At 44.3% G+C, this 257,034-nt stretch overlaps 1 pseudogene; it reads right to left on the bottom strand.

Moving 5' to 3' along the window:
• Positions 1-40,510: 40,510 nt before the first annotated feature.
• LOC137562633 (zinc finger protein 585A-like) lies at positions 40,511-218,219 on the bottom strand (annotated as a pseudogene).
• Between the last annotated feature and the right edge of the window lie 38,815 nt (positions 218,220-257,034).

Raw genomic sequence — 257,034 nt, 5'->3', positions numbered from 1 at the left:
TAAAACACCTTAGAAATCTTTTTTTCCTGTCACTTTCACTTGCAGTAGTTTGTAAAAATCTGACAGGTGTTGGAATAATCCATGGGCTCATAGGGGAATCATGTTTTTCTTTCTTTTCAAAAGCACTAACTGAATGGCAGGTGTTCAGTCCAGCTACCAATATAAATAAATAAATAAAGGAAATACTGAGAATCCCACATGAAGAGGGGAAATAGTCCAGATCTGTCAGATTTCTATTACCTACTGTTAGTGACAGCTATTGTACTTCTTAAGAGTATGTGTAAACATTTATTTTACATTTTACATTTTTTTGCAATAGTGGTCCTTTTAAGTTTTCGATCTGTAAATGTATCTTCCAATCTGTTGTTTACATTAATTACATAGTTAGTTTGGTTGAAAAAAGACATTCGTCCATCAGGTCCAACCAGAAAAAAAAAAAAAAAAAAAAACACCATACTAAACCTGCAAAACCTGCACCTATCCCAGTTGATCCAGGGGAAGGCAAAACAACCTTACAAGGCCTGGGCCAATTAGCCTTAAAGGGAAAAATTCCTTCCCGACTCCAGATGGCAGTCAGATAAATCCCTGGATCAACTCTCCTGGGAATTACCTAAAAATTATAGCCTTGGATGCCCTTCAATGCATGGAAAGCATCCAAGCCCTCTTTAAATGCAGATATAAAGTTTTCCATAACTACTTCCTGAGGTAATTAAATGTGATTATCAGTGTATTTCTATATTTGCATGGCGGTGTGTGGACAATCGGTTTAAGAAAATTATGTCATTTTGTCATTCTAGAGTTGATTTATTTTTGTCCCTTCTTGACTAATGGTGGGGGGATTGTTAACCACCTTAGCGGTATGGACGAGCTCAGCTCGTCCATTACCGCCAGAGGGTGCCGCTCAGGCCCTGCTGGGCCGATTTTGATAAAATAAAAAGCAGCACACGCAGCCGGCACTTTGCCAGCCACGTGTGCTGCCTGATCGCCGCCGCTCTGCGACGATCCGCCGCGAGCAGCGGCGAAAGAGGGTCCCCCCAGCCGCCCGAGCCCTGCGCAGCCGGAACAAATAGTTCTGGCCAGCGCTAAGGGCTGGATCGGAGGCGGCTGACGTCAGGACGTCGGCTGACGTCCATGGCGTCACTCCGCTCGTCGCCATGGCGACGAGGAAAGCCAAACAAGGAAGGCTACTCATTGCAGCCTTCCTTGTTACTTCTGCTTGCCGGAGGCGATCAGAAGAACGCCTCCGGAGCGCCCTCTAGTGGGCTTTAATGCAGCCAACTTTCAGTTTTTTTAATTAAAAAAACCCTCCCGCTGCCGCCCTGGCGATCTCAATAGAACGCCAGGGTGGTTAAAATAGTTTGCAGGTATGTGATTTTAGCTGATGTGGTAATGTGTTTTAAGTTTATTTTAATAAAACCTGTAATTTCTTTAGTATTTTGCTGTGCTGGAAATATTGTTTGCATTGTTATTCTATGAAATTAGCCATTAGACTGATAGCCAAAGCATTGTCTATTAAAAAATAAACCAAAGCAGGGCTCACCAAACTGGTTTATCCCATTTATTCAATCAACAGAGCGTACAAAAATGTTTTAGAACAGAAGACTGAGCATCTGAGGAAGGGAGAGTGGCCCAAACCCTTGTGCCAGTCTTCCTGTACATTGTTTTGATTGGAAAATTGTGATAGCCCCAGTTTTCTGCTTTTTTCACTGGTATATCTGTGTGTGGTGGTACAGGTGTGCTGCTTGGCCCAGGTGAATCAAGCAGGTGCTCCCCTACAGCAAGTGAAGGTCATTTTGGCATGCACACTACACCAAGCTGCGCCTGATCTGGGTGCAGCGATAGACATAATTTTATTAAAGTGAACCTCCAGACTAAAAATCTACTCAGCAGCACTGAAAAGGCTTGGTGTTTCTTTAACAGTTTCACAGCATCAGAACATTATTTTTCTTACCAAAGTCTCATTTTTAGCTGCACTGAAGCTAAGCTCCACCCCATCAAAGAAAACTGCCTGGGCATTTTTCCCCTGATGTTGTGCAAAGCATGGTGGGATTTCTGATGTTGTTGTTCTCGTTGCCTAGAAACTGGGAGGTGTGATCAGGACACAGGACAGTTGGAACTGTGTCTCATGCTTCCTGTCACCTCCTTTCAACCAAAAATATGGCCTAGCTGCCCTCATGAAATAACAAACATTTGACAGTTCTTTTAAAACAGGGTGGGTAAGAGATTATATTACCTATCTATTTTAATTAACATAACTAATGTAACTTAATGACAGTATGCCTGTTTAGGCTGAAGTTCCTCTTTAAGTCTATTTGTGGTGAGGCAGTGTTGCAGCATAGGAGCAGTGGCCTGCCTGATGACCATTTTGCGCACTGCGTATCTTCTGTGGCTCTGTGGCAGAGTACTTTTCCCTAGTTTATGGTTTAAATGGTATTGTGGCACTCCTCCATCCATGTATCTCCTTGATAACAATTCCTTATTATGTACATTACTATAGATACTTGCAACATGACACAGAAGTTTATATATCAATGTCAAAATAGTGTGATAACAATATAATAAGCATACTGTATACACACATTAATGGTGCTGGGTGCATAGGATAAGTGAATGGAATAGAATATTATATTTTATATACAGAGGATAAGTATAAATAAATTAAAAATACTGTTTGTTGTCATACAAAAACCACACTCACGAGGACAAAAACTCTAAGGCGGTAGAGATGTTATATGGAAGGAAGGTCTCATTGTTTATTTGAACTTTAATTTTTTCAATACAAACTAAATAATGACTTAATTCAAAGGAGGTAGAGTCCTAGATTATTTATTTTTACATTTTTTTACATTCTAATGTGATTCCACTTTAAAGAACAGGAAGGAGATTTTTGTTTTTGTAGAATAGCATCTAAATAATACATACACGCTCGATCAGTGGGTTTGGGATCACCATAGTGGCCATAGTGACTGCTATGGGGCCTGTAGCCATGGGGGGCCCGGTGCGAGGGGAAATAATGGGGTCTGTGATGGGCCCCTTCCCTCCCCCCAAGAATGCAGAGTAGCACGGCAGTGAGAGCATAGAGTATTAATCAGCTCTCATCTCCACCGCTGATCTGTCTTCTCCAGGTATCCCCATCTCTGTTATAACAGCACCCTCTAGGGGGGAATTTTTTTCCTTGTTTCTCCTTGTTTCTCCTTGTTCCCACTGTTCTTCTTAACATACCCTGCAAATTTGGTGATCATAGCACATGGGGGCTTTTCTATTACTTAATTTGGCAGCCAATCACATTTCTTAAAAATAAAATAAAAATCTTTAACATAAAATACTTATTTTTGGTGACTATTTTGCCATTGATCTCCCTCCGCCTGTTTGGGTTTTTGTGCACTTTGTACTCCTTTTTTAGGGAAATGTGATTGCAGAGAGGCTTGACGCGGACATTTATTACATGGTGACATTTTTACTGTTGGCAGGTGATGTAGCTGCTGCATGCTTTTTTGGCAGTTGGAAACAGCTGTACACAGCTATTTCCCACACTGCAGCAAGGTTCACAGACAGGAAACTGCCAGGAGTATGTACTCAGAGTTTCTTGTGGGAGGGGTTTCACCACAATATCAGTCATACAGCGCCCCCTGATGGTCTGTTTGTGAACAGGAATAGATTTCTCATGTAAAAGGGGGTATCAGCTACTGATTGGGATAAAGTTCAATTGTTGGTCGAAGTTTCTCTTTAAGCTCACCAACTGCGGCAAAGTGTCCCCAATCTGGTGAGTCCTACTCTAACCATGCAAAAATGCTAGCTTTTGTCAGTGTTCTAATGGGAACCATACCAATAGCCCAAGAGTTAATCAAAAAAGAAATTAAAAACAACTCACCTTCTACTAGCTACTGACTGAACTCTGAGCTCATTTATATGCTTAACTGTGCTAGAGGTGGGCGTGGTTATGCATAGATTTAATGCAGAGTGTTCTTTTTCTTATTTTCGCATCATTTGTAAAGATATCTTTTATTTTTGTGTTTTCGCATTTATCACAAAAATGCAAAAATCGTGAATTTACCGTAAAAAATTGTAAAAACATGGAAAACTATATTTTTATTGCAAAAACTTTTCCCGGGAAAATGCAAAAATCTATGTTTTTTGATAATGAAAGTTTGCAAAAAATTTGAAAAATGTGAAAAATAACAAAACTGATTTTCGCTGGCATTTTCACAAAAAAAAAAAAAACTAATTTAACAATATTTTTGCGCAAGTTAATGCAAAAAGATTATTGGCATTTTCACTCATCACTGCTGGCATTAGACACAGCACTCCACTGGGGAGAGGAGGAGGAATTTGTAGCTCTTAGGGCCCGTTTCCACTACAGCGGAAACCGGGCCGAATTCAGAGTTTCCCTGCAGGCAAACCATGCAGGGAAACTCTGCCATAGGAAACTATGGCACCGCCGGCCGAATCACTTACCTTAGAGATTCGGCCGACATTGCCGCCAGTTTCAGTATGGGAGGCTGCGAATCACATAGCCGTGCACGGCTTCTGGGATTCTTCAGCGTTCCCGCTGACCAGGAAGTGCCACTGCGCGTCTCGCAGCCACGCCGAGTGGCAAGTGAAAATGGGCCCTTATAGGACATCTGTAGCAAGAGGCGGCCATATGTATTTACTTTTAAGCAATACCAGTTGTCTGGCAGTCCTGTTGATCCTCTGTCTCTAATACTTTTACCATAGACCCTGAACAAGCATGCAGCAGATCAGGTGTTTCTGATACTATTGTCAAATTTGACTACATTAGCTGCATGCTTGTTTCTGGTGGGATTCAGACATTACTGCAGCCAAATAGGCCAGCAAGGCTACCAGGGATCTGGTATTGTTTAAAAGGAAACAAATAGGGCAGCCTCCATATACTTCTTGCTACAGTTGCCCTTAAGGCTTCTCACACACTAAGACGTTGCGTTAGGTGCTACGTTAAGGTTGCATAACGTGCACCTAATGCAACGCATGGTGGTGGTGGCAGAGGATGTTAGCAAAGAGCCACGTTAAGCGGCTCTTTGATGTTGTCCGTGATGCGTACTATAGTACGCATGCGCTGGTGGAGACCACGTGAGTGGAACACTCCGCATCACGTGGTCCCACCAGTGACGTCAGCACAGTGCAGTGAATATTAATTAGCCATGTGGCTAATCACTGCGACTGTGCAAGCAGGCTAATGCGGCAAAGCCGCTCTAACGCCGTAGCAGGCTGCACTTTAGATTGACGTGCAGCGTTACAATGTAACGCAACGTGGGCACTGTGAACAGCCCATTGCAGTTACTTTGCTGTGCGTTGGGGAGCGTTACAGGCTGCACTAACGTGCGCCTGTAACGTCTCACTGTGAAAGCAGCCTAAAAGTTCCTTTATTCATTTTATATGCAGGTGTTGTTTCTCCAAACAAGCTCAGGGGAAGCATGTATGTAATGCTGATAGATAATTTCCGACATGTCCGGTCTAATTTTTAATCATTTTTTTGATCGATTTCTCATAGAAGTGAATGGAAATCGATAGAAAAAAACAATCGGAAAATCGATCGGACAGTAAATCTGCTGAAAAATCTCATTGTGTATTCCTGGCATAAAACAGACATTTATCACATACTGGGGAACTGTAGTGTCTGAATGGATCCTTGGGGAATGTAAATAAACAAGGCATTTGTATGTGATGATGTAAAGCTCTCACTTGGAGTGAACTCCTATGAAAGCCAGTGTTTTGTCAGTACCCCCTGGGCTGAGTCACATACTATTTGTTTATGTTGTATAAATATTACTTTTCTATCAACTAACTTCAATTATTTTATGAAAATAAAGTTTAAATTGTATTTATGCAGTGCTAACTTATTCAGCAGTTCTTTAGGTAGTGTATAGTCGTGTGACTAACTGCCCCTTAAAGGAACTCAGAAGCTAATCATTATAATACAGGTAGTCCCCGGTTAACGAACGAGATAGGGACTGTAGGCTCGTTCTTAACCTGAATCTGTTCTTAAGTCGGGACGCTGTACCCCCCTCTGTGTCTCTGGTGCCCCCCTGTGTCTCTGGTTCCCCCCTCTGTGTCGCTGGTGCCCCCCTGTTTGTCGCTGGTGCCCCCCTGTGTGTCGCTGGTGCCCCCCCCCCCCAATGCAGAGTATGCGCAGCGGGCGCAATAAGTCTCACCTGCTTCCACGTGGCTCCGGGCCAATCAGCGGCGTCCTCTCACCCCTCAATGGTCCTCCCGGCGGCTTCCGTAGTGTAATGACGCAATCAGAAGGAGCCGTGGGGTCTCCTTCTGATTGCATCATTACGCGACGCTACGGAAGCCAGGAGGACCATTGAGGGATGAGAGGACGCCGCTGATTGGCCCGGAGCCGCCATGGAAGCAGGTGAGACTTATTGCGCCCGCTGCGCATACTCTGCATGGGGGGGCACCAGCGACACACAGGGGGGCACCAGCGACACACAGGGGGGAACCAGCGACACACAGGGGGGCACCAGCGACACACAGGGGGCACATACTCTGCTGTAGTCCCCGGCAGCGTGACGTCATCGTGGCAGGGCGGAGCTACGGTCGCGGCGTTCGTATCGGCGGGTCGTTCGTATGTCGGGTGTTCGTAACCCGGGGGCTACCTGTAATCACTAAAATCCCTATGTCCATTTCATTTAGGGAGTAATCAGTTAACTTATCTATCCTTTTTTTTGGGGGGGGGGGGGGGGGAGTGTGGGGGGGGATATAAAAGGGAGTGTGTTCAAAAATCCACATAAAACATGGAGGACATGCAAACCCCATTCAGATACTGCCGAAGCCCAGATTTGAGCCTGGAATCTCAGCCCTGTAATGCAAGAATAGACAGCCAAATGAGATAAGCCAACAAAGGTTCACATTGCACCAGCAGCTTTCAAATGAAACATTCAGTGCCATGCTGCTAATGGGTTAATTACAGCACCTGTCACCACGAGATTGGTGGTGTGTTAACTTACCCATGCAGCCGTCTGATCTGATGAGCTCCAATCATGTCCCACGTCGCGTTCCAAGTCATGTTCCATGTTATTACCACACTTCCTCCTTCCGGGTTTAAGGAGGAAGTGAGCTAGGGACGTTGAATGGGACCTGGTATACAACGTGGGACGCGATTGGAGCACTCTTGTGGTCACAGATACTGTAATTAAATTCTTTATGACCACATCACACCGATTGGAGTGAACGTGGCGGCTCTCCCAGGACCGTGTAACGCCAACTGGCGTTAAGTTCTGGGGCAGTGTTTTCTTGCGGATCGCAGGCGCCGATGCATGCGCATCCCCACTTCAGTGATGGAGCTCCGCTCCGTCATCAGTCTCCCAGCGGCGAGCCACTAGGAGACTGTTAGACGGCAAAACCACCATCTAATTACATGGTACAGCACTGTGAGCTATGGTAGCGCTGTACTGGGGACAGACGTGTCACTCGGCTGTCCCCTGGAGAGGCTTATAAAGTAATCAGCTCTCATAGGCTGATATCTACGAGAGCCGATCACTGTGATTGACTGGTTGGGGGGGGGGGGGGAGGGATCGGGTAAAGAAAAAATAATAATTATTTTAAAAGAAAAAAATTAATAAAAAAAACCCAGAAAGCTCTGTTGGTGGGCAGTAAAGGGGGGGGGGGATTCATTTGTGTGCACGTATATGTGGCACTGCAGCAAGCCAGTAAAGCCGCAGAGCCCTAATTTGTTAAAAAATAGCCTGGTCACTGGGGGGTAAAGCCTGTGGTCCTTAAGAGGTTAACACATCGATTTTGAGTAGATGCCAGTATGTAGCTTTTCAAAAGAGTTTCAGTGATCACTAGTAGTAAGCAGCATTTTAAATAATACAGAGGGTCATGTGGGCATGTAAGACTCAGCCGTGTCTGAAGCATAGCTCTGCATGCCATCACTATAGCGACCACACGCTTCCCTGCTACCATATGCAGAAGTAATCTATCACCTTCACTGCGCAATAAGAAATGACATCAGAGCCAAACAGACCCAAGAAGTGTTGTCCTCTAATGCAAGATTTCAAGGCTGCAGCTTAATCAATAAAATAGTTTTAAACGGGTAAAACAGAAAATACATTAGCGCAATCTTGTGTCAAATGTACATTATAGCAGCCATAATCATATCCCACATAATTAAATTATGTCACAACACAAGTAGAGACCATTTGGCATAATAATAGGAAATGTTGAAGGTAAATAAAGCTGGAAATAGCTCCATAATGTGGTGTTACGTAGAGTGCAGTATTATGGCTCCAACAAAGATAAAAAGGCGTAATCAAGATACAATCAAGTTTAGATGAATAATCTATTTGTCTAGAATGCAAGTTAGAGGAGGATGAATAGAATGTGTTCTAAATGGAATCAAGACATGCTTCAGAAAAGCTCACACACCTGCATATTAGGAACAGAGAGATCGTAGAGGTGGCACACCTTACCCAAGGGGTGGGTGCACAACCTGTAGGTGGTAAGCCAAAGCACCCGGTACATAAACAGTCAAGTGTAGGTTCCCTTCCTCAAAGTGCAGACAAATGCTCTTTCTGAAGAAGGGGACCCGCCATGGCCCCAAAACAATTGTCATGTATATGTGCTGATGAAGCAATAAATAGAATTTTTTGCATCCTGAAGCTGGTGTGCTAGCCTGAACCTACACTTGACACCTCCATATTAGTGATCCATCTATACAAGAAATATCCATATAAGAATACATTCATAACCAATATCGATATGTTCAATAACCAATTATCTATTATTCCACCACAACAGACCAAAGGTGTCCGTAACCAGTGATGGGCTTCAAAGAAGTTACAAGTTCGTACTTGGAATTGAAATGGTAATCAAGTCTGATTACACCAGGTATGACCGCCAGTGATGGGGGGTTAACTTACCCAGAAGTCCACTGGATCCTCTGACTGCCATTCACATCACATGCGAAGAGTTGGACTGGTCCACGACTCACTATCGCGCTTACTCCTTCCGGCCCGAAGGAGGAAACAAAGTAGTAAACATGGAACGCGGACGTGTGAGGCAAATGGAATGCAGAGGATCCCATGGACTTCTGGTTAAGTTAACCTCCCCATCACCCGCGGTCACACCTCGTGTAATGAGAATTGATTACTATTGCAATTCCGAGTAGCTGCAAACTCATAGCTACTCGGATAACCATAGGACATCCCTCACCTTTAGACCGTAGATCAGACACATTAGATAGTTAAAGGACAACTGAAGTGAGAAGAATATGGAGGCTTTCATATCTATTTCCTTTTAAATAACACCTGATCTGTTTGGCTGCAGTAGTGTCTGAGTCACACCAGAAATAAGCATGTAGCTAATCTAATCAGATCTGACAATAATGTCAGAAACACCTGATCTGCTTATGCTTATTTGAGGTCTTATAGGCAGAGGATCAGCAGGACAGCCAGGCAACGGGTGTTGCTTAAAAAGAAATAACTATGGCATCCTCCATATCCCTAGGAATGAAAAAAGCCCTTCAGCCCTTGGAAGCCTATGTGTCCCTCGCTGCAGCTCTGCTCTCAGCGGGTCTTCCAGGTTCCCCTCCGTAGCAGCCACTGACCTGGCCAGGTCGGCAACCTCTGATTATAAGAGAGCCGTAATCGCCATTCCACTCGCGGCCACACTCCTATTGTCATCGTAACTTAGCCGGGTCAGTGGCTAATATGGACTCCTGCATAGCAAAAAGATTCAAAGATAGGGGATACCTGAGAAGATGTGTAGAGCGAGCAGTGAGTTAGATCAACACCAAGGAAATCTCTGTTAACAAACTAGTCAAGGGAGAAAAGAAAGGCGCTTACCAGACTGATAACACCATATAACACAGCTTGGATCATATCCAAGGAATTCTAAATAAACATTGGCCAATCCTACTGAGTGATGCCACCATCAGGCAATATGTTCCCAACAACCCCCCAAACCCAGAGCAAGCATAACGGCCAGAAGAGCAACAACATTAAAAAGATTACTCAGTCAAAGTCGCTTCACACAAGATGAAATGAAACATGGTATTAATGGTAACTACAAATGTGGAAGATGTTCAGTCTGTCCGTATATGAAAGTGACAAAGCTCTTTGAAAGCAAGTCCACTGGGAAACAATTCTCAGTGAGACAATTTATAAATTGGCAAACAAGTGGGGTCATCTATTTGATCAAGTGCCCTTGTGGCAAACAATATATTGGACAGACTAAAACCAATTGAAGACGCGTTTGCAGAAGCATATGTCAACTATCCGTTTGGCTGAGCATGATTATAAGGATAACAAGACCCTTACATTTGTGGCAGAACATGCACTCTTTTGTCATGGGGAGTCTGTGAAAGGTTGGACTTTCATGGGCATTGAAAAAATAATACAGGGGGAGAAAGGGGGAGATGTCACAATTGGCTTACTCAGGAAAAAATTGAAATGGATACACATTTTAAAGACTAGACAACCTCAGGGCCTCAATGAGGATGCCCGTTTTGGTTGTTTCTTGAAAGTATGGATTATCTAATACATTTTTCCCTTCTTTGTTCATTAGAACTCCCAAATAGCTCTCATAGACTTGAGGATCCCATACAAGAGTAGTGAGTTACTCAGATTTTTTTATTTCTGGTATCCACTAGTATCTGGTTCTCTTTGTAACCTCCAATGGGACCCACGATCTGGGGTAAGCAGAGGGTGGAGCCCAGTTATATAAGCTTTCTCCCCTTGGTGTACCTCTCACTCAAACTTGTCTTAGAGCATGAGTCTGAGGTGAGCAGGCACAGACACAGATTTCATTGGTGACTTTTTCCTATAATGGTGTGCAGGTTTCGTCCATGATATGTACAGTATTTATGGATTTTCTCTGGGCTCCCAAATGTTCCTCTTATGTAATACCAACTTATTAATATATTGCTATTTTCTGATTTTTTTAGTTGCCCAACTGGGACCTCCCTTTACCTGATATGGCACCAAATCTCTTTAAAAATACAGATATCCACTTTGAAGGCGTCGCAGGATGGTTTTACACAACCCTGATATTTCTGCAAATGAACTATTGTATTGTTGATATCATATTTGACCACAAGAGGGCATCTGAACTATATTACTCTCGATGTATTTTAACTTTTGTAAAAAACATTCATTTTATGTATATAATGTTTGATTGTAACACAATTTGTGTATAGCACATCCTTATAACTGATGTTTAGGTATATTTAATTGCAGTAGCCTGCCCTAATAATCCCCTATGGATCGGTTTCCGTGCGACGTTGGAACGCACAGAAGTCCGACAATTGGTAATGAGGGCTGACGCCCGCACGCCCGCCTTGCCTCACGTGGCCACGTACTATTCCTGCGATAGGGCTCCCAACATACTCCCTGCCAGCCTCCATAAAAGCACCCGTGCACTGCGAGCATGTAAGGCGACTCCCTCCCTACCCCCCCCATGCTGCTGTAACAGCACATTAGGTAAGCACTCTTAGCACTTTCCGGTCAGCACATATTGTATGCAATACTCTTATGTGATGCACTATTAGCACTTTATGCTTCCGATTTGCACAGACACCATTTGTACTTTTTGGATGATTTTGTAGTTTTCAGCACATAGCACCTTATTGAATAAAGATTGTTTTTTTGTATGACATTTTTTTGTATGGATTTTCCACAGATTGAGCAATTTATGCTACTCTGCACTGTAAACAGTAGCTTTTTTCATCTATATATTCATCTTTCACACAACTGTTCAGCTGCTGGAGGGATTTCTGGTAACACTCAGATTAAGAAGCTGGTCTTTTAAATGTTTTTAACTTATGTTGTTGGATAATTCCTACATAAAATTGACATATTTTTGCATCATACTAGGACTGGCAACTTGATTTATTCAATGTTATATCTCCAGAATGGGCATCTTTTCTTGTGTTTTGTACCTATAAGAATCTCTAACTTCTCAATTCTTTATATCCTTATTAATCGCTTGACCATGCTCCTGAATTAAACATAAACCTACAGTAAACCTCTCTAAAACCACTATTGCCCCTTACACCCCCTTCCCCCGCCCCAGTGTCAGATCCGCTCAGTCCCACTATTACAACAACATGGGTCTAGCTGACCTTGTTAATCTTCTCTTCCGCTTACCACTCCGCCACAACAGGGAATCTTATGGAATCTTATCAAAGTTCCCTGTTAACACACCCACTACAAACTGAGTAGATGTATTTGAGGTAAGCGTTCACCTGCCTACCTCAAACCATCTCTCACATGGGCATATATCCTTTTGACCACCATCTGATTTATAAGAGGGCAGGGATAGGCGGAGATTGACTGGAGGCAGAGCTACAGCGCAAAGCTCTGCCTCCCCAGGCAGAAAAATCCACAACCTGGTCGTGGAATTTTGCCCCGGGATTTTGGGGGGATAAATACCTTGTTCTACCATGCTGTTGCGGCAAATCCGCTTTGATCTTACTGCTTAACATAAGTGGGAAAAATTTATATGGCTTCAGACTCTCTTTAAAGAAAAAAAACATTGTTGATTTGTGTGGCTGACATACAATAATGAGATAAATAGCTTTAGGTGAAAACATTTAATTCTTTGCAAGCTTTTCCACATTCAAATTTAAAATTTGTGACAGTGGAATTGCTGCACACAACAGAAGCAAAAAGACATTCTCAATTTAATTTAAAAATTGTGAAATTGTGTTCACATTTTTGTCTGCATGGAGAAAAAAACCTTACCTATGGCACTAAAAATTCACACAATGCATGCAATTTCTAATTGACTATAATTCATTACTTTGAAATAATGCAGACAAATGTGCATAGTGTTTGGAAATTATGGGGTTGATTCATCAACATAAATAGCGCAAGCAACTTCCTATTGCTCGCGCTAATAAATCAGCGTGACTGAATTTTGGTTACCTGCCCGCTACGTGCGCTAGTGGCAGCATAGCGTGCATAACTAAGTAACGGTCGCTGCTTACAAAAGCTGCACTGTAGGGATGTATCACTACCGTGATACTTCACTAGCGCAGCTGTTACTATGTTAATGAACATAGTTACTATGTTAATTAGCATAATCGTATTAATGACATAGAAACTATGTTAATAAAATACAAGCGGCCTCGCTAGTGAAGAATCACGATAGCAATACATCTCTACCGTGTGGCTTTTATAGGCAGCGGCCGTTGCTTAGTTACGCACGCAATGCTGCCACTAGTGTGCAGGAAACCAAAATTAAGTCACACTGATCTATTATCGCGAGCAACAGCAGGTTGCTTGCACTATTTACGTTGCTGAATCAACCCCTACATGCACAAAGAGTTTGCAGCTTCCACGGTGATAAATGTGAACTCAGCCCTGAAACTCTCATCAACAGGTTTTGGATTGGAGTTAAATTTGATAGTGTTAGGAGGAAAAAGTTTTGAATTAGGATACTGTTAGGAAGCATTACAGATATATATATATATATATATATATATATATATATATATATATTTAAAATAATGGCAAATACAGTGCCTAAATTAACAAACACCTCTTTTAACCACTTGAGGACTGCAGTGGAAAACCCCCATAAAGACCACAGCAATTTTAACTAAATTGGCCACTGCAGCTTTAAGGCATAGCTGCAGGCCCATACAACTCAGCACACAAGTGACTCCCCCCCCCTTTTCTCCCCACCAACAGAGCTTTCTGTTGGTGGGGTCTAAACTCCACCCTTGTGTTTATTTATGTTTTAATAAATATTTATGTTATGTTTTTTAATGTTTTTTTTACTAATTCTTTTCTTTTTCTAACTAATCCCCTCCCTCCCCCAGCGGGCCAATCACATGATCGGCTGTCATAGGCTTCTGCCTATGAGAGCTGATCGCTCTCTTGCCCCCAGGGGGGACAGCCGTGTCACACTGCTGTCTCCAGTACAGCGCTGCTGCAGATCGCAGCGTTGTATAAGTAAATAGACGGCGATCATGCCGTCTAACAGTCTCCCGAGCGGTAATAGCTGCTCGGAGACTGAAGAGGGGGCGGAGCTCCACCCTCCGAGCATGAGATGTGCGTGCAATCTCATGCAAATTAGAGCCCCAGGACTTGACGCCAATTGGTGTTAGGCGGTCCTGGGGCTGCCGCCGCCCCCACGCCCATTGGCGTGGGGCAGTCGTTAAGTAGTTAATGATACGTATGCAGGTTGGCTAACATATGTGTATTAATCCCCATCTACACCATACAATTTTTTGTGCGATTTGATTCATCGATTTGATTCAATCTGACATATCCGATCGGGATTCGATTGGTAATGTGATCGATTTGCCATTGTTTTGCAATGACATTTGACCACAAATCGAATCTAATTGAATCCCGATCTGACTTGTTGGATTGAATCGAATCGATTAATCGAATCGCACAAAAAAAGTGTATGGTGTAGATGGGGCTTAAGTCCTTATCATAGACAAGAAAAAATAAATCTTGAGAATCCCCGATGAATGCTATGCTAAGATCCACTTGGTAAGAGGTTTAGAGTTGGCTCTGAGACAATTATATCGGTTACATCTTACATGAAATTTAAATGTAATGGTTTTCAATAATACTGCTTATTTAAAAGCAACAGTTCTCAACCACACCCTTTGGTTTTCTAAAATATTACTACATTAAACCAGATCTCCTTCTTTTTTCACCTTGTCCTTCGGTCAACTCCTTAATGTTTATTGTGCATCAATGCAATATTCCTACTCTCCTACTACACAAACTCACCACTCCAGTTACTTAGCCTATTAACTCCTTTGCACTTACATAAACTAGAGCATCTGACACTAATGGCCACAAAAAATCCATTCTATTAGCCCTCCCCTCCAAACTTCTACAAAGTTTGCGGCCAGTAAATATTTGTTCATATGTAATCACTTTTCTTTTGTAATTGGGATTTTATTCACAATCTCTTTATGCTCATTTTTTTACTTACAGATAATTTTCAAATCATTAAACAAAGCTGACGTAGAGAGCAATTGACAACAAAAAGTTAAATCTCCTGATTACAGGCAAAAAAGTAGCCCAGGCCTAACACTGCCAGCCTCAATGTTTTCCCCATGACAGGTCCACTATTGTAATGTATAAAACTCACACATGTGTCACCCAGTTATAAAATTCACATATACAAAGGACTGTTTTTTCATTATATCAAACTTATTGACATAGTTTATCTTGCCTCTTAAAAATATAATCTAAACAATACACAATACAATTGTAACGCTGGGGGGTCATACTTTCTGACCAGCCAGCACAACAAGGCTGAGAGCTGAATTATGGAAGAGGCTACACTGGCTGCCCAGAGCAACTGCAGCTCTGAGCCTCTGATAAGACGCAATGGCAGCGCAGTGCGATGTTGCGCTGCTCTTGCGATAGCAAACATTCATACAGATACAAGACAGACTGGAGTGAGGTAGCCAATAGCAACCACAGCAATGGCTACCTGCAAGGACAGGACTAGGAGGACAGAGGCTGACAGAATGAATGCTTGCTAATCTAGTCACTTGCCTCAGTGACAGCAAGCATTCACAAAGACAAGAGTGAGGTAGCCGATAGTAACCACAGCAATGGCTACCTTGCAAGGACAGGACAGAATAGTCAGGAAATAGCAGAATCAAAGACAGTCAAACGTAATACATAGACAAATATACAATAGATATGATTTCCTAGTGTATTACAATTTACAGCTATCAATGAAACTACAAACGACTGACTAACATATGTACAGTATATATTGGTGATGAACCGATATATAACATAAGCAAGGAACACTGGCTAGGATCAGGAGCAATACCGTGAACAAGGCTAGGCAATACAAATCTCTATACTTGAAGGAGTACGTATATATGTCCCCGTGGGAAATATATAACGTAGCTCCACAGGATAACTGAACTAAGACAAGGAATATATTTTACAATATCAAGGGACCCAGTAACAGCCTAGACAGAGCTGAAACTGTGACGGGTCGGGGCCTAGCAGAAGAGGCAGGCCTTTATACTGGCATCAGCCAATGGATGCAAGCATGCAAATCTCCACACAGCTGAATGGTAATCACTCAATCCTGTGCTGGCTTGAACACAATTTGCTAGCTGAAAGACCATCATAACAAATGCATGCAGGAAATCCAGGGCTATCTGGCTGCAGCTCAGCTGCAGCAAACCATTAGTGGAACAATGACAGTATTCTGAGCTGTTCAGAACTGCAGAGCAATCGCAAATGACAAAGTGACTCACTACGAATGCACAACCTAATGCAGACTGACAAACCAGAACTGTCCATTTGCGGCTCCACCTGCAATAGACAGAACATGTCACAGGAGGAATCCTAAAAACAATACTAGTTACAATGCATTTATACCAATATTGCAGCTAAGGAAACCAGAATGTTCATAGTTACCTGGTAGGCTGTAGTATCAGGACTTTGTATTCCTGTAACCTCTCTGTGATTCTTCTACCTTACTGAGGTCAGCCTCATCTTATGACAAATAGACAAGACAAATAACATGTATATCACGCTTTTCTCCTGGCGGACTCAAAGCGCCAGAGCTGCAGCCACTAGGACGCTCTCTATAGGCAGTAGCAGTGTTAGGGAGACTTGCCTAAGGTCTCCTACTGAATAGGTGCTGGCTTACTGAACAGGCAGAGCCGAGATTCGAACCCTGGTCTCCTGCGTCAGAGGCAGAGCCCTTAACCATTACACCACCAGTTCTATTAAAGGACAGTTTCAATACCTCTTTATTTTAACTCACCCCCACCCAGCAAGGTGATAACTTCATTAACATTCCACAATATGAACAAAAAGCACATGGGAAGAAACTGATATAAGCTGGAGCTTCTTCACTAGCATAACAATAGATGTAACCACAGTGAATAGTTTATTAGAGGATGGACAGTTTCAGTGTTCTCTACATGCAAAATAATATATTCAGTATCAAATTCACAAAGTTGGAAAGTGCTAAATATTATCTTCCTAAGAATTTGACAGGAATACATGTGAAAATATGGAAAACATGGAAAGAAGCTGGCTGGCATCTTTGTATAGAAATTGCATGTGATTTCCAAAAATGTTTATAACAGCACCCCAACTGAGCGTAGGATCCCGGAGATAATGCCTCAACAGATGACACCAATTAGCAAGCTACACTACCCATGGGCGCTCTATGGTGCATTACCGTTTAATTGTTGTTAAAAAGGATAAAAGAAAATTGCACTTTCAAGATGTGAATGCTATTTAAATCATATCGCCCAACATCCGGGCTGTGAGGATTCCCTTCATCCCTCTCCTCTCTCCAAGTTCCAACACTGTGGCCAGTAGTAGGGATGTCGAAATGGATCTCAGACCATTCGGGTGGGGTGGGATTGTGGGGTCCTCATTCACAGTACTTTCAGCATCATGACGCGTTTCGGCGTGCGTACACCATCAGATGTGATGAAGGCGTACACACGCCAAAACGCGTCATGATGCTACAAGCACTGTGAATGAGGACCCCACAATCCCACCCCAATGGTCTGAGATCTATTTTGACATCCCTGCTACTGGCCACAGCATTGGGACTTGGAGAGGGGAGATGGAAAAAGGGAATCCTCACAGCCCGGATGTGCGACATGCTTTAAATAGCATTTACATCTTGTAAGTGCAATTTTTTATTCTTTTTAACAACAATAAAACGTTAATGCACCATAGAGCGCTCCTTTTTTACCTTACATGTGATTGCTCACTTTAAATATAATAAATTAAACTTTGAGAACACTACATGTACTAGTCTAAAACCTCTTAGTAACAGATTCAAAGTTGTCAAATGAATAATGTACTGTATGTGCTTCTTTAAAAGCACAACTGCTCTTAACTAGAGATGACCCGAACATCAAATTTTGGGTTCATGAACAGCGAACGCGAACTTCCACAAATGTTCGCGAGCATGCAAACCGCAATGGAATTCAATGGGCAGGCGAATTTTAGAACCTACAGGGACTCTTTCTGGCCACAAAAGTGTTGGGAAAGTTGTTTCAAGGAGTCTAACACCTGGACTGTGGCGTACCAGAGGGAGATCCATGCCAAAGGTCCCACCAAAAATGACGTAGTTGACACAGAGTCTGGTTGTAATCTCTAAAGGGCAGAATTCACATTACATTCATAACACAGCTATGGGTGCACACAGATGTGTACAGCTACTTTGCACAATACCCCTCATCATAAGTGCTTTATTTTCAGTACTGATATTGTTATTTTGCAATTCTCTGTGTCCAGTGTACACTTTAGCTGGCAGTTGGATACCGGTTTGCTGGTGGTCATAGTAGTGCACCCACTACATAACCCAATAATCCTTCACCACCACTACTGGCATCATCTAGTATCCGTCCACTACTGCCCCCTGTATTGGGCCTGACATTCACTTCCCCCCCAAAAAAAAACAAACAACTGAGTGAAATACTACTGGCATCATCTAGTATCCAACCACTCCTGCCCCCTGTATTGGGCCTGTGTTGTGAGTTATTATTGCAGATAACATTATATAAACCCTATCGGTCACCTGACCTGCGCAAAATGACATTCACTTTCTAAAAAAAATACAGCTGAGTGAAAGACTACTGGCATCATCTAGTGTCCGACCACTACTGCCCCCTGTATTTGGCCTATAATGTGAGTGATTGTTGCAGATAGCATTATATAAACTCTATCAGTCACCCACCCTGTGCAGAGTGACATTCATTCCCCCCCCCCCCCCCCCCAAAAAAAAAAAACACCACCTGAGTGAAACACTACTGGCATCATCTAGTATCTGACCACTACTTCCTCCTATATTGGACCTATTTTGTGAGTGATTGCTGCAGATAGCATTCTATAAGCCCTATTGGTCTTCCAACCTGCGTGTCATGACATTCACTTAAAGAGAACCCGAGGTGTGTTTAAAGAATGTTATCTGCATACAGAGGCTGGATCTGCCTATACAGCCCAGCCTCTGTTGCTATCCCAAACCCCACTAAGGTCCCCCTGCACTCTGCAATCCCTCATAAATCACAGCCGTGCTGTGAGGCTGTGTTTACATCTGTAGTGTCAGTCTCAGCTGCTCCCCCGCCTCCTGCATAGCTCCGGTCCCTGCCCCCGTCCCTTCCCTCCAATCAGCAGGGAGGGAAGGGATGCAGGCGGGGACTGGAGTTCTGCAGGAGGCGGGGAGAGCAGCAGACTGACACTATAGAGATAAACACAGCCAGCTCTGACAAGCTGTTTGTCAGCAGTGTGGCTGTGATTTATGAGGGATTGCAGAGTGCAGGGGGACCTTAGGGGGGTTTGGGATAGCAACAGAGGCTGGGCTGTATAGGCAGATCCAGCCTCTGTATGCAGAAAATATTTTTCAAACCCACCTCGGGTTCTCTTTAAAAAAAAAAAAATCACCTGAGTGGAACACTACGGACATCATCTAGTATCCGATCACTACTGTCCCCTGTATAGTGTTGGACGAACACCTGGATGTTCGGGTTCGCGAACGTTCGCCGAACATGGCCGCGATGTTCGGGTGTTCGCGCCAAACTCCGAACATAATGGAAGTCAATGGGGACCCGAACTTTCGTGCTTTCTAAAGCTTCCTTACATGTTACATACCCCAAATTTGCAGGGTATGTGCACCTTGGGAGTGGGTACAAGAGGAAAAAAACATTTGAAAAAGAGCTTATAGTTTTTGAGAAAATTGATTGTAAAGTTTCAAAGGAAAAACTGTCTTTTAAATGCGGAAAATGTCATGTTTCTTTGCACAGGTAACATGTTTTTTGTCGCCATGCAGTCATAAATGTAATACAGATGAGAGGTTCAATAAACAGGGACCGGCAACACTAACCCAGCAGCAGCAGCAGCAGCACACGTGATGGAACAGGAGGAGGCGTAGGAGGAGAAGGCCACGCTTTGAGACACAACAACCCAGGCCTTGCATGAGGACAAGAAGCGTGCGGATAGCATGCTTTTTACCGCCATGCAGTCATAAATGTAATAAAGATAAGAGGTTCCATAAACAGGGACCGGCAACGCTAACCCAGCAGCAGCAGCACACATGATGGAACAGGAGGAGGCGCAGGAGGAGAAGGCCACGCTTTTTGAGACACAACAACTCAGGCCTTGCATGAGGACAAGAAGCGTGCAGATAGCATGCTTTTTACCACCATGCAGTCATAAATGTATTACAGATGAGAGGTTCAATAAACAGGGACCGGCAACGCTAACCCAGCAGCAGCACACGTGATGGAACAGGAGGAGGCGCAGGAGGAGAAGGCCACGCTTTGAGACACAACAACCCAGGCCTTGCATGAGGACAAGAAGCGTGCGGATAGCATGCTTTTTACCGCCATGCAGTCATAAATGTAATAAAGATAAGAGGTTCAATAAACAGGGACCGGCAACGCTAACCCAGCAGCAGCAGCAGCAGCAGCACACGTGATGGAACAGGAGGAGGCGCAGGAGGAGAAGGCCACGCTTTTTGAGACACAACAACCCAGGCCTTGCATGAGGACAAGAAGCGTGTGGATAGCATGCTTTTTACCACCATGCAGTCATAAATGTAATAAAGATAAGAGGTTCAATAAACAGGGACCGGCAACGCTAACCCAGCAGCAGCAGCAGCACACGTGATGGAACAGGAGGAGGCGCAGGAGGAGAAGGCCACGCTTTGAGACACAACAACCCAGGCCTTGCATGAGGACAAGAAGCGCGCGGATAGCATGCTTTTTACCGCCATGCAGTCATAAATGTAATAAAGATAAGAAGTTCCATAAACAGGGACCGGCAACGCTAACCCAGCAGCAGCACACGTGATGGAACAGGAGGAGGCGCAGGAGGAGAAGGCCACGCTTTTTGAGACACAACAACCCAGGCCTTGCATGAGGACAAAAAGCGTGCGGATATAGCAATGCTTTTTGCCGCCATGCAGTCATAAATGTAATAAAGATGAGAGGTTCAATAAACAGGGACTGGCAACGCTAACCCATCACAGATGGTCATTGTTCATGTTACTTGGTTGGGGTCCAGGAGTGTTGCATAGTCGTTTCCAATCCAGGATTGATTTTTTTTAATTTGAGTCAGACGGTCTGCATTTTCTGTGGAGAGGCGGATACGCCGATCTGTGACGATGCCTCCGGCAGCACTGAAACAGCGTTCCGACATAACGCTGGCTGCCGGGCAAGCCAGCACCTCTATTGCGTACATTGCCAGTTCGTGCCAGGCGTCTAGCTTCGATACCCAATAGTTGAAGGGTGCAGATGGATTGTTCAACACAGCTACGCCATCTGACATGTAGTCCTTGACCATCTTCTCCAGGCGATCGGTGTTGGAGGTGGATCTGCACGCTTGCTGTTCTGTGGGCTGCTGCTGCATGGGTGTCAGAAAATTTTCCCACTCCAAGGACACTGCCGATACCATTCCCTTTTGGGCACTAGCTGCGGCTTGTGTTGTTTGCTAACCTCCTGGTCGTCCTGGGTTTGCGGAAGTCAGTCTGTCGGCGTACAACTGGCTGGAGGAGGAGGAGGATGTCAATCTCCTCTCTGAAGTCTCCACAAGGGCCTGCTGGTATTCTTCCATTTTGACCTGTCTGACTCTTTCTTCAAGCAGTTTTGGAACATTGTGTTTGTACCGTGGATCCAGAAGGGTATAAACCCAGTAATTGGTGTTGTCCAGAATGCGCACAATGCGTGGGTCGCGTTCAATGCAGTCTAGCATGAATTGAGCCATGTGTGCCAGAGTCCTGCCAGAATCCTCATCATCCTCTTGTGAGTGTTGGGATAGTTGTTGTGATGCATCATAGTCGTCACCTTCTTCCTGGTCTGCTTCTGCTGACCATTCGCGCTGAATTGTGGAAGTCAACGTGCACCGCTCTGGCCCTCGTCAGTGGTGGCAGGAAATTCCTGCTCCAACTCCAGCTGTTACTCCTCCTCTTCTTCGTCATAGCTGCTGGGGCCAGCATTTCCTGAGGTGGATGGCCTGATGTTGGTACCATCACGCTGATCGTTTTCTCCTTCAGATTCCCCCAGTTGCATCATGACAGCTGTTTCCTTGATTTTCAACATTGACCTCTTCAGTAAACACAGCAGTGGTATGGTAATGCTGACTGAAGAGTTGTCACTGCTCACAAGCAACGTGGATTGCTCAAAATTTTGGAGGACTTGGCAGAGGTCCAACATGTTGGCCCAATCGGATCCACAGAAGCTTGGTAGCTGTCCGGATGCGCCTCGGTACTGCGCCGTCATGTACTGGACCACTGCACTCTTCTGCTCGCAAAAGCGGGCTAGCATGTGCAGCGTAGAATTCCAGCGCGTAGGGACATCACACAGCAAGCGATGGTGGGGGAGATTGAAGCGCTCCTGCATCTTGGCGAGTGCCCCCGAAGCAGTACTGGAATTTCTACAATGTTTGGCCACTCGTCGCACCTTCAACAGAAGATCGGCCATGCCTGGGTATGTCCTCAGGAACCGCTGAACTACTAGGTTCATCACGTGCGCCAGGCAAGGGATGTGTGTCAGCTTAGCCAACCTTAAAGCGCGAATGAGATTACTCCCATTATCACACACAACCATGCCCGGTTTCAGGTCCAGCGGTGCCAGCCACAAATCCGTCTGTTCCTTTATTCCCCTCCAAATTTCCTCCCCTGTGTGCTGCTTATCCCCAAGGCAGATCAGCTTCAGCAACGCTTGCTGACGCATGCCAACAGCTGTGCTGCACTGCTTCCACGATCCTACTGCTGCTGGGTTAGCGTTTCCGGATGAGGTACAGCTTTGAGATGCGTTGGAGGAGAAGGAGTCAGAGAGGTAGGTGCTGCTGTTGTTATCCAGTGGGAGGGACGGCGGTGCAGCTGTTTGCGGCGTGGGCAACACCCGCACCGTAGCAGGTGAGGAATCGCTGCCAGGCTCCACAAGGTTCACCCAGTGCGCAGTAAGGGAGATGTATCGACCCTGGCCGAACGCACTCGTCCAGGTGTCAGTGGTGAGGTGAACCTTGCAGGCAACGGCATTCTTCAAGCTTCGGGTTATTTTGCTGACCACGTGCTCATGCAACTCAGGCACTGCAGAGCGCGCAAAGTGGTAGTGGCTGGGAACCACGTAACGTGGGATGGCCACTGACATCATGCCCTTGAAGCTGTTTGTCTCCACCACTCGATATGGCAGCATTTCGCAGGCCAGAAGCTTGGCTATGCTGGCTGTTACTGCCACGGCCTGGGGGTCATTTGCTGGAAATTTCCTCTTGCGCTCAAACATCTCCGAGACAGACAACTGAACCATAGGGCTGCACACTAAAGGGCTGTTGGTTGTTGTGTTTGATGAACACTGGGAGACCTCAAGAGCACTAGTCCGGAAAGTGACAGTGTCAGCGTCGTCTGATGTTTGTGAATGTTGTGAACCACGCAATGGCTGGGCTACTGCTGCTGCTGAGGCGGGTCTGGTGGTGAGTCTGGTGAACCCAAGGGAGGCAGTGTTGCTGGTACCCTGTCCTGACGCATTTGCCCACAGAGTGGGATGTTTGGATAGCATGTGGCGGCTCATGCTGGTGGTGGAGAGGTTGTTAATACTTTTCCCCCTGCTCAGGCGGGTATTGCACACCTTGCAAATCGCCATGGTACCATCCTCAGTGCAGTCTTCAAAGAAAGCCCAGACTTTGGAGCACCTGCCTTGCTGGCGATTTCTGTTTGCGCCTCTTTTGCGTCTCAAAGGAACTTCCACGCTTGTGGTGCCTGAAATTTCGCGCCGCCTACCTTGTGGCACAAGGCGAACTCGTGCAGCAGTGGGTTCTTCAACAGACTCATCTGTGCTGCTATGACGGCGATGTTCTCCTTTACATACAAAATCTGGGTCTCTGTCAACATTGTCCATACCCTCCTCCTCTTCCATCTCCTCAAACTCATCATATGTGATTGTGGGCCGCCGCCGTGGAGTAGAGCTCCCCACAACAACCTCTGCGCAGCACACTCCAACGTCGTCTTCAAGATCTTCCCGGCCGACCTCATGCAATTGAAACCCCTCCTTCCCAACTTGCTCTGGGATTTGGGTTTCAAAGTCCTCGGACTCGCCTTGTATTTCAGTGCACGGTGCATTTCCCACAGTTAATGGTTGTGAATCCGGGCACAACATTTCTGGCTGTTCCATTGACCTTTCAAAGGTGGAAGTTTGTTGGGCTGGGAATAGCTCCTGCAAATACCCCATTGTGTCCTGAGGTAATTCTTCGGACTGGTTATCTGGCAGTTGTGTGCGTGGTGTCGCTGCCGGTTGTGTCAGCTTTTTGCCCACTGGCTCCTTGTAACTGGCTGAGGACTTGGACCTCGTGCGTGATGTGCTGGTGCTGCTTAACCAACTGCTGGACGCTTGAGAGGTCATCCAAGTAATTATCTGGTCCTGTTCTTTTGGATTTGTGAGGGTTGTTGTCCTGGACAACATGGGCGGTATTGAGTGGGTTTTCTTGGGTGCTCCCCTGTGGCCTGTACGTGAACCGTCAGGGGAAACACCTCTTCCCTTGCCCCTCCCTCTTTCACCGGATTTCTTCCTCATTTCACTTATCCTTAAAGTACACGCTGACTGGCAGCAGTACAGTGGCAGTACAGAAATGCTATACAGTGGTGGGTGAGCGGTGTACCACTATTCCCAGCAGCGACACAGAGCACAATGCTATACAGAGGCGGGTGAGTGGTGTACTACTGTTCCCAGCAGCGAGTCAGAGCACAATGCTATACAGTGGTGGGTGAGCGGTGTACCACTATTCCCAGCAGCGACAAAGAGCACAATGGTATACAGTGGTGGTTGAGCGGTGTACTACTGTTCCCAGCAGAGACACAGAGCACAATGGTATACAGTGGTGGTTGAGCGGTGTACTACTGTTCCCAGCAGAGACACAGAGCACAATGGTATACAGTGGTTGGTGAGTGGTGTATTACTGTTCCCAGCAGAGACACAGAGCACAATGCTATACAGTGGTGGTTGAGCGGTGTACTACTGTTCCCAGCAGAGACACAGAGCACAATGGTATACAGTGGTGGTTGAGCGGTGTACTACTGTTCCCAGCAGCGACACAGAGCACAATGCTATACAGTGGTGGGTGAGCGGTGTACTACTGTTCCCAGCAGAGACACAGAGCACAATGGTATACAGTGGTGGTTGAGCGGTGTACTACTGTTCCCAGCAGAGGCACACAGAGTGGCAGTAAACACAATGCTATACAGTGGTGGGTGAGCGGTGTACTACTGTTCCCAGCAGCGACACAGAGCACAATGCTATACAGTGGTGGTTGAGCGGTGTACTACTGTTCCCAGCAGACACACGGAGTGGCAGTAAACACAATGCTATATAGTGTGGGTGAGCGGTGTACTACTATTCCCAGCAGCAACACAGAGCACAATGCTATACAGGGTGAGCGGTGTACTACTGTTCCCAGCAGACACACAGAGTGGCAGTAAACACAATGCTATATAGTGTGGGTGAGCAGTGTACTACTATTCCCAGCAGCAACACAGAGCACAATGCTATACAGGGTGAGCGGTGTACTACTGTTCCCAGCAGACACACAGAGTGGCAGTAAACACAATGCTATATAGTGTGGGTGAGCAGTGTACTACTATTCCCAGCAGCGACACAGAGCACAATGCTATACAGGGTGAAGGGTGTACTACTGTTCCCAGAAGACACACAGAGTGGCAGTAAACACAATGCTATATAGTGTGGGTGAGCGGTGTACTACTATTCCCAGCAGCAACACAGAGCACAATGCTATACAGGGTGAGCGGTGTACTACTGTTCCCAGCAGACACACAGAGTGGCAGTAAACACAATGCTATATAGTGTGGGTGAGCGGTGTACTACTATTCCCAGCAGCAACACAGAGCACAATGCTATACAGGGTGAGCGGTGTACTACTGTTCCCAGCAGACACACAGAGTGGCAGTAAACACAATGCTATATAGTGTGGGTGAGCGGTGTACTACTATTCCCAGCAGCGACACAGAGCACAATGCTATACAGGGTGAGCGGTGTACTACTGTTCCCAGCAGACACACAGAGTGGCAGTAAACACAACGCTATATAGTGTGGGTGAGCGGTGTACTACTATTCCCAGCAGCAACACAGAGCACAATGCTATACAGGGTGAGCGGTGTACTACTGTTCCCAGCAGACACACAGAGTGGCAGTAAACACAATGCTATATAGTGTGGGTGAGCGGTGTACTACTATTCCCAGCAGCGACACAGAGCACAATGCTATACAGGGTGAGCGGTGTACTACTGTTCCCAGCAGAGACACAGAGTGGCAGTAAACACAATGCTATATAGTGTGGTTGAGCGATGTACTACTACTGTTCCCAGCAGCGACACAATGACTGGGGGGACCCTGGCTAGCCTGGCTGGAGAGAGAACTACCCTGCCTGCCTACCCAAAGCTAAACCCACAGACAAATGGCGGAGAAATGACGTGGATCGGGTATTTATTTACCCGAACCACGTGACCCGTTCGGCCAATCAGAGCGCGTTCGGGTCCGAACGACATGACTCGTTCGGCCAATCACAGCGCTAGCCGAACGTTCGGGTAACGTTCGGCCATGCGCTCTTAGTTCGGCCATATGGCCGAACAGTTTGGCCGAACACCATAAGGTGTTCGGCCGAACTCGAACATCACCCGAACAGGGTGATGTTCTGCAGAACCCGAACAGTGGCGAACACTGTTCGCCCAACACTACCCCTGTATTGGGCCTATATTGTGAGTGATTGTTGCAGATAGCATTATATAAACCCTATCGGTCTCCCGACCTGCGCAGAGTGACATTCACTCCCCCCCCCAAAAAAAAACCCCACCTGAGTGAAACACTACTAGCATCATCTAGTATCTGTGGTGCACAAAGAAAGGAATTCTCTGTACTTCGGCAAATAGAGTGAAGGCTACTAAGGCCCTAGCCACATTAAATTCAAAAGCACTCCATCCTTCTGTAAGCACTGGTGGCTAGGAATTTAGCAGGGAGACGTGCATCCGGTGTAGATTGTTGAAACACACTTGCAATCAATGGTACAGAAAGGTTAGCACGGGCACTACCGTCCTTCCACCCCCTGGTAACCCGACCCTTACCCATCCCAGCACAATCGGCAGATTCAAGGTTTGCAATATTGTATATGCTGAATTGTATGTTATGAACTGTGGCAGAATGACAATAAAGCAATTTAAGGAGACCTTTCTTTACCGACCGTTGATCATCTAGTATCTGACCGCTACTGCCTCTTGTATTGGGCCTATATTGTGAGTGATTGTTGCAGATAATATTATATAAATCCTATCGGTCTTCCGACCTGCGTGGCGTGACATTCACTTTCCCCCCAAAAAAATACAAAACTACAGAAAATACTAAATTGTTTTGAAAATAAAAAAAACTTTTTGTATGTGTAAACCTGTACCATTTCCAGAGCCAAGTCACCGCATCTCTTTTCAGTCAGTGTCACCGTGGCTGCAACACATATATTTGTTTCTAGAACAACTTTTTTTGAAGTATATGCCATGACAACATCGTTCTGGCCTCTGCTGCAGACGTTCATACACGGCCACTGTGCAGAGATTCAGTGGGGAAACAACATGCCAATGAGGCACTTCATTTGCGACAGCCAGACTTGCTGCAATTCCACGCTCATGTTGTTTGAACAAGAATGAGCCATCAATGAGTATCTGTGAGGGCTGGTGCACACCAAGAGCGCTTCTGAGTGCTTTTAAAATTGCCAGCACTTTAAAAAGTGCTTGGCTAATATATTTGAATGGGATGGAGCACACCGCTCTGTGCTTTTTTCCCAAATGCAAAATCGGGTCCTGCAGCATTTTTGCTGATTTTTAAGGCAATTCAGCCTCAATGTTAAGTATAGGAAAGTGGAAAAACGCTCTGAAAAGCGCTACATCAGAGCGATTTTCCAAGCATTTTTGTTACAGAAGCTGTTCAGTTACAGCTGTACTGTAACAAAAAATTAAAAAAAATTCTACACCAAAACGCTCTAAAAATTGCTAGGCATGATTAGAAAATTGCTCTGCACATGCCTAGAATTGCCTAGGAAAATCATTTCAAATGTGCTAAGAGTTTGCGATTACGCTAGCGCTTTTTAGGGTGCACTGGTCCGATGACCTGAGTGCTAGGACAGGCTCTGTAGAGCTGGGGATTTTTTTGCCACGTTACTGGGGGCACTTCATAGGTGAAGGCTCTTTGCCATTGTTTTTGGTGCGGTAAATGTGGCACTTGATCTGTCAGTGTGAAACGGGCCTAACGCTTACACTACCTGTTGGACATGCACACATGCCGGATGTTTTAAAGCAGTGTTTTATTCCTTAAATGTAGGAATGTACTGTGATTTCTGCTCTTTAGAGATTAAAACACAACTCTGTGTCAACTATGTAATTTTTGGTGGGACTTTTGTTATGGACCCCCTTCCGCCACGCCACAGTCCAGGTGTTCATCCCTTTTGTGGTCAGCAACTGTCCCTGTAAGTGTTACAATTCACCAGCTGATTGAAGTCTATGGCGGTTCGTCAGTTCATCGGTTCCCACACTTTTGCAGAAAATTTGACTTTGCATTTGCGAACCAAAGATGTAATGCTCGCGACATCACTAGTTTTTAAAATAGATGTGCCTTTCCTTCTATTGCACTACCAAAATGTAAATATACAATTATGCCTTGCAGCTAAAATATCTATTTCCAGAAACTGGAAGGTCAAAACAACATCGATTTTCTCTTTCACCAGGGAAATGGAATACTTTTCTTAGAGGAGGAAACAATGGATATGATATGTTTAAAAAACCAAAATTAGCTTACCTGGTAATGCTGTTTTTAATAACCCTCCAGGACAGGTGCTACATATGAGATTAGGGCCCGCCCCCAACAGGAAACACAAAGAACTAGCTCTCTATAAGTTCCACCTCTAATCTCTACCTGCCAGTACGTCTCAATTAACTGTTCCGATAGAATACCTTACATATTACATAAATATATACTTACAACTTACATAAACACATGTTTACAACATACCGTTATTTACGTGCACGTATAAGTCTTAGGGTGGGTCACCTGTCCTGGAGGGTTATTAAAAACAGCATTACCAGGTAAGCTAATTTTGGTTTTTTCCAATAACCCTCCAGGACAGGTGCTACATATGAGATGATATGCAATGAACAACACTAACCTTAGGGAGGGATCACAGCTTGAAGAACTTTCCTTCCAAAAGCCTGTTCTTCCGCCGATAGTAGATCCAACCTGTAGTGTCTGATGAAGGTGTTCACCGTCTTCCAGGTTGCCGCCTTGCAGATGTCGGTTGCCGTAGCTCCAGCTCTGTAAGCCCAGGAAGTTGCAACTGACCTAGCTGAATGTGCTGTTATATCCTTTGGACATGGTATACCTTTAAGTCTATATGCTTCATTAATGCAGATCTTGATCCATCTTGCTATCGATGCCTTGGACATACTTTTCCCTCTTGTTGCTCCAGAAAAGTTAATAAATAATGCTGTAGATTTCCTGAATTCCTTAGTTCTGTCAAGGTAATATAGTAAACATCTTCTGACGTCTAAGTTATGCCATCTCATCTCTCTGGGATCAGTGGCGTTTTTGCAAAAGGATGGCAATACAATCTCTTGCATCCTATTGGATATAGTAGCTACCTTTGGCAAGAATTCACTTGTCGTCTTCAGGACTACTCTATCATGAAAAACCATACAAAAAGGTTCGACTGAACTCAGGGCTTCCAGTTCACTTATCCTCCTTGCTGAGGTCATAGCTACGAGGAAAATTGTCTTAATAGTCAATAATCGTAATGAAATACTGCTCAACGGTTCAAACTCATCACTCATTAGAGTGTTTAACACTAAGGTTAAGTCCCATCTAGGATATGAACGTTTTATTACTGGTCTGGATCGTTTTACTGATTTCATAAATCTAATAACTAATGGTTCTAAGGCTAACCGCCTATTAAGAAAAACTGAAAGGGCTGCAACTTGCACCTTTAATGTACTTAATGCCAGCTTCTTGTCAATACCGTCTTGCAAGAATTCTAATACTGTCGCCAGTCTATTTGATCTCAGACCTACCTCTTTTTTCCAGCTACAAAAGGTTTTCCAATATTTTAAGTAAATAGCTCTTGTAACCTTCTTTCTACTATTTAATATTGTCTTTGTCACTCTGTCAGATAAACCTCTTTGTCTTAGGATTTGCCCTTCAGAAACCACGCTGTCAGCTGAAGATTGGGAATCTGAGTCAACTCGCCTTCTTTTCTTAGTACATTGTGTCTGTCTCTCAAATGGATCGGTCTTTCCACCAACATTGAATTTAGTATTGGGAACCAGAGTCGTTTTGGCCAATTGGGCGCAATCAATATCAGATACATTGCTGTCGTTCTTAGTTTCTGCAATACCATTGACAATAGAGGGATTGGAGGAAATGCATAGGCGATCTGAAAGTCCCATGTCTGGGCCAATGCATCTACTCCTAAAGCTCCTCTTGGGTCTAGAGAGAAGAACCGGGTGCAGTGCGTGTTTTCCCAATTGGCAAACAGATCTATCTGGGGATGTCCCCATCTCTGTGTCAATTCTCTGAATATTTTTGGATTTAGACTTAGCTCTGAATTTGACATCTTCTTTCTGCTTAATAGATCTGCCATAGTATTTAGAGACCCCTTGAGATGAACTGCTGAGATTGACTGAAGATTCTGCTCTGCCCAGTCTAATATCTGCAGCACCAGCCCTAGAAGCTGATCTGATCTCGTTCCTCCTTGTTTGTTCAAGTACATTACAACTGTAATGTTGTCCGAACGGACTTGTAGATGGTGGCCGTTTAATCTGTATGTCGTTTGTATCAAAGCTTCCTTTACTGCAAGTAGTTCTCGGAAATTTGATGATTGCGACATTACCTCCTTTGACCAAGTACCCTGTAAACAGATGCCTTCTATGTGGGCCCCCCAACCTGTGAGACTGGCATCTGTCGTTAGGATCTTTGTTACTGGACACCTCCACAGTCGACCTTGTGTAAGATTGTTTTCCTGAATCCACCAATCTAATGTCTGTTTTACCTCTATTGGTATGCAAAGAGTTTGGTCTAAAGCTGTATGAGCTCCCTTCCAGTTGTGTAGAAGCCATTGCTGAAGAGGTCTTATATGTTTCAGTGCCCAATATACTGAAGGTGCTGTGGAGGTTAAAAAACCGATCAGTCTCATTACCTGCCTTACTGTTGTAATAACTTCCTCCTGACATTGCTGTATCATTTTCTGAAGTTTTACTATCTTGTCCTGAGGGAGATACAATCTTTGTGAAATGGAATCTATCCTGAACCCCAAAAACTGAATTTCTTGTGTTGGGACTAGGTAAGACTTTTGATGATTCACTAACCACCCGGTTTGCTCCAATAGTCCTATCACCATCTCCTTGTGGTTCTCCAGACTCTGTATGCTGTCGGCTACCACCAACAAATCGTCCAAATAAGGAATTATTAAAATTCCCTTCAGGTGTAGAGCTCCCACAATCTCTGCCATGACTTTTGTAAAAATTCTGGGTGCCGACGAGATTCCGAATGGGAGACAGCAAAATTGAAAATGTTCCAGACCTACACTTGTCTTTACACTGAACCGAAGGAAAACTTGAGACTCTTTTCTTATTGGGATATGCCAATAGGCATCTGTTAGATCGATATTGATCATAAAACAATTTGGGGATAGAAGGTTTCGCATTGTGAAAACCGTCTCCATTCGGAATCTCTCGTACCTTATGAAAGGATTCAAAGGTTTGAGGTTTAGTATCAATCGATACTGCCCCGTGGGCTTTTTTACCAGAAACACTCTGGAATAAAATCCTTCTCCCTCCTGATCGGAAGGCACTGTGCAAACCACATCTCTTGCGAGCATATCTTTCACAATCTGTCGCATGGCCCTCCTTTCCTCTGGTATTTTTGGAGCCTGAGTAACAATAAATCGTTTGGGAGGAGGACTGGAAAACTGAATTTTGTATCCATTCTCTACTAGATCTAGAATAAATTTGTTTCTTGTTATTTCTTTCCAACCTAATAGGAATGCTTTTAACCTTCCTCCCACCTTGTTGGCGTCATGGCTTATCTTTATCTTCCGCTGCTCTAAAGAGCGGATTTTTCTTGGTAAACGCCTTATTACCCATCCAAGGCTTACGCCTCTGTTGATCTCTGCCCTGTGTCTGATTCCTCCGAAAAAACGGTCTCTTTTTCGGCTCAAACTTCCTCTTTTTAGGAAATGTAGTTTTCTTGCTGGCTGTCCGCTCCAATACTTCTTGGAGTTGAGGGCCAAACAACAACTTTCCCTGGAAGGGAAGACTACAGGCTCTAGCTTTGGAAGCTTGACTACCCTCCCAAGTTTTTAACCATAAATTCCGACGTGCATTGTTTATTAATGCTGTAGATTTAGCTGTGACCCTTAAAGACTCTGAGGCTGCATCTATGACATAGTCATTGCCTCCTTCCACAACCTCAATTGCTTCTAAAATATCTTTTTTAGGGGCATCCTGCTCTACCAACTTCTTTATTCTCTCTAACCATACTGACATGGTGCGAGACACACAAGTTGTCGCCGCAGCCGGTTTAAAGTTAGTCGCACAGGCTGACCATGCCTTTTTTAGAGAGAATTCAATTCTCTTATCTCCTGGGTCTTTTAATCGACCCAAATCCTCAAAGGCTAACTCATTATCCTTCTCAACCTGACTAAAAGCTGCATCCAGCTTGGGACATGATTCCCATAACTTAGCATCCTCTTCTGAGAAAGGAAAACGCCTTTTGAATCCCTTTGAAATAAACAATTTCTTATCGGGTTCTTTCCACTGTAATGTGATTAAATTTTTCATTGAATTGTGGACTGGGAAACAAAGTTGCTCAGAGGGCTCCATACCCATATACAACTTATCATGTAAGGATTTCTCAGAGATCTTTTTCTGGGGTATATCAAGGGTTGAGTAAATTGCCTTCAACAATTCCTCCGTCTCTTCAGAAGCAAATTTAAACCTAGAAGACTTAAATGCATCATCAGGATCTTCATAATCTGACAATTCTTCAGAAGATTTAGATTCTGGTTCACCAGTGTCATGGTGACTATCCTGCTCTTCCTCTGAGGAATAAATTATCCTGGGAGATTTACTCGTAGCCTTCTTGGGTTTAACAGGACGCACTGATTGTTGATCTTGTGCTGAGGTAGTTGGTAGACTCTCTCTAAATGCCTTAAAGGTCTCCACCATCTCTTGCCGCATGGTGAACATAAAATCTTTACATGAAGCTGTATTATCCTCATTAATGATACTAGATATACATTTCTGACATGATGCTTTTGGCCAGTGTTGTTGTAAAGGTTTGTTACATAGAATGCAACTCCTGGGCCTATCAGAGTTATCAGACTCCATAGCATCCTAGGAAAACATACAAATAACATAATCAATGTTTTATCCTAAGACCATCTTTTTCAGTAAAATCACCAGCTATTCTAACATCATGCCATAATATAATGTTAATACCATATATATCCTGAAGGCCAATCTATGTTCAGCCTATAATATCAAATCATATGAAGCCATGCTCTGCCTCAGTATGAGATTAATCATCACATATACTATATAAGTAACAATGACCAAATAGTAATATTCACCATATCCTTATATCAGTAGAAAAACAACCGAGTGCTCTGAGTAATATAACCAGACTGCTTTACCCTTAACAGCCGCCCACATGATCAATATATATCTTTTCAAGCTATAAAAAAGATCCACAGAGATAGGCAAATACAAGTACCCCCTGCAGACCTCCATTGACCAGACTGCGGCCTATAGCAACATCAGACCTCGCAGACCAGACGGGCGACCTGTCCTCCGACACTGCCTCTTACCTGATCTGCCGTCTTCTGTTTAGCGTCCATCTCCTCCGACACATCAGCCGCGTGTGAGGATGGACGCCGCGGCTTCTAGACAGACGCGTGATCCGGAAGCGGAAATGACGTCACCGGACGTGACGTTTCCGTAAGGGCGGAAGTACATGGCTGACAGCCGGCTTGCCCATGCTCCGCTCGGACACCCTGCTCAGCGTACTCCCACCTAGCAGCTACCTCTCCGCCTCCGCCAGGTTTAGCCACCTTCCGACACGCGGATAGCCTCCGCCAAGACTGCCTCCAAAGCCGCCTTCAGCCTCCACAAAAGCGGACGCCGGATACCAGGTAGCCACCATATCCATCAGGACAGGGCTACATTATAGTAGTTCTTATGGCCTCAGCACTGCCTGGCTGCTGACCACAACTAGCTAAGAGAGCTAGGTGTTCCCCGGAACAGGAAACACAAAGAACTGGCAGGTAGAGATTAGAGGTGGAACTTATAGAGAGCTAGTTCTTTGTGTTTCCTGTTGGGGGCGGGCCCTAATCTCATATGTAGCACCTGTCCTGGAGGGTTATTGGAAAAATGAATCTTAAACCTTAGCCAGATTAGTAAAACTGATAAGTGCTGTTTCTTGATGTTCTAGGAGTCGAAATGTAGAACTGGGAGCATAGTCAATGACGAGTCTGATAATGCTATGGAGGTTACTGTTATTTATATATGTATCTTTTTTTTATTATCCTCGTTATAGACACAAATTGTCTGTTCTGAAAACCTGCACCAACTACAGCTATACAACACAAATGTAATGAACTGTTTATTTTTCAAGAGGCATGGAATCAAATTGTTACGCCTTAAAGTGGACCCGAACTCTTGCACAATACAGAAGGAAAACAGAGAGAAAAGCACCCCGTATATATTTGAAGAGTTTAGCCTGTTTAATTTACCCTCACTTGTGTCTAATCACAAGTTTTAATCTGATCTTTCCCACTGTGTCACATGACTGCCATGGCAGATATGGCAGATAAGCTCATTTGAAAGCACAGGCAGTTAACCTGCTGAGCGGTCTAGACGAGCTCAGCTCGTCCAACACCGCCAGAGGCTGCCGCTCAGGCCCTGCTGGGCTGATTTTTGTCAAATAAAAAGCAGCACACGCAGCCGGCACTTTGCCAGCCGCGTGTGCTGCCTGATCGCCGCCGCTCTGCGGCGATTCGCCGCGAGCAGCGGCGATTCGCCGCGAGCAGCGGCGAAAGAGGGCCCCCCTAGCCGCCTGAGCCCTGCGCAGCCGGAACAAAAAGTTCCGGCCAGCGCTAAGGGCTGGATCGGAGGCGGCTGACGTCAGGACGTCGGCTGACGTCGATGACGTCACTCCGCTCGTCGCTATGGCGACGATATAAGCAAAACAAGGAAGGCCGCTCATTGCGGCCTTCCTTGTTTATTCTGGGCGCCGGAGGCGATCGGAAGATCGCCTCCGGAGCGCCCTCTAGTGGGCTTTCATGCAGCCAACTTTCAGTTGGCTGCATGAAATAGTTTTTTTTTTATTTAAAAAAAACCCTCCCGCAGCCACCCTGGCGATTTAATCAGAACGCCAGGGTGGTTAACAATGTGTCCATGAATCAGGTAGTAGACACACTGAAGATTTATTGCAGGATTTGTATCAGCTGTAACAAAGAAATGTTTTTTTTTTTGTTTAAAGGTTATTATGCTGTTGTGTATCTTTTAGAGCAGAAAGGACGTTTTAAATTTAGGTTCCCTTTAATATGACCAATGTGTTGCGATTCATGTTTGTTTAATATGCCAATAAAATATTTTTGCCATATAAGAGGTACTTTTGTCCCTAAAAAAATGGGGAGAAAAAAATCCCTGCATTTTATATGCTGAATACAGGGATTCCCTGACTTACGAACGCCTGCCGATGTGAACCGCCAATACACCATGATGTCAGGGACTCCCTGTATTGTCCCCTTGTGTGTCTCTGTCTCCCCCTGTGTCTCCTGCTCACCCCCTGAGCCTCTTGTACCCCTGTGTATAATTAGCAGTGTCTGGAGCATGTTTCACCTAATCCATGGCTTCCTCTGTGATTGCAGACCTCTTCTCTCCTGCATGTCTCCCTAGTGTTGGCTTCTGCTGATCACGTCATCAGCATAAGCTGTCACTAGGGGAGCCGTGCAGGAGAGAACAGATCTGCAATCACCAAGGGATGGATGGATTAGGTGACATACGCTCCTGACACTGCTAATTATGCATGCTCAGAAGGAGACACGGGGAAAAGTGGAGATACGGGGGTAGTGGAGTAACAGAGGGAGCTGGAGAAACACATGGGACACAATGGGGAAAGAAGGGGAACAGAAGGCTACACACTGGGGAAAGAAGGGGAACAGAAGGCTACACACTGGGGACAGAAGGGGTCACACTGAAGTCAGAAGGGGACACACTTGAAACAAAAAGGGACACGCTGGGAACACATGAGCACAGCAGGGGAAAGATGTGTGACACAGGACACATGGGGGACACAGGAGAACACAATAATTGGAGTAGAACATTTACAAGATGCTCCTGGAAAATAGATGTACCAGGTTAAGTATTTTTTCCCCTGTTTTTTTCCCTGTAAATGTAGGTGCATCTTATATTCTGGAGCATCTTATACGCCCAAAAATATGGTAAGTATTAAGTGCTTTATTGTTTACCCAAATTTCTCAATATTTTTTTTAATGTACTATTTTGATGTACATGTGCTCTCTCCCAGTGTCAGTACCATAGCTGGGAATGTAAACATGCAATGTAATCTTCCTAACATCACTTGACCCACATGATGTGTATTATTAAACTATAGTGTGCAGCTTCCCAGATTAAATTACACCTCTTAAGCCTGGCACCGCGGTACAGAAGGTGCTACTTTAAAATCAATAGCACACAAATGTTCTTCATGCCTTTACTAGGAATTATGTATTATACAAGAAACATAGATAGATAGATATACAGTATTCTGTATTTGCATATGTATGTATGTACAGCTACCACCACAGGGGTGCTGCTAAGGTTTTTGTCTCCTCGCATATCACATAATTTGTGGCCCTTCTACCCTTGCCAGTAAGAGGCCCCTTCCCCTGTAATAATAGGTAGCCAGAGGTGCCCCCTCCCCAATAGGTAGCCATTCAGTATAGATAGGAAGTCAAAATTGCACCCCTCCCAGCATAGGGAGTTACCCCCAGTATAGGTAGACAAGATGTCCCTCCAGTTTATATAGCCACTCCCAGTATAAGTAGCCAAAAGTGTCCTTCCACCAATCCTGCCCATGTAGGGCATTGGTGTCAGTGGGGGGGGGGGGTATCCATCTTCCTGCAACCTCCCTATCACCAACATTCACAGACCTCCAGATCATGCATGACACAAATAGTTGAGAGCAGTAACCATATGGCACACTTCAAATACAGAAATGACCTCACTTCCACAACTGCAGTAGTCACTGCGCCACTCTTTCCTCTGTTTACATTACCGCTGATCTGAGGTCTGTGTGTGAATGATGGGGAGGCAGCAGCAGCCATACAAGTAACAGACAGGAAAGCCTCGGCAGCATTAGAGGCCCCTGCTGTGGCTTACATGGCATTTCATCGCTCGGTCTTTTTGGCACAAGGTGAGCTGACTGATGGCTCACCTTGCTGCCAAATAGCCTTAATTACTATTCCCCCTACGAGTTGTAGCAACTCAGGGGGATCAGTAATTACCCTTGTGCGGCTATTGAAATAATAACATTATGTCTATGGCGGCGCCCCGGTCAGGTGCAAAGCGGGGCAGTACGAGTGCCAAAATGATCTGCTTCACCTGCTGTGGGTGATCGCTGCTTTATGTTTGTCTGGGCCAAGCAGCACCCCTGTACCACCACATACCAGTGAAAAAAACAAAAGAAAGACATTTAGCTTTTAAAACTTGTAAGCTGACCCAGCACTTTACACATCACAGCTTTCAACAGTGCTAGTCTCTCCTGAGTAGTCACCAGACGGGACACCCACAGATTGAGCAGTTCCTTTCTAACCTCCAGCGATATTGATTAGTGATTGGTAAGCTCCACTAATAATTTTTGATCCCTTTGATGCCAAGGATTGCCTGGCACTGGCCCAACAGTACCTGCTCTACTATTTGCACTATGATTTGTACAATAGCAAGCTTCATAAACATTTACTCCTAACTATATCAGCAATGGTCACTTTTGACCCTAAAGACTGCTACGGATAGCTCCTAGGAATCGAGCTCTGTTAAAACAGCGCAAGAGATTTGGGCACAGCCGGTGCCACCATAGGCTTCAATAGGAATTACGGCTATAGCAACGCACAGTGAGTAACTTTGGCGCCGTCAGAAGACAGAGATTAAGTTACTTTTGAAACACAGTAATTTGGAACCAGCAATAGCTGGAAGCCGAATTACATAATTCCCTACCATCCGAGTTGACCTGGAGGGGGAATAGTAATTAACGCCACCGGGATTTGTGCAGGAGCAGAGTAAGCCGTATATTGGCTTACCCTGCATCCAAGTCTCCCGATGGCATATTCATAGGTACGCCTATGAATACCAGCATAGACATTTCCTCTTTGTGCATCTATTTCAGTGTTTGACTGTTTGACCTATACATTTGCAAACTTTGTCCAGCGATCTGTAGTCTCTGCACTGCATTTGGGTTTCCAGTGCATAACGCATGCAGCCGACATTTCGCCTCCCCCTTTATTTTTTGAACGTGCATTTTTTTCCCTCTCACTTTAGGAGAGTGGCTGATTTTTTGGTTTTCAGTCAATCCTTTGTCTCTATTTATTTGTTGGTGCATTTTCTGATTAAAATCGTATACATTTACTATTTGTACATACTAGTTTTTCTTACTCGTACTTTTTGTATTGTAGTGTTGAAGTATACTCTATTCTGTTTTTGCTGCCGTTTTATTACTGTTTACTGCATCCTACTATGGCAGAGAGGCAACACTGGTCTGACCAATATTTGTATTTTTTATTAGACAATGCTTTGGCAATCATTCTAAAGGCTCATTTCATAGAATAACAATGCAAATAATATTTCCAGCACTGCAAAATACTAAAGAAATTACAGGTTTTATTAAAGTTAACTTAAAACACATCAACAAATCAATGAGCAGATAAAATCAACATACACGTAAACTATTTTAACTATCCCCCACCAATACTCAACAAGGGCCAAAATGACATTTTTTAAACCAATTGTCCAAACACCTCTATGCAAATATTGAAATACATGGATAATCATGTTCAATTAATGTAAACAACAGATTGGAAGATACATTTACAGATCATAAACAACTACCACAAAAAAAACATTTAAAATAAATGCTTACACATACTTCTAAGAAGTACAATAGCTGCCGCTCACAGTAGGTAATTGAAATCTGACAGATTTTGGATTATTTCATCTCCTCATGTGGGATTCTCAATATTTCTTTTATTCTTTACAAAAGCATTCCTTGGAAAGGATGTTGGCCAGGCTCACTACACGTTTCTGCACTACATTGGTAGCTGGACTGAGTGCCTGCCATTCAGTTAGTGCTTTCAAAAATAAAGAAAAACATATGAATCCCCTATGAGGAGATGTATTAACCACTTAAAGACCATAGGCTTACACCCCCCTATTGACCAGGCAATGTTTTACAATTTAGGCCACTGCAGCTTTAAGGGCTCGCTGCAAGGCCGTACAACTCAGCATGCAAGTGATTCCCCCATTTTCTGCCCCCAACAGAGCTTTTTGTTGGTTTGCTCTGATTGGTGCTGCAGTGTTTGTTTGCTTTTTTATTATTATTTGTTTATTTTTTGAATAAATATGCCTATTTGTTTTATAATTTGTTTTTACCCACCCTTCCTCCCTCCCCCAGTCAGCCAATGACAGCAATCGTCTGTTATATGATAGCGGATCGCTTCTCTGCCTCCCAGGGGGGCTGCTGATGGGAGACTGATGACGGAGCAGAGCATCGTCATTCAAGCGGAGATGTGTGTGAAACACGCCCCCAAGACTTGACACCAATCAGCGTTAAGCGGTCCTGGGTGAGCCACCACGTTCATACCAATTGGCGTGACGTGGTCGTTTAGAGGTTAATCCAACACCTGTTAGACCTGCTAGATTTTTACAAACTACTGCAAGTAACAGTGACAGGAAATTTTTTTTTCTAAAGGCATATTACACTTTGAAAAATGCACATTTTATAAGTATACATAGACATGGATTTCAAAGGTCCTTTAACAGTAAATAAAACACTGATTAGATTGATACCCTTATATTATTACTGTCTATTGTGCAAAAAAATGAAAAAAAAAATTAGAAATCAGTTAGGTTTCAGTGTAATAGCTGATCAAAGTTCACTTTATCTGCAGTTTTTGTAATAAATCACCAAAAACCACAAGCTTCCTGTGTATCCATGTTCTCCGAAGCTAAATAAGCTTCTTGAAATGTATATTTAAAATCAAATTTTTTGATTAAAAGTCATAATCCTGTGATATTACAACAAAAATGTTCATTGAAATTAGTTTACAGGCCCACATCCACTCGCTCATGTATTTTCTTCTTCCCAGATTTGACTGTTGAGAGAAGCTTTTGCCACATTCTGAGCAACAATATGGCTTTTCTCCTGTGCGAGTTCTCTGATGCTGAGTAAGATCTATATTCTGCGAGAAACATCTATCACATTCTTAACATTTAAATGGATTTTCTCCTGTGTGAGTTCTCTGATGCTTAGTAAAATTTGAATGATCAGAGTAACACTTATCACACTCTGTGCATTTAAATGGCTTTTCTCCTGTGTGAGTTCTCTGATGCCGAGTAAGATGTGTGTGTTGTATGAAGGATTTGTCACATTCTGTACATTTAAATGGATTTTCTCCTGTGGGAGTTATCTGATGCTGAGTAAGATTTGTCTCATGTGTGAAGCATTTGTCACATTCCGTGCATTTATATGGTTTCTCTCCGGTGTGAGTTCTCTGATGCCGAGTAAGATTTCCCTCCTGTGTGAAGCATTTGTCACATTCTGTACATTTAAATGGTTTTTCTCCTGTGTGAGTTCTCTGATGCCGAGTAAGATTTGCCTGCTGTGCGAAGCATTTGTCACATTCAGTGCATTTATATGGCTTCTCTCCTGTGTGAATCCGGAGATGGATGTTGAAGATTTTTTGAGTGCTGAAGGACTTCTCACATTCAGAGCAAGAAAACGGCTTCTCTCCAGTGTGATTCCTCTGGTGAGTTATGAGCATTGATTCTCTGGTAAAACATTTCCGGCATTCAGATCAGGAAAATGGCTTCTCTCCTGTATGGATCATCTGGTGTTCTTTAAGGTCTAATATGTGATTGAAAGATTTGTCACATTCTGAATATAAAAAAATCCTCTCTCCTGTATGAATCCTCAGGTGTACTGTGAGGCTTGATTTCACGGTAAAGCATTTCTGACATTCAGAGCAGGAAAAAGGTTTCTCTCCAGTATGAATCCTCTGATGAGCTTTCAGGTATGATTTCGTGGCAAAACATTTCTCACATTCAGGACAAGAAAATGGCTTCTCCCCGGTGTGGATCCTCTGGTGAGAAATAAGATGTGATGGACGAGTGAAGCTTTTCCCACACTCTGAGCACTGATGTGGCTTATCTCCTCTGTGACTCATCATGTGCTGCTGGAGATCCATTTTGTTGTCAGATATTTTCAGGAATTCAGCTTTTTACTGCCCCTGCAATGAAATAATTATGTTATTTTTACCATATTTTACGAAAGGTTTTGACAGTATAGTCGGATACACACACACACACACACACACACACACACACACACACACACACACTACAAAACTATACTTCATATAATAATCATGTCAGGCATTTCAAATTAGCATGGGGCAGCTTATAATGCAGCTTGTTTTTAATTAGATCATCATTTACAAGAGTTACACTGAAAAATCGTCATCTCAAAAAAAATGCCATTTAAATTAATTGATTAAATGCTGACATTGCACATGCTGATGTTGTATTCAGAAATATAATAATTTTAATGTTCCAAGGAAATCTTCTGCTCCAAGATCACTCAATGTTCTATTCACTCAAATTAAAAAGAAAAGTGTTCACAGCCAGAACACAAGAAAAGATACAATATGATCTCATAATAGGATTACTTTTACACAGTAAAAAGAAAAACATTTTAGATGTGTGCATTGAGGCCCTGTTCACAGCACTCAATTGTGTTGCATGATAATTCTGCATGCCAACTCACTGCCCACACAATTCCATGGGGCTCTTCACATTACTGCATTGTAACAGATCATGTTACTCTAACTTGCTGCATATAGTCTATGTCCAGTCTCCATTGCAGTTCAAACGCATTATAAAACATTGTACAGGGTGTGTTATTCAAGTGACCACCATGAACCTATCCTAAAGGATAGGTTCACAGTGCTCACAGTTGCATTGCAGAAAAATTCTGCATGTCAACTTATGCCCATACAATTCTATGGGGTAATGGGTCGCGTTATTCTAACTTGCTGCATGCAGGCTTTGCATTAAAGTCTATGGGTATCATTCATAAAGCATTTCCGCATGTGGAAATGCTTAAAGGATACTGCAGCCGAAAGGCTGCTGAGAGATAAAAACTGCAATGTGTAGGGAAAGAAAAGTACATACTCACCGCTCCCCTCGCTCCCTGCCGTCGGGTCCCGATCGTCAGCCACAGCTCCCGGTACTGGCCGACTCTTCTGACCCCTGACCCGGACATACTGCGCCACGCATGCGCAGTATGTCCTGTAATCTTCGCTTCTGGCGTCGCATCATGACGCCAGAAGTACGGACACTCCCCCGCCTCCTGCGTGTGCGCTCCAGCGGCTCCACTTAGCTGCTATAAACCTCAGTGTAAATTTGTGACTATGGTGTGCTAAGCAATCAAATTGGGTAGCTGTATTCTGCTTATTTGCATAGCATGCATATTAGCATGGGAGTGCAAAATCAGTGTTGGGGTGTTATATAGCCAAACTCTAGATTAAGTGCAGTGCAGGTTTAGCCAAATACTGTTATCTGATAAAAATATAGCAAAGTACTGTTGTTGGCTGCCATGTAGGATACTGGTTGAAGAGCTTGGCTAAGAGATTAGTGCTAGGTGTAGTTATAGCAGGGTTAATGTTAAGGGATGGGGTTGAATGTTAGGTTTAGGCTTAGTTACAGGAAGGTTAGTGTTTTCAGAGAGGTTAGTAAAAGATTAGATATGATAGTGTTAGGAGGTATGGGTTAATTCAACATTAGGACGTGTTAGAGATGATTAAGTGATGGCAATAGTGGCACACAATTTACTAACGCTTAGATAACATTACAATATATTGAATGATATTCAAAATGACAGTAATCAGCGCACTCAAATAAACACACACTTATTTTAAATATATAGAGAATGCACTCTCCAGCTGCCAGATTAGTTTAACATGAGTAGGAAGGCTGGCTGTGGCTGCCATCTTTGTATAGGCCCTTGCCAGGGAGCGCTCTTAAAGGATATTATATCTAGGGGGTTATACAGGGTAACCTTGTGCTTCCATAACATCTTGTGATTTCAATTACACTCGTTATGCACAATTTTATTTACAATTAATCTTAAAAAATAATAAACATAGTTGATACAAAGAGAAACTTTCAGCAAGAAATTAAATCTCTTGATCACAAGCAAAAAAAAATATTTTCCTGTACTGCCCAGGCCTAACACTGGTCTAACACTGGCAACATCAGTATTTTCCCTCACTCATTTTTTTACAGTGTAATCAGACATGTGCCATCCAGTTATAATGATCACACATTCAAAAGCCATTTTTTGTATAATATCAAACGTATTAACATAATTGATGATTTCTCTTAACAGTACAATCTAAAAAAAGCTAAATAACACAATACAATCCTAACTTTATTGTATCTAGATCTATATTACAGCTGAGAAAATTAGTATGTTTATAGTTACCTGGAGCAAAGTAGTATTGGGTCCCCTTATTCCTGTGATCTGCGAACCTTCTGCCTGACTGAGGTCTGACCCATTTTATATTCACTTCTCCTCCATTTACCAACAGGGAGTGGTTTAGGATTGGATAAAATGTGCTTATTGTTAACAACAAAAAGTGTATTTACAGAGGTATGAAAGGACAGTTTCCAGACTCTTTATTTAAACTCACCCCTATCCAGCAAGTTGCTAACTTCATTAACATTTTACAGTATAAACAAAAAACAAATTGAAGGCATGATCTAAGCTGAAGATCCATCACTAACATAACAATAGATGAATACAATGTATAGGTCAGTAGAGGATGGACAGTTTCAGTGTTCTGCCCATACAGAAAACAAATGTTCAGTACCAAACTCACAAATCTGGAAAGTACTCTCCTCTAAATCTGTCTTAGAATCTTAGTTAAATATGTGTATCTTTAAGGGCTCGTTTCCACTCGAGCGAATCTGCATGTGTTTCCTGCATGCAGATTCGCTCAACCAATACAAGTGAATGGCGCTGTTTCCACTTGTCAGGAATTCTGTGCGGCTCGCTATGCAGAAAAAATCTGCACAGCAGAGCCGTCAGAATTTGCACGCCGCACACCCGCACGCGAATCGTCGGTAACGTAACTAAATAGGAAAACCGCAAGCTCTTTAGTCTTGCGGTTTTCCCGGCGTTTCCGCGTGCGATTGCGTCCAAAAACCCATGTCAATGCTTGCCGGCATTGACATGGTTAAAATCGCGTCGTTAAAACCGCGGACGATTCCGCATGAAAATCCGCATGGAAACGTCAACGAATCCGCAACCGCATGCAGATTTGTTGACGCGGTTTCCGCGAGCAAATCGCGCCGCTCAAGTGGAAACGTACCCTAAGTGGAACCTTTATTTATTTTTATTTTTTTTGTAGCTCTGGCACTAAAATATATTTGATATGTGAATGTATGAATGACTGATATACAATAGCACAAGATTATAATTTCTAATGTGTTAGCTCTATGTATGTTCTATCAGGTGACCTCTCCTAATTAGCAACGTTTCATATTCCCTGCAAGCTGTGCTGCTGTGTATTGATGTTATTTATACATTTTATTCAGTTTTCATTCTAAACAAATAAAAAAAAAATTAATTATGGTGTAGACCAGGGTTACTCATAAACTACGCCAGTGCAAATCTATGCGGCGTAGTCTGCAACTACACATCGTAGTTAGTAGGCAAAGTTTAACCACTTTGTCCTCCTTGACGTATAAAAACGTCAAGGAGGACAGGCGCGCTCCCGCGGCCGATCGCGCGCGTGCACGCGCACTCCTGGCCGCGGAGTCGGTAGCCACAGAATCAATGTATCAGGCTATGGAGCCCGATCATTGATTCCTCTCCCCCGCTGAAAAAGCGACAGCTTCTCTCGGAAGCTTCGCTCTTTCTGAAGCTGTGTCCCTCTAAGCGTACATTGTACGCTTAGAGTGACGTCATGTAAAAAAAAAAATCGAGATTGCCATCTTGTGGCCAAAAAGTAAAACTACAAGTAAATACCCAAAAACATTACAATACACCAATATTTCCCCAAATAAAACACTTTTATATCCCACCCTCCCAAAAATGCCCACATAAAATGTTTAATAAAAAAAAACAAAAAACATTACTATTAAAAAAAAAAAAAAAAAAAAAACACAAATATTTACCTAAGGGTCTAAAATTTTTAAATATCTATGTAAAGATGAAATATTTCTCTCTATTTTTTTTTATTTTTTATAAGCTTGTAAATAGTGATGTATGCAAAACGGAAAAAAGCTCTTTTATTTCCAAATAAAATATTGTCGCGATACATTGTGATAGGGACATAATTTAAATGGTGAAATAACCGTGACAAATGGGCAATAACAATACGTGGGTTTTAATTATGGAGGCATGTATTATTTTAAAACTATAATGGCCGAAAACTGACAAATAATGAATTTTTTCATTTTTTTTCTTATTCTTCCTGTTAAAATGCATTTACAGTAAAGTGGCTCTTAGCAAAATGTACCCCCCAAAGAAAGCCAAATTGGTGGCGGAAAAAACAAGATATAGATCAGTTCATTGTGATAAGTAGTGATAAAGTTATAGGCTAATGAATGGGAGGTGAACATTGCTCGGATGCATAAGCTGAAAACGACAGATGTTAAGTGGTTAAAAACTCCGCTTACGTATTTACGCGTAGTCGTAGTACCGCTATTTGAAGCTTCGCCCGCTACGCGTAGTTGACATATGTATTGCGAAGTCAACTATGCGTGCGGTAACCACGTCTATTTTTCTGTGTACAGATCATTGTTTTTTATTTCGCATGCGCAGAAATATTATTGCCCTTCTATGCGTATACAATTCCACATTGGAAGGTGGAATGTACACATATATTGGTTCACGCATGCGCATATTTAGCAGATTAATGCAGAAATGTTTCCACATAAGGGCATAAGCGTCCGCATATACTACACTTCGCACTACGCAAAGCTCCCGTATTTTAATGCGTAGTCTACGAAATGCAAACGTAGCGAATCTTTTGATTTTTAACCCGTAGTTTGCAAAGCGCAGAACTACGCATAGTTCCAGCGTAGCGAAGTTGGCTGACTACGACCATCCCTGGTGTAGACAACTAGTCATTTAATTTACATTAAATTAATAAATTGCATTTCATTTAAAATTCTAAAATATGAGTAGTTGTTTATCGTTTCTGGTTAAATTTAGTGTTATATTTTAAAATTCAAATTTGTGTGCAAACCTTTCTTAGCAAAAAAGTGCTAAATTTGACCCCAAAAATAAATAACGTTAATTTTTTTTTTTTTTAGGCTTCTTTTTGCACCTTGAAAAGGCAGATAGTTTTGCTATTGTTTATTCATGCTCATCTATATTCTCCAGTATCTTTTACTGCTTTGTAATCAATACCGTAGTGCTAAAGCGCCTCATATCAGATGTCCTCTTGATAAATATAGTTTGCATAGAAGACTTGACTTTTTTTCTGGAAATGACAAGGGCAATTCAACTTTTGTTGAGGAAAAACTCAATATTTTCAGAGTGTCTTTATGTATTGCATGGGATTAATGTGAAACATTCTCTGTTTCTTTGTTGAGAAAAATTGTGTTCAGGTTATCTCCCTATATTGAAGGCAAACATTGTTTCAGCTTAATCACTTTGTTTTTATGTGTTGTAAAAACATAAGCAATTCACGTTGCTTTTCACAGAAACTGGCAGGTAGGCGTTTTAATGTTTTGCACTAGTGAATCGACTTCCCCTGTGCATCTAATTGCTCTTCTGGCAAGAAGGGAATTTCTGGAAAGTGTCATCATAAAAGCTCCTTAAATCCAGTACAGATGGTATTGCAGCTGAGGTTCCACTAAAGAATATTTTCAGCTGCCAGTCGGTTTTAGGTATTCATTTTTAGTTGTTATCACAGAACATCCAAAATAATATGACACTTGTCGCTTGTTCGTACTCCTCTTGATGCTAAGCGATTCACCCTATGGCTACTCAGTTTTAGATCTTCTCTTCTTTTTGATCCCTTGCCGGTCAGTCTTTACTTATTATTATACCTGTATCTGAAATTTTAGATTATCATACCCACTTTTAAATGTTACATGATCTGCCTACAAATGGTGACCAAATGTTCACTCAAATTATCCCATGTAGCACTAGCGTGATGCTAGTACTACATGGGATAATTTGAGTGAACATTTGAGAGTTTATCTGTAATGGCAGTGATTGTGATTTACATCCTTTATGCACAATGCAATTTTTTATTAATTTAAAAAATAATAAACATAATTGATTTAAAGAGCAACTGTCAACAGTTAAATCTCTTGATCACAAGCAAAAAAAATAATGTAAAACTCTCTCCTGTATAGCTCAGGCCTAACACAGCCAGTGTCAGTGTTTTTTCCCTGACAGGTTCACTTGTGTACAGTATAAAATCAATCACACGTGCCATCCAGTCATTAAAGTCAAACATAGAGAGGACTGTTTTGCATAATAATAAAAGTATCAACATCATTTATATTTCCTCCTAACAGTACAAATGACAGATATCAAAATATTACTATGCAGTACTAATGCATTTAGACCAAACCATGCAGCTGAAGAAGTCAGAATGGTTATAATTACCTGGTAAAAAGTAGTATTGGGACCCCCTATTCCTGTGATCTCACTGTAAGCCTTCTGTATGACTGAGGTCTGACCCATTTTATATTCACTTCTCCACCATATAGTAACATGAGGTGGATTGGTTGATTGGTTAAAAAAAGGTTCATTGTTATTAAGAAAAGGTGTGTTTACAAAAGTAATGCTGGGAATACACCATGAGATTTTTTTGGCAGATAGTTCAATAGATAATTTCTGTCAGGTCCGATTTGATGTACAATCGTTTTTATGATCGATTTCTGATAGAAGTCAATAGCAATCGATCAGAGAAATGATCAGAAAATCGATCAGAAATGATCGGACAGTAAATCTGCTGAAAAATCTCATTGTGTATTCCCAGCATAAGAAAGGACAGTTTTGAGATCTCTTTATTTAAACTCACCCCACTCAGCAATGTGCTGACTTCATTAAAATTCCACAAAAGACAAATGGAAGGAACTGATCTAAGTTGGAAATTCTTCACTAACATAACAATGCATGAATACAATGTATTGGTCAGTAGAATATAGACAGTTTCAGTGTTATCTGCTTGCATAATATTATGTTCAGCACTACATTTAATTGGAACGTGTTCTCCTCTAAATCTCTCTTATGGTGCCCATACATGATACAATAAAAACGTTCAATTTTCCCATTTATTCGATCTAAATGATCGAATCAAATGAAAGTTGAAAATATTTTTTTTTTCGATCAAGAAATTCGACCGATTATCCCGTTTTTTGCGAGAAAAATCTGATCGGACATACTGGAAAAATCTTTGTATTCGATCTAACGGAATAATCAAACTAAATTCTCTAATCGAAAAAAATGAAAAATTGTACCATGTATAGCCACCATTAGAATCTTTCATGAATTTTTATATTTTCATTTTGCAGCTTGGGCACTAACATATATTTGAATATAATAAGGACTTAGATGGTGCGTTCTGACACCTGTCTTCCATGGTTAACTTGAGATTACCAGGGTTTTGCACAACAGTAGCACTTCTTTGTGAATGGACCAGATAAGCTAGCTCTCAATCCCAAAATATAGCATTGGGTGCCTATGACCATTTCACTGGTTTAGTTGTCTTTGGACCAATTTTAGGAGGTAGTACCTCATTACTAATTGATTGTTCACTTACATCTCACCCCCTGACAGACTGAAATGTACTTAGATAATCAATGTTATTATTATTATTCCTAATGTATTTATATAGTATCACATGATGATTATTTCCGGATTTTAGAGTCTAAAAGCAAAGCAATTATTTTGCACACTTTTACACCCTAAATCCAGGGAAAAAAATATACCACAGAGAGATCCGCTGCAGCCCTGCACTTATTCACCTCCCTGGGACCCAGCGCTGCTATTCTTCCTCTGGTGTGTGGGTGGCGTTGCAATCCTGTAGTGAGATTGCGGTTTGTCGTCATGATGACAAACTGATCTCACCAGAGGGTTCCAGAACCTTTGAGGACCAGAAGGAGAATGACTCCCAGTGTCTGTCCACCGGAGGATGGTGAGGTGAAATGCCCGCTGTGCTTAAAGGAGGCTGCCATATTTATTTCCCTTTAAGCAATACCAGTTGCCTGGCAGTCCGGCTGATCCTCCGCCTCTAAAACCTTTAGCCACAGACCCTGACAAGCATGCAGTAGATCAGATGTTTCTGACATTATGACAAGAATAGAGGCATGCTTGTTTCTGGTGTGATTCAGACACTACTGCAGCCAAATAGATCAGCAAGGCTGCCGTGGAACTGCCGGGCAACTAGAATTTTTTTAAAAAGTAAATAAATATGGCAGCCTCCATATTCTCACTTCAGTTGTCCTTTAAGGGTCTGCACAGACCTCCTGGCGGCTATCCCAAATCAGGCTTGGGTTTATCGCTCCTGGCTTCTTTTTTTCCACCCCAAGTCTGACTCGGGGCTATTGCCATGGAGGTTAAAGAGAAAAATCCTCTAAATGGGAAGTGGTTAAACAATACTTATCATTTGGGTGTATTTTTGGTCCTCTGCCGTTAATGATTAATGCCACAGGCCTAGAATGAGATCAGGTGTTCTGACTAAACTTTGACCACACTTAACATATGCTGAATGTCTGAAGCCAGAAAGATCAGCAGAATATATACTGACATTCCTTAAAGGAGAACATGGCAGCTTTAATTTGAGGTGTACCTTTCATATACTTGAAAATTCTACAGAAAGAAATAAACTCACACACAGCCGCCCTAATAATCTAAAAGAATTATGGCTGATCAGAACAGGCCACCATGTTCCATATCTCCATGGTCCAGTCTAGATGCCCCCAAGGCTGTACCCACCCACCCTTCCCCATTGCACAGCTGACACATGTCTGTAGCCCAGCCCAGCAATGTCCCCCAAGGGGATCAGGTGCTAATCCCTGACAATCGACATGCTTTGGAAGTGTGAACGAATCCTAAGAATTCACTTCAAGAGAGAGCTTTACACCATCACACACAAAGGCCTTGTTTATTTACATTCGCTAAGGACCTATTTAGACTCTACAGTTCCCCAGTATGTGGTGAATGTCTGCTTTAGATACATGCTTCCCCTTGAGCTTGTTTGGAGAAACAACACCTGCATACAAAAACCTTTTAAGAGCTACAAATTCCTCCTTCTTTACCCTCTGCAGAGCTGTGTCTAATGCAAACAATGAGAAAAGAACACTCTGCATTTAATTAATGCCTACCTTGTGCACGGTAACAAGTAGATTTACATTTCTGGAACAGCTAAGCCTTAAGGTACGTACACACATCTGATTTTTGCCTGATTGTCATTCCAACCGGTCGTTTGAACGACTTAATGTGCAAATAACAAGTTGTTCAAACGTCATGTATACACAGACCAACAGAACGGCTGATATGCTAAATTCACCTAGTTTACATGTCGTTTGACTGGACAATGGACTAGATCAAAGCACTGATCAAACAACTGTGTTTGAATGACTATTACTGTAGTTGGACAAACGACAGGAAGTCGTCTGTTAACATGTACAGAACTAACAGTCATTTGAACGACAGTTGGTCCCAAAGGATCCGCCAAGCGGACCAGGCAAACCGGCTGTTATCAGTCACTCGACAGCGTGTACACACACCCAACTTGTCGTTCAAACTACCACTTTAAACAACATTTCTTCAAAAAAATCAGACATGTGTACGAACCTTTAGGGTGCATATAGCCACACTTAACATTCCAATTGATGAGCCTACCACCTCTGCTGCCACTCAGCTTCTCTCGCTCACCAACTCCCTTGGTCTCACTCAGCATACTAACGCCACAACCCACAGTGCTGGTAATACCTTGGACCTAATTTTCTCCAAAGCCATCGCACTTACCAACCTGGACATTACACCATTCCCCATCTCCGACCACCACCTCATCACCTTCACCCTCACTCCATCCAGCACCCCCTGTCCCCCTCCCCAAACTGGACGTTGGCAGAGAGATCTGCGCAACCTTGACCCCAATGTACTAGTCACACCCCTCCACTCTCTCTCCTCCTCCCTCCCCAGCCTAACCTGCCCCAACGAAGCGGCAGCTCAATACAACAGTAACCTGTCCGCAGCCTTAGACCATGCGGCTCCCCTGACCTTTCGTACCAACAGTCGCCTCAACCCCCAACCTTGGAACACTGCCCTCACAAGAAAACTACAAAATGAGACACGAGCTGCAGAACGCAAATGGAGGAAATCCCGCAAAACAACAATGATTTCCTGGGATACAAGACCAAGTTGCAGACGTACCATACTGCCCTCGCTGACAGTAAACAGATACACTCACTTGATCGCTACCCAAGCCTCCAACCCACGTCATCTTTTTGCCACCTTCAAAGCCCTACTTAACCCCACACCTCCCCCCCCAACCTCCACCCTCTCAGCCACTGACCTATCAAATTACTTTATCAACAAAATTACAACCATCCGGAGGGATATTTCTCTCCTCCACTCTATCGCCCCCGCCTCCCCACCACATCCGACTCCTGCCTCTTTCTCCTCCCTTACCTCCTTCAATCCTGTCACGGTGGAGGAAGTCAACCAGCTACTGGCAACTTCACCTGCCACTTCCTGCCCCCTAGATCCGGTCCCATCTGATTCTCTGCGCCCACATTTTTCTGATCTGGCCCCTGTCCTCACCCATCTGTTCAACCTCTCCTTCTCCACCGGCATCTTCCCCTCCGTATTCAAACAGGCCACTGTGCTTCCCCTGCTAAAGAAATCTTCACTTGACCCTGCTCTGCCATCCAACTACCGCCCTATCTCTCTCCTCCCTTTGCCTCAAAAATTCTTGAACGCCTGGCCCACCAATGCCTGACCAACTTCCTTAACTCCAACTCCCTTCTCGATCCCCTGCAATCTGGTTTTCGCACAGCCCATTCTACAGAAACCGCCCTCACCAAAGTGGTAAATGACCTTGCCCTTGCCAAAGCCGAAGGTAAATACTCCATCCTGCTCCTCCTGGACTTCTCCTCGGCATTTGACACTGTCGACCACTCCCTCCTCCTCCACTCCCTGCAGCTAATGGGCATTCAGGACCTAGCCTTAGCCTGGATCTCCTCCTACCTCTCCAACCGCTCCTTTACAACATTTTTCAATGGCTCCTCATCCACTCCTACACCCCTCTCAGTTGGTGTTCCTCAAGGTTCCGTCCTAGGACCCCTACTGTTCTCACTCTATACTGCCTCAATTGGCAAAATCATCTCCTCCATGAGTTTTAATTACCACCTGTATGCCGACGACACCCAGATATATCTCCACACCCCAGACCTCTCCTCCTCTACCATGGACAAAGTCTCTGCCTACCTCACATCCATTTCCTCCTGGATGGCTGCCAGGTACCTGAAGCTTTATTTGGACAAGACTGAGCTTCTAATATTCCCACCCCGCACAGCTGCACCTCTCCCAGATCTGCACGTCACTATTGAAAATACTATAATCCACCCTACCTCCCAAGCCCGCTGTCTAGGCGTTACTCTGGACTCTGAACTTTCCTTTACCGCCCACATCCAAGGTATTGCCAGATCCTGCAATTTCCACCTCCGCAACATCTCCAAGATCCGCTCCTACCTGTCCCCTGACACCACTAAACTCCTTATCCACGCCCTTGTCATCTCCCGCCTAGACTACTGCAATTCTCTTTTATCTGGCCTCCCCTCTAACCGTACTGACCCACTTAAATTGGTAATTAATGCGGCAGCTAGACTGATACATTCTTCTCACCGCAGCGCCTCTACAACTCCGCTCTGTAAAGCACTACACTGGCTCCCCATCAGCTTTAGGATCAATTTCAAAATCCTGTGCTTTGCCTACAAATCAGTGCACAAGACCTGCCCAACCTACATCTCTGATCTGGTCCACAGGCACATACCAGCCCGCCCCCTCCGATCCTCCAATGACCTGCGCCTAGTCGCACCACGCATAACTCAGTCACACGCACGATTGCAGGACTTCACCAGGGCCGCCCCTACTCTCTGGAACTCTCTCCCACCAGCCGTCAGACTTGCCCCCACCTTTAATTCCTTCAAACAAGCTCTCAAGACTCACCTCTTCACGCTCGCATACCCCCCTACACCAGCACCATAATATGTTCTGTTAGACCCCCTCTCAAAAGACGCACCTATTGTCTCCACCCCACCCTTTAGATTGTAAGCCTCCGGCAGGGCCCTCCTCCCTAACGTATCCAGCTTGATTATGCAATCTTACTCGCAACCACCCCTCTTGTAGACTCGAACAGTCTCTACTTTGACCTATGACACTGTATTGTTATCAAATCATTTGCATGATCTTGTTTTGTTGTGAGTTTCCGTATGTTCTACCTGTATGTTAACCCATTTATCTATTGTGCAGCGCTGCGTAAGATGTTGGCGCTTTATAAATACAATAAATAATAATAATAATAATAACTATAACTGTCACCCGCAGAGACATAAACTTCTTCTCTAGGTAGTGATGGAAAAATATTATAAAAACATTCGTAGACCGGTTTGCAAATCTTTCCATGAAAATTTGTAAACTCATCATTTGCCGCAGCCTCAGTGATGGCAGGGAAACTTCTAAAACCTTTAGGGCATCTCTGCAACCAGTTTCTTTAAAAAAGGTGTACAAAGTGTCAAAAAACCCAGATAGAGGCATGGCGGAGGGGATCAATGGCAAAAAAGTTGCCAAAAAATAAATAAATAATGTAAACGCTTTTTAATTTAATTTTAAAGAAATGTCAATGGCTTCCGAATTAAGCAGTTAATAGCAAATCTCCCATACATGCTAGGATCACCACATTTGCAGGGTATGTTAAAGGAATCATCAGGCAAAATATAAAAACAAGCTTTACTCACCTGGGGCTTTCTCCAGCTCCTTGCAGCCGACTGTCCCACGCCAACCGCTCCGCTCTCCGCCACTGTCCTGGGCTCCCCGCACGGTGCAGAGGCCAACCGCGGGGTCGGCCTTACTGTGCCTGCACGAACTGCTGCTGACAATCATCGCCACATGGTCCGCAGTGCACTGCGCAGACGCAGTAGTTATGCACCTGCGCAGTGTGCCGCGGACCATGCGGCGATGATTGACAGCGGCTGTTCCCACAGGCGCAGTAAGGCCAACCCCGTGGTCGGCCTCTGCACCGTGCGGGGAGCCCAGGACAGCGGCAGAGAGCAGCGGAAAGCGGAGCGGTTGGCGTGGGACAGTCGGCTGCAAGGGGCTGGAGAAAGCCCCAGGTGAGTAAAGCTCATTTTTTTTTATTGTGCCTGATGATTCCTTTAAAGGAGAACAGTGGAAACAAGGGGAAAACTCGCCCACTAGATGGTTCTGTAATAATAGAAATGGGGTGCATGGAGAAGACAGATCAACTGAAAATAAAAAGTCAAAATAACCATACACATGAATACCGCAAAAAATTGGACAAGCACCATCAACAAAATAAATTTGTATAGTCAAAGGCTAACTATTACGAAACAATACAGTTATTGGTGTGCAGAAAGGTCAAAAGGGAAGTATATGGGCAACCAAAAGAACAGAGTCTGGCCCTACAAAAACCGCACCACCAAATGTGTAGAAAAATGCAAAAAGCCTTTATTTACTCCATATTATATACAGTGCAGACCAAACATTTGGACACACCTTCCCATTCAAAGAGTTTTCTTTATTTTCATGACTATGAACATTGTAGATTCACACTGAAGGCATCCAAACTATGAATTAACACAGGTGGAAGTATAGTACATAACCAAAAAGTGTGAAACAACTAAAAATGTCATATTCTAGGTTCTTCAAAGTAGCCACCTTTTGCTTTGATTACTGCTTTGCACACTCTTGATGAGCTTCATGAGATAGTCACCTGAAATGGTTTTCACTTCACAGGTGTGCTCTGTCAGGTTTAAGAAGTGGGATTTCTTGCCTTATAAATGGGGTTGGGACCATCAGTTGCATTGTGGAGAAGTCAGGTGGATACACAGCTGATAGTCCTACTGAATAGACTGTCTGAATTTGTATCATGGCAAGAAAAAAGCAGCTAAGTAAAGAGAAATGAGTGGCCATTATTGCTGTAAGAAATGAAGGTCAGTCAGTCCGAAAAATTGGGAAAACTTTGAAAGTGTCCCCAAGTGCAGTCTCATAAACCAGGGGTGCCCAACCTTTTCCAGCCCGAGGACCACTTTCTGACCAAATTTTTCTCCAGGGACCGGGGGGGGGGGAGTTGATGTTTGGGGCATCCTAGTGTAGTGTCATGCGCAGCGGGTTTTGGGGGGGGGGGAAGGGCTGGGGTGCGGCGGCATAGCTAGCATGGTTGCCTCAGTGTGGCTACTATAGTTACCCAAGTATAGTGCCCAGTATGGGTAGGGAGTGCCCCAGTATAGCTAGTAAAGTGCCCAGTATAGCTAGTATAGTGCCCAGTATAGCTAGTATAGTGCCCAGTATAGCTAGTATAGTGCAAAGTATGGGTAGGTAGAGCCCCAGTACAGCTAGTAAAGTGCCCAGTATAGCTAATATAGTGCCCTGTATAGCTAGTAAAGTGCCCAGTATGGGTAGGTAGTGCCCCAGTATAGCTAGAAAAGTGCCCAAGTATAGCTAGAATAGTGCCCCAGTATAGCTAGTAAAGTGCCCAGTATAGCTAGTATAGTGCCCAGTATAGCTAGTATAGTGCCCAGTATAGCTAGTATAGTGCCCAGTATGGTTAGGTAGTGCCCAGTATGGTTAGGTAGTGCCCCAGTATAGCTAGTAAAGTGCCCAGTATAGCTAGTATAGTGCCCAGTATAGCTAGTATAGTGCCCAGTATAGCTAGTATAGTGCCCAGTATAGCTAGTATAGTGCCCAGTATGGTTAGGTAGTGCCCCAGTATAGCTAGTAAAGTGCCCAGTATAGCTAGTATAGTGCCCAGTATGGGAAGGTAGTGCCCCAGTATAGCTAGTATAGGGCCCAGTATAGGTAGGTAGTGCCCAGTATAGCTAGTATAGTGCCTAGTATGAGTAGGTAGTGCCCCAGTATAGCTAGTATAGTGCCCAGTATGGGAAGGTAGTGCCCCAGTATAGCTAGTATAGTGCCCAGTATAGGTAGGTAGTGCCCCAGTATAGCTAGTATAGTGCCCAGTATGGGAAGGTAGTGCCCCAGTATAGCTAGTATAGTGCCCAGTATAGGTAGGTAGTGCCCAGTATAGCTAGTATAGTGCCCGGTATGAGTAGGTAGTGCCCCAGTATAGCTAGTATAGTGCCCAGTATAGGTAGGTAGTGCCCAGTATAGCTAGTACAGTGCCCAGTATGAGTAGGTAGTGCCCCAGTATAACTAGTATAGTGCCCAGTATGGGAAGGTAGTGCCCCAGTATAGCTAGTATAGTGCCCAGTATAGGTAGGTAGTGCCCCAGTATAGCTAATATAGTGCCCAGTATAGGTAGGTAGTGCCCCAGTATAGCTAGTATAGTGCCCAGTATAGGTAGGTAGTGCCTCAGTATAGCTAGTATAGTGCCCAGTATGGGAAGGTAGTGCCCCAGTATAGCTAGTATAGTGCCCAGTATAGGTAGGTAGTGCCCAGTATAGCTAGGAGTCATCAGGAAAAATGGGGGAAAAAAAAGCTTTACTCACCTGGCGCTCCAGCCCCTTGCAGCCGACTGTCCCATGCTGACCACTCCCCTCTCTGCCGCCATCCCGGGCTCCCCACATGCTGCTCAGGTCAACCCCGAGGTCATCCTTACTGTGGCTGCGTGAAGTGCCGCTGTCAATCATGGCCACGTGGTCTGTGGCGTACTGCGCAGTGGGAGAGTAATCAAGTTTTTGTGCTTCCAAGACATCACTAATTGATTGATACCCCCCCAACAGGCACCAATGTACTGAGATAATCAATACAGTTACAGTGCACAGAATCATGTCACTAACTGACCATCTGAAGAGCAACCAATTTAATCCCTCCCATTGTCACATTTTACTCTCCCTACCATCATGTTTTGGGATGTGAGAGAAAAACTGTGTTCCGAGAGATAACCAACACAAACATGGGGAGAACATACAGACAATGTATCTAGGCTGGGAAAGTGCTGCAAGGCAAGAACACTAATCACTACACCTCTGTGCTGTGTGCTGCTAAGTGTCTCTCCTAACCGGTTAGTAGTTGTATTACTATAGTAGACACATACTATATTGAGCATTATTTTGTTGAGTTCACATCAACATTTAGGTTTATTATGCAATCATTCTGCATAGTGATAAGAGAGTAGAAAGGTAATTATTCATATTATTCACATAAAAAAAGGAATATATGCAGCATAGAGGCACGGTAGATAGCCCTCTTGCATTACAGAGCTGAGGTTCCAGGCTCAAATCTGGGCTGGGCCAGTATCTGAATGGGGTTTGTATGTCCTCCATGTTTACTGTGGATTTTTGAACACACTTCCCTCCCACATCCCTCCCCCCCCACATCCCCCCAAAAAGTATAGATAACTTAACTGTTTCCTCCCCAAATGAATTGGACATTGGGATATTAGTGACTATTATAATGATTAGCTTCTGAGTTCCTTAAAGGGGCAGTTAGTCACCTGACCATAAACTGCCTAAAGAACTGCTGAATTAGCACTGCATAAATACAATTTACACTTTATTTTTATAAAATACTTTAAGTTAGTTGATAGAAAAGGAATATTTATACAACATAAACAAATAGTATGTGACTCATCCCACTGACTGACCTAGCACTGGCTTTCATAAGAATTCTCTTCAAGAGAGAGCTCTACATCATCACATACAAATGCCTTGTTTATTTACATTCCCTAAGGATCCATTCAGACACTACAGTTCCCCAGTATGTGGTGAATATCTATTTTACATACACGCTTCGCCTGAGCTTGTTTGGAGAAACAACATCTGCATATAAACTGAATAAAGGACAACTGTAGCAAGAGGTATATGGAGACTGCCATATTTGTTTCTTTTTAAACAATACCAGTTCCCTGGCAGCCTTGCTGGTCTGTTTGGCTGCGGTAGTTTCTGAATCCCACCAGAAACATGCGTGCAGCTAATCTAGTCAGATATGACAATAATATCAGAAACACCTGATCTGCTGCATGCTTGTTCAGGGTTTATGGCTAAAAGTATTAGAGACAGAGGATCAACAGGACTGCCAGACAACTGGTATTGCTTAAAAATAAATAAATATGGCAGCCTCCCTTTACCTCTTGTTACCATTGTCCTTTAACCTCCTTGGCGGTAACCCCGTGTGTGACACGGGGTAAGCCGCCGGAGGGTGCCGCTCAGGCCCTGCTGGGCCGATTTTCATAATTTTTTTTTTGCTGGACGCAGCTAGCACTTTGCTAGCTGCGCCAGCTCTCTGATCGCCGCCGGCCCCCGCCCGATCGCCGCTATCTGCTGCGGCGCGCGGCCCCCCCCCCCAGACCCCAGCGCTGCCTGGCCAATCAGTGCCAGGCAGCGCCGAGGGGTGGCCCGGGACTCCCAATGACGTCCCGACGTCAGTGACGTCGGTGACGTCATCCCGCCCCGTCGCCATGGCGACGGGGGAAGCCCTCCAGGAAATCCCGTTCTATGAACGGGATTTCCTGATCGGAGATCGCCGAAGGCGATCGAAGCGGGCGGGGGGATGCCGCTCAGCAGCGGCTATCATGTAGCGAGCCCTCGGCTCGCTACATGATTAAAAAAAAATTTTTTTAAAAAAAAACTGCTGCGCTCCCTCCTGGCGGTATTTTTCATACCGCCAAGGAGGTTAAGAGTGCTGTGTCGAATGCCAGCAGTGATGAGTGAAAATGTCAATAATCTTCTCACATTAACTTTCACAAAAATATTGTTAAATTCAATTTTTGAGCAAAAATGACAGCGAAAATAAGTTTTGTTATTTTTCACATTTTTCACAAACGTTCATTATAAAAAAAATATAGATTTTTGCATTTTCCCGGTAAAGTTTTTGCAATAAAAATATAGTTTTCCTAGTTTTCACAATTTTTTAAGGTAAATTCACGATGTTTGCTTCTCTGGAAATCAAAAATAGCATTTTCACTGCGAAAATTACTTTGCAAAAATTTGCAAGCAACACTGAATGGCAGCAATGAAACAAAAAAAGAACACTCTGCATTTAATTTATGCATAGCTCATGCAAGGTAACAAGTAGATTTACATTTCTGGAACAGCTAAGCCTAATAAGGGTGCATATACCCTCACTATAGCTGTCACCTGCAGAGATATAAACTTATTCCCTAGGTAGTGATGGACAAACATCATAAAAGAACACTTGCAGATCGTAAATTTTTCTGCAAAAATGTTTACATTGATTGTTCGCTGCAAGCCTTTCTACAATCACAATTTCCTAAAGAGTGTACAAAAACCCAAACAGGCAGAGGGGGTTACCCTAAAAATAGTTACCCAAAAAAATATGTATTTTAGGAAAAAGCTTTTTATTTTTTATGAAATGTGATTGGCTGCCAAATTAAGCAGTTAATAGCAAATATCCCATACATGCTATGATCACCAAATTTGCAGGGTATGTTAAGAAGAACAGTGGGAAGAGGGTTATAACTGCGGTTATAACAGAGATGGGGATGACAGATCAGAGGTGGAGATGAGAGCTGATAACTGCTCCATGCTCTCATTGCCGTGCTACTCTGCATTCTGTGGAGGGAAGGGGCCTATCCCAGACCCCATTATATCCCCTCACACTGGACCCCCCCATAGCTACAGGCCCCATAGCAGCCACTATGGCCGTTATGGTGATCCCTACGCCATTGATTGAGCCTGTATGTATTCTTTATGTGCCATTCTACAAAAAAACTCCTCCCTTTTCTTTAAAGTGGAATCACATTAAAATGTAAAAATTAAAAAAAAAAAAAAAATCTAGGAATCTAACTCCTTTGAATTACCATATATACTCGCAAGCAAGCCGAATTTTTGACCCCCCAAAAGTGGGCCAAAAGTTGGGGGGTCGGCTTGCTTGCGAGTCATGGGTGGGTGGGTGGGTTGGTAGGTGCTGCCCCTCTCCGCTCCCCCCGCGGCCGCCGCTGCTATTACCTTAGGCGGCGCCGCTTCTTCTATCCCCGTCCTGCTCCGATAACTAATTCACAGCAGCGCGCCCCCCGCTGCTGTGATGACGGAGGAAACCATAGAGAGCGGTTCCCATAGTAACGGCATCGCCGCTACAGGAAGCCGCTCTCTATGGTTTCCTCCATCATCACAGCAGCGAGGGGCGCGCTGCTGTGAATTAGTTACCGGAGGAGGACGGGGATAGAGGAAGCGGCGCTGCCTAAGGTAATAGCAGCGGCGGCCGCGGGGGGAGCGGGGAGGGGCAGCACCTACCCACACACCCACCCACCCATACTGGGGCACTATGCTAGCTATATGGGGCACTATGCTAGCTATATGGGGCACTACGCTAGCTATACGGGGCACTATGCTAGCTATACGGGGCACTATGCTAGCTATACTGGGGCACTATACTAGCTATAATGGGGCACTATACTGGCTATACTGAGCACTATACTAGCTATACTGAGCACTATACTAGCTATACTGAGCACTATACTAGCTAAACTGGGGCACTTCACTAGCTATACTGAGCACTATACTAGCTATACTGAGCACTATACTGGCTATACTGAGCACTATACTGGCTATACTGAGCACTATACTGGCTATACTGAGCACTATACTGGCTATACTGAGCACTATACTGGCTATACTGAGCACGATACTAGCTATACTGAGCACGATACTAGCTATACTGGGACATTTTACTAGCTATACTGAGCACTACCTACCTATACTGGGCACTATACTAGCTGTACTGGGCACTATACTAGCTATACTGAGGCACTACCTACCCATACTGGGCACTATACTAGCTATACTGGGACACACTGGGGGGGGGGATCACGCGGCCAGCATTTCCTACCCCGGCTTATATGAGGGTCAATCATTTTTTCCTGTTTTTTGGGGTAAAAGTGGGGGGGTCGGCTTACATGCGGGTCGGCTTGCTTGCGAGTATATACGGTAAGTAATTCATTTTATTGAAAAAAAAAAAAAATAACCAATGAGACCTTTCCTCCATATAACATCTCTACCTCCTTAGAGTTTTTGTCCTCATGAGTGTGGTTTTTGTATGATAAACATCAGTATTATTAATTTATTTATACTTTTTCTCTTTATATAAATTATTATAATATTCTGTTCCATTCACTTTCCCTATGCACCCAGCACCATTAATGTGTGTATACAGTGTGCTTAGTATATTGTTATCAGACTATTTTGACATTGATATACAAACTTCCGGGTCATGCTGCGAGCATCTATATTAAAGGGGAACTTCAGCCTAAACAAACATACTGTTATTAAGTTACATTAGTTATGTTGATTAAAATAGATAGGTAATATAATCTTTTACCCACCCTGTTTTAAAAGAACAGGCAAAGGTTTGTGATTTCATGGGGGCAGCCATCTTTGTCATGGGGGCAGCCATCTTTTTGGAGGAAAGGAGGTGACAAGGAGCAGGAGACACAATTCCAACTGTCCTGTGTCCTGATAACCCCTCCCAGCTGCACACCCTAGGCTTCAAATGTCAAATTCAAAATGTAAAAAAAAAAAATTGCACCAAAACAGCAAAACGAGAACAACAACATCAGAAATCCCATCGTGCTTTACACAGCATAAGGGGAAAACTGCCCGGGCAGGTTTCTTCTGTGCAGCTAAAAATGAGGCTTGTATAAGAGAAACGAAGTTCTGATGCTGTGAAACTGTTAAAGAAACACCAGGCCTTTTCAGTGCTGCTGAGTCGATTTTAGTCTGGAGGTTCACTTTAATGTGCATGGCAAGGGAGTGTTATCAAGGAGATAAATAGATGGAGCAGTGCCCCCAATACCATTTAAACCATACTTCCTTACTTAATCCTGTGTCTCCCACTGGAGCAACGGGCCTCAGCAAATGTATGCCACCGGTTTTGGTTAATTTAACACCATAGACTAGGGAAAAGTACTCTGCCAAAGAGCCTCAGAAGATATGCAGTGCACAAAATGGTCATCAGGCAGGCCACTGCTCCTATGCTGCAACACTGTCTCACCACAGACTTAATAACATTCTGTATATCGTGGTGCCCAGGTCAGATGCAGCGAGGTGTAGTGTGCATGCCAAAATGACCTTCACCTGCTGTGGATAAGCACCTGCTTGATTCGCCTGTGCCACTGGGGCTATCACAATTATTCAATTAAAAGAATGTACAGGAAGACTGGCACAAGGGTTTGGGCCGCTCTCCCTTCCTCAGACTTCTGTTCTAAAATATTTTGGTATGCTCTGTTGATTGAGTAAATGGGATAGACCAGTTTGGTGAGACCTGCTTAGGTGAATTTTTAACCACTTTACCCCCGCGCGTACGTATTTCTCCGCCCCTTTTTCCATCCTTTAAAAACCAGGGACGGAGAAACACGTACTTTCCGCGTTCCCGACGCTGCCCGCGCTCCCGCTCGTAAACACGCCGCCCGCCGCTAGTAAAACCGCCGCCGCCCGCTCGCCCAGAGATCAATGAACGGGAAAATCCATTCCCGTTCGTTGATCTAAGCCCCGCAATGATCAGCTGCTCTCCTATGGGCAGCGCGATCATTGTGAGAAAAAACTCACGTGTCCAGCCTCCTTATTCTTCCTCCAAGCTTCCGGAAGGAAGCTTGGAGGTCGCATTAAAACAAAAAGTTACTGTGGCCATCTTGTGGCCAAATAGTAAACTACACCCTAACATTTTTTAACATACAAATAAATGACTTTTAACACATAAAATTAACTCATTACCTCCCACACTCCCCATTTTTTTTTTTTTTTTGTAATTAAAAAAAAATTAAAACATTTACAATTAAAAAAAATACATAAATAGTTACCTTAGGGACTGAACTTTTTAAATATTTATGTCAAGAGGGTATAACACTGTTACTTTATAAACTATGGGCTTGTAATTAGGGATGGACGCAAAACTGAAAAAAATGCACCTTTATTTCCAAATAAAATATTGGCGCCAAACATTGTGATAGGGACATAATTTAAATGGTTTTATAACCGGGACAAAAGGGCAAATACGTTTCATGGGTTTTAATTACAGTAGCATGCATTATTTAAAAACTATAATGGTAGAAAACTGAAAAATAATTATTTTTTTCCCCACATTTTTCCTATTTTCCCATTAAAACACATTTAGAATAAAATAATTCTTGGCATAATGTCCCACCTAAAGAAAGCCTAATTGGTGGCGAAAAAAACAAGATATAGTTCATTTCATTGCGATAAGTAATAATAAAGTTATAGACGAATGAATGGAAGGAGCGCTGAAAGGTGAAAATTGCTCTGGTGGTCAGGGGGTAAAACCCCTCAGTGGTGAAGTGGTTAATAGACAATGCTTTGGCAATCAGTCTAAAGGCCTATTTCATAGAATAACAATGCACAGCAAAATACTAAAGAAATTACAGGTTTTATTAAAATAAACTTAAACCACATTAACACATCAGCTAAAATCACATACCTGCAAACTATTTTAACTATCCCCCACCATTAGCCAAGAATGGACAAAAATAAATCAACTCTAGAATGACAAAATGACATAATTTTCTTAAACCAATTGTCCACACAACACCATGCAAATATAGAAATACACAGATAATCACATTTAACCCTTTCCACTCGGAGTTCTTTCCTAAAGGAAGTTGTTTCTGCTCTGAGTTTTTTTTTAAAGAAATGCGCTCTCCCTCTTGCTCGCTCTCCCATTTTAACATGGAACATAACACCGTAACATGGTATATCTTATTTTAAAGAACACATTATAACATTTAATTTGATACCTTATTTGGACAGTTTGGCATCTTTTATTGGCTGGTAGCAGAGGAGAAAGCCATGGTACGGTAAATTGAAAAACAGTCTCCTAGGTGTAATCCGGGCTTGCATGAGCAAGTTTCGCAATAATAGGTGGTTTTATGCCCGCCACCCGGGGTCTTATTGTGCCTACACACAATGCAATCATTGGTATTTCGATTGGGCAGATTAGCAATGAAATACTGGCTACTATTTACACCCTCCCCCAGTCCATCCCATAGGATGCCATTCATTTATTTGCAATTATTTTTCTTTTTTTTGTTTGCAGAATGGAATCTGCAAAAACGAACCACCAACTACTTTTTACTTAAGAAAAAAAAAAAAAAAAAAAAACGAAAAGGAAGTGACATTTAAATCTAAATGTCACTTTATTCCAGCGCTCATGGGGGCGTTCAGGTATGGGGCTAGGGGGCAAGGACAATGTGGGCATGTAGTAGTACATGCCCACAAACAAGCACACAGTGATCGGCGGTTTGCGGCGGACCCGATGCGCTGCAAACCGCCGGTGCAGGGATGTCCCGCATAGCGGGACATACGAGCGCATCGGGCTTCTCCGTATGTCACGCTATGCGGGACATACAAGTGCAAAGGGTTAATTACCTCAGGAAGTAGTTATGGCAAACTTTATAACTGCATTTAAAGAGGGCTTGGATGCTTTTGCTGCATTGAAGGACATCCACGGCTATAATTCTCAGGTAATTCCCAGAAGAGTTGATCCAGGGATTTATCTGACTGCCATCTGGAGTCGGGAAGGGATTTTTCCTTTAAGGCTAATTGGACCAGGCCTTGTAAGGTTTTTTTTTTTGCCTTCCTCTGGATCAACTGGGATAGGTGCAGGTTCAGGATGGTGTTTCATTTATTTTCATTTATTTATTTATTTCCCTGGTTGGACTTGATGGATGAATGTCTTTTTTTCAACCAAACTAACTATGTAATTAATGTAAACAACAGATCATAATCTTAAAAGGAGCACTATCGCAAAAAAATGTAAAATGTAAAATAAATGTTTACACATACTCATAAGGCGTACAATAGCTGTAACTAACAGTAGGTAACAGAAATCTGACAGATCTGACAGGTTTTGGACTATTTAATCTTTGCTTGTGGAATTCTCAGTATTTCCTTTATTCTTTACAAAAGCATTCCCTGGAAAGGAGATAAACAAGGATGTTGGCCAGCCTCCCTACATGTTTGTGCACTTCACTGGTAGCTGGGCTGAGTACCTGCCATCCAGTTAGTGCTTTTGAAAATAAAGAAAAACATGATTCCCCTATGAGGCCATTGATTATTTCAACACCTGTCAGATCTGTTAGATTTTTACAAACTACTGCAAGTAAAAGTGACAGGAAAATTAAGATTTCTAAGGTGTTTTACACTTTGACAAATGCACATCTTATATATACATACACATGGATTTCAAAGTTTACATTTTTTCCACGGTACTGGTCCTCAAACATGAATAAAACAATGATTACATGGATATCCTTATGTTACTATTGTCTGTAGCACAGAAAATGTAAAAAGTATATTTAGAACTCAGTTAGGTTTTAGTGCAGTAGCTGATCAAAGTTCACTTCATCCGCAGTTTTTGTAATGAATCCCCAAAACCCATGTACTTTCTGTGTATCCATGTGCTCTGAAGCGATCAGTTTTGAATCAGGATGATACCATTTATTGGCTAACTTAGAGATGGATAAACAGTGAGCTTTCGGTTTATAAAAAGCCTTCGTCAAACTGGTTCCTGAAGCTATATAAGCTTTCGAAATGCATATGTTAAAGAAACTTTTATAATTAAAAGTCATAGGGGTTGATTCACTAAACCATGCTATGACAAATAGCACACCTTATCAGAGATAGCATGCCTTATCAGAGATAAAACCCCTTATCAAAGATAACACACCTTTGAGAGCAGCATAGCGAACGCTACGAACGTATGCCTGCTAATTGGCAATGGCACTCGTACTGTTCTGGGCCCCTGTGGGTTCGTATCGCTCGCTATGCTACTCTGCTAAAGCATGCCATCTCTGATAAGGCATGCTATCTCTGATAAGGCGTGCTATTTGTCATAGCATGGTTTAGTGAATCAACTCCCTAGGCTTCAATTTATCAAAAGCTACTCGATAACAAAAACCAAGTTGCTAAAATACGGCATTTGGTATTTTAGACTTGTGTGTGCTAATTCATCAAAATGTTCACAGGTGCGGTAATTTACCGAAGCCCATTGACAAAATTCTTGTTTGGTAACTGTTCTCCATGCAGTGAGGGCATTATAATACAAAAAAGGCATCCCCAACATCCCTTTAGATGTGCATGTTATACTGCTTTTGCTTGCTCTGAGGCAGGGAACACACTTGACTGTTTTGTGCACATTTTCTGCACAGAAAAACGGAGTACTCATGTTAATCAATGGGCTAGTTCACACTTAATATGTTGTTCGCACGCAGAAAAAAAAAACCTGACAATTCTGCATGATGACTCTGCACATTTTGTCAGTTTTCTCTATTAATTACATCAGTTCCTGTGAATAAATGTGTGCATTTTCCTGCATAGAAACACACGGTGTGCAGAAAAAGTATGCAGAAAAACACACACAGAAAACTGAAAGACAAGTGTGTTCCCTGCCTGAATCTGCTCTGACTCTGTCCCATTTGTTTTAACATTTTATTCAATTGTCACAGCTTACATGAACTGCCAAGAAACATTATACATGTCCTGCTTACATGATTTTTCCAACTAGCTCCCGCTAGCTCCACTGCAATTCAAGCAGGAACTGAAGGGGGTTACACTGTCAAAGGGTGGCAGGAAAACATCTTTTGTCCTTTTCTCTCTGCTCACTGCCTGGGGGGGGGAGGGGTAGGAAAACTAGACCCCCCCCGCAGAGCCTGCGCTTCCTATCATGGAGGAGACCGGGGCTTGCAGAGGAGAGAGAACTGGTCCTGTTGCATCTCTATCAGTCAGAGGGATAGCCACATGGAAGGCATTCGAAGCTGGTTACCGACAGAGGAGAGCTGGAGGTAATAACCGCACATGATTCTGTGTGTTACCGAATGCTGTAACATTGATAAATTGACATTTTTCTTACATGTGTTGAGGTATTTACTGCACAAGTCGGTAATTTACCTCACTGCTTGGTAATTTGAGCTTTTCATGCGGTAACAGCCTTGATGAATTGACATTTTCCTAAGTGCTTGGTAAAGTCAGCTGTTTTCAGCATTACGAATGCGGTAATGCTTGATGAACTAAAGAGATAATCCTGTGATATTACAACAAAAATGTTCATTGAAATTAGTTTACAGGCTCACATCCACTCGCTCATGTATCTTCTGATGTCTTCGCAGATTTGACTGTTGTGAGAAGCTCTTGCCACATTGTGAGCAACTAAATGGCTTTTCTCCTGTGTGACTTCTCTGATGTGCATTAAGAGGTTCCTTAAGTGAAAAACATTTATCGCATTCTATACATTTAAATGGCTTTTCTCCTGTGTGACTTCTCTGATGCCGAGTAAGATTTACCTCCCATGCAAAACATTTGTCACACTCTGTACATTTAAATGGCTTTTCTCCTGTGTGAATTCTCTGATGCTGAGTAAGATGACCCTTCTTTGTGAAGCATTTGTCACATTCAGTACATTTATATGGCATTTCTCCGGTGTGAATTCTCTGATGCTGAATAAGAAGTCCCTCCTGTATGAAGCATTTGTCACACTCTGTACATTTAAATGGCTTTTCTCCTGTGTGAGTTCTCTGATGCTGAATAAGATGTCTCTCCTGTGTGAAGGATTTGTTACACTCTGTACATTTAAATGGCTTTTCTCCTGTGTGAGTTCTCTGATGCTGAATAAGATGTCTCTCCTGTGTGAAGGATTTGTCACATTCTGTACATTTAAATGGCTTTTCTCCTGTGTGATTTCTCTGATGCTCAGTAAGACGTGCCTGCTGTGTGAAGCATTTATCACATTCGGTGCATTTATATAGTTTCTCTCCTGTGTGAATCCGGAGATGAATGTTTAAGCTTTCTTGAGTTATGAAGGTCTTCTCACATTCAGAGCAAGAAAATGGCTTCTCTCCAGTGTGAGTCCTCTGGTGAGCTATGAGCTTTGATTTTCTTATAAAACATTTCTGGCATTCAGAGCAGGAAAATGGCTTCTCTCCTGTATGAACCTTCTGGTGTTGTATAAGGCCTGATATGTGAGTGAAAGATTTGTCACATTCTGAACACAAATAATTCCTCTCTCCTGTATGAATCCTCTGGTGTTCTATGAGACTTGATTTCACAGTAAAGCATTTCTGACATTCAGAGCAGGAAAACGGTTTCTCTCCGGTGTGAATCCACTGGTGATTTTCCAGGCATGATTTCACAGTAAAACATTTCTCACATTTAGGACAAGAAAATGGCCTCTCCCCGGTGTGGATCCTCTGGTGAGTAATAAGCTGTGATGGGTAAGTAAAGCTTTTCCCACACTCTGAGCACTGATGCGGCTTGTCTCCTCTGCGACTCATCATGGGCTGCTGGAGATCTACGTTGTTGTCAGATATTTTCAGCGTTGAGCAGGAATTCAGCTTTTTTGTATCGCACCTGCAAATAAATAAATATGTTATTTTTTAATTTTTAGTATATTATGAATATATATATATATATATATATATATATATATATATATATATATATATATATATATATATATATATATATATATATATATATATATATATATATATATTTATTTTTTTTATATATATATTTATATTTTTTTTGTTTTTAATTTTTTTCATGTATATACTACAAACCTATACTTCATATAATAATCATGTCAGGCATATGAAATTAGCATGGGGCAGCTTATAATGCGGCTTGTTTCTCATTAGATCATCATTTACAAGAGTTACACAGAAAAATCGTTATCTCAGAATTTAAATAATTTGCTCCAAATAATGCAACCTATTTCCCATGCTGATATTGTATTCAGAAATATACTACCTTATATACTCGGGTATAAGCCTAATTTTTAATGTTCCTAAGAAATCACAGTTGCGGCACTGAGACATCACTCAATGGGCTTGATTCACTAAACCGTGATAACTGATATTACGGTCGCACTAGATTTTCATGCAAAAACACAAATCGTCACGCAAAAATTCACGAAAAACTTTACTCGTGTTATAACGCACGCAAAACGCTAGCGCGACCGTGAGATCAGTTATCACAGTTTAGTGAATCAAGCCCTATATCCGCATTACTGTGTACTGTAGTGCTCAGTTGTTTTGTATAATAATTCTGCCTGTCAGTTCACTGCCCATACACAGGGATGTTCATTCATGTTCCACGCAATTGAAAATTCTGCAATTCCAAATGAAATTGAAAAACGGAAATATGTGAAAATTCGATTCACCTCAACTCGGTCATTTTAGCCCAATCAGAACTTGGAAACATTGGACCAATCAGACAATGCAGAATTTTTCTGCACAAATTGGGTTACAGCTGTAATTTTAGACCAATCAGCAATCACAAGATTCAGTTTTTCCGATTTTCGTTTTTTTTTTTTTAATTTTTGCATTATCTGATGCAAAAAAAGAAAAGAAAAAAAACATCAAATACAAAACTACTCAGAAATCTGGAAAATGGAAAATTAGAAATTGGAAAAACGGAAATTGAAAAATGGTAAATCGGAAAGACAGAAAGCGAAAGATTGAAAACTGGAAAAATGAAAATTGGCATTGGCGGAAATCAGAATTTCTGTGGTATTGGAAATGAGCGTTTCCAACCATCCCTACCCATACAACTCCATGGGGCTGTTCACAGTACTGCATGTAACTGATCGCTTAATTCTAACTCGCTGCATGCAGGCTTTGTGTTATAGTCTATGTCCAGTCTCCATTGTAGTTCACACTCATTGTAAAGCATTATTACGCATGTGTTATTCAAGTGACCACCGTAAACCTATCCTAAAGAAACAATCTAGCTTAAAATCAGCAACAGAACACATACAAAAGACACATTTATAATTCCTTTCCAGACAAAAACAATTCTAGCATTGTAAAGATAAAGAAACAAAATACAAAGATCCTATGAATACATGTTAATTATTGTCATGGTATATTTGGAAAGTTTCAACATATTTTACATCAGTGGATGCATCACAAATATATATACAGAAAAAAAAAAACACATTGAAATATGTGGGTTGGGTACACTAGTAGGGAAAAAAAAACACATTTAAAATACTTATATATACACATGCATATCAGAGCGGCAATTGTGCAAAGTGTTGTATATGACTTTCTCTATGAAGCGGTCACTTACTGTAGGTATTATCTGACAGATGTGAACCTTTTACCAACAGGTTATAGACTTGTTCAAGTCCTCATGGGGTATTCTCAAGACTTCCATTATTTTCAAAAGCACTCCCTTAAAAGAAGTGCCCTAAAGCAGTTAATTTGGGTGCACAGACCATTTGTTAAATTTGGTGCTGCTATAAGCCACAGTGGAAATTTGTGACTATGGTGTGCCAAACAATCAAAGTGGGCAGCTAAACTCTGCTTATTTGCATAGCATGCATATTGGCACAGGAGTGCAAAAATCAGTGCTGGGTTGTTATATAGCCAAACTCCAGATTGAGTGCAGTGCAGGTAAAGCCAATACTGTTATTGATAAAATATAGCTGAGTACTGTTATTGGCTGCCATGTAGGATTACTGGTTGAAGGGCTTAATTAAGAGATTAGTGTTAGGTTCAGTTATAGCAGGGTTAATGTTAAGAGATGAGGTTGAATGTTAGGTTTAAGCTTAGTTATAGGAAGGTTAATGTTTAGAGGTTAGTAAAAGGTTAGATAAGATAATGTTAGGCAGTATGGGTTAATTTAACATAATGAAGTGTTAGAGATGGTTAAGTGATGGCAATAGTGGCACACAAATTACTGACGCTTAGATAATATTACAGTATCATGAATGATATTCAAAATAACGGCACCCAAATAAACACACACTTCTTTTAAATATATGCAGAATGCACTCTCCAGCTGCCAGAGTAGTTTGAGATGTGTAGGGAGGCTGGCTGCCATCTTTGTAAAGGCCACTTGCCAGGAAGTGCTCTTAGAGGATATTATATCAAGTGGGTTAACCACTTAAGGACCACAGACTTACACCCTCTTAGGGCTGGTGCACACCGAGCGGCTTTTTGGGCGTTTTCAGATCCGCTTGCGGCTGCGGATCTGCTTGGTCAATGTATCTCAATGGGGTGGTGCACACCAGAGCGGGAGGCGTTTTGCAGAAACGAATCCTCCCGGGGTGAGGCATTTTTTGGATTTCGGATGCGTTTCTGCCTCAATGTTAGGTATAGGAAAAAACGCAAACCGCTCTGAAAAACGGCACTTCAGAGCGGTTTGCCAGGCGGTTTTTGTTACAGTAGCTGTTCAGTAACAGCTTTACTGTAACAATACATGAAATCTACTACACCAAAAACGCTTCACAAAACCGCAAAATGCTAGCTGAAACGCTACAGAGAAAGAAGAAAAAGCGTTTCAAAATCTGCTAGCATTTTGCGGATCTGCTAGCGGGTTTTGGTGTGCACCAGGCCTTAGTGACCAGACCATTTTTCACACTTCAGGGCTCTGCAGCTTTAATGGCTCACTGCAGAGCCACACAACCAAGCACACAAACCAATCCCCCACCCCCTTTTCTGCCCACCAACAGATCTTTCTGTTGGCAGGCTCTGATCGCTGCTGCGATCATTCATAATTTTTTATTATATATAACGATGCTTTTGTTCAAAAAAAAATATCAGTTAAAGAGAACTAGAGACAAAGATGTTGCTAAATTTATACATACCTGGGGCTTCCTCCAGCCCCATCAGCCTGGATCGCTCCCAGGCCGCCGTCCTCCGCTGTCTCTGTCCGCCGGTACTGGGTCCCGTCATTTCAGCGCAGTGCACTCCCTCCGTACTGTGCAGGAGCATGCATAAATAGCCGGAGCCTGCACATGCGCACAATTGGTCGCGTCCAGTAGAAATTACGGGACCCGGTACCGGCAATAGAGGCAGCGGAGGGCGGCGGCGTGGGAGCGATCCAGGCTTATGGGGGCTGGAGGAAGCCCCAGGTATGTATAAAAACTTTTTCATTTTTTAAGTCCTCTTCATCTCTGGTTCCCTTTAAATCTCCCTCCACCCCAATTTGCCACCAGGTGGCGATCAGAAGTTTTCCCCACCTCTCATAGGCATCAGCCTTGTTTTGTTTATGTTCTTACATAACATGTGTAAATCAAAACAACAGAACATAAACAAAACAAGGCTATGATTCATGACCAGTTGTTCATCTGTAGCAACGTATTCTATGCACTTGTGATTTCATATATACTCTTTATTCACAATTTTATTTAAAATTAATCTTAAAAATAATAAAGAAAGTTGACACAAGGAGCAACTTTCAGCAAGAAAAATCTCTTGATCACAAGCAAAAAAATATTTTCCTGTATTGCCCAGGCCTAACACTGGCAGCATCAGTATTTTCCCTCACTCAATTTTGTACAGTGTAAAATCAGACTTGTGTCATCTAGTTATAATAGTCAAACATTCAAACGCAATTTTTTGTATTACATCAAACGTATTAACATAATTGATAATTTCTTGTAACAGTGCAATCTAAAGAATGCAAAATAACACAATACAATCCTAACCTTAATGTATTTAGGTCAATATTACAGGTGAGGTAATCAGTAGGTTTATAGTTACCTAGTAGAAAGTAGTATTGTGTCTCCTTATTCCTGTGATCTCTCTGCAATCCTTCTGTCTGACTGAGGTCTGACCCATTTTATATTCACTTCTCGTCCATTTACTAACATGAAGTGATTTGGGATTGGCTAAAACAGGCTTATTGTTAACAAAAGATGTATTTATGGAGGTATAAAGGGACAGTTTCCAGACCTCTTTATTGAAACTCACCCCCACCCAGCCAGGTGCTAACTTCATTAACAGTCCACAATATAAACAAAAGGCAAATAGAAGGAATGATCTAAGCTGAAGATCCATCACTAACATAACAATAGATGAATACAATGAACTGGTCAGTAGAAGGCGGTCAGTTTCAGTGTTCTGCCCATACAGAAACAAATGTTCAGCAACAAACTCACAAATTTGGAAAGTACTCGCCTCTAAATTTCTCTTAGAATCTCAGTTAAATATGTGTATCTTTAAATAGACCCCTTTATTTTATTTTTTTATTAAGTAGCTTTGGCACTAAAATATATTTGATATCTGAATATATAAATAACTAGTATATAATAGCACAATATTCTAATTTCTTCTTAAAAATGTGTTAGCTCTATGTATGTTCTATCCCCTAATTAGCAATGTTTCATATTCCCTGCAAGCTGTGCTGTATATTGATGTTATTTATATATTTTAGTCAGTTTTCATTCTATACAACTAAAAGAAATTTCCCTCTGGTGTAGACAACTGGTCTAATTAATTTAAGTTTATAAACTGCATTTAATTTAAAATTCTAAAATATGAGTAAATGTTAATATTTCTGGTTACATTTAGTGTTATATTTGTTATTGTGAAAGTCACATTTTTGTGAAAACTTTCCTTCGCAAAAAAGTGCTAAATTTGACCATAAAATAATGAAATTTTCTTTAGGCTTCTTTTTGCACCTTGAAAAGGCAGATAGTTTTGCTTTTGTTTATCCATGCTCATCTATATTCTGCAGTATCTTTTACTACTTTGTAATCAATACTGTAGGGCTAAAGCACCTAGTATCACAGGCCCTCTTGATGAATATAGTTTGCATAGAAAACTTTATTTATTTTTTACTTATGGCCCTCTTTGGAAATGACAAGAGCTATTCAACGTTTGTTGAGGAAAAACTCATTTTCAGATTGTCTCTGTGCATTGCATGGATTAATGTGAAACATTCAACATTTGTTGATTAAAAAAAAAAAAAGGTTTTCAGGTTATTTCCATATATTGAAGGCAAACATTGTTTCAGCTTAATCGCTTTGTTTGTATGTGTTGGAAAAACATAAGCAATCCACAGTGCTTGTAACAGAAACTGGCAGGTAGGAGTTTCAGTGTTTTCCACTAGAGAATTAACAAGTTGCTAAACTAATTGCTCTTGTGGGAGGAAAGGAATTTCTGGAGGGTCTCATCATAACTGCATCTTAAATAGAGTACAGAGCGTATTGCAGCTGAGGTTCCACTAAAGAATATTTTCAGACTTTTTTTTTTTTTGACTGACTTGGGCAGGCACAGCTACAAGGTCATGTGATAAGATGCAATTTGTACAACCTGGATAATCCATGCAGGCTGTTTTTTTCGGATGTTATTCTTGCATTTGAATAATTTTTTACTCAATGCTTCCCTAAAAGTGCCCATACATCTAGCAGCACCACATATCAGTGCTATAACTGGCAGTCACGTGGGACATGAATGGAGGAAGTAGCTAACTTCTCAGGCTATTAAACTGCTATTGTGCAGTAAAATACAGTGTATCGTACAGTTTTTTATTTATAAAAACTTAACAACTGAAACAGTAAAGATTACACTTTTTTCAGGCATCTTTTTGCATCCTGTAAACAGACTACAAGGAGATTATACAGTCTCAATGTAGTAATTTTTGAAATATGAATTTATAAACTGTAAGAAAGAAATAGAGAGAATAGAAATTCTGAAAATGTGTGTAAGGAAATTCCTTATAGGTATTATAGGATGCAAGTTTGTAATCTAAGTCCCCTTTTACACTTAAAGGCACTCAAAGCACCTCTCATGGGTATGCCTTTAAGCCAGATGACTTCCAACAAAGTCATGCTTATAACCCCTCTGGAGGAGCCTCTTGCAATGGCCATGTGTGTCACTTCCTCTTCCTGGTTCATTCAGTGATGCACTTCTCTAACAGAAAAGACAGGGGTGACCCATAAGTTCTAACATAGCCAAGACGGCAGTCAAGCTTTTTAAATTGAAATCGAACAAAAATTATTTGGTGTTGTACTTTGTATTACTGGTCAGAGTTTCTAGGCATACCCATGAGAGGTGCTCGGAGTCCCTTTAACCCCCTTGCCATTCCAATTATGTCGGCAAGGGGGCGGCGCAGCACTTTAAAAAAAAAAAATGTTTTCAATTCATGTAGCTAGCCTAGCGCTAGCTCTAGCTACATGATAGCCGCTGACAAGTGGCATCCCCCTACCTACTCCGATTGCCGCCGGCGCTCTTTGCAAGCAGGAAATCCCGTTCAGCACTGATTGGCCAGGCTGCACAAGGGGTCTGGAGGGGGGGAGAGGGGGGGGGGGGGGGGCGGCGCGGCGGGTAGCGGCGAATCGGCGGCGAGCGAGATATGCACGCAGCTAGCACAGTGCTAGCTGCGTGCAATAAAAAAAAATTGTGAAAATCGGCCCAGCGGGCCTGAGAAATCCTCCTGCACAGGTTACCCCGAGCTCAGCTGTTGCATACCGTCACAGAAGCAGTGATACCCCTATGATCATTCCCACTGCAATAAGTGTAGAACATCCGATTATTGATTCTAATTAAACAAGTATTGCATACTGCTATGTTTTTTAATCGGAATTCAAAAAAAAAAAAAAAAACAAACAAACAGAATCGCATGTAGTGTGCAAGAGGCCTGACTACTGGCAGACATACAAAAACAGCCAGCGGGGGGCGGAGCCGGCCATGGACGCATGAGGACGCATATTTGAGGAGCTCTCCCTTCTACCAAGCCTAGACACCGCCCGAGGCCGACTTAACCACTCAGCTTCGAGGTAGAAATATGTCAGGACGCCCGAAGAAAGGCATCAATGCACAATCGCCACCATCGAAAACCCCACCGGGGCAGCAGCAAGTCACTAAGTTCCTAAAAAGGAACGAAGCAACACAGACACCGCACAAGATGGCCGATGCCACTCCTAGTACAAGGCCGCGACTGAGACAGAAGCGGATACAGCCAAAATCAAAGCCCTGAACGAGATCAAGGACTACCTCCATAGCCTGCCAACAAAGGAGGATCTAGCCCAGGGGTAGGGAACGTTGGCTCTCCAGCTGTTAACGAACTACAAGTCCCACAATGCATTGCAGGAGTCTGACAGCCACACTCATGATTAATAAAGGCAAATGTATGCTGGGATTTGTAGTTTTATCACAGCTGGAGAGCCAAGGTTCCCTACCCCTGATCTAGCCAAACTTGCGGAACATATCACTGCAACATCAAGGGCGGAACTAGCGGCGGTGCAGGCCGAGGTTGAAGCGCTTGGCGATAGACTACAGGCCTTAGAAAATGAGCCTGCAGCCATAAAAGCGGACATCGAGCAACTGAAAGAGGCAGGTAAAGCACAATTGAATGTAAATACTATGCAACGCACTAGCCTGGAGGACCTCCAGAACCGTTGCCGCCGATGTAATATCCGAGTGAGAGGTTAACCGGAGACCATTGAACCGCAGCGCCTGGAAGAAACTTTAACCACTATCTTTAATATGGTACTAAAGAAACCAGCGGCATCATCAAACTAGACTGAGCACACAGGGCCCAGAGTTCCCAACCGCTAACAGGTAACGCGATACGTGACGTAATATGCAGGCTACACCATTATAGTGTGAAAGATGCCATAATGCAAGCAGCTAGGAACATGGTAGCAATCAACTTTGCAACTTTTTTCAAGACCTTGCCCCAAGTACACTAGCGCAGAGAAGAGCATTACATCCATTACTGAAAGGGCTAAATGAGCACGGCTTAAAATATAAATGGGGCTTCCCCTTTCAAATTACCATCCTGAAGGACGACAGCTCATACTCCCTGAAGTCACCATCAGAGTTACCAGATATACTGCGGGCACTCTACTTACCACACATGGATTTACCTGAATGGCAACCAGACCAACTTATTACCGGTCTACCCCAACAGGTTAGAAAATCACGAAAATGAAAACACAGAGACAACCGGGCGGAGACATATACGGCAAGTGAACCGTCATAAGAAGTTCTTCATAAGTCAGATAAGTACTTTATTATACTCTTTTTATCACCTTTGACAATTGGGCAAAGCTAGTAATCCACTAACTGATAGATAATTAAGTGGATTGTGTAACCACCAATTGCTTAAAGCAGGAGGATCAGCCATACTATGCCAGGGAAAAAAAACACATATATAAGTAGATAAATACTTGATCTACTTACATAACACATGTATTATACTGTCCACGTTTTGATTTCAGTGAATGTTATATAGTAAATGATGAGAATTCTGTTCCTGGTGGGGGTCATGTCTTTTGCCCACAGTTAAGGCTAACTCGTGATGTCATTTCTGCCCTTTACTTTTTTCTTGTCTCCTCCAATCGCTGAGTTGCCTCAGCCTTGCTTGTAAACACAAGTGAGTAGGGGATTAGGTTTCAGATAAGAAGCTGGCAGGGAAACAAAGGGAAGAGGAGGAATAGATTATAGATAAAAAGAACCCCCAGCATGCAATTCTTTGGCACGACTACTAAAGGGCCAGTGCTCCTTAAGTATGTGATAACTCCAAATCGTAACAGCAGAAAAAGTTTTGAAAGTTTTGAATGCAGGCTTAGCATCTTTATCACTTAATACACTCAGACCAGTTGCTGTTGAAATTTGATTTTTATGGTCACGATACCGCTTTAAGCTGTTAGGAGCGATAAACTTCTACCATGCAAAACAGCAACCGAGCACAAATATACAATCCACTACACTGGAATTCAGACTCTCAGCTTACTCTAAAAAGATACATCAGCTAAATTTATCATGGCATAAATGAACACCCACTCTGGGATAAGACATGCAGACAGAAGATGGCGCACCTCTTTGGGTGCATACTCCATATACGCATGTGAATAATCCCTATACGAACTATGGGTTCACACTTCTATATTTTTTTGCTGACTGTAACAGTGGTTATACTCTGAGGTTACGTGTTGACACTGCTGTACCCCAACGTGGGGCGTTATTGACTCTAGTAGGATGTGTTTCCTACCATATGCAGGTACTCTGACAACTTCCCATGGAAGCCTTGAAATGTATATTGATCAACTCTAAGGGTCTCAACATACCCGAAAAGAGGAGGATCTTACTTAAAGACATGTGGAGACAGAGGGCGCAAGCAGTCTTTGTGCAGGAGACACACTTCAAGAAAGACCACCACCCCAGACTGGGAGATAAACATTTTCCTACATAATTTTTGAGTGTGTCCCCTGAGTCAAAGACAAAGGGTGTTGCGATACTGTTGAATCGTTTGCTCCCTTTCACACTCAGACTCTCTGTCGGACGAAATGGGCAGATATGTATTAATTGAAGAGAATCTGTACTCTAAAATTTTTACAGCAAAAAGCATACCATTCTATTCATTATGTTCTCCTGGGCCCCTCTGTGCTGTTTCTGCCACTCTCTGCTGCAAACCTGGCTTGTAATTGCCAGTTTTAGGCAGTGTTTACAAACAAACTAACCAGCTTGTGATAGGCTCATATAAGCAGAGTGTGTGAGTCATACAGAGCCTGCAGGGGGCCTGGAGGGTGTGTGTATAGCTTCTACCAATCACAAGCAGCCCTGCACATTCCACACATTCCAGCCTTAGCCCGACTGTGCCGACGATCGATTTGCAGCCGATTTTGATCAATTTCAATAGATTTTAATCGATCTGACATGCTGGAAAATCTAGGTCGATCTGTTGAAATTGCTTATCAGTTTGCATTGGCCCTAATGGAGATCTGATGGCAAAAAAATGCCATCAGATCTATTTTCAATAGATTTCATACTGAAATCTATTGGAAATCTGTTCCTAAACACATCAGATAGATCAGAAATCTATCTGATGATCTATCTGCTGTTAATCTAACGAGTGTATGGCCACCTTTACTCTACACTGCAAAGACAAAAGGGTACTCCCTTTTAATTGGAGATTGAATGTCTCATTATTCCAAGACGAGGAAATTCTAGACAAGACTACAAACCACCTAGAAAACTTCCAAATTTATGATACTGAAGAACTTACCCCACCCATCTTATGGGAATCACATAAATGCACACTAAGGGGACTTTTCATCCAGTTAGGTACAAGGAGAAAAAGGGAAAGGGGAGAGATGTTGCAACGGTTGTTGGTAGAGGTACATAGTCTGAAACTTCGAAATGTTGGCGATGTGGTACTGACACAGTTACTCTTATGCACATCTTGTGGCACTGCCCAGGAATCAGGGAATTTGGGGGAAAAGTGGAGAAATTGATAAAACATATGGTTGATGGGGAAATACCATCCACACCGGAGTTCTTTCTTCTTTACTTAAACGAATGGCCCATGAGAAAATACAAGAAATATATAGTTAGACACATTCTGAACACTGCCAAAAGTGTCCTTGTATGCCGCTGGAAAAATACCGCCCCACCGACAATCAGGGAATTAACCAATGAAATAGACCACATTCATAATATGGAAGATCTGGCCCACATAACTCTAGACAAACTGGAGCTCTTTAAAAAGACCTGGGCCTACTGGGAGACTTTCCGAGAATCGGAGAACTTTGATTCAACAATGCAATCTTTATAAAGGCTCACCTTAGTAAGTTGGTCATAGATACACACATAGCAGATAGAATTGTTGGGAAATGGTTTATGGGGAAACGCATTCTAGATAAAAAAAAGAGGGAGCGCTTCCTTTTTTTGAGGAGGAGCTTCCTAAACAGTTACATGTGCTAAAATCGGTTAATTGTTTTACATGTTTTACTTGCTGTACAAGTTCTGTATATTATTGGCAGAGGTATAGATTCCAGAAAGCTTCAAAGCTTATTGGAAAGTCGCAAAAAGCCATATACCGTATATACTTGGATACAAGTCGACCCTGTGTATAAGTCGACCCCCCAAATTTGACCCTCACAAGGTGGATTTTTTCAATTATACAAGTATAAGTCTATATGTAATTATATGGAAGCCAGCCAGGTATGTGCCTCCAGTATAGGTAGCCAGTATTGTTACCCCCAGTATAGGCTAGGCAGGTAGGTGCATCCAGTGTATGTAGCAAGGTATAGTTGCCCCCAGTATAGGTAGGTAGCCAGTATAGTTGCCCCCAGCATAGGTAGGCAGCCAGGTATAGTTGTCCCCAGTATAGGAAGGTAGCCAGTATAGTTGCCCCTTGCATAGGTAGGTAGCCAGTAAAGTTGCCCCTAGCATAGGTAGGTAGCCAGTATAGTTGCCCCTAGCATAGGTAGGTAGCCAGTATAGTTGCCCCTAGCATAGGTAGGTAGCCAGTATAGATGCCCCAGCATTGATAGGCAGCCAGGTATAGTTGCCCCCAGTATAGGAAGGTAGCCAGTATAGTTGCCCTTGGCATACGTAAGTAGCCAGTATAGATGCCCCAGCATTGATAGGCAGCCAGTATATACGGTAAGCCGAGTATATACGGTAAGCCACATAGCATTATATCCCATAACATTGCATAAAGGGCTTATGTTATGTATAATGTTTTGCGCATAACTGCCCATAACATTGCATAAAGGGCTTATGTTATGTATAATGTTTTGCGCATAACTGAAAAGCTTAATTATTGACCACAAGTTATACACCTTGTTGAAATTGCAGTGTTATAAAGAAATGAAAAGGTCATTTATGTACAACGTAATGTATGTTGCCAAGAATTCTGATTAAATTAATATGCCATGTACAGTATGTAACTTTCTATTGACCTTAGTTTCCCCCAGTATAGGAAGGTAGCCAATACAGTTGCCCCCATGTATAGGCTGCAGCGGTGGGGAGAGCGGGCATTTAGGCAAACATCTCACCTATCTTCCATCTATTTCCTCTCCCAGGCATCCCATGCGCTGATACCAGCGTCTCCTGTGATGACATCATCACAGGAGAGACGCTGGTATCAACACAAGGGGATGCGTGGTAGATGGAAGATAGAGGCTGTGGAAGGTGCGATGTTTGCCTCCATGCTGCCCGCTCTCCCCGCTGCTGCAGCTGTCCGTTACCACATCCACCGCTGGTCGCAGTCTGCTCTCTTCTCCTCCACTCGCGCTGTAACTTCCGCTCCCGATGTCATGTGACATCGGGAGCCGGACCATCTCTGAAGGGTGTAGACGCGAGTGAGGTAGAAGAGAGGAAGAGAGAGGACACTGCGCCCAGCGATGGATGGTGAGTATCCCCTCCACACACACACCCCACATCCATACCCCACCCCACACAGTCTAAGTCACAAAATTTAGGACTATGTGACTATAAGTCGACCCCCCCACTTTTGTACATTGGGTCAGTCCTAAATTTTGCGACTTATAGCCGAGTATATACAGTAAGCTACATAGCATTATATCCCATAACATTGCATAAAGGGCTTATGTTATGTATAATGTTTTGCGCATAACTGAAAAGCTTAATTATTGACCACAAGTTATCCACCTTGTTGAAATTGCAGTGTTATAAAGAAATGAAAAGGTCATTTATGTACAACGTAATGTATGTTGCCAAGAATTCTGATTACATTAATATGCCATGTACAGTATGTAACTTTATATTGACCTTAAACTACAATAAAGAATATAAATATAAAAACAGACAGCATCAACTGCCATTATCTATAACCACACATCCTGACAATGTGATAGGCTAAAATGTTTTTTATATAGATGTACATATGCACAGGGCGAGATACTGTTTGCTTGGCAGTTGGAAACAGTTGTTATTTCTCACAAAGCTGTAAGGCTCACAAACAGGAAACTGTTAAGACCTAGGTCATGACATCACACTGTGGGAAGGGTTTTGCCACAATTTCAGCCATACAGAACCCCCGATAATCTATTCAGAAAAGCTCATGATTTCTCATGGAAAACAGAGTCTCCCGCTACTGATCAGGATGAAGTTCAATCCTTGGTAGAGATGGCGCTTATAGTTCGCCGGTGAGCACTATTCTGCGAAGATCAGGTATTTGTGCTCACCGTGAACGGTGAACACATGGTGCTATTCGACCTGCCCCCATACAACATTATTGGGCTAAACTTTGACCCCTTACATCACAGTCAGCAGGCACATAGCAGCCAATCAGCCTACATACCCTCATGGACCCCCCACCCCTATAAAAATGCCGCAGCACCTGCCATGTTCCAGTCTGTCTTCGGCTAGAAGTAGGGAGATACATTGATGGAGATAGGGAAAGCATTAGTTAGGCTTGTTTATTTTAATCCTCACTGGCTGATAGCAGTGTAATCATATCAAACAGCCCTTCTGAGGGCTATTTCATCCCTCTGCTGTTTTTTTTTTCTGTGTGTGACACTCCATAGCCCACAGGCACCCACGATTGTGCCCAGTTCCTACTACAAGCATAATAGTGCTCCAGGGCCTGCGTTATCACTGTATTGTGTTTGAACTACTGGCTGGCTCTCTCTTCCTCAGATGCTCAGTCTTCTGTCCCAAAACCCTTTTGTATGCTCGGTTGATTGAATAAATGGAATAAACCAGTTTGGTGAGCCCTGTTTTGGTGTATTTTTGTAATAGACAATGCTTTAGCAATCAGTCTGAAGGCCTATTTCATAGAACAACAATGCAGACAATATTTCCAGCACAGCAAAATACTAAAGAAGTTACAGGTTTTATTAAAATAAACTTAAAACACATTAACACATCAGCTAAAATCACATACCTGCAAACTATTTTAACTATCCCCCACCATTAGTCAAGAAGGGACAAAAATAAATCAACTCTAGAATGACAAAATTACATAATTTTCTTAAACCGATTGTCCACACACCGCCATGCAAATATAGAAATACATGATTCAATTACCACAGGAAATAGTTATGGCAAACTCTATATCTGCATTTAAAGAGGGCTTGGATGCTTTTCATGCATTGAAGAGCATCCACGGCTATAATTCTTAGGTTTTCTAACAAGAGTTGATCCAGGGATTTATCTGACTGCCATCTGGAGTCGGGAAGGATTTTTTCCTTTAACCACCCTGGCGTTCTCTTTATTTCGCCAGGGTGGCTGCGCAGCATTTTTTAAATATTTTTTTTTTAAATCATGTAGCTAGCCTAGCGCTAGCTACGATTCCCCCTCCCTGCTCCTTCCCTCCCACCCTTCCGATCGCCGCCGAACAAGCCCGTCCGGAAATCCCGTTCTGAACGGGATTTCCTTTAGGGTTTCCCGTCGCCATGGCGATGTTCGTGATGACGCCATCGGGAGTCCCGATCCACCCCTCAGCGCTGCCTGGCACTGATTGTCCAGGCTGCGCACGGGGTCTGCAGGGGGTGGGCCCTCTTTCGCGTCGGGTAGCGGCGCATCGGCGGAGATCGTTAGAAACACACAGCAAGCAAAGTGCTTGCTGCGTGTTTTAAAAAAAAAATATCAAAAACGGCCCAGCGGGGCCTGAGCGGCGCCCTCCAGTGGTCATCGACGAGCTGAGCTTGTCAATACCGCCAAGGAGGTTAAAGAGACTCTGTAACAAAATTTTTAGCCTTATTTCTTCTATCCTATAAGTTCCTATACCTGTTCTAATGTGGTCTATGTTACTGTAGCCTTTTCTAGTTGCACAATGGCTGTGTTATCTCTGTTATATGATCTAATCTCTCTTCTGTCGGCTGAGGCTGGAATGTGCTGCACTGCTTGTCATTGGCAGAGGCTATACACATCCTCTCCAAGCTCTGTATGAGTCAGAGACTGAGCTACTCTCAAGCGTATCACACTCTAGTTAGAAGCCATGTCTTGTTTGTAAACACTGCCTAAAAATGGCAATTACAAGCCAGGATTGCAGCAGGGAGTGGCAGAGACAGCACAGAGGGGCCCAGGAGAACATAATGAATAGAATGGTATGCTTTTTATTGTAAGAATTTTAGAGTACAGATTCTCTTTAAGGCTAAGTGGTCCAGGGCTTGTAAGGTTTTTTTTTCCGCCTTCCTCTGTATCAACTGGGATATGTGCAGGTTCAGGATGGTGTTTCATTTTTTTAATTTATTTATTTCCTTGGTTGGACTTGATGGACAAATGTCCTTTTTTCAATCAAACTAACTAGGTTATTCATGTTAACAGATTGGAAGATACATTTACAGATCATAATCTTAAAAGGAGCACTATCGCAAAAAAATGTAAAATAAATGTTTACACATACTCATAAGACGTACAATAGCTGTCACTAACAGTAGGTAATAGAAATCTGACAGATCTGAAAGGTTTTGGAGTATTTCATCTCTGCTTGTGGGATTCTCAGTATTTTCTTTATTATTTACAAAAGGATTCCCTGGAAAGGAGATAAACAAGGATGTCGACCAGCCTCCCTACATGTTTCTGCACTAAATTGGTAGCTGGACTGAGCACCTGCCATTCAGTTAGTGCTTTTGAAAATAAATAAAAACAGGATTCCCCTTGAAGGCCATGGATTATTCCAACACCTGTCAGATATGTTAGATTTTTACAAACTACTGCAAGTAAAAGTGACAGGAAAATTAAGATATCTAAGGTGTTTTACACTTTGACAAATGCACATCTTATAAATATACATACACATGGATTTCAAAGTTTACATTTTTTCCATGGTACTGGTCCTCAAACATGAATAAAACACTGATTAAATGGATATCCTTGTGTTACTATTGACTGTAGCACAAAAAATGTAGAAGTATATTTAGCACTCAGTTAGGTTTTAGTGTAGTAGCTGATCAAAGTTCACGTCATCCGCAGTTTTTGTAATGAATCACCAAAACCCATGTACTTTCTGTGTATCCATGTTCTCTGAAGCTATATAAGCTTCCGAAATGCATATGTTAAAGAAACTTTTATAATTAAAAGTCATAGGGGTTGATTCACTAAACCATGCTATGACAAATAGCATGCCTTATCAGAGATAGCATGCCTTATCAAAGATAACACTCCTTATCAAAGATAACACGCCTTATCAGAGCAGCATAGCGAGTGCTACGAACTTATGCCTGCTAATTGGCAATGGCACTCATCCTGCCCTGAGCCCCTGCGAGTTCGTATCGCTCGCTATGCTACTCTGATAAGGCGTGCTATCTCTGCTAAGGCTTGCTATTTGTCATAGCATGGTTTAGTGAATCAACCCCCTAGTCTTCAATTTATCAAAGCCTATTCGATAACAAAAACCAAGTTGTTAAAATACTGCATCTGGTATTTTAGACTTGTGTGTGCTAATTTATCAAAATGTTCACAGGTGCGGTAATTTACCGAAGCCCATTGACAAAATTCTTGTTTGGTAACTGTTCTCCGAGCAGTGAGGGCATTATAATACAAAAAAGGCATCCCCAACAGCCCTTTAGATGTGCATGTTATACTGCCTCTGCTTGCTCTGAGGCAGGGAACACACTTGATTGTTTTCGTGCACATTTTCTGCACAGAAAACCTGAGTACTCATGTTAATCAATGGGCTAGTTCACACTTAATATGTTGTTCGCACGCAGGAAAAAAAAAACCTGACATTCTGCATGATGACTCCGCACATTTTGTCAGTTTTCTCTATCAATTACATCAGCTCCTGCGAAAAACCGAGCACGGATTCCTACATAGAAACACACTTGGTGTGCAGAAAAAGTATGCAGAAAAACGCGTGCAGAAAACTGAAAGACAAGTGTGTTCCCTGCCTGAATCTGCTCTGACTCTGTCCCATTAGTTTTAACATTTTATTCAATTGTCACAGCTTACATGAACTGCCAAGAAACATTATACATGTCCTGCTTACATGATTTTTCCTACTAGCTCCACTGCAATTCAAGCAGGAACTGAAGGGGGTTACACTGTCAAAGGGTGGCAGGAAAACATCGTTTGTCCTTTTCTCTCTGCTCGCTGCCTGGGGGGGGGGGGGGGGGGGTAGGAAAACTAGACCCTCCTGCAGAGCCTGCGCTTCCTATCATGGAGGAGACCGGGGCTTGCAGAGGAGAGAGAACTGGTCCTGTTGCATCTCTGAGGCTATCAGTCAGAGGGATAGCCACAAGGAAGGCATTCGAAGCTGGTTACCGACAGAGGAGAGCTGGAGGTAATATAACCGCACATGCTTCTGTGTGTTACCGAATGCTGTAACATTGATGAATTGACATTTTTCTTACATGTGTTGATGTATTTACTGCACAAGTCGGTAATTTACCTCACTGCTCGGTAATTTGAGCTTTTCATGCGGTAACAGCCTTGATGAATTGACATTGTCCTAAGTGCTCGGTAAAGTCAGCTGTTTTCAGCATTACGAATGCAGTAATGCTTGATGAACTAAAGCGATAATCCTGTGATATTACAACAAAAATGTTCATTGAAATTGGTTTACAGGCTCACATCCACTCGCTCATGTATCTTCTGATGACTTCTCAGATGTGACTGTTGTGTGAAGCTTTTGCCACATTGTGAGCAACTAAATGGCTTTTCTCCTGTGTGAGTTCTCTGATGCGGAGTAAGATATTCCTTAAGTGAAAAACATTGATCACATTCTGTACATTTAAATGGCTTTTCCCGTGTGATTTCTCTGATGCTCAGTAAGACGTGCCTCCTGTATGAAGCATTTATCACATTTGGTGCATTTATGTAGTTTCTCTCCTGTGTGAATCCGGAGATGAATGTTTAAGCTTTCTTGAGTTCTGAAGGTCTTCTCACATTCAGAGCAAGAAAACGGCTTCTCTCCAGCGTGAGTCCTCTGGTGAGCTATGAGCTTTGATTTTCTGATAAAACATTTCCGGCATTCAGAGCAGGAAAATGGCTTCTCTCCTGTATGAATCCTCTGATGCTCTTTCAGGTATGATTTCCTGGTAAAACATTTCTCACATTTAGGACAAGAAAATGGCTTCTCCCCGGTGTGGATCCTCTGGTGAATAATAAGCTCTGATGGGTAAGTGAAGCTTTCCTCACACTCTGAGCAGTGATGCGGCTTGTTTCTGTAACGATCGGTGTAACACAGAGAGGATCTGATTACCGGTGATCTGCAGTATCACTGGGAATACAGATATATACCAGATTATAGATGATCTGCAGTATCACCGATAATCCGATATACTAGCTAACCTCTGGACACCTGAGTAGAGTGTAGTGTTTGGTGTAACTGTAACACTTAGAGGACTAAGCCTCGGAGCAGTAAAGAGTACTGCACAGATTCCTTCCGAAAGCCTGAACTCTCCTAGGAGGGAGGAGTCAGGCTGAGAGTGGGAAGGACTATCTGAGAGTGACACTCAAGAGGAAGTGTCACTAACAGGACTGGGAACCGCCTCTAACAGTAAGGTCGGTTCTCGAGGTCCGACAAGCCAGGTCGTAAACACACGGACAGATACAGTACAGATTCAGAAGGCAGAAGCGGAGTCTAATAAACAAGCAGGGTACAGCAACAGGGTATCAGAAACATCGAGGTACAGAATCAGGAGGCAGGTGCAGAGTCTAAGGGTGAGCCGGGGTTCGGCAACAGAGTATCAGAGAGGCAAGGTACAGGATCAGAGTTCAGGAGAGTAGTCAGGCAAGCAAAAGGTCATAACAGATAATCACAATCAAATTAGTACTTTATACTATCAGAATCTAGCTAAGTGTAGGATTACAGCTCCAGGATTACAGCTCCAGCTGGTCCCGGCACACTTTCGGATCTGACTAAGGTCTGAGTGCTACCACGTAGTGATCGCAACGCCAGACAAAGCACAACTGAACAGCCAGCAGTATATATACACAAGAGCTGCCCAGCACCTCCCTAATTGCTGGACCAATGGGAAGGAACAGAATTGTCAGCTGACCAGCCTGGTCAGCTGACCCTTTTCTGGCTGCCATATAAGCTCTGCCTCTCTGCGCGCACGCGTGTCATTCTGAGCCTTGGAGGACTATCAGTCCCAGCCACACCAATGTTGTAATGTGATGTGTTTGCTGACCTGTGCGCGGGGTTGGTCGCACTGCCATTAGCACTGGCGGCGGCCTCCCCGCGCTGGGACAGTCTGTTTGGAACGGGCCCATGCGCTCTAACCGCCGCGTCAGACGTGGCGGTTTTTCCGCGTTCCACCATGCCATGCGCGCTAACCGCCGCATCAGACGCGGCGGTTTTTCCGTGTTCCACCCTGCCATGCGCGGAAAGAGCCGCCTCACGCTGATCCACCTCACGCTTTGTATTATGGCAAGAAAAAAGCAGCTTAGTAAAGAAAAACGAGTGGCCATCATTACTTTAGAAATTAAAGGGAACCTAAACTGAGAAGGATATGGATTTTTCCTTTTAAAATAATACCAGTTGTCTGACTCTCCTGCTGATCCTGTGTGTCTAATACTTTTAGCCACAGCCCCTCAACAAGCATGCAGATCAGGTGCTCTGACTGAAGTCAGACTGGATAGCTGCATGCTTGTTTCAGGTGTGTGGTTCAGCCACTATTACAGCCAGAGAAATCAGCAGAACAGACCAGCAACTGGTATTGTTTAAAAGGAAACACCCATATACCTCTCAGTTTAGGTTCCCTTTAAGGTCAGTCAGTCCGAAAAATTGGGAAAACTTTGAAAGTGTCCCCAAGTGCAGTCTAAAAAACAATCAAACGCTACAAAGAAACTGGCTCACATGCGAACCGCCCCAGAAAAGGAAGACCAAGAGTCACCTCTGCTGCGGAGGAGAAGTTCATCCGAGTCACCAGCCTCAGAAATCGCAGGTTAACAGCAGCTCAGATTAGAGACCAGGTCGATGCCACACAGCAGCAGACACATCTCTAGAACAACTGTTAAGAGGAGACTGTGTGAATCAGGCCTTCATGGTAGAATATCTGCTAGGAAACCACTGCTAAGGACAGGCAACAAGCAAAAGAGACTTGTGTGGGCTAAAAAACACAAGGAATGGACATTAGACCAGTGGAAATCTGTGCTTTGGTCTGATGAGTCCAAATTTGATATTTTTCGTTCCAACCACCGTGTCTTTGTGTGACGCAGAAAAGGTGAACGGATGGTCTCTACATGCCTGGTTCCCACAGTGAAGCATGGAGGATGAGGTGTGATGGTGTGGGGGTGCTTTGCTGGTGACACTGTTGGGGATTTATTCAAAATTGAAGGCTATTTGACCAGGAAGGAGAGTGATGGGGTGCTGCGCCAGATGACCTGGCCTCCACAGTCACCAGACCTGAACCCAATCGAGATAGTTTGGGGTGAGCTGGACAGCAGAATGAAGGCAAAAGGGCCAACATGTGCTAAGCATCTCTGGGAACTCTTTCAAGACTGTTGGAAGACCATTTCAGGTGACTACCTCTTGAAGCTCATCAAGAGAATGCCAAGAGTGTGCAAAGCAGTAATCAAAGCAAAAGGTGGCTACTTTGAAGAACCTAGAATATGACATATATTCAGTTGTTTCACACTTTTTGGTTATGTACTATATTTGCACATGTGTTAATTCATAGTTTGGATGCCTTCAGTGTGAATCTACAATGTTCATAGTCATAAAAATAAAGAAAACTCTTTGAATGAGAAGGTGTGTCCGTGTGTGTGTGTGTGTGTCCGTGTGTGTGTGTGTGTGTCCGTGTGTGTGTGTGTCCGTGTGTGTGTGTGTGTCCGTGTGTGTGTCCGTGTGTGTGTCCGTGTGTGTTTTCAGAAAAATGCAATTTAAAGAATTTGCTCCAAATAAACCCACCTATTGCCTATGCTGATATTCTATTCAGAAATATATAACCTTATAACCTCACTCCCAATCCTTCACTCCCTCATCAAAAATTATGAATCCATCTCAGGTTTTAAACTAAACAAAGATAAAAAACTGAAGCCCTCCCAATTAAAATCCCACCCCAACTATTGAACTCACTAAAATCAAATTATCCCTATAATTGGAGAACACATACAATAAAATATCTTGGGATCCATCTAACAACCTCATATTCCACCATTAATGTAATTTTCCATCTCTTATCCACAACATATTACAAGACTTGCACAAGTGGACTGCATACAAAATTCTTCCTGGATAGGCAGAATATACTCCTTAAAAATTATTATTTTACCCTGTTTGTTATACTTATTTGAGACATTTCCAGTTCAAGTTCCTGTAACTCCACTTTCTAGACTTCAATCTGAATTTCTTAAAATTTGTCTGGAACCATAAACACCCCCCGAGTCCTGAGATCTGTTTTCTTGTCACCTAGAGAACAAGGACGGTTAGGTCTTCCTCACCTAAAATGATATTACCAGACGGCCAACCTTCGGCAATTAACCACCCTGGCGTTCAATTTCCCCAGGATTTCTGTGCAAAAAGTGGTTCAATTAATTTCAAATAATTAAAAAAAAAATTTAATCAATTTTTTTTTAATATTGAATTCAATATAGGTTATTCTATTGGATTCAATTTAAAAAAAAGTGTTTGCAGCAAGATGATGATGCTGTGTGACCCTGGTGTCATCAACGCAGATCGGCGGGGGACATGAAGCAAAATCTGCCAAGGGACATAGAAGAAGGCACTGGGGAAGCTATCAGAGGTACGCGATGAGGAATCAGCACGCCAATGGTGGGTATAAGACCCAGATGTATAGCCAGGTGTATAGTTTTGCCATGTACACAGGTAGCCAGATGTTTTGCCAGGTATATAGGCAGCCAGATGTTTTGCCAGGTATATAGGCAGCCAGATGTTTTGCCAGGTATATAGGCAGCCAGGTGTAGCCAGGTGTTTAGCCAGATGTATAGGTAGCCAGATGTTTTGCCAGGTATGTAGGTAGCCAGGTGTCCCCCCGATCCCCCAGTCTCCTGCAGCCCAGATTTACTCACCCGAGGGCTGTCTCCTGCCGCGGCTGCAGCACTTCCTCGTCCATTGCAAACTCTCGTGTACTGTGTAGTTACAGTATGAGGCATGGTGACGTCACTAAGCCGCGTACTGTAATTACACAGGCCGGGACTTCAGCGATGGAGGAGGGTGCCCATTGCGGCTGGCGCAGGAGACAGCCCTCGGGTGAGTAGTGTAGGGCTGGATACCGGGGTGGCTAGGAGATCAGGGGAGGGGTGGTTGGTAGGAGTTCGGGAAGGGGGAATACAGGGGACGCACGTGGGATCGGGAGGGAGAAAGAGCAAGGAGCCACCCACAGCCCGCCCGCACAGAAGGGGGAGTCCCTGACCAGCCACCAGCCCGCAAAGAAGGGGAATCCCCCCCCCCCATACAGAAGGGGGAGTCCCTGACCGGCCACCAGCCTGCATAGAAGGGGGATCTCCCCCCCCCACCGCACAGAAAGGAAGCAGCCGGCCACCCGCCCGCACAGAAGGGGGAATCCCTGCCCACACATGCTCTGCCCACCAGCTGCATAGGGATTCCCCATCGTGGCTGGATGCTAGCTCTGCACGCTGGGGGTAGCACAGATCGCTACCCAGAGCATGCTGACAGGCATCCAGCCATCCTGGGGAATCCCTCTGATTAGGGAAAAGTGGAGCAGAGAAACAGGAAATCTCCCTGTCAGTATTGACGAGCCTAGCTCGTCATTACCACTTTCAGCAGGTTTCTGCTTGACAAGCCAGGCTCGTCATTGCCGCCAGGGTGGTTAACAGAGTGGTCTGATAAAACTGTATTTTCTAAATGGGGCCTAATAGAAGCCATGAACGTCTTTGGCTTCCTTATGGGCAAAAACACCTCCTAAATTACCTTACCCCATGTATTACCAACCATATCATTCACCCTACGTCTCTGGAGGTCCATCTCTACTTCCTCAGGCCTGAGGTCACATCCTTCCCCACTATATCCTATACTGGGAAATCCTGCTTTCCCGCCTGGAACCTCCAGTGCCTTTATGTCTCGATGGTACACCCTCGGTTATTTTAACTTAAGTCATTGGACTGACTTTTCCACAGGTAAACTTATAACCAGATCAATTTTAGAAGATAAAATTGACTTTACCCCCACAAATCCTCATGGAATACAACCAAATCTCACATTTACTAATATAAGTACATAAGGACAAAAACTTTTTATATTGGTATGAGGCTGATGATATTTAAACTGTTTCCCAGCCTGTATAGCTAAACTTGTGAACTCAGGATTTACAATACCACTGTGTCAGTCGAACTCCTAGGTCTGGGAGGATGGTATAAACAAGCTAACAACCTCTCACCCCATTTAGATGTTCTGTTTCACTTAAAGTGGATCTGAGATGAAAAACTAACTAGAACAAGTAACTTGTCTATATCTCTTATCGAAAGTTTAGATAGTTTACACAACAAATCTAGCTGCAAACAGCTTTAATAGAATATGATTATTTCTTCCTGTGATACGACAGCAGCCATGTTGTTTGTAAACATTACACAGAGGCAGGCTTATCTGCATCTTGAGCAAAAAACCTAATCTCCTCCTCCCTTCTCCCCTCTGCCTCTGAAATCTCTGGCTAGTAATACCTCCCCCTCCTCCTGCCCAGACTGAGCTCTTGCTACTGTCTGAAAGTGCCTTGGCTCTCTGAAAACCTGTGGGTGTGGCTTGTTTAGTTTATAGGGAATTAGAGTATTAAAACAAAACCAAAAAAGGATTTGGCTTGAGGAATGCCTTATATACAATAGGAAAGGAACACAATTATGCAACGAGTAAAAGTTCATCTCGGATCCACTTTAAGGCATCTTAATGACATGTATTTATGCTTGAAAAAAATCTGTTTTCTCTTTTGATGTTGCATGTATATAGCTGTCTGTACCATCAGCCTGCAAACTAACAGGATGTAAGCCTGACGAAGGCTGCAAGGCCGAAAGCTTGCTTATTCTTATTCTTTTTATTTAGCCAATAAATGGTATTATCCTGATTTAAAACTTCTTGCTTTTTTCTACATTATATAGACAAAGCCACATCTATATTTTTTTCGCACTGCATTTTAATGAATATGTGCCCACAGAGGTCACCAAAAAGGGCTAATATCTCAGATATATTCCCTTCTTCATACTAAATCAGGTACATTCATACCATCCCATCCATATATGGTCAAATGGGACTCTGCTCTCTCAATGAATATACAGGTCCTTCTCAAAAAATTAGCATATTGTGATAAAGTTCATTATTTTCTGTAATGTACTGATAAACATTAGACTTTTATATATTTTAGATTCATTACACACAACTGAAGTAGTTCAAGCCTTTTATTGTTTTAATATTGATGATTTTGGCATACAGCTTATGAAAACCCCAAATTCCTATCTCAAAAAAAAATCAGCATATTTCATCCAACCAATAAAAGAAAAGTGTTTTTAAAACAAAAAAAGTCAACCTTCAAATAATTATGTACAGTTAGTTATGCACTCAATACTTGGTCGGGAATCCTTTTGCAGAAATGACTGCTTCAATGCGGCGTGGCAGGGAGGCAATCAGCCTGTGGCACTGCTCAGGTGTTATGGAGGCCCAGGACGCTTTCGATAGCGGCCTTAAGCTCATCCAGAGTGTTGGGTCTTGCGTCTCTCAACTTTCTCTTCACAATATCCCACAGATTCTCTATGGGGTTCAGGTGAGGAGAGTTGGCAGGCCAATTGAGCACAGTAATACCATGGTCAGCAAACCATTTACCAATGGCTTTGGCACTGTGAGCAGGTGCCAGGTTGTGCTGAAAAATGAAATCTTCATCTCCATAAAGCTTTTCAGCAGATGGAAGCATGAAGTGCTCCAAATTCTCCTGATAGCTAGCTGCATTGACCCTGCCCTTGATAAAACACAGTGGACCAACACCAGCAGCTGACATGGCACCCCAGAACATCACTGACTGTGGGTACTTGACACTGGACTTCAGGCATTTTGGCATTTCCCTCTCCCCAGTCTTCCTCCAGACTCTGGCACCTTGATTTCCGAATGACATGCAAAAGTAGCTTTCATCCGAAAAAAGTACTTTGGACCACTGAGCAACAGTCCAGTGCTGCTTCTCTGTAGCCCAGGTGAGGCGCTTCTGCCGCTGTTTCTGGTTCAAAAGTGGCTTGACCTGGGGAATGCGGCACCTATAGCCCATTTCCTGCACACGCCTGTACACGGTGGTTCTGGATGTTTCTACTCCACACTCAGTCCACTGCTTCCGCAGGTCCCCCAAGGTCTGGAATCGGTCCTTCTCCACAATCTTCCTCAGGGTCCAGTCACCTCTTCTCGTTCTGCAGCGTTTCCTGCCACACTTTTTCCTTCCCACAGACTTCCCACTGAGGTGCCTTGATACAGCACTCTGGGAACAGCCTATTCATTCAGAAATTTCTGTGTCTAACCCTCTTGCTTGAGGGTGTCAATGATGGCCTTCTGGACAGCAGTCAGGTCGGCAGTCTTACCCATGATTGAGGTTTTGAGTAAAGAACCAGGCTGGGAGTTTTGAAATGTCCCAGGAATCTTTTGCAGGTGCTTAGAGTTAATTAGTTGATTCAGATAATTAGGTTAATAGCTCGTTTAGAGAACCTTTTCATGATATGCTAATTTTTGGAGATAGGAATTTTGGGTTTTCATGAGCTGTATGCCAAAATCATCAAGATTAAAACAATAAAAGGCTTGAACTACTTCAGTTGTGTGTAATGAATCTAAAATATATGAAAGTCTAATGATTATCAGTACATTACAGAAAACGATGAACTGTAAGTATTGAGGAATGGGAAGAAATCTGGGATAATGCCAAACAATCCTCCATGTGCACTCAAATCAAAGAGAATATTTATAAAATAATCTTCCAATAGTACTTAACACCAGAGGTACTCTCTAAAATATACCCTAACGCCCCTAGACACTTGCTGGAGAGGATGTGGTCACAAAGGTTCTCTAGAACATATATTTTGGTTTTGTCCACATTTACTGCCATTGTGGTCAGAAGTTTAAACAATGATGTCATCAATAACAGGTGTCTTGATTCCTCTAGAACCATTAACTATGTTGTTAGGCAAGCCACTTAAGGGGATTAACTCCTCCACCATGCACCTAATTACTCACATCTTGATGGCAACCAGACTATCCACAGCTTCAGCTTGGAAAATGATGCCCCCCCCCCCCCCCCCCTACTATCTCTGAGATAATTAACAAAATAAAATGGACTAAATCTACAGAGCAACTGACAGCTTCTTTGAGAAACACAGACCATAAACTCTGAAAGATATGGGACCCTTGGTCTCAATATATTTCAGACTATATGCCCCCTTGATCTTTTTAACCCCTCCGTTCCGCGCAGGCGCAAAAGACGCCGACCTGGCACGGTCACCATCTCCAACGGAGAGGATCCTGGAACACACGGAGCTGCGGCGAGGGACATATTGGCTGCCAGGGACTGGATGAAGTCCCGGGTAGGTTTTTTTTTTTTTAATTCCTAGTATGTGTCCTTTAAAGGGGTTCTCTGGACTATAAAAGAAAAAAACAAAAAAAAGTGTCACCTGGAGCTTCTACCGGACCCCTGCAGCTATTAAGTCCCATGCCGTCACTGAAGCCACCTATGTTCCTCACTGCCACTGACCCTTCTAACTAGACGAATAGCGATGCACGGTCGTGGCCACATGCATCCTCGGGAGCTTACTACGCAGTACAAGAAAACTTCATACTGCACCTGCGCAGTAAGCTCCGGATGATGCGCATGGCCAGTGCTAGTTAGATGAATAATTAGCAGGTCACCGGCGGCAAATAAAAAGTGCCACTTACCTGGGGCTTCTACCGGACCCCTGCAGCTATTAAGTCCCATGCCATCACTGAAGCCCCCTCTGTTCTGTTGCCACCGGTGACCTGCAAATTATTCGTCTAACTAGACGAATAGGACTACGACTGCCCGCATCCTCACTCCCATGCGCGTCCTTGGGAGCTTATTGCGCAGGTGCAGTATGACGTTTTCTTGTACTGCGCAGTAAGCTCCCAAGGACGCACACGGGAGCGAGGACACGTGCGGCCACGATCGCGCAGCGCTATTCATCTAGTTAGATGTGTCACTGGCGGCGAGGAACGGAGGGGGCTTCAGTAACTTAATAGCTGCAGGGGGGCAGTAGAAGCCCCAGGTAAGTGACACTTTTTTTTTTTTTTTTTAAATAGCCCACATAATCCCTTTAACTCTTCCTGTACTGGAAACAATATGAGACTTATATCTGTGCTAATAATGTTCTATTTCTTAGTTGTACTACACATACAATTCATTATCTCATAAGTTTATTTTCACTTCAGATTTCCTTTAAAGTGTTTGTAACTCATTTTCAACACTTGAACTGATTCATTCACTGGTGCTAAACTTTGAGGGTTCTTTCACACTTCGGCTATTGTTGTTAGATTGTAAGCCTTTGGCACGGTCATCCCTTCCCTAGTGTATTCTATGTGATTTTATTCACTCTTTTGGATAGGTTTTCTGATAATGACATTGCACTGGCTCTGTTTGAATGGTTTGTTCTTGCATTCTAATCGTCCCCCTACCCCATATTTTGTTTACCTGTGTTAGGCTTTATTGCTCAGCGTACCCTCTGGCAGAGGTTCAGCCTATTTCGGGTGAAAAAAAGGAGGTGTGGATCGCTGCAACCACCAGTGCGGCCAACGGGAGTCTGGGACCCGAAGCATCAGTCAGCAGTGAACAAGAGAAAGGGATGTCCCGCTACACCGTTGTAGGGTAAAAGGATATCTCCGACTTTACTTAACACATCAGCAAAAACACAGACAACAGCTCACGCGTATCGGAGCTCTGTATGGCTCCTTAATCATAGCCTTAATCATGATTAAGGAGCCATACAGAGCTCCGATACGCGTGAGCTGTTGTCTGTTTTTGCTGATGTGTTAAATAAAGTCGGAGAGATCCTTTTACCCTACAACGGTGTAGCGGGACATCCCTTTCTCTTGTTCACTATTTCAGGTGGCTTCCGGGTAGATGGACAATCTGTCCAGTTACCATGACAACAGCGCTTAAGCAAGAAAAGGTTTGGATGAAGCACACAGCCATTAGTCAATCCCCTACCGGCTGTGCTCACGTAGTGACTAATGCGGAGGGGATGGCAAATGGGCAGCATGATTGGGTGAGGCGGTGTTTGAGCCTTATGCCGCAGAAAAGTGCTGTCTGTGGGGAAGCAACTTATGTGAAACAATTCTTAACCAGGGGTGTATGGGTACTTCTGTGCTTGAGTATTCTACACCATCATGTACCCCCATCATTGTGCTCCTTTCCTATGACCACCTCATACTTGAATTCCTGGACCTACCTAACCAGCCCCAAATCGCATGATCATATATTCTGTACCCAGTTTGCCTTGTACAACTTTGTCCTATGTTGTATCACCTTGTTACATCTGTCATCCTTCGTACCACTGTATGTATTCAAAGGGGCACTACAGCAGAAAATTGTAAACATTTAAAATATGTGCAAACAAACAAATAAGAAGTACATTTTTTCCAGAGTAAAACGAGCCATAAATTACTGGTCTCCTATGTTGCTGCCACTTATAGTAGGTAGTAAAAATCTGACAGAAGTGACAGGTTTTGGACTAGTCCATCTCTTCATAGGGGATTCTCAGCAAGGCTTTTATTCTTTATAAAGATATTCCCTAAAATGGATTTAAACAATGATTCTGGCCAGCTTCCCTGCTCGCTACACAGTTTTTTGGCAGTTGGACAGAGCAACTGCCATTCACTAAGTGTTTTTTAAAATAAATACATAAATCCCTCAGTATCGCCTATGTAGAGATGGACTAGTCCAAAACCTGTCGCTTCTGTCAGATTTCTACTACCTACTGTAAGTGACAGCAACATAGGAGAGAAGTAATTTATTGCTCATTTTACTCTGAAAAAACGTTCTTATTTGTATAGGTTTGCATAGATTTTAAATTTTAAAATTTTTCGCCATAGTGCCCCTTTAATGTCCAGTGCTGCATAATATGTTGCCGCTTTATAAACACAATACATAATAATAACAACGGTGCACCATACAGTGAGGCAAACCGTACAATGAAAATATGCCTCACTATGTGAACATGCACGTCGATCTGTTTAAGTGGGCTGGAATTGCAATTACAAAACTCTTGTACCCATTGCTAGGTGCAAGAGTAGTTAGTGTAAGGTAGTTTTGGCAAACAATTTTCTTTTTAACCACTTCCGGACCTTGTTGACTGAAATGTACACCATTTGGGAGATGTTATTCCTGCCAGGGTGTATATTTCAATCATCCCCACCGCTCCGTCCGCTCCCGTCGCTGCACCCACTCACTCTGCTGTTACACTGAAAGCAGAACTTCCATAGCCTCTGTGATGTATACATGTAATCAACCACTTAATGACCACAGGCTGCTCCCCCCCCCCTCCCCCACCCCCCAGTGACCAGGCTATTTTTTACAATTCAGTGCTCTGCAGCTTTAACAGCCCGCTGCAGAGCCATAAAACTGCGCAGACAGATAGATCCCCCCCTTTTCTGCCCACCAACAGATCTTTCTGTTGGTGGGCTCTGATCGCTGCTGGGTTTTTTTTTTTTTTTTTTTTTTTTTTTTTATAAAAATGCATTTTTTATTTTTTATTTATACCTCCCCCTCGCTCCCTCCCTCCGACAGCCATGCATGCCGATTCTCTCTCATAGGCATAAGCCTATGAGAGGGGATCGCATTTGAAACCTCTCTAGGGGACAGCCAAGTGACACGGCTGTCCCCAGTACAGCGCTGCCATAGACCACAGCACTGTACAGTGTAAATAGATGGCGGTTTTGCTAACAGTCTGTTAGTGGCGATCGCCGCTGGCAGACTGTCGACGAAGCAGAGCTCCATCACTCAAGCAGTGATGCGTGCACTTTGGCGCACTTGATCCCCTGCAATCTCCGCCCCCAGGACTTGATGCCAATCAGCATTACATGGTCCTGGGGGAGCCACCATGAGCCCGCTGTTAGGCAGTTGTAAGGTAGTTAAAGCGTTGGAAAATTTGGACGCAAGGCAAAGCCGAAAAATGTCTCACCCTGCTCCTGCAAAAGTCCTGGCGGCATTAATTACAATCCCCCCCCCCCCCCTCTCTTCCCAGGCCCTGTGGACTAAGGAGTAAGCCATAATTCGACTGACAGCTATTGCAGGCAGCTGAATTACACTGTTTTTATAGTGATTTGGACAATAGCATATATTGAGATTTAAAATTAAATGGGTTCTTACTAGAGATGGCCCCAACGGCTCGCCCGCGAATGGTTCCAGGCGAACTTTAGGTGGTTTGCCGGCGAAGGTGAACTTTTTTTTGCGGAAGTTCGATTCGCCCCCATAATGCTCCATTGAGCACAACTTTGACCCTCTACATCACAGTCAGCAGACACATTGTCGCCAATCAGACTACACTCACTCCTGGAGCCCCTCCCCCCCCCCTTATAAAAGGCAAGGTTCTCCGGACGTTTTACTCACTCGTCTGCCTACAGTAATTAGTTAAGGGACAGCTGCTGACAGACTCTGCTAGGGAAAGCTTAGTTAGGCTCTTGTAGGCTTGTTCCTAGCTTATTGTTATTCCTTATATTACTCCCTCCTCCCGGAACCGAACCTTCTGCGAAAGTTCGCGAACCGAAAATCGGAGGTTCGTGACATCTCTAGTTCTTACCACTTGTAGACCACAGGCTATGAAAATCAGTTCTAAAAGTGAAAAATCACCGAACTGTATAAGGCTACGTTTCCACTGTAGCATGAAACTTTCACCTGCAAAATATCGTATAAGATTTTTCTGCTTGGTGAAAAATCGCATGTACATTTTACGTGTTTTTATGCAAATTTTCATACACGAAAATTCACATTACCGTATTTTTTGGACCATAAGACACACTTTTTCTCCCCCAAAAGTGGGGATAAAAAGTCCCTGCGTCTTATGGTCACAAAACAAAGTTGTAAAATGTAGTACACATATTGCAAAATCCGTTTTTACTATTGCATTCTGTGGATCTCTGTGCCTGCTGCACCTTAATCACCTCTCCTCATTGCTCTGCAAGCTCCATGCCGACAATCATCTGCCCGCCCTCCATGTCGCCGCCAATACACCGCTTCCATTCCGCCGGCAAGAAGTCTCGTCTCCATGCCACTTGCAATAAGCCTCTGCCCGCTCTCCATGCCACCTCCTATCCACCCTCCATGCATGAGCATTCGGCAGCCAATCTGGATGTACAGTAATCCGCCCATGTGTCCACCTCATGTGCTCGCCACCGAAACTCCACCCACCGCTGGATATATTGCACGATGGCTGGCCAAAAGTACCCCGGATCTCCGCCCACGACTCAGCCCTCTGCTGGTTGCCGCTTGATGATTGGACGGACGTACTAAAGATCTCCGCCCAGCACTTCACCCTTCATGATTGATGGGCGGAACACCGCCCACCCCATCGTCACACAGCGCTGCTTGATGGTGGGCAGAAATTTAGAAGATCTCCGACACAGCACTTTCCCCTGCATTATTGATGGGCAGAACATCCACCCCAATGTCACAAAGCGCTTCTTGATTGTTATGCTCAAGTTCTGAAGATCTCCGCACAGCACTTCGCCCTGCGTGATTGTCACGGAGGTATAGTATGAGCTGCTGACAATATTATACTGATGCTTATTGTAAAAATAAACCAGTTGTATGCAGTAAGCCTCACAAACGTTCCATATGGCATATTGTATACTGTAATCACTGCTACCCAAAGCCATTAACCTCCCTGGCGGTCAATTAAAACTGCCAGGGGGCAGCGCAGCACTATTTTTTTATTAATTTTTTTTTTAAATCATGTAGCTAGCCTAGCGCTAGCTACATGATGGCCGCTGAGCAGCAGCATCACCCCGCCCGCACTCTCCGATCGCCTCCGGCGATCAGAGTAAGCACTAATTGGCCAGGCTGCGCACGGGGTCTGGGGGGGCGCGGCGGGTAGCGGCGAATCAGCGCAGAGCGGCGGCAATCGGATGTTGCACGCAGCTAGCAAAGTGCTAGCTGTGTGTAGCAAAAAAAAAAAAAAGTGCAAATCGGCCCACCAGGGCCTGAGCGGTTCCCTCCGGCAGCATAGCCCGAGCTCAGCTTGGTTAAAGATTGCTCCATCATACCATAGCCCATGAATCATGCCATACTGTCATGCAGCAATAACTTGTACTGTCATGCAGTGTAAAAAACACTCTCCAGCCTCTTCTCTCACAAGACTAATAGCTGTCAGCAAAGTTCAGAGTTTCATACGATGCATGGATAACCATAAATCTGCTTTGCTGACAGCTTTAAGTCTTGTGAGGGAAAAGTCTGGAGAGTGTTTTTACACTGCATGACAGTACAAGTTATTGCTACATGACAGCATGGCATGTGTTGTACCATAGATTGTTGGATAGCAGAACGTCTCTGCATGTTTTTGGGACACTGTCCTATGAGAGCACCTGATGGAATATGGGAGGATAATGAGAACACCTGATGAAATATGGGGGTTAATGAGAGCACCTGATGAAATTTGGAGGAATATGAGAGCATAAAATATTTTAGGACACAATTTGGTTCAGAATCTTTTTTTTCTTTATTTCCCTCCTCAAAAACTAGGTGCGTCTTATGGTCCGCCCCGTCCTATGGTCCGAAAAATACGGTAGTTAAATATAGCAGCTTAACAGTTTAGTCATGACTAGTAACAGCTTAGTCATTACTGCTGACAACTTCCTGTAACCATGGATCTAATGCAAATGTTTGCGCAAATAGCGCGAAAATTTGCGTTGCCTGTACGTGAATCGTACGCAATGTGCGAAAAAATGATGCAGGACCTCAGATTGAGTTGATGCCTGATAACATTTGTAAGACAAGAAGAATGGCACCGGCGCTGGATATACAGTACTGTAAAAAGCCTGAGGAAAATGAGGAATAATATGAACATAAACAAAAGAGGCTGCATCGTTACCACTTCCACATCACAGATGAAAGTTTCATCACAGGCCTCCCACGGGATTGTACGCACTCCCAGGTATCTCCTCCCTTATTAGCAATGATGCCCCTGGTAGCATGTGGAGGGCAGTACAGGCTACTTTCACTTGTAGCACAGATAAGAGCGGGCCTACTCACTGCAAAACGAAGGAGAGTAGAGAGTGCTAAGTCCTGCCCATGGAGGTATCAGGGCCACTCGCATTACAGATGCAAGTGCCTTATCAAGATTGGCTGCATTTTGATGATTGGCTCAAGTGTGAGCAGAAAGTTTTGCAGGACATGTGCTGCAAGTTCTGCCCATGGAGGTATTGGAGCCACTCACAGGAAGCAAGTGGCTGCCTCTATTCAGCGATGGCTGCAATTTTTAAAGAGACTCTGAAGCCTCCTAAACTTTTTATTTAACATTTCTCTTCACAATATCAGAATAGCTAAAACACTGCATCCCCGCGGCAGAACGCTGTATTTAAACCTCCCAAATACCAGGGCAAAAATCCACGGCTTTCAAAGTTGTGGATTTTGCTGCCCGGGGAGGCAGAGTTTAGCGCTGTAGCTCTGCCTCCATTAGCATCAACCACTGCTGATCACCGCCTCTTCCCCGCCCCTCTCAGTGAAAGAAGACAGAGGGTCGGAGAGAGGCGGCAATCAGCGGAGATTGACACAAGTAGAGAGAGCTACAGCACAAAGCTCTGCCTCTACAAGGAAGCGCTCCCCACATTTTGCCCCGGGGATTTGGGGGGTTTAAATACAGTGTTCTGCCGCGGGGATGCAGAGTTTTAGCTACTCTGATATTGCTGAAGAGAAATGTTAAATAAATAAAATAAAATTTTAAAAGGCTTCAGAGTCTCTTTAAAGAGTAACTGTCAGGCTGCAGAAGCTAATTTAAACTTCTATTCTCCTGTGTTAAACAGTTTAGAAGGAAGCCCAAAAGCAATTAGTGAAGATAAAAATCTCAGTTACCTTTGAGGTGTGCTTATCAGCAAGTCTGTTATTCTTAAGAAGACGCAAGCCGCATACCATACTGCAAAGCATTCTGGGGCTCTCCCCTCGGCTGCTAATGAGACGTTACAGCAGCTTGTAATCGCGTAGCACTGATAAATCTCGGGCAGACTACACTGCAGGAGTCAGCTATTGTTCCTAGCCACATGGCTCATTAATATTCACTGCACACTGTGTTATTTAGTACCAGCTTATCTGTGATCAGGAAGCAGGCAGGACATGACGACACATTTGACAGAAAAACATGGAGCCTGCCATGAGCTGTCAGGAGCATCTATCTCTGCATATACTATATACAAATTCTGTGAAATCCAAACGTGGACAGTGAAATGCATATGTAATGTAAGTACAGCCAATCTTTAGCTACTGATATATGTGTTTATTTTCTCTGAGACCTTATACCTAACAGCTCCTCTTTAAGGAGCCCTGGATACTGTATCAGCAATTTCTCCAGCTCAGCTATGAAGCCCTAAGGTATATTTAAATTAGTCAATAGACTTGAGGCAGCCAGTATATACTGTAAGTCAGGTGAAACTGGTCAGAAGCACACACCTTTCACTCTCCACTAGCATGCATTGTACGTGTTCTTTCTCTTGGGTGTGTTGTGGGGGAAGTGCGGATAGGTTCCCTAGCAGTAGCGTTACACTAGGGGGTTATCTGAGCTCTCCCCTCGCCCCATTTTTGGTGTTTGCACTACAGGTAAGTAAATAACGCAGAAATAGAGCATCTATCCATTGGGGGGGGGCAGTATGGACAGTCCTCCCTAGGTGTAGGCTGCGCCTGGGGGTGTACCATCCATGTTTTCTCGCTTCCCCTCCCCCCCCCCCCCCCCCCGAGAGGCAGTTGCGGCGCTCCCGGGCAATGGTTGCTTTGTGGGGGTGTTTGCGCTGCCCCTCATTTCTTGGGGGCACAAGGAGGCCTACACGCAGCACCCCTGTTGAGATGCAAGAATTTGCATGGGCCAACTCCTGCAGGAATGGCAGGGAGGTAGCCTTAGATCCTGCATAATCTGGTAGGCGAATGCAGTATGCAAACACTTTGCCATTTTAATTAGACGAGAGTCAGTTTAAATTAGTCAATAGACTTGAGGGAGCCAGTATATAAGTCAGGTGAAACTGGTCAGAAGCACACACCTTTCACTCTCCACTAGCATCTAAGGTATATTTAACCTTGTAGTCCACCAAATGTACAAGTGCTTGTGCTGTACCGTCAATGGGAGGACAGAGTTGCTGCTTTGCAGCAGAGAATGTACCAGGGCATGCTGGACCATTTATAGGACAAATTCTGATACAGTAAACCACTTTTCCTGGTCCCTTGGAGTTTACTATAACAAGATTATACTGTATTAGTAATTCTTAGTTTTCCCACTAGATGGAGCTATTATACCCTTGACAGCTACAGACATTTTATTTGTAATACAGTAAAATAATAGCATTCTTTGTTCATTGAGTGGCATATTTTGTTACTTTACCAACACTTTCTCTGCACTTCCTGGTTGCCCACATGTTAAGAGTTTGGAGATCACCGGGTAGATGTAGACATCAGGGAGAGGCATTGCTGTTTTATCCCTAGTGCTGGGCCGTCAGCCTATAAGGACACGACGGGTGGCAGCGGATTGCAGCAGCCGGCCATGTTGGGCGAACCTATTGGACACTCGGGGCTATAAGTCCACCTCTCCACCTTTTTGAATCTTTGGCATCTTTTTCTATTGCAGAGTACACACTCAGCGGTGATTATATTTCACAATGATATTACAGGTAATTGTATACAGATCACTTTCGTTAGGATGTTTGGTTGCACAGAATGGGCATTTTATATGGACATATTTTACAATATACAGTACAGACCAAAAGTTTGGACACACCTACTCATTAAGGTCCAGTGCACACCGAGCAGTTTTTGGAGCGATCCGCCGGCCGCATCCGCCTGGAAAAATGCTTGGCTAATGTATTGCAATGGGATGGTGCACACCGGCGGTTTGAGGTTTTTGCCAAGCCGCAAACGCGCCTCCTGCTGCGCGTTTGCGGTTTGCTAAAAAAACCTCAAACCGCCGGTGTGCACCACACATTGAAATATAATAGCCAAGCGGTTTCACTGGCTGATGCGGCTGGTGGATCGCATACAAAATCCGCTTGGTGTGCACCCGGCCAAATATCTGCTCTCAAAACCGCTAGCGTTTTGACGATCTGCTAGCGGTTTTGGTGTGCACTGGGCCTCAAAGAGTTTTCTTTATTTTCATGACTATGAACATTGTAGATTCACACTGAAGGCATCCAAACTATGAATTAACACATGTGGAATTATAGTACATAACCAAAAAGTGTGAAACAACTAAAAATGTCATATTCTAGGTTCTTCAAAGTAGCCAACTTTTGCTTTGATTACTACTTTGCACACTCTTGGCAATCTCATGAAGAGCTTCAAGAGGTAGTCACCTGAAATGATCTTCCAACAGTCTTGAAGGAGTTCCCAGAGATGCTTAGCACTTGTTGGCCCTTTTGCCTTCACTCTGCGGTCCAGCTCACCCCAAACCATCTCGATTGGGTTCAGGTCTGGTGACTGTGGAGACCAGGTCATCTGGCACAGCACCCCATCACTCTCCTCCCTGGTCAAATAGCCCTTACACAGCCTGGAGGTGTGCTTGGGGTCAGTGTCCTGTTGAATAATAAATGATGGTCCAACTAAACGCAAACCAGATGGAATAGTATGCCGCTGCAAGATGCTGTGGTAGTCATGCTGGTTCAGTATGCCTTCAATTTTGAATAAATGCCCAACAGTGTCACCAGCAAAGCACCTCCACACCATCACACCTCCTCCTCCATGCTTCGCGGTGGGAACCAGGCATGTAGAGACCATCTGGTCACCTTTTCTGCGTTGCACAAAGACACGGTGGTTGGAACCAAAAATCTCACATTTGGATTCATAAGATCAAAGCACAGATTTCCACTGGTCTAATGTCCATTCCTTGTGTTCTTTAGCCCAAACAAAACCTCTTCTGCTTGTTGCCTGTCCTTACCTTCTACCACGGAGGCCTAAATCACACAGTCTCCTCTTAACAGTTGTTCAAGAGATGTGTCTGCTGCTAGAACTCTGTGTGACATTGACCTGGTCTATAATCTGAGCTGCTGTTAACCTGCGATTTCTGAGGCTGGTGACTCGGATAAACTTATCCTCCGCAGCAGAGGTGACTCTTGGTCTTCCTTTCCTGGGACTGTCCGCATGTGAGCCAGTTTCTTTGTAACATTTGATGGTTTTTGAGACTGCACTTGGGGACACTTTCAAAGTTTTCCCAATTTTTCGGACTGACTGACCTAAATTTCTTAAAGTAATGATGGCCACTCGTTTTTCTTTAGTTAGCTGCTTTTTTCTTGCCGCCCATAATACAAATTCTAACAGTCTATTCAGTAGGACTATTAGCTGTGTATCTACCTGACGTCTCCACAACGCAATTGATGGTCCCAACCCCATTTATAAGGCAAGAAATCCCACTTATTAACCTCCCTGGCGGTAAGCCCGAACTGAGTTCGGGCTATGCTGCCGGGAGGCACCGCTCAGGCCCCGCTGGGCCGATTTGCATAATTTTTTTTTGTTACACGCAGCTAGCACTTTGCTAGCTGCGTGTAACCTCCGATTGCCGCCGCTACCCGCCGATCCGCCGCTATACGCGTCGCCACAACCGCCCCCCCCCCGTGCGCTGCCTGGCCAAATCAGTACCAGGCAGCGCCGTGGGGTGGATCGGATTCCCCTTTGACGTCACGACGTCGATGACGTCATCCCGCCCCGTCGCCATGGCGACAGGGGAAGCCCTCCCAGAGATCCCGTTCTTCGAACGGGATCTCTTGATCTCCGAAGGCGATCGGAGGGGCTGGGGGGATGTCGCTCGGCAGCGGCTATCATGTTGCGAGACATTGTCTCGCTACATGAAAAAGAATTTTTTTTTTTAAACAACGTATTTGCTGCCCCCTGGCGGATTTTAATAAACCGCCAGGGAGGTTAAACCTGACAGGGCACACCTGTGGAGGTTAAACCTGACAGGGCACACCTGTGAAGTGAAAACCATTTCAGGTGACTACCTCTTGAAGCTCATCAAGAGAATGCCAAGAGTGTGCAAAGCAGTATTCAAAGCAAAAGGTGGCTACTTTGAAGAACCTAGAATATGACGGATTTTCAGTTGTTTCACACTTTTTGGTTATGTATCATACTTCCACATGTGTTAATTCATAGTTTGGATGCCTTCAGTGTGAATCTACAATGTTCATAGTCATGAAAATAAAGAAAACTCTTTAAATGAGTAGGTGTGTCCAAACTTTTGGTCTGTACTGTATGTCATACTATACTTGGGTAACGGATCTCTGTGTAATTTGTATTCTGTGGTGGATTATGCATTTTACTTAAAGTGGTCTGAAACTCTGACATAACATTCAATTAAAATGTGTTTTCCTACTTTGTATTACCCATAGTTATCATATTTGCTTTTTTGCACAAGTAATATTGTCTGTCTACATATTACAAGTTTACAAAGTGTAGTTTTGCCCTGAAAGCTACCTTTGCATTTTATTCTTTTTCTATTATAACAGCTTTTTATTATATATTAAGATCTTCTAATGAGCTGTTCTGAGTTCTGTGTGTGCCTGAAGCAGAGACAGCTTTTCAGAGAGTGTTTGTTTACATTCCAGGGTTGATACATTTGTGTTTAACAAGGGAAAAAAAAGATACTGCTATCTCCAGTTTGGATGCTGATTTGAAGATGAATAGTAGGAGAAAGTGCTTTATTTAACCATTTCAGTGATGCTCTGCTAGAAAGTTTTTCTGGGATAGTAGCTTTAAAGCTGTAAGGAATCTTTTGGAGCTAAATAGAAATGCTGACTTTCAGACCATTTTAATGGTGCACTCAGGGGTGCCTCTAGCCATTTTTTCACTCCAGGCGAGAAAACCTGTGGCGCCCCCCCCACACACACACATACAAACTGATAAAACACAGATAACGTGTCTCCCACACAAACGCACATACCATGTCCCCCGCAGATCAGACGCACATACGATGTCCCCCGCAGATCAGACGCAGCACCATGTCCCCCGCACACCAAACGCAGCACCATGTCCCCCGCACACCAAACGCAGACACCATGTCCCCCGCACACCAAACGCAGGCACCATGTCCCCCGCACACCAAACGCAGGCACCATGTCCCCCGCACACCAAACGCAGATACCATGTCCCCCGCACACCAAACGCAGATACCATGTCCCCCGCACACCAAACGCAGGCACCATGCCCCCCGCACACCAAACGCAGGCACCATGTCCCCCGCACACCAAACGCAGGCACCATGTCCCCCGCACACCAAACGCAGGCACCATGTCCCCCGCACACCAAACGCAGGCACCGTGTCCCCCGCACACCAAACGCAGGCACCATGTCCCCCGCACACCAAACGCAGGCACCATGCCCCCCGCACACCAAACGCAGGCACCATGTCCCCCGCACACCAAACGCAGTTACCATGTCCCCCGCACACCAAACGCAGGCACCGTGTCCCCCGCACACCAAACGCAGGCACCGTGTCCCCCGCACACCAAACGCAGGCACCGTGTCCCCCGCACACCAAACGCAGGCACCGTGTCCCCCGCACACCAAACGCAGGCACCGTGTCCCCCGCACACCAAACGCAGGCACCGTGTCCCCCGCACACCAAACGCAGGCACCGTGTCCCCCGCACACCAAACGCAGGCACCGTGTCCCCCGCACACCAAACGCAGGCACCGTGTCCCCCGCACACCAAACGCAGGCACCATGTCCCCCGCACACCAAACGCAGGCACCATGTCCCCCGCACACCAAACGCAGGCACCATGTCCCCCGCACACCAAATGCAGATACCATGTCCCCCGCACACCAAACGCAGGCACCATGTCCCCCGCACACCAAACGCAGTTACCATGTCCCCCGCACACCAAACGCAGGCACCGTGTCCCCCGCACACCAAACGCAGGCACCGTGTCCCCCGCACACCAAACGCAGGCACCGTGTCCCCCGCACACCAAACGCAGGCACCGTGTCCCCCGCACACCAAACGCAGGCACCGTGTCCCCCGCACACCAAACGCAGGCACCGTGTCCCCCGCACACCAAACGCAGGCACCGTGTCCCCCGCACACCAAACGCAGGCACCGTGTCCCCCGCACACCAAACGCAGGCACCGTGTCCCCCGCACACCAAACGCAGGCACCATGTCCCCCGCACACCAAACGCAGGCACCATGTCCCCCGCACACCAAACGCAGGCACCATGTCCCCCGCACACCAAATGCAGATACCATGTCCCCCGCACACCAAACGCAGATACCATGTCCCCCGCACACCAAACTAGGGCTGAACGATTTATCGATTTAAAACCGAAATCGCGATCACGGAAATGATGATTCCGTGATCGTGAATGCCACGATTTCTCACGATATCCCTCCCGCCCTCCTGCAGTGTATCAGTTCAGCCAGGCAGAGGCAGGCAGTCCATCTTCCGCTTGCCGCTCCGTGTAAGTAGCGGTGGCTTAGCGGTTCTAACCAGCTCCTTACTCCTTCCTAGTGCCGCCTCCGACATCATCACAGGGCTCAGCCTCTCACTTTCTCCCTCCGCCTAGCGCGTCATTGACTGGGCGGGCGGGCGGCTGCGGCAGGCTCTCACACTTTCGCTCCGCCCAGCCTGGCACTTCATCAGCTGGGCGGGCGGTAGATTCTGCCCACAGGCTCTCGGTTCTCTCTTCTCTCCCGCAGACTCTCGTGCTCTCTTGCTCCTAGCCTAGCGCGCCACGGAAAGCCTGTCAGTCAAGAGTTTGGCCAGGCAGTAACAGACAGCTAGCCAGTGATTAGTAATGCTGTACATGCCCGGCCGCTCGCGTGGATCCGCCCCCCCCCCCCCCCCCCCCCCGCTCATTAACACATACATATTCACTGCTTCTGGCCAATCCGCGCACAGCGGGGCCAGAAGCAGTGATCCTCGACACTAGCAGCTTAACTAACAACATTAAGCTCGACTGAGATTTTCAGCTTGTGCTGCAAGGAGGGCACGTCTGAGTCAAGCGCTAGTACCAGTCTGGTACTATCTGCGCTTGACTCAGACGTGCCCTCCTTGCAGCACAAGCTGAAAATCTCAGTCGAGCTTAATGTTGTTAGTTAAGCTGCTAGTGTCGAGGATCACTGCTTCTGGCCCCGCTGTGCGCGGATTGGCCAGAAGCAGTGAATATGTATAAGTGTTAATGAGCGGGGGGCGGATCCACGCGAGCGGCCGGGCACATACAGCATTACTAATCACTGGCTAGCGATGGAATGATGGCAGCGGTAGGCGGACCTGTACAGAGGATACAGCTCCACCTACCGCTGCCGTCATTCCATTGCTAGCCAGTGAATAGTGCTGTATGTGCCCGGCCGCTCGCTCGAGTGGATCCGCCCTCCCCCCCCCCGCTCATTAACACTTATACATATTCACTGCTTCTGGCCAATCCGCGCACAGCGGGGCCAGAAGCAAGGTATTACAGACAGCGGACGGGCATTGCGGACTGAACAAACACCCCCCCCCCCCCCCCCCCCCCCCCCGCTGCCCCAAAGTGCCAAAAGCAGGATTTGAAAAAAAAAAATCGGGGGGGAAAATCGAAATTGCGATTTCTGAGAGAAAAATCGCAATTTCGATTTCCCCTAAAATCGTGCAGCCCTACATCAAACGCACCATGTCCCCCGCACATCAAACGCAGACACCATGTCCCCCGCACACCAAACGCAGACACCATGTCCCCCGCACACCAAACGCAGACACCATGTCCCCCGCACACCAAACGCAGACACCATGTCCCCCGCACACCAAACGCAGATCCCATGTCCCCCGCACACCAAACGCAGATCCCATGTCCCCCGCACACCAAACGCAGATCCCATGTCCCCCGCACACCAAACGCAGATACCATGTCCCCCGCACACCAAACGCAGATACCAACTTCCAGTCATATCCACAAACTGTTATTTCTGTAGGAAAATGTTACACAGTGCAGGCAGGTGGGGTGGGTGTGGGGAGAGAGACAGGGCTTGGAAACTTGGTGCCTGGATTGTTTCTTCTAAGCCATGTGTCTGGGATCCCTGAAAGCACAGCCTGCATTCTAAGCCAGGAGGACATCACAGTAAAAGTGAGAACATCTCCTGCTTGTTTACTGCCTTTACCCCATGCTGCCTCTAATGAGTATACAAGAGCTGATTTTACATCACACAGGGAAAGAACTGTCTGAAAGCAGCTCCATCCGAGCACAAATCACAACCAAAACACAGTGCATTGTGTACTAACATTATGCCTGCTGTCTCTGCTCACACACCTGTGATTCTCTGCCTGCTCGTTCTCCTCACATCTCCCCTGCTGCATCTCAGCCCCTGGTCACCTCTCCCACCCATGTCAGGCTCAGGGCAGGGATACAGGTCAGAGGCATGCTGGCTAATATAGCCAGACTGGAACCCCGAACATCCGGCTGGCGGGGGGCGGAGTTTGAGGCCACACATAGGTAGTTCAGACACTGCTCTGTGCCTGTGGCTGTCAGGGAAGCCAGAAAGGGGTGGCCTTAGAGGAGGGGCAGAGCCTGTTTGCTCTGTCTATATTGGCCAGCGGGGGAAGAAGGGGCAAGTGAAGGCTGTGCAATAGCTGGGAGCCGGAGCGGCCGAGTCCTGCAGCATGAGCGTGCACAAGCCTGCAAATTGGGCTGATTAATAAATGTGAAGGTGGCCAGCGCCTAGTGATAGACATGTCGCCCCAAGCGGCTGCCTGTAGTGCCTGTGCCTCCAGGCGCCCCAGGGTGCACTGGTAGAGATGGCAATGCTTATGAGAACTTATGGAGAAGCATGTGATCAGTTCAATCAGCTGATAGATTTGTAAAGCTCCGATTTGCTGGTCTAAACCAGGAAGCAATCACAGTAAATCAGAACCTAACTAATCTATCAGCTGATCAGACTGATCACAAGCTTCTCCACGAGTTCTCCTAAAGGGAACCCGAGGTGAGAGGGATTTGGAGACTGCCATAGTTATTTCCTTTCAAACCATACCAGTTGCCTGGTAGTCTCTCTTATCCTGTGTCTCTAATACTTTTAGCCATAGACCCTGAACAAGCATGCACAGATCGGGTACTCTGACTCAGGTTTTACTGGATTAGCCATATGCTTGTTCCAGGGTTTGCCTCAGACACTACTTATGTCAGAAGATCAACAGGGCTGCCAGGCAGCTGGTATTGTTAAGAAGGAAATAAATATGGCAGCCTCCATATCACTCTCACCTCAGTCCCCCTTAAAGGGAAGGTCCAAGCAAAATAAAAAAAATGAGTTTCACTTACCTGGGGCTTCTACCAGCCCCATGCAGCCATCCTGTGCCCTTGTAGTCACTCACTGCTGCTCCAGTCCCCCGCTGGCAGCATGCCGACCTCGGAGGTCGGCGGGCCGCATTGCGTACATTTTTATGCATTCCCGCTAGTGCAGGAACAGTAACAAATACATTTTTATGCGTTAGTGGTTCAATGCGTACATTTTTACGCATTGAACCACTAACGTGTAAAAATGTATGCGATAATTTTCCTGCACTAGCGGGAATGCGTAAAAATTTATGCAATGCGTCCCGCCGACCTCCGAGGTCGGCATGCTGCCAGCGGGGGACTGGAGCAGCAGTGAGTGACTACGAGGGCACAGGATGGCTGCATGGGGCGGGTAGAAGCCCCAGGTAAGTGAAACTCATTTTTTTATTTTGCTTGGACCTTCCCTTTAAGCATTTCCATCAGGGATGGGCTCACGACTAATAATGAGTGTGTAATCACTCGAAATCATCATTTAAATGAGGCTTAATGTGGCAGGGAAAGAAGGGGTTATTTACCTATAAGTTTGTGGGCTAGTGTGCGCCCCAAACAGCTTGCACGCGTCCTATTGGACACGTTGCAAGCCTCACTATACGCACCTCCTCCAAGCTGGAAAGAGGAAAAGAGCTTTGGTGAGGCTTGCAACGCATCCAATAGGACGCGTGCAAGCTGTTTGGAGCACAAGCTAGCCCACAGACTCATAGGTAAATAACCTCTTCTTTCCCCGCTGCACACCTGAGGCAATTAAGGCTCATTTAAATGACAATTTTGAGTGATTAGACACCCGTTATTAGTCGTGAGCCCATCCCTGATTGCCATCCCTATGCACTGGTGATACACTTATAGGTAGCCCTCATAGCATGTGCGATTAGCTGGTCTCGCAGCATATATGTTGAGCTATGCATGTTTTCTGATTGTGGTGAGTACATTGCACCAGTTACGATATACTGTATATATGGAGCATATTATTGATGTAGATATGTAATGTACAGGTTTTTAATCAATATGTAGATCTACTACCACGTGGTGATTATATGGCTTATTTTATGCCTAAAGGCACTTTATATTAGTATTGCTGCATAGGTTGGATTCGACGCAGCACATTCTGTACTATGGTTTGCAGACAACGGAACAGCCAAAGAGCAAGGCAAGGGAGCCCAGGCACCTCATGGGGCTGGAGGAAGCCCCAGGAAAGTATAAATACACCCATATTAAGATCTCAGGTTTCCTGTAGTTCACACCACATGCGAGTGATTGACAGCGGTGCTCACACAGGCACAGTAAAGGATGACCTGGGGCGGTTGTCCTCTGCAGCGGAGGGGACTGGGAGCCAGCGGCTGAGAGCAGAGCTGCGGCGAGGGACATAGCGGCTGCTAGGAGCTGGAGGAAGCCCCGAGTAAGTAAATGTCTCTTTTTTTTCAGCTGCTCGGACCTTCCCTTTAAATAAACACACCTTCAAGCCCCTGAGCATCGGGGTGAATGGCTCTCCACCTTCTGTGTTCTTATCCAGACTTCAGCTGATGTCTCAGATCTGCAGGAGGCTCTTGTTTTGTGTCATCTGATCTCCTCCAGTGCATAAAGGCCCGTACCAACCTCATGATTATTCTGACGATTTTCCTGATGGCATTTACACAATCTCGCAACATGGTAACAGGCGCGCAATCACACGACTGTCGCATAGCGGCGTGCACCGATAACAACCATCGGATCTTTAAGATCCCCGACAACTACTGCGATCGCTTAAAGTCTCGTCGTGCAACATTGGGCATACACGCCTGTCGAAAGATAAAGTAAGATGTATCTCTGCCACACTTGTTGTCAGGGAGACGTCGCTGGATCCATCTCCCTGCGCCATGAGGTGAGTACTTAGCTTAAAGAGAATCGATATTTAAAAAATATGCCCCTGGGGGGTACTCACCGTGGGAGGGGGAAGCCTCTGGATCCTATCGAGGCTTCCCCGTCCTCCTCTGCCCCCCCCCCGGTGGTCTCACTGCAGGTCCCGGAGCAGCGAGCATGTAAATATTTACCTTTCTGGCTCCAGCACAGTTGCTGCTCTGGTCTCAGAAATAGACGGAAGTAGCTGATCCCAGTCAGTAAGATGCCTGCGCATTAGAGCGGACCCGACTGGAATTGGCTATTTCTGTCTATTTCCATGAGAGCAGCAACAGCACCACACACTGGAGCCAGGGAAGGTAAATATATCAAGCCTTGTCAGGCTTGTTGAGCCAGGATTGCGGCATGCTTCGGGGGAACCAGCGCCGGACTGTCTGCAGCTACAGGGATGGGGGAAGCCTCATTGAGACTCTGAGGCTTCCCCCTCCTGAGGTAAGGGGACTTTCTTTTATTACACAATAATTTTAAGCCTTCCACATGCTCAGACTAACTCCCCCTTTCTGATCATTAGAAGCTGCCTGTGTTTGCCTGAACCAGGAAGTGAGAGTGAAGAAGATAAGGCTGTTATATCTTTGCTAGAGAGCTGCTGAGAAAAACAGATATTCATAAATATATTTAAGTTCTCTGGTTTCCTTTAAATAGTTACATAAACACACCTTTAAGCCCCTGAGCATCGGGGTGAATGGCTCTCCCCCTTCTGTGTTCTTATCCAGGCTTCAGCTGCTGTCTCTGAGATCTGTAGGAGTCTTGTTTTGGGTCACCTGATCTCCTCCAGTGCATAAGCCTAGCACATGCTCAGATTGACTCCCCCTTCCTGCTATTAGAATCTGCTGTGTTTACCTGAACCAGGAAGTGAAGGAGAGAGAGAGGAGAGGATAAGGCTGTCACATCTTTGCTAGAGCTGCTGAGCAAAACCGATATTCATAAATAGATTTTTCTAGCATTTTGATAGGGCATTGTCATTATTATTATTATTATTGTTTGTCACACAGGCAATAATAAAACTCAAAAAGTCGGAGTGAGAGAAAAAAAAATGTATTGCTGATATTTAAAGGGAACCTGCTAGAATAAAAACCTCCCCTCTGGCAGAAATTGACAAGCCTGATCGAGTCTGGTCTACTGTGCAGGCATAGACAGCTCTCGCCTGCGCAGTAGAGCGGACCCGATCGGACTTGACTATTTTCGCTGGAGACCGACGGAAAGCCACTTACGCGAGGTTCACGACATGAAAAACTTCGGGAGTTCCAGTGCTGGATGCGCTCTGGTGAGGAGAATGGGGGAAGCCTCTTTGGGACCCAGAGGCTTCCCCTTCCTGAGGTAAGTATGCCCCATGGGCACTTTTCCCCCTTTAGATACACTTTAAAGTAAACATGTGATGAAAAATGTGCCCCTATGAGGTACTTACCTTGGGAGGGGGAAGCCCCTGGATAAAAATGCTTGTGCAATGAATCCTTATGAGATAATTCATATCACTGTGTTTCATTGGCTTTCTGCTCAGTAAAGCGCCACCTGTACCATTTTAACCACTTGAGGACTCAGCCTTTACCCCCCCTTAAGGACCAGCGCTGTTTTTTCCATTCAGACCACTGCAGCTTTAACGGTTTATTGCTCGCTCATACAACCTACCACCTAAATGAATTTTGGCTCCTTTTCTTCTCACTAATACAGCTTTCTTTTGATGCTATTTGATTGCTGCTGCGAGTTTTACTTTTTATTATATTCATCAAAAAAGACATTAATTTTGGCAAAAAAATGATTTTTTTTAACTTTCTGTGCTGACATTTTTCAAATAAAGTAAAATTTCTGTATACATGCAGCGCGAAAAATGTGGACAAACATGTTTTTGATGAAAAAAAACCCATTCAGTGTATATTATTGGTTTGGGTAAAAGTTATAGCGTTTACAAACTATGGTGCAAAAAGTGAATTTTCCCATTTTTAAGCATCTCTGACTTTCCTGACTACCTGTCATGTTTCATGAGGTGCTAAAATTCCAGGATAGTATAAATACCCCACAAATAACCCCATTTTGGAAAGAAGACATCCCAAAGTATTCACTGAGAGGCATAGTGAGTTCATAGAAGATTTTATTTTTTGTCACAAGTTAGCGGAAAATGACAGTTTGTCACAAAAAAAAAAAAAAAAAAAGGTTTCCATTTCTGCTAACTTGTAACAAAAAAAAATGAAATCTGCCATGGACTCAACATGCCCCTCAATGAATACCTTGAAGTGTCTATTTTTCAAATGGGGTCATTTATGGGGTGTGTTTACTGTCCTGGCATTTTGGGGGGTGCGGAATTGTAAGCACCCCTGTAAAGCCTAAAAGTAGTCATTGCACTGTGGGCCTCTTAGCGCAGTTTGGCTGCAAAAAAGTGTCACACATATGGTATCGCTATACTCGGGAGAAGTAGTACAATGTGTTTTGGGGTGTATTTTTACACATACCCATGCTGGGTGGGAGAAATATCTCTGCAAATGACAATTTTTTGATTTTTTTACACACAATTGTCCATTTACAGAGTTATTTCTCCCACTCAGCATGGGTATGTATAAAAATACACCCCAAAACACATTGTACTACTTCTCCTGAGTACGGCGATACCACATGTGTGGCACTTTTTTGCACCCTAACTGCGCTAAGGGGCCCAAAGTCCAATGAGTACCTTTAGGATTTCACAGGTCATTTTGAGACATTTGGTTTCAAGACTACTCCTCACGGTTTAGGGCCCCTAAAATGCCAGGACAGTATAGGAACCCCACAAATGACCCCATTTTACAAAGAGGACATCCTAAGGTATTCCGTTAGGAGTATGGTGAGTTCATAGAAGATTTTTTTTTTGTCACAAGTTAGTGGAAAATGACACTTGGTAAAAAAAACCCAATAAAAATCATTTTCCGCTAACTTGTGACAAAAAGCTAAATCTTCTATGAACTCACCATACTCCTAATTGAGTACCTTGGGGTGTCTTCTTTCTAAAATGGGGTCATTTGTGGGGTTCCTATACTGCTCTGGCATTTTAGGGGCCCTAAACCGTGAGGAGTAGTCTTGAAACCAAATGTTTCAAAATGACCTGTGAAATGCTAAAGGTACTCATTGGACTCTGGGCCCCTTAGCGCAGTTAGGGTGCAAAAAAGGGCCACACATGTGGTATCGCCGTACTCGGGAGAAGTAGTACAATGTGTTTTGGGGTGTATTTTTACACATACCCATATTGGGTGGGAGAAATATCTCTGTAAATGACAATTTTTTGATTTCTTTACACACAATTGTCCATTTACAGAGATATTTCTCCCACCCAATATGGGTATGTGTAAAAATACACCCCAAAACACATTGTACTACTTCTCCCGAGTACAGCGATACCACATATGTGGCACTTTTTTGCACCCTAACTGCGCTAAGGGGCCCAGAGTCCAATGAGTACCGTTACCATTTCACAGGTCATTTTGAGAAATTTGGTTTCAAGACTACTCCTCACGGTTTAGGGCCCCTAAAATGCCAGAGCAGTATAGGAACCCCACAAATGACCCCATTTTACAAAGAGGACTTCCCAAGGTATTCCGTTAGGAGTATGGTGAGTTCATAGAAGATTTTATTTTTTGTCACAAGTTAGCGGAAAATGACACTTGGTAAAAAAACCCATTAACAATCATTTTTCGCTAACTTGTGACAAAAAGTAAAATCTTCTATGAACTCACCATACTCCTAATTGAGTACCTTGGGGTGTCTTCTTTCTAAAATGGGGTCATTTGTGGGGTTCCTATACTGCTCTGGCATTTTAGGGGCCCTAAACCGTGAGGAGTAGTCTTGAAACCAAATTTCTCAAAATGACCTGTGAAATGCTAACGGTACTCATTGGACTCTGGGCCCCTTAGCGCAGTTAGGGTGCAAAAAAGGGCCACACATGTGGTATTGCCGTACTCGGGAGAAGTAGTACAATGTGTTTTGGGGTGTATTTTTACACATACCCATATTGGGTGGGAGAAATATCTCTGTAAATGGACAAATGTGTGTAAAAAAAATCAAAAAATTGTCATTTACAGAGTGATTTCTTCTACCCATCATGGGTATGTGTAAAAATACACCCTAAAACACATTGGTCTACTTCTCCCGGGTACGGCGATAGCACGTGTGGCACTTTTTTGCAGCCTAACTGCGCTAAGGGGCCCAACGTGCAATGACTACCTTTGGGCTTTACAGGGGTGCTCACAATTTAGCCCCCCCCCCCACATGACAGGACAGTTAAACCCCACAAATGACCCCATTTTAAAAATAAGACACCACAAAGTATTCCATGAGGGGCATGGTGAGTTTATAAAAAAAAATCTTTTTTGTCACAAGTTAGCAGAAAAGGATACTTTGTGAAAAAAAACAAAAAACAACAATTTATGCTAACTTGTGACAAAAAACAAAATCTTCTATGAACTCACCATGCACCTCACGGAATACTTTGGGGTGTCCTCTTTCCAAAATGGGGTCATTTGTGGGGTCTGTCCTGGCATTTTAGGGCCTCTGCAATCATTACATGTATGGCCAGTATTTCTGCTATACTCCTTATATTGGGCATACAGGTAGTGCATTCTGGGCTGAAAGGAAAAATGAACGGCAAACATCCCTTCATTCGCATCGATCAATGTGGATGAACAAATATCTGCCAAAAAATGTGAAACAAAAAGAAAAGAAAGAGAGACATAGGAGCTGCCACCCCAAAAATCCAAACCCACCAGCTCGTATGCCCAGGCAATCCTGATTTATTCATCCACATTGATCGATGTGAATGGAGAAATCATTGCTTGAGTTCTTTTTTGATACAAAGTGCTTGCCAAAGCATATGAACCCCAACACCACACCTTGGCCCATATGCCTCGGCAAACGTATCTTTTTTACTGTGGAGGAGAAATCTCGTCCTACAGCGCTGCATGCACTGATTTTGTGTAACCTGACAGAAGCGCAATGCTTCTGTCAGGATGCACCATCAGTGCTGCAGCTGATTGGTCGGTCGGTCGGTCGGTCTGGATAGAAAAAAGAGAGAAGAAAAACGAAAAAAACAAAACAAAAAGGAGGGGAAGGCGTCCGCCTGGACATAGGAGCTGCCACCCCAAAAATCCAAACCCACCAGCTCGTATGCCCAGGCAATCCTGATTTATTCATCCACATTGATCGATGTGAATGGAGAAATCATTGCTTGAGTTCTTTTTTGATACAAAGTGCTTGCCAAAGCATATGAATCCCCAACACCACACCTTGGCCCATATGCCTCGGCAAACGTATCTTTTTTAAATCTCGTCCTACAGCGCTGCATGCACCGATTTTGTGTAACCTGACAGAAGCGCAATGCTTCTGTCAGGATGCATCATCAGTGCTGCAGCTGATTGGTCGGTTGGAAAAAAAGAGAGAAGAAAAAAAAAAAAAAAAAAGCAAGCAAGCAGCAAAGCACTTCAATAACATTAACTTTTTAAACTTTATTAAATATGTTCAAACCAAACAATAACATTGGTAACCAAATATTAACTTTTTTGCTTACCTGTTTTTTTTTTTTTTTTTTTTTTTTTACCTGCGAGCTGAGGATAAACTTCTCCTCCCCCATGGGTCAATGTGCAAAGTGCAAATCGCACAGATATGTGGCGAAGTACATTATGCATTCTGTCCCAAGTGAAAGGAGAGGTTTCTGGCAGGCCAGTGTATTTGGATCTCTCAAAACCTGATGTTTGGGTTCACACTGCATACTGGCCTATCCGGGTCGGTCGAGCCCGCCGCACCGTCTCGCCCAAAATAGATCTTCAGGGAATACCACAAGAGTAGCATTCGGCCTAGTAATTAACTGCGTCGCCGTAGACTAACATGACTTCCGGGCCGACCCAAATTGCCGCAGAAGCCACGCAGTAACGTAGGCATGCACTAGCGTTAAGTCAAGCACTTCCGGCGTAGGGGGGGACCGCAAAGTGTGACTTTTGCTAGGCAATTTGCCCTAACGCATCGCGCCAGTGTGAAATAGCACTGAGAGACCCTTGTGTGCCTACTGCTGTGTCTGTAGTTCCCTAGGTTCTAAAAGTGTGCCTTCTCATGGTACCTCTCATAACACTCCCCTAGGCATAGGCCAGGCTGGTCAGGACAGCGGGGACAGTAAACGGGGGTGTCATGCCTTATTCCAGCCTTGCTGCAGACACGACATCTTTTTCTGGGGTTGCGTTGAGTTGGGGTACTGGGAATCGGGTAGGCGTAATGCCTTCCATGCAGCCGGCTAGTTGCATTTGGGGGTTGGGCTCTGTCACCTTCTGGATAGAGGAGTGCCGAAACAATGTCTTCCTGGAATTGAAGGAAAGATCCAGTTCTCCCAGCCTTACTGTAGAGAACAAAGCTGTTGTACATCGCCAATTGAATTAAATACACAGACACTTTCTTATACCAGCGTCTGGTTTTCCGGGAAATTAAATAGGGCCCTAACATCTGGTCATTGAAGTCCACCCCTCCCATGTTGGCATTATAGCTGTGGACGGCGAGGGGCTTTTCAATGACCTCTGTTGCCCGTGTAATTTGTACTGTCGTGTCTGTGTGAATGGTAGACAGAAGGTAAACGTCCCTCTTGTCCTTCCATTTCACCGAGAGCAAGTCATCGGTACACAAGGCGGCCCTCTCCCCCCGTTGAAGTCTGGTGTTAACGAGCTGTTGGGGGAAGCCCCGGCGACTAGGCCGCACGGTGCCACAGCATCGGATTCCTTCTAACTTTAAGTGCTGAAAGAGGGCCACACTTGTGTAAAAGTTGTCCACATAAAGATGGTACCCCTTCTGGAACAAGGGTGACACCAAGTCCCACACAATCTTTCCACTGCTCCCCAGGTAGTCAGGACATCCGACCGGCTCCAATTTTGAGTCTTTTCCCTCATAGACCCTAAAACGAGATGTATAGCCTGTGGCCCTATCACAGAGCTTATACAGTTTCACCCCATACCGGGCGCGCTTGCTTGGGATGTACTGTTTGATGCCAAGGCGCCCGGTAAAATGTACGAGGGACTCATCTACACAGATGTTCTGTTCAGGGGTATAAGCATCTGCAAATGTGGATGACAGGTGGTCTATGAGGGGGCCGAATTTTGTGGAGCCGGTCATAAGCTGGGTGGTCTCTTTCATGACAGGTGTCGTCATTGAAATGCAGGAAGCGCAGGATGATCTCAAATCGCGTCCTGGACACGGCAGCAGAGAACACGGGCATGTTATGTATTTGGCGTGTAGACCAATAAGAGCGCAATACATTTTTTTTAGTAATACCCATGTTGAGGAGAAGGCCCAAAAAAATTTTAAGTTCGGAAACTTGGAGTGGTTTCCACCGAAAAGGCTGGGCGTGGCAGCTTTTCGGATGGGCGGTTATAAATTGTGTGGCATATAGGTTGGTCTCAGCCACAATTAAGTCAAGGAGATCCTGGGTGAGGAACAGTTCAAAAAAGTCTAGGGCCGATCCTAGTTCAACTGTCTCCACCTGGACTCCAGACTGGGCGGTGAAAGGGGGCAGTATGGGTGCGGCGGGATCAGGGGAATGCCAATCAGGGTTTGCCAGCACCTCTGGAAAACCAATGGGAGTACGGGCCCGTCTACTTGGTGGCTGCGGATCGGATCTTAATTCACGTACCACCGAACCAGTTTCTACTTCCAGGATGGTGTCCGCCACTTCATCAGGGTCTTCTGCGGAAGTACTGGTGTTGATAGGCCCAGGAGATGCTGCGCTGCTGGTGCATGCCTCACCAAGAAAAATCAGATCAGCGCCACTCTGCTGCCCTTGAGACTGATCTTCCGCCACCTGCAGTCCAGTGACATGGGGTGTGGTACGCCTGGCTCTAGCCGGGACCTCAACCTCGTCATCGGAACTATCGGTCTGAGAGCCACTGCTGTCTACAGGATCGTACTCTGAACCCGAAGATTCGTCGAATAAGTCGACCCAATCATCCTCATCCGACTGGTCCATGTACCTGTAGATGTCTTCATTGGAAAACCTCTTTTTTGCCATGGTGGCCTGCTAAATTTAGGAGGTATTCCTCTGAGACTACCCAGGAAAAGAGCACCTACCTAGCGAAAGGGAGTACTTGAGAGGTAGAAAGCTGTGGTCACTGAGTTTAGATAAAAAAAATCAAAACTGATGTTTACAGTGCCACAGCTTGTGTACAGTGTTTTTTGCAGTGATCAGAAAAAAGAAATTTCTGTCACTGCGGTGGGGCGGGCTGAACGCAGTGCAGGCGAACGATCAGGTCTGATCGGGCAAACACTGCGTTTTTTTTGTGGATCCTAGAGACCCTAATATAGATCTGACTGTGATCACTAATAATCACTTACAGATACTATATAGTACCAATGCTGATTAGCGACAGTGATGACGCTAATTAGTGACTGTGGTGCAGTGGGCTGAGCACTAACTGACACTAACAACCCTTTTGCTTAGATAACTGGCCTAACTGTTTGTTACCACTAGTGATACTAAAAAAGTTTTTAGATCACTAGGACAGTGATAGTGATGGTGATGGTGAGGGGGGGGGGGGGGGGGGTTGGGGATCAGAGAGCAATCACAAATAATCAAAAACAATCACGAGACAATTACAACACAATTACAGCAATCGGCGCAATCAAAGCCAATCACGGACCAATTGAATCCAATAACGTGACAATCAAAAACCAATTACGTGACAATTGAAGCCAATCACACGACAATCGATGCTAATCACAGGGCAAAACAGCCAATCAGTGGGCAATTGGCACAATCAAAACCAATTACGGGCAATTGAAGCCAATCACGCGACAATCGAAGCCCAATTACGTGACAATCGAAGCCAATCACACGACAATCGATGCCAATCACAGTGCAATTGAGACAATTGTAGCCAAACAAAGCACAATCAAGCCTTACAGACAGGAGATAAGATACACAATGGCAGGGGGGAGAATATACGCAATCAATGAACTAGGACGGTGTGGGGAGGATCGGAAGGGGTGGGGGGTGATCAGATACCCCTAAGGGGTAGTTGGGGGTCTAATCTGATGGATAGGAGTGACAGGTGGTGATAGATGGGTTATTGACGGGTGATAAGTGGGTGTTTACAGGGAAAAACAGATGTAAACAATGGACTGCTGATGTGATCAGGGGGGGGTGTCTCGGAGGGATCTGAAAGGGTGGGTGGGTGATCAGAAGCCCCTAATGGGCAGTTGGGGGTCTGATCTGATGGGGGGCAGTGGCAGGTGGTGACAAGGGATGATTGACAGGTGACGGATAGGTGATTGACAGCTGATCAGCGGGCAATTACAGGGAAGATAGATGCAGTATACGGGGGGGGGGGGAGATCTGAAGGGGTGGGGGGTGATCAGATACCCCTAAGGGGCAGTTGGGGGTCTGATCTAATGGGGGGCAGTGACAGGTGGTGACAAGGGATGATTGACAGGTGACTAATAGGTGATTGGCAGCTGATCACTGGGGAGATAGACAGATGCAGGGGAGATAGATAGGTTCAGTATACAGGGGGGGGGGGGGGGGGGGGGGGTCGGGGGGAGATCTGGAGGTGTGGGGGTGATCAGATACCCCTAAGGGGTAGTTGGGGGTCTGCTCTGATGGATAGAAGTGACAGGTGGTGACAGGGATTTATTGATGGGTGATATGGGGGGTGGTTAGGTCTGATCTGCGGGCTGCAGGGGGGTACAGGGGGGTGTCTGATGGGTGCTGCGGGTGATCGGGGGGTCTGTGGGGCTCCTAAAGTGTGTGTGTGTGTGTTGCTATACTGTGCCTGCTCTCCTCGCTGGTGGTCGATCGCTAAGTGTGACCACCAGCGGGAGGCAGGCAGTATAATACAGTTTGTTACGTAAACAAACTGTATTATACTCATTCTATAGGCCAATTTGAATTTTTACAGCCCGCCGGCGCTGCTGATTGGCCGGCGGGCTGAAGTCACATGGGGGGCCGAAGAGTGTGACGTAGCGATCGCGCGGCTACAGCCGCGCGATCGCTCGTTAATCAGGCTGCAGCCGGCGACGCAGTACTGCGTCGCTGGTCCTGCAGCTGCCACTTTGCCGACGCACGGTATAAGCGTGCGGTCGGCAAGTGGTTAAGGTGATTTTGCTACAATGGAAGGTATAGGAAAAGAGCAAAACACTCACAAAATAGCTTTCTGCGGTGATTGCGTTCAAGCTTTCATGGATAGATACATTGTATTTAATAATTTCTGGGTGAAAGCGTTCACTTCCTGACTGACGTCAGGAAGTGAAAAAACAGGATTGCTCTGCAAAAGTGATTAAAAAAGCGCTTTACAAAAAAAATCGTAGCGTGCAAGCAAGCACCGGGAAGGGGAAAAAAAGAAAAAAAAATCAATCGCGAAACGCAGGCCTCAGCAATTGCGATTTTAGATGTGAACAAAAGCCTCAGTGAGTATCTGTTTTCTATTTTTAAATTCACTTCAGACTCCCTTTAAAGTGAACCCGAGGTTAGAGTGATATGAAGGCTGCCATATTTATTTCCTTTTAAACAACACCAGTTGAGTAAGGCCCCGTTCACACTTGTGTTTTGGCAAGTAAACGGACCGGATCCTGACCTGATCCTGATCAGAACCGTACGGTTCCGATCAGGATCCGGTCCGTTTGTATCAGGCATGCATCAGGCTGCCATCCGGATCCGTGGGCAAAAAATAGTTAAATATAAATAAAAAAATGTTTCCGAGTCAGCAGAAGGTGCACATGTACAATCAGGTTCCTCCGCTGTAGGCATCACCTCCACCTCCGATATTCTGCCAAACAGCTCCAGCACGTCTGTCACTGCTGCTCCACTCCAGACATGCTTGGCCCATGTGTCCCCATCCGAAATGGCCGCTTGGATACGCATAGGAAGTGGGGTAGAACGTCAGGTTTTTGTAGGGCAGTGTGTTCTGTGCCTTCCGTTTCCCATTGGTTTCTGTGTTCCTGATGGTGCTGTCAGGCTCAGGTCAGGCTCCGGTCAGGATGCGTGGGCCGGAGATCCGGACACAAAAAATAGCGCATGTTGGAAAAGAGTCCGGGGACGGATCCGGTTCCGGCTCCGTACTGTATGGAACGTACGTATGTGAACGTCCGCATAGCCTTTGCATTGCTATGTGGAACGTACGTTCCGTTTGTACAGTATGCAGTCCGGATCAGATCTGGAAAATCCGGATAGCGAACGCTAATGTGAACGGGCCTAACAGCCCTGCTGATCTATTTGGCTGCAGTAGTGGCTGAATTACACCAGAAGCAGGCATGCAGCTGATCTTGTCAGATCTGACAATATTGTCAGAAACACCTTATCTGCATATGCTTGTTCAGGGTATAGGGCTGAAAGTATTAGAGGCAGAGGATCAGAAGGATAGTCAGGCAACTGGCATTGCTTAAAAGGAAATAAATATGGCAGCCCCCATATCACTCTCACCTGGATACACTTTAAAAGGAATATTCGAGCTGCCAAAAAAAGACACCTAATCACCTGGGGCTTCCTCCAGCCCCTAGTAGCTGCTATGTCCCTCACCGCAGCTCTGCTCACAGCCGCTGGCTCCTTGTCCCTGACGGTGCAGAGGCCGACCTCACCAGGTCACCCTCTACTGCGCTGCTGTCAATCACCTGCGCAATACACTCCACACCATGTGTGAGTGACTGGCAGCTGCACCCAAACAGGCACAGTAGAGGATAGAGGAGAGGTCAGCCCCTGTACTGTCGGGAACCGGGAGCCAGTGGCTGAGGGCCTATTTCCACTTGTGCCGCACGCGTCAGTGAGAAGCGTGGCGGCACTTCCGGGTGTGCGGGATCACAGGCGAATCCCAGAAGCCATGCAATGCACGGCTATGGGATTCGCAACCTTCGCGCAAAAAAACTGTGGGCCGTGTCGGCCGAATCGCTAGGGGTAAGCGATTCGGCCGGCAGTGCCATAGTTTCCTATTGCAGAGTTTCCCCACGCTATTTGCCTGCAGGGAAACTCTGCGGATTCGGAGCGGTTTCCGCTCCAGTGGAAACGGGCCCTGAGAGCAGAGCTGCGGTAAGGGACATAGCAGCTGCTAGGGGCGGGAGGAAGCCCCGGGTAAGTAGGTGCCATTTTTAGGGGGGGGGGGGGGCAGCTTGGACATTCTCTTTACAGACACTGAGCTGCACACATGGGAGATGCTGTGGGATGCAGAGGCTCATATATTAGTGAGAGACACAGACAGAGGCATAAAGAGTGTCAGGGCTAGGTCACATTCAGCCCTGAACCACGATCGCGATTCAGCAGACAAAAATCTCACCATTCACCCCGATTTGCGCTTGTGATTCCCGTTCAATAGAACGAGAATCATAGCGCAATCGTCCTCAAAGCGCTGCATGCAGCTTGTATGCAAATAATCGCAAATGCTGCGGTGAGAATGGATCCATAGGGATACAATCAGCAGCGATCAGCAAAGCGCTGCAAGAGTGCCCAGTGTAAACCAGCCCTCAGGGAAGCCCGGCATTAGACTTAGAGAGAGGGGGGGGGGGGGGAAGGCAAATGAATAAAAAATAGTCACGTGTTAGGAGAGAGTTACACTGCTGGAGGCAGAGTCACAGACACAATAACAATCATTGTAAATCTGCCAGGAAAGAGGGGAGGGGAGGAGAGACACGTGGCATCACCTCTGTGCTGTACAGGGCTCCATGCTTTATGCATAAATAGTTACAGAAACACACCTTCAAGCCCCTGAGCATCGGGGTGAATGGCTCTCCCCCTTCTGCTTATCCAGGCTTCAGCTGCTGTCTCTGAGATCCGTAGAAGACGCTTGTGTCATCTGATTTCCTCCAGTACACAAACCTCGCACATGCTCATACTGACCCACTTCCTGTCCCCCTGCCTGTGTGTGCCGGAACCAGGAAGTGAAAGGATAACAGTGATGGGAAGTCCTGTGTAATGTCTGATTGTGCTGCTGCCAGTGTAATGTCTGATTGTGCTGCCCGGAAGCTCCCTTCCACACTGAGTAGCATGCATGCTCAGTGTGAAGTTCATTATGCTGCTGATGGTAAAATAATAAATATCTCCACTTCCACACCTCTTACACTCCCCAAATTTTCAGGGTAGGGAGAGGATCCCCCGAACGACCTCTATGCTAAATTGCAGCCCCCGAGCCCCACTGGTTCAGGAGATAGATTCCAGAAACCTATCTCGGGAACCAGTGGGTCTCGGGGACTGCAATTTGGCATAGAGGTAGTTCGGGGTCCCCTCCCTATCCTGAACATTTGTAGAGTGTAGGATGTGAAGAAGCAGAGATATTTAGTATTTTACCATCAGCAGCATAATTAAATAGGAACTGTGGCCGCACAGTCTCCTACTGCGCATGCGGGGCAGCACAAATCCTAAGGCAGCGTAATCAGACACAACACCGGAAGCTCACTTCCACACTGAGTAGCACGTATGCTCAGTGTAAAGTTAATGATGCTGCTGGAGGTAAAATACTAAATATCTTCACTTCCACACCTCTTACACTCCCCAAATTTTCAGGGTAGGGAGGGGACCCCCCGAACTACCTCTATACTAAATTGCAGCCTCTGAGCCCCACTAGTTTAGGAGATAGATTACAGAAACCTATCTCGGGAACCAGCGGGTCTCTGGGGCTGCAATTTGGCATAGAGGTCGTTCTGGGGGTCCCCTCCCTACCCTGAAAATTTGGGGAGTGTAAGAGGTGTGGGAGCGGAGATATTTAGTATTTTACCACCAGCAGCATCATTCAATAGGAAATGTGGCCGCACAGTCTCCTACTGCCAACAAGCAGCGTAATCAGACAAAACACTGCCTCTTTTCAATGAATAGATTCATACGATTCAATTCATTAAAAAGAACCGGATTATGAACCGAATCTTTTGATTCATTTCACTGGGGAGAGTGAGGCTAGCAGTAACTAGTTGCTAGTAGAGATGTTGCAAACCTCCGATTTTCGGTTCGCGAACTTCCGCGGAAGGTTCGGTTCGCGGAAAAGTTCGCGAACTGCAATAGACTTCAATAGGGAGGCGAACTTAAAAATTTAGAAAAATTTCTACCGGCTGGAAAAATGATAGAAATCATGTTTCAAGGGATCTAATACCTGGAGGAAGTCATGATTGAGTGAAATACACATCAAAAGTCCCAGGCAAAAATCTAGATTTCACATAAACCCCTATTTTAAGGTCACAAATCTCATTCAATGTTCAATTACAGGCCTACACTGCTTTACAACATCAGGCAGTGTATCCCTCCTCCCTCACTCACTCCCTCTCCCCGGAGGGAGGCGGGTCTCATCTTCCAGGGAATTGTAGAATCTCAATAGCCAGCTTATATACCTTGGCCGGGAATTGAACCCAGGTCTGAGTGCATGGTAGATAGCTCTCTTAACCGCTATACCACCACCAACACTACATGCTGAAGCTAGCCTAGCATGTACCATTGTGATATACCCAAGAGAAAAATGATCTCTCTCTCTCTCTCTCTCTCTCTCTCTCTCTCTCTCTCTCTCTCTCTCTCTCTCCAACCTTTTAGTTAACAGCCAAACACGCTAACCAATTGTGCCACAGAGACTGTGTTCTATTCCTGGCCAATGTGAGTTGGCTTTTGACATACTACACATCCTTAAACAAGCTCATTTTCCTCTAGGATATATCATAATGGTACATGCTAGGCTGCCTTCAGCATGTAGTGTTGGTGGTGGTATAGTGGTTAAGAGAGCTATCTACCATGCATTCAGACCTGGGTTCAATCCCCGGGCAAGGTATGTAAGCTGGCTTTTAAAAGCCTACAAATCTTTAAGCAAGCTCATTTTTCTCTAGGATATATCATAATGGTACATGCTAGGCTGCCTTCAGCATGTAGTGCTGGTGGTGGTATAGCGGTTAAGAGAGCTATCTACCAAGCACTCAGACCTGTGTTCAATTCCCGGCCAAGACCTGGGTTCAATTCCTGGCCAAGGTATAGAAGCTGGCTTTTGAAATTCTACAATTCCCTGGAAGATGAGACCCTACTCCCTCCAGGAGGAAGGAAGGAGGGAGTGAGGGAGGTATGAACAAGCCTATAAGAGCCTAACTAAACTCTCCCTAGCAGAGTCTGTCAGCAGCTGTCCCTTAACTAATTAGTGCAGGCAGACTAGTGAGTAAAACGGCACAAGGCCCTTGCCTTTTATAAGGGGGGGGGTGGGGCTCCAGGAGTGAGTGCAGTCTGATTGGCAACAATGTGCCTGCTGACTGTGATGTAGAGGGTCAAAGTTCTGCTCAATAGAGCATTATGGGGCGAATTGAACTTCCAGGAAAGTTCGCCTTCGCAGGCGAACGCGAACCACCCGAAGTTCGCCGCGAACCGTTCGCGACATCTCTAGTTGCTAGTCACTCCCCTCCCCTGCTAATTGGCCCAGACATCTGTTATTCCTCCTCCTGGTTCCATCTCCTTCAGCTGTGTGTGTGGGCCCTTTTCCACTGGCTGTGTTATTGCCAAAAACGCAAAATGCATGCATTTGCTGATTTTTAAGTACAGCCTATTTAAAATAATAATCCAAATTATGATGCGTTTCAATGTAAGGTATAGGAAGGAACGCATGAAAAACGTTTTGTGTTTTGCATTGATTTAACCACTAGTATCTCTTTTCAAAAATCAAGACAACACTTGCCAATCAGAAAAACGCATTAAAAACACACAAAAAACGCACTTTAAAATTAGTCAAAAATGCAAACGCATGCATTTTGCAGTGGAAAAGGACCCTGTGCAGCTGCAGTACCTGACTGTAACGATCGGTGTAACACAGAGAGGATCTGATTACCGGCGATCTGCAGTATCACCAAGAATACAGATATATACCCGATTATTGATGATCTGCAGTATCACCGATAATCAGATATATCACTAACCTCTGGACACCAGGGAGATATGAGTGTAGGATGTAACAGGAATACTTTGAGGATTGCACCTGAGGAGCAGGTGCCAGCAGTAAAGATTACTGCACAGTAACACGTTCCTTCCACAGGCCTGAGACTCTCCCGATGGAGGAGTCAGGCTGAGAGTAGGAAGGACAGAGTGTGAGTGACACCAAGACAGGGTGTCACTCTCAGGTCTGTGAGCTATCTCTAAGCAGAGGAGATACCTCTCGAGGTCGGACAAGCCAGGTCGGCAACAGACAGACAGATCAGGGACAGAGACAGGAGACAGAAATGGAATCCTAAGACAGGCTGAGTTCGGCAACAGAGTATCAGATATAGCGAAGTACCTAATCAGCGATCAGAAGAATAGTCAGGAAAGCAGAAGGTCATAACAAATATACGACAATGCCTAGTCTTGGGTGTGAGCTCCTTGATCATCAACACCCTGGAACTAGTCTAGATAATAACAGGCTGGTAAACTGTATCCTAGTCTTGGGTGTGAGCTCCGTAGTCATCAACACCCTGGAACTAGTCTAGATAATAACACAATAATATTCAGGTTTCCCTAGACTGAGGTGTGAGGTCCTTGGTCATCAACACCCTGGAACTAGTCTAGATAATAACACAGATAAATCACAGATTCTGACAAGGTCTGAGTGCTACCACGTAGTGATCGCAACGCCAGACACCAGAGAAATGACCAGCACCCAGTATATATACACCAGCGCTCTCCAGCGCCTCCCCTAAGTGCTGGACCAATGAAACCTGAAAGGGTCGTCAGCTGATCGGCTGGATCAGCTGACATCCTTCTGACTGCCATAAAGGCTCTGCCTCTTAGCGCGCGCGCGTCATCCTGAACCTATGTGGACTATCTGTCCCAGCCACACCAGACATGTGTTGCAATGTCTCTGCTGACTTGAACGCGGGGCAAGCCGCACCGCTGTCAGGGCATGCGGTGGTTTCCCCGCGTTCAGCCATCCCACTAGCGGCAGGTCCCTGTGTGCAAACTTCCGTGTTGGACGCGGAATCCGCCGCCTTGTCAACTAAGCATGCGGCAGTTTCTCCGCGTTCTGCCAAGCTAGTGGATGCAGGCTCATGCGCGCGAGTAGTCATGCTGAACGCGGAATCAGCCGCCTTCCTAGCGGCGGCTTTTCCGCGTTTTCTCACACTGACTCATCCACTGAACTGATTTGGTTCAGTGTGATGAGTCGGATCACTCAACTCATAGGAAAGAACCGGCTCAAATGAACCAATCACTGATGAACCGGATATCACTAGAGGATAGGGCTGTCATATCTTTTCTAGTGCTGCTGAGCCAAATGGATATTCATAAATGGCTTTTCCCAGCAATGGCTTGATAGGGCTTTGACAGTATTTATTATTAATATTACTATTATTATTATTATTATTATTAATTGTAACGATTGTGGAATTCTCTCCGTGGTCAGCGCACAAGACCTGCGCTGACACTGCGGAAATCCTCCACAAGCGTATAATTTGAGGAAACCCAGCAAAAGGTGCAACTCAACTGTAGAGGGAAATTCCTGTCGTCAGATGGAGCTGTGGCGTGCAGAAGAACAGATCCTCTGCCCTGCCACAGACAACAGACAGGAATTGTACGAAGGGAAGAAACGCAGGGCAAGATAGCCCTGAAAGAGAGAGATCAAAGCGACAGAGGGTATGTGTGTCCACCAATCTAGTCGCCACCCTGCGATGATGAACACACAACCATGAAGATCAGATGAGAAGGCAATCGCCAGAGATGGCGATTGCTAACAGCGACACAAGACCGAATAAGCACAGATGAGGAATGTATGTATGTCCACCAATCTAGCCGCCAACCTGCGACGGTGGACACACAACAGAGGAAACCAAGTGAGAACGCAACCGCAAGAGAAGCGATTGCGAAAGAGAATGAGCACAGGGACAAAATGTATGTATGTGCCCCAATCTAGTCGCCAACCCGCGACGGTGCACACACAACAGCAGAAACGAAGTAGGAACGCAACCGCGAGAGAGGCGACTGCCAGAGGTGACACAAGGCTTAAGCAAGACAGAGCATGAGAGTAGCAAAGGCACAGCAATCATACAATGAGAAGATAAGGAAAATAACAAATGCTAACTAAACGCGAACACCGCACTCAATCGCAACAGCGAACGCGTTTACTGCGCGGTCTCCGTGTGTTAAGCACAACAGAGACAAGCACGCCTAACTAACCACCAACAGACAAACATGAAACAGAGGACGCGAGCGCTTGCTTAACGGTTACCTCACCGAGCCTCCAGCAAGCGTTCGTATCAGACAAGATAGATACATGAAAACAGGAATAAGTGAGAGATACGATCCACTGCTCTTTCCGCCAGAGCGAGTGCGATCCAAGTAAGGCAACAGAGCTAGCAGGATCCACTGCTCTTTCCGCCAGAGCAAGTGCGATCCAAGTATAGCAAGAGACTTTAGCAGGATCCACTGCTCTTTCTGCCAGAGTGAGTGTGATCCAAGTATAGAAACAGAGCAAGCTGGATCCACTGCTCTTTCCGCCATGTACATTGCAGTCCTCTTAGACCCCTCTGTTCAGCTGCTACAGTTCCTGGTGGCCTGGGCAGTCGCGGGCTTCTGCACATGCGTGACTGGGCCGCACGTACACCCCTCGTCGTGCTCCCATCCTATGGAGTGTACTGTGCCTGTGCAGTAGTACTGCGCAGTTGCAGAATGCTCCAGGGGATGGGGGCGCATGCCCTTGACTGGTGGCGATTTACCAGATTATCGGAAGTCATACTGCCAGAACGGAGGTGTTGAAAAGGACAGCGAGGAAAGCCACAGTGCTTATGGAGCTGGAGGAAGCACCAGGTAAGTACACTTTAATTGTTCACTCTCTTCCTCCAATATGACTTTATACCTTTCTCTATTATTCCTTGTGCCTGTGACTCTGCCTCACTCTCCCCCATGCAATTTTCAACTAAATATGCATACGTAGATAGCACATTGTGTTTGTACCGTGGATCCAGAAGGGTATAAACCCAGTAATTGGTGTTGTCCAGAATGCGCACAATGCGTGGGTCGCGTTCAATGCAGTCCTAGGCCGAAGAGGTCATAGCCTAGGGTCACAAAAACCTGTTTATTTGGGCAATTTCAATGGTGGCGAGTCTGACGTACATAAATCGCAGCAATGGCCGTTAGCAACGTCTGAATCTCACGAAATGTCTCATGCAGGTAGAAGACATATTGTTAGACTTGGGCTCCAAAGATGGGTTCCCTACATCTCTGCAAACCAGAGTTACAGGGCTCCAAATTTGGTAAAATCCCCCATAGGCTTTCATTGGGCCTCCTATTTACAGTTCCAAAATCTAACATCTTTTCAAAGGGCAATTGCTCAGCAGTGGCAAATTTTCTAGCATTGTAGGGACCCTTAGGGGAAACATGACTGGTGAGTTTCGGGCCCCTAGGCCAAAGAGGTCATAGCCTAGGGTCACAAAAACCTATTTATTTGGGCTATTTCAATGGTAGTGATGCTGACGTACATAAATCTCAGCCATGGCCGTTAGCAACGTCAGACGTTGCTGAGCAATTGCCCTTTGAAAAGATGTGAGATTTTGGAACTGTAAATAGGAGGCCCAATGAAAGCCTATGGGGGATTTTACCAAATTTGGAGCCCTGTAACTCTGGTTTGCAGAGATGTAGGGAACCCATCTTTGGAGCCCAAGTCAAACAATATGTCTTCTACCTGCATGAGACATTTCGTGAGATTCAGACGTTGCCAGGGGGCAGCAAAGAGATCCCGTTCTTTGAACGTTCTTCGGCGATCGGAGGGGCTGGGGGGATGCTGCTGAGCGGCTATCATGTAGCGAGACGTTGTCTCGCTACATGAATTTTTTTTTTTTTTTTTTAAACGTATTTGCTGCCCCCTGGCGGATTTTAATAAACCGCCAGGGAGGTTAAATATATGCAGAATGCACTCTCCAGCTGCCAGAGTAGTTTGACATGAGTAGGGAGGCTGGGTGGCATCTTTGTATAGGCCCTTTCCAGGGAGCGCTCTTAAAGGATATTATATGAAGTGGGTTAAACAGGGTAACCTTGTGCTAACATAACATATGTGTAATTCAAAAATGGGCAATCAACAACAGCACATGAAAAAAACAAGGCAATGTTTCATGACCATTTCTTCATCTGTAGCAACTTCTTTTTTACATGTGTGATTTCAATTATACTCTTAGGCCCCGTTCACACTGCACGCGTTTCCAGCCGCGTTTTGGAAACGCGTGCAGGTGGCCGACACGCACGACATCAGACATTGCATAGAGTGCAATGTCTGATGTTCACACTGCATGCGTTCCGGACCTGTGCGGTCCGGGAACGCTTGCTGTACGCATTTTTTGTAAAAACGCGTGGCTGTCCCATTCACTTTTCAGTGATGGGATCAGCCACGCAACGCATACGAACGCGGATTTCGTGCGTTCGTACGCGTTGCAGTCCGCATGCGTTGCGGTCCGCGTTATGCAGTCTGAACGGGTCCTTAATGCACAATTTTATTTACAATTAATCTTAAAAATAATTAACAAAGTTGACACGAAGAGAAACTTTCAGCAAGAAGTTAAATCTCTTGATCACAAGCTAAAAAAAAATATTTTCCTGTATAGCCTAGGCCTAACACTTGCAGCATCAGTATTTTCTCTAACTCTCTATTGTACAGCATAAAATCAGACATGTGTCATCCAGTTATAATAGTCACACATTAAAAAGCCATTTCTGTATAATATTAAACTTATTAACATCATTGATTATTTCTCTTTACAGTACAATATAAAAAAAGTAAATATAACAAATACAATCCTAACTTAAAGGGGAACTTCAGCCTAAACAAACATACTGTCATTAAGTTACATTAATTATGTTAATTAGAATAGATAGGTAATATAATTTTTTACCCACCCTGTTTTAAAAGAACAGGCAAATGTTTGTGATTCATGGGGGCTGCCATCTTTGTCATGGGGGCAGCCATCTTTTTGGTTGAAAGGAGGTGACAAGGAGCAGCAGACACAGTTCCAACTGTCCTGTGTCCTGATAACCCCTCCCAGCTGCACACGCTAGGCTTCAAATGTCAAATTCAAAATGTAAAAAAATAAAATTTGCACCAAAACAGCAGAACGAGAGCAACAACATCAGAAATCCCATCATGCTTTGCACAGCATCAGGGGAAAAAAGCCCGGGCAGTTTTCTTCTGTGCAGCTAAAAATGAGGGTTGGATAAGAGAAACAAAGTTCTGATGCTGTGATACTGTTAAAGAAACACCAGGCCTTTTCAGTGCTGCTGAGTCGATTTTTAGTCCGGAGGTTCACTTTAATTGCATTTACATTAATATTACAGCTGAGGAAATGAGTATGTTTATAGTTACCTGGTAGAAAGTAGTATTGGTCCCCTTAGGGCCCTTTTCCACCAGCGTGTTTGCGCTGGCTGAATCGGAATCGGAAAGTCGCAAACCGCTAGCGATTTTACAATCGCTACGGTTTGCTTTTGAACATAGGAATCGCGGTAGGTCATTTCCACTACCACGATTCGTTTTTTACAGGAACGCGAACGCGCGGCGGAGCGATATTTGCCGCGATTTTGCTATGCAGTGCATAGCATAGCAAAATCGCGGCCGCAAACGTCGGGAAATCGCCGGTAATTGCGATTCAGCAATCGCTAGCGTTCAGCGTGAACGCTAGCGACTGCTAGTGAAAAAGGGCCCTTACTCCTGTGATCTCTCTGTGAACCTTCTGCCTGACTGAGGTCTGACCCATTTTATATTCACTTCTCCTCCATTTACCAACATTAAGTAGTTTGGGATTGGCTAAAAATGGCTTTTTGTTAACAACAAAAGGTGTATTTCCAGAGGTAAAAAGGACATTTTCCAGACCTCATTTAAACTCACCCCACCCAGCCAGGCACTAACTTCATTAACATTCCACAGTATAAACAAAAACAAATTTAAGGCATGATCTAAGCTTAACCACTTCCCGACCGCCCACTGCACAGGGGCAGCCGGAAAGTGGATCCCGCAAGGACCGCCGCATCCACTTAGCAGCGCCGGCGGGCGGAGGAATACAGAAATCCGCCGATCATTATGTATAATAGGCTTTGTAATGTATACAAAGCCTATTATACAGGCTGCCTCCTGCCCTGGTGGTCCCAGTGTCCGAGGGACCACCAGGGCAGGCTGCAGCCACCCTAGTCTGCACCCAAGCACACTGATTTCCCCCCCCCCTGCCCCCTGATCGCCCACAGCACCCCTCAGACCCCCCCTGCCCACCCCCAGACCCCTGTTTGCACCCAATCACCCCCCTAATCACCCATCAATCACTCCCTGTCACTATCTGTCGACACTATTTTTTTTTTTATTCCCTAAACTGCCCCCTGCTCCCTCCTGATCACCCCCCCCCCCCACTGTGTACTGTATGCCTCTATCCTACCTATAATAACCCACTGATCACCTGTCAATCACCTGTCAATCACCCATCAATCACCCCCTGTCACTGCCACCCATCGATCAGCCCCTAACCTGCCCCTTGCAGGCAATCTGATCACCCACCCACACCAATAGATCGCCCACAGATCTGACGTCAGATCACCTCCCAAGTGCAGTGTTTACATCTGTTCTCTACCCTAAACACCCACTAATTACCCATCAATCACCCCCTATCACCACCTGTCACTGTTACCCATCAGATCAGACCCTAATCTGCCCCTTGCGGGCACCCAATCACCCGCCTACATGCTCAGATTGCCCTCAGACCCCCCCCTTATCAATTCGCCAGTGCATTATTTACATCTGTTCTTCCCTGTAATAACCCACTGATCACATGTTAATCACCTGTCAATCACCAATCAATCACCCCCTGTCACTGCCACCCATCAATCACCCCTGTCACTGCCACCCATCAATCAGCCCCTAACCTGCCCCTTGCGGGCAATCTGATCACCCACCCACACCAACAGATCGCCCGCAGATCCGACGTCAGATCACCTCCCAAGTGCATTGTTTACATCTGTTCTCTACCCTAAACACCCACTAATTACCCATCAATCACCCCCTGTCACTGCTACCCATCAGATTAGACCCCTATCTGCCCCTAGGGCACTCAATCACCCGCCAACACCCTCAGAATGCCCTCAGACCCCAGCCCTGATCACCTCGCCAGTGCATTGCTTGCATCTATTCCCCCCTCTAATCACACCTTGAGACACCCATCAATCACCTCCTGTCACCCCCTAGCACACCTACCCATCAGATCAGGCCCTAATTTGCCCCGTGTGGGCTCCTGATCACTCGGCCAAACCCTCAGATCCCCCTCATACCCCCTTCCGATCACCTCCCCAGTGTATTGATTGCATCTATTTTCCCCTCTAACCACCCCTGAGACACCCATCAATCACCTCCTGTCACCCCCCTAGCACTCCTATCCATCAGATCAGGCCCAATACAACCTGTCATCTAAAAGGCCACCCTGCTTATGAATGGTTCCACAAAATTCGCCCCCTCATAGACCACCTGTCATCAAAATTTGCAGATGCTTATACCCCTGAACAGTCATTTTGAGACATTTGGTTTCCAGACTACTCACGGTTTTGGGCCCGTAAAATGCCAGGGCGGTATAGGAACCCCACAAGTTACCCCATTTTAGAGAAAAGATACCCCAAGGTATTCTGTTAGGTGTATGACGTGTTCATAGAAGATTTTATTTTTTGTCAAAAGTTAGCGGAAATTGATTTTTATTGTTTTTTTTTTTCACAAAGTGTCATTTTCACTAACTTGTGACAAAAAATAAAATCTTCTATGAACTCGCAATACACCTAACGGAATACCTTGGGGTGTCTTCTTTCTAAAATGGGGTCACTTGTGGGGTTCCTATACTGCCCTGGCATTTTAGGGGCCCTAAACCGTGAGGAGTAGTCTAGAAAACAAATGCCTCAAAATGACCGGTGAATAGGACGTTGGGCCCGTTAGTGCACCTAGACTGCAAAAAATTGTCACACATGTGGTATCACCGTACTCAGGAGAAGTAGTATAATGTGTTTTGGGGTGTATTTTTACACATACCCATGCTGGGTGGGAGAAATATCTCTATAAATGACAATTGTTTGATTTTTTTTACACACAATTGTCCATATACAGAGATATTTCTCCCACCCAGCATGGGTATGTGTAAAAATACACCCCAAAAACACATTATACTACTTTTCCTGAGTACGGCGGTACCACATGTGTGACACTTTTTTGCAGCCTAGGTGCGCTAAGGGGCCAAACGTCCTATTCACAGGTCATTTTGAGGCATTTGTTTTCTAGACTACTCCTCACGGTTTAGGGCCCCTAAAATGCCAGGGCAGTATAGGAACCCCACAAGTGACCCCATTTTAGAAAGAAGACACCCCAAGGTATTCCATTAGGTGTATGGTGAGTTCATAGAAGATTTTATTTTTTTTCACAAGTTAGTGAAAAATGACACTTTGTGAAAAAAAAAAACAATAAAAATCAATTTCCGCTAACTTTTGACAAAAAATAAAATCTTCTATGAACTCGTCATACACCTAACAGAATACCTTGGGGTGTCTTTTTCTAAAATGGGGTCACTTGTGGGGTTCCTATACCGCCAAGGGCGTAGCAATGGGGATAGCAACCATAGCATTGCTATGGGGCCCCTACGTCACGGGGAGCCCACAGCAGGATGCCCCGCTAGGTGCTGGAGGGGTCGCAGCATGAGGGGAGAGCTTGGTGGCACGTCGGTGGGGAGGGGGGAAGGGCCCCCCCCCTCCCTCACCTCGGGCTCTCCCCTCTGTGCTCTCCCCTCCAGCATTAAACAGAGATTGTATGCAGGAGGAGGCGGTGGGGCAGCGGCGGCAGATACATACCTTCCGTGCGCTCCAGCGCGGATGGTTCTCCCTCTAGTGTCTGACGCGACTTCCTGTTTATACCGGAAGTCACGTCAGAGGCTAGAGAGAGGAGCATCCGTGGAGCGCACGGAAGGTATGTATCTGCCGCCGCTGCCCCACCGCCTCCTCCTGCATACAATCTCTGTTTAATGCTGGAGGGGAGAGCGCAGAAGGGAGAGCCCGAGGTGAGGGAGGGGGGGCCCTTCCCCCCTCCCCACCGACGTGCCACCAACCGTTCACTTTGTATGCGGCGATCCGGGTGCTAGTAACCCGCCGGCACTTCCGAACGGCCGGCGGGTTACAGCCCGAGGGGGGTGGAGCCAGTCCCCAGCGTAGGATCGCGTCACGCCCATGCCCGTACAAGGACCGCCGCCTCTGTGCATGTGGCGGTCCTTGCGGGATCCACTTTCCGGCCGCCCCTGTGCAGTGGGCGGTCCGTAAGTGGTTGGTTAATAAAGATGGGAGAGGGAAAGGAGGGGAGCGCAATTGATAAATCAATACTACTAATAATTCTGCATGTCAACTCACTGCCCATACACAGGGATGTTCACTTGGATTCCACGGAACTGAAATCTCAACATTTCTGATCAGAAATCAGCATTTTTCATCGAAAATTGGAAAATTGAAAACAGAATTCTGATTTACCGCAACTCAGCCATTTTAGCCCAATCACATAACTCAGAAGCATCGGACCAAACAGACAATGCAGAATTTTTCCACAAAAATTGGATTACCGCGGTAATTTTAGATTTTTATTATTTTTTTTTGCATTCTCTGATGCAAAAAAAATATTTGAAGATACAATACTTTTCAGAAATTGGAAACATGGAAAAAGAGAAATCAGAAAAACGGGAATCGAAAAATGGAAAATCGGAAATTGGAAAAACAGAAATCGAAAGATGGAACATTGGAAGTTTGGAAAAAAATGGAAATCAGAAATTGGCATTGGTGGAAAGCAGCATTTCCGCAGAATCAGAAATGGGCATTGCCCACCATCCCTACCCATACAGTTCCATGGGGCTGGTCACAGTACTGCATTGTGACTGATCGCATTATTCTAACTTGCTACATGCAGGCTTTGTATTATAGTCTATGGCTAGTCTCCATTGCAGTTCACACTCATTATAATGCATTATTACATGTGTGTTATTCAAATGGCTTCTGTAAACCTAGCCTAAAGGAACAATTTAGCCTAAAATCAACAACACAACAGACATAAAAGACACACTGACAATTCCTTTCCACAGAAATAATCAATTCTAACATTTGTAAAGATAAAGAAACTAAATAGAAAGATGACTAACGTTTTCATTATACTCATGGTATATTTGGAAAGCTCCAACATATTTCACATTAGTGGATGCATCACAAATCTATATACAGGAAACAAAACTTTGTGTATATGTGGCTTCTGCTCACTAGATTGTAAGTGCATTCTTTGAGCGCATGTACAGTGCACATATACAGTGCTATAAAATATTTTGGAACTAAATAAATAATAATAATAATAAAAAAAATGCTGATGTATACAGTGGGAGTATGGAGGGGACCTAGAGGATGCTGAGGTTCAGATCTGTCTAATAATATGCACTAATGAGGAAAGCTGCCCATACACTCGTCAGATTGGCAGCAGATAGATAAGAAATGCATCTGATGATCTATCTGATGCATTTTTAGAACATTTTTTACCAGGATAGAATTCCAATAGATTTCAGTTTGAAATCTATTGAAATTCGATCTGATGGCATTTTTTTGCCATCAGATTTCCATTAAGGCCAATGCAAACTGATAAGCAATCTCATCAGATCGACCTAAATTTTCCACCCTGCCAGTTCGATGGAAATCCATCGAAATCGATCGAAATCGGCTGAGTGTATGGGCCCCTTAAGCTGTCAAGGCAGATAGATCTATTTTGTTTTCACACAGCCTACTCCTGGAGCAGCACCAGTGGCAAGACACGATATTACCTCTTATTCTCTACAGCCTTTTATTCTCCTGATAATACATACTATAAGGGAACCCTGATCAAGTGTAGACCTTACATGTTGTCAGGAAGGAATTTTTCCATTGTAAGGTTAATTGGTCCAAGCTTGTACAGGTATTTGCCTTCTCCTGGATCAACTGGGATATTTATTTATTATTTATTGTATGTATAAAGCGCCAACATATTATGCAGCGCTGTGCAAGAGATATATGCAAGTCCAGTGATTTTTTTTTCCGATTGAACTTGATGGACAGATGTCTATTTTTTTTCCAACCAAACTAACTTTGTATGTGTGCACATGCATATAAAATGTTACAGTTTTTCACAAATATGGTCTAATAAAACAGCAAGTGCGTGCACAAATGTAAAATCTCTTGAGCTGAAGCAATAAAGCTCTCTGGTGTAGCCCAGACCTTACAGCGGCAGCTTAAATACTTCTTTCATGATAGGTTATCTTTTCTACTTCTTTCATGATAGATTATATCAGCACATTTGACACACACACACACACACACACACACACACACACACACACACACACACACACACACACACACACACACACACACACACACACACACACCTATGGACCTGTTCTATCTAATATTGATTGTGGGTGTCTGGTATCCTAGAATCCTCCAGAAGCTAGTGAAAGAAAAAGGTATAGAGAGAGAGAGGTCTGGACCTGCTATGTAGTGTAGTGCACAAGTCAATATGAAACAAAGGTAACATAAAAAGTGGGGTACTCACAAAATCAGGCTAGAGCCCTCAAACAAACAAGCACTTTCAGGTAAGTCATAAATGACCACCTAAAGATAAATTCACCACTGTCGTGGTATTTCTTAGGGTAAGGAGAAGGCAACAGAAAAGGATGATAAAAGGTTTAAAAACTGTAAAAAAAAGAGTAATTTATCTACTTATTTGTAACGACAGACTGATGCTAATCAGTAAAATAAAGAGATGCATTTATATACTTGACAGACATTGGGCTTGATTCACTAAGACAAATAGGATGCCTTATGCTACTTAACACGCCTTATCAGAGATAACGCTCCTTATCAAAGTTAACACACCTTATCAGAGGAGCATAGCGAGCACTATGAACTTATGCCTGCTAATTGGCAATGATGAGAACCCCAGTCATCCTGCCCTAACCCCCTGTGGGTTCATAGCACTCGCTATGCTACTCTGATAAGGCGTGTTAACTTTGATAAGGACTGTTATCTCTGGTAAGGTGTGTTAACTTGGATAAGGCATGCTATTTGTCTTAGTGAATCAAGCCCATACTGTCTTCACTGTTTCAGTAATGTCTTCCCTATTTCTAAAGTCAACAAAAAGTGTATGGAAACAAGTCAGTAGAGAATAGGAGCATCTGTCCCAGCCTTGCAGACTTGTCTGCAGACAACTCTACTATTGACATAAGTGATCAGGACAACACCTTTGAAATGGACCATCTAGTGGGCCATGTGCATGAATAAACTTCTATTTCACTGATTGGTGTCTCTCATTTGAGGTAAGTTAATCTCTTTTTATTAAACTGTTTTAAAATGTTTAACATTCTTTTAGAGCACCTCCTGCCTACCCTAAAGTACCTAATATCAAACTCATAAATATAACTTAGATTTCCTTTAAAAACACACATTAAAGAAAGAAAAACACCACAACCAAAAGAGAACAAAAATGCAATTAGAACAAGATTGCAGCTAAGGAAATCAGAAAGGACATAGTTACCTTGCAGGACGTAGTATTGGACTCCTTATTCCTGTTGTCTCTCTGTGATCTTTCTACCTGAGTGACTGATGTTTGGCCCTTCTTATAGTCACATCTCCTCCATTCACTAGTATGAGGTGTATTTTGATTGGATAAAAAGGGTTCATTGTTATCAACAACGGGTTTATTTATAGTAGTATTAAAGGACAGTTTCTAGACCTCTTTATATCAACCCAACCCTACCAGACAGGTGATAACTTCATTAGCATTCCACAAAAGAAACTAATGGCCCGTACACACGCCGGACTGGAGCCAACGGGACTGGCGGATCGCTCTGAAACAGCCGTATCAGTCCGCCGACAGTGCGTACACACGCCGGACTGTCGTTGGCACGCCCACCCAGTGGGAGGTAAGGACGGACCCGTCGTTGCCTCCAGTCCGGCGTGGGTACGGGCCTTAAAGGCAAATGAATGGAGCTGATCAAAGCTTGGAGATTTTTCACTAACATAACAACAGATGTAATGACAATGCATAGGTCTGTAGAGGATGGGCAGTTTCTCTGTTCTCCACATGTGGAATAATATGTTTAGTACTAAATTCACAGAAGTGGAAAAGCACTTTCCCCAAAATATTATCTTACTAAGAATCTTACATGAGTATGTGCATCTTAAATGGTATATTTATTTGTATTCACTTTCTAAAATAAATACAAAAAACAGTTATTAGTTCTCATGCATTCACCTTAGAAGAGAATTGCTGCTGATGGGACACTGAATTGTAAGAACCAGACTGATGTGGATATAACTACAAATGCAAGTGATAATACAATGCATGTTGTTTTGCCTGGAATATCCATGCAGCTTTTTTTAAGGTTATTCTTGCATTTAAATCAGTTTTTATTTCATACTACTATAAGAAGTGTCATTATGAAGTAGTTAGATAACTTATCAGGCTATTAAACTGCTCTTTTTTTAATGAATTACGATTCAAAATAGTAAATCATACAAGTCTTAAAAAACTAGATTTAACCACTGGAACAAGAAACTGTACACTTTTTTTCAGACACATTTTTTTGGCATAGGATCCTGAAAATGTCTCCCTATTAGGTATTATAAGAAGCAAGTTTGTTATCTGAAAGAATTGTAAGATATAAAAGTATAGTATAAAATAACATTGATTGTTAAACTCTGCTGCCAGTCTGCATGTAACTAACTATGTGTGCAGAGTGTCTGCTGATTTGGGATTTTTTTTTTTTATAAAACAGAGACTTGCAACAACTCACGGTAGCATTTAGCATGAATTGAGATAAATAGGCTGAGAAGAAAACCACACTCTGTGGGAAATACCTGAAATCAATTGCATTTCTATGTAGTAGAACCTCACCTACCTCAAACAAACAATGCAAATTAGATTAAAAGTCCACAAGGGATATTGATCACAAGTGTCTGAGACAAAATATTGGTAGTCCATGCAGAACTGTATCAGAAATCTAAGAAATCACTAGATCGTGCAGTTTCCTTCTTAAACTGTGGTAAAAAAGTAGTTTAGAAGGTTTCTTAGACAAGGGGCTTGATTCACAAAGCGGTGCTAACCTACTTAGCACGTCTAAAGTCTTTAGACGTGCTAACCAGGGTGCTAAGTAGGTTAGCACCGGATTTCTCAATTGAGAAAACCGGTGCTAACCTACTTAGCACCCTGGTTAGCGCACCTAAAGACTTTAGACGTGCTAAGTAGGTTAGCACTACTTTGTGAATCAAGCCCCTGGTGTCTCTTCAGTTTATATAGCCACTCCCAGTATAGGTAGCCCAAGGTGTCCTTCCACCAATCCTCCCATATAGGGCATTGGTGTCAGTGGGTAAGTGGGTGTATCCAGCTTCTTGAAATCTCCCTATCACCAACACTCACAGACCTGCAGATCAGCCACAATACAAAATGATGAGAGCAGCACAAAGTAACCACGTGGCACATTTCAAATGCAGGAAAATTAGCAATGACCTCACTTCCACAACTGCAGTGGTCACTGCGACGCTCTTTCCTCTGTTTACATTACCGATGATCTGAGGTCTGTGTATGAATGATTGGGAGGCAGCAACAGCCATACAAGTAACAGACAGGGAAGCCCTGGCAGCACCAGAGGCGCCTGCTGTGGGTGTGGCCCAAATCGTCTGCTTGGTTTGCCTAAGCCAAGCAGTGCTCCTGTACCTCACCACCCAGATACCAAGCAGGGCATCTTTGGCAGCATGGGAGGCCTCTGCTGTGGCACACATAGCACTTCATCACCACCCTGCTGCTGCACAAATTCCAGGCTGTGGTAATTATTATTCCTCCTCTGAATCGTAGCAACTCGGAAGGAGAAGTAATTTGGGATGCGGTGATTGCCAGATTTCTGTATCACCCTTGCATAATAACATTATGTCTATGGTGGTGCCCAGGTAAGGTGCAGTGCGGGCGCCAAAATGACCTTCTTCACCTGCTGTGGGTGAGCACCTGCTTGATTCTCGTGGGCCAAGCAGCGCCCCTGTACCACCACACCCAGATATACCAGTGAAAAAACAGAAAACTGGAGCTATCACAATTATTCAATCACAAGAATGTACAGGAAGACTGGCACAAGGGTTTGGGTCGCACCCCCTTCCTCAGATGCTCAGTCTTCTGTCCCAAAACACTTTTGTACACTCTGTTAATTGAATATATGGGATAAACCAGTTTGGTAAGCCCTGTTTTGGTGTATTTTTTAATTGCTTTGGCAATCCGTCTAAAGGCCCACGTCATAGAATAACAATGCAAACAATATTTCCAGCAAAGCAAAATACAAAAGAAATGTCAGGTTTTATTAAATTAAACTTAAAACACATTAACACATTAATCAATGAGCAGATAAAATCACATGCATGCAGACTATTGTAACTCCCCCCACCATTAGTTACAAAGACGAAAACAAATCAACTTTAAAATGACATCATTTTCTTAAACCACACACCTCTGTGCACATATAGAAATCATAGATAATCACATTCAATGAATGCAAAGTAACCGATTGTAAGATACATTTACAGACCATAAACTTAACCTCCTGGGTGAGATGCCTGACTCTGTGCAGGGCAAGAAAAATGGGCTGAAAGTGGTATAGCCGACAGTGCCAGGTATACCATCCAGAAGCCCTCCTCTACCCTTGTTTGTCCTCCTTTGCCCACCCCCATTTATCCTCCACTAACCCCCCCCCCCCCCCACTCCCATGTGTCCTCCTGTGTACTATGAGAAGCAGCAGCATGGCTCACTCACCTAATCAATGGCTCCTCCAGCTGCAATCACAGACCTCTCCTTTCCTTCACTGCTCCTCTAGTGCCGACTTCACAGCAGATTGCAGCTGGAGCTGTTGATTAGGTGAGCCATGCTGCTGCTTTGCATAGTACACCTTAAAGCAGTAGGATCAGCCATACTATGCCAGGGAAAAACACATATATCAGTAGATAAATACTTGATCTACTTACATAACACATGTATTATACTGTCCACGTTTTGATTTCAGTGAATGTTATATAGTAAATGACGAGATTTCTGTTCCTGGTGGGGGCCATGTCTTTTGCCCACAGTTAAGGCTAACTCGTGATGTCATTTCTGCCCTTTACTTTTTTCTTTTCTCCTCCAATCGTGGAGTCACCTCAGCCTTGCTTGTAAACACAAGTGAGTAGGGGATTAGGTTTCAGATAAGCAGCTGGCAGGGAAATAAAGGGAATAGGAGGAATACATTATAGATAAAAAGAACCCCCAGCATGCAATTCTTTGGCACGACCACTAAAGGGCCAGTGTTCCTTAAGTATGTGATAACTCCAAATCATAACAGCAGAAAAAGTTTTGAAAGTTTTGAATGCAGGAATAGCATCTTTATCACTTAATACACTCAGACCAGTTGCTGTTGAAATTTGATTTTTATGGTGACGATACCGCTTTAAGGGGGAGGGAGTGAAAGGACAAATGGGGGGTAGCAGATGATAAACAAGGGAGCAGAGGAGGACACACAGGGAAGAGGAGGACACATGGGAGACAGAAGGGGACACACTGGAGACAGAAGGGGACAGAAGGGGTTATGAAAATAAATTGGATCACTTCATGCACAGAAATGCACCAGAAACTGAATGCCAGGGAGGTTAAAGGACCACTATCGCAAAAAAAAAGTAAGTACACATGCTTATTAGAAGTACAATAGCTGTCGCTAACAGTAGGTAATATAAATCTGACAGACCTGACAGGTTTTGAACTATTTCATCTCCTCATGTGGGATTCTCACTATCTCTTTTATTCTTTACAAAAGCAATTGCTAGAGAGGAGATACGCATAGATGCTGACCAGCCTCCCTACCTGAGCACCTGCCATCCAGTTAGTGCTTTTGAAAAACATAAGATTCCCCTATGAGGAGAAGGATCCTCTATCAGATCTGTTAGATTTTTTACAAACTACTGCAAGTAACAGTGACAGGAAAAAAATATTTTTAAAGGTATTTTACACTTTGAAAAATGCACATTTTATAAATATGCATACACATGGGTTTCATTTTTTTATGATAAAGGTCATTTAATAGTAAATAAAACACTGATTACATGGATATCCTTAGCCGGCGGTCATTGCTTCATTGTGATGCGCAAGCCCCTTCACTGCGGCAAGGTAATGATCACGAAGGGGGATGGGCACATGTACACGCACCAGAAAAATTAGTGTAGCAGCCGCTGCTAGCAGCGGCCTTAAAAATTCAGGAATCCGCCTAGAGTCCTGGACCCTGTTGGTGGTGGCGGAGAAGGCAGTCAAGCAGCCTGCAGGCAGAGATGCTGTGTGTGGGGACTGACTTAGTCTTCGGTCTTGCAGTAGCCCTCCGTGATCCATGCCTCATTCATTTTGATAAAGGTCAGGTACTGAACACTGTCGTGACTTAGGTGACTTCTCTTCTCAGTAACTATGCCTCCAGCTGCACTGAAGGTCCTTTCTGACAGGACGCTTGCGGCAGGGCAAGAGTGAAGTTGGATGGCAAATTGGGACAGCTCTGGCCACAGGTCAAGCCTGCGCAACTAGTAGTCCAAGGGTTCATCGTCGCTTTTCGCAGAGTCTACATCCACACTCAAGGCCAGGTAGTCGGCTACATGCGCTCCAGGTGTTGGTGGAGGGTGGATCCGGAAGGATTATGGCGAGGAGTTGGACTAAAGAACGTCCGCATGTCCGACATCACCCTGAGATCGCTGGAGCGTCCTGTCCTTGCCTGCGTGGACTTGGGAGGAGGAGGGTTACTGCCAGTGGTACCTTGATTGCATTTTGCAGCCACATCACCCTTAAATGCATTGTAAAGCATCATCGACAGCTTGTTCTGCAAGTGCTGCATCCTTTCCGCCTTCTGTTAAGTTGCTAACAGGTCCGCCACTTTGTGCCTGTACCAAGGGTCTAGTAGCGTGGCCACCCAGTACAGGTCATTCGTCTTGAGTTTTTTGATACGGGGGTCCCTCAACAGGCTGGACAACATGAAAGAGGACATCTGCACAAAGCTGGATGCAGAAGTACTTTCCATCTCCTCTTGCTCTTCCTCAGTGACGGGACGCAACTCCTCTTCCTCCCCTCAGCCACGAACAATACCACGGTAATGTGGAGCAGCAGAAGCCCCCTGTGATGGCTGCCGCGGTTGTTCTCCTTCCGCCACCTCTTCCTCCTCCACAGAAACACCTTCCTCATCATCACCATCATCAGAGTCTAACTCCTCTCCTTCCCCACACGACTCCTCTTCTTCCTCCTCCTGCCCCCCTCTGTGCTGCTGCCGGTGTTGTGGAAACATCGGGTTCGGGTGTAGTGCTTTTTATTACCCGCCCGGATCCGGGTACCCAGATATCCAGATCCGGATATCCGGATCCGACCTTGCGGATATCAGGATCCGATCCGGATATCCGACCAAATTACCCGCGGGTACCCGACCTATTCGGGTATCCGGATAGAGAACCCGGAAGTGCCCTTTAAATAGGTTTAAAATGGTTTTTAGGGTAAATGATGCATGTAGTATCATGATTTTTTAAAGGGAAATACTAATTAATTATTTGGTGGACATAAAATGAAAAAAAAAAAAAAGCTGTCAATCAACATCAGGACTAGCTTCCAGACAGCGGTCGTGCAGCCCACATTGTGTCCAAAGTCCAATCGCACAACTGGGACATGGCAGTTTTCAGCTCCGACATCACCAAAAAATTAAAGCTATTGTAGTGGGCTAGTTGCGTGATAGCTGGTGGCAGGCTATTGTATTTGTAGTGGCGTAATAGGTGGTGGCAGCAGACTATGCAGTTTAGTGTGGACCCTGGTGTTGGTGGGTACCACAGACAAGAGCAGCAGGAGCAGCAGGATAAGTAGGTTGATGCAGCTGTTGGAATGGCATAGTAGCTGGTGGCAGCAGAAGAAATAGATTTGTGGACCCTGGTGTTGGTGGGTACCACAGACAGGAGCAGCAGGATGAGTAGATCGATGCAGCTGTTGGAGTGGCGTAGTAGCTGGTGGCAGCAGAATAATTAGTTTTGTGGACCCTGGTGTTGGTGGGTACCACAGACAGGAGCAGCAAGAGCAGCAGGATGAATAGGTCGATGCAGCTGTTGGAATGGCGTAGTAGCTGGTGGCAGCAGAATAAATAGTTTTGTGGACCCTGATGTTGGTGGGTACCACAGACAGGAGCAGCAGGATGAGTAGGTCGATGCAGCTGTTGGAGTGGCGTAGTAGCTGGTGGCAGCAGAAGAAATAGTTGTGTGGACCGTGGTGTTGGTGGGTACCACAGACAGGAGCAGCAGGATGAATAGGTCGATGCAGCTGTTGGAGTGGCGTAGTAGCTGGTGGCAGCAGAAGAACTAGTTGTGTGGACCCTGGTGTCAGCGGTGGGTACCACAGACAGGAGCAGCAGGATGAGTCGGTCGATGCAGCTGTTGGTGTGGCGTAGTAGCTGGTGGCAGCAGAAGAAATAGATGTGTGGACCCTGGTGTTGGTGGGTACCACAGACAGGAGCAGCAGGAGCAGCAGGATGAGTAGGTCGATGCAGCTGTTGGAGTGGCGTAGTAGCTGGTGGCAGCAGAATAAATAGATGTGTGGACCCTGGTGTTGGTGGGTACCACAGACAGGAGCAGCAGGAGCAGCAGGATGAGTAGGTCGATGCAGCTGTTGGAGTGGTGTAGTAGCTGGTGGCGGCAGAAGAAATAGTTTTGTAGACCCTGGTTTTGGTGGGTACCACAGACAGGAGCAGCAGGATGAGTAGGTTGATGCAGCTGTTGGAGTGGCGTAGTAGCTGGTGGCAGCAGAAGAAATAGTTTTGTGGACCCTGGTGTTGGTGGGTACCACAGACAGGAGCAGCAGGAGCAGCAGGATGAGTAGGTCGATGCAGCTGTTAGAGTGGCGTAGTAGCTGGTGGCAGCAGAAGAAATAGTTTTGTGGACCCTGGTGTTGGTGGGTACCACAGACAAGAGCAGCAGGAGCAGCAGGATGAGTAGGTCGATGCAGCTGTTGGAGTGGCGTAGTAGCTGGAGGCAGCAGAATAAATAGATGTGTGGACCCTGGTGTTGGTGGGTACCACAGACAGGAGCAGCAGGAGCAGCAGGATGAGTAGGCAGATGCAGCTGTTGGAGTGGCGTAGTAGCTGGTGGCAGCAGAATAAATAGATGTGTGGACCCTGGTGTTGGTGGGTACCACAGACAGGAGCAGCAGGAGCAGCAGGATGAGTAGGTTGATGCAGCTGTTGGAGTGGCGTAGTAGCTGGTGGCAGCAGAAGAAATAGTTTTGTGGACCCTGGTGTTGGTGGGTACCACAGACAGGAGCAGCAGGAGCAGCAGGATGAGTAGGTCGATGCAGCTGTTGGAGTGGCGTAGTAGCTGGGGGCAGCAGAAGAAATAGATGTGTGGACCCTGGTGTTGGTGGGTACCACAGACAGGAGCAGCAGGATGAGTAGGTTGATGCAGCTGTTGGAGTGGCGTAGTAGCTGGTGGCAGCAGAAGAAATAGTTTTGTGGACCCTGGTGTTGGTGGGTACCACAGACAGGAGCAGCAGGAGCAGCAGGATGAGTAGGTCGATGCAGCTGTTGGAGTGGCGTAGTAGCTGGTGGCAGCAGAAGAAATAGTTTTGTGGACCCTGGTGTTGGTGGGTACCACAGACAGAAGCAGCAGGAGCAGCAGGATGAGTAGGTTGATGCAGCTGTTGGAGTGGCATAGCAGCTGGTGGCAGCAGAAGAAATAGTTGTGTGGACCCTGGTGTTGGTGGGTACCCCAGACAGGAGCAGCAGGAGCAGCAGGATGAGTAGGCCGATGCAGCTGTTGGAGTGGCGTAGTAGCTGGTGGCAGCAGAATAAATAGATATGTGGACCCTGGTGTTGGTGAGTACCACAGACAGGAGCAGCAGGATGAGTAGGTTGATGCAGCCTCCCCCCCCACAACTCGGACAGCACAGACACATCCCAAAAAAATTACACATTAATAGTGTTTAGATTATATTTCACCATGGCACTTGTAGGTACCACGGCAAGTTCAAAAATTAGAAGAGTTTCCAGTCAGGAAGCGGTCGTACTGCCGCAGTTGGGGCCTCCCCACAACTCGGACAGCACAGACACATCCCCAAAAAATTACACATTAATAGTGTTTACCATGGCACTTAGTGTGTTGGTAGTGTACCAGAGCTGTCAAAAAATTTTGAAGCAGGCTTATGCGGAGCCTGGAGGTTGTGGTGGTAAAGGGTGGTAGTAAGGCAGGCATAGTGCGATTTCCAGTCGCTTCATTTCCCCCTCTTGCCAACAACAGGGGCCAGGAATTCACCGACCACCCAAGCCTGATTTATTTTAAGAAACGTCAGTCTGTCCACAGACTGGGTGGACAGATGAGAACACTTCTCTGTTACCACACCACCGGCCGCGCTGAAGCACCTTTCGGACAGCACGCTTTAAGGGGGGCAAGCAAGGACTTCCAGGGCGCACTGCGCCAGCTCACTCCAAATTTCCAGGTGCTGGACCCAATAATGAAAGGGGTCCACAGTGGTGTCGCTGTCAAGGCCGCTGTAGGACCCCATATAGTCTGCCATCATCCGGGTCAGGCGCTGGTTCTGGCTTTGAGAGCCAAATGCTGTTGCTGCATGCACCTCCCCACTCCGCAGCTGTACCGGCGTGGCATACAGCTCCTTTGTGAATGACAGCAGGTTTGATTGGCGCCTGCTGCTGATGGACGCAGGCACCTGCTGCTGTGCTGCCTGGACTGTGACAGTAGGGGGGGAAGTCTGGGGGAAGGCTTCCTCCAAGCGCCGAACCAGGGACCGCTGAAACTCCCTCATTTGGAGCTCAGGGTCTCCTCCTGCTGCAGGCAGGAACTGATGCAGCTTCCCCTTCAACCGTGTGTCCAGCATCAGGGTGATCCACATGTCCTCCCGACCACGCATCTCTTTGACCCTTGGGTCCCTGAGCAGGCACTGCAACATGTGCGCTGCCATGGGGAAGAGGGCTGCTATATCTGCTGGCACATTATCTTCATAAGTGCTGTCCTCCTTTTCTTCCTCAAACTCCCCCTGCTCTCTCCACCCCCGCACCACTGCAGCTGCACTCGGCAGTGCCTCCTGATCCTCACGGTCAGGGACCTCCAACTCCTCCAACTCCAAGTCCTCAACCTCCTCCTCCTGCTGCACAGAGGTGGACTGCGCAGGTGCCTGCTGCTCCTGCTGGATGAAGTCTCTCTCTCCCACTTGAATCAGACCATCCAGGGCCTTGTGCAGCATGCACACCATGGTCACCCACTGACAAACTGACGCCCGGTCCCGGCTGATCAAGTCGGTGGCCTCCAGGAAGGGTGCCAGGACCATGCACACCAGCTACATTTTTCTCCATTCAGCAATCCGTATCATTTCCGGGAGGTGGCTGCTGGTGCTGCTCCTGTACATGGTGGTGGCATCGGCGGTGGCTATGGCCAAGTAATGGTTGACAGCCTGCCTCTGCTCAACCAGACGTTCCAACATGGCCAGGGTGGAATTCCACCGTGTTGGAACGTCAATAATCAGACGGTGCCGTGGCAGGTTCAGCTCCAGCTGCACAGCTTCCAGGGCCGATGAGGCACCGCCCGAGCGGCGGAAATAACCCACCGTTTTGCAAGCAGCTTTTAAAAGTGGCTCCATCCCCTGGTAGGTGCTCAAAAATTTCTGAACCACCAGGTTCAGGACGTGGGCCAGACAGGGGATGTGGGTGAGGTCTCCCCGGCGGATGGCAGCGACAAGGTTGGCCCCATTATCGGACACCACCTCTCCGACTCTGAGGCCTCTGGGGGTCAGCCAATGCCTCTCCTGCTCCTTGAGTTTGTCCAGGACGTGCTCTGCAGTCAGGCTTTGCTTGCCCAGGCTGACCATCTCCAGCAGTGCTTGGCAGTGGCGGGCCTTCACACTGCTGCTGCTGAGGCAGGGGCGTTTGGTGGCGGAGGGTGTGCCGGAGGGTGGAACTGGAGCAGAGGCACTTGCTGCACTTCCCCTGACCCTACTGCGGGGTGGCACCACCCACTGGCTTGATGATGCTGCTGTCCCCTCCTCACCCACTTCCACCAAACTGACCCAGTGTGCGGTGAAGGACAAATAGCGGCCTGTCCCGAACCGGCTGCTCCACGAGTCCATAGTCACATGGACCCGCTCACCCACCGATTGATCAAGCCCACGTTCCACATTGGCCTTTGCGAAGCGGTGTAGTGCTGGCATGGCCGTCCGTGAGAAATAGTGCCGGGTGGGGACAGGCCAATCCGGCGCTGCGCACTGCAGGAGTGCACGCATGTCGCTCCCCTCCTGCACAAAGGAGTACGGGAGGAGCTGGGAGGCCATGGCCCGTGTAAGCAGGCCGTTGAGCAGGCGGATCCGACGGCTGCTGGGAGGCTGAGCCCTGATAGCAAACGCCTCGGTCAGCAGGGTCTGGTGTCGCTTCTGGCTTGCACGGGAAGCCGAGGAGGGAGCAGAGGAGACCACTGAGGACTGGCTGCCTGAACAGGCCTCAGTGTCGGTAGGAGTGGAAAAGGGGGTTCCGGTGGTGGTTTGGGGTGGAACACTGACAGTGGCAGCTTCATTTAGCCTCAAGAACTCCTCATGCTCCTTGTGATGTTTACCAGCCAGATGTTTTATTAAGCTGGAGGTGCCATAGGTGGCGGGGGTGCTACCTCTGCTCAACTTCACCAGGCACCCCTTACAGGTGACAAACTTGCTGTCCAGTGACGGCAGATTAAAATAATTGCAGATAGGGGATAAAAATTTCCCCTTACGCCCTGCTGCTGTTACTTTTGTTGCTGCGGGGGTTGGGGCCTGGGGTTGAGTGGTGCGGCTGGTGGTAGCGGAAGAAGATAAAGCAGCAGGCTGTTGCTCACTGCTGCTCCTACCAATTTCAGAGATCATGATTCTCCGTGTCAGACCCACCGACGTATCCTCCTCCTCAGACTCAGAGGAGCTAACATGCCCCTCCTGTGGTTGGTGGTAGTCTCTGTCCTTCGCTTCATTATCATAATCATCACCAGACTCCCCCTCCTCAAACAACTGATGGGATGTTGTGGACCCCAACTCCTCTTCTGCTGAGTCTGACACATCGGGCAAGGAGTAGGACCCCTCTCCAACAACCACCGTCACCATCTGTGACTCAGCCATAAATCCCATTTGGGAAAGAATATCCCCCTCAACCTCTGAGGTTACAGGCCTGATTGTGCTTGTGGGGTCTGGACTAAACAACTCAGCAGCACTTGAGGGTAGGCTGCCTGCTGGGGTCGACATGACAGACGACGAGTCCCCATGCGCTGCTGCTGGGCGGCTGCTGCTGCTCTTGCGATCAGGAGTGGTGGTGGGGGTGGAGCTCTTTGTTGCAGAGCTGCTGGTGCCCTGCTCATCCAACATTAGCTGCATCACAGGCTCGGCGTCTTTCTCCTCCAATTTGCGCCGCCTACCCTGCTTAAAAATTGACGCTACGCGCTGCTGCGCCGCTACGCGCTGCTGCGCCACTACAGCGTGACTCCCCCTATCAGCTTGGCGCCCAGTGCGTCCACGGCCAGTGGCTACCGGCTGAATGGGCAGTATGGCAGAACTGCTGGCGGTGACGGTGCTAGCAATATTCCCTCTATTTTTGCCTTTGATGGCCTTCCCCCAGCTGCCAGTGCCAGCAGACATACTGCACGCAGGGCCGCCATCAGAAATTTTGGGGCCCCTCACAAATCATCAGTCCGGGCCCCCCCCCCCAAACTGAGAAATGTGCGTAGCCATTACATGTTGGCAGAGCTAGTTGGAGGCTTACTGTCCACAAATTAATCACGAATAACCACGGTGGATACTCGTGATTCAAGTTAGCTCTAATTGCCACAGCTGAGCGGCTAGATGCGGCGGGGTTAATTACCCAGAATGCCGCTCTCCGCCCAGCGTTTCAACGAGGTGCAAGTGTCCGAATGGACGCGTTGCAAGCCTCGATATCGAGCACTTCCTCCTTCAAGCCGGAAGGAGGAAGTGCTCCATCATTTTTTTAGAACTTCCCAGTTTTATTTTCTGTTTAAAAAAGCTAAAAAAGTAGGTTTAATGCTATTGTCTCATATGGTAATGATTCAGTTTTTCCCATAGTCTCGCAGTTAGCAATCATGTGACCCCCAACAAGACAAATTCAGCAATCATGAGGCCCCCAACAAACCATGAGGCCCCCAACAAGACAAATTCAGCAATCATGAGGCCCCCAACAAGACAAATTCAGCAATCATGAGGCCCCCAACAAGACAAATTCAGCAATCATGAGGCCCCCAACAAGACAAATTCAGCAATCGTGAGACCCCCAACAAGACAAATTCAGCAATCATGAGGCCCCAACAAATCATGAGGCCCCCAACAAATCATGAGGCCCCCAACAAGACAAATTCAGCAATCTTGAGGCTCCCAACAAATCATGAGGCCCCCAACAAGTAAAAATTCAATCATTAGGCCCCCAACAAGACAAATTCAGCAGTCATGAGGCACATAAATAGACAGCATTTCACATAAATAGGCAGAATGCCCCCTTATTATGGTAGACACCTCTCACCTGGATTCTGACAGGGACCCACAGGTTAGGTAGTGAGTGACATGGAGCCCTTTTAGGTAGTGAGTGAGTGACAGGGAGCCCCTTTAGGGAGTGAGTGAGTGACAGGGAACCCCTTTAGGGAGTGAGTGAGTGACAGGGAGCCCCTTTAGGGAGTGAGTGAGTGACAGGGAGCCCCTTTAGGGAGTGAGTGAGTGAGTGAGTGACAGGGAGCCCCTTTAGGGAGTGAGTGAGTGACAGGGAGCCCCTTTAGGGAGTGAGTGAGTGACAGTGAGGCCCTTTAGGCAGTGAGTGAGTGACAGGGAGCCCCTTTAGGGAGTGAGTGAGTGAGTGACAGGGAGCCCCTTTAGGCAGTGAGTGAGTGCCAGGGATCCCCTTTAGCTAGTGAGTGAGTGCCAGGGAGCCCCTTTAGCTAGTGAGTGAGTGACAGGGAGCCCCTTTAGCTAGTGAGTGAGTGACAGGGAGCCCTTTTAGCTAGTGAGTGAGTGACAGGGAGGCCCTTTAGCTAGTGAGTGAGTGACAGGGAGGCCCTTTAGGGAGTGAGTGAGTGACAATGAGGCCCTTTAGGTAGTGAGTGAGTGCCAGGGAGCCCCTTTAGCTAGTGAGTGAGTGACAGGGAGCCCCTTTAGCTAGTGAGTGAGTGACAGGGAGGCCCTTTAGGGAGTGAGTGAGTGACAGGGAGCCCCTTTAGCTAGTGAGTGAGTGACAGGGAGCCCCTGTAGCTAGTGAGTGAGTGACAGGGAGGCCCTTTAGCTAGTGAGTGAGTGACAGGGAGCCCCCCCAGCCGCCGCCGCTGCTTCCCCTACCTTGCCAGGCTGCCAGCAGCGTCAGACCTCAAGATCAGCGGCGACCCGACCAGTAAGAGCGGGCGCTGGACGCACCCGCTCTATATGCGGAAGTGACGTCACTTCCGCATATCAGTGTGGGCGCTGGGTCCTAGCGCCCGCACTACTGTCGCCGCCTGATCGGGGTCTGATGGGCGGCGGAGGCGGCGGCGGCTAGAGGGAGGGAGCAGCGGCCAGGGGAGGTTGAGCAGTGGCTGGGCGGCACCCGCCAGGGCCGCGGCGGGGATGGGGCCCCCCTGCAGGCCCGGGGCCCGTGACGGGAGTCACGGATGTCCCCCCCTGATGGCGGGCCTGACTGCACGTATGATGGATGTGGGGTACTTTATTGAAATTGGGGGGTGATAAATACAGACAGAGCACAGTAGAACACAGTGTGCACACTAACAGACGGTCTGTCACACTGACACTCAAGATCAAGAAGACACAGCAGAAATTCAGTAGTCACTCACACACAGACAGTACTAGTCTAACACAACTAGCACTGACTGCAGTACTTAAAGAGACACTGAAGCGAGACTAAATCTCGCTTCAGCTCTCATATATAGCAGGGGCACGTGTGCCCCTGCTAAAACGCCGCTATCCCGCAACTAAACGAGGGTCCCTGACCCCCCAACCCACCCCCCGCAAACCTTGGTCGCAGACTTGGTCGTGATTTATGTCTTCCTGGAGGCAGGGCTAACGGCTGCAGCCCTGCCTCCAGTCGCGTCTATCAGACGCGCATCGCTGCGTCTCCCCCGCCCCTCTGTGAAGGAAGACTGAGAGGGGCGGGGGAGAGGCGTAGATACGTGCTGACAGACGCGCGTGGGGCAGGGCTGCGGCGGTTAGCCCTGCCCCAACCAGGAAACGCTCCCCCGCATTACGGAGGGGATTTGGGGGGACAGGGACCCCCGTTAAGCCGCGGGATAGCGGCGTTTTAGCAGGGGCACACGTGCCCCTGCTATAGATGAGGTCTGAAGCGAGATCTATTCTCGCTTCAGACTCTCTTTAACTACACAATATACAATTACACACTACACAGTAATCCTCCAACTGTGTAGCTAAGGCAGCACCAGCACTGGCCTATGTGCACAAACAGCAGCACACTAAGGTTAAAGAGAAATCGAGAGCCCAATATGGTGTAGTATGTCAAAATTGATTGGATAAATGAAACAGTGAGATGGTAATACTCACAAACACGGGTTACCACCTAGGTAACCACTCATTAGGCAGGTGAGGAGATTAGACCTGTCCTCACTCAGGATTAAGAAGTCGCTCTCTGTAGATAGGAAGAAAGGGGGTAGATCACCCCTCCACCTGGGGTGGACTCAAATATATTGGTAGGTGAACAGAGGCGCCAGAAGGATAAAAGTACATAACATTTTTTTAAAAATTGCTGGGAGGAAGTGGTGGACTCGCCTCCGTTAAAGCAGACACCAAGGACTGTAAATATATAGATATACACATTTATTGAAAATACCCCAAAGATGCAACGCGTTTCGCGGGCACAGCCCACTTCTTCAGGCAATAAGCATGGGATAAACAACAGCAATTCAGTTATAGCAAGCAGAGCACCTCTTTTTTATGTACTTTTATCCTTCTGGCGCCTCTGTTCACCTACCAATATAGCAGCACACTAAGACACAGATAGCGGAGCTGCTGCCTGCAAGCTGCAGCAGCAGAGACTGTCACAGCTCACACAGACAGCACAGACTGACACACTAACTAACTACAACAATATAAAACACTACTAGCTACACTACAATAGACAACAGTGTTATATACAGCAGGTGTTGGTGTTCAAAAACGCTGGATTTATCACTGGGATAATGCACTTGCTTAACAATACACACCGGACAAACTATCTCAGTGGCAGTCACAGCAAGGACGATTTTTTTCATCATGGCCCCCCTCCTTCTATACAGGAGGGACTGGCCAAGGTTCCCCTCTGTGATTGGTTGCTTGGTTGCCAGGGCTTCTGCTGGGAGCCCTCTGATTGGCTGAATGACATCATTCCCTTTAGTTACACTATCCGGATCCGGATAGTAGAACGGATATCCGTGGGTATCCGCAGGTATCCGGATTATGCAGCCAGAGATCCGGATAGAGATATCCGGATAGTGGCCCAGGTATCCGGATCCGATCCGGATACCGTAAAAATGGTTGAATACCCGGGTTAACCTGGGTACCCGGGATCCGGATGAGCAACCCTACCCACGACTCCTGCTGCCGTAACTCTTCTTGTTCACGCTCCTCCACAGCTGTATCCACCACTCTATGCACGGCACGCTCCAGGAAGTAGGCGTAGGGGATCAAGTCGCTGATGGTGCCCTCATCGCGACTCACCAGTTTGGTCACCTCCTCAAAGGGCTCCATGACCCTGCATGCATTTCGCATCAGTGTCCAGTTGTTGGGCCAGAACATCCCCATCCTCCCAGATTGTGTCCTTGTACTGTAATTATACAGGTACTGGGTGACGGCTTTTTCCTGGTCTAGCAGGCGAGAGAACATCAGCAGGGTGGAATTCCAGCGAGTCGGGCTATCGCAAATCAGGCGTCTCACCGGCAAGTTGATTCTACGCTGAATCTCCGCAAAGCGTGCCATGGCCTTCTAAGAGCGCCTGAAATGCCCACACAACTTCCTGGCCTGCTTCAGGACGTCCTCTAAGCCTGGGTACTTGGATACAAATCTTTGCACGACCAGATTAAGCACATGTGCCATGCAGGGTATGTGTGTCAGCTTTCCCAAATTCAACGCAGCAATTAGATTGCTGCCGTTGTCACACACCACGTTGCTGATCTCAAGGTTGTGCGGGGTCAGCCATTGCTCCACCTGTTTGTTAAAGGGAAGGTTCAGGGAAACCTTTAAAAAAATAAAAATCCATATCCACTTACTTGGGGCTTCCTCCAGCCCGTGGCAGGCAGGAGGTGCCCTCGCCGCCGCTCCAGAGGCTTCCGGTCGTCTTCGGTGGCCGACCCGACCTGCGCTCCAAGGACGGGCTCTTCTGCATCCCACGCGGGCGCGCTAACGTCATCGGAAGTCCTCCGGGCTGTACTGCGCAGGCGCAGAACTACTGCGCCTGCGCAGTACAGCCCGGAGGACGTCCGATGACGTCAGCGCGCCCGCGTGGGATGCAGAAGAGCCCGTCCTTGGAGCGCAGAAGAGCCCGACCTGGCAGCCGGCCTGGCCAGGTCGGGTCGGCCACCGAAGACGACCGGAAGCCTCTGGAGCGGCGGCGAGGGTATCTCCTGCCTGCCACGGGCTGGAGGAAGCCCCAGGTAAGTGGATATGGATTTTTTTGCCTGCGTCAAACTCAAATACCCCAGCTCGCCAATCAGCGCTCGCAGCGCCCGCCCCACCCGGCCCAGTTCCCGAGGGTAGGAGGGAGAGAGGCAGAAAGCTTCATCCACTCATGAGCCGGGGGGGCGGGTGCAGCAGTCACCGACAGACGCAGCCAGGCACTCACAGCCATCCATACACAGACGCCCACTAGCTCCCCCAGCCACGCCTACACAAAGGAGGGGGCAAGAGTGTAAAATGGATTGTGTGGGACTAAGAAGCCCAGCAAACCCTCAGAAGGGAGCAATAAGAGCGTCCAGATCAAGAGCCCTGTAAATACTATACTGGACCCATCCAAAAACTGAGTATAAGCATCAAAGAATATAGAAATATGTATAATATAATAAATCAATTACTGAATGATGAACAAATAGAATAGCAGTCAACAGTATATACGAGAGACCCACCATAGTAGGTAGTAGGTATATGCAGTGAGCTGGGTTCACTCAACACTACAGGTAGTTATGTGCAGTGATGAGGTGGGTTAAGTAAACACAACAGGTAGTAGGTATATGCAGTGAGCTGGGTTCACTCAACACAATAGGTAGTAGGTATATGCAGTGAGCTGGGTTCACTCAACACTACAGGTAGTTATGTGCAGTGATGAGGTGGGTTAAGTAAACACAACAGGTAGTAGGTATATGCAGTGAGCTGGGTTCACTCAACACAACAGGTAGTAGGTATATGCAGTGAGCTGGGTTCACTCAACACTACAGGTAGTTATGTGCAGTGATGAGGTGGGTTAAGTAAACACAACAGGTAGTAGGTATATGCAGTGAGCTGGGTTCACTCAACACTACAGGTAGTTATGTGCAGTGATGAGGTGGGTTAAGTAAACACATCAGGTAGTAGGTATATGCAGTGAGCTGGGTTCACTCAACACAAAGCTAGGTATATGCAGTGATGAGGTGGGTTAAGTAAACACAACAGGTACTGGGTATATGCAGTACTGGGTAGTACAATGTGCAGCTCCCTGTCACACACACAGGTAGTCAGTCACTGAATGTGCTGGGCTGCTGGCAGTGGCACACACACACTATCAATTAGCAAGGCTGTGCATGCAACAAAAGTGTCAGTTTGACACACAGTAAAAAACAAAGTACAGGATGAGCTCTGACAAGAGCTAGGGTGCTATAAAAGCAATAACAATCAGCCAGGAGCAAAGTAAGCAGCCAAGAACCTAACTAATCTGTCCCTAGAACAACAAGTCTGCAGCAGCTGTCCCTTTCCTCTCACTAGCAGGCACACGAGTGAGTGTAATGGCCGCCGGACCCTGCCTTATATAAGGGGGGGTGGGGCTCCAGGGCTTACTGTAGCCTGAATGGCTACAATGTGCCTGCTGACTGTGATGCAGAGGGTCAAAGTTGACCCTCATAGTGCATTATGGGGCGAATCGAACTTCCGTAAAAGTTCGCCTGGTGCAGGCGAACGCGAACCCCCAATGTTCGCCGGGAACCGTTCGCCGGCGAACTGTACGCTACATCTCTACTGCTTAGTTTGCTCCTGGCTGATTGTAATTGCTTTTATAGCACCCCAGCTCTTTTCAGAGCTCATCCTGTACTTTTTTTTTTTTACTGTGTGTCAAACTGACACTTTTGTTGCATGCACAGCCTTGCTAATTGATAGTGTGTGTGTGCCACTGCCAGCAGCCCAGCACATTCAGTGACTGACTACCTGTGTGTGTGACAGGGAGCTGCACATTGTACTACCCAGTACTGCATATACCCAGTACCTGTTGTGTTTACTTAACCCACCTCATCACTGCACATAACTACCTGTAGTGTTGAGTGAACCCAGCTCAATGCATATACCTACTACCTGTTGTGTTTACTTAACCCACCTCATCACTGCACATAACTACCTGTAGTGTTGAGTAAACCCAGCTCACTGCATATACCTACTACCTGTTGTGTTGAGTGAACCCAGCTCACTGCATATACCTACTACCTGTTGTGTTTACTTAACCCACCTCATCACTGCATATACCTAGCTTTGTGTTGAGTGAACCCAGCTCACTGCATATACCTACTACCTGTTGTGTTTACTTAACCCACCTCATCACTGCACATAACTACCTGTAGTGTTGAGTGAACCCAGCTCACTGCATATACCTACTACCTGTTGTGTTGAGTGAACCCAGCTCACTGCATCCTACTACCTGTTGTGTTGAGTGAACCCACCTCACTGCATCCTAGTACCTTTAATGTTCAGTGAACCCAGCTCACTGCATCCTACTACCTGTTGTGTTGAGTGAACCCAGCTCACTGCATATACCTAGCATCCCCCCGAGATGGACAAAATGGACAAACCAGGTAGAGGAAGAGGTAGAGGCAGACCCAGAGGAAGGCCACCAGACACCGGCAGGTCGGTGCGAGGTGGTGTTGCTGTGATTTCGTGTGGACCTGGCCCAAAATACAGTGCTCAGAAGAAGGCACGTGCCATCACTTCCCAAAATCGTGAGGAGGTGTCTGAGGAAAGTGCAGCTGGCCAGGAGGATTATGATGACGATTATACGGATACCACATATGTTCCCGGTAGAGGAGATGACCAGGGGGACAGTTCAGAGGAGGAGTCAGAGAGGACTAGGAGGAGACGACTCCATGATAGAAGCAGAGGGAGCTCGTCCTCAGAAACAGCTGGGGGCAGTGTCCGGCGCCATGTATCGCCAGCTATGGCCAGACAGCCAACATGCCCTTCAACGTCAGCTGCTGATGCCACCGAAGTGCCATCAGCCCAGGGGGGCTCAGCGGTTTGGAAATTTTTTAACGTGTGTGTCTCAGATCAGAGCAAAGCCATCTGTTGTCTCTGCCAGCAAAAATTGAGCCGTGGAAAAGCCAACTGTCACATAGGGACAAGTGCTTTACGAAGGCACCTGGAGAGAAGGCACAAACAGCTATGGCAAGAACACCTGAGGAAAAAGCAGCACCCCTCAAAAGACAAGCCATCACAGGGGGCTTCTGCTGCTCCACGTTCCCATGGTATTGTTCGTGGCTGGGGGGAAGGAAGAATGGATACACTTTTAAACAATTTAAAAATACAACCATCTAAACTTTCAAACAATTTAAAAATACAACCATCCAAACTTTCAAACAATTTAAAAATACAACCATCTAAACTATCAAACAATTTAAAAATACAACCATCTATCATTTTCAAAAAATTAAAAAAAAGGCAAAAAAAACTTGCCCTCCGTAAAACATTCTTGGCAAATGCTTTCGACTTGGTTTGTCTTCCGCTGGCTCAAGGCTCCATCTGACCACAGATGCCTGGTCTGCAAAGCACGGTCAGGGCAGCTACAGCATGGGTCTCAGCAGGCTCCCACTTTGGGCCCGGAAACCAACCTTCATTCCCCGCGGTGACAATGGCAGACTTGCCCTCCATAACGGATTCCCGTTAAAGGATTTAAAGTTGATTCATTACAATTAGGGCCGCAAAAGGTCCTCCTAAGTCCTGTATTGTTATTTTTGGTCACTACCTCGGGGCGGGCGTGCATGCCTGCCTGCCTCCCTCCTTGCCTGGATGTGTGGTGGTAGCCGTTGATCAGGCTCCAACTCCGGAACGCAATACAAGAGGGAGCTCGTCCTCAGAAACAGCTGGGGGCAGTGTCCGGCGCCATGTATCACCAGCTATGGCCAGACAGCCAACATGCCCTTCAACGCCAGCTGCTGATGCCACCGTAGCGCCATCAGCCCAGGGGGGCTCAGCAGTTTGGAAATTTTTTAACGTGTGTGTCTCAGATCGGAGCAAAGCCATCTGTTGTCTCTGCCAGCAAAAATTGAGCCGTGGAAAGGCCAACTGTCACGTAGGGACAAGTGCTTTACGAAGGCACCTGGAGAGAAGGCACAAACAGCTATGGCAAGAACACCTGAGGAAAAGCAGCACCCCTCAAAAGACAAGCCGCGGAGAACAACCGCGGCAGCCGTCACAGGGGGCTTCTGCTGCTCCACGTTCCCATGGTATTGTTCGTGGCTGGGGGGAGGAAGAATGGATACACTTTTAAACCATTTAAAAATAGTAGGGATGGGACGACAAATCCGGCGAATCCACGAATCCCTCGAATATTAGGAAATATTCGAGATTCGTGGATTCGAATCTCGATGCCATTTTCCGCTCGCCGAATCCCGACGCTGCATCGCCGCGCATCCGCCGCTTCACCCGCTCGCAAGTGTCCTCCTCCCGCTCCCCGCAGCCTCCTCCGCTCGCCCCCTGCATAAATAAGAAGCAGCAGCCTCTCTCACCTCCAGCGTGGAGCCCGGAGCGGCAGACCTCCTGCAGACTTCCTTATTCCCCCTAGTGACTGGCTCTTACTACGTCATCAGTAAGAGTCGGTCAGGCGGCCACTAGGGGGAACTAGGAAGTGAAGTCTGCTGCACTGCACTCCACGCTGGAGGTGAGAGGCTGCTTCTGCTTATTTATGCAGGGGGGCGAGCGGAGGAGGCTGCGGGGAGCGGGAGGAGGATATGACCCAGCTACCTACTGCACTGTAGGTAAGGTAGCCCACCCAGCCTGCTAACGATACTGATCCCCCCAGCCTGCTACCTATACTGATCCCCCCAGCCTGCTACCTATACTGAGCCCCCCAGCCTGCTACCTATACTGAGCCCCCCAGCCTGCTACCTATACTGATCCCCCCAGTCTGCTACCTATACTGAGCCCCCCAGCCTGCTACCTATACTGATCCCACCCCTGCTACCTATACTGACCCCCCCCAGCCTGCTACCTATACTGATCCCCCCAGCCTGCTACCTATACTGATCCCCCCATAGCCTGCTACCTATACTGATCCCCACAGCCTGCTACCTATACTGAGCCCCCCAGCCTGCTACCTATACTGAGCCCCCCAGCCTGCTACCTATACTGATCCCCCCAGCCTGCTACCTATACTGATCCCCCCAGCCTGCTACCTATACTGAGCCCCCCAGCCTGCTACCTATACTGAGCACCCCAGCCTGCTACCTATACTGAGCCCCCCATAGCCTGCTACCTATACTGAGCCCCCCATAGCCTGCTACCTATACTGATCCCCCCATAGCCTGCTACCTATACTGAAGCCCCCCGTAGCCTGCTAACTATACTGAAGCCCCCCATAGCCTGCTACCTATACTGAAGCCCCCTATAGCCTGCTACCTTTACTGAAGCCCCCCATACCCTGCTGCCTATACTGAAGGCCCCTATACCCTGCTGCCTATACTGAAGGCCCCTATAGCCTGCTGCCTACACTGAAGGCCACTATACCCTGCTGCCTATAATGAAGGCCACTATACCCTGCAACCAGAGCCAGGACAAGGTCCTCCAGCACCCAAGGCTGAGACACCAAAGTGCGCCCCTCCATCTTTGCCACCCCAGCCGTCACACACTGATTGCTATTAGACTAAGAGGCGCCACAGGGCCCACAACCTCCCCACACCTTAATATCTAGTTATCTGGCATGCAGTCACTGCTATGTATCCCCTTTTCTTATTTCTTTCTGCTTCAAACACAATTAGGAATGACAGCTGAATGAATTCTGCAACCCCTCCTACCCTGCGACCTGAGGCTGGAGCCTCTCCAGCCTATGCCTCGGCCCGGCCCTGCCTGCAACCTGTACTGAATGCCCCTATACCTTGCAACCTATAGAGAAAGGCCCCTATACCTTGCTAGCTATACTGAAGACACCTTTACCTAGCTACCTATACTGCGGGCACCTATGCCTGGGTACCTATACTGCGGGCAACTATACCATAGATCGCACAATTCTTATGTGCAGGATTCGTTAGATTCGGGATTCGAAAGGTTCAAGATATTTGAGAACCTTTTTAGATTCGGATCCGGATTCGGATTCGAAGAAATTGTGGATTCGTCCCATCCCTAAAAAATACAACCATCTAAACTTTCAAACAATTTAAAAATACAACCATCTAAACTTTCAAACAATTTAAAAATACAACCATCTAAACTTTCAAACAATTTAAAAATACAACCATCTAAACTTTCAAACAATTTAAAAATACAACCATCTATCATTTTCAAAAAATTAAAAAAAAAAGGCAAAAAAAACTTGCCCTCCGTAAAACATTCTTGGCAAATGCTTTCGACTTGGTTTGTCTTCCGCTGGCTCAAGGCTCCATCTGACCACAGATGCCTGGTCTGCAAAGCACGGCCAGGGCAGCTACAGCATGGGTCTCAGCAGGCTCCCACTTCGGGCCGGAATCCAACCTTCATTCCCCGCGGTGACAATGGCAGACTTGCCCTTCATAACTGATTCCCGTTAAAGGATTTAAAGTTGATTCATTACAATTAGGGCCTCAAAGTCCTGTATTGCATGCCTGCCCACTGCCCTCCTTGGATGTGTAGTGGTAGCCGTTGCTCATGCTCCACACCGGATTTCATCCCTCATTCCCCGCCATTACCCGGGGTCACAAATGGCAGACTTGCCCGCCTCCATATGATTCTCGTGAAAGGAATGTGGTGTCATCTTTGCCCGCCATAACTGGTTCTCGTTAAAGGATTTAAAGTTAATTCATTTCAAATACACAGCAGGGCCTCCAAAGTCCGCTTCCTGTATTGTTATTTTTGGTCACTACCTCGGGGCGGGCGTGCATGCCTGCCTGCTGCCCTCCTTGGATGTGTAGTGGTAGCCGTTTCTCAGGCTCCACACCGGATTCCATCCCTCATTCCCCGGCCATTACCCGGGGTCACAAATGGCAGACTTGCCCGCCTCCATATGATTCTCGTGAAAGGAATGTGGTGTCATCTCTGCCCGCCATAACTGGTTCTCGTTAAAGGATTTAAAGTTAATTAATTTCAAATACACAGCAGGGCCTCGAAAGTCCGCCTCCTGTATTGTTATTTTTGGTCACTACCTCGGGGCGGGCGTGCATGCCTGCCTGCTGCCCTCCTTGGATGTGTAGTGGTAGCTGTTTCTCAGGCTCCACACCGGATTCCATCCCTTATTCCCCGGCCATTACCCGGGGTCACAAATGGCAGACTTGCCCACCTCCATATGATTCTCGTGAAAGGAATGTGGTGTCATCTTTGCCCGCCATAACTGGTTCTCGTTAAAGGATTTAAAGTTAATTCATTTCAAATACACAGCAGGGCCTCGAAAGTCCGCCTCCTGTATTGTTATTTTTGGTCACTACCTCGGGGCGGGCGTGCATGCCTGCCTGCTGCCCTCCTTGGATGTGTAGTGGTAGCCGTTTCTCAGGCTCCACACTGGATTCCATCCCTTATTCCCCGGCCATTACCCGGGGTCACAAATGGCAGACTTGCACGCCTCCATATGATTCTCGTGAAAGGAATGTGGTGTCATCTTTGCCCGCCATAACTGGTTCTCGTTAAAGGATTTAAAGTTAATTCATTTCAAATACACAGCAGGGCCTCGAAAGTCCGCCTCCTGTATTGTTATTTTTGGTCACTCCCTCAGGGCGGGCGGGCGTGCATGCCTGCCCGCTGGCCTCCTTGGATGTGTAGTGGTAGCCGTTTCTCAGGCTCCACACCGGATTCAAACCCCTCATTCCTCGGCCATTACCCGGGGTCACAATGGCAGACTTGCCCGTCTCCACAGGATTCTCATTGTGGCGGTACTGAACAAGTGCACAGCAAGTAGAAAATGTAATTTAAAAACAAAACGTAAGCTTTTTAACAATGCCATTGAAAGTTGAGAAGGAAGTCACACATTACCTGACATCACTGAGTGAGGAAGAGCAATCTCGCCATGTTGCGCAGTAGTCCAGCATGGCCGTCACTACACAAACAGCAGTGAGTTTGGTGTGTCAGTGTGAAGCAGTACTCTAATTACACTCCCTGATTGATGTATACACATGCAAGATGTTTTAAAGCACGTTAGGCCTGCAATTTAGCATTCAATGTGATTTCTGCCCTTAAAACGCTGCTTTGCGTCACATCCAGATTTTTCCCCGGGACTTTTGGCATGTATCCCACTCCGCCATGCCCCCCTCCAGGTGTTAGACACCTTGAAACATCTTTTCCATCACTTTTGTGGCCAGCATAATTTTTTCTATTTTTCAAAGTTCGCCTCCCCATTGAAGTCTATTGCGGTTCGCAAAGTTTTCCGCGAACCGAACCTTCCGCGGAAGTTCGCGAACCTGGACCGAAAATCTGAGGTTCGCGACATCTCTAGTGCATATAGCCACACTATAACTGTCACCTGCAGAGATATAAACTTATTCCCTAGGTAGTGATGGACAAACATCATAAAAGAACACTTGCAGTACATTTTATTGCAACAATTTGTGAATTGACTGTCCGCAGTGAGCCCCAATGATGGCAGGTGAACCTTCTAAAACCTTCAGGGCATCTCTGCAACCAGGATTTCTTTAAAAAAACAGTATGAAGTGTCCAAAAACCTAGACAGTGGCATAGAGGAGGGAAATCAAGGGCAAAATAGTCGAAAAAAATATGTATTTTATGTAAATGCTTTTTAATGTTTTTAAAAAGAAATGTCAATGGCTGCTGAATTAAGCAGTGAATAGCAAAGCCCCCATACATGCTGGGATCACCAAATATGCAGGGTGTGTCAAAACAACACTAACTATTTCAGAAGTGATCCAAATGATGAATACAAACTGAGAATATGAGAAACTATTACCTCTCTCACAATGGAAATGCAACAGTTTTCTTGGAGGAAGGGAACGATGGTTATATGTTTAAAAATGACTCTTAAAGCTTAAAAGGACTCCTTTTAACTATGGAAAGATGCATACCATTTTGAAGCTCTCTTTCTCCTCTTTCCAATGATATATAAATCGCCACCCTACGTCTTTTAGATTTCGCTATTTGCGCGATCGAAATTGTGGCCGCCGCCCCGGTTTATATATCATTGGAAAGAGGAGAAAGAGAGCTTCAAAATGGTGCATCTTTCCATAGTTACTGCACTGCTTGGAGTCCAGCATTGTATTACACAGGACGACTTTTCCTCAAAGTCGGCAGCTCCATTCAGCACAATGCAATGAAATACAAGGAACCAAGGGGGATATAATTATAAACATCATGCTGGGAGGTGTGAGGATATAATTAATTAGCTGTGGGTATGCTTAAAGGCATACCCACAGGCACTGCTCGGAGTCCCTTTAACCAGATTAGAAAAACTGATAAGTGCTGGTTCATGATGTTCTAGGAGTCAAAATGTAGAACTGGGAGCATAGTCAATATTTCATGAGCATGTATGATGAGTATGATAACACTATGGTGTTTACTGTTATGGTCATATTTGTATGGCCATAATTATTGTCATCATTAATGTCCACTATATACCAATAACGGGCGCCCTACTCATCCCGCCCTTTGCCCCTTCGGGATCAGTCACTTTAAAGGACGTGATCCCCGCACTTTGATTGGCCCAGTAGGCTGACTGACACAGAAGGACACAATAATTGGGGGAAAACATCCACAAGACACTCCTGGAACATGGACACACCAGGTTTAGTATATTGTTTTTTTCCTGGTTTTTGCCCTAGGCGTGTCTTAAATTCCAGAGCATCTTATACACCAAGAAATACGGTAAGTATTAAGTGCTTTTTTGGTTACCTAAACGACTTGTGTTTTAACCACTTCAGCCTTCAGTGTTGTTTCACCTTATGCATCTGAGCAACTTTCACCTCCCATTCATTCGCCAATAACTTTAGACAAGACAAGACAAATAACATTTATATTGCGCTTTTCTCCTGGCGGACTCAAAGCGCCAGAGCTGCAGCCACTAGGACGCGCTCTATAGGCAGTAGCAGTGTTAGGGAGACTTGCCTAAGGTCTCCTACTGAATTAGTGCTGGCTTATTGAACAGGCAGAGCCGAGATTCAAACCCTGGTCCCCTGCGTCCGAGGCAGATCCCTTAACCATTACACCATCCAGCCACTACATCACTACTTATCACAATGAATTGATCTATATCTATATCTTGTTTTTTCCGCCATCAATTAGGCTTTTTTTGGGTAGTACATTTTGCTAAGAATTATTTTTTTCTCAATGAATTTTAACCGGAATATTAAGAAAAGAAAAGGAAAAAATAATTATTTCTCAGTTTTCAGCCATTGTAGTTTTAAAATAATACATGCTACCATAATTAAAACCCACATATTTTATTTACCCATTTGTCCTGGTTTTAACACCATTTAAATTATGTCCCTATCACAATGTATGGCGCCAATATTTTATTTGGAAATAAAGGTGCATTTTTTCAATTTGCATCCATCACTATATACAAGCTTATAATTTAACAAAAAATAGTAATATACTCTCTTGACATGCATATTAAAAAGTTCAGACCCTTGGATAACTATTTATGTTTTTTTTATTGTAATTTTTGTATTTTATTTTTTTATTAAAACTTTTTTTTTTTTTTTGGAGTGAGGAGGTACACAGATAATTTTAAATGTAATTGATTGTGTATATTTTAAAAAAATGTATGTAGATGTAGTTTTACTATTTGGCCACAAGATGGCCTCAGTAATTTTTGCTTTTGTTTTTCATCCTGTAAGCAAGAGCTCTTGCTCACAGGAAGTGAAGGGAAGACATGAAACTTAGAAAAATCGCGGCTTTTCAGAGAAGCCATCAGTCTTTCATACGGAGACATAGATCAATGAATGGGAGCTGTGGCAGTTAGTGCTGCCTATCTGGATGAGTATATCCATCCAGATAGGCTGAAGTGGTTAAATATTTTTTGAATATTTTTTTGAATGTACTATTTTGATGTGAATGGGTTTTCTCCCAGTGTCAACACCCTTGCTGTGAATGTAAACATGCAATGTAATCTTCTTAAAGGACCACTCTCACAAAACACTTTGTTTTTAAAGGGGCACTATGGCAGAAAATTGTAAAATATAAAATATGTGCAAACATATACAAATAAAAAGTACATTTTTGCCAGAGTAAAATGAGTTATACATTACTTTTCTCCTATGTTGCTGTCACTTACAGTAGGTAATAGAAATCTGACAGAAGTTTTGGACTACTCCATCTCTTCATAGGGGATTCTCAGCAAGGCTTTTAATCTTTATAAAGGTATTCCCTAAAATGATTTAAACAATAATCCTAGGCCTTTGAAAAACACAACCGAGACCGAGAGCCCGATATGGTGCAGTATGAAATAAATGTAAATCGATAGTAGATATACTCACAAGGTTGGGTTACCGCAAAGGCAACCACTGGAAGGGCAGGTGGGGAGAATTATAACCTGACCCCACTCAGGTATTAAAAGTGTCGCTCTCTGTAGACAGGAAAAACAGATGGGGATGCACCCCTCCACCCAGGGTGGACTCAATCAATTAAATAATTGAATAATTGAATTATTTATTTATTAATGTGATCATTTAAGCAGTAAACACTGTAATAATGTCCAGATTTATATTATGCATCATGTATGTTGTCGGTTCTGTTAAGTGTCCTCTGGCTTAGTCCCCTTGTTTTGTTTGCCCCTTTGTTTTCCCCAGTGTTTCTCCTTTTTGATTGCCTGATGAAGCGGGAGATTTGCCCGTGAAACGCGTTGCATATACTTGGAGAATCCCCAATAAATAATATTGTTGTTTATCAACGGCTCATTGGCTGGTCTTTACCTGAGGGAGGTGAGTCCACCTACATCCCTCCTTTTAAACGGTTTTTAAATATTTTATTCTTGCTGGCGCCTCTGTTGTGTTCAATTATTTCATTAAACAATGATCCTGGCCAGCTTCCCTGCTCGCTACACAGTTTTTTTGGCAGTTGGACAGAGCAACTGCCATTCACTAAGTGCTTTTGAAAATAAATAAATCCCTGAGAATCCCCTATAAACAGATGGACTAGTTCAAAACCTGTCACTTCTGTCAGATTTCTACTACCTACTGTAAGTGACAGCAACATAGAAGAAAAGTAATTTATGGCTCATTTTACTCTGGAAAAAATGTACTTCTTATTTGTATATGTTTGCACATATTTTACATTTTACAATTTTTCGCCATAGTGCCCCTCAGTGGTGCTCAGCAGAGCTCGAATATTCGAGTAGCTCGAATATTCGAGCTCTTTTCCAGCTATTCGAGCTCGGTATTCGAGCTCCGAATAGCTGTAGCTATTCGAATGGGCTATTTGAGTACACTCGAATAGCCCATTCACTATTCAAGCTATTCGAGCAAACGGCGCTATTCGAGCTCGGTACCGAGCTCGAATAGCGTCATAGCCCAGATTGATGTCCTTAGAGCCAATCAGAGGGCTCCCAGGCCCTCTGACGGCAGCCAATCACAGAGGGGGACCCTGGCCAGCCCCTACCCTATAAATAGCGGCCGCCATGTTCCGTTTCTCCGTGCTTGCCTGAGACTTGTACAGAGAGAGTTGCTCCTTTGTGCTTTGGCTTAGCAAGAGCTCTATTGTGGTCATTTACCTAGCGTTTTTGCTCACATACACCTCCTATACACACCTATATTGTTGTTAGTTAGTTAGACATTGTATTTTAGTTAGTAGCTTTTGTGTTACATAGAGACAGGCCAGCTGCTGCAGGCTTACAGCTTTAGGCCTCAGGGCCTTGCCTGTGTGGGCAGCTGTCCTCCTGTCCTCTGTTTATTTCTCTCTATTCTATACCAGTATTTCTGCGGTCCTTTACTACTGATTGTATTAGTATTGTAGTTATATACTGTAACTGTACTAGGACACTCACTGTCACTGTTCATAGGCTACTAGCTGCTCCTGCGTGTGTGCACTCACTTTCTGTGTACACACTACACACACTCTATTTCCTTCTGATAACTGATTGATTATTGTAATTGATTATTGTAATTAGTTAGTTGTACTTACTGTTACTACTTACTGTACTAGGAGTCTAGGACACTCAGTCACTGTTCATAGGCTACTAGCTCCTGCGTGTGTGCACTCACTGTCTGTGTACACACTACACACACTCTATTTCCTTCTGATAACTGATTGATTATTGTAATTAGTTAGTTGTACTTACTGTTACTACTTACTGTACTAGGAGTCTAGGACACTCAGTCACTGTTCATAGGCTACTTGCTCCTGCGTGTGTGCACTCACTGTCTGTGTACACACTACACACACTCTATATCCTTCTGATAACTGATTGATTATTGTAATTAGTTAGTTGTTTGTACTTACTGTTACTACTTACTCTTACTGTACTAGGAGTCTAGGACACTCAGTCACTGTTCATAGGCTACTAGCTCCTGCGTGTGTGCACTCACTGTCTGTGTACACACACTACACACACTCTATTTCCTTCTGATAACTGATTGCTTATTGTAATTAGTTAGTTGTACTTACTGTTACTACTTACTCTTACTGTACTAGGAGTCTAGGACACTCAGTCACTGTTCATAGTCTACTAGCTCCTGCGTGTGTGCACTCACTGTCTGTGTACACACACTACACACACTCTATTTCCTTCTGATAACTGATTGATTATTGTAATTAGTTAGTTGTTTGTACTTACTGTTACTACTTACTCTTACTGTACTAGGAGTCTAGGACACTCAGTCACTGTTCATAGGCTACTAGCTCCTGCGTGTGTGCACTCACTTTCTGTGTACACACTACACACACTCTATTTCCTTCTGATAACTGATTATTGTAATTGATTATTGTAATTAGTTAGTTGTACTTACTGTTACTACTTACTGTACTAGGAGTCTAGGACACTCAGTCACTGTTCATAGGCTACTAGCTCCTGCGTGTGTGCACTCACTGTCTGTGTACACACACTACACACACTCTATTTCCTTCTGATAACTGATTGCTTATTGTAATTAGTTAGTTGTACTTACTGTTACTACTTACTCTTACTGTACTAGGAGTCTAGGACACTCAGTCGCTGTTCATAGTCTACTAGCTCCTGCGTGTGTGCACTCACTGTCTGTGTACACACACTACACACACTCTATTTCCTTCTGATAACTGATTCATTATTGTAATTAGTTAGTTGTTTGTACTTACTGTTACTACTTACTCTTACTGTACTAGGAGTCTAGGACACTCAGTCACTGTTCATAGGCTACTAGCTCCTGCGTGTGTGCACTCACTTTCTGTGTACACACTACACACACTCTATTTCCTTCTGATAACTGATTGATTATTGTAATTGATTATTGTAATTAGTTAGTTGTACTTATTGTTACTACTTACTGTACTAGGAGTCTAGGACACTCAGTCACTGTTCATAGGCTACTAGCTCCTGCGTGTGTGCACTCACTGTCTGTGTACACACTACACACACTCTATTTCCTTCTGATAACTGATTGATTATTGTAATTAGTTAGTTGTACTTACTGTTACTACTTACTCTTACTGTACTAGGAGTCTAGGACACTCAGTCACTGTTCATAGGCTACTAGCTCCTGCGTGTGTGCACTCACTGTCTGTGTACACACACTACACACACTCTATTTCCTTCTGATAACTGATTCATTATTGTAATTAGTTAGTTGTACTTACTGACTGTTACTACTTACTTACTTACTGTACTAGGGACACTCACTCAGTCACTGTTCATAGGCTAGCTCCTGCGCGTGTTTGCGCGTGCGTGCACTCACTGTCTGTAGTGTACACACACTAAATTTACTTGTGATTACTACTGATTATTGTAACTGCTAGTTGTACTTCCTGACTGTTACTACTTACTTACTGTACTAGGGACACTCACTCAGTCACCTCACCCACCAACCCACTCCATTAAAGTACCCCACTTTTCACCCGCCCTTTTAAAAAACTTTTGTCTATACGCCCAAAACATCGAAGATGTCTGGAAGTGGCAGCCAGCGCGGTTTGGGCAAGGGGAAGGGCAGCAAGGGAATCAGGAGGAGAGGGAGCAGCATTGTGGCAGGCCGCGGTCGCGCCACCATGCACAGTTCCGCAGCAGCAGCAGCAGCGTCAGTGGCTAACATTCCTCCCATAGCCATTGGCCGTGGACGCCTTGGGCGCCGCCCAGCAGGAGCATCTGCAACTCACGCTGCAGAGACACAGCAGCAGCAGCGTGTAGCACCTGCTCCGATTTTCCTCCAGCCGGGTCGGAAACGTCCCATTGAGGAAAAGCATGCAGACACTGTGGTGCAACTCATGAAGGAGGATGAGCAGCCCGCCATCAGCTCTGCATCCGAGGCCTCCACCCTCACCACCACCACCACCCCTGTTCGCAGCAGCCGCCCAGCAGGGTCTGGGGAGGAGGCCAGTTCACCGTCACAAGTTGGCGACCTGTCACTCAGCAGTATTTTTACCCCAGGCACCATCAGGGTATTGTCTGCTGTTGTTGGCGATTTTGAGGAGGAGATGCTGATGGGCACTTTGGGGGATGAGGGATTGGACAGCAAGACTGTGGCGACAGTCAAGCAGCCCATCCATGCATCAGGAGAGGAGTTTGGGGGGTCATCATCCCAGCAGGACATGTTTCAGGAGGGGGAGGATGATGATGACCCGGTGACAGACAGAGACTGGGTGCCACCACCTCCAGGGGATGTCGTCCTCAGCAGCTCTGAGGAGGAGGAGGAGGATGCTCTTGTGGGCCTTGCAAGGAGGCGCATCATTGCAAGCATTGGCAGCAGTAGGCAGGTCCCACAGCCTGCTGGTGTCTCAGGCTCAGCAGCAGCAGCAGCAGCATCTGCCAGTACCACCACCAGCCGCACCCAAGCCCCCCAAGCCCCCCCCCCAACCACCACAGGGAGACAGGCAGCAGCGCTTCCATGCCGTAGGGGGATGTTTCTGTCACCAATCTGGCGATATTTCACCATGCCCACTGTGTACAGCAAGTACGCCACTTGCAACCACTGTCAGCGGAAGTTGAGCAGAGGTGCAGACCCCTTAAAGTTCAGCACCAGCTCGCTCATCAACCACCTTGCTGCGAAACATTTCCACCAGCATGAGGAGTTCCAGAGGCTGAAGGCATCTGGTGCTGGCAGTGGCACCACACCCATCACTGCACAGCCTTCAGCAGCAGCAGCAGCAACAGCAGCCACCCGCCCTCCTGCTCCTCCAGCAGCACCAGCAGGAGTGCGGAAACGCATTGCTCCTCCCCCCTCTGCAACTCCTGCCGCCGACACTGAGGCCTGTTCTGGCAGCCAGTCCTCAGTGGCCTCCTCCGCTGTGTCTGCTGATTCCCGTGCCAGCAAAAGGCCACGCCAGAGCCTTTTGAGCGAGTCCTTCCAGGGGGTGGTTAGGGCTCTGCCTCCCAGCAGCCGTCGCGTGCGGCAGCTGAACGGCTTGCTGGCACGGGCCATGTGCTCCCAACTCCTGCCGTACACGCTCGTGCAGGAGGGGAGCGACATTCGTGCGCTGCTTGCTTGCGCAGCCCCAGACTGGCAGCTCCCCAGCAGACACTTTTTCTCCCGCAAGGCCATTCCTGCACTGCACCGCTTTGTGATGGCCAATGTGGAGCGAGGGCTGGAGCACGCGGTTGGTGAAAGGGTCCACGTCACCATGGACTCCTGGAGCAGCCGCTTCGGGACAGGCCGCTACCTGTCTTTCACTGTCCACTGGGTCAGCTTGGTGGAAGGGGGTGAGGATGGGAGAGCAGCAGCGGGCACAGCAGCAGCAGCAACACAGTGGGTGGTGCCACCCCGCAGGGTCAGGGGAACTGCAGCAGGTTCCTCCGATCCTCTGCCATCCTCCGGCACACCTGGCCAAACCCCCCGCCTCAGCAGCAGCGTGAAGGCCCGCCACTGCCAAGCGCTGCTGCACTTGGTCAGCCTTGGGAAGACCAAGCTGACGGCAACCCATGTGTTGGCCAAACTCCAGGAGCAGGAGAGGATTTGGCTGACCCCCAGAGGCCTCAGAGTCGGAGAGGTGGTGGCCGACAATGGGGCCAATCTGGTTGCCGCAATAGACAGGGGAAACCTGACCCACATCCCCTGTCTTGCCCACGTGCTGAACCTGGTGGTGCAGAAGTTCTTGCGCACCTACCAGGGGATGGGCGAACTGCTGGAAACGGCAAGGAACGTTGTGCGTCACTTCCGGCGCTCGGCTGCAGCCTGTGCGAGCCTGGAAGACGTGCAAAAGGAGCTGGATCTGCCACGCCATCGGCTGATCCTTGACATTCCGACTCGCTGGAACTCCACCCTGGCGATGTTGGAGCGTCTGGTTGAACAGAAGCACGCTGTCAACCAGTACCTTGCCCTGGCCACTGTTTCCGCCGCTCAGAGAAGGGACAAGACCAGCAACATCCCGTCCATCGTCCCCGATGATGACTGGAGGCACATGCAGCAGGTGTGCTTAGTGCTGGCTCCCTTTCTGCAGGCCACTAACATGGTGAGCAGGGACCATGCTATGGTCTGCGAGTGGGTGCCCCTGGTTTGTCTGCTGAACAGGGCCCTCGATGCTTTGCTGGAACAGGGAGCGGCAGCCTTGGACCAGCAGGAGCGGCAAGCAGCTGCACAGTCCACCTCTGAGGGGGAGGAGGAGGAGGACTTGGTGGAGGTCCCTGACCTTGCTGCTGATGAGGGGGAGCAGCACAGTGCAGCTGAGTTGGTGCGGGGGTGGAGAGAGGATGAGGCTGACGAGGCAGAGGAGGAGGATGAGGACAGCAGCACTGCCGTCGATGTGCCAGCAGACGTGGCCCGCCTCTTCCCAATGGCAGCGCAAATGCTGACGTGCCTGCGCAGAGACCCCAGGGTGATCCAGATGAAGCAGAGGGAGGACATCTGGATCAGCATGATGTTGGACCCACGCCTCAAGGGGAAGTTGAGCCAGTTCCTGCCGCCTGCAGGAGGAGACCCAGCGCAACAAATAAGGAGCTTGCAGCAGGCCCTTGTTGAGCGCTTGGAGGAAGCCTTCCCCCAGCCTTCCACCCCCACTGTCCAGCAGCCAGCACAGAGGCAGCAGCAGGTGCCTGCATCCAGCAGCAAGCGCCCCACAGACCTGCTGTCTCTCAGCCATGAGCTCTACAGGACTGTAGAGGCTCCGGCAGCAGTGACTAGAGAGGAGGTGCATGCAGCAGCATCCTCCACCGGTCACAGCCAGCGCCTGACCCGCATGGTGGCTGACTACATGGGGTCCTACAGCGGGCTTGACAGCGATGCCCCTGTTGTTCCCATGGAGTATTGGGTCAAGCGCCTGGAGATCTGGAGCGAGCTGGCGCAGTACGCCCTGGAAGTGCTGTCCTGCCCCCCTTCCAGCGTGCTGTCCGAGCGCTGCTTCAGTGCAGCTGGTGGTGTGGTCACCGAGAAACGCTCACGTCTGTCTCACAAGTCTGTGGACAGACTGACGTTTCTCAAGATGAACCAGGCGTGGGTGGAAGGCGAGTTCCTGGCCCCTGTTGTCGGCGAGAGGGGGACATGAACTGGCTAAGAACCATCGTTAATGTGCCTTACCACCCTTTACCACCTCCTGGCTCCTGCTCACTAAGCCAGCCTGGTTCACTTTGACTATTACGTCGCCTGCAGCTAGTGTTGGGCGAACAGTGTTCGCCACTGTTCGGGTTCTGCAGAACATCACCCTGTTCGGGTGATGTTCGCGTTCGGCCGAACACCTGATGGTGTTCGGCCTTTTAAGTTCGGGTTCGCCCCGAACTTCTAATGGCCGCCGAACAGGGCCGAACAGGGCCCCTGTTCGGCCGAACAGGGCCCTGTTCGGCCGAATACGGCCCCCCTATGGGGTCGCAGGCATAAGGGGGGAGCATGCCCCGATCGCGGGGGGGGGTCGGAAATTCCCCCCACCCCCTCCGCTAGCGCTCCCCCCTCTGCCCGCTTCCCCATAACAAAGTTTCAAGAAGTACCTGCTGTGTCCGGTGGTAGTGTGGGTGGCTGGCAGTGGGCGGCACTATGCAGTGACTGAATGAGGAGGAGGAGTCCGGAGAGTGACGCGTTGAGGGAGGCCGGGCAGCGGGCGGTTCAGCAGTGAACCGCCCGCTGCCCGGCCTCCCTCAACGCGTCACTCTCCGGACTCCTCCTCCTCATTCAGTCACTGCATAGTGCCGCCCACTGCCAGCCACCCACACTACCACCGGACACAGCAGGTACTTCTTGAAACTTTGTTATGGGGAAGCGGGCAGAGGGGGGAGCGCTAGCGGAGGGGGTGGGGGGAATTTCCGACCCCCCCCGCGATCGGGGCATGCTCCCCCCTTATGCCTGCGACCCCATAGGGCCCCCAAAAGCTGGATGTTCGGAAAGTTCGGGGTTCGGCCCGAGCATGCCGAACATCTCGGCCATGTTCGGCGAACTTTCCCGAACCCGAACATCCAGGTGTTCGCCCATCACTACCTGCAGCCACACATTTTACACCTACAGTGGGCTGCTGTGTACTGCCCTTCTGCTGTCTGTCTGTGTTTCCCACTGCCAGGGTACACAGATTTACCTTCTGCTGCCACTCTGCCACCAGCTATTACGTCAAACAATAGCTATATATCTGTGTAATTTGTTTTACAAACAAAACCAAAAAACCATTAAAAAAAAAAAAAGGTTTAATTTTTCTGAGGTGCCCGGGTTGAAAACTGTGTTGTCCCAGTTGTGTATTGGACACGATGTGGGCTGCACGACCGCTGTCTGGGACCTCCTGTTGTGTTCATTTACGGCCTGGTATCACCGCTAGGTACCAGGGCTATTATGTCACGCTGCCTGCCTGCTGCCACACTCACACTACTCCTCCATTCCTCCTGCTGCTGCTGTCTGTCTGTGTTTCCCACTGCCAGGGTACACAGATTTACCTTCTGCTGCCACTCTGCCACCAGCTATTACGTCAAACAATAGCTATATATCTGTGTAATTTGTTTTACAAACAAAACCAAAAAACCATTAAAAAAAAAAAAAAGGTTTAATTTTTCTGAGGTGCCCGGGTTGAAAACTGTGTTGTCCCAGTTGTGTATTGGACACGATGTGGGCTGCACGACCGCTGTCTGGGACCTCCTGTTGTGTTCATTTACGGCCTGGTATCACCGCTAGGTACCAGGGCTATTATGTCACGCTGCCTACCTGCTGCCACACTCACACTACTCCTCCATTCCTCCTGCTGATGCTGCTGTCTGTCTGTGTTTCCCACTGCCAGGGTACACAGAATTAGCTTCTGCTGCCACTCTGCCACCAGCTATTACGTCAAACAATAGCTGCTCACATTACTCCTCATTCCTCCTGCTGCTGCTGCTGTCTGTCTGTGTTTCCCACTGCCAGGGTACACAGATTTACCTTCTGCTGCCACTCTGCCACCAGCTATTACGTCAAACAATAGCTATATCTGTGTAATTGGTTGTAAAAACAAAACAAAAAAAAAACAAAAAAAAAAAAGGTTTAATTTTTCTGAGGTGCCCGGGTTGAAAACTGTGTTGTCCCAGTTGTGTATTGGACACGATGTGGGCTGCACGACCGCTGTCTGGGACCTCCTGTTGTGTTCATTTACGGCCTGGTATCACCGCTAGGTACCAGGGCTATTATGTCACGCTGCCTACCTGCTGCCACACTCACACTACTCCTCCATTCCTCCTGCTGATGCTGCTGTCTGTCTGTGTTTCCCACTGCCAGGGTACACAGAATTAGCTTCTGCTGCCACTCTGCCACCAGCTATTACGTCAAACAATAGCTGCTCACATTACTCCTCCATTCCTCCTGCTGCTGCTGCTGTCTGTCTGTGTTTCCCACTGCCAGGGTACACAGATTTACCTTCTGCTGCCACTCTGCCACCAGCTATTACGTCAAACAATAGCTGCACACATAATTACTCCTCCATTCCTCCTGCTGCTGCTGCTGTCTGTCTGTGTTTCCCACTGCCAGGGTACACAGATTTACCTTCTGCTGCCACTCTGCCACCAGCTATTACGTCAAAAAATAGCTATATCTGTGTAATTTGTTGTAAAAACAAAACAAAACAAAACAAAAAAAAAAAAAGGTTTAATTTTTCTGAGGTGCCCGGGTTGAAAACTGTGTTGTCCCAGTTGTGTATTGGACACAATGTGGGCTGCACGACCGCTGTCTGGGACCTCCTGCCTGCTGTGTTTATTTACAGCCCTGGTATCACCGCTAGGTACCAGGGCTATTATGTCACGCTGCCTGCCTCATTGACTGCCTGCTGCCACACACTCATCCTCCTCCTCCTGCTGCTGAATTTACCTCCTGCTGTCTGTGTGTTTCCACTGCCAGGGAGCACATACAATGGCGCTTCCAACATGCGTGCGCCACCAGCTATTTGTTACGCTCAAAAATAGCTGCATTTCTTTAAAAAAAAAAAATTTGAAAAGAGAAATAAGTGAAGAAGAAGACGATATTGAAGAAGAAGAAGATGAAGAAGAAGAAGAAGAAGAAGAAGAAGAAGAAGAAGAAGAAGAAGAAGAAGAAGAAGAAGAAGAAGAAGAAGATGAAGAAGATGAAGAAGATGAAGAAGATGAAGAAGAAGAAGATGAAGATGATGAAGAAGAAGAAGATGAAGAAGATGAAGAAGATGAAGATGAAGAAGATGAAGAAGAAGAAGATGATGAAGAAGAAGATGAAGAAGAAGAAGAAGAAGATGAAGATGAAGAAGAAGATGAAGAAGATGAAGAAGATGAAGAAGAAGATGAAGAAGATGAAGAAGATGAAGAAGAAGATGAAGAAGATGAAGAAGATGAAGAAGAAGAAGATGATGAAGAAGAAGAAGATGAAGAAGATGAAGATGAAGAAGATGAAGAAGAAGAAGATGAAGAAGATGAAGAAGATGAAGAAGAAGATGAAGAAGATGAAGAAGATGAAGATGAAGAAGATGAAGAAGATGAAGAAGAAGAAGATGAAGAAGATGAAGAAGAAGAAGATGAAGATGATGAAGAAGAAGAAGATGAAGAAGATGAAGAAGATGAAGATGAAGAAGATGAAGAAGAAGAAGATGATGAAGAAGAAGATGAAGAAGAAGAAGAAGAAGATGAAGATGAAGAAGAAGATGAAGAAGATGAAGAAGAAGATGAAGAAGATGAAGAAGATGAAGAAGAAGATGAAGAAGATGAAGAAGATGAAGAAGAAGAAGATGATGAAGAAGAAGAAGATGAAGAAGATGAAGAAGATGAAGATGAAGAAGATGAAGAAGAAGAAGATGAAGAAGATGAAGAAGATGAAGAAGAAGATGAAGAAGATGAAGAAGATGAAGAAGAAGAAGATGAAGAAGATGAAGAAAAAGAAGATGAAGAAGATGAAGAAGAAGAAGATGAAGACGATGAAGAAGAAGAAGATGAAGAAGATGAAGAAGATGAAGATGAAGAAGATGAAGAAGAAGAAGATGATGAAGAAGAAGATGAAGAAGAAGAAGAAGAAGATGAAGATGAAGAAGAAGATGAAGAAGATGAAGAAGATGAAGAAGAAGATGAAGAAGATGAAGAAGAAGATGAAGAAGATGAAGAAGATGAAGAAGAAGAAGATGATGAAGAAGAAGAAGATGAAGAAGATGAAGAAGATGAAGATGAAGAAGATGAAGAAGAAGAAGATGAAGAAGATGAAGAAGATGAAGAAGAAGATGAAGAAGATGAAGAAGAAGATGAAGAAGATGAAGAAGATGAAGAAAAAGAAGATGAAGAAGAAGAAGAAGATGATGATGAAGAAGATGAAGAAGATGAAGAAGAAGAAGACAATATAAAAGAAGAAGAAGATATAGAAGAAGATATAGAAGAAGAAGATATAGAAGAAGAAGATATAGAAGAAGAAGAAGAAGAAGATATAGAAGATAAAGAAGAAGAAGAAGAAGTATATACAGTACTGAACAAATTTCTGGACACAACTTCTCTTTTCAACTTTTTTTTTTTTAAAGGAAAGATGTTTCTTGCATCATTCACCCTCAAAACAAGTGTTGGAAGCTATTTAAGGCCATTTCGAATAGTCAGCTCGAATAATGAGCTCGAATACCGACTCGAATAGTGAGCTCGAATTCCGAGGTCGAATCGAATAGTAAAAATTATTCGACTCGAATATTCGACTGACCTCGAATAATTTACTATTCGAATTCGACCTAACTCGAATTTTGAAAAGGGGTATTTGAGCACCAAGTGTTTACATTTACAATTATTTGCTGTAGTGCCCCTTTAAGTACCCCCACAGTAGTCACTGCATACATGCAGAAGAATCATGGTGTAATTCCTTTTAATTGTTAGTGGGTTTTTAACATCCGTGTGAGCCCTGTATGCTGGCTCAGTGCGGACGCTGAGCTGAGCTGACAGACTCTGGGAGCAATCTAAATAAACAAACAGTCTTTTTTTCCCTCACCCTCCATCATATAAATCATTGGGACCACTCATGCTGTTTCTCCCGTGGCTTGCACACACATCAAAAGACTCTCGCACTTCCCCCTTTCCTTTGCAATCACCAAGGCAGCTTTCTGCTGCTGGAGCCTCCCGGAAGTCCAATCGCCACAGTGTCACGGTCACTAACCTTGGTCTGGCGGCAGGTACACACGGGGGTCCAGCGCGTGTGTGTTGACATGCTCTCCTTCTGGGGGGTGTGTTGATGCACGTCGCGTCCGCTGGTGCATGCGTATGGAGGTCCGCGTTGGACGCGGATTCTTTGTGCGCGTGTGCTGGCGTGCCGCGTAAGCTCGTCGCGTCTGCTGGCGCATGTGTATGGAGGTCCGTGTTGGCAATGGATTCTTTGTGCGCGTGCGCTGGCGTGACGCGTAAGCATGTCAGCGCAAGCGTACACCACTTTGGCGCCGAAAGGCCTATTTAAACCAGGAAGCAGCACTCACAACTTGCTGTAGTATTGCAGCTTGTGTTGTTACGTGACCTGATCAGTATCTGCCCTGATTCCTGAATCCTGTTGATGACCCTGGCTTGTATGACTATCCGATCTGTTGCCGACCTCTGCTCTGTCCGACTTCCCGCTCTGGTTTTGACCCTGGCTCGTCTGAGAATCTGATCCGTTGCCGACCTCTGCTCCATCCGACTTCCCGCTCTGGTACCGACTTTGGCTTGTCTGAGGATCCGATCTGTTGCTGACCTACTCTGTGTCCGAGTTCCTGATCTGCTGCCAATCTCTGCTAAACTAACTGACCGAGAACTGCTCTGGAGACTACCCGTTTTATCATTAAGACTTCCTGGTGCTGGTTCAGCCTGCCCACCGTTCCTTCATCAGAGATACACTTCATCAGCCACTGAAGTACACGGATCATCATCTGCATCTCCAGCTCTCCTGCCATTCGCTGCCTTGCGCTTCCTGTTCCAACCTCAGGGGCAATTGGCAGTGACCTGCAAGAGAAGCTGTCCTCCATGTCTCGGTATCCAAAGATTCAGGTAAGTGAGTTCAACTAACCTGACACACAGTTACGGACTATTTGTTTATTTAGAGAGCTCCCAGAGTCCGTCAGTGATCTCTGCACTAAGCCTTGTATCCCAGCATACAGGGCTCACATGGATGTTAAAAAAAACCCACCAACAATTAAAAAGAAATACACAGTGATTCTTCCTTTAACATCACTTGACCCACAGGATGTGTATTATGTCACTATAGTATGCAGCTGTGAGACAGTAGATGCTACTGTAAAATCAGTTGGATAAATTTGTCCCTTATACCTTTGTTAGGAATTATATATTACTATATATATATATGTATATATATATATATATAGATAGATAGATAGATAGATAGATAGATAGATAGATAGATAGATAGATAGATATAGATATATATTTAGTATATACATATATTTTTAATGTATGCATAAGAATGCATATACAGCTACCACCACAGGGGTGCTACTAAGGTTTTTGTGGCCCCACATGGCACATTTGTGGCTCTTCTCCCCCGTGCCAGTCAGAGGTCCTTTCTCCTGTAATGGGTAGCCAATGGTGCCCCCTCCCCAATAGGTAGCTGTAACGATTGGTGTAGCAACACAGACGTCTGATTATGTGTGATCTGCAGTATCACCGATAATACAGATACTATACCTGATTATGTGGTGATCTGCAGAATCACCAATAATGCAAGTATAGCTAGCAGAATAGCAAGGTGTATAGTGCTTGGTGCAACAGTAACTGAATAGTTTGACTAGACCTCACCAGAGGAGCTGGTGGGTACTATTGGTACACAGTAACTGAATAGTTTGACTAGACCTCACCAGAGGAGCTGGTGGGTACTATTGGTACACAGTAACTGAATAGTTTGACGAGACCTCACCAGAGGAGCTGGTGGGTACTATTGGTACACCGTAACTGAATAGTTTGACTAGACCTCACCGGAGGAGCTGGTGAGTACTATCAGTGAGCACCTCACCAGTGACAAGGGCTCACTGGTGAGTAGAGTGGTCAGACAGGCTAGGATCAGTAACAGATAGGTAGGAACAGTACAGAGTCGGCAGGCAAGAGAGTAGTGATAATTAAGGCAGAGTTCAGCTACAGAGTCAGATGGGCAGAGGTACAGAATCGATTAGCAAGAGCAAGGTCAGAGATAAGCCAGAGTCATACACAGAATATCAAATATAACCATAATACAATAATCCTAGTCTTGTGTGAAATCCCTGGTTTCCTCCCATATCAAAGCACACCAGATACTGTCTAAGGTCTGAGCGCTAACACATAAGCATTCACAACAGCAGACAAGTTGTGAGTGAATACCGAAGGCTTTTGAAGCAGAGGAGACCCCACGGCCGCACCCACTCCAATCAGCCAATCCGGAGCGCCGTGAGTCACCTCTGACGTCAGCCAACCAGCCGGTCAGCTGACGCGCCTCCTCCCCGCATAAAGGTCCTGTCTACGTGCGAGCCCGCACAATACAGCAACGCTCTGGGCAAATGACAATCCCATCCTTGGCGTACTAGACGCCAGAGGAACGGGCGAACTCCCCGAGCAGGAAAGCAAGCCGGCTGCGGAGACACCCCGCGTGCCCGCAGCCGCAGCTTCAGTGAATGTTACAGTAGCCCTTCAGTATAGGTAGGTAGTCAAAGTTGCACTCCCCAGCATATATAGTCACCCCCTGCAAGTAGTTTGTATGTTCTCCCCAGGTCTGCATAGCTTTACTCCAAGCACTTGGGTTTCCTCACACATACGGATACGTTTTTTGGCTCCCCCCTAAATTGGTCCTAGACTATGATACATGCACTACACGATACATACATAGACATATGACTATGGTAGGCACTAGATTGTGAGCTCCTCTGAGGGACAGTTAGTGACAAGACAATACATTCTGTACAGTGCTGCATAATGTTTCGGGACTATATAAATACTTAAATAATTAATTAGTAGCCAAAGCTGTCCTTCCACCAATCCCCACCCAACCTCCCTTTCCCCAACACTCAGAGACCTGCAGATCAGCCGTGATCCAAAGTGATGTAGCACTCAGTAACCATATGACACACATAAAATGCAGGAAATAAGCAATGACCTCACTTCCGCTGTGCCGCTCTTTCCTCTGTTCACATTACTGCTGATCTGAGGTCTGTGTATGAATGATGGGGAGGCAACAGCAGCCCTACAAGTAACAGACAGAGCAGTAATGGCAGCACAGGAGGCCCCTGCTGTGGCATACATGGCATTTTGCCGCCCAAACTTTTTGGCGCAGGGTGAGCAGAATGACATCTCCCAGTGGCGTTAATTACTATTCCCCCTCCAAGTCATAGCAACTCAGAGGGAGAAGTAATTTGGGGTCCAGCGATCATCGGATAACCGAATTACCCTTGCGTGGACATGGATATAACAATGTTATGTTCATGGCAGTGCCCAGGTCAGGCTGCAGAGCGGGACAGTGCGAGCACCAAAATTACCTTCTTTTTTACTGCTTTGGGTGCGCACCTGCTTGATTCGCCTCGGCCAAGCAGCACTTCTGTACCACCACACCCAGATATACTGTAATGGAGTGTGGAGATTCCTCGCTCTGACAGCGAGGCGGCTGGTGCCGCGTTCAGACCGGCGGTTTCTCCGCAACAACATGCGCCTGGTTTGTCTGAACCTAGTAGTGCACACAGATGGAGAGCTACGCGCGCGCGCGCTAACAGGCAAGCCCTTTATGCCAATAGGAGAAGGATCAGCTGATCTGGACGTTCAGCTGATCCCAGCACAGCGGGTGATTGGCTGAATGGGACTGGGTGGTGCTGAGGAGCACCTTGCTATATATATACTTCCTCCCTGTCAGTTGCCAGTTGTCTGCCGTTGCGAATGCTTATGTGTTAGCACTCAGACCTTAGTCAGATCCTTCAGTGTGTTGGAACCAGGTGGACCTGGGAATCCACACTTAGCCAGAATACTGTGTTATTATTGTGTTATTATTGTGTTATACTTAAGACTAGTTCCAGGGAGTTGAGACCACGGACCTCACACCCAAGACTCTCAGTTTTTTAGGGACACCTTAGTTGCGATTAGCTATCTCCGATGAAGGACAGTGTTCCGTCCGCGTGAGCTCAGACACGGTTGTCCAGTCTTGGTGTGCTTTTTTTTCCCCATCCCAGGGTGAGTCGATTTTGGTTGACCATCTGTCACTAGTTATTTATGCAGTTTATCTGCCCTGCACAGCAGCCACGTTGCAGCACTATTTGATCTGCCGTGTAGGCACTTGTGTTATTATACATTGCTATATGGGGTGACCTTACACCCTATGGGTGTCTACTATCTGAAATATAGTTTTTACATTATTTGTTACCTCGGCTGTATTCCCACCTGCCGTGTCTTGTGGTTTTAATTTGGTTTTATGAGATATATCCCTTAATAAAGATATTTGTTTATACTTCATGGTGTGATATATATTTATATTTTGGTTTGCCATGGATGTCTTTTGTTTGAGGTAGTTCAGTGACTATGTCCATGGTAATGGACTCTTTTGCATACCTGTTGCTCTATTGTTTGGCTACGATGCTTTGGAAATTAGTAATAAGACCCATTTCATAGAACAACGATGCAAACAAAATTTCTATCACAAAAAATACTAAAAAGATATTACAGGTTTTATTGAATTAAACTTAAAACACATAAAAACATCAATCAATGAGCAGATAAAATCACATACATACAAACTAGTTTAACTGTCCCCCCACCATTAGTCAAGAAGGGATGAAAATATATTGAATTTAAAATGACAACATTTTCTAAAACTGATTGTCCACACACCTCCACGCAAATATAGAAATACATGGATAATCACGTTCAATTAATGTAAAAAACAGATATATTTACAGATCTTTTATATAAAGATCATTTACTTATAGGACCACTATTGCAAAAAGTGGTTAGATTTAAAGTAAATGTTTACACATTCTTATAAGAAATACAATAGCTGTTGCTAACAGTAGGTAATAAAAATCTAACAGATCTGAAAGTTTTTTGATTATTCCATCTCATCATGTGGAATACTCAGTATTTCCTTTATTCTTTACAAAAGCATTCCCTGGAAAGGAGATAAACAAGGATGTTGGTCAGCCTCCCTACATGTTTGTGCACTTTATTGGTAGCTGGACTGAGCACCTGCCATTCAGTTAGTACTTTTGAAAATAAAGAAAAACATAAAAATCCCCTAAGAGGATTTAGATAAGTCCAACACCTGTCACATCTGTTAGATTTTTACAAACTACTGCAAGTAAAAGTGACAGAAAATAAAGGTTTTTTGATGGCGTTTTACACTTTGACAAATGCACATTTTATAATTATACATACACATGGATTCCAAAGTTTACATTTTTTTTCCATAATAGTGGACTGTAAATGAAACACTGATTAGATGGATATCCTTATGCTATTATCGTCTATTGTGCAAAAAAATGTAAAAATATATTTAGAAATCAGTTAGGATTTAGAAGTTCACTTCATCTGCAGTTTTGTAATTTCTGTGTATCCATGTTTTCTGAAGCTATCTATATAAGCTTCAAAGATGCATATGTTAATGAAACTTTTACAATTAAAAGTCATAATCCTGTGATGCTGCAACAAAAATGTTCATTGAAATTAGTTTACGGGCTGACATCCACTCGCTCATGTATCTTCTGATGACTTCTCAGATGTGACCGTTCTGAGAAGCTCTTGTCACATTCTGAGCAACTAAATGGCTTTACTCCTGTGTGACTTCTCTGATGCCGAGTAAGATGTCCCTCCCATGTGAAGCTCTTGTCACATTCTGAGCAACTAAAAGGCTTTTCTCCTGTGTGAGTTCTCTGATGCTGAGTAAGACTTGACCTTTGCGTGAAGCATTTATCACATTCTGTACATTTAAATGGCTTTTCTCCTGTGTGAGTTCTTTGATGCTGAGTAAGAACTGCCTCCCGTGTGAAGCATTTGTCACATTCTGTGCATTTATATGGCTTCTCTCCTGTGTGAATCCGGAGATGAATGTTGAAGTTTTTTTTTACTTCTGAAGGACTTCTCACATTCAGAGCAGGAAAAAGGTTTCTCTCCTGTATGAATCCTCTGATGAACTTTCAGGTGTGATTTCACAGTAAAACATTTCTCACATTCAGGACAAGAAAATGGCCTCTCTCCAGTGTGACTCCTCTGGTGTATAATAAGATGTGATGGACGAGTGAAGCTTTTCCCACACTCTGAGCAGTGATGCATTGTGTCTCCTCTGTGACTCATCATGGGCTGCTGGAGATCCACTCTGTTGACAGATACTTTTTAGGTGTAGAGCAGGAATTCAGCTTTTTGTCACACCTACAATTAAATAATTATATGTTATCTTTACTATATTATGAGAAGTTCTGACAGTATAGTAAGATATGCTATATAATAAACCCCCTGCGTCTCTACATCCTCCTGTGTCTGTGCTTCCAGAACTGACAGTTTGCTGTTTGTAAACCTCATTGCATTGTGGGAAATAATAGCTTTTTCCAACTGCCAAGCAAACAATATCTCACTGTATGCATACTGTATACTTTGGACAGCAGTGGCGGACGAGCAAGCGGGATGCATTCTGGGGGGGGGGGGGGGGAGGAGGGTAGCAGCCGTGGCCCAGCACCTGTTTTTTAATGAGCAGGTCTTTTTACTAGTATATATATTCTACAAAAGTATACTTCATAGAATAATCATGTCAGGCATTTGAAATTAGCATAGGACAGCTTATAATGCTGTTTGTTTTTCATTAGATCATCATTAATGAGAGTTGAACAGAAACATTGTCATCTCAGAAATATGCAATTTGAAGAATTTGCTCCAAATAAATAAACATATTGCCCATGATGACATTATATTCAGAAATAACTCATTTTAACGTTCTTTAGAAATCACAGCTGCTGCATGAGACATCCCACAATTGCCTCATCACTTAAGGAACCACTATCACGAAAAAAGGAGGCAGTTAAAATCTGACAAAACCGACAGGTTTTGGGATAGTCCATCTCCTCATGGGGGATTCTAAGGGTGTTCTTTGTTCTCAATGGCATTTCCTGAACAGCAGTTTAACTGTCAAAATCGTTAGATACCAGCCAGCCTCTCTACTCACATGCACACTATTTTGTCATGTAGACTTTGCAACTGCTGTTCAGGAAATGCTGTTGAAACAAAGTAAATCCTGAGAATCCCCCATGAGGAGAGGAACTGGCCCAAAACCTGTCAGGTCTGTTAGGTTTTAACTGCCTACTTATTTCGTGATAGTGTAACTTTAAAGGGGAACTCCAGTGAAAATAAAATAAGTGCTTAATTTTTACAATAATTATGTATAAATGGTTTAGTCAGTGTTTGCCCATTGTAAAATCTTTCCTCTCCCTTATTTACATTCTGACATTTATCATATGGTGACATTTTTACTGCTGGCAGGTGATTTCAGTGGAAGGAGATGCTGCTTGCGTTTTTTGGCAGTTGAAAACAGCTGTTATTTCCCACAATGCAACAAGGCTCCCACAGAGAGGGGTTTCAACACAATGGGCTTGATTCACAAAAGCATGCTAACTGTTAGCACGCCAGTGAAAAGCTGCTTATCACGTGCAAAATGCCTCTTCTCTTTTGCGTGCGTAATGTTTTATGGGCACTACTTCACGTGCAAAATCAGCTGCTTCATGTGCTAAGTAGCGTGATAAGCATACTTTGCACGTGAAGCAGCTGATTTTGCATGCGAAGTAGTGTGTGTAAAACTTTACGCGCACAAACTTTTTTGTGCGCTAAAATAGCACACGAACAGTAACAGCTTTGCCGTGCAAACTACGTAGCACCCTAGTTTGCACATGCAAAGCTTTTAGGCGTCCTAACTGTTAGCACCCTTTAGTGAATCAAGCCCAATGTCAGCCATACAGAGCCCCCTGATGAGCCGTTTGAGAAAAGGTAAAGATTTCTCATGGGAAAGGGGGTATCAGTCTCTGATTGGAATGAATTTCAATCCTTGGACATGGTTTCTTTTAAGTTAAAGAGAAACGTCTTCACAGCCAGAATACAAGAACAGATACAATATCTCCTAATAAGATAACCATTACACAGTGAAAATGAAAAACTACTTAGATGTTTGCATAAAGGAACAATTTTGCCTTAAGTCAACAGCCTAACAGATATAAAAGACACATTTATAATTCCTTTCCAGAGGGAAAAAAAACAATTCTAACATTGTAAAGATAAAGAAACAAAATACAAAGTTTATGACTAAAACTTTCATTATTGTAATAGTATATTTGGAAAGTTACCACATAGCATCAGTGGATGCATCACAAATCTATATACAGGAAAAAAATTATACATGTGGCTTGGGTACACTAGTAGACATTTAAAATAAGTATACATGAATATCAGTTACAATTGTATGACCCTTTTGTGTCTTGGAATGTTGTTCATTTAATAGCTTGCACTCTGCTATACATTTTTTTCTTCATGTTACATCTGCTATTGTAATCATGTTACATCTGCTATTGTAATCACCAGTTCTGTACTTTATACCAGTGTCCATATTTGATGTATATCATTGTCTGTATCATTATGTATCCCTTGTTTGTTTTCCTACTTTGTACAGCGCCACAGAATATGTTGGCACTTGAAAAATAAATATTCCTCTGAAGTTGTTGCTTACTGTAGGGAGTATTATCTGACAGCTGTGAGCCTTTTACCAACAGGCTATAGGCTTGTTCAAGTCCTCAAGGGGGATTCTCAAGATTCCCTTCGTTTTTAAAAGCACACCCTGAAAAGAAGTGCACCAAAGCAGTTAATTTGGGTGCACAGACGATTTGTGAAATTCGGTGCTGCTATAAACCACAGTGTACATGTGTGGCTATGGTGTGCCAAGCAATTAAATTGGGCAGCTCACCTCTGCCTGTTTGCATAGCATGCATATTGGCATAGGATATCAAAATCAGTGATGGGTTGTTATATCGCCAAACTCCAGATTAAGTGCAGTGCAGGTATAGCCAACACAGTTATTGATAAAATATAGCTGAGTACTGTTATTGGCTGCCTTGTAGGATTACTGGTTGAAAAGCTTGGCTAAAAGATTAGTACTAGGCTCACTTATAGCAGGGTTAATGTTAGGGGATGGTGCTGAATGTTACATTGAGGCTTAGTTATAGGAAGGTTAGTGTTTTGAGAGAGGTTAGTAAAAGGTTAGATTTGATAGTGTTAAGAGGTATGGGTTAATTTAATATTGGGATGTGTTAGAGGTGATTAAGTGATGACAATAGTGGCACACAAATTACTGACGCTTAGATAATATTACAGTATCATGACTGATATTCAAAATAATGGCAATCAAGGCACCCAAATAAACACACACTTCTTTTAAATATATGCATAATGCACTCTCCTCAAAACTTTCAGATTGTTATACCTCTCTTTTATAATGTTACATCACCTTATCATGATAGCGCTAAATCTGATCATTTACGTGAACATTTGTTCATCTGTAGTAACTTATTTTTTACACTTTATATGATTTCATATACAACAAAGTTGACACAAACAGCACCTTTCAGCAAGAAGTTAAATCTCTTGATCACAAGCAAAAAAATATTTTCTGTATAGCCCAGGCCTACCACTGGCAGCGTCAGTGTTTCCCCTCTAACAGGTTTACTTTTGTAAAGTATAAAATCAGACAAGTGTCATCCAGTTATGAGTCACACATGCAAAAGCCATTTCTGTATAATATCAAACTTATTAACATGATTGATAATTTAAAGAAAGCAAAATAACAATACAATCAATATTACAGATCAGGAAATCAGTATGTTTATAGTTACCTGGTAGAAAGTAGTATTGGGTCCCCTTGTTCCTGTGATCTCTCTGTGAGCCTTCTGCCTGACTGAGGTCTGACCCATTTTATATTCACTTCTCCTCCATTTACATACATGAAGTAGTTTTGAATTGGTTAAAAATGTCTTATTGTTAACAACAAAAGGTCTATTTACAGACCTATGAAAGGACTGTGTCCAGGCCTCTTTACTGAAACTCACACCCACCCAGCAAGGTGTTAACTTCATTAACATTCCACAGTATAAACAAAAGGCATATTGAAGGAATGATCTAAGCTGGAGATCACTTACATAACAAAAGATGAATACAATGAATAGGTCAGTAGAGGATGGACAGTTTCAGTGCTCTCCCCATGCAGAAAAAAATGTTCAGTACCAGGTGAAAGATACTTATCTTTCAATATTTCAGATCTTATCTGCAGATTACTGTCCATTAAACAAGGTGTGTACGAGAAAGGAAGTAAATGTAATCTTATGCTTGGCAAACACGATACAATTTTCTGTTAGATTTACCTGCCAGATCGATTTTTTTCCAATACTTCTATGGAAATCAATCGGAAAATGGATCAAATGGATCCAAATTTAAGATCGGACGTGTTGGAAAAAAATCAATCTGGCAGGTAAATCTAACAGAAAATTGTATAATGTGTAGCTAACACCAGAATAGTAAACAGAAATCTTTAGAATGATCAGTCTTTCAAACGTTCAAACCTATGTGTTAGATTAATTTCTCAGATTGTTATCTGAACAGTGTACCCAGCTGAAGAATAGACTGTGTAGGTATGGCTCTCCTGCTACATGGAGGTGGTAAAATTGGCCTTTGACCTTTCATTTTCCAAATACTTTTATCTCATGTGTGTACCCAGCTTTTTGCATCTTGAAAAGGCAGATAGTTTTGCTATTGGTTATTAATATTCATCTATATTCTGCAGTATCTTTTACTGCTTTATAATCATTACCGTAGTGCTAAAGCATCCCACATATTCCTCTTGATGAGTATAGTTTGCACAGAAGACTTTTGGCTTTCTCTGGAAATGGCAAGGGCAAACTAAATATTTTCGGATTGTCTCTGTGTGTTGCATAGATTATTGTGAAACATTCTAAGTTTGTTGAGGAAAAACTGTTTTCAGGTTATCTCTATATACAGGCATTGTTTCAGCTTAATTGCTTTGTTTTTATGTGTTGAAAAAAACATTTGCTAATTGCTCTTGTGGCAAGAAGGGAATATCTGGAGGGTCTTATCATAACAGCTCCTTAACCACTTGAGGACCGTGGGCTTTACCCCCCTTAAGGACCAGACCTTTTTTTTCCATTCAGACCACTGCAGCTTTCACGGTTTATTGCTCGCTCATACAACCTACCACCTAAATGAATTTTGGCTCCTTTTCTTGTCACTAATAAAGCTTTCTTTTGGTGCTACTTGATTGCTGCTGCGATTTGTACTTTTTATTATATTCATCAAAAAAAGACATGAATTTTGTCAAAAAATGATTTTTTTTAACTTTCTGTGCTGACATTTTTCAAATAAAGTAAAATTTCTGTATACATGCAGCACGAAAAATGTGGACAAACATGTTTTTGATAAAAAAAACCCCATTCAGCCTATATTGATTGGTTTGGGTAAACGTTATAGCGTTTACAAACTATGGTGCAAAAAGTGAATTTTCCCATTTTCAAGCATCTCTGACTATTCTGACCACCTGTCATGTTTCATGAGGGGCTAAAATTCCAGGATAGTATAAATACCCCCAAATGACCCCATTTTGGAAAGAAGACATCCCAAAGTATTCACTGAGAGGCATAGTGAGTTCATAGAAGATATTATTTTTTGTCACAAGTTAGCGGAAAATGACACTTTGTGACAAAAAAAAATAAATAAAATAAAAGTTTCTATTTCTTCTAACTTGCGACAAAAAAAATGAAATCTGCCACGGACTCACCATGCCCCTCTCTGAATACCTTAAAGTGTCTACTTTCCAAAATGGCAGTAGGAGAACAGAGGCACCAGCAGGATAAAAATGGATAAAAACTTTAAAATTTGCTGGGAGGAAGCGGTGGACTTACCTCCATAAAGCAGACACGAAAGACTGTCTGAATAGTAGTCACATTTATTAATTAGTACCTCAAAACAGTGCAACGCGTTTCGCAGGCCCAGCCCGCTTCATCAGGCAATAAACATGGGGACAAGACAGAATTTCAGCAATAGCAGGTGTAGCGCCTCAGCCTTTTATCCTGCTGGCGCCTCTGTTCTCCTACTGCTATACTGTGTCCACCCCTGGTGGAGGGGTGATCTACCCCCTTTCGCATCTACAGAGAGCGACTTCTTATCCCTGAGTGAGGACAGGTCTAATCTCCTCACCTGCCTATACAGTGGTTGCCTGTGTGGTAACCCATGTTTGTGAGTATAATTTTCTCACGATAACCTTTATTTCATTTATGCTTAACATACTACACTATATTGGGCTCTCGGTTTCTCTACACTTTCCAAAATGGGGTCATTTTTGGGGTGTGTTTACTGTCCTGACATTTTGGGGGGTGCTAAATTGTAAGCACCCCTGTAAAGCGTAAAGGTGCTCATTGGACTTTGGACCCCTTAGCGTAGTTAGGCTGCAAAAAAGTGCCACAAATGTGGTATTGCCGTACTCAGTAGAAGTGGTATAATTTGTTTTGGGGTGTATTTTTACACATACCAATGCTGGGTGGGAGAAATATCTCAGTAAATGACAATTTTTTGATTTTTTTTTTACACACAATTGTCCATTTACAGAGATCTTTCTCCCACTCAGCATGGGTATGTGTAAAAATACACCCCAAAACACATTGTACTACTTCTCCCGAGTATGGCGATACCACATGTGTGGCACTTTTTTGCACCCTAACTGCGCTAAGGGGCCCAAATTCCAATGAGTACCTTTAGGATTTCAAGGGTCATTTTGCCGCATTTGGTTTCCAGACTACTCCTCACGGTTTAGGGCCCCTAAAATGCCAGGGCAGTATAGGAACCCCACAAATGACCCCATTTTAAAAAGAAGACACCCCAAGGTATTCTGTTAGGAGTACGGTGAGTTCATAGAAGATTTTATTTTTTTGTCACAAGTTAACGGAAATTGATTTGTATTGTTTTTTTTCCACAAAGTGTCACTTTCCGCTAACTTGTGACAAAAAATAAAATCTTCTATGAACTCACCATAGTCCTAACAGAATACCTTGGGGTGTCTTCTTTCTAAAATGGGGTCATTTGTGGGGTTCCTATACTGCCCTGGCATTTTAGGGGCCCTAAACCGTGAGGATTAGTCTGGAAATCAAATGCCGCAAAATGACCTGTGAAATCCTAAAAGTACTCATTGGATTTTGGGCCCCTTAGCGCAGTTAGGGTGCAAAAAAGTGCCACACATACTCAGGAGAAGTAGTATAATGTGTTTTGGGGTGTATTTTTACACATACCCATGCTGGGTGGGAGAAATATCTCCGTAAATGACAATTGTTTGATTTTTTTTACACACAATTGTCCATTTACAGAGAGATTTCTCCCACCCAGCATGGGTATGTGTAAAAATACACCCCAAAACACATTATACTACTTTTCTGGAGTACGGCGGTACCACATGTGTGACACTTTTTTGCAGCCTAGGTGCGCTAAGGGGCCCAACGTCCTATTCACAGATCATTTTGAGGCATTTGTTTTCTAGACTACTCCTCACGGTTTAGGGCCCCTAAAATGCCAGGGCAATATAGGAACCCCACAAGTGACCCCATTTTAGAAAGTTCATAGAAGATTTTATTTTTTGTCACAAGTTAGTGAAAAATGACACTTTGTGAAAAAAAAACAATAAAAATCAATTTCCGCTAACTTTTGACAAAAAAATAAAATCTTCTATGAACTCGTCATACCCCTAACAGAATACCTTGGGGTGTCTTTTTTCTAAAATGAGGTCACTTGTGGGGTTCCTATACCACCATGGCATTTTACGGGCCCAAAACTGTGAGTAGTCTGGAAACCAAATGTCTCTAAATGACTGTTCAGGGGTATAAGCATCTGCAAATTTTGATGGCAGGTGGTCTATGAGGGGGCGAATTTTGTGGAACTGGTCATAAGCAGGGTGGCCTATTAGATGACAGGTTGTATTGGGCCTGATCTGATGGATAGGAGTGCTAGGGGGGTGACAGGAGGTGATTGATGGGTGTCTCTGGGGGTGGTTAGAGGGGAAAATAGATGCAATCAATGCACTGGGGAGGGGATCGGAAGGGGGTCTGAGGGGGATCTGAGGGTTTGGCCGAGTGATCAGGAGCCCACACCTTGCAAATTAGGGCCTGATCTGATGGGTAGGTGTGCTAGGGGGTGACAGGAGGTGATTGATGGGTGTCTCAAGGTGTGATTAGAGGGGGGAATAGATGCAAGCAATGCACTGGTGAAGTGATCTGGGCTGGGGTGTGGGTGGGTGATTGGGTGCCCTAGAGGCAGATAGGGGTCTAATCTGATGGGTAGCAGTGACAGGGGGTGATTGATGGATAATTAGTGGGTGTTTAGGGTAGAGAACAGATGTAAACATTGCACTTGGGAGGTGATCTGACGTCGGATCTGCAGGCGATCTATTGGTGTGGGTGGGTGATCAGATTGCCCGCAAGGGGCAGGTTAGGGGCTGATTGATGGGTGGCAGTGACAGGGGGTGATTGATGGGTGGCAGTGACAGGGGGTGATTGACGGGTGATTGACAGGTGATTGAGAGGTGATCAGTGGGTTATTACAGGGAAGAACAGATTTAAATATTGCACTGGCGAATTGATAAGGGGGGTCTGAGGGCAATCTGAGCGTGTAGGCAGGTGATTGGGTGCCCGCAAGGGGCAGATTAGGGTCTGATCTGATGGGTAACAGTGACAGGGGGTGATAGGGGGTGATTGATGGGTGATTGATGGGTAATTAGTGGGTGTTTAGGGTAGAGAACAGATGTAAACACTGTACTTGGGAGGTGATCTGACGTCAGATCTGCGGGCGATCTATTGGTGTGGGTGGGGGATAAGATTGCCCGCAAGGGGCAGGTTAGGGGCTGATTGATGGGTGGCAGTGACAGGGGGTGATTGATGGGTGATTGACAGGTGATTGACAGGTGATTGACAGGTGATCAGGGGGATAGATGCATACAGTACACAGGGGGGGGGGGGGTCAGGGGGGTCTGGGGAGAATCTGAGGGGTGGGGGGTTATCAGGAGGGAGCAGGGGGCAGTTTAGGGCATAAAAAAATAGTGTTGACAGATAGTGACAGGGAGTGATTGATGGGTGATTAGGGGGGTGATTGGGTGCAAACAGTGGTCTGGGGGGTGGGCAGGGGGGGGGTCTGAGGGGTGCTGTGGGCGATCAGGGGGCAGGGGGGGAATCCGTGTGCTTGGGTGCAGACTAGGGTGGCTGCAGCCTGCCCTGGTGGTCCCTCGGACACTGGGACCACCAGGGCAGGAGGCAGCCTGTATAATACACTTTGTATACATTACAAAGTGTATTATACACTTTGTATGCGGCGATCCGGGTGCTAGTAACCCGCCGGTGCTTCCGAATGGCCGGCGGGTTATAGCGTGAGGGGGACGGAGCCAGTCCCCGGCAGAGGATCGCGTCATGGATGACGCGATCGCTCCGCCCATGCCCGTACAAGGACCGCCGCCTCTCGTACATGCGGCGGTCCTTGCGGGGTCCACTTTCCGGCCGCCCATTTGCAGTGGGCAGTCGTTAAGTAGTTAAATAGAGTACAGAGCGTATTGCAGGTCGTTAAGTGGTTAAATAGAGTACAGAGCGTATTGCAGCTGAGGCTCCACTAAAGAATATTTTCAGCTTATGGTCACTGATGGTTCTAAAAAAAATTGTTAAAATAAAATTGCAAAATGATTTTTGCAGGGGTGATCTGTGTTTATTGTAAATATCTATTTATTTATGTTTGTTTTTATCAAAAATGGAATTTCCATTTAATTACATGTGCCTTAAAGGGGAACTGAAGTAAGAGCTATACGGAGGCTGCCATATTTATTTCCTTTTAATCAATACCAGTTGCCTGGCAGCCCTGCTGGTCTATTTTTCTGCAGTAGTATCTGAATAACACCAGAAACAAGCATGCAGCTAGTCTTGTCAGATCTGACTTTAAAGTCTAAAACACCTGATCTGCTGCATGCTTGTTCAGGGTCAATGGCTAATAGTATTAGAGGCAGAGGATCAGCAGGGCTGCCAGGCAACTGGTATTGCTTAAAAGAAAATAAACATGGCGGCCTCCATATACCTCTCTCTTCAGTTCCTCTTTAACACTAGGGCCCATATTCAATTAACTTTTTCTCCTGAGTTTTCTCCTAGGAGATAATATTTCATCTTGAATTTAAAACACATTTTCAGCACTTTGCAATTGTAAAAAGTACCACAAAGTAGGTGTAAAGGTATTATCAGAACTATTTTGCGTATATTCATGCTTACTGGTGTTGTAAAAGGCATTTTATTGTCAAGTTATGAAAATATCACCTAGAAGAAAACTCAGGAGGAAAAGTTAATTTCATATAGTCCCTTGTCAAAAAATGCACCAGCAAGTGAGAAAATACTTAATATAATTTTGATAGTGCTTTTTCACCAACTTATGGGCACTTTTTCAGTTATAAAATGCTGAAAAGTTATTTTACAAAGAAGATGAAAATGATCTTCTAGGAGATAACTGCGGAGAAAAAGTGAATTGCATATGGGCCTAGGTATTCATTTTATTTGTTATCACAGAACATCCAAAATAATATGAAATAATAAACACACATACTAACCTTTCTAATATTTTTAAGTTCCCTTGTCCTACCAAAATGTTTTGCCTATGTAGGTATGGGGTCAACAAGATCCCTAAAGGTGTCTACAATTATTAATTCTCATTCATTCAAGTTGATCTTAGAAAAAGATTCCTGCTCTTGGCACACTTGATCATTAGAATCAGACTGACTTGGACACAGCTACAAGGTCATGTGCCTTAACACTAGGTATTCATTTTCAGTTGTTATCACAGAATATCCAAAACAATATAAAATATTAACCACTTCACCACTGAGGGGTTTTACCCCCTGAGCACCAGAGCAATTTTCACCTTTCAGCGCTCCTTCCATTCATTCGTCTATAACTTTATTATTACTTATCGCAATGAAATGAACTATATCTTGTTTTTTTCGCCACCAATTAGGCTTTCTTTAGGTGGGACATTATGCCAAGAATTATTTTTTTCTAAATGTGTTTTAATGGGAAAATAGGAAAAATGTGGGGAAAAAAATAATTATTTTTCAGTTTTCGGCCATTATACTTTTTAAATAATGCATGCTACTGTAATTAAAACCCATGAAACGTATTTGCCCTTTTGTCCCGGTTATAAAACCATTTAAATTATGTCCCTATCACAATGTTTGGCGTCAATATTTTATTTGGAAATAAAGGTGCATTTTTTTCAGTTTTGCGTCCATCCCTAATTACAAGCCCATAGTTTATAAAGTAACAGTGTTATACCCTCTTGACATAAATATTTAAAAAGTTCAGTCCCTAAGGTAACTATTTATGTATTTTTTTTAATTGTAAATTTTTTAATTTTTTTTTAATTACAAAAAAAAAAATGGGGAGTGTGGGAGGTAATGAGTTAATTTTATGTGTAAAAGTCATTTATTTGTATGTGAAAAATGTGTAGGGTGTAGTTTACTATTTGGCCACAAGATGGCCACAGTAACTTTTTGTTTTAATGCGACCTCCAAGCTTCCTTCCGGAAGCTTGGAGGAAGAATAAGGAGGCTGGACACGTGAGTTTTTTCTCACAATGATCGCGCTGCCCATAGGAGAGCAGCTGATCATTGCGGGGCTTAGATCAACGAACGGGAACGGATTTTCCCGTTCATTGATCTCTGGGCGAGCGGGCGGCGGCGTGTTTACTAGCGGCGGGCAGCGTGTTTACGAGCGGGAGCGCGGGCAGCGTCGGGAACGCGGAAAGTACGTGTTTCTCCGTCCCTGGTTTTTAAAGGATGGAAAAAGGGGCGGAGAAATACGTACGCGCGGGGGTAAAGTGGTTAAGCAACAAAAACACTCATACTAACTTTCTCAATATGTTTAAGTTCCCCTAATCCTACCAAAACTACAGGGCCGGCTATAACATAAGGCACTGTAGGCATGTGCCTACAGGTGCCTGATGATGGAAAGGTGGTTCCCTCACCTCCAGAGCACTTGCCTTCTTCCTTCCCTATGCAGAGTCCCGATGAGAGTGTAAATGAGAGTTTACTCACCCAGCTCTCTACATTCCACTGATGATATCTCCCTCCATGCAGGGGCTCCTCTAGCTACCTAATGCTTGGGGGCACCTCTAGCTACTTTACACTGATGGTACTTCTGGCTACTTAATACTTAGGGGCACTTGTTGTTATCTATGACAGGCAAGGGAAGTAAGAGGGAAGTGACAGCTGGGCCAGCCAGCACACTTGCACTGCAGTTGGGCGAGGGTTTGTAGGTTCATGGAGGGGGAAATCTAAGGTGCCAGGACATCTGTGCCTATAGGCTTCTGTGAGGTAAATCCAGGCCTGCAAAACTATGTAGGTATGGGGTCAAAAAGACTCCTAAAGGTGTCTTGTGAGATCTGACACAAAAATGTCTGCAGCAGATCCATTAGCGCACCTGAACTCAAAACTTGCTCTCTGCTCTAAAAGATATGCAACAGCATAATAACCTTTAATAAGACATTTCTGTGTTACAGCTGATACAAATCCTGCAACAATTCTGCAGTGTGCCTACTTCCTGCTTTCATGAAAGGAGACAAAGGGATAGCATCCTGTGTTTCAAATTAGCTGCAAATTAGCTTGTCACGGCAGCCAGCTGACACCGCTGAGAGATCAAATTACAGTTGATTAGTCACAGATGAGGGAGGATTAGTCAGGCTAAACTCTCTAAATACATACAGGGCGCATTTCTCCATGTTTTCCTCCTGTCCTGTGAAACAGTTCATGTCCACTTTAAAATGAATTGTATGAATAGAGATATGGAAGCGGCCATATTTCTTTTTAAGCAAAAGGAGAGCAGGTGTTCTGACTAAAGGTTGAGCAAACTAAACATATGCTGAATGTCTGAAGCCAGAAAGAGCAGCAGAATAGACACGGAGATTCCTTAAAGGAGAAAATGGCAGCTTTAATTTGAGGTGTATCTTTTACATACTTGAAAATTCTACAGAAAGAAAAAAACAACAAACTCACACACAATCATTTACATAATCGAAAAGAAATCAGAACAGGCCACCATGATCAGTCCAGATGTCCACAAGGCTTTAGTCATTGGTCCTCTGACTGCTCTGCAGGTAGAAAGCCCTTACATAGCACACTACAATGCACTGTGCATTCTGGAACCGGTCTACCATGGCTGGCATGAGGCTCCCTGTGATTTGCACGTCAGCATCACTCCAGCGGAAGTTGGCGTTTACCATTCGTGAATGGAAAATTATATGTTCGCGACATCTCTACCTGTTAGTAGTTTTATTACTATAATAGACACATATCATTATATTGAGCATTATTATGTTGACTTCACATCAACACTTTATTATTATTATGCAATCATTCTACATAGTGATAAGAGAGTGGAAAGGTAATTATTCATATAAAAAGGAACATATGCATATAGAAGCATAGTAGATAGCTCTCTTGCATTACAGAGCTGAGGTTCCAGGCTCAAACCTGGGGTGGGGCAGTATCTGCATAGGGTTTGTATGTTCTCCATTTGTAGTATGGATTTTTGAACACACTTCCCTCTCACATCCCCAAGAAGGTGTAGGTAAGTGAACTGTTCCCTCCCCAAGTGAATTGGACATTGAGATATTAGACAGTGGCTATTATAATGATTAGCTTTTGAGTTCCTCTAAGGGGCACTTAGTCCCATGACTATAAACTGTCTAAAAAAAACTGCTGAACATGTTAGCACAGCATAATTACAATGCTTGGTGTGATTTTCCTTCTTAAAACAGAAGGAAACTTGCAATAATTCAGCTATAAGTGAACATTTGTGGTTACCCACAATGCACCACTGCTGCATATGCAAATTATCTCTTTATGCCCCTGAAGTTTCCTTCTGTTTTAAGAAGGCAAACCACACTTAGCATTGCTTTTTAGTAGGAGGGCTTTTCAGTCTCTTTTAGACCTCTATACTTTCCTAGTGGTTTGGGTGACCCCGAGCTGCTCGGTTGCTCATAAAATCAATGTAAACATTATTTTTATAAAATAATTTGGAACCCAAATTCTGAACTTAAGGTATTTGCTAGGAATATTTATACAACATAAACAAATAGTATGTGACTCAGCCCAGGGGGTACTGACCAAACACTGGCTTTCATAAGAATTCACTCCAAGAGAGAGCTCTACATCATCACACACAAATGCCTTGTTTATTTACATTCCCTAAGGATCCATTCAGACACTACAGTTCCCCAGTGTGTGATGAATGTCTATTTTACGTACACGCTTCCCCTGAGCTTGTTTGAAGAAACAACACCTGCAAGTAAACTGAATGAAGAACAGGGGCGTAGCAATAGGGGTTGCAGAGGTTGTGACTGCATCGGGGCCCTTAGGCCAGAGGGGCCCCGAAGTGCCCTCCCTCAACTACAGTATTAGCTCTTTATTGGTCCTGTGCTGGTAATAATCACTTCTATAGATACTTTGAATAATGGCAATCATTTAACAAACTATTCCCCATTCCCTTCTTGCACCTCTGACACTGTAGTTGCCATTGGCAGGTTTTGGTGCGCCGTATCAATTGTTATGTATAGAGTGCTTGGGGGGCCCATTGTAAAACTTGCATCGGGGCCCACAGCTCCTTAGCTACGCCACTGATAAGGAAACTTATAAGAGGTACAACTTCCTCCTCCTTTCCCCAATGGAAAGCTGTGTCTAATGCCATCTAATGCCATCATTGATGAGTGAAAATGCCAATTTTCTTTTTTGCATAAATTTTCACGTACATTATGTTAAATTCATTTTTTTTTTAGCAAAAATGCCATCAAAAATAAATTTGGGGTTTTGTTTTTTGCATTTTTTGCAAATTTTCAAGGCAAACAAAATTTGATTTTTTTCACGGTAAAAAAAATTGCATTTAAAATATAGTTTTCTGAGCTCTCAGGCTTTTTTTGCGGTCAAATAAAAATACTAGATACTTTTGCAAACATTTTCTTGAAATTGAAAATAGCCTTTTCAATGCAAAAATGACTGAATGCCAGCAAAGAAAAACAAAAGAACACTCTGCATTTAATGTATGCATAGCTCATGCAAAGTAACAAGTAGATTTACATTTCTGGAACAGCTAAGCCTAATAAGGGTGCATATAGCCACACTATAACTGTCACCTACAGAGATATAAACTTATTCTCTAGGTAGTGATGGACAAACATCATAAAAGAACACTTGCAGATCATAAGTTTTACTGCAAAGCGGCAGGCGAACATCTAAAATATTCAGGGCATCTCTGCAACCAGGATTTCTTTAAAAAAGGAGTATAAGATGTCCAAATACCCAGACAGAGGAATGGCAGAGGAGGATCAATGGCAAAAAATGCATCAAAAAATACATATTTTATGTAAACGCTTTTAATTTTTTTTTTTCAATGGCTGTCAAATTAAGCAGTTAATAGCTATGCCCCCATACATGCTAGGATCATCACATTTGCCGGGTATGTTAAGAAGAACAGTGGAAACAAGGGGAAATTGCCCCTAGAGTGAGCTGTTATAACAGAGATGAGGATGCCTGGAGAAGACAGATCAGCAGTAGAGATGGGCGGTGATAACTACTCTATGCCCCCACTGCCATGCTACTCTGCATGGAAGGGGCCTGCCACAGACCCCATTATTACCCCACATACCGTGGCCTCCATGGCTACAGGACCCACTATGGCTGCTATGGTGATCCCTACATCACTGATTGAGCATGTATATACTGTATTCTTTATGTGCGATACTACAAGAACAAAAAACCTCCTCCCCTTTTATTTAAAGTGGAATCCCATTAACATTTAAAAATGTAAAGAAATAATAATCTAGGAATCTAATTCCTTTGAATTTAGTAATTATTTAGTTTTTTATCGAAAAACTTATAGTAAAAATAATTAATTAGACCTTCCCTCCACATAACATCTCTACCTCCTTAAAGGACAACTGAAGTGAAAGCGATATGGAGGCTGCCATATTTATTTCCTTTTAAGAAATACCAGTTGTCTGGCAGCCCTCCTGATCTATTTGGCTGCAGTAGGGTCTGCATCACACACCTGAAACAAGCATGCAGGTAATCTTGTCGGATCGGACAATAATTTCAGAAACGGCTGATCTGCTGCAGGCTTGTTCCGGGTCTATGGTTAAAGGAATTAGAGGCAGAAGATCAGCACGATAGCCAGGCAACTGGTATTGTTTAAAAGGAAATAAATATGGCAGCCTCCATATCCCTCTTGCTTCAGATATCCTTTAAAGCTGTTGTCATTGTGAGTGTGTTTTTTGTATTTTTTTTTTCATTAATTTATACTTATCCTCTTTATATAATTACATTTTTGTACAAATTTTAGAATATTCTATTCCATTCACTTTCCCTATGCACCCAGCACCTTTAATGCTTTTTTTTTTTTTTTTTTATTATTACCTTTAATGCTTTTATACAGTGTTGCTATTATACTGTTATCACACTATTTTGATTTATATATACACTTCCGGGTCATGTTGCCAGTCTCTATGGTAATGTACATGACAAGGAAGTGTTACCAAGGAGATATGCAGAAGGAGGAGTGTCCACGGTGCCAATTAAACCATAGACCAGGGGAAATTACTCTGCCACAGAGCCTCAGAAGATCCGTAGTGCACAAAACAGTCATTGCGCAGGCCACCACTCCTATGCTGCCCGACAGCCTCACCACAAATACCACAGAATGTAGATTTTTATTAGAAAAAATATTATTTACAATTATAATACAAATAAATAAATAAAACAATTTGATCAATTAGGCCTCGTTCACACTTGCGGTTTTGCGAAAACCGCACCGGATGTCCGGACCGCACCGGAGCCGGATCGGACCTGAACCGTACGGTTCCTGTCCGGATCCGGTCCGGATCCGGTCCGGTTGCATACGGTTTCCGTGCGGTATGAACACGGTTGCGGTCCGGATCCGGATTCTTAAAGAGATAACAACCTGTATAAATACCTGGGGTTCTGGGAGGTCAGCAGAAGCTCTGGGGTCATTGTTGGAGACAGCTGGACGTGTGGAGACCATCCTTGGATACAGAGACAGCAGTTGGGACCATGGATCCAGTCATTTTTTACGCTTATTACCTGGGAATTCTCTCCTTCCTGTTGTTTACCTACTACTATGTGGGGAGAAGGCGTGCTCCTCGCAGGAGATGGTGGGTGCACCCTCTACTAGCCAGGAGGCAGAGGAAGGGAGAGTTCCAGGCCCTCTACCGGGACCTCAGACGACACCCACAGAAGTTCTACAGCTACACTCGGATGTCTATTCCCCTGTAAGTATATAGGCCTAAATACACCAACCCCCACCATTCCTAAACACCACACCCTCACCCCGACAACACCTCATCCCTGTATACCTAGCTAAACACACCACCCTGACCCCCACACCCCTGTATACCTAGCTATACACTACACCCCCACCCTCCACAACACTCCCAAACCTCTGTAAACACACCTCCCCCATCCTCCACCCAACACCTTGTCCCACAACATACTTTACAGCTTCTTCCTTTACATCTCCTGACAGGTTTGATACCCTTTTGGAGATGGTGAAGGATGACCTTAGGAAGAAGGATACCACGTTCAGGAGAGCAGTCACACCACAAGAACAACTACTCATCACACTGAGGTATGTAAAAACAAATTTTTTTATTGCAAAAACAACCACTTTCCAACATGGAAACATTCTTCCAACATGGAAGACAAAAAAATAACATATCTATGGTATAGCCCGGTCAGTTTTAAGGAACACCAACCACCAACTTTGTGCTGGAAGAGTTGCAGGGCATAGCTGCCCAAGTGTCTTTCGGGGACACCAGGCCCTAATAAATTGAAGTGCTTCAAAAACCTAACCACTGGCACAGGACCCTCTGAGCCATGGATGAAGGACACAGGTCAGTGAAAAGGCTAGGCCTCTCACCGACCAGTGTAGGTGTCCTTCATCCATGGTTTCAAGGGTCTTGTGCAAGTGGTTAGGAACAAGAACAAAGTGAGGAGCAAGAGGAACCGATGGCAGAGGTGCATGACTACAGGTGCAGTGCAACAGGCACAAGGTTGTGACCCAGGTAGTGTCTTTCGGGGACACCAGGCCCTAAAATTGAAGTGCTTTAAAAACCTAACCACTGGCACAGGACCCTCTGAGCCATGGATGAAGGACACAGGTCAGTGAAAAGGCTAGGCCTCTCACCGACCAGTCAAGGTGTCCTTCATCCATGGTTCAAAGGGTCTTGTGCAAGTGGTTAGGAACAAGAACAAAGTGAGGAGCAAGAGGAACCGATGGCAGAGGTGCATGACTACAGGTAGTGTCTTTTGGGGACAAAAGGCCATAAATTATTAGTGCTTCAAAAACCTAACCACTGGCACATGACCCTCTGAGCCATGGATGAAGGACACAGGTCAGTGAAAAGGCTAGGCCTCTCACCGACCAGTCAAGGTGTCCTTCATCCATGGTTCAAAGGGTCTTGTGCAAGTGGTTAGGAACAAGAACAAAGTGAGGAGCAAGAGGAACCGATGGCAGAGGAGCAGGACTACAGGTAGTGTCTTTCGGGGACACCAGGCCCTAAATTATTAGTGCTTCTAAAACCTAACCACTGGCACAGGACCCTCTGAGCCATGGATGAAGGACACAGGTCAGTGAAAAGGCTAGGCCTCTCACCGACCAGTCAAGGTGTCCTTCACCCATGGCTCCAAGGGTCTTGTGCAAGTGATTAGGAACAACAAAGTAAGGAACAAGAGGAATCAAAGGCACAGGTGCAGGACTACAGGTGCAGTGCAACAGGCACAAGGTTGTGACCCAGGTAGTGTCTTTCGGGGACACCAGGCCCTAAATTATTAGTGCTTCTAAAACCTAACCACTGGCACAGGACCCTCTGAGCCATGGATGAAGGACACAGGTCAGTGAAAAGGCTAGGCCTCTCACCGACCAGTGAAGGTGTCCTTCACCCATGGCTCCAAGGGTCTTGTGCAAGTGATTAGGAACAACAAAGTAAGGAACAAGAGGAATCAAAGGCACAGGTGCAGGACTACAGGTGCAGTGCAACAGGCACAAGGTTGTGACCCAGGTAGTGTCTTTCGGGGACACCAGGCCCTAAAGTTCAAGTCCAGCAAAACCAAAAGTTCCCTGACATGGTCATCTGAACACCTCTGAACCTTGGTTGAAGGAGATGGGGCAGGGAAAAGGTTGGGCTAAAAAGCCCTGTGATGGTATCCTTCCTCCGAGGATCGGAGGTATTCAGAGGAGCATGTCCAGGAACAATTTGACTTTTTTTTTTAAATTGTATCGGCACCACTACTAGAAAAGGTAGGAGTTGCTGCCTGGAAATCTGGACTCTCTTGGGTGCTGGTCGTGGATGAGCTGGACCCTGACAGCGGTGGCCCATATTGACTGCCTCTGTAGTCGGTGTACATCTGTGATGATTGCCAGGTGGGCACCGCTGTTGGTTGTGGGGGTCTAAAAATTGGTGGTTGCAATAATGGCGTGTCCATGTGCTGTTTGATCACCTCCAGCAAAGTGGAATGGCACGCCATCAAGTTTTGGGAAGGCACCTTTTCCAAATATGGTATTAGAGACATCACAGTGTGAAAACACGGGTGTGCCTGCAATTTCAGTAGTTCCTTGCTTTGTTGATGCATTTGCTGCATCATGTTCTGCAGCTGGCCCACCGACTGTTGATGCTGCGCATGCAGTTTGTCGATTTCTCTTCTGTGCATCTCATGCATCATTTTAAGCTCGTCCCTGTAGTGCCCATGTACAGCGTCGAGCTCACATTGCAGTGAAGTGATGTGGGACTTGTACTGCTCCATGATATGGCCCCTGTCCTCATCTTGCAACTGCCGGGTTATGAGAGTTTGGTGGCTCTGAAGAATTCCGAGAAGTCCGGAGACAGCCCCGGACATCTCGGACTCTGTCTCTCTCCTTGTTGGGGGGAGGGTACCTCGACGCCTCACTGGTGTGGTGGTCCTCACTGGTGGTGTGGCAGCATCTTCCCGTCCTCTGGCCTGTGTCGGGGTTGCCCTGCGCGCTGGTTGTGCTGCAGTCTCTCGGTGCTCCTCACTTTGTTCTTGTTCCCCGGGAGCTTCCATAGCGGTCGATTGTGGAGGTGCAGCTTCATCCACACTTGGTCCTGCAACCTCAACATCCAAGCTCTCTTCTCCCAAGTCATCATCAAAGGAGAGAGCTGGGATAGCTAAGGACTCCCTCCTCCTACTCCTCTCCTCGGGGACATAGGTTACATCGGCAACGTCATCATCCACCAAGCTCTCCTCACTGCTGAACCATGCCTCCTGGGTCGGCTCCTCTTGCTCCAAATTGTCTTCAGTCCTGTAGATAAAAACAATATTTATTGGTGTGCCAAACAGCATGTGGCGTCAATTCACAGAGCTAGCAAACACTAGCAAACACTTTATCAACCGTTTCTACCAAACATTTGATAAAGCTTGTGAGAAAAGTTCGCTAGCCATGGGAATTGAGGCCAGTTTATAGCAATACATGGCCGAAGTCATGGTAGTTGTCTGCTAAAATGAGCTCTCAGTTCCTGCCCACAGTAGTGGTACTTACAGTCTAGGTTCCAGGCTTGCATTGATGAAAGACAATTGCTTGGCAAATTGGTAGTCTTTTTGTCGCTTTCCCCCGCCACTGCCACTTCGTTCGGCAAGTTTTTTCTTCCGTAGCCATTTCACGTATGCATCACGTATATTGCGCCACCTTGTCTTGAACCTATCTCCTGTAACGACATGAAAAATTGATTTCGATTATTTCTCTTGTAGGTACATCGCAACTGGACAAACATATACATCGCTACATGTCACATTTCGTATTGGGAAGAGCACGGTGGCAGGCATCGTCGTGAGGACTTCGAGGATCCTTTGGACGTGACTGAGGGCCAGATACATGCCTGTGCCGGACACCACGAAATGGGAGGAGATCGCCCAGGGCTTCTGGACCGAGTGCAAGTTTCCTAATTGTGTTGGCGCACTGGATGGGAAACACATCCGGATTCAGAAACCCGTGGGGAGTGGCAGCCATTATTTCAACTATAAAAAATACTTCAGCATTGTTCTAATGGCAGTGGCAGATGCGGACTACAAGTTTGTGTACGTGGACGTGGGGTCGTACGGTAGTTCCAATGACTCTGGAATTTTCCAGCGTACGACCCTTTGCCGGCTGATGGAGGAAGGCAGACTGCGTCTCCCCCGTGACAGACCCTGGCCTGGGACAAGGGCACCAGCCTACCCCTATGTGTTTGTGGGGGACGAGGCCTTCGCCCTGTCCGACCATGTAATGCGTCCGTACCCAGACAGGGGACTTGATGCCAGCCAGCTACACTTCAATGCTCGGTTGAGCCGTGCAAGGAGAATGGTGGAGTGCACATTTGGGATCCTGGTGTCAAAGTGGAGGGTGTTCCACACGCCCATGCTGCTGAAACCGGGCAACGCAGTTGTCGTGGTGAAGGCAGCATGCATCCTCCACAACTTTGTGCGGCAGGAGGAAAGAGAGACTCCGGAACCCCCGAATGTGCTTCCACTAATGCCCCTGCGGAGGTATGCAACCAGGCCAAGGGTAGTGTCACTGCGGAACAGGGACCAACTGAGACTTTATTTTACCACACCACCAGGACGAGGGTGAATGTTTGGTTTTTAATATGTTTTGTTGAAATGTGTTTATTTTGGAGTTTCAAGTTTTTAAGTGATTTTAAATGTCTTAATTTTTTACAATAAATTGATGTTTAATAATTGGTCATTGTGTATGTTTTATGTGCACAGGTGGGGTACATCGCAGGTGGGTGGGATACAGCACAGGTGGGGTACATCACAGGTGGGGTACAGGTGGGTGGGATACAGCACAGGTGGGGTACAGGTGGGTGGGATACATCACAGGTGGGGTACAGGTGGGTGGGATACATCACAGGTGGGGTACAGGTGGGTGGGATACATCACAGGTGGGGTACAGGTGGGTGGGATACATCACAGGTGGGGTACAGGTGGGTGGGATACATCACAGGTGGGGTACAGGTGGGTGGGATACATCACAGGTGGGTGGGAGACATCACAGGTGGGTGGGATACATCACAGGTGGGTGGGATACATCACAGGTGGGGTACAGGTGGGTGGGATACATCACAGGTGGGGTACAGGTGGGTGGGATACATCACAGGTGGGTGGGAGACATCACAGGTGGGGTACAGGTGGGTGGGATACATCACAGGTGGGTGGGATACATCACAGGTGGGGTACAGGTGGGTGAGATACATCACAGGTGGGTGGGATACATCACAGGTGGGGTACAGGTGGGTGGGATACATCACAGGTGGGTGTGATACATCACAGGTGGGGTACAGGTGGGTGGGATACATCACAGGTGGGTGGGATACATCACAGGTGGGGTACAGGTGGGTGGGATACATCACAGGTGGGTGGGATACATCACAGGTGGGTGGGATACATCACAGGTGGGGTACAGGTGGGTGGGATACATCACAGGTGGGTGGGATACATCACAGGTGGGGTACAGGTGGGTGGGATACATCACAGGTGGGGTACAGGTGGGTGGGATACATCACAGGTGGGTGGGATACATCACAGGTGGGGTACAGGTGGGTGGGATACATCACAGGTGGGTGGGATACATCACAGGTGGGGTACAGGTGGGTGGGGAACAGGTGGGTGGGCCACGGGTGGGTGGGCAACACGTGGGTGACACAAATCCATAGCAAAAGTGGAATACATCACAAGCTAACCACAAGCCCCCCCAAAAACTTCTAGTCAACATACCCTCTGTGCCTTGCTGTCTCTTGCTCAAGTGCTCAAAGTCCTCCACATACAGCTTGGCAATTTTTTTCCACAGGCCTCTGCATTTTTTGATGTTGCTGTGGTCCGCATCCCCCTTGTCCCACAGGGCTGGTACCTGCTGCACCTGTAGGATGAGGTCTTCTGATGTGTAGGGCCTCACCCCCTCGTTATCAGACATATCGTCAGACATGTTGCTGCCAAACAGCTCCAGCATGAAGTCACTGCTGCTCCACTCTGTGAACGCTGGTGCCATGTGGTCCCCATCCAAAATGGCCACCATACCATAGAGTCAGCATAGGAAGTGTGGTATAACATCCGGTTTTTATAGCCAGTGTGTTGTGCGCTCTCCGGTTCTCATTGGTTTCCATTGGCCGGATGCAACATTCCGGATCCGGTCCGGATACGTCAGCCGGACCAGCCGGACCAAAAAATAGCGCATGTTGGAACGGACGCCGGAGTCCGGATCCGGTCCGGCTCCGGTCTGGACGAAACGGACGCATGTGAACGGTCGCATAGACTTTCATTGCTATGCCGTGCGTCCGTTTCGTCCGGTCCGCATGCGGTCCGGCTCCGGCACGGCTCCGGCACGGCGATTCCGGATAGCAACCGCTAATGTGAACCGGGCCTTAATCATACCAACTGTAACAAAAAACAAGATCAATGAAACAAGAAAAAACAATCAATTCTGCATATATATGCACAAACAAAAGCAGGACTTCTATGTCCAAAAACAACAAAATGAACATAACATTATAATACAATATTAATCTGTTATGAAAACCTGAGCAGAAGAATGCTCAAACATACCACCGATTCAAACAACGAGACATGACTAAACAACACAGACCCAACACCTGAACGTATGCAACAAATAACAATAACCAACACCACACAATACCTGACATCACCTGACAACAATCATACAAAATAAATGCACCAACACTTACAATCAAACTATCACATATTCAGGAAAAGGGCAAGTGTACACATACGACGATAAATAATCAAAAACCTGTACCTGTACAGAATGTAATGTCCATGCTTGCTACGAAATAAAGCTATTTACTCTATATAAGCAGTGCTGGATTTACATTTGAAATCTGATTTGCAATTCCAATTTGCAATTCCGATTTTCCCCGGATGCTATCAGAAAAAAAGACGCAGAAAAAAAACGCAGCATGCAGTACTGATTAAAAAACTGAGATTGGAATCGCATGTAAAAATCAATTAAAAATCAGAATCGTATTCGCATGTAGTGTGCAAGAGGCCTAAAGGGACTAACAATGTACATACCTTGATAAAACTTGCATTCTGGGCACACTGCAGGATACTTATCTGACACACCGACAGAGGTGCACAATACAAAGAATTCTACTCTGATGGTACAATGTGCCTGCAAAAATATCTAAATATCCCCTGTTTCTGTTTCTAGTGAATGTTGGAGAGAATGCAGGGGGTCGGGGAACCCTACACATATGGTGCAAATGCCCATATATTCACCCTCTTTGGCACAATATATCAGGCGCAATATCCAGGTTATCAGGAAACAAGTTTACCCTATCCACACAACTAGCAGTTTTTTAATATAAGTGTGCCTTTTCTTCCATTGCACTCCCAAAATGTAACGCTTTGGAGGTTAATGTTATAGTTATAGTATTTTTTTATTATCCTCATTATAAACACAAACTGCCTGTTATGATAACCTGCACTAAGTACAGCTATACAAAAATGTAATGAACTGTTTTTTTTTCAAAAGGCATGGAACCAAATTGTAATGCCTTTACATGACCAATGTGTTGTAATTCATGTTTTGTTAGTATGCCAATAAAATATTTTTCACACACCTGTACCGTATTTTTCAGCATATAAGACACACTTTTTCTCCCCCAAAATGGTGACAAAAAGGCCCTGCTTATATGAAAAATTAAGGGAGTCACCATCTTATGAACGCCTGCTGATAGGAACCACTCACCCGCCGTGACATCCTGGACTCCCTGTAATGTCCCCCCGTGTATCTCTCCGTGTCTCCGCTCCCCTGTATATAATTAGCAGTGTCAGGAGCGAGTCTCACCTAATCCATGGCTCCCTGTGTGATCGCAGACCTGCACAGCTCCCTAGTGTTTGCTTCTGCTGATCGCTTCATCAGCAGAAGCCATTGCTAGTGGAGCTGTGAAGGAGAAAAGGTCACACTGGGTACAGAAAGGGACACACTGGGGACAAGAGGGGACACATTGGGGACAGAAAGGGACACATAGGGACAGAAGAAGACACATGGGGACACGGGAGGACACATGGTGGACACAGGAAGACACAATAATTTACGGAGAACGTCTACAAGATGCTCCTGGAACATGGACACACCAGATTTAGTTTATTTTTTTCCCTATTTTTGCCCTCTAAACTTAGGGGTGTCTTATATACCAAAAAATATGGTAAGTATCAAGTTCTTTATTGGTTACCCAAACTTCTGATGTTCTGAATTATTTTGAATGCACTATTTTGATATACATGTGCTCTCTCCCAGTGTCAGTACCATAGCTGTGAATGTAAACATGCAATGTAATCTTCCTAACATCACTTGACCCACATGATGTGTATTATGTTACTATAGTGTGCAGCTTCCCACCTTAAATGACACCCTCTCTGCCTGGCACCGTGGTACAGAAGGTGCTACTGTAAAATCAATTGGACACAAATGTCATCATGCCTTTGCTAGGAATTATATATTATACTATATTAATGGTGTCCAATTGATTTTACAGGAGCACCTTCTGTACCAGGCAGAGAGGGGGTAATTTAAGGTGGGAAGATATATATACAATAAAGTTTTTGTTGCCCCAAGTAGCAAACAATATATGGCCCTTCTCCCCCCTGCTAGTCAGAGGCCCTTCTCCTTTAATAATATGCAGCCAAAGGTGTCCCCTCCCCAATAAATATCCCTTCAGTATAGGAAGTTAGTCCAAATTGCACCCCCAGCAAAGACAGTAACATCCAGTAGTGTTAGACAAGGTGTCTCCCCAGTTTACATAGCCACTCCCAGTATAGGTAGCTCAAGGTGTCCTTCCACCAATCCCCCCATATAGGGCATTGGTGTCAGTGGGTACGTGGGTGTATCTATCTTCTTGAAATCAGCATGAGAGCAGCACAAAGTAACCATGTAGCACACTTCAAATGCAGGAAATGAGCAATGACCTCACTTCCACAACTGCAGTGGCCATTGCGACAATCTTTCCTCTGTTTTCATTACTGCTGATCTGAGTTCTGTGTATGAATGATGGGGAGGCAGCAGCAGCCATACAAGTAACAGACAGGGAAGCCCTGGCAGCACGGGAGGCCCCTGCTGTGGATGTGGCCCAAAGCTTCTGCTTGGTTTGCCTGGGCCAAGCAGTGCTCCTGTACCTCACCACCCAGATACCAAACAGGGCAGCCCTGGCAGCATGGGAGGTCTCTGAAAAAACTTGGTGGTGGTGAAACGCCATGTTTCACCACCACCAAGTTTTTTCGGAGCACCCTGCTGCTGTACAAATTCCAGGCCGTGGTCATTACTATTCCTCCTCTGAGTTGTAGCATCTCATAGGGAGAAGTAATTTGGGATCCGGTGATTGCCAGATCCCTGTATTACCCTTGCATAATAACATTATGTCTATGGTGGTGCCCAGGTTAGAGGCAGTGCGGGCACCAAAATGACCTTCTTCACCTGCTGTGGGTGAGCACCTGCTTGTTTCTCCTGGGCCAAGCAGCGCCCTTGTACCATCACACCCAGATATACCAGTGAAAACAGCAAACTGGAGCTATCACAATTATTCAATCAAAAGAATGTACAGGAAGACTGGCACAAGGGTGTGGGCCGCTCTCCCTTCCTCAGATGCTCAGTCTTCTGTCTCAAAACATTTTTGTATTCTCTGTTAATTGAATATATGGGATAAACCAGTTTGGTAAGCCCTGTTTTCGTGTATTTTTTAATAGACAATGCTTTGGCAATCAGTCTAAAGGCCCACTTCAAAGAATAACAATGCAAACAATATTTCCAGCAAAGCAAAATACTGAAGAAATTTCAGGTTTTATTGAATTAAACTTAAAACACATTACCCGATCAATCAATGAGCAGATAAAATCACATGCATGCAGACTATTGTAACTCCCCCCACCATTAGTCACAAAGACGAAAATAAATCACAAATAAATTAAACCACACACCTCTGTGCAGATATAGAAATCATAGATAATCACATTCAATGAATGCAAAGTAACCGATTGTAAGATACATTTACAGATAATAAACATAACCTTCTGGGCGGGATGCCTGACTCTGTGCAGAGCAAGAAAAATGGGCTGAAAGTGGTATAGCCGACACAGTGCCAGGTATACCATCCAGGAGCCCTCCTCTACCCTCATTTGTTCTCTGCCCCCCATTTATCCTCCACTAACACCCCCCCCCACTCCAATGTGTCCTTCTGTGTACTATGAGGCAGCAAAATGGCTCACTTAATCAATGGCTCCAGCTGCAATCACAGACCTCTCCTTTCCTTCACTGCACCTCTAGTGCCGGCTTCACAGCAGATTGCAGCTGAAGCTGTTGATTAGGTGAGCCATGCTGCTGCTTTGCATAGTACACCTTAAAGGGGAGGGAGTGAAAGGACAAATGGGGGGTAGCAGAGGATAAACAGGGGGACAGAGGAGGACACACAGGGCAGAGGAGGACACATGGGAGACAGAAGGGGACACACTGGAGACAGAAGGGGACAGAAGGGGTTATGAAAATAAATTGGATCACTTTATGCACAGAAATGCACCAGAAACTGAATGCCAGGGAGGTGAAAGGAGCACTATCGCAGCGAAAAAAACACAAACTTATTAGAAGTACAATAGCTGTCGCTAACAGTAGGTAATATAAATCTGACAGACCTGATAGGTTTTTAACTATTTCATCTCCTCATGTGGGATTCTCACTATCTCTTTTATTCTTTACAAAAGCATTTGCTGGAAAGGAGATACGCATAGATTCTGACCAGCCTCCCTACCTGAGCACCTGCCATCCAGTTAGTGCTTTTGAAAAACATAAGATTCCCCTATGAGAAGAAGGATCCTCTATCAGATCTGTTAGATTTTTACAAACTACTGCAAGTAACAGTGGCAGGAAAAAAGATTTTTAAAGGTATTTTACACTTTGAAAAATGCACATTTTATAAATATGCATACACATGGATTTCATTTTTTTTTTATGATAAAGGTCATTTAATAGTAAATAAAACACTGATTAGATGGATATCCTTATAGAATTACTGTCTATTGTGCAAAAAATGTAAAAGTATATTTAGAAATCAGTAAGGTTTTAGTGTACTAGCTGATCAAAGTTCACCTCATCTGCAGTTTTTTGTAATAAATCACCATAAACATGCACTTTCTGTGTATTCTGTGCATAGTTTCTGAAGCTATATAAGCTTCTGAAATGCATATTTAAAAAAGAAAATTTATAATTAAAAGTAATATTCCCGTGATATTACATCAAAAATGTTCAATGAAATTAGTTCACAGGCTCACATCCACTCGCTCATGTATCTTCTGATGCTTCCTCAGAGATGACTGGTGTGAGAAACTTTTACCACATTCTGAGCAACTAAATGGCTTTTCTCCTGTGTGAATTCTCTGATGGTAAGTAAGACTTGACCTCTGTGTGAAGCATTTGTCACATTTTGTACATTTAAATGGGTTTTCTCCTGTGTGAATTCTCTGATGCTGAGTAAGATGTGCCTCCTGTGTGAAGCATTTGTCACATTCGGTGCATTTATATGGTTTCTCTCCTGTGTGAATTCTCTGATGGTGAGTAAGATTTACCTCCTGTGTGAAGCATTTGTCACATTCCGTGCATTTATATAGTTTCTCTCCTGTGTGGATCCGGAGATGAATGTTGAAGTTTTTTTGCGTTCTGAAGGACTTCTCACATTCAGAGCAAGAAAACGGCTTCTCTCCAGTGTGACTCCTCTGGTGAGCTATGAGGCTTGATTTCACAGTAAAGCATTTCTGACATTCAGAACAGGAAAATGGCTTCTCTCCTGTATGAATCTTCTGGTGTCGTATAAGGCCTTGTATGTGAGTGAAAGATTTGTCACATTCTGAACACAAATAATTCCTCTCTCCAGTATGAATCCTCAGGTGTACTATGAGGTGTGATTTCTCAGTAAAGCATTTCTGACATTCAGAGCAGGAAAAAGGTTTCTCTCCAGTATGAATCCTCTGATGTTTTTTCAAGTTTGATTTCAAATTAAAACATTTCTCACATTCAGGACAAGAAAATGGCCTCTCCCCGGTGTGACTCCTCTGGTGTCTAATAAGATGTGATGGGCGAGTGAAGCTTTTCCCACACTCTGAGCAGTGATGCGGCTTTTCTCCTCTGTGGCTCATCATGGGCTGCTGGAGATCCACTTTGTTGTCAGATATTTTCAGAGTTGAGCAGGAATTCAGCTTTTTATCACACCTGCAATTAAATAATTATGTTATTTTTACACATTTTAGGCAAAGTACGAAACGTCTGTTTTTGTTACATACTTTGTCTCTCTCCTCTCCTGTTATGTCTGCAGCTCTCTTTCTCTTCCTTACTTTAGTTTTTCAGTAGTGCTCTCTTGTCTGTGCCTCTGCTTTGCTTTGTCAGCCTCACCAATGGCTGGTCTCTTCTTTAGTCTCTGACTCTATTTTCTCACAAAAATCATGCTTATTTCTTGCTGCAGTAGAGCATTGTATCATGACTCTAAACTTATTTTTTGCTGCATCATGGCTTTTCAGGCCCCTCCCCCTCACTAGCCTTGAGGCAGGGAACACACTTGACTGTTTTAGTGTGCGTTTTCTGCACAGAAAAACTGAGAACTCATGTTATCCAATGGGCTAGTTCACACTTAATATGTTGTTCGCACGCAGAAAAAAAACTGACATTCTGCATGATGACTCTGCACATTTTGTCAGTTTTCTCTATCAATTACATCAGCTGCTATGAAAAACGTGTGCGTTTTCCTGCATAGAAACACACTTGGTGTGCAGAAAAAGTATGCAGAAAAACACGCACAGAAAACTGAAAGACAAATGTGTTCCCTGCCTCAACTGCCAAAACCCAACTGCCATTTTTCCCCTGCACACATCCAACTTTTCTCTCCTCTTTCCTGCTCATGGGCTCCCCTGGCAGCACCTGAAGGCTCCTTCACAGCAGCAATTTCCTCAAATAGTAAATATCAGCATGCATGCACCCATCATCATCATCACTAGCCTCACTGACAGCATAGGTATGCAGCTGTTACAGTCAAAGTGTGAAAAAAGAAGGCATTCTATACAGAATCGGGTATTCTACACTTTGTCTGAACGATTTCAGGCATTCTATAGCATGCCTAGGCAAAGTACGTAATAAAACAGACATTTCGTACTTTGCCTAATCGCTTCAGGCATTCTACAGAATGTCTGATTTTGTACTTTACCTGTAACTGTGACGGATTGCGGAGAAATCGCCACGCTTTCTAACAGTGAGGTGGCGGTGTCCGCGCACAGAGCGGCAGTTTCCTCACAGCAACATGCGTCTAGTTTGGCTGGACCCAGTAGTGCACACAGATGGAGAGCTACGCGAGCGCGCGCCGCAAGACAGGCTCTTTATACCAATAGGAGAAGGGTCAGCTGATCGTGGCGAGCAGCTGATCCCAGCTCAGCTGTTGATTGATTGATGGGAGCTGGGTGGCGCTGGAGAGCGCTTTACTATATATATCTCTTGCTGTTCAGTTGCTGGTTGTCTGGCGTTGCGAATGCCTATGTGTTAGCACTCAGACCTAGTCAGATCTTTCAGTGTGGTGGAACCAGATGTCCTGGGAATCCACACTTAACCAGTTTACTGTGTATTATCTGTGTTATTCATTAGACCAGTTCCAGGGTGTAGAGACCACGGACCTCACACCCCAGACTAGGAATACTGTGTATCATCTGTGTTATTCCTTAGACCAGTTCCAGGGTGTAGAGCACGGACCTCACACCCCAGACTAGGAATACTGTGTATCATCTGTGTTATTCCTTAGACCAGTTCCAGGGTGTAGAGACCACGGACATCACACCCAGACTAGGGAACTTGTGTTATCATTCTGTTATACATCAGACTAGTTCCAGGGTGTAGAGACCATGGACCTCACACCCAGACTAGGGAACTTGTGTTATCATTCTGTTATACATCAGACTAGTTCCAGGGTGTAGAGACCACGGACCTCACACCCAGACTAGGGAACTTGTGTTATCATTCTGTTAAACATCAGACTAGTTCCAGGGTGTAGAGACCACGGACCTCACACCCAGACTAGGCATTGTTTGATATCTGTTATGACGTATTGCTTTCCTGACCACTCCTCTGATCACTGATTCGGTACCTTGCACTTCTGATATTCCGTTGCCAAACCCTGCTTGCCTTGGATACCGAATCAGCTTCCTGTTTTTGTACTTTATCTGTCAGTGTGTTGCCGACCCGGCCTGCCCGACCCTTCTAGCTGTCACCCACCCCTTGGGTGCTCAGCCCTCCTGCAGGGGCACTCTGCTCTCCAGAGGGGGCACTTCTGCAAAACCAGTCAGGGTCTCCTTCTCCTGGAGTCCTTGACTGCAGTAGAGTCTGTCTCTACTTATTGGACCACCTGCTACCCTGGTGGTCCAATTCTCACTGTTACACCAAACACTTACACGCTTCAGGTGTCTAGAGGTTAGCAATATATCTGTATTATCGGTGATTCTGCAGATCATCAATAATCAGGTATATATCTGTATTCTTGGTGATACTGCAGATCACCAATAATCAGATTCTCTCTGCGTGTTGACACCAATCGTTACAGTAACATATATCTATATATATCTATATCTATATCTATATCTATCTATCTATCTATCTATCTATCTATCTATCTATCTATATATATATATATATATATACAGTATAATACAAACCGAGGAGCGTGCAGGAGACCAAGGACACTGGGAAGAGAAGAGGAAGGCTCTATAGAACCCAAAGCCTTCCCTCTTCTTAGATAACTATCTGTTTTTTGTTTTATTTTACACTTCAGATTCACGTTAAAGGGGAACTGAAGTTAGAGGTATACGGAGGCTGCCATATTTTTTTTCCTTTTAATCAATACCAGTTGCCTGGCAGCCCTGCTGGTCTATTTCTCTGCAGTAGTATCTGAATAACACCAGAAACAAGCATGCAGCTAGTCTTGTCAGATCTGACATTAATGTTAGAAACACCTGATCTGCTGCATGCTTGTTCAGGGGCTATGGCTAATAGTATTAGTGGCAGAGGATCAGCAGGAGGGCCTGGCAACTGTCATTGCTTAGATGGAAATAAATATGGCAGCCTCCATATCCCTCTCACTTCAGTTGTCCTTTAAGTTATAAAGAAATGTCTTCACAGCCTGAACACAAGAACAGATACAATATGATCTTGACTTTTACACAGTAAAAACAAAACATTATCTAGATGTGTGCATTGAGGCCCTGTCTACAGTGCTTAGTTGTGTTACATAATAATTCAGCATGTCAGTTCCCTGCCCATACACACGGATGTTTCCGCGGAACTTAAATCTCCACATTTCCGATTGGTAATCGTAATTTTTGATCAGAAATTGGAAAACAGAATTCCGATTTACCGCAACTAAGTCATTTTAGCCCAATCACAGAACTCAGAAGCATCTGACCAATTAGACAATGCAGAATTTGTCCGCAAAAATTGGATTATCGAAGTAATTTTAGATTTTTGCATTTTTTTGCATTCTCTGATGCAAAAAAAATTATAAACACAATACTCCTCAAAAATCGGAAAAATGGAAAATGAAAAATCAGAAAAAAAAGGACATTGAAAAATGGAAAATCGGAAATTGGAAAAAAAATAAATAAAAAGACAGAACTTTTGAAATTTGGAAAAAAGGAAATCAGAAATTGGCATTGGTGGAAAGCAGCATTTCTGCAGAATCAGAAATGGGCATTGCCCACCATCCCTACCCATACAGTTCCATGGGGCTGGTCACAGGACTGCATTGTGACTGATTGCATTATTCTAACTTGCTGCATGCAGGCTTTGTGTTATAGTCTATGGCCAGTCTCCATTGCAGTTCACACTCATTATAATGCATTATTACATGTGTGTTATTCAAATGGCTTCTGTAAACCTAGCCTAAAGGAACAATTTAGCCTAAAATCAACAACACAACAGACATAAAAGACACACTGACAATTCCTTTCCAGAGAAAAAATCAATTCTAACATTGTAAAGATAAGGAAACTAAATAGAAAGATGACTAACATTTTCATTATGCTCATGGTATATTTGGAAAGTTCCAACATATTTTACATCAGTGGATACATCACAAATCTATATACAGGAAACAACACTTTGTGTATATGTGGCTTAGGTTCACTAGATTGTAAGCGCATTCTTTGAGCACATGTACAGTGCACATATACAGTGCTATAAAATATTTTGGCACTAAATAAATAATAATTAAAAAAAACAATAATAAATGCTTATGTATACAGCGGGAGAATGGTGGGGACCTAAATGATGCTGAGGTTCAGATCTGTCTAATAATATGCACTAATGAGTAAGCTGTCAAGGCAGATAGATCTGCCTTTTTTGTTTTCACATAGCCTACTCCTGGAGCAGCCCCAGTGGCAAGACATGATATTACCTCTTATTCTCTCTACATCATTATATTCTCCTGAGAATACATACTATAAGGGAATCCTGATCAAGTGTAGACCTTACATGTTGTCAGGAAGGAATTTTTCCATTGTAAGGTTAATTGGTCCAAGCTTGTACAGGTTTTTGCCTTCTCCTGGATCAACTGGGATATTTATTTATTATTTATTTATTTATTGTATTTATAAAGCGCCAACATATTATGCAGCACTGTGCAAGAGATATGTGCAAGTTCAGTGATTTTTTTTTCACCAATTGAACTTGATGGACAGATGTCTTTTTTTTCCCAACCAAACTAACTTTGTATGTGCGTACATGCATATAAAATGTTACAGTTTTTCATAAATATGGTCTATTAAAACAGCAAGTGCGTGCACGAATTTAAAATCTCTTGAGCTGAAGCAATAAATCTCTCTGGTGTAGCCCAGACCTTACAGTGGCAGCTTAAATATTTCGTTCATGATAGGTTCTCTTTTCTACAGTATTATATTAGCACATTTGCCACACACACACACACACACACACACACACACACACACACACACACACACACACACACACACACACACACACACACACACACACACACACACACACACACACACACACACACACACACACACACACACACACACACACACACACACACACACACACACACACACGTCACACACACACATCTATGGACCTGTTCTATCTAATATCAATTGTGGGTGTCTGGTATCCTAGAATCCTCCAGAAGCAAGTGAAAGAAAAAGATAGAAAGAGGTAGATAGAGAAGAGGTAGAAAAAGATAGATAGAGAGGTCTGGACCTGCTATGTAGTGTAGTGCACAAGTCAATATGAAAAAAAGGTATCATAAAAAGTGGGGTACTCACAAAATCCGGCTAGAGCCCGCAAACAAACAAGCACTTTCAGGTAAGTCATAAATGACCACCTAAAGATAAATTCACCACTGGGGTGGTATTTTGTAGGGTAAGGAGAGGGCAACAGAAAAGGATGATAAAAGGTTTAAAAACAGTAAAAAAAAAAAAAGTATTTATCTACTTATTTGTAATGACAGACTGATGCTAATCAGTAAAATAAAGAGATGCATTTATATACTTGACAGACATTGGGCTTGATTCACTAAGACAAATAGGATGCCTTATGCTAGTTAACACGGCTTATCAGAGATAATGCTCCTTATCAAAGTTAACACACCTTATCAGAGTAGCATAGCGAGCGCTGTGAACTTATGCCTGCTAATTGGCAATGACTAGAGCTCCAGTCATCCTGCCCTAAGCCCCTGCAGGTTCATAGCACTTGCTATGCTATTCTGATAAGGCGTGTTAACTTTGATAAGGACTGTTATCTCTTGTAAGGTGTGTTAACTCAGATAAGGCATGCTATTTGTCTTAGTGAATAAAGCCCATACTATCTTCACTGTTTCAGTGATGTCTTCCCTATTTCTAAAGTCAACAAAAAGTGTATGGAAACAAGTCAGTAGAGAATAGGAGCATCTGTCCCAGCCTTGCAGACTTGTCTGCAGACAAGTCTACTATTGACATAAGTAATCAGGACAACACCTGTGAAATGGATCATCTAGCGGGCCATGTGCATGAATACACTTCTATTTCACTGATTGGTGTCCCTCATTTGAGGTAAGTTCATCTCTTTTTATTAAACTGTTTTAAAATGTTTAACATTCTTATAGAGCACCTTCTCCCTACCCTAAAGTACCTAATATCAAACTCATAAATATAACTTATATTTCCTTTAAAACACACATTAAAGAAAGAAAAACACCACAACAAAAAGAGAACAAAATGCAATTAGAACAAGATTGCAGCTGAGGAAATCAGAAAGGACATAGTTACCTTGCAGGACGTAGTATTGGACTCCTTATTCCTGTTGTCTCTCTGTGATCTTTCTACCTGAGTGACTGATGTTTGGCCCTTCTTATAGTCACATCTCCTCCATTCACTAGTATGAGGTGCATTTTGATTGGCTAAAAAGGGTTCATTGTTATCAACAAAGGGTTTATTTACAGTAGTATTGAAGGACAGTATCTTGACCTCTTTATATCAACCCAACCCCCCAGACAGGTGATAACTTCATTAGCATTCCACAAAAGAAACTAAAGGCAAATGAATGGAGCTGATCCAAACTGGAGAATCGTTTTTTTATAGATTCTTTATTTTTAACAACGTTTTTTATAAGTAACAGACAGTTAAGGCTTTTCACAGTATCTTGCAATATACATTACAGACATTCCAAAGTGCAGTAGAAAAGAAATGAGTAATAGAAGTGTGATTTACACGGCCAACCAGTGCCATGAAGGAAGGTCTGTATTTTCAAGGGAAGATAGGATTGATTTTAGGGGAAAAAAGTGGATCCCTAAGCACCCCAGTAATAACCTAGCCCCCCTGACCGAAGTCATGGAAGGTTCTGTTTACTTATAACTGAGAAAGAGCAGTATTTAAGCTTAAGTAATAGAGCTAATCATTTCTACTATAATACCAGACTGTAGTTCAAGTAAATAGCGACAAGGAGGGATAACTCAGGGCCCAATGGGATCATTTCCCCGAGCTCCATCCCAACGAAAAAATTATATTACAGTCCAGGACAAGTTGGAGATTCTTCACTAGCATAACAATAGATGTAATTACAATGCATAGGTCTGTAGAGGATGGGCAGTTTCTCTGTTCTCCACATGTGGATTCATATGTTTATTACTAAATTCACAGATTTGGAAAATCACTTTCCCCAAAATATTATCTTACTAAGAATCTTATATGAATATGTGTATCTTAAAAGGTATCTTTATTTTTATTCACTTTCTAAAAGAAATATAAAATACAGTTATTAGTTCTCATACATTCATCTTAGAAGAGAATTGCTGCTGATGAGACACTGGATGGTAAGAACCAGACTGATGTGGATATAACTACAAATGCAAGTGATATACAATGCATGTTGTATTGCCTGGAATATCCATGCAGCTTTTATTTTAAGGTTATTCTTGCAATTAAATCAGTTTTTACCCCATAGTACTATATGAAGTGTCATTATGAAGTAGTTAGATAACTTAGGCTATTAAACTGCTCTTTTTTGTTATAATGAATTAAGATTCAAAATACTAAATCATACTAGTCTTAAAAAAATTCTATATTTAACTACTGGAACAATAAACTGTACACTTTTTTCAGGCACTTTTTGGCAGTATAGTATAAACAAAATGATTGTTAAACTCTGCTGCCAGTCTGCATGTAACTATGTGTGCAGAATGTCTGCTGATTTGGGAATTTATTTATTTTTTATAAAACAGAGACTTGCAACAACTCACGGTAGCATTTAGCATAAACTGAGATAAATAGGCTGAGAAGAAAACCACACTCTGTGGGAAATACCTGAAATCAATTGCATTTCTATGTAGCAGAACCTCACCTACCTCAAACAAACAATACAAATTAGATTAAAAGTCCACAAGGGACATTGATTAAGAGTGTCTGAGAGAAAATATTGGTAGGTTTTTAGAAATCCATGCAGAAATGTATCAGACATTTAAGAAATCATTAGATAGTGCAGTTTCCTTCTTAAACCATGGTGAAATAGGAGGAGTTAGGAAGGTTTCTTAGACAGTGCATTGTGTGAGAGAGATTGCTGTTGGTGAGGTCATCAATACATCTACTGTATTGCATCAATGCCCAGCACTGGAATGGTTAAGCACAGAACAGCTTCATAGGACACCTGGCAGCAGGAAGGAGGAGCAATTCACAAATCATGTCAAGTCTACATTGCTGCACAAGCTGTAGAAGTGCTATTAAGCACTTCTTAATCTGTGGCAATTTAGGGATGGATTTGCACTGTTCATAACTGTAGTGCTGTTCTAGAAATTCATGCTAAACTGCCACTGTTAAGTAGGATTTAGGAATCTTCTTATTACCATGCAGAACTGCCCCCCTGCTGATTAGAGCTGTTTTAAAAAGAAAAAAACTATTGGAAATGCTTTCGTAAATCCACCCCCTTCTGACAAAATAATACACATCATGGTGTTTACAGACTCTGTAGTACTGAATGATGCACTCATCTGTGATCTGCATCAATAAAATATACAATAGACATTTAAAGGGAGACTCATCTTTTGTTAAGAACTGCTCTGTATTTTTAGTTTGGCTCCATGTATTAAAATGACTTTTGTTGAAAAACCCAAAGTGGTCGAGTTTGGATCCATATATTGGGGACACTTATTGTTTCAGCTTAATTGATGTTTTTTTCTTTTCTTTATTTGCATACTATGTTGTAATGGAATGTGGCAGGCAGGTGAAGTTTCAAAGTTTAACACCAATCAACTGATCGGTCCAGGTGTGGAAAATAGGTAAAAATACAGATGTTTAATAGCTAACTTTCCTCAGACCTCATGGATCCACAAACTTTTGGCAAAATTTTCTTGTGAATTGCTTTAAAGTTAGGGACCAAAATTAGAGGTTAATAGCAAAGCCCCCGTATATGCAAGAATCACCAAATTTGCTAGGTAAGTTAGAGAGAGCAGTAGGAAAAAAGGAACAGTAAAGATCAAAAAGACCTTGTAGTTTTTGAGAAAATAAAATTGAAAGTGGAACTAGAAAAAAAATGTTTTGTTTTTTTTAAATGTGGTAAAATAGCAGAATTTGTAGCCAGTTAAAAGGGATCGATGAACCTGTTTATGGGATGTGGGACTGGGAGCAAAGTGGACTACCCAGAAGACAGTCACACAAACATGAGCTGAAACATACAAACTACAAGATGCAGATGGTATACTTGAAGCATGATTTTTCTAGAAAAAAAAACATTTAGAAAATGGAAACTAACATGATGTACAGAACAAACAGATTTGTTGCTACTTTGCAGCTTGATGATGATATGCATGCCCTTCAAAAAGCTGACATAAAACAGTTAAAACATAAGTCCATGGAATTGGGACCTGAGAATGAGACAGCGATGCTAAATGACAGCCCAGAGCACTAGCGGTAGTCTGGGCAGACAAAGCAGCAGGGTACCGCATTGCTAGTAGGCGACATAACTGGATGATATCATGAAATAATTCCATTCATAAAGCTCTCTAGAAGTGTTTGAAATATTAGGCCCAAGGATGGAGGACCTGAGTTGCAGTGTGTGTGTGTGGGGGGGGGGGGGAGGTTCAGCAAGAACAGTTGCAGTGTGGCTTGGTGCCAACTATAACCAGGGGAACTATTATTGCAATTGTTAAAAATATATGTGTATATCAATTAGTATAAATATACAGAATTTTTTGTTAAAAAAATTAAGTTCCAACAGATTACTTGTATGGTGAAGTGATCAAAGGGCGTCTTGGGCAGTGGGTCTTCTGTCCCTGAAGGAAAGCAGTTGCAGGAACGCACTTTCAGCCAGAGGCATATCAAGGCTGTATAGCGCCCATGGCAAGCACTGAGTTTGCGCCCCCCCAGCACTACTGCATCCCCCATGTCTGTCACCTCCGCATCTTGCGTCTCCTGATACTCAATCCCTCCGGTCTCCCATGCCCCCACCTGCCGTTTCTCTGTCCTTGCTATCAGACTTTAGATTAGCGGCAAGAATAGAGACAGAGAGGGTGCACACTTCCTTCCCGATGCGCTTCAAATGCAGGAAGTGACTGATGACGTCACTTCCGCATGTGACGCGACGGGTAGATGGTGTGCGTATTCTGTCTCTCCTCTTGCCGCTAATCTAAAGTCTGATAGCAGAGACAGAGAAACAGCAGGTGGGGGCACGGGAGACCAGAGGCATCGAGCACCGAGGCGGGAGGCACAAGATGCAGATTGTGGAGGTGGCTGGCAACATGGCCCCCATGGAAGGGGAGGGGCACAGGGGACCGGAGGCATCTGGAACGGGCAGCACAAGATGCGGAGGTGGTGGGCAGCATGGGGGCAGGCATGGCACCCATGGTGCACTGTCGCCCATGGCACTAGCCATGCCTGCACCCCTCTAGATCCGCCACTGCTTTCAGCACTGCCTGGCAATGTGGATGTTTGAGGGGTTCCTAGTGGCCTGTCTTAAGGACATTCTCCTTTCTGTGTGGACTTGCTGGCAGAGTGGCAGAAATGGAGTAGGAGGCAGAAGGGAAGTGGTGAGGACCATGCCTATTTACCCCCAACCCAACCTTGGTGGAGGTATGAGGTGCTTTAATGTGTGCTGGTTACGAGTGTTTACAGAACCATAGTAGATAAACTAATCCTGGAAATACGCAATGAGGGTTTTTTTTTTTGCGGATTTACTTTCCAATCAATTTTCTGATAGTTTTTCCGATTTATTTTCTGATTGATTTTCCGATCCATTTCCATTCACTTCTATGAGAAAATCGATCAGAAAAATGATCAAAATCAGATCAAACCTGTCGAAAATTATCTATCCAGCCATCTATCTGCTGAAAAAACTCATGGTGTATTCTCAGCATGTCGGTCATTTTACAATGCTCCAATTATTGTGAGAGGCAGTAAAGGCCTTTCAATCTATCTGTGTATGTATGTGAGATGTGGGAGGAAACTGGAGTACTGCAACTGGGGAAACTTATGCAAACACAGGGACAACATACACATAGGGATGGCAGAAACGTTTGCCAGATGAACAGTTCCTAGCAAATAATGACTGTTCACATTTTACAGCAAATTTTCATGGTAAAAGTTTGCGTTCATATTTAACATTGAAGTCAAAGGTTGCCAACTTTAGTGCTTAATAGTAAAGCCCACAAACATTCTAGAATTACCAAAACCAAATTTGCAGGGTATGTTAAGGAGAACTGTGGGAACAAAAGCAAAAATAACATCTTTCAAAAAGACCTTGTACTTTTTGAGAATATCGGTTTTGAGAGTATTTCAAAGAAAAAATGTTTTTTAAAGTCAGCAAAGTGACATTCTGCAGCATATCTCAGAATGCCATTGCTCTGGGGTTTGCCATACTTAGTATAGCAAGTCCAGGGCTGGGAATGGGATCAATGTGTGTGGTACTGTCCATCCATCATCAGGGCAGGGATTCTCCGTCATTCATCGGGTATGAAGAGGCTATGGCACTGGATAATTTCTGAGGATACTGTCATGCGAATAATGAAAGGCAAGTATTTATGGTTAATTAAGATCGTTAACCACTTCAGCCTTCAGTCATTTTTCACCTTATGCATCCGAGCAATTTTCACCTCCCATTCATTCGCCAATAACTTTATCACTAATGATCACAATTAATTGCTCTATATCTTGTTTTTTCTGTCACTAACTAGGCTTGCTTTGGGTGGTAAATTTTTCTAAGAATTATTTTTTCTAAATGCATTTTAACGGGAATATTAACACTAAGATGAAAAAAACTCATTATTTCTCAGTTCTTGGCCATTATAGCTTTAAAATAATACATGTTACCATACTTAAAATCCACATATTTTATTTGCCCATTTGTTCCGGTGATTACACCATTTAAATCACAATGTATGGCACCAATATATTATTTGGAAATAAAGGTGCATTTTATCAGTTTTGCAACCTTAACTATTTACAGGCTTATAATTTTAAAAATAATAGTAATATACCCTCTTCTCATGCATGATGAAAAAAGTGCAGACCCTTAGGTAACTATTTATTTTTTTATTGTAATTTTTATTTATTAAAAAATGTATTTATGTATTTTTTGGAATGTGGGGGGTAAACAGTTAATTTTAAACATAATAAATTGTATTTATTTAAAAAAATGTATGTAGATGTGGTTTTATTCATTTACATGGAACTGTGTTCTCATTCATTGATCTCCAGGCTAACGGGTGGCGGGAGTGCGCAGCAGCATAGTAGCAGCCTTTTGGAAGTAGCATTTACGTCCAAAAGGCGAACATGGTTAAAGGACTTTTTTTGTGGTTGCCTTTTTTATTTCATTTTAAGTCTTTGTGGAAAAGAGTGTGGGAAATATTTTGGTGATAAAGTAAACCTTGTCAAACATAAGAGAACTCACACTGGTGAGAAACCACCTCCATGTGCTGAGTGTGGGAAATGTTTTGTACAGCATTTCCCACACTCAGCTCATGGATAGGGCCTCTCACCAGCCTGTGATCTCTCATGTGTGACAAGACCTGATTTCTGGGTAAAACTTTTCCCACACTCAGAACATGAATTGGGCTTCTCACCACTGTGAGATCTTTCATGTATTATAAGGTTTTGTTCCTGACCAAAACATTTCCCACACGCAGCACATGAATAGGGCCTCTCACCAGCTTGTGAGGGCTAGTTCACACTCTGAACGCAAATCGCGATTGCAAACACGATTGCTATTTTGCATTGTAATTTTGCTGTACTTTGCGTTGTGATTCCCATTCAACAGAATGTGAATATCATCGCAATCATCCCCCAAAGCGCTGCATGCAGCATGTTTGTGATTTATGCAAATCGCAAATACTGCTGCAGTGAGAATAATCCTATAGGCAATAGCAACAGTTGTAAACTGGCCCTGACCTCTCATATGCAACAAGAATTGATTTCTGTACAAAACATTTCCCACTCTCACCACATGAATAGTGCTTCTCTCCAGTGTAAAACTTTTCATGTCTGATCATCAGTGATTTACGCCCAAGAAATTTCCCACACTCAGAACATGAATATGATGTATTCCCAGTGTTAAAGCCGCCATGAGAAACAAGCTCTCATTTGTGAGCAAGACATTTCCCACATCCAGTACATAAAAAAGAGCTTCTCAGTAGTTTGAGATCTCTCATGTGTAACAAGTTGGGATTTCTGTGCAAAACATTTCCCCCACTCAGCACATGAATGTGGTTTCTCACCAGTGGGAGTTCTCTCATGTTTGACAAGATTTCCTTTATCGCCTAAACATTTCCCACAATCTGAACATTTTCAAAAAGACAACCGTTTTAATGAAGTAAAATGGCAACCATAAAAAAGTCCTTTATTGATCTTAATTTAAGGAAGACTATCAATACCCAAGTGTTCTAAAATGACAATGTACAAATAATGTCTAAGTAGCTGTGTAAACATTTTCCTACTATTCATGTTAAATATCAGAGGCAAAAGCTGTAATTCATTGTGTGTAGATTTTAGCTACGTTTGGAATGTCTCATTTGCAGAGGTATGAATCTGTATGAATTTCTGCAATCTGACATACTAAAAACAGTGTAATATTGAAGCAGATTGTTTTCAAACCGGTATCAGGTTTCACACACTACAGTATTACAAATGTTTATGTTGCACATAAGATATATTTCCTCTGCTCTCTGTAAGAGACAGCTCTGCCTGTCTCTGACTGAGCTCTCTGCACACAGTTAACAAATACACTGTGAGGGAATCTCCCTCCTCCCCTCATGGCTGAGTCTGCCGTCAAAATGTAATCAGACTGCCATCCGAAAAATTTGAAAGGAATTAGATATCAGTAAACAAAAAGATAAGCAGTGAAATGTCAACACCAGTACTTAGCAGCACTTTCCAAACATTTCCTATCTCAATTGAAAAAAACATGTTAATTGATAGTGTCCCTTTAACCATAACTTTCCATTTATTATTCACATGACAGTATCCTCAGAAACGATCCAGTGCCATATCCTCAAGATACCCGATGGATGACTGAGATGCATTGATCCCTGCCCTGATGACAGACAGGGCCACACACATTGATCCCATTCCCAGCCCTGAACTTGCTATACTAAGTATGGCAAGCCCCAAAGCAATGACATTCTGAATTCTGCTGCAAAATGTTGTTTTGCTGACTTTAAAAACTTTTTTTTTTGTTTTGAGGTATTCAAAATCGATATTCTTAAGAACTACAAAATCTTTTTGAAAAAAAATCTTTTTTCCCCTCAGGTTCCCAGAGTTCCCCTTAGCATACCCTGCAAATTTGGTGATTCAAGCATGTATGGGGGCTTTTTTATAAATCACTGAATTTGGAATAACATAATCCGTTACAACACAGTTCTGTGAACAGCCTCGTAGAATTGTGTGGGCAGTGAGTTGGCATGCAGAATTATTCTGGAATGCAACTGAGCTCCTCAGGCAGAAAAACAAAAGAAATGAAAACAGCCTTGTTATTAATATGTTTTGCACTGTACATACACATGTTTATCTCATCATGTCACATGTCGCCTCAGGTACCCTTTAACCACTTGAGGACTGCAGTGTTAAACCCCTCTAAAGACTGAGGAGAGAAAAACTGAGAACTCATGTTATCCAATGGGTTAGTTCACACTTAATATGTTGTTCGCGCGCAGAAAAAAAAACCTGACATACTGCATGATGACTCCACACATTTTGTCAGTTTTCTCTATCAATTACATCAGCTGCTGTGAAAAAAACATGTGCGTTCTCCTGAGACATGCAAAAAGCTGGTCTGCAATTATAGGAAGCATTTGATGGCTTTATTAGCCAGTAAAGGCTTTTCTAATGATTATTGAGAAGGGTGTGAATAATTTTGGACTGGACATTTTTTTCTCAAATGTAAATAAAAACTAAGAGATGTATTTTTCCCACAATAATGCCTCTTGTACATTGTCCTATGATCTTTTGGGAGACACCTATGTAATTTTATCTTTGCATCAGATCAGCGCTCCATCATAGATTCACTGTATATGAACTGCAACCACCACCAGGAACACCCTAAAGGATCCACACTCACCAACTCTGGTGGGCCAGTAGTTACAGTGGCCTTAAAACGCCTTTGGGGTACTTGTCAGGCTCCCCACACCTTATGGCTATTGCCACTCGAACAAGATTCCTTGCCTTCTTCTTGGGTCACAAATGCACCTCAATACAAACAAATATTCTCATTGCGCAGATATCTCAGTAAAATAGACGGTTTATTTAAAAGGTTCCACTCACATGTGACAAGCATCTGGTAAGCCTGTGGAGTATGGGAACAGGCTCCACCCCGTGCGGCCTCCCGGGCTGGCCGCCGTTCAGATGTTTACTCGGGTTTCCGCTCGCTCTCCCACGCCACCGCATCCACTGCTCCCACGTGTGTTACTTCCGCATGTGGCTCCTCCCGATTGATTTCATCATAAATGTCTCATTCAGGGGATGGAGCCACCATGCGGAGGTCGCGTTTGTATAGGCCTTAGCTCTGCCCCGTTCGCTTTGTCGCAAGCGTGCTCCTCACCGCCCACTTTGCCCGCCGCTCATACGTTCCTCACGTCAACACGCGCCCCCACGGCGGTTTTGTCTTACTTCCTTGCGCCTCACTGTGCGTTCCGGAGCCCGGGAAGCTGTAGCCATCTAAACTTTATTAAAAATACATAGTTCAAAATTCCATAAAAAGTATATAGCATTTCACAAAACTCCTTCACCATTCCTCCATGTATACACATCTTTTATATTATTACTATTATGCATATTGATATTGCGACTTCTTAGATTCTACCACTTAAAATTCCTGTTGGAGCATCCACTACTCCACAGGCTCTTACAGTATAATATATACATATATACACCCCAACATCGATAAATCAGCATGTACCCCTCCAGATGAAAACAAGGGGACACATCAATTACAGTACATTATATGCATATCACCCCTTCTTGTTCCAAATCCCTCTCACGTATACCATCCATTGGTGCTTATTGGTATTATTCACCTCATAGCAATATCTATGCATTACTCCTACCTACTCATACTGATTCGCCCCACAAGCACCATCTAGTGGTGCCCATCAGTAATTTATTGCCTTCATGTCCATTAATCACACTCAGAGTTCCTTTCTTCCTTTTTATGTTGACTGTAAACTCTTTTACCAGCCTAACTATCATCAATAAAGCAATTTAAGTCTATTTCTACATTAAAACCTTTTGGTTGCATCATCTCCATCTGAAATATCCATTCTGTTTCCTTCCTGGAAATTAATCTAACTTTGTTGCCCCCTCTCCACGGTATACTCACCTTCTCAATTGCACAGAAGCTCAAACCCCTTGGATCCTTATCATGTGCCCTCCTAAAGTGCTCAGAGACACTATGACCCTTGACCCCCTTTCTTATGTTTCTGACGTGTTCTGCTATACGTTCTGTAAGTTCTCTTTTTGTGTGGCCTATATACTGTTTGCCGCATTCACACCATAATAAATAAACTACCCCCTTCGAGTGACATGTTATGTTCTGATTAATCCTGAATGATCTGCCATTCTGGAAGGACACAAAACAATCCGTCCTAACACCCTTGGCCCCCCTACATGAGAAGCACCCCCCACACGGGAAAAACCCCTTTCTCTGCCATGATGCTAACTGGGCTGGTTCTGGGGGGTCCACGCAACTAGGGGCCAGCATATTCTTTAGATTGTTAGCTCTTCTATATATCATCCTAGGTTTCTCAGGTAACAATTTCTTCAGAATGGGGTCTTCCAACAGGATCCCCCAATGTCTCAATATAATTCTCTCCAGACTCTTATGCTGACTACTAAAATCCGTGATGAATGCGGTTTGATATTTTTGTACCTCCCCCCCTCCCCCCCTATCTTGTAAGAATTATTTTCGATCCCTTCTCCCCACCTCAATCATTGTTTTTTGCAAACCCACTTCATCATACCCTTTTTCCACAAATGTATCAATCAAAATCTGTGATTGTTCCACATATTCCTGTGTTTTAGTGCAATTGCGTCTCATCCTCACCATCTGGCCCTTGGGTATCCCCCCTATCCACCTAGGGTGATGATTGCTATCCATTGGGATAAATCCATTTCTGCCCGTGTCCTTAAAGTGACTCTTAGTTACCAACTTCACCCCCTCCTTCCTTATATTTAAATCCAAAAAACTTAAAGTGTTCAAATTGTGCTCCACACTGAGTTCAATGTTCCAGTCATTATTATTCAATCGTGATATAAATTCCTGTAGATCCTCTGCTGATCCTTCCCATAACCAAAACAGGTCATCAATATATCTTGACCAATATTTAAAAGGTGCCTGTATCTCCGTCTCCATAATCCCCTCTTCCCATCTAGCCATAAAGAGGTTGGCCAAACATGGAGCGTACCCCGTCCCCATGGCACAGCCTCGTATTTGTAAAAAATATTCACCTTGGTGCCAAAAATAGTTCCTTTTAAGTGCAAATGTAAGTAAATCTATTAAGAAAGTTATTTGTTTTCGTGACATCTCATCATCGCTAGTGAGGTAGTGCTCAACCGCCTCAAGGGCCAGATGGTGAGGAATATTAGTGTACAACGATGAGACGTCTGCCGTTACCAGTATCGTACTCTCCGTTGCATTTATATTCTCAATTTTGCCCAACATGTGCTTGGTATCCCTAATCACATATGGCAATTTATCCACCACTGGTTGGAGATACCCATTCAAGAATTTGCCCAGCTTATGCGTAATCGATCCCAGCCCGCTAATAATAGGTCTTCTGAGTGGGTTCACCCTGTCCTTGTGGAAGAAGAAGAAGATATTAGGAGGGGAGGGGATATACAATTTGAGCGGGGTGGAACTAGAGAAGAAAGAGATCAAGCTTTTGGATAAAGGTCTCAAATATGCCCCCAAAAGTGGAATAAGCAAATTTAAAACATATATCGATTTGCATAAATTTACACGTAAGCTCAATATCAAGAAATACTTTGCACAGAAGGAAGGACCAAGTAACAGAGCCAACAAGGTAGACCCATATCGGCATTCCAATCTGAGAAACCCATCGACGTTTAACCCACAAACAAGTGGAAAGTCGATTGAGGTTTTTAAAAAAATGGTTGAAACTGGAATTAGAAAAATACCTGAAAATAGATATAATGATGAGAGAAAAACGGCCAAAGACATGCTAGATAGAAAAAATCTGGTAATCCGTCCGGTGGACAAAGGGGGAGGGGTAGTAGTTGTAAATAAAAATCAATATGCACAAGAACTTGATAGGCTGGTACATGACCCTGAAACATATGTGAAATTAAGGGGGAACCCTACAAGCATGTACTTGAAAGAACTTAGAGGTTTATTGAAAGAGGGACTTAATGAAGGTATTCTGAATGATCATGAATTCTCATACCTAATTCCGTCAGCCCCTAGAATGCCCATAATTTATCAGGTCCCAAAGGTCCACAAGGACAGGGTGAACCCACCCGGAAGACCTATTATTAGCGGGCTGGGATCGATTACGCATAAGCTGGGCAAATTCTTGAATGGGTATCTCCAACCAGTGGTGGATAAATTGCCATATGTGATTAGGGATACCAAGCACATGTTGGGCAAAATTGAGAATATGAATGCAACGGAGAGTACGATACTGGTAACGGCAGACGTCTCATCGTTGTACACTAATATTCCTCACCATCTGGCCCTTGAGGCGGTTGAGCACTACCTCACTAGAGATGATGAGATGTCACGAAAACAAATAACTTTCTTAATAGATTTACTTACATTTGCACTTAAAAGGAACTATTTTTGGCACCAAGGTGAATATTTTTTACAAATACGAGGCTGTGCCATGGGGGCGGGGTACGCTCCATGTTTGGCCAACCTCTTTATGGCTAGATGGGAAGAGGGGATTATGGAGACGGAGATACAGGCACCTTTTAAATATTGGTCAAGATATATTGATGACCTGTTTTGGTTATGGGAAAGATCAGCAGAGGATCTACAGGAATTTATATCACGATTGAATAAAAATGACTGGAACATTGAACTCAGTGTGGAGCACAATTTGAACACTTTAAGTTTTTTGGATTTAAATATAAGGAAGGAGGGGGTGAAGTTGGTAACTAAGAGTCACTTTAAGGACACGGGCAGAAATGGATTTATCCCAATGGATAGCAATCATCACCCTAGGTGGATAGGGGGGATACCCAAGGGCCAGATGGTGAGGATGAGACGCAATTGCACTAAAATACAGGAATATGTGGAACAATCACAGATTTTGATTGATAGATTTGTGGAAAAAGGGTATGATGAAGTGGGTTTGCAAAAAACAATGATTGAGGTGGGGAGAAGGGATCGAAAAGAATTCTTACAAGATAGGGGGGGGGGGGGGGGGGGGGAGGGGGGTGAGGTACAGCCCAGTTAGCATCATGGCAGAGAAAGGGGTTTTCCTGTGCGGGGGGTGCTTCTCATGTAGGGGGGCCAAGGATGTTAGGACGGATTGTTTTGTGTCCTTCCAGAATGGCAGATCATTCAGGATTAATCAGAACATAACACGTCACTCGAAGGGGGTAGTTTATTTATTATGGTGTGAATGCGGCAAACAGTATATAGGCCGCACAAAAAGAGAACTTACAGAACGTATAGCAGAACACATCAGAAACATAAGAAAGGGGGTCAAGGGTCATAGTGTTTTTGAGCACTTTAGGAGGGCACATGATAAGGATCCAAGTGGTTTGAGCTTCTGTGCAATTGAGAAGGTGAGTATACCGTGGAGAGGGGGCAACAAAGTTAGATTAATTTCCAGGAAGGAAACAGAATGGATATTTCAGATGGAGACGATGCAACCAATAGGTTTTAATGTAGAAATAGACTTAAATTGCTTTATGGATGATAGTTAGGCTGGTAAAAGAGTTTACAGTCAACATAAAAAGGAAGAAAGGAACTCTGAGTGTGATTAATGGACATGAAGGCAATAAATTACTGATGGGCACCACTAGATGGTGCTTGTGGGGTGAATCAGTATGAGTAGGTAGGAGTAATGCATAGATATTGCTATGAGGTGAATAATACCAATAAGCACCAATAGATGGTATACGTGAGAGGGATTTGGAACAAGAAGGGGTGATATGCATATAATGTACTGTAATTGATGTGTCCCCTTGTTTTCATCTGGAGGGGTACATGCTGATTTATCGATGTTGGGGTGTATATATGTATATATTATACTGTAAGAGCCTGTGGAGTAGTGGATGCTCCAACAGGAATTTTAAGTGGTAGAATCTAAGAAGTCATCGCAATATCAATATGCATAATAGTAATAATATAAAAGATGTGTATACATGGAGGAATGGTGAAGGAGTTTTGTGAAATGCTATATACTTTTTATGGAATTTTGAACTATGTATTTTTAATAAAGTTTAGATGGCTACAGCTTCCCGGGCTCCGGAACGCACAGTGAGGCGCAAGGAAGTAAGACAAAACCGCCGTGGGGGGTGACGTGAGGAACGTATGAGCGCCGGGCAAAGTGGGCGGTGAGGAGCACGCTTGCGACAAAGCGAACGGGGTGGAGCTAAGGCCTATACAAATGCGACCTCCGCATGGTGGCTCCATCCCCTGAATGAGTCATTTATGACGAAATCAATCGGGAGGAGCCACATGCAGAAGTAACACACGTGGGAGCAGTGGATGCGGTGGCGTGGGAGAGCGAGCGGAAACCCGAGTAAACATCTGAACGGCGGCCAGCCCGGGAGGCCGCACGGGGTGGAGCCTGTTCCCATACTCCACAGGCTTACCAGATGCTTGTCACATGTGATTGGAACTTTTTAAATAAACCGTCTATTTTACTGAGATATCTACACAATGAAAATATTTGTTTGTATTGAGGTGCATTTGTGACCCAAGAAGAAGGCAAGGAATCTTGTTCGAGTGGCAATAGCCATAAGGTGTGGGGAGCCTGACAAGTACCCCAAAGGCATTTTAAGGCCACTGTAACTACTGGCCCACCAGAGTTGGTGAGTGTGGATTCTTTAGGGTGTTCCTGGTGGTGGTTGCAGTTCATATACAGTGAATCTATGATGGAGCGCTGATCTGATGCAAAGATAATATTTGGAAGAGAAGGACTGACTCAAGCCTTTTTTCAGAAGCGAACCCATAGAACTGTGTGGCAAATAGGAACTGGTTCCTACTCTTGCAAATCCATTAGCTTGGTGTAAAACCTCTGTGAAGACAGTATATGTGTCATAATATATAAATCAGGTTAATTGTAATTTTTAAATTAGATTAATTGTACTGAACACATCCAAATCATATTGATTGTGGTGTATATAACATCTGAGCGCTGTATAATTTGGATTGGCACCTATGTAATTTGCCATAAAAAAATTACTTCTTGGTTGAATAAAAGTAACTTTAAGACAAAATTTGCCAGGGGTATGAATAATTATGGGCAGCACTGTATATATACAGTGGGTTGCGAAAGTTTGGGCAACCTTGTTAATTGATTTTCCTTTATAAATCATTGGTTGTTACGGTAAAAATGTTAGTTTAATATATCATATAGGAGACACACACAGTGATATTTGAGAAGTGAAATAAAGTTTATTGGATTTACAGAAAGTGCGCAATTGTTTAAATAAAATTAGGCAGGTGCATACATTTGGGCACTGGAACTCAAATTGGCTTGGTAAGCTCAGTGACCCCTGACCTACATACCCAGGTGAAACCAATTATAAGTAAGAGAGTTTATGGGGGTCAATTGTAAGTCTTCCTCCTCTTTTAATGTTCTCTGAAAAGTAGCAACATGGGGGTCTCAAAACAACGCTCAAATAACCTGAAGACAAAGATTGTTCACCATTATGGTTTAGGGGAAGGATACAGAAAGCTGTCTCAGAGATTTCAGCTGTCTGTTTCCACAGTTGGGAACATATTGAGGAGATGGAAGACCACAGGCTCATTTCAAGTAAAGGCTTGAAGTGGCAGACCAAGAAAAATCAGGAAATCGGATAGACAGAAGCGACGAATGGTGAGAACATTCAGAGTCAACCCACAGACCAGCACCAAAAACCTACAACATCATCTTGCTGCAGATGGAGTCACTGTGCATCGTTCAACCATTCGGCGCACTTTACTTAAGGAGATGCTGCATGTGAAAGTGATGCAGAGGAATCCCACAGCACAAATAGAGCCGCTTGACTTATGCTAAAGCACATTTCGACAAACCAGCTTCATTTTGGAATAAGGTACCGTGGACCAATTCGTTATTTGGGTATAACAAGGGGCGTTATACATGGAGGAAAAAGAACACAGCATTCCAAGAAACACACCTGCTACATACAGTAAGATATGGTGGTGGTTCTATTATGCTGTGGGGCTGTGTGGCCAGTGCAGGGACTGGGAATCTTGTCAAATTTGAGGAACGCATAGATTCCACTCAGTATCAGCAGATTCTGGATACCAATGTCCAGGAATCAGTGACAAAGCTGAAGCTCTGCCAAGGCTGGATCTTTCAACAAGACAACAACACTATACACTGCTCTAAATCCACTAAGGCATTCGTGCAGAGGAACAAGTACAATGTTCTTGAATAACCATCTCAGTCCCCAGACCTGGATGTAATTGAAAATCTGTGGTGTGAGTTAAAGAGAGCTGTGCATGCTTGGAAGCCATCAAACCTGAATGAACTAGAGATGTTTTGTAAAGAGGAATGGTCCAAAACCGGAATCCAGACTCTCATTGGAACCTACAGGGAGTGTTTAGAGTCTGTAATTTCTGCAAAGGGAGGATCTACTATATATTGATTTCATTTCTTCTTTGTGGTGCCCAAATTTATGCACCTGCCTAATTTTATTTAAACAATTATTGCACACTTTCTGTAAATCCAATAAACTTCATGTCACTTCTCAAATAACACTGTGTGTGTCTCCTATATGACATATTTAACTGACATTTTTTATCGAAACAACCAACGATTTATACAGGAAAATCATAATCATTAACAAGGTTGCCCACATTTTCGCATCCCAATATATATATATATATATATATATATATATATATATATATATATATATATATATATATACACAACATATTTCACATCAGTAGATGCATCATGAATCTATATACAGAGAAACAAATATTGATATATGTGGTTTAGGTGCACGAGTAGAAAAAAAATTAAAATATAAAATACTTTTATATACATGCATATCAGAGCTAGAATTGTACAAAATGTTGTAAATTACTTTTTCCTATGAAGCTGTCACTTACCGCAGGTATTATGTTCTCACAGCTATGAACCTTTTAAGAACAGGTTATAGACTTGTTCAAGTCCTCATGGGGTATACTCAAGATTTCCTTTTTTTTCCAAAAGCACTCCCTGAAAAGATGTGCCCCAAAGCAGTTAATTTGGATGCACAGACAATTTGTTAAATTTGGTGCTGCTATAAAGCTCAGTGTACATGTGTGACTGTGGTGTGCCAAAGAATAAAACTGGATAGCTGAACTCTGCTTATTTGCATAGTATGTATATTAGAAAAGGAGTGCAAAATCAGTGTTCGGGGGTTATATAGCCAAACTCCAAATTGAATGCAGTGCAGGTATAGCCAAATACTGTTATCCAATAAAAATATAGCTGAGTACTGTTATTGGCTGTCATGAAGGATACTGGTTGAAGAGCTTGGCCAAGAGATTTTCGTTAGGCTTAGTTATAGAAGAGTCAATGTTAAGGGATGGGGTTGAATGTTAGGCTTAGTTACAGGAAGGTTAGTGTTTTCAGAGAGGTTAGTAAAAGGTTAGATATGATAGTGTTAGGCAGTATGGGTTAATTCAACATTAGAAAGTGTTAGAGATGATTAAGTGATGGCAATAGTGGCACACAAATTACTGACGCTTAGATAATATTACAGTATCATGAATGATATTCAGAATAACAGCAATCAATGCACTCAAATAAACACACACTTCTTTTAAATATATGCAGAATGCACTCTCCAGCTGCCAGAGTAGTTTGACATGAGTAGGGAGGCTGGCTGAGGCTGGCATCTTTGTATAGGCCCTTGCCAGGGAGTGCTCTTAAAGGATATTATATCTAGTGGGTTAAACAGGGTAACCTTGTGCTTACATAACATATGTGTAAATAAAAAATGGGTAATCAACAACAGCACATGAACAAAACAAGGCAATATTATACGACCATTTGTTCACCTGTAGCAACTTCTTTTTTGCACTTGTGATTTCAGTTACACTCTTTATGCATATATCCGTTTTAATATCTTTTTTCTAGATTCCAGAAAGCTTGAATAATTTAACTCAGTTAGCCATTAAAAGGTATTATATTTTTTTACAAAACGTTGTTTTTTCTACTTACCTAATTTGTTTTGCTAACACGGTACAGAAACTTTTTTGCTACTATACTCTTTATGCAATTTTATTTACAATTAAGGCCCATACACACGTCGGATTTTAACGAACGACCCGTCGTTTGAACGTTCCGTCGTTCGGACGTTTCCGCATCAAATCCGACGTGTGTACGGACTATCGTTCGGGTGATAAGACTGGTTACCAACGATCCGCCGGGCGGATCGCTGGTAACCAGTCTTATCACCCGAACGATAGTCCGTACACACGTCGGATTTGATGCGGAAACGTCCGAACGACGGAACGTTCAAACGACGGGTCGTTCGTTAAAATCCGACGTGTGTATGGGCCTTTAGTCTTAAAGAACAATAAACAAAGTTGACACAAAGAGAAACTTTCAGCAAGAAGTTTAATCTCTTGATCACAAACAAACAATAAAAAGCTTTTCCTGTATAGCCCAGGCCTAAAACTTGCAGCATCAGTATTTTCTCTCACTCACTTTTGTACAGTGTAAAATCAGACATGTGCCATCCAGTTATATTAGTCACACATTTAAAAACCATTTCTGTATAATATTAAACTTATTAACATAATTGATTATTTCTCTTAACAGTATAATTTAAAGAAGTCAAAATAACACAATACAATCCTAACTATAATGTATTTAGATCAATATTACAGCTGAGGTAATCAGTATGTTTATAGTTACCTGGTAGAAAGTAGTATTGGGTCCCCTTTTTCCTGTGATCTCTCTGTGAGTCTTCTGCCTGACTGAGGCCTGACCCATTTTATATTCACTTCTCCTCCATTTACCAACATGAAGTGGTTTGGGATTGGCTAAAAAGGGTTTATTGTTAACAATAAAAGGGTCTATTTACAGCCCTATGAAAGAACAGTTTCCAGACCTCTTTATATAAACTCACCTCCACCCAGCAAGGTGCTAACTTCATTAACATTTCACAGTATAAACAAAAGTCAAATTGAAGGCATTATCTAAGATGAAGATCCATCACTAACATAACAACAGATGAATACAATGTGTAGGTCAGTAGAGGATGGAGAGTTTCAGTGTTCTGCTCATACAGAAAACAAATATTCAGCAACAAACTCACAAATTTGGAAAGTACTCTCCTCTAAATCTCTCTTAAGGTCCGTACACACGCCCACCCAGCGGGAGGCAACGACGGACCCGTCGTTGCCTAAAGTCCGGTGTGTGTACGGACCTTTAGAATCATAGTTGAATATGTGTATCTTTAAGTGGAACCTTTATTGTATTTATTTTTTTATTTTGTAGCTCTGGCACTAAAATATATTTGATATTTGAATGTGTGAATGACTAGTATACAATAGCACACGATTCTAATTTCTAATTTAAAATTTGATAACTCTGTGTAGGTGTTATCAGGCGACCTCCCCTAATTTCCCCATTTCATATTCACTGCAAACCGTGCTGTATATTGATGTTATTTATACATTTTTGTCAGTTTTCATTCTATACAACTAAAAGAAATGTCACTATGGTGAAGACAACTAGTCAGTTTAATTTAAATTAATACTTTGCATTTAATTTAAAATTCTTAAATATGAGTAATTGTTTATCTTTTCTGCTTAAATTTAGTGTTATTTTCATTATTGTAAAATTCAAATTTTTGCACAAACTTGTCTTAGCAAAAATACCGTCTTGGTAAAGCATATAGCATCACAGGTCCTCTTGATGAATAAAGTTTGCACAATATACATTCTCTGGAAATGACAAGGGCAATTTATCTTTTGTTGAGGAAAAACTCAATATTTTCAGATTGTCTCTGTGTATTATATGGATTAATGTGAAAAATTCTACGTTTGTTGAGAAAAGCTGTCTTCAGGTTATCGCCATGTATTGAAGGCAAATATTGTTTCAGCTTAATAACTATGTTTGTATGTGTTGAAAAAACAAACAAACATAAGCAAATCACAGTGCTTCTAACAGACACTGGCAGATAGGAGTTTCAATGTTTTTCACTAGTGAGTCGACTAGTCCGGGTGTTGAAAATGAGTTACAAACACTCTTCCTCTGTGCAGCTAATTGCTCTTGTAGAAATAAAGGAATTTCTGAAGGGTCTCATCATAACAGCTCCTTAAATAGAGTACAGACAGAGCGTATTGCAGCTGAGGATCCACTAATGAATATTTTCATCATATAGTCAGCTTTAGAAATTCAAAAAAATAAAGACCGTTTGTTAAAATACAGACTAACCAGCAAGCTCATGGTGACCCAGAACTCATTGGAGTGTGTAAGGGACTACAATGGTCCTAAAAGCCCCCTTACTAAGATGTTAAGAAAAACAAAAATGTTTGTTAAAATGAAATACCTGTCAAGTGACAGGCAGCCTACTGGGCCAAAGTGAAGGAATTTTGAAGCCGCTGGACCTGCCGGGACTCAGGGCAGGTTCAGTGGAACGCTTGTTAAGTTTAACAAAGCTCTCGTTATGCTATATGAGCATAGCGTGATTTAGCAGGGCATGCTATGGCTGCATAGCATGCGCTGGAGATTATTACCACACACGGCTGTCAATAAGCTGCACAGCTTTGTGAATCAACCCCAGTGACTAGTGTAATGATTAGCTTCTGAGTTCCTCAGTTAGTCCCATGACTAAATACTGTCTAAAGAAGTGCAAAGTAGAGTAACGTAGTATGGATACAGGGGCGCCGGAAGGATAAAAAGATCTAAAATATTTAAAAATGAGAGGTAGAGGTGGACTTACCTCCTCAGGGCAGACACAAGAAAATGCAGATCAATTTTCAGCAAAACAACTTGTTTACATTCTCCAGTACTGGAGTATGTAAATAAATTGTTTTGCTGAAAATTGATCTGCATTTTCTTGTGTCTGCCTGGAGGAGGTAAGTCCACCGCTACCGCCTCATTTTTAAATGTTTTAGATCTTTTTATCCTTCTGGTGCTTCTGTATCCTTACTACGTTATACGTATCCATACTTGGTGGAGGGGTGTTACCCCTTTTTTCCTTGATCTACAGAGATTGACTTCTTAATCCTGATTGGGGACAGGTCTAATCCACACACCTTCAGTTTCCAGTGCATACTACACTATATTGGGTTCTCAGTGGCCCTCTTTTTGCAAAGTAGAGTAGTTCAGAAATATACGGCACTCCCCTTAACCACCCTGGCGTTCTATTGAGATCGCCAGGGCGGCTGCGGGAGGGGTTTTTTTTAATTAAAAAAAAACTATTTCATGCAGCCAACTGAAAGTTGGCTGCATGAAAGCCCACTAGAGGGCGCTCCGGAGGCATTCTTCCGATCGCCTCCGGCAAGCATAAGTAACAAGGAAGGCTGCAATGAGCAGTCTTCCTTGTTTGGCTTTCCTCGTTGCCATGGCGACGAGCGGATTGACGTCATGGACGTCAGCCGACATCCTGACGTCAGCCGCCTCCGATCCAGCCCTTAGCGCTGGCCGGAACTATTTGTTCCGGCTGCGCAGGGCTCGGGGGACTGGGGGGACCCTCTTTTGCCGATGCTCGCGGCGGATCGCCGCAGAGCGGCGGCGATCAGGCAGCACACGCGGCTGGCAAAGTGCCGGCTGCGTGTGCTGCTTTTTATTTCATCAAAATCGGCCCAGCAGGGCCTGAGCGGCACCCTCTGGTGGTAATGGACGAGCTGAGCTCGTCCATACCGCTGTGCCAACGCAGCGTGACCAAATGTCCTGATTGGATGCAAAATGGCAGTTGATCTCCCACAATCAGTGCCTGCCACCCCACCACCTCTGCTCACCAGGCTGCCATATGGCAAATCTATGGGCGATTCCATCCACATAATGTATGTATGACATTGAGGATGAAAAAACTGCAGTTGCAACAGGACGGATGGTGCACGTTTTTTCTTTCTTCTCCCACGGTACTGTCTAAAGAACTGCTTAATATGTAAGCACTGCATAAATACAATTTAAACATTAGTCTTATAAAATAATTAAAAAAGTCCTCTACACACGACTGACTAAGGTCTGGTTACCACGGACACTTTTGCGGTGTTAAACGCGGTTTTTCAGACTCAACTTTTTTGGAATATTCTGCCACTCCGTGTGTCTCATTCAAATGAATGGGAGCATTTAGGGCTCGCTTTTGCAGGCTTTCATGAAAGCCTGGCGCTTGACTCTGGCATTGCGTCTGGTCTTGAAAGCAACATGCAGCTTTCAGGGTAAATGCGGGAAATTCTTGTAGGGACCTGAACTGCTAGCCTTGAAAGCTTCCCAAAAGGCTTCAAAAGCTTTGAAAGCAGCCTTGAGCTAAAACTCGGCAGACGTCTGTGTGAACCAGCCCTTAAGTCGGCTGAGGCAGCTGATAACGACTATCTCAGCTGACAATCAGGCATTTGTACAGCACCCAGCTACCCCCGACGCCCATCCTGGGAGCCATCTACTCAACTCCAGCCATGCCGATACCCATGCCGATCCCATTATTTGTGCCACTCCCCCGCCCACCGTATGGTGTCATGCATTGTACCGCTTGTCGTCCCTTTATTGTCCACCCACCCTCATAGCACAGCTGACACATGTTTGTGCAGCCCAGCTCAGCAATGTTCCCCAAGGGGATCAGGTGCTCATCTCCAACAGGCAACATGCATTGGAAGTGTGTACAAGCCCTAATGCTTGGAATACACAGTCAGCTTGATTCACTAACTGGTTCTAAGCCGGTTAGTGAGCCTTAAAAGGTAGTGGGCGCAAACCACGGAGTTAGGTGGTTTAAGCCCACACATCACACACAGCTCCACTCAGTGCACATGCAACGTGGCGTGCGGGTAATTGTGCACGGTGCGACAATAAAGTCGCACCTGCTGCCCTGTAAACGTTGCACCTGGTGAGCCAAAAATGGTGCGTCGGGGGCCCCCTAAAGCAGTGCATTAATGCGCTGTTTCAGGGGCACCTGATGCACCGTTTTCGGCATACCGGGTGCAACGTTTACAGGGCAGCAGGTGTGGCGTTATTGTCGCACTGCACACTATTACCCGTGCACCGCGCTGCGCGCACACTGATAGATCTATGCGTGAAGTAGCTTTGCGCGGCCGTTAGTGCACGCAGAGTTACTTATGGGGCACTAAGAGGCTTTTCACTCCAGCGCTAAGTGTTAATCAAGCCCAATGAGTTTTTCAAGAAAATGTACTGGTCAATCAATTTTCCAATCGATTTCCATTTACTTCTATGAGAAAATCAGATCAGACCTGTTGGAAATTATCTATCAAGCCATCTATCTGCCAAAAAAAAAACTTATGGGCCCTTATGCAATTTACTTTTTCTCCTGAGTTATCTCCTAGGAGATAATTTTTCATCTTCGATTTAGAATACATTTTCAGCACTTTGCATTTGAAAAAGTTCCAAAATGTAGGTGAAAAAGTACCATCAAAATTATTTGGAGTATTTTTTTGCTTGCAGGTGGTGTAAAATTAATTTTTTTGACAAGTTTGAAAATATTACCTAGGAGAAAACTTAAGAGAAAAAATTAATTGCATTTGGGGCATGGTGTATTCCCAGCATAAGAATTTACTTCAAGTGAGAGCTTTACACCATCAAACACAGAGGCCTTGTTTATTTACATTCACTAAGGATCCATTGAGACACTACAGTTCCCCAGTATGTGGTGACTATCTATTTTACATAAACGCTCCACCTGAGCTTGTTTGGGGGAACAACATCTGCATACAAACTGAATAAAGAAACTTTTAAGAGCTACAGATTCCTCCTCCTTTCTCTACTGGAGAGCTGTGTCTAATTCCAGCAATAAGAAAAGAGCTCCCTGCATTTAATTTATGCATTGCTCATGCAAGGTAACAAGTAGATTTACATTTCTGGAACAGCTAAGCCTTAGGGTGCATATAGCCACACTATAACTTTCACCTGCAGAGATATAAACTCATTCCCTAGGTAATGATGGACAAACATCATCAAAGAACACTTGCAGATCATACATTTTATTGCAACAATTTGTGAATCGACTGTCCGCAGCGAGCCCCAATGATGGCAGGCGAACCTCTTAGATCTTCAGGGCATCTCAGGATTTCTTTTAAAAAGCAGTACAAAGTGTCCAAAAACCCAGACAGAGGCATGGCAGAGGGAAATCAAGGGCAAAATAGTCGACAATAAAGACATATTTTATGTAAATGCTTTTTAATTTTGTTTTTTAAAGAAATGTCAATGGCCGCTGAATTAAGCAGTTAATAGCAAAGTCCCCATACATGCTAGGATCCCCAAATATGCAGGGTGTGTCAAAACAACATTGACTATTTTCAGAAGTGATCCAAATAATGAATACAAACTGAGAATATGAGAAACAATTTTCTCAGAAGGGACATGCATTTGTTTTTTGGGGGGAGGGGAACGATGGTTATGATATGTTTAAAAATGAGTCTTAATGCTTAGCCAGATTAGTAAAACTGATAAGTGCTGTTTCTTGCTGTTCTAGTAGTCAAAATGTAGAACTGGGAGCATAGTCAATATACCATGAGCATGTATGATGAGTCTGATAACAATATAGAGTTTACTGTTATAGTTACATTTGTATTTTTTTTATTATTATTATCATTTATGTCCACTATGTGCCAGTAATGGGTGTCCTACTGCAGTCATTTTAAAGGGCGTGATCCCCGCACATTGATTGGCACAATAGGCTGCCTGACACAGAAGGACACAATAATTGGGGGAAAACACGCACCAGGTTTAGTATATTGTTTTTTCCTGGTTTTTGCCCTAGGTGCGTCTTAAATTCCAGAGAATCTTATACGCCAAAAAGTACAGTAAGTTTTAGGTGCTTTATTGATTACCTACACTTCTGGTGTTTTAACCACTTCAGCCTTCAGTGTTGTTTCACCTTATGCATCCGAGCAACTTTCACCTCCCATTCATTCGCCAATAACTTTATCACTACTTATCACAATTAATTGATCTATAGCTTGTTTTTTCCACCACCAATTAGGCTTTCTTTGGGTGGTACATTTTGCTAAGAATTATTTTTTTCTCAATGCAATTTAACTGGAAAATTAGGAAAAAAATGGAAAAAAATAATTATTTCTCAGTTTTCAGCCATTGTAGTTTTAAAATAATACATGCTACCATCATTAAAACCCACATATTTTATTTATCCATTTGTCCTGGTTATTAAACCATTTAAATTATGTCCCTATCACAATGTATGGGGCCAATATTTTATTTGGAAATAAAGGTGCATTTTTTCAATTTGCATCCATCACTATATACAAGCTTATAATTTAAAAAAAAAATAGTAATATACTCTCTTGACATGCATATTAAAAAGTTCAGACCCTTGGGTATCTATTTATGTTGTTTTTTTATTGTAATTGTTTATTTATTTTTTATTAAAACATTTTTTATTTTTTTTATGGAGTGAGGAGGTACACAGATAATTTTAAATGTAATTGATTGAGTATATTTAAAAAAAAATGTATGTAGATGTAGTTTTACTATTTGGACACAAGATGGCCTCAGTAATTTCTTTTGTTTTTCATCCTGTAAGCGAGAGCTCTTGCTCACAGGAAGTGAAGGGAAGACGTGAAACTTAGAAAAATTGCGGCTTTTCAGAAAAGCCGTCAGTCTTTCATACAGAGATATAGATCACTGAATGGGAGCTGTGGCAGTTAGTGCAGCCTATCTGGATGAGTATATCCATCCAGATAGGCTGAAGTGGTTAAATATTTTTTATGACACTATATTCCCTAAAAAGCATTTAAATAATGATCATGGCCAGCTTCCCTGTTCGCTACACAGTTTTTTGGCAGTTGGACAGAGCAACTGCCATTCACTAAGTGCTTTTGAAAATAAATAAATCCCTGAGAATCCCCTATAAACAGATGGACTTGTCCAAAACCTGTCACTTCTGTCATATTTCTACTACCTACTGCAAGTGACAGCAACATAGGAGAAAAGTAATTTATATGGCTCATTTTACTCTGGAAAAAACGTACTTCTTATTTGTATATGTTGGCACATATTTTACATTTTACAATTATTCGCTGTAGTGCCCCTTTAAGTACCCCCACAGTAGTAACTGCATATATGCAGAAGAATCACTGTGTATTTCCTTTTAATTGTTAGTGGATTTTTTAACATCCATTTGAGCCCTGTATGCTGGCTCAGTGCAGACGCTGACGCTGAGCTGACGGACTCTGGGAGCTATCTAAATAAACGAACAGTGTTTTTTCCCCCTCCCCCTCCATCATATAAATCATTGGGACCACTCGTGCTGTTTCTCCCGTGACTCGCACACACATCAAAAGACTCTCGCACTTCCCCCTTTCCTTTGCAATCACCAAGGCAGCTTTCTGCTGCTGGAGCCTCTCGGAAGTCCAATCGCCACAGTTACGGACTATTTGTTTGTTTAGAGAGCTCCCAAAGTCCGTCAGTGATCTCTGCACTAAGCCTTGTATCCCAGCATACAGGGCTCACATGGATGTTAAAAAAAAAACACCAACAATTAAAAAGAAATACACATTGATTTCTTTTAACATCACTTGACCCACAGGATGTGTATTATGTTACTATTGTATGCAGCTGTGAAACAGTAGGAGCTACTGTAAAATCAATCGGATAAAATTGTCCCTTATACCTTTGCTAGGAATTATATATTACATTATATACAGTATATATATATATATATATATATATATATATATATATATATATATATATATATATATATATATATATATATATTTATATTTAGTATATACATATATATATTTTTTCTGTATGAATAAGTATGTATATACAGCTACCACCACAGGGGTGCTGCTAAGGTTTTTGTGGCCCTTCTCCCCCGTGCCAGTCAGAGGTCCCTTCTCCTGTAATAATAGGTTGCCAATGGTGCCCCCACCCCAGTAGGTAGCCCTTCAGTATAGGTAGGTAGTAAAAGTTGCACCCCCTGCATATATAGTCACCCACTGCAAGTAGTTTGTATGTTCTCCCCAGGTCTGCATAGCTTTCCTCCAAGCACTCAGGTTTCCTCACACATACAGATAAGTTTATTGGCTTCCCCCTAAATTGGCCCTAGACTATGATACATGTACTACACGATACATACATAAACATATGACTATGGTAGGCACTAGATTGTGAGCTCCTCTGAGGGACAGTTAGTGACAAGACAATACACTCTGTACAGCGCTGCATAATATGTTGGCACTATATAAATACTTAAATAAATAATTAATTAGTAGCCAAAGCTGTCCTTCCACCCATCCCCACCCAACCTCCCTTTCCCCAACACTCAGAGACCTGCAGATCAGCCGTGACCCAAAGTGATGCAGCACTCAGTAACATTATGACACACATAAAATGCAGGAAATGAGCAATGACCTCACTTCCGCTGCACCGCTCTTCCCTCTGTTCACATTACTGCTGATCTGAGGTCTGTGTATTAATGATGGAGAGGCAGCAGCAGCCCTACAAGTAACAGACAGAGCAGTAATGGCAGCACGGGAGGCCCCTGCTGTGGCATTTTGCCGCCCAAATTATTTGGCACAGGGTGAGCAGAATGACATCTCCCAGTGGCGTTAATTACTATTCCCCCTCAGAGTCATAGCAACTCAGAGGGAGAAGTAATTTGGGGTCCAGCGATCATCGGATAACCGAATTACCCTTGCACAGACATGGATATAACAATGTTATGTTCATGGCAGTGCCCAGGTCAGGCTGCAGAGCGGGACAGTGCGAGCACCAAAATTACCTTCTTTACCTGCTTTGGGTGCGCACCTGCTTGATTCGCCTTGGCCAAACAGCACTCCTGTACCACCACACCCAGATATACTAGTGAAAAAAACTGAAAACTGGGGCTATCACAATTATTTAATGAAAAGAAAGTACAGGAAGCCTGGCACAAGGTTTTGAGTCACCCTCCCTCCCTCAGATGCTCAGTCTTCTGTCCCAAAACATTTTTGTATGCTCTGTTGATTGAATAAATGAGATAAACCATTTTGGTGAGCCCTGTTTTGGTGTATTTTAATCAACAATGCTTTGGCAATAAACTACCTCTAAAAGAAAACATCCATGGCAAACCAAAATATATGTAATGATGTATATCACTTCATGAATTATAAACAAATATCTACAACTTCATACAACACACTGTGGACACAGTTACAAGAACTTCTATCCAGACACTGGGACATCTTAAGCAGGGGCGTAACTAGGAACCTCCAGCATCTATTATCAGTGTCTGTGCAGGCGGCAGGCAGCGGCAGATACACATACCTTCCTGCATTCCTGCATGGATGTTCCTCTCTCTAGTGTCTGAAGCAACTTCCTGTTTATACAGGAAGTCGCATCAGACACTAGAGAGAGGAATATCCATGGTGGAACACAGGAAGGTATGTGTATCTGCCGCTGCCTGCACAGACACTGATTAATGCTGGAGGGGAGCACAGAGGGGAAAGCCCGAGGTGAGGGAGGGGGGACCATCTCCCCTCCCCGCCAATGTGTGGCCATGGCTTTTCCCTCATGCTGCAACCCCTCCAGACCCCCAAAATGGCCCTGAGCCCCCCTCATCTGCAGCCCCTATTGTTGGCAATGTTAGACCCTTCCTTACTGAATACCCTAGCCTAACAGCCAAAAGGGCCCCGACATTGAAGAACATGCTTTGCACACTTTCTGTAAATCCAATACACTTAATTTCACTTCTCAAATATCACTGTGTGTGTCTCCTAGATGATATATTTAACTGACATTTTTTATCATAACAACCAATGATTTATACTGGAAAATCATAACGATTAACAAGGTTGCCCAAACTTTTACAATATATATATATGTATCCTGTACAATAAAATCCCTGTGTTGCTGCGTCCAGCTGTCCCTGTGTCCCTGTTTTTTGCTACTGCGCATGTGCACAGTAATGGACAGCTGGATGGGACCAGGCGGGCGAGCGATGTGGGCAGACGAGCGAGGTGGGCGAGGTGGGTGGGTGTGGGCGGTGGTTTGCGTGTGAGCATGCGGCGCATGCGTGCATGCACTCTGGTGGCTTGGGTCTACTAGTATATTTTATTCTTCATTTTTTTTACCATGATTTTTGTTACATTAATTTCTGGTGCTACTTATAATAAAAATAATAATATTCTGAACATTTATATAGCACTTTTCTCCTGTCGGACTCAAAGCGCTCAAGAGCTGCAGCCATTGGGACCCGCTCAGGAGGCCACCCTGCAGTGTTAAAAAGTCTTACCTTGAACTCCTTACTGAATAGGTACTGACCCTAACTGATTTGAACCCTGGTCTCCCATGTCAAAGGCAGAGCCACTCCCTTATTCTTATATATATTTTTTTCTAATGTTATATATATTTATATACAGTATATTTATTTATGAGGGAGTGGACACATGATTACATTACCTGTATATAATTCCATGATTGACTTTTGATTTCTGGGTTTTAGCATATGGTTATTATGTGGTGCAATATGTTATTTAAACACTAGATGTCATCTTCATTCACTGTGTTTTGTCTGTTTTCAAAACATTTTTATTAGCGGAAGACATGTTAAACAAACCGTGTTAATGGCGTTGAGTATACAACCGCATTTTGAAAATTATTTTGAAGTACTCTCAGTGTTTAGTCAACAAGTACCCCTGTATGGGGTCTTAATAATGCTTAAAAGGAAAAAGCCAGCACAAAATTCCAAACAACTGAAAGTAAAACTACACAGAACAATAACTGTAACAGTAGCAATACCAATAGGAATTATCTTCAAAGAAGAAAAGGAAAAAGTAAGTAATAACGAGGCAATACATAACACAGAGCATCCTAGTCTATCACTGTATTGCTGTGACACTATGTTATTATGACATGATATAGCCTCACCCTAATTCTGCTATCTGCAGGCCAATCCAGTTCAGAATTTCTCATAGTCCCAGTTGTCACTCAGTCTGGGTTATCTATTAACCTTAACATATTACTGAACATAGTTATTACCCCACAGCTCCCAGTTTCTCAGAAACAGATTTGGATAGATTTCTGAGAAACTGTTTTTTTCACAGGCCTATAGGCCTATTCATATATATGAGCGGTGTAATTATTGGCCACTAGATGGCACTGTTTGTGGTCATTTCAGCAATTATTGTTTTTATTTTTCTCTATATGTGCCATTTTCGACATATTTATTAAATTTGATATATTCTTTGATTGTATTTATATAATTTTTGTATCACATTCATATTATTCATATAATTTAACAATGAACACCCTGGGATTGGGCCGGCCTGACAACAAGGCTTGGACTTGCATATATGCAAGATCCTGTGTGCGCATCATTGTGCGTGGCAGGGTCTCGCAAAGGGTGTGGTCACGCCCACTGGAACTCGCCGGTCTCTCAGTTTTTTAGGGACACCTTAGTTGCGATTAGCTATCTCCGATGAATGACAGTGTTACATCCGCGTGAGCTCAGACACGGTTGTCCAGTCTTGGTGTGCGGTTTTGTTCCCATCCCAGAGTGAATCGATTTTGGTTGACCATCTGTCACTAGTTATTTATGCAGTTTTTCTGCCCTGCACAGCGGCCACGTTACAGCACTATTGGGTCTGCTGTGCAGGCACTTGTGTTATTATACATTGCTATATGGGGTGACCTTACACCCTACGGGTGTCTACTATCTGAAATATAGTGTTTACATTATTTGTTACCTCGGCTGTATTCCCACCTGCCGTGTCTTGTGGTTTTAATTTGGTTTTATGAGATATATCCCTTAATAAAGATATTTATTTATACTTCATAGTGCGATATATATTTATATTTTGGTTTGCCATGGATGTCTTTTGTTTGAGGTAGTTCAGTGACTATGTCCATGGTAATGGACTCTTTTGCATACCTGTTGCTCTATTGTTTGGCTACAATGCTTTGGAAATTAGTATTAAGACCCATTTCATAGAACAACGATGCAAAAAATATTTCTAGCACATAAAAAATACTAAAAAGATATTACACGTTTTATTGAATTAAACTTAAAACACATAAAAACATCAATCAATGAGCAGATACAATCACATACATACAAATAGTTTAACTGTCCCCCCACCACTAGTCAAGAAGAGATGAAAATATATTGAATTTAAAATGACATCATTTTCTTAAACTGATTGTCCACACACCTCCACGCAAATATAGAAATACATGAATAATCACGTTCAATTAATGTAAAAAACAGATTTATTTACAGATCTTTTATATAAAGATCATTTACTTAAAGGACCCCTATTGCAAAGAGTGGTTAGATTTAAAGTAAATGTTTACACATTCTTATAAGAAATACAATAGCTGTTGCTAACAGTAGGTAATAAAAAACTAACCGATCTGAAAGGTTTTTGATTGTTTAATCTCCTCTTGTGGAATTCTCAGTATTTCCTTTATTCTTTACAAAAGCATTCCCTGGAAAGGAGATAAACAAGGATGTTGGTCAGCCTCCCTACATGTTTGTGCACTTTATTGGTAGCTGCACTGAGCACCTGCCATTCAGTTAGTACTTTCGAAAATAAAGAAAAACAAAAAAATCCCCTAAGAGGAAATGGATAAGTCCAACACCTGTCAGATCTGTTTTTACAAACTACTGCAAGTAAAAGTGACAGAAAATAAAGGTTTCGATGGCGTTTTACACTTTGACAAACGCACATTTTATAATTATACATACACATGGATTTCAAAGTACATTTTTTTTCCATAATAGTGGACTGTAAATAAAACACTGATTAGATGGATATCCTTATGTTATTATTGTCTATTGTGCAAAAAAATGTAAAAATATATTTAGAAATCAGTTAGGATTTAGAAGTTCACTTCATCTGCAGTTTTGTACTTTCTGTGTATCCATGTTTTCTGAAGCTATCTATATAAGCTTCAAAGATGCATATGTTAATGAAACTTTTACAATTAAAAGTCATAATCCTGTCATTCTGCAACAAAAATATTCATTCAAATTAGTTTACGGGCTCACATCCACTCGCTCATGTATCTTCTGATGACTTCTCAGAGATGACTGTTGTGAGAAGCTCTTGTCACATTCTGAGCAACTAAATGGCATATCTCCTGTGTGAGTTCTCTAATGCTGAGTAAGATTTACCTCCTGTGTGAAGCTCTTGTCATATTCTGAGCAACTAAATGGCTTTTCTCCTGTGTGAGTTCTCTGATGCTGAGTAAGATTTACCTCCTGTGTGAAGCTCTTGTCATATTCTGAGCAACTAAATGGCTTTTCTCCTGTGTGAGTTCTCTGATGGTAAGTAAGACTTGACCTTTGCGTGAAGCATTTATCACATTCTGTACATTTAAATGGCTTTTCTCCTGTGTGAGTTCTTTGATGCTGAGAAAGAACTGCCTCCCGTGTGAAGCATTTGTCACATTCTGTGCATTTATATGGCTTCTCTCCTGTGTGAATCCAGAGATGAATGTTGAAGTTGCTTTGACTTCTGAAGGATTTCTCACATTCAGAGCAAGAAAATGGCTTCTCTCCTGTATGTAGAGTTGAGCCGAAATGTTCGTAATTTCGCATTACTAAAATTACGCATGCGAAATTTGCGATTACAATGCGAAATTACGGTAGCGTAATTGCCATTAAAATCGTAATTGAAAATACC

Source organism: Hyperolius riggenbachi, chromosome 3 (genome assembly GCF_040937935.1).
Source record: "Hyperolius riggenbachi isolate aHypRig1 chromosome 3, aHypRig1.pri, whole genome shotgun sequence".
In the NCBI taxonomy this organism is placed as follows: domain Eukaryota; kingdom Metazoa; phylum Chordata; class Amphibia; order Anura; family Hyperoliidae; genus Hyperolius; species Hyperolius riggenbachi.
This window is presented reverse-complemented; position numbering and strand designations above follow the sequence as displayed.